The sequence below is a fragment of the Callospermophilus lateralis genome, chromosome 4 (genome assembly GCF_048772815.1).
Source record: "Callospermophilus lateralis isolate mCalLat2 chromosome 4, mCalLat2.hap1, whole genome shotgun sequence".
Lineage (NCBI taxonomy): Eukaryota > Metazoa > Chordata > Mammalia > Rodentia > Sciuridae > Callospermophilus > Callospermophilus lateralis.
This window is the reverse complement of record NC_135308.1, coordinates 138,143,298-138,431,655: the sequence shown is the minus strand read 5'-3', so window position 1 is coordinate 138,431,655 and position 288,358 is coordinate 138,143,298. Positions and strand designations below refer to the sequence as shown.

Here is a 288,358-nt window from a genome sequence, read left to right as displayed (position 1 = left end):
ATATGAACAGACCTTCTCTGCTACAAATTCTGTCATAGGTAGGCCCAAAGCAAGAGGTCCACCCTGTGATGGACTGAAATCTCCAAAACTGAGCCAAAATAAAATTTTTCTCTTATTAAATTGATTTATCTCAAGTATATGTTACAGTAAGGGAAAGCTAACTAACACAGGTCTAAGGACTCTACACATAAATCTCTCAACACAGCTTGAGGCAGGTGTTATATCTTTTTGTTGTTGTTGTTGTTGGTTTCTTTTTTGTTTCTTGGGGGAGTGGGTTGTTTTATTTTGTTTTGTTTTGTTTTTTGGTACAAGAGGTTGAACCTAGAGGCACTTACCCACTGGGTCACATCCCTAGCCCTATTTATTTATTTAGTTTTGAGTCAGGTTCTTGGTAAGTTGTCCAGGCTGGTCCTCCTGCCTCACTCAACCTCCCAAGTAGCTGGGATTACAGGCATGTTTCACAATATCCCACTTTTGTCCAAACTTTATTTTTAAAAACTTAACTGTATAGTTCTTTGCGTATCATGGCCATTTTGTCAATATAGAAAAGCAATTACGAAATTCATTTAGAAAAATAAGAAACCCAGAATATCCAAAGCAATCCTTAGAAAGAAGAGTGAAGCAGAAGGCATCATAATACCAGACCTTAAACTGTACTACAAAGCTATAGTAACAAAAAACAGCATGGTATTGGCACCAAAATAGACACACATATTGGTACCAAAATAGACCAATGGCACAGAATAGAAGACACAGAGAAAAACCCACATAATACAGTTACAAAGGCGCCAAAAACATACACTGAAGAAAAGATAGCCTCTTCAACAAATGGTAATAGAAAAAACTGGAAATCCATATGCAGCAAAATGAAACTAAACTCGTATCTTTCACCAAGCACAAAACTCAACTCAAAGTGGATCAAGGACCTAGGAATTAAACCAGAGACCCTGTGCCTAATAAAGGAAAATGTAGGCCCAAATCTTCATGAAGTCAGATTAGACCCCAACTTCCTTAACAAGACTCCTAAAGCACAAGAATAAAATAAAAAATCAATAAATGGGATGGATTCAAACTAAAAATTTATATCTCAGAAAAAGAAACAAACAATGTGATGGAGAGAGAGCCTACATTTGGAGAGCACATTTTGCCACATGCACGTCACATAGAGTACTAATCTTCAGGATATATAAAGAATTCAAAAAACTTAATACCAAAAAAACAAATAACCCTATCAATAAATGGGCTAAGAAGCTGAACAGAGACTTCTCAGAAAAAGATATACCATTGATCAATAAATATATGAAAAAATATTCAACATCTCTAGTAATTAGAGAAATGCAAATCAAAACTACATCTCACTCCAATCAGGATGGGAATTATCAAGAATACAAACAACAATAAGTATGGGCAAGGATGTGGGGGAAAAGGCACACTCATACATTGCTGGTGGGACTGCAAATTGGTGCAACCACTCTGGAAAGCAGTATGGAGATTCCTAAGAAAACCTGGAATGGAACCACCATTTGACCCAGCTATCACTCCTCAGTCGATATCCAAAGAACTTAAAATCAGCACACTATAGTAAAGCAGCGACATCAATGTTTATAGCAGCTCAATTTAGCTAAACTGTGGAACCAATCTAGATGCCCTTCAGTAGATGAATGGATAAAGAAACTGTGGTATATATACACAATGGACTATTACTCAGCATTAATAGAGAATAAAATTATGGCATTTGCAAGTAAATGGATCAAGTTGGAGAATATCATGCTAAGCAAAGTAAGCCAATCCCAAAAAACCAAAGGCTGAATGTTTTCTCTGATAAGTGGATGCTGATCCATAATGGAGGAGGAACATGGGAAAAATGGAGGAACTTGAAACTTTGATTGGGCAAAGGGGAGGGAGCAGGGAGGGGTATGCAGATAGGAAAGATGGTGGAAGGAGACAGACATCATTACCCTATGTGTATGACTGCACATATGGTGCGACACTACACCATGTACAACCAAAAATCTGAAAAGTTGTGCTGCAATTGTGTACAATGAATCAAAATGCATTCTGCTGTCATATATACCTAATTAGAGTAAATTAAAATGTAAATAAATAAATGAAATGAAATGAAAACTTAATGGTGATAAATCTCTAGAGATTCATCAATTTTCTGGGATTTCTCCATTGACAATGTGACATTTGACTTTCAAGCACCTAACAGGAGTGTTCATAGTTCCCGATTGAGTATGTGAGAAGCTGAAATGCTCATGTGTTCATCTTCATGCTTTCCTGTTTATGGTGTGGGGTCTGCTTCTGTATCAGCAATAAGGGTCTAGGCAGCCACTCTGGCTTCCTCAGCTTGTCTGGAACCCTCTGAGCTCTTCTGAAGGCAGTAGTTGCATTATTTCAGCATCTTCATTGCAAGTTGCAACTCCTGTGTCTAAACCAAGAATATTTTTATGCAAAGCAACAGGCAAGCCCACTTTTTTGTGGGGATGGGGATGCTACCCAGGGCCTGGCACATGCTACACATGCACTCTACAAGTGAGCTACAGCCCAGCTCAAGCCCTCTTTTGTTTGACTTGCTTTAGCAACTGCATCCTATGTTGGGGCGCCTGAATCAAAATATAAGCATCCTTAAGCATGACAAGATAATCCATGATATTGAATCTGAAGGTTAGCCAAAACTATCAGACAAACGTTAAAATCAGGATTATTTACATTCAAACAAATCAGTGACTCTGTATTTTTAACTGCACTGATAGCAATTGCATTATCAGGTCTTTTTTTCAGCATTATCTGCACATTTGATTCTAACAACTAACCTAAGAAGTCAATCAATCATTCTTTATAGATCTTGATTCTTGAAAGGGCAATTAACATCTCTGAGATACTTTTCAAAAATTTGGGACAGTCACTGCTGTGGGTGGGTCTCAATTTACCTCTGTCTTCAATCTTGTAGTGCCTGATTTTCTGCTCTTTAAGCCAAACAATGAATTTCTAAATTCTGTTTCATCTTTGCAGAAATACCTGGCTTCTTGCCTTCATCCCCTGAGTCTCTGCTAGGAGAGGAGAAGCGAGATGGAGCTGGAGATGCAGGCACTCAGCACACTGAGGAAGGTCTGGTGCCCTCTTAACAACTAGACACACAGTCTCTCTGAAAAAAAGCAGCAGAAATTTAATGGTTCATGAAGGAGAGGAGAGTGGCTAACAAATTGCCTAATCTTTAGTGATGAGATTCCTTTGTTGCTGCTCCAAGGGAAAAAGTCAAGTTCCAGGGCACTAAAAACTATTTACAGCCTCTCACCCCCCACTTCACTTGCCTCTGAACTGCATCCAAATTGAATTCAACACATGGTCTTTCTCCTAATGCCATTGTGAGTTAATGGTTCTTTTAATCTACATCTTATCTCTCAGCTGTAGTCTATGGCTGTCCCTAACTCTTAAAGTATCAGATCAACAGATATGAGATCTCAGTAATTCAGAGTTTAAGACTGATAATAAGAAAAAAAATGTTCAATGTCAGATAAATGATAACATCTTGTAGTTCCATTTTAAATTTCAGGATGCAGAAATTTCCTTCCAAGTAAAGGCAAGTAAAAGCAAGAAAAATGCTTTCATTATTATTATTATTTTCTGCAAATCATGTAATAAACCAGACAAATGATACTACAGTCCTCTGTTCATTAATGCAGATCAGAAAAAGCAAGAATACTTCTGTACAGTTGAAAGATAAGATCCTGGAAAAACCTTTTTGAATAAAAAATTGATAATAACATTCTCTCTATAGAGGAGTATATTACTATCAAATTAACACTGGTAAGGGCCATGGTGTGGGTGTTTGGTTTCTCACACTGATAAAGTGAAAAAGTTGAAAAGTCTATCATGGGTAGTACACAAGAGAATTGAGATAAATTTGGAGGACATGGATGCCTTTGAAGACAGCATCTCAAAAGTTCAGACATATGCTTTAAATGGGAAAGAAGAGAGAAGCAGCAGCTGGAAAAATTAGATTATAAAAAGGCTTTAAAATAATTAAAAGGAGGCTGGGATATAGCTCAGTGATAGAGCTCATGTGCAAAGCCCTAGGTTCAACCCCCATCACCAAAAATAAAAGCAATCCAATATGCTAAAGTATGTGAATATTTTTATGTAGACACTAAATATTCAATGCAATACTGACCCACATTCAAAACAAAAACAAAAAAGAAACAGATTTCTGGTTTAAAAAGATCTTTCTGGTTTCCTGTGTATGCTAGAGGAAAAGAGTGAGATTGAATGCCAAAAGAGGTCAGGGGATTTTCTGCAAATAATGTAATAAACCAGACAAATGATGCTACAGATGGCCTGGTACTCTAGTGGCACCACTGGAAATTAAGGGATGGAGATAAACTTGTGAAAAATATGGAAATCAGCGAGGATAGGTCTTGGTAGGAATTATACGTGCTTTTTGAGAGACAGGGAATATCCTAGGAAAGTTTTCCTTCATTTTTAAAACCATCCTCCCTTTTTTAATAAACATAAAAGAAGTTGGGCATGGTGGTACATGCCTGTAATCCTAATGGCCCAGGAGGCTAAGGCAAAAGGATCACAAGTAGAGGCTAGCCTTAGCAATTTAATAAGGCCCTAGCCAACTTAGTGAGATCCTGCCTTAAAATAAAAAATAAAAAGGACTGGGGATGTCGCTCAGTGGTATAGTACCTCTGGGTTCAATCTCTAGTACCAAAAAAAGAAAAGAAAGGAAAAAAAACAACATAAAAAAACTTATACTTTCACCACCCCTGCAACAAAATTCTTGTGTACTTTCCAGTGGAATACACCCCATTCTAGTGTACATTAAAAACCACTTCCCTTCATAATGGGAGAAAAGTAGGCCCAAATCTCCATCACGTCAGATTAAGCCCCAACTTCCTTAAAATAAGATTCCTATCATGCAAAAACTACAATCAACAATCAATAAATAGGATGGATTCAAACTAAAAAGCTTTTCAGCAAAAGAAACAATCAGTGAGGTGGATAGATAGCCTACTAATTGGGAACAAATTCTTACCACATGCACATCAGATAGAGCACTAATCTCTAGAATATATAAAGAACTCAAAAATCTTAACACCAAAAAAAAACAAATAATCCAATCAATAAATGGACAAAGGAACTTAACAGACATTTCTCAGAAGATGATATACAATATACAATTAATCAACAAATATATGAAAAATTGTTCAACATCTCTAGCAATTAGAGAAATGCAAATCAAAACTAATCTAAGATTTCATCTCACTCCAGTCAGAAAGGTAGCTATTAAGAATACAAACAACAATGGTGAGGAAGTGCTGGGAAAAGATACACTCATACATTGCTGGTGGGACTGCAAATTGGTGCAGCCATTATGGCAAGCAGTATGGAGAATCCTTGGAAAACTGGGAATGGAACCACCATTTGACCCAGTTATCCCACTCCTCTGTCAATACCCAAAGGACTTAAAGATAGCATACTACAGGGACACAGCCACATAATGTTTATAGCAGCACAATGCACAATAGCTACTGTGGAACCAACGTAGATGACCTTCAGTAGATGAATGGATAAAGAAACTTCAGTAGATGAATGGTGTATATACACAATGGAATATTATTCAGCATTAGAAGAGACTAAAATCATGGCATTTGCAGTAAATGGATGGAACTGGAAAATACAATGCTAAGTGAAATTAGACAATCCCCCCCAAAAAAATGCCAAATCATTTCTCTGATTTAAGGATGCTGATTCATAATATGCTGCAGGGGACAGGGGGATGGGAGGATTAAATGAACTCTAGGTAGGGGAAAGGGGGAGGGAAGGAAAAGGAGGGAAAATAGGGATAGGAAAGATGCTGGAATGCAATGGTCATCATTATCCTAAGTACATGTATGAAGACACCAAGGATGTGACTCTACTTTGTGTACAACCAGAGATATGAAAATTGTGCTCTATATGTGTAATATGAATTGTAATGCATTCTGTTGTCATATATAACAAATTAAAACTTTAAAAAAATTTTTAAAAATACTTCCATTAGCTTATCCCTTCTAACCTAGAAATATTTTATCAAACTACCAGAATTTGTATAAGAAAATGATATGACTTGTTTTTACAGATAAAACTGCAATTCCATCTAAACTATAAATATTCAACTTACACAGTAACTGAAAAGAACTAATCTTCCCTTCTACCATTAAAAATCATGTGCTTGGATAACTTCCCCAATTTCCCATTTGGGCAGAAAACTCAATTGTAATCTTTAAATAAAATGGTGAATACAAGATGAGTTTTGGAAAATAAATATTGAGTTCAAAGTGAATCAATACTTTTTTCACTAAAGTTTAAACCACTGGAGATCAGTGACCATTTCTTAGCCCTGAATAACCTAAAATAGTGAATGAACCTAAAAGAAAAGAGAAGAAAATGTCCATTAATCTGAACTAAGATTCCCACTGGAAACACAGAAGACAATAAAGGTAGGAGAGATGGAGATCTAAAGTACTTTGGGGTGATAATGGCATAAGTAATAGTAGTTTTTAAGCTTTTGATCTTGATCTATTTTGAAAAACTAACAAATGCTATTGATTTTCACTATTATGCATATGTATAATATGTGTATGCAATTTTCAGAAGGTTCATCAACTCCTGACACCCCACTTGGATTCTTTAAGAATTTGTAAAACCTAGCACAAGAATTTCTGAGAGTTGACATACTCCAGAAAATGGGGGGGGGGGAGGGGGAGTTGAGAGCCTTGAGATCAGCATTTAAGAAGAAAATGGAGATGAACTTCTGAAGAGAGAACACCATACCAGGTATGGCGGTACCCAGAGCTGGATGTGGATATCATTAATGAAGAAAAAAGGTTATTTTAAAGTGGAGGAAACAGGGTCACATAATGCACAAAGACAAAGTGAAATGAGTACAAGACTGCATTTGGATTTGGGCTTCCTGAAGGCTTGCTGTCTACTGTCCAGTTTTTACACTTCTACCTTTTGGAAAGAGAATTCCAATTTTTCTCTAAGAAATGAATCCCCATTTCACGCATGCTCAGCCATAACAAGGTAGGATGGACTGCCACCCCAGTGCCAGAGGACCCAATCTCCCTGCCATGAGCAATGGGTTCACAGATGGACACAGAAACACAAGATGGTCTGGGTGAACCATAGAACTTTTTTGAGGATCCTGGGATACAGATGCCCCAGATGTGAAGAAGGAAGCAAATGGCCTTAGAAAATGATGGCCGTCATCTCAAGACAGAGCCAGAAAGAAACCAGGTCACTGGTGCACCTTGGTGCACCTCTGAACCACAGCTTCCCTAAAGCCAGAGCTCCCTCTGGACATTCAATTTCACAAATCCATTTAAATCAGACCTCCAATTCCACCAACAGAGAGCATCCTAAGCGATAGCACCTCTTAGCAAAAACCAGTAAAGAGATGGCGACAGAAATGAGCGAGCTGTCGGCTAGGAGATGTATTCTTCGATGACCCAAAATATACACTTTATTTCTGCAGCAGATTTATTGTAGTCATTTAAAATACAATATAAGCATCTTTGTTTTGTTTTAAATTCCTTTCCTCATATGGACTTTGGGATATGTTAAAGAACAGCCTATTCTTTCTTGACTCCTTTCCTAGGACATAGGTGTTAGAAAAAGAGTTAAAGTGGTTCTTCATCCTTCTTATTAACGTACCTTGGTTGCTCAGCTCTGAATTTTATCCACCAATTTTTTTTTCCTTTATATAACATTATGCAATGTAGCCTTTTTAACTTTAGATTTCCCTACTCAAAACAAATGAGCAAAAACAACTACAAAACAAAATCTAGACATTCTTCTGGAAGTTTCGTGTCCAAACATCATCGCTCTTCTAGAACAAGGAAACTTCATACTAACATGCCTCTTTATTTCCATTCTCTCCCACTTTCAATTACTCTTGACACAGCAACCAGAGGGACCTTTCTTTAAAATGTAAAGGAGGTTGTATTCAGCATTGCCCAGGAGATGAGGATTTAGCTCTTCTATAGTAAACAGGTTGCCTAAAATGTGTGAAGCCTTGCATTCCACCCAGCACTACAAAAACAAAACAAAACAAAACAAAACAAAACAAAAAAACCATTGTCCAGTTGCTTCCCACTGCACTTAGAATTAAATGTATAATAGGGTTGTTTTGAGAATCAAATTAGATTATATTTTTTAAAAGCTTATAACAAAGCCTGGCACATGTAAGCTCTATATAAGTGTCAGCCTCATTATTACTCAATGTTCTCTCCACCTGAAATACCCTTCTCTCCTTGTCTGCTTGGTGAAGTGACTCTCCTTCAAAACTCAGTTCAAATATCACCTCCCTTTTTTGAAGCAAAGGTAAGGCTTTCTCCTCTGTGCTCCCATAGAATCTCATGCATAACTTTGTCATGAAACTTACTGAATAGAAGCATACTTTTTTATTTACTGGTCAGCATCAATAAATTCTGGAAAACTTTTTGCAACACAATGTCTCATCATGTGACCAATATGTTTCATAAATAAGTGAAATTATATTCACTGCTTTTTGTCCCCAGACTTATTTATCCCAAATATTTGCCAAGTATCTCCTCCCCTTACATTCCACCTTTGTTAACTGTTTTTGTAATGAATTACAAAAACCATTCCCTTTGTTGCAGTTTCCAAAAACTGGCCATATATAAAAGCACTATGTTTAGCTGTCAGTAAGACCATCTGTTCTCTAGAGCCCTTTCTCAACCAAAGAGACCCCTAAAATGATGTGGATCTCTGAGTCATGGCTACTGGAAAACAATTTAACTGAAGGAAAAGTGTTGCTGCCAGGATTTGGGTAATTCACTTATTATCTTTCAACTTGAGTTCTTCACCATGAAACCACTTTCAGAGTTGCTATGCAATTCATATATATGTATGTATTCATATAATAACACTGTTTAAACATCAATGGACCATGTGTTTTCTATCACCCATACTAAACCTTGATTATCTATTGGTGCACTGTCCCATTTGGTAGCCACCCCCCAATGCTATTGAGCACTTGAAATGTGGCTATTCCAAAATAAGACCTGCTATGTGTTACAAAAACTTTGAAGTATAGTGTGCATTTTATATCAAAAATATTTTATTGACAACTTTTTATGTTGAGAATATGTCAAAGTGATATTTTGATATCAAAAATAAAATATATTATTAAAATCAAATTCACCTGCTTATTTTTATTTTTAATGTGGATATTAAAAATGTTAAAATTCATATTTTTTTCACATTTAGTTTCTATTTTAATAATGTGGGAAAAGACTCTTGCCTTTCTATGCATTTAAATACATTACCATGAGCCTTGTTACCAAGAATACCATGCAAAGGGACATTTCAGATGACTTTTCCAACTATTCCACAAAGGAGTTTGAAAGATTTGTGCTATTTCATACTCAAGGGTACAAATGTTGAATTTTCAAAACCTAGTCAAAAATAGAAGAGTTGATATAAGGAAAGTTATCCCCAGCCCACAGGAGTAAGCTGGTTGCCCAAGGCCCTGAGTGAAAGAAAAGAAATTCAACTACCTTGTTGATCTCACTTACTCACCAATCAAGTGTCTTTACTCCCTTTCTTGGTTTCTGGCAATTCCTAGAATGTCTATGTTCTTGAAAGTTTAAAATTTTTTCCAACTCGGAATAGAAAATTACCTTGCATTACTCCAAATATACACAATTAATATCCCAAATGCCAAACTAAGAGCACAAAAGTAAAGTTTCTTTCTTATTTTACCAGAACTTCGTTACAAATCAGCTGATGCAGATGAGTTTTCTCATAGCAGCATTGGAAATTTCTTCAAGAGCTACCTGCCCTTTATACTCTTAATGTTGGTTCTCAGAGCATTAACTAGTTTCTTAACCAAAACTGAAATAGAAATCTAGACCCTTCTCCATTTTCTGTTGGAGACAAAAGTAAAAATAAATTTCTTACAGAAGTAATTGAACAACGATCCAAAAGGGAGAAAACCAGTGACTGCTGTCTGAGCAGTGGAAGGTAGAACATAAGGTCTTGATGAAAGATAGGGCCTCATCAGCTCTCATGGCAATTCCAATTTAGAGGAATTATAATTTTTAATTAAAATGTAAGTTGAGAAGTAAGTCTGCAGAGGAGCTGATGGCTTCTCAGTGACCAAAGAATGCATGCTGTCAATCACCACTGTCATCATACAATATTATTACCTGAGCAGGAGTAGAAGAGGAAAGTCAAATGGTAGGAGCAAGGTACATGCTCTGAGTGTGCTTTTTGTTTGTTTCAGTTTTTATATACACATACTGGTCCATTTCTTTCATTCATTAACTAGACAAATATTTACTAATAGCCACTGTATACCTGAGCAGTGTTCCAAGAACAGGGGATACAGCAATGAGCAAATTTCCCCCTCCCAAGGACTTTCCAATCCAGTAGAAATTCCAGAGAGAGAGCGAGCTAGGGACATGCATGTATGGACTAAATTTTTCTTAATATCACTGTTCCAGTGGCCTGCATATCCCACCTTCTGTAAGCTCCATACTCACAATGGAGCCTTGAGAAATAACATATACACAGAATCCATTTTTAAAAATTCACAAGGGATGGGGGAATGAAGGAGATTCAGTTCTTGAACTCCTCCTCCTAGCTAGCAAAGACTTCAGAATTCCATAAACAACTCCTTTCACTAAAAGCAACCCTCTGTCCTTTCTGGAAAGCTTATAAAAAAAGGTATCCCTGTAACAGGGGAAAGAGCACTCACATTTTTCATCTCCTTCCCACCTCCCCAGTCACTTGAGCAGGCTCCCTAGTGTTTGCCTCTCTGGGAGGACAAGGGCAAGCAGAGGGCTAGAGGAGACAGATTGGCAGTGGTGACTGGGTGGGGAGAGGACATCACTTTTTGTGACACTGGGAAAGTCACTGAAGGTCCTTGGACCTGGTTTTCTCATTTGCAATGTAAAAGTATTAGAGTAGAGATTCTCCGAGACTCTGCTCTATCCTATCAAATCTTTAAATAATTTATATCACACCAGAATAAGCGAATACAGAGAAATTAGAAAGTGGAGTAATAGGCCAGAAGGCATTTGTGGGTCATGTTTAATATTTATTGATACCCACGGAAGATCCATAACAAGAGAGAAAACCAGTGTGCCCTAAAAAAAGGCAACTTGAATAAAGAATAGAGAATTTTTCCTGCTGTGTCTCTTGGCTCTACTTTTGAATAAGGCTCAAACTATTACACTTGGCACTTTCTCCACTGAACTTTTCATATCTATATAGATTAGTCTACAGCTGCAGCCAGCTCTCCTGTTGGAAGTAACTAAATCGCAAAGCTTATTTCCTATCAATATAAAGCTGAATCAGCTATTTTCTAAAAACAGCTTTTTTTGCCCTGAAATCACAGGCCTAAGCTAACATTGCTTTCCTTAAACATGACATGCACACACACTGAGGGACATTTACCCTGGAAATTTTCAGGGCGTGACCCAAAAACTGTATTTAATAAAAATGGCAGGAAAATATCTTCTACATTTTTCCTTTTCCTCCACCCCAAAATTGGAAAATATTCACACAGAGAATCCTTAGAAACCAAAAAAAACAGTTAAAAAAAAAAAAAAAAAGTCTAATTTTTCCAATCCTTCACATTTCTAATAATGGTGGGCCTGGCAGTTTCCACCAATGTTTTCCCAACCCTCCACAGACCACACAACTATTATAAATAGAACTAGGTCTAAATAACTTATGAAAATAGCACTCAGGGCCCCCCGTGGAGGCCATCTGGGAGATGATCTTTTCCTAAGGAGACTGACTTCAGGGAGTCTCAGATTCAGCCATTTTGATCCAAACCCTTTGGAGAGATTGGATGACACTTTTTCTCGTGGGCAGGGGGTAAGGAGGGCATGAGGATTAGAGAATGGAAAAGAAGACCTGCAAGTCCAAGTTCACAGACTAAGTGAAACATAGTCAGGAAGGAGGGCAGTTTTCATGGTTAACTCCCTTTACCAGTGAAATTATGCATCTCAGTGGTCCCTTTTTCCTGAATCCTCAGTAAGTATTTGCCATTACACATGTATTAAAATGCCCTGTATTTACTTAACCATCAGCTCTGTTTATTAGGTGCATTCCCAATGGAATTTATCCAACGTGTGCTTGCTTGCCACCAGTGTGTCATTCTTAGCCTCTAGATGATCAGAGAAGAAACCTAGGAGCCAAAACAGTATGGGGCTACAGATAAGCAGCAGCCTGGGGGAACTGAGGATTAAGTCATGGGAAGTGGTTTAAATGGGACATGCTCTGTTACAGTGAATTTCAGTGGACAAATTCATACAGTCCTTCAGAGCTAAAAGAACATTTGAAACATCTTAACCACTGAATCATACTGACTTAACCGTTATGCTACTTCTCATACTCTGGGAATCCATCATGAACAATTCCATATTAGATAAAGGTAAGTTTTAAAATTCCTCTGAGGATGCTAAGTACTCAAACTTTCCTTAAATAACTGTGTTTAGCATCAATTTTGTAAAATGTTCCTGAAAATCAAATATTTCAAATGACTCTAAAGATAGCATGATGAGGAATGTCTGGATACTTCCAGAAGGTTCTATAACTACACAGTATAGTATGTACACTATAGTATACATACAGAGGCTACATTGCCCTCAAATTAGTGAATGTGAAGTAAAACAGTGTGCTTTTAAATATCTAAAAATTCTAAAACCATAATGAAGTTCAGCAGTGGATAAAGAATCTATGTATGTTCATACATATACACAAATAAATTTTTATCCCTGCTACAGTGAAAGATAATAAAGAGAGTCACAGAGTTCTGCATTAAACTCAAATGCCTGAACACTAACCATTTATAGTCTGGAGCAAACCACGGATCCTTAAGAAAAAGGCACTGCACATAACACTTTTATATTTTAAATTTTTTTAAAGTGGTTTTAAATGCTTTCAATTTTAATTTTTCCAAATTTAAAAATTAAATAGAATTTGTATTAAAAAGTGTTTTACAGTATCATAAATTATATATTAGCAGAATTCAAAACTCTTCCCATTGGGATTATTGAGACTCTGGGACTATGCAAAAAATGTCAAAATAGAAAATTCTGCATAACTTTTTCTCTTAATTTTTACTTTCTCTTGCTTTCATGGCTCTTAATATTCTTCAACCACTTATCTCATCAATGCTCATAAGCTCACTTTTCCAGTCAAGGCTCTGGTCTTGCCTTCTTTATTTTAGTCATATCTTCCTTAACCCAAGTCTCACCACTGTCTTTTTATATAACATGAGAGTGAATCACCTGGTAAACTTATCCATGATATCTATTACCTTTTATCCCAAACTTGCCTAAGGATGAAAATCAGCTCATTGGCTTATTAAAAATCATACATTTGTGGACCTCAGCTCAGACCTCTTGAATCAGAATCTCTAGGAGATGGACATACAACAACCCATGCTTTAATTAACCTGTCCATGTGAACCCTGTTGTTTGGTAGGTTGACACTGCTGGATCAATGGTTCCCAGGCCCAAGTGGTACACCTACCTGGCAACAGTGGGGCTTTCCCTGAACCTTACACCAGAATCTCTAGATAAAGTCTCAGTATCTTTGGGGGTTAAGAGCTTCCTGAGTGACACAAATATACAACCAGAGATGTGAAATGCAGACCCACATTTCTCAATATGTGATACACAAAACTTGGACGTTAGAATAAACTGAAGTGCTCTGCAAAAATGTAGACTCCTAGGCCTCCACCTCATAGCTATTTAATCACAATCTTTGCAGGTAGAACCTGGGCATTTGAGTGTTTGATAGCAAGTTCCCCACATAATTGTTACACAAAGTCTGAAAACTGCTTAGAGCAGAGTGTGCAGGGAAAAAATTTTTTTTCCTCTACTCTCTTACTGACTCCATCTGGGCCTAAAAACTAATCTGACATAGATGGTATTATCATTCCAATGCAAAATGTTCCCCAAAAGCTCTTGTGTTAACACAGGAACATTCAGAGGTGAAATATTGGATTGTGAAAGCGGTAACCTAATCAATCCATCCTGGTTTGAGTGGACAGAATGTGTGGTAATTGCAGGCATGTGCAGCTTAGCTGGAGGAAGTGGGTCACTGTGGGCATGCCCTAGAAGAGTTTCTATTTCCTGAGGCCCCTTCCATCTCTGTCTCTGCTTCCTAGTTGCCATGATCAGAACAGGTTTCCTCCACTGTGCCCTTCCACCATGACCTTTTGCCATGATCATCTGCCTAACCTATGGCCCTCAGCAAATGGACTAGGCCAACCACGGACTGAAACCTCTATAACCATGAGCCCCAAATGAACTTCTTCCCTAAAGTTGTTCTTGTCCAATATTTTAGTCAAAGTAACAAAAAGCTGACTAATAGGGTTGAGGTTGTAGCTCAGTGGTGGAGCACACGCAGGCCTAGCATGTGTGAGGCACAGGTTTGATCCTCAGCACCATGTAAAAATAAATAAAATTAAGGTATTGTGTTCAGCTACAACTAAAAAAAAATTTATTTAAAGTTGACTAATAAAGATGGACTAATGAGAGAAAAGCATGCCGATTTTAACATTTTACATGCACAGCTGGGCCTTCTCAAGAAAAGAAAAACCCCAAAAAGAGACTATGGTAGAAATTTCATATGCTGTTTAGACAATTTGTGAGGAAATGGCAAGTAGAAAGATATAATAACCTTTCCATAGGTGAGGGATATTATATACTATGTTTGTTTGTTCAGATCCATTTCGGTGTCAATTCCCAGGCCCTGGTAATAAAGATATTCTCTCTTGCTGGCACAAGAAGGGCACCTTTCTTATGGAAAATATTATGACCGGTGAATCCTGCTTTTATAAAATTCTTTTACTTCAATGTTTTTCTACATTTTTTATAAAGTCCCTTTATTTTTTTCTCATTGAGTCAACAAATCATAGTTAAAAATACTGAGGGCTGGGGATGTGGCTCAAGCGGTAGCGCGCTCACCTGGCGTGCATGCGACCCCGGTTCGATCCTCAGCACCACATACAAAGATGTTGTGTCCGCTGAGAACTAAAAAATAAATATTAAAAATTTTCTCTCTCTCTCTCTCTCTCTCTCTCTCTCTCTCTCTCTCTCTCCCTCTCTCTCCCTCTCTCTCCCTCTCTCCCTCTCTAAAAAAAAAAAAATACTGAAATTTAGAATTATGAAGCTTTTGCCTAAGATCTCTGATAGGAAGTGGCAGAATGGTCTGGAACTCTCCCTCTTCAGAAGACCCTGTGATTTGATTGCCCCAGAGCTGTGATCCATCCAGGTAGTACAAGAACAATGTAGAAAAACAATGATGAATGCCATCGAATGTCTTTTGTAGTTGTTTGTTATTTTTTTCTTTTGAAACATGTTCTTTAAATGGATTTCTCTACTACTATGAAGAAAAGAGGAGGGAGGAAAATGCTCCAGAACAGGTGTTTGTAATAATGGCAGCCTCCTACTACCAGATGACCCATGTTATCTCCCATCTGTCACAAACCTAATTCACAGAGAATAAGAAATAACACATTTTAGGGGAAAAAAATCCTTATATGCAATATTGTGTTCTGTTGCATTGTTTCGTTGATGCTTTAGGTGTACTTTTAATATTGTCATAATCTAGGACAATTTTAACAGATGCCACATAGAACACAACTGCATATGCAATACTTCCAACTAAATAAGGAAGTCCAGTAAAATTAGCACTTTAATACACTTTATCTCCTGGTCACATCATGACAGCCTTTCAGGCTGAGTATAATAATTAAATTCATTTGAAGTGGTTGGAGAGTAATTCAGATGGCTACTTTCTTTCCTTTTTTTTTTTTTTTTTTTTGGTACTGGGAATTGAACTCAGGGGCACTCAACCACTGAACCACATCCCCAGTCTTATTTTGTATTTTATTTAGAAACAGGGTCGCACTGAGTTGCTAAGTGCCTCACCACTGCTGAGGCTGGCTTTGAATTCACCATCCTCCTGTCTCAGCCTCCGGAGTCCCTGGGATTACAGGAATGCGCCACACATCCAGCCAAATGGCTACTTTGAAAGTAAACAAATTGCAGGTCTAGTTACCAGCTAGCTAATTAAATGACTTTGATCCATTATTACAAAACATATATAATAAATCAAGTATTTTCCAGTTGAAAATATTCCTCATGTAAATTATGTCACAACAAACCAATGAGAATTAAACAGAAGACTCAAAAATCTCTAGAGATAAGTGGATCACCAAAATATAATCCAATTCCACCAGCTTTCTATATCAACCTTTCTCATCTCTATAGAGACACTGTTTTAGCCACCCTTTTCGCTGCTGTGATGATAAGACTCAGCCAGAACAATTGAAGAGGAAGAAAAGTTTATTTGAGGGCTCACAGTTTCAGAGATCTTAGACCATAGAAGGCAGGCTCCATTCCTCGGGACTGAGGTGAGGCTGAACATCATGGTGGGAGAGTGTGGCAGAGGGAAGTAGCTCACATGGTGATCAGTAGCAGAGAGAGAGGGAGTCCCTCTCCAGATACAAAATATATACCCCATAGCCATGCCCCCAATTAACCATCTCCTACAGCTTCACCCCACCTGCCTCCAGTTACCTTGCAATTAATCCCATCAGGGATCAATTTACTGATTAGGTTAAGACTCTAACAACACAATCATTTCTCCTCTGAACCTTCTTGCATTATCTCATACAGGAGCTTTTGGAGGACACCTCATATTCAAACCATAACAGACATGAAGCAATTATTTATTTCACTTAAGATTACTTTAGCAGTCTTCTAAAGGGGAGAATATTTTTCATTTAAAAACCTTGTTTAGCTTTTTTATTATGTCTCTCTTAACATTGTTTCCTGATAAAATATTTTGGGGATGTATCTCAACATTAATGCATTTAAAAGACATTAAGGCTATTTATTGAATCTCTCATTTGGAGGTTTAAATAAATTGGTGTCAAAGAAATACCCTGTGTTATTACATCCTGTTTTCATCAGATAGAATGTTCCAACCATGTTCATGCCAAGGTGTGCTCCTGAAAGTTGCTGGAAACTTTTCGGAAAATTGGATCATATTACAAAGTACTTTAAAAATGTTTGGTATGAAAAGGAGACTGGAGATGGTTCATTTATAAAACAGTGTGTGTACTTTTTGCTGGGAGGTCTATAAGACTGACTCAGAAAGACTGGCAGCAAAGTAGAGATTACCAAGAGTGCTGTCAGCAATAGACGAACCATAGGGTCCTGTGTTAAGTTAGCAGGAAGAGAAAAAAATTGTCAGATGATCAAATCTCATTCACTGTGAACCTCTGAGAACGGAGACACACAGGTAGACAAATTAGGAAAAGAAAGAGTCCTAAATATGATGATAGGTTTAGTCTCCCCTTTATTCATCAAGTACTTATTGAAAACCTACTATGTGTCAAGTAGAAGGCAGACTACCAGCTGTAGAAATACAGTAATGAACAAGAGAAGCACAAGTCTTGCCTCTGTGGACGTCACTGTGTTATTCAGTGTTTCTCAGACGTGGGCAACACAAAGGTCTCTCTTTCATGGGCAAAAAAAACAAGTTCTCTCAAATACCTAGTGTTGAACTAAATTAATTTATTCTAATGTTACATAAAACATATATGCATAAAAATAGATGTGAACACATTATGCCTCCAGTTCTTATGCAGTAATAAAAAACATATCGTAAGTCTAAAATAATGCTGGGCGTAGTGGTGCATGCCTATAATCCCAGTGACAAGAGGTTGAGGTAATAGGATTGCAAGTTTGAGGCCAGCCTGGGCAACTTAGAAAGTCCCTAAGCAATTTAATAAGACCCTGCCTCAAAAGGAAAATAAAAATAAAAAGAACTGGGGATATAACTCAGCATGCTTAGGTTAAATCCCCAGTACCCAAAAAAAAAAAGTTCTAAAATAAGTGCGCGGGTTTTGCTGTCACTGGTATTATCTACCACCATACAAGACCATGCCACTTCTTGTATTGTGTCTTTAAGCAAGTCACTTCACTTCCCCAAACCTATGCGTATTTATTGTGAAAAGGGGATAGTAATGCTTATGCCCCTGGAATACCAGGAAGACTAAATGTCAATTTAGCACAATATCTAACACTGGTAAAAACTTAACTTTGATGCTGAAAATCTTTTTAAAGTCAAAAATAAATAATTTCAACACTAATAAAATTCAATTTAACATCATGAATTGAGCTTAATAAAAGAGACTTTGTTGAAGCCAACAGTGACTGACAACATATTCTAGTTTCACAACACAGTGTGCCCTCCCCTCTGCATACACTCTATAGGAGCAATTATAAATCTGTGTTTGTGCATCACACTATGACACTACTTGATCCTCACTTAGCACAAATGCCTATGCACCTGTTGGGTTTACTTCTGTTCTACTCTCACTAATCCACAAGAATTAAAGGGCCAGGGCTTGAGGCTAATGTAATGAGAATTCTCTAATCATTTCAAAATACAAAACTTAACTGCTGTTGTTGATGATTGATAGGTAACACCACCACCCCCCAACCCCCCCCAAAAAAAAGAGCACTGCTCTAGTGAGAACACATACTGTAAATAACTCCATAGAGGTATGAATGGTGTTCCTCAACAGGACCATGTATGATGCCTTAGCAAAGAAGCACTACTCCCAGCCCTTAGATATAGCTTTATAGAATAGATATAGCTTTAAAGAAGTAATATTTAAACTGAGACTGGAAGGAAAAGTTGGTCATAACCAAGAAAGAAACATAAAGGAAGATGAGGGTAAAAAGAAGATGAGGGCTACATTTTCAATCTGTCAACACTGGGATAACTTTGCACCACTTCAGGTTAGCCACTGACAGGGTACAACTGCTTGTTAAAGAGTTTACATTTGCCCACTGACCTAAAGAATCCTCATCTGTGGAATAAGGGCAATAATACCAACCTCATAGCATTCTTGGCAGCATTTGATGAGTTACAGTATGTTGGTTCTTGGCGTGATGCCAGGTATGAAGTAAATACCTTTATTGAAGTTGCATTAATGTTGGTGATAATTAAGATGATTCTTAGCAGCGTAATTGGAACTATGTATGGCTAAGACTGGTGTTATATTTATGAAGTATAAAAGTAAAGTTTAAAGTGGGTGCACCTAGCACCCGCTTTTCTATCCTCTCCATGAATGAGAAGAAGAAACTTTACTGTATTTTGTCATCAGATACATCCCGTAATACTTTGGTGCAACATTTGAAAAGGAAAAGCAAAATATTTTTGTCCTCTCAGAGGACCAATAACTAAGACTGATACTGTGGCTTGTGTAAGATGATACATTTCTCAGTCTATATAAAACAATTGCCCTCTGTGTCCCCTGTCTGTCTCAAGGAGTTACTAAAGAACTCTGATGTACCACGGACTCTGCCTGCAGATCTGTGCATTTAAGCAGAAGATCAATAGTCCTTCACCCTAAAACAAGTCCCTTCCCTTGAGCATCAGGAGACAGAGTTGTAGTCCACACACTCTGAACTCCTAGTCTAACCTCCTACCCATGAGCATGAAGCCCTCTCTCATTTTGGTTCATAAAGAATGATTCAAGGACACTGTATCAGAGTTATACCCTTCACTCAATAATCTTGGGTCCAGAGTGAGAATAAGAGCTTCACACACATTTCTAATGTCAATAAACAGAAATCTGGTTTTCTTTTTAGTTTCTTAGAGACTGAAGGTTGACAGCCAGCCCAACCATTTAAATTTTGACTCAGAAATTCAAGACTAAAATTAAAATTTAAAAGTCACAGCTAGATGAGATCTTAGATGTAGAAAAACTCCAATAACAACAAAGAATTTGAATGCATACCCTGTAGGCCAGTTGTCTTAGAAGTTTACCCCGGTGGAACATGCTCTATCGGAAGAGGACAAAGTCAATTATTGATAAAATACAAGGCCATTTTATTTTTCCATTTCTTGGTATAAAATGGCCTACTAAAGGTCACTCAGTTGGTTAGTTTCTAAATTAGGTCTGTTTTGCAGGCCTCCTGATTCTTAATCCAGTGATCTGGTACTTATTATGGCTCCCTCCTTTCTCACAGATTGGGCTGCAGATAGCACTTTTTAAATTTCCTGCCATTTTTACCAGTTTGCTCCTTGGACTCTTTCCTAATTCTGCTTCCCAAATCTGATTTCTCTGTCTCTCCGCCGACATCCCTTTGTATCCAGTTCCATTCTTGCTCTCCGTGGCTTCCTCAGGCTTGACACTTCACACCTCCCTTTACCACCTGTCCATTCTTCACCTTATGCTTTTGCACCAGCACCATTGGCACAGTGCCCTGAACCAAAGGCCAGCACCGTGAAGTGAGATCTGGCCTTTTACTCTTGTTTCTGCTTGGGAGAAACAATAACCTCACTAGCTCTCCAGCTAGCGCCTTCTCTTGAAATTTAATAACTGCTTTACCATAAGATAGATGGAGAAGGAGCATCCATAAAATTCAACACTGGCCTGAATGGTTCTGGTTATATTTTTGGCCTGGTACCTAAAGCCTGTATCCCAAGATGAACTCTGCTAATTCCCACCAGGGTGGATGTCATGTCTATTATCTCCTGACCTTGACTCTATCCTGACTCCTGCTACTTCTTTGGCAACTTGTCCTCTCCAGAAGGGACACAGCAGTCAAAGGAGCCCCAAAGCAACTGGCACCTGACCGAAGCTTTTGGCAAATGCATTTTCTACTTTCTGATCAAACTGGTGAGCAAGAGAATCATCTTGGGAGGAAAGTGAGGTGGCATTCACAAATGTGGATGTGAGTAATATGAGCTTGTCAGGCCTTATGCTTCTAAAAAACAGATTTTTGTGACAGAATTAGATAAAGTTTTATTTCAAACTTGCATAACTCAGCATTATGCTATGCAAATCTTCATGCTTTTAATTTCCTGCTAAATTTCATGGTCCAAAAAATCAACAGATGCTGAAGAAAATTATATTTATGTAAAAGAGCTTCTAATTCAATGTGAAAATAATAAAAGAATGAAGGTTTACTTGTACAACTTAAAAAAATCTGTGCAGAATTTTGAAGTCTAAGAGCTGCCCCTAGGGGGTACTAGCATGTTACAGTGACCAGACAACCTTCTACACACACACACACACACACACACACACACAATCACACAGTTCTAAAACCAATCATTGTGTTCACAACATTTGATTTCACTGCTTTTTTAATGATCTAAGTAGGTGTTATACTGCCACAACCCCGACTTTGATTTTTATCCACTCAAAACCATTATATTTAGAGAAAAAAAAATATTTCAAAAATATCTTAACAAATGCTCGCCATTGACCTCAAAGCAAACTTGAAGAGTGTTAATGTTTCTTTGGGTTTTGATGGGTAACAAACCACCCCAAAATTTTGTGGCATAAAACAACCACAATCATTGTTTTGTCACTAATGATACTATGAGTTAACTGGGCTTAACAAGACAGTTCTGCTCCATGTCCTATCTGCTGAGGCTGCACTCCTCCAGAGATGAGACTGGGCTGGGATCCAAGATGGTACTCCTTCATGTAGCTGGAAGCTTAGCTGGGGCTGCCAACTAGAAAGCCAGTGCTCTCCTCCATGTGGCCTCTCACTATCATTTGGTCTTCTCTCAGCATTCCAAGATGTGTCACTAGACAGCATCACTTCTGCCACATTCTATTGCCCAAATATCTCACTTAACCAACTTAGTTTAAGGGAAAGAGAAAAAGACTGCTTCTTCATGATCTTTCTCAACATCTAAAAGGATCATATCTATAGGGAAAAAAACAAGTCAAAGGTGTTATTGTTGGGGCAGTAATTGCACTGCTGTTTATAAAGTACCTTCCCCCAATTGACTCAATCCCAACAGGGACCCAAAAACCTGACTCATTGCTTTTGGATTTCCTTCAACACAGGAACGCGATGAGAATTTCTCAAATTACCCAGGTTTGAATCTGACTTCAAGGGGCACTATCACCCCCTGGGGCTATTTAAAAGATCAGGGGCCATGTAGGCTTGAAAATTCCTGTGGTTTATGACCCTGCATGGGATTTACCTTGAACTCTATAAATATAAAAACAACCCAAATAATTTTCCAATAGATCCTACCAAATTAAAGCATAGTGTGCCATTTAGGTACAGTTGTTAAGAGGGAAAAGAACTCCTTTTTATTCTGTCTACCAAAGAGTTAAATTTAAAGATGACTTCTAAAATCACAATTCATTTGTATTGTATCTCAGCTCTCCTAAAAATAAATAAATAAATAAATATATATAATATATTTATTTATTTATTTAATAAATAATATAAATATATAAATAAATAAATAAATATATATATATATATATATATATATATATAGAGAGAGAGAGAGAGAGAGAGAGAGAGAGAAGGGTGTAAATCACTAGTGGAGTGTTTGACTAGCATTCCTGAGGCCCTGCACTACCAAAAACAAAACAAAAAACAGGATGAGAGAAAATAAGAAGTTGGTCTCATTTTCCAAGAGAGAAGTCAAGCTCTTCTTTTACTAGACTGGTCTTTGTAGAAACTTGCATCATGATTCACCAATGGATTTGGAAGATTGCAGATAGTTTAATGCCATTCCACTCTCGATTACCAGAACACCTAAAACCACGGAGCTTTCTCTTATATACTGTTTAGCTTCTTCTTATTTCTCTTTATCCCAACCTCCTTCACCCCATGAAAATCAGGGGAAAAACTGACTTTTATTGAATCTTTACTACGTATTATCTGCTGTACTAGGATGATTTGAATTTTTTGCTTTTCTTTTTTGTTAAACCAATATTGTTTCATTTACTCATTACCTCACAGGGTTTAGCATACGGGCATTTTTTAAATTCTTATTTGATTTGATAAGTTATGAGGCTATGATCAATCATGGCATTAGTATTGTTTTCCTCTTTGAAAAAAAACTCATGTTTTTGAGGATAGCCTTCCTTGGTTCTCAAGTACAGAAGCTGGGTGTCCTTGCCAAACACAGAAATATATTATTTTTCTGGCTCATATTAACTCAGTATCTTATATTAAATTTGCAAAGCATGGTAATGAAATTCTGAAGAAATGGAAGACGTTTTCATAACTGTACTCTACCCTAGTGAAGATATTTTGTCACTGAATATCCGTACAAAATGCCATTTGACCATGATTTGGAGATGTTGCTTATTGCGAGCATTTTACAAGCTAATTTTGGATGAATTCACTACTTTAGCAAATTTTCAATTCTCAAAAATAGGAATTCCATCCAGAATGGAATGGCAATTTTCCCTCAGGGCATGAATGATCTGTCTCATCTTGTTGAAATAGTTTAATATACTGAATTTAATCAGGGTGGTTTTAATTATCCCTTTTTTTCCTGGCCCCCAGTTCCATTTCTGCCTTCATCCCTAACTTCTAAATTGTCTTTGGCAGAAGACTAATATCTACACATTTCCTTTTTTACAATGATTGTTAATTTATTTTGCCCTTCGTTGCATAAAAGTTGAGAAAGCTCTTCAAATTAGAATGCATCATCACTAGAAATCAAAAGGAATTTTAATGTTCCTGCAACTTATCTAGCCTTTGAAAGATGAGATTGCTGTACAGAAATTTACCAATGAAAAAAGTTAAAATGAGCTGGGCACAGTGACACACACCTGTATACCCAGATACTCAGGAAGCTAAGGCAGGAAGATCAAAAATTCACAGCCTAGGAAACTTAAAAAGAGCTAGTCTCAAAATTAAAGAGAGAAAGAATGAGAGTAAAAGGACTGGGGATATAGCTCAGTGGTAAAATGTCCTTAGATTGAATCCCTAGTATAGAGGAGTAGGAGGAAAAGGAGGAGGATAAGAAGGACTTAAAGTGTTAAGAGAGACTTTATCACCTATTTTATGAAGTCAAGATAGCATGTGAAGAATAGGAAAATAAAGGATGAATCAAATATCAAACTATAAAAAGGCCTGTTAGATGCTACTCCAAAATAAAGACATTTTAATCTAATCCTGTGTTGTATAAAATATCAACATTAGTTGCTTATTTTAAAAAGGTTCTGTTGTCTACTTTTATGTCTAAGAGTGTCTTGCCTCTGAATTAAAATGTGCATTTATAAGTAATATAGATTTTATTTGTTTGGTTTATCATATAGTCTCCTTAGAACATTACCCTGTCTCTGGGGGATTTTAATATATTTCAAATATAAAAACATTTTCTAAACAAAAATGTGGTATCTGTGTGTGTGCCTGTGTATTCTGTAGCAGACTTAAATTGAAGTCCGTTTTCTTTAAGATAGTTAGAATTAACTGAGATAGTTAAAAATAATTAATTTATACTATCTCAGCAAGAGTTATCCAACTACCCACTCTTTCTATCATGTGTCTACGTATGGTACTAAATGCCATACCCTGTAAAAAGTTGAATATATCAAATACCCTATTCAGGATCTCTCATGTCATTCTCTGGCACTGATAAATGTATGGACATCCGACTAATGGTGTTCAACATCAATAAAATTTTTTATTTCCTTTTAAGTGTGATGCGTTTTGAATCCATCTTTGTGAGAATGATAAATTTGCAGTGCTATGTTACAATATGATACTTTGGGTTGGTAAAACAAGATCCCACTTGGTGCCTTCATAATAGATGCTTTCAGTTCTTTACATTAAATCTTGTTTCTAAGAATTCATGTTCATAATGGAAATCTATCATCTAAGAACTATTGGGGGCCTTAGAGATGTCTGCAAAATGACTACAACTTCCTGGTTGGGATCTCCTAAAAACAGGCATTCAGGTGCCACAGGTTGATCCAGTAGGCATTCTGGGATAACTCTAACCATGCCAAAGAAGGCCTACATCCATCCTGAATCTATATTTAGAAACAAAAATGGCCAGAACAGTCCACAACCTATGGATGGGTGGATCTGTAGGTGAGCTATTTAAACAGGTGTCACTTATTTTTCTATCTTGAAAAATGTCAAACATCACTCGTTAGCCACCAAAGGAAAATTACATTAAAGAACTGGTAGAGAGAGAAGCCCCCAAAACAGGTTAGCTCCCCCTTGCTTCTGTGTTTAAATTTCATCAGCTATACAAAGTGTCCAGTTTACATTCCTCATATCACAATGCCTAGTCCTCTTGATAGAAAACTTTTGTAAATTTAAAAGCAGCCCTTGATAAGATTAATGAACTCAAATCTATGAATATGATCCCATTTACATGTTTGTTAGCAGTTTTCCCCACTAGCTATCTCCATAATGCAATCCCACAGATAGATTCTTCTACCTTCTTCCCACTTGCTTTTGCAAATTGATCTTATAATAACAACACTTCGTATAAGAGACTGCTGGGAGAGGATGTGTAGTGTCATGATTGGCTGCCACATTTCATCAAAGCAAAGTTCCGTCCTATGCTAGCAGACAGAGCTGTCCTCTTTCATTGGCAATGTCAACACAGAGATATCCTCAAAGGGTCGAGATGTCTGTGGTGCATGCTCTCAGGGTTAACCTCAGGTTCAGCCAGCTGCCATATTTCAAGGGGTCACCAAAATGAGCTCCCAGCTCTGATTGGCTGTCCACCTGCTCCATAAAAGTCTCTCAGATGAAGATCTGAACAGGCTTTTATAAATAGATCCCCACAGTAACTATAACTGAGAAAATAATTTGAGGTCACCTGGACACCTGTAATGAGTAATGACAACGTAACAGAAGATAATACAGAAAAAGTACTTTTCTAATATTAGAAATTGTAAATAGTGGGAATATTTAAATGGTTTCCATTTTGACAGGTCTCAGATTTGGGTTTTCCCATCCTCCGAAGAAACCAATTTATTGGTTGTTTCTGCACTGAAAGAGTTAATATTTTCCTGAAATCTTATCTATCATCAGTAGGGCTAAGATCAAATATACTCTCATTCCCTCTGTTCAATTGTGTTCAGGATTGCAAAGAGTTTAAGTTCCAGATGAAAGAGAATAGATAAGTATTTTGTGGCATAAAAATAAACTGCCTATTAAGTAGGATCTCTTAAGCAGTATAAAGTTTCTATAAACTGGTATATGTGTTACATGTGGCTCAAAGACCATCCTTCATTTTCCACCAGTCTGGTTTTTAACCTGCTGTTCCAAGGCCATAAACTCTCAGAGGGAAGCTCTCTGTAATTCGATATGGAATTTGATAATTTGGAGGCCCATGGCAGGGAAGATGGAGAGGGAGTTTTGTCAGCTCCACAGCTACTAGAGGGAAACGGAAGCTCATTATCTGAATCTAGAACTAGTTCATTTTACAAAGTTGGAAAATAGCATAAGCTCTGTACACTCCTTCAATTTCATTCTGTGGGTAAAGCATTCTAAACACTTTCCAGAACTGTTTACTAAATGACATTGGATGAGGAGAAGGAAACACTAAATATATCCAGAATGGTTGAGGACAAATTGTCGGAAAATCGGAAGCTGAAAGATTAGCCTAGTTTTTTCATAAGACAATTCTCCAAGCTTTCCCAGGAAATAAAAGGCTTCTAGTGAGGAGAAACAATAGACCTGAACAGCAGGAGTGTTTGGGACGGGAGCCAGGGAGCAAGAGTCACTAACAGAGAGTGGTAATTTGGAATGAATTGCTGTTTTGTGTTGTGAAGCTCCAGGACACAGCTGGTGTACTGGCTAACCTGAGGATTTGTAGTGACTGCATTGAAATGGTAATGAAGTTTTTATTTTATGATTGCAGATGTTTGTGGATTATTGTTATTAAGCTTATTAGTGTAACAGTACAAATATGAGATTTTTATTTACTTGGTCTCTTATTTATGGGAGCTTTGTTAAAGTCTCTTTAACTCAAGTCAAGAAAACAAAAGCCATGTGGAAACCAAACTGTGCTGAACCATCAGGCAATCCTGTGGGGGGTGTGTGTGTGAGTGTGTGTGTGTGTTTGTGTGTGTGTGTGTGTGTGTGTGTGTTTTCTCACAGGAATCTCCTTCGAAGGAAATGAATATGACAGTTCCCATGGTTCCTATGCCTTAGAAAATACTGTCAAGTGATCTGCTCAAAGGTAAAATACTCAATCATGACAGTGTTTAATATCACTGGTTCCAGGGCTGGATTGCCTGATATGTTTAAGTGGGTAAAATTAGACACCTGACCTCCTTCAGTTTCCTCCTCTGAAAAAAGTGGGGTTAAAAAAAAATGCTACCTTTTTCATATAATCACTGCAAGGACTAAATAATCTGAATAACACACTTGGCAATTAATGTCATCTATGACCTAAAAGTGGTTTTTGATGTGGAAGAAAGCTGAAGCATTTTTATTTAAAAGGTTTGAGACAAAGAAATACATCTTTTTTCAAATAATTGATTTTTTAATGTAGATGTGCACAACACCTTTATTTTATTTATTTATATATTTTTATGTGGTGCTGAGTATTGAACCCAGAGCCTCACATGTGTGAGGCAAGTGCTCTACCACTGAGCTATAGCCCCAGCCCCAAAGAAGTTCGTCTTATTCATCTTGCCGAGTGTTCTGTTGGGTCAAATAATTCAAAGGTACACATATGTGTTTCATGTAGATAAGTAGTTTTCAAACAATGAAAGAACTAATATTGTTGTTCTTTCACAGTGAAGCATAGAGTGGTTTCCTTTCAATGATTCAGAAACTGCTGAAAAACTTTAAAATCTCTCAAGATACAGTCATTAATAATGCCAAGTAGTATCATGGAATGGATTGACAGAATTGTTTCAGATTCCAATTATAAAAGTCCCTAATGATTTTGCTTTTACTGTGGTTCTTTCTAGCTGGCCATAAGAACACAGTAAACATGTAGAAAATAAATGAGCATTCTCCAGGGAATTCAATTTCTAGTTTGACAGAATAATTTCCTTAGGTTAGAAAAATCAAAATCCCCCAAAATATTCCATATGTAAAAATAAAGTCATACCATTATGCATTTGAAATGAAAATGATTACTAGTTGACCGATTAAAGTGAAGCATCTTTCATGTTGACGGCTCAGCAGTTCCCACCACTGTGGTGATGGTGATGATTTAGAACCAATTTGAGACACTAATGAAGAATCCTATGACTCACAGTCAAATATATCTGGAGTCTAGCCGTAAATCTACGACCAGTTGAAAACTAATAAAAATTTCAACTAGATATATTTTCTGTAGTTTTCTAATAAAAATCAATTAAAATAGATTCAGAGCCAGAAGTTATGGAGAGCAATAGCCCTAATATTCTTTTTTCTTTTTAAGATTCCATTTTAAATAGAATAGGATATATAAAGTCATATGTTCGTGTCAATGAGCTCATAACCTATTTCATGAATTCAAAGTAGCTCCTAATGACTTTGGATTCAAGAAAAAAACATAATTATAAAGCACTAATTTGGAGTAAGGGTAATGTTAGGGAATGGGTAAGCTAATCAAGTTCCCAAACAGGTTAGTATTTCAAACAAGAGCTTCCATTAGGCAATTTCATGGTATCTTAAACCAGCATATACCAGTACCATAGATTGTCTACAGAAGGCTTTTATATAAAAATAGGGTATTCAGAAATTATACTTTTTATTTTTATTTTAACTTCATTGCTTAAGATTTAAATACCTCTGATTTTTTTTAAAAAAAATGATTCATTTAAGATAAGTTTCATTCTCTACTGTAGTTTTTTCAAAGTGAAATTTATGTGGTAAATATGATATAAGCCCAGAGCTGCCAAGGACCACCACATAGAGAAAGACTGTGAAAATGAAGCTAACCGTTCAGAGGAAAGCTAAGCCAAGAGATGGAGAGAGACAAACACTGGCGACATCATTTCAAGACTCTGGATTCAACCATGCTTGGGCTTCGAGGATCTATATGCCAGTAAGTTCTCTTTATGGCTTATGCCTGTCAGAACTGGTTTTCTGTCGCCTAAATACCAAGAGAGGATCTGGGATGTAGCTCAAGATTAAAACCTGGTGCTTTACATATGGGAAGATCTGGGCTCAATCTCCAGCACTGAAAAAAAAAATCATAATCTTTATTTTTTTGTTTTTGCTTTTTGGTATTGGGGATTGAGCCCAGGGACATTTAACCACTGAGCCACATCCCCATTCCTTTTTTAATTTTGAGACAGGGTCTCACTAAATTGCTGAGGCTGACTTTGAACTTGTGATCCTCCTGCCTCAGCTTCCCAAATTGCTGGAATTACAGGCATGCGCCACCACACCCAGACATTATTAAAGACATAATCTTTAATAGAGAAACTGTAATCAGAAACGTGGAGGGAAATACTGAAATATCTGTCTCTTGCAGATTTACAATAGGCACTATTGTAGGATTCACACACAGAGACAGGGAACCAGGGGATTCAATGGGAAGCAGTTTTCATTTTGTACCAGCAGAAACATAGTAGATTTTTATACAAAAACCGAGCCCTGAACACAGAAAGGTGTCACCTTATATACCTCTTGCAAGCTCTTTGTCTCCCATATAAGGTAATACACATTTCTTTTGGGTATTCTTATGCTACAGAGTTGCAACAAAATTGTGGCAGTGTCACCCCTAACAGAGTTAAGACAGAATCACGACAGATTTACAGCAGAGTTGGCATGCACACGCAATGAACCATGTTGCCTTTTCTTTGTTTTGGGAGAGTCCCTACCACAGCCCTAACTTATTAAATGATAACTAAAACATTTACCTTTACCTTTGTTGACCAGATACTTCCTAAACTTGGTTGATGGTAGAAACTCCTTTCACTTAATATCTATGAACATCCATTTCTCTGAGCACATGTGGGGATAGTATCCTCTTCCAGGGCCTGAAGGGAAAAGATGCCCAAAATGTGTGGGTACTGCTCTGTTTGATTTCAGCAGTACTCCAGGGGAAGGCAGCAATGGAGGGAAGCCATTAAGTGAAGCGATATTAACAGAGTACATGTAAATGCAAAGGAGCTAAAGGACATCCTCCTTTCCATCCCCCTCTTTACTTCCCCATAGTGCTGGGTAGGAACTGTCACGATCTCTACCACCCGCTTTAAATGGCAATGTACTAGGTACTCACTGAAACCTGCTGGTCTTTCTTCATACTGTGGTCAAGTATTTCAGTGGTTTTTCCTGTCTTTATTCCTACCTGAGTCATTTGTGCTACTGTAACAAAATACCTGAAACTGGCTACTTTACCAAGAATACAGATTTATTTCTCACAGTTCTGGAAGGTAGAAAATCCTAGATCAGGGCACTAGCTTATACTCTGATCGAGGAGAGCTACTCTCTGCTTCTAAGTTGACCCTTTAAATGCTTTGTCTTCACACAGCAGAAGGACAAAAGAGCAAAAAGGGCCTATCTAATGTTCTCCATCTCCTCCTAGAAGGCACTAATCTCATTCATGAAGGAGGAGTCCTCATGGCCTAACCACCTCCAGATATCCTTACTTTGCCTCTTAATACTGTTACACTGAGGATTAAGGTACACTATGAATTTTGGAGGAGACACAAACATTCAAACCATAGCAATTCCCCTCTGCAAAATCTCCATCACCTGTAAAATTAAGAGCTTCTTTATGCAAAGTAGCAGGAACTCACCTTTTAGGCCTCTGTCACATTCCAGGCCTGCACAGGCCAGGTGAGGCTGCTGAGATGAGTCTGCCAGGTAAGGGCATGAGATGAGTCTCCCCCAAAGGACTATCTCTTCCACATTCATAAGACAGTCACATATGCTGGTTGGGCTGAGACCCAAGCATTTATCCCAGAAATATGATGTCTGAGAGCCTCCTCTTACCATCATGGCCTTTGGCATCACCCTTTCGTTCAGAAGTTCCCAGTCCATCTTAACATTAAAAATCTAGAATGTTATAAATCATGGATTTCCAGTCCCTATTACAATCTTCCTAATAAGGTCCATCTTAGAACAGAATATGAGCTGGAGGCCCAGGCTAACCTGGGTCTCCAGGTCAATTCTAGGGATTTTTAACGATCAACTTCATTAGAGAACAACTGCTTTGAATGGCTATGCTTCTCACCAGCCCTGAATATCACCTTTCCCCTACTTCACTCCCCTAATTTAGGGAGGAACCAGAAGGAGAGAGCCATTTTCTGAATAACTCATCCATGGCAAGAATTATCTATGTACTTTGCATCTTCATTCATTGTAATTCTTCCATTAACCCCAGGAGAATGAAAAGAAGAGAGGCCTATTTTACAGATGAGAAAACTGAGGCTCATAGGAGTTATGGAATTTTCCTAAGAGATCAATGAGTGAAAGAGCCAGAATTTAAACTGCTATCCATTTGATTTCAAACCCCACTTTTCCCACCACGTCTTACTCCGTAGTTAATTCAGGAATGTCAGGTGATCTCTGACAGAATGAATTAAAGGTTCAGAAAAGACAATTGCTTGAAATACCTGTACTTGGTAAACAATGTATAATAGGCTCCACATAAAGAAAAACAGGAAATAAGGCAGGTTTGCACTCCATTAGAAAAACCCAAGCACCCTTGGGCAGAGCTTTTCAAAACATGATCATACTTACAGGACCATCAGAAAATTTTACAGAATTTTTATTACCCCTGTCCTTTAGGGATAATAATACTGCTATTGTGGCTATTGATACTGTTATTATGGCTGTTTGTAGCCTTCTTTTTACCCCTGAAGCCTCAGTGAACAGTAGGTACTCAATAAATGACTCTGGAATAAACAGATGATATAAAAACAGATGATATAGCACTTAGATTTTTAGAGGAAGAAACCCTAATGATTTATTGTTTATTTGTTTTCGTCCAGAAAATAGGAATAAGAAAACTGATCATCTGTTTTATCTAAACTGGAGATCGTCATAAATTCCCCATTCAATTATTTTATCTTTAGTTAAAAGGTGAATCAGTGTTAAGTATTTTAATCAGCTGTTTGGAAAGTCATCATAAATAAATCTCTCCCTTCCTGAGTGACATAGTTAAGCAAGTCCTTGGCCAACACACTATAATCCTGAAGATTATATTCTTATTCAAGAGCCTCAGGCAGCTCACCCTTGTGTTCAACAAAGGATTCCTTCCTGATTGACTTTGAGAAATAGATTCTTTTTGTGAACATTACAACTGGTTGTCACAGAACCTGTGTTCTGTTTATATTCCTGAAAATTCTCCTTTTATTTCCTTGCATGAGAAAGAAAAGAAACACAGGAGCCAACGTTTGGCAAGATAAGAGCACTTAAGATACATGTGAACAGATCATTACCAAACCACATGTAATAGGAGTATGTGAAACCAAGTCAAAATTAATGTAACAGAACTTCAAACTGGCCAAAAGTTTACTATTTTCTCCCAGAACTTGGGGAATCTGGACTATGTCACTACTAATTAATAGATGTGTTCCTCTGGTAAGAGTCATCTGGAGGATTCCACTAATCCTGCAGTTTGTGGGTTGCAATTACATGTCAGGAAGTGATGAGCCCTTCCCTAGGCTCAATAAATGCTATTTGAAGGATCAGTAAGGACACAAGCCTCTGTCAAAAGCAGCAATGATTAATAGACTATCCCTGCTGGATGCTGACATTTAAAGTTCTTGGTAGATCCTGCCATAGATTCTTATTTTGAAGCAAGGATTCAACATTGTTGACCTATGAATTTTATCTCTTCACATCCAAGAACTTTCTTACCCTCTCTTCCTTTTTTGTTTCTCTGATTTCCCTTCCTCTCTATCCTCTTTCCTCCTCCTTTATCACTCTTCTTTTTTCTTCCTATCTTTCTTTTCTTCCTACAAGAACTTCTAAAGTCTCTACTCAAATTCTAAATATCCAACGATGAACACTATATTATCCCTGAATTTAAAATGCTTACAGAAGAAGAAAGTGGCCCACCTACAAAGGATGGAATTCAGAGTGACTGATTACCAAGAGGGTTCCAGATGGCTACAAAATGTTTCCAGAGTAAAGAAGAAGTCAGCAAGTTTCAATGGTGGCAAAAAGTAAAGAAACTTATTCTGAATGTTAAATTATATATATTCTCCCCCCCCCCAAATGAAGCTGATGAAAACTTAAATAACCAAATTTTAAGGCTTGACTATCTTTACAATGGGAGAAAATCATATTGTAATAATTTATCATATTCCAATGTATTAATTTGAATTTCAGAAATACTCTTGTCCTTATTTGGAATATAGTAAACAATTTTGCTGCTATTTTGAACATGTGACTCTACTTGAATAATATTAGTTTTACTAGAATCTCGTTCTGCAACTTGAAATTCACACTAATTTTTTTTTTTTTTTTGGAAAACTCTATACTTCTTTTATGTCTACAAGATAATTTTCCCCACAGTTAATTCATTCAACAAATATTCATTGAACACCCCCATCTGCCAGGTACTCATCTGCAGTGAAAAAAAAACCAGACACAGGCTCAACTCTTATAAAAACTTGTGTCCTGGTAAACACTCTCAGGCATATTACATGAGCCCTTGGCAAAGTGGAATTTCTTTTAGAAAAATGCACTTTATAACAAACTCGGCTAAAACACAAATATTCCAGTAAATGGGGCATGACCATGTGTGCTACTTTAGAGCCACAATTCTGAAACCACAACACAGGCTTAGAATGAAGTCGAACTCAGTTCAAATTCAGTTTTACTCCTTTTTGGATCCAAGACTCCATCTATAAAATCAGATTAATAACACCAAATTTACAGGCATATTGTGAAAATTACATAGTATTTGTGCCAGGAGGCCCTGGAATGTAGCAAGCCCCCCCCCAAAAAAATGGCAGTTTTTGATACTGCTACTATGGCTGTTTGTAGCTTTATCTTATAAATCAAAAAATTGAATTGGAGTTAAAAAAATTAAAAGCTTGCAAAAATGATGTGTCCTGGTACATTTGTGTATTTCTGATTGACTAAAGGAGATCTGAAATTTTTTATTTAAATATTCTTGTTCATAACTTCTTTCCAAATTATAAAAGCCACCATTTTTGCTTTAAAAACATTTAGTACGCTGGGCACAGTGGTGTATTCCTGTAATCCCAGCAGTTGAGGAGGCTGTGACAGAAGGATCGTGAGTTCAAAGCCAGCCTCAGCAATGATGAGGCACTAAACAATTCAGTGAGACCCTGTCTCTAAATAAAATACAAAAAAAAAATAGGGCTGGGATATGGCTCAGTGGTTGAGAGCCCCTGAATTCAATCTCTGGTACAAAAAAAAAAAAGAAAAAACACTTAATACAATCTTATAATAATGCAGTACTTTTCACACTAACTTCTGGACTCTAAATTGAAGGATACTGGATTAATAAATATTTGGATGGATCAACTTTGTTCTGTGTGTATATTTCTGTGTGTGTAAGTGTGTGAGGGTTTGAGGAAATTCAGTGCCCTCTCACCAAGGTTATTAACATGAATTAACTGATCAGTAAAAAAGATACTGATGTAGTGAGAGGAAGTCAAGTTGAAAGCTAACTGACTCCCTGGGATTCATTCTGACAGTCACGGCTTTAGAACTCAGAGAAAGTGTTCTGGGTAAAATCCCTCACTAGAGTTTTTTTTGTTTTTGTTTTTATTTTTTTTTTTAATCATTATCAACTACAAACTATGGTTCACTGTACTACAGTGGAGATTTCCTGCCATTTCTAAATAATATGTATAATACCTTGCTTCTTTTTCACCACATGTCCAAAAAGGAAGTTTATAAACTATTTTTTCAGTCCTGAGAATGGTAATAGGATCACTTTAAATTAAACTTGTAAAGTATCTGATTTATTTGAAAATAATCATTGAGCATTTAAAATGGAGATTATTTGGCAATCTAGGAAAGATCAATATATGCTAATAGCTTCATTATTGTTAACATTACAGAATCTACTACATATATACCATATATGTATGTGATTACATGCTCCTTTTTTTTTTTTTCCAATACAATATTTGTGTCTAAAACAACAAAAATTGAGGTGGTATTCAAGATGGTGGAATAAAGAAGTCACTTTTCTGGCTACTCTACGGCATGAAAGCAATAAAGCACACAGACTGGTTCACAGCAAGTGAGGTACTGGAAACCTTCAGGGACACTATAAATCCACAGGATACTGCCTCAGATCCATACTGTTAGATGGGTAGACACAGAAACAACATTAAAAAGAAAGGGAACAAATCATCCCAAACAAGCCTAGATACTCCAATAATAGAATTCATCGATTCCACAGTAAAAGAAATGTCAGAGAGGGATTTTAGAATGTACATAGTTAAACTGATTCGCAAAGTAAAGAACAGTATAAGGTATTAATTGAGAGAAAACACAGGAAGTGAAAGATCACTCAATAAAAAGATAGAGATTCTGGAAAAAGAAAAAATTAGAAATCTTCCAAATGAAGGAATCAATAAAAAATTAAATCAATTACATTAAAAAATTTAAATCAATTAAAAATTCAATTAAAAACATTACAAACAGACTAGAACACTTGGAAGACAGTTTCAGGCAATGAAAACAAAATATATCATTCTGAAAACAAAATTGACCATGGAAAAAAGATGTTAAGAGACTGTGAACAGAACTTCCAGGAAATATGGGATAAACTGAAAAGACCAAATTTAAGATTTATCAGGATAGATGAAGCTGCAGAGATACAAACCAAAGGAATGCACAATCTTTTCAATGAAATAATATCAGAAAATTTTCCAAACCTAAATAATGAAATGAAAAATCAAATACAGGATGTTTATAGGACCCCAAATATACAAAATTACAACAGAACCACACCAAGATACATTATTATGAAAATGCATACAGAGTAAGAATAGAATTTTAAAGGCTCCCAGAGAAAACTGGTAACATTTAGAGGACAACCAATACAAATCTCAGCTCATCTCTCAACCCAGACCCTTAAAACTAGGAGGTCTTGAGATAATATATACCAAGCTCTGAAAGAAAATGGATGCCAGCTGAGAATACCTTAGCCAGCAAGATTAAGCTTCAGAATTGATGGTGAAAAGAAATTTGCATTATAAACAAAAATTAAAAGAATTCAGGACTAGAAAATCTGCATTACAAAACATCTCAATAAAATATTTCATGAAAACCAGCAAAGTGAGGAACTACATGAAAAGAACAATGAATCATTTGAGAAACTTATTCAAATTAAAAACCAGAAATTAATTAAAATGACAGGGAATAAAAATCATATCTCAATAATAACATTGAATGTAAATGACCTAAACTCATTAATCAAAAGACATAGACTAGTAGGTTGGATTAAAACACAAGACTCAACAATATGCTGTCTCCAGAGATTCACCAAATGTATAATTCACATGAATTTTGTTAACAATCAAGGATTTCTAGACTCATATCAGATAAAGTATACATCAAGCCAAATTCATTCAGAAGGGACAAAGAAGGACATTTCATACTGCTTAAGGGAATTACACATCAATAAGACATAAATCACTGTAAATATTTATGCCCCAGACAATGGAGAATTTACATACATCAAACAAACCCAAGAAGAAAATAGACCATAATACTGGATGATTTTAACACAAATCTCTCACCACTGGTTAGATCTTCCAAACAAAAAATAAATAAACTAAAATATACTATTAATAATTTTAGATTTAATAGACATATAGAATATTTCATTCATCAGTGACTGAATACACTTTCTCCTCAGAAGCATATGAATCCTTTTCTAAAATACACTATATCTTAGGCCACAAAGCAACTCTTAGCAAACAAAAAAAAATAGTACATTGCACCATATCAGATCATAATGGAATGAAACTAGAAATCAATGATAAAATAAAAAATGAAAACTACTCTAACACCTGGAGACTAAATAATACACTACTGAATGACAAATGGATAGCAAAAGAAATCAGGGATGAAATGAAAACAATACATAGAGGTAAATGAGTATAGTGATATATATCAAATCTCTGGGACACTATGAAGGAAAGTTCATTGCATTGAGCACATTCATTAAAAGAATAGAAAGTAAACAAATAAATAACCTAATATTACATCTCAAAGCCCTAGAAAAAGAAGAAAAAAATCAATACCAAAAGCAATAGGAGGCAGGAAATAATTAAAATCAGAGCTGAAATCAATGAAATTCAAACAATCCAAAAAATCAACAAAACAAAAGGTTGTTCTTTAAAAATAAGAAATAAAATTGATAAACCCTTAACCAATCTAACAAAGAGAAAGAGAGCAAAAACTCAAATTACTAAAATTCACAATGAAAACAGAAATATCACAACAGACACTACTAAAACACAAATGATAATCAGAACCTTCTTTGAAAATTTATGCTGTAATAAAATAGATCATTTTAAAGATATTGACAACTTTCTAGAGACATATGACCTACCCAGATTGAATCAGGAGGACAAGGAAAATTTCAAGCAATGAAATTGAAGACCTGTCAAAAGCCCTCCAAGAAAGAAAAAGACATAACCAGCTGAGTTCTACCAGCCCTTCAAAGAAATAACACCAATCCTCCTCGAATTATTCCATAAAAGAAAGGAACCCTCTAAACTCATTCTAGTATCACCCTGATACCAAAACCAGAAAAACACACCTCAAGGAAAGAAAATATCAGACCAACAAATCCCTGATGAGCATAGATGCAAAAATTATTCATAAAATACTGGCAAATTGTATGCAAAAACATATTAAAAAGATAGTACACCATGATCAAGTGGGGTTCATCCCAGGGATGCAAGGTTGGTTCAACATTTGGAAATCAACAAACATAACTCATCACATCAATAGACTTAAAGACAAGAATCACATGATTATCTCACTAGACGCAGAAAAAGCATTTCACAAAATATAGCATCCATTCTTGTTGAAAACACTAGAAAAACTAGGGACAGTAGAAACATACCTCAACATTGTAAAGGGTATATATGCTAAACCCAAGTCCAACATCATTCTAAATAAAGAAAAATTGGAAGCATTCCCACTAAAAACTGGAACAAGACAGGGATGCCCTCTTTCACTACTTCTATTCAACATAGTCAGAGAAACTCTAGCCAGAGCAATTAGATAGAAGAAAGAAAGAAAGGGTTTCGAATAGAAAAAGAACACAAATATCCCTCCTTGCTAATGGCATGATTCTATTTAAAAGACCCCTCCCCCCCAAAAAAAACCCACCAGAAAACTTCTAGAACTCATAAATGAATTCAGCAAAGTAGCAGGATATAAGATTAAAACCCATAAATCAATTGTGTTCCTATATATCAGTGATGAATTAACTAAAAGAGAAATAAGGAAAACTATCCCATTCACAATAGCCTCAAAGAAAAGAAAATATTCGGGAATCAACCTAAATAAAAGAGGTGAAAGCTATGGAAAGCAGTACAGAGATTCCTAAGAAAACTTGGAATGAAGCCACCATTTGACCCAATAATCCCACTCCTAGATTTATACCCAAAGAACTTAAAATCAGCATACTACAGTGACACAACCACATCAATGTTTGTAGCAGCTCAATTCACAATAACTAAACTATGGAACCAAAGTAGGTACCCTTCAACAGATGAATGGATATAGAAACTGTGATACACACACACACACACACACAAAATGGAAAATTACTCAGCCTTAAAGAATAATGAAATGATGGCATTTGCCAGTAAATGGATGGAACTGGAGAATATTATGCTAAGTGAAATAATTCAATCCCAGAAAACAAAAGACCAAATGTTCTTTCTGATATGTAGATGTTGACTCACAATGGAGGGGTACTATTGGCAGGGGGTTCTGTTAGAGGTTCACCAGATTGGACGTGGGGGAATAAAGGGAAGGAAGGGGAAATGTGAATGAATGAATCAGACATAATTCTATTCATATATGAAAACATGATCAGTGAAACTCCATGACATGTACAACCACAAGAATGGGAAGTTATACTCCATGTGTGTGTGATATGTCAAAATATATACTACTGTCATATAAAACAAAAAAAGAACAATTTTAAAAATAAATTAAAAACCAAAAATTAACTAGTTATTAAATTGATCAAAATAAAATTTCTAAAATGAATCTTAACATTTTCTATGAATAAATATTTACTGATAAATTCTTAAGGTCACATAGAGAGAGCTGAGAATATAGCTCAGTTGGCAGAGTGCTTGCCTCTCATGCACAAGGCCCTGGGTTCAATCCCCAGCACCACAAAAAAAAAAAAAAAAAAAAAAAAAAAAAGTCACATAGGGACCTCTTTCTTTTTTCTATTACATATGATAGATACTCCTGGTCAGAACAACCACATGTCATTGTTTATTCATTTATGAAAGATTTACATTTCATAGATATCCATGAGCCCCTTTATAATTAAATAAATAGCCTTTCAAAAAGATGTATTACTTGTAAATATACAACACAATGGAAAATTTTTTCTTATTTAACCAGGTATTCAGGTATGCTACCACCCTCCCTTCCTTCATTTAAAAAAAGAAAAAAAGAAAAGAAAATGTAAGGGAAAAGAGTCAGAGAAAATACCCAGGGTCAGAGGAAGCTCTAAAGAATATAAAAGCAAAAAAAAAAAAAGAATATAAAAGCAATTCATCTGACATCTGATGGTTGTTTATTTGGCATCTAAACTTTCTTCTATGAATAAGCACTTTATTTGTAAAGCATGTGATTGCCTCCGAGAAGGTTATAGAAATTTGCAGTGCCTTTTTCAAAAAATTATTTTGAAAAATATTTCTGAAAAGAAAGTATAAGTCAGACATCTCTATTTCTAAAGGCTGGGCAAGAGAATAAAAAACATAAAGAGGACAAATCAAGGAACATACTCAGAGTCAGCCCTGGGGTAGAGTGCTTGGTGTGTGTGTGTGTGTGTGTGTGTGTGTGTGTGTCCACTTCTGTCTTTAACTCCAGGTTTTCATACTGCTCTTCTTCTATGCCTCTCCAATTTCTCCTACTATGTGCTTCATCTATCCATCCACGGAAAAGATGGTTCTCCCTTTTCTCTTGGCCTGTACTTCTCAATTGTTGTTTTCTAGTTTATTTTGTACAAGCCCTGCATTCTGCCCCTTGCCCTAAATCTTGGGAGTCTGTTCCACTAGAATAATGGCCAATGGGGTGTAGGGTAAACACATTTGGTCTGATGGTTCAAAATGCCTTGATGTGTGGAGAGAGGAGTGAAGGAGAAAGGTCTGATGAGGAGGAGAGAGAGCTTGTAAATATTTGATAATTTGTAAAATCGTACAAACTCTGATCTAAAATATGTAACTTCCACCAAGGTCAAGGCCAAGATCCTCATGTCCCACACAGCCAACAAGCCCTTACTGAGCACCATGAAAGCTGCAGACACTGGGCTGACCCATACACAGGAAGCAAACTCACGGGAGAACACGTTCCACTCTCTTGAATTTTAAAATGCTGTCTAACAAATGAAATAGGCATGTAAACATGACTAATTATAAAGCAAACCATGTTATAGTAAACTATAAGAAAGTTATGAAAGTATGGAGAATCATGTAATCCTACTTATTCATATATGTAATTTATATCCTCTTTTAAGCTATCTTAAAAATTTAATCTAATGTTTTCTGTATAAAAATCTCAGCATATATAATTTGCTCTGGGTCATTCTTCTACCCTCAATACTTTGAAGGCATTTTGGCCTATTGCCTTACAAACATCCTTGTTTTCCAAGCATGATTTTTTTCTTGTGGTAGACTGGGACTAGAGTGGCATAGGTGCAGCCTGTTCAACAAACATGCTAACAAGTATTTTATCCTGAATAACAGTGGCGATCCCTAGCTCCTTGGATCTGTGGATTGGTTGTTCCCATCTTCAAGTGTTCTTTAAATGAAAGAATATTTTCATTTTTTGGAAAGACTAATGGCAAAGTTGATCATAAATATACTAGCATAAAATGTCAACTCTCTGTAAGTAATAATCTGAAAAGTGGCCGATGAAGAATTCCTGACTGGGTCAGTAATACTTGAATAATCAAAAGTTAGGAGCCCATCTGAAATGCCCACCAGTGTACATGAGACAATTATAACTTCTCCCAATGTTCCTGCCATGATTTCACTCAAATGTGTAGTTGTGTCAAACTGGTTGGCAACATGCCAAAGGCAGAATGCATTTTATATCAATATAACACCAGGAACTGAGACATGGTTTCTTAAGGAGCAGAGAAACCAATATAGTATTGTTCAACTAGTGAGACATGAATTTCAACCAAGGAGGGAGAATTTTATCAACTCTAGCAAATTCCTTTTCCAAAAACGCTAGTCCCGAAGGACAAGTTTTCGAGTCTTTTTTTTTTTTTTTTCTGTGTTTCTAATTCTAAAGTCTCATAATGGATTCAAAATTATTTATAAAAACACTAAAAAATATGAGGAGTATTTTTTGTAGAAAACATTTTGGGGACTGGGGTTGTGATGCAGTGGTAGAGAGCTTGCCTGGCACGTGTGAGGCTCTGGGTTCAATTCTAAGCAACACATAAAAAATAAACAAATAAAGGTATTGTGTACATGTACAACTAAAAATATTTTTTAAAAAAAGTTTTGGAGGTAGTCAATTTGGTATCATAAGATGCAATAAATTCCCATGCCTTTAAGATCTCAAGCACTAAGTAGATTTTCCCCTTATCAATATAGAAATTATTATTCTATAAATCCCTCTTGAGTTCCAATAGTGTTCATCAGGGCAATAGTGAGGAGACATTCCTTTCATTGACATTAAAATCATCCTACAATTGCCATCATATTATAGTATCATGCTATTCCGCCCATGTGTGAGGACCACGTATTTACATGTAGCATATCTTTTCTTGGAGTCGTCAGTCAAAACGAGCTGCAAGAAAAAAAATTTGCAACATAAGTGAAGTAAAACACATAAATATGCACAGTTGTTCAATTTAATATTGTCCTGACATGTGCAGTTATTTTCATACCTTTGAGTATTTCACCCAAAAATACCTTGAACATTTATCAATTCTTGGCTAAAATCCATTTGCTGCATTATAAATGCATCTATGAAGGACATTATATATTTCTTGATCTACTTTTTCTCTCTTTAAATTGGCCTAATGACTAAAATCTCTTATGCCCAATCACTGATTAGATTTTGCTCTCTCAATGGTTTCCACTCTATTCAAGTTAGGGGGGTGGAACCCAGCATGGTATGGCAGGACATCATCAGCCCCACTAACAACATCACCAGCTTCATTTACTTACAGAACTTTATGTGCCTGGCATCATGCTAAGTATTCCAAACACATGATCTCAGTTATTCTTCTCAACAATCCAATGTGAGAAGCACTTTTATTAGTTACATCCATTCTCTGGAAAAGGAAACTGAGGCTGAGAGAAATTCAGTAACTCATTCAAGATGATACGGTAAAAGACAGAGCAAGTTTTAAACACACAAATCTGTCTTGACACCAAAAACCATGCCCTTAGCCCCAATCCCCAAATTGCCCACTTCCAACTTGAAAACAGGTGCCTGGTGATTATAGAACACCCTCCAAAAAACACAGATGTAAACCAAAGGATATTAATGTATTTGGCTAAAATAAACAATGTGATATGTAGACTTCAGTGGAAAGCTATTAATTTTATTCATTTTTTATTCATACCCTATTTTGTCTTGGAGTTCAAATAAATTTAAAATTAAAAATATCTTCATAAAAAAGCAGTTGGTTGTCAAAAACAGAAAATGTTTGAACCAGAGTTATGCCGGCGGCCATGAGCACATGTCTGTCTGCACCTTCTTTCTTCCCAGAGTCTAATGGGAAAGCATGAAGTTGACGTAAACTCCAAGTTTCCTGGGGTTTGGCAGGCTGTCTCTTCCTGAGGGTTGGTATGACCACACAAGCAGTCCACACAGCTGCTCTGGACCAGGCCACTCAGGGTGTGGCCATTTAGATGAGCGTGGGAGGTAGCAGTGAGCTGACCACAGGGCCATGTTCCTGTAATGGCCCTTTCCGAATCCAGTTGGTTAAGGAAGTCTCCATGTTCTTCCCCACCCTTCTTGCACTCCCCCACTTAATGCAGAAAGTTTGGTTGGATGGTGGTAAGCTTCCACTCCAAGCAGAAGAACAAGCTGGGGAGCCAAAATCCCACACCTTTGAGGGTAATGCCAGGTTTCCAAGCAGCCCTGGTGCCTATTTGCAGGAGCACTTGGGTTTACCCAGACCTGTCAGTACACCATGTGAGCGTTCATCCCACTGATGTGACTAAGCCAGGAACTTGCTCTGCTGTGGAGGTGGGCCTGTCCTTTGCGTTCCTCCAAGGATTTCCTGTGAGTTGAAGGATCACGAGGCGCTGCCAGAAGAGCATGTGCAGGTGGCAGGTAAGGTTTCACCTCAGCAGAGAACTAGCACTTTTTTTTTTCCCTTTTTTTTTTTAACGACAAGTCAAAAGCCAGCTATTAACACAGGAGGCTCACGGGGAAAGTCAAAAAAGAAAAGCATATTGGCATTCACATTAGATAGAAAAGGATCCATAGAGCTGTTAGGAAACCCGGAGGGAAACAGAAGCCAAAGAAGTTTTCCTACTTACACACTAATGATGTTTATCCACACAGGAGACTGCTTCTGTGCTAGTACTTTATATACAATTTAGAGGCCATTAAAATTTAATTTAAGATAATTCATTATAAATGTATTTTCTATTGGAAGCTTCAGAACTCAAACATCTCAGTAATCTCTGTTTTTTACTGACACTTGTTTTGCTTCTGCCACCAAGGGAAAAGTGCAGGTAGAGTCGCCCACCAAAAATAATTGACTCCTCCCTCCAACCCTGCTGCTGAATATTCAAGCACACAGGTGTGGGAGGAAGTGAGAGGCAGAAAACTTGACAGCAAAGAAAATCTCTCTGTTTTCCATAAAATTCAGGCACTTTGGCAGTTGGGAGGTGTGTTTTCTAGAGTGTTAGACACACTTCTTCAGTCCTGATTGAGAATGTTGTTATCAGCATCCTGTAATTGCAAAGGCCAAAATTAAATATTAATTTAAACGACATAGGAATGAACAAAGGGTGGGGGAAGCTGTCTAATAGAAACAAACAAACAAAAAGTCTATTTCCAAGGGATTATCTACATCAATTTACATGGATAGTTAACTAGGTCCATATCTGAATATTGCATTTTCAACATGCAGTAATGAAAATCAATAGAAACGTTAGAATCTGGGCCCTAAACTTTTATATGACATTGAGCAAGCTACTTATGCATTCTAAGTCCCAGGACTCAACTGAAAAATCCAGAAAAATCGTATCTAGGTATTACAGCGTAATAAGAAATGAAATCTCTCACCAGTTGGTAAACTTCATGAGAGCGGAGATCTGAGCTTTTTGTGTTTTTCCTGCACCTTCAGTAGCTGGGATTTTTTGGGCATTCAAATATTTGTTGAATGAATGAGGAGTGCTATGACAATAAAAGAGAAGCCATCTGTGAAATGTCTGTCCCATAACTGTATAAAAAATGTTAATGCCCTTGTTAACCCCCACTAGATTCCAACTTCTTTCCCATCATATTAATCCAAATGACTAAGGCTAAACTCAAAGTCATAGAACAGGTTTATGTTCAGATAGTCTTACACATTTGCACTATGAATTATCTTTGAGTACTTCTTTTTAACCTCTTGTCAAGTTCATTAGAAGTACTATTGATCCACCTCCAGAAGATATGTCAAATCCATTCACTTCTAAACGTCACCACTGCCCCTATCTATTCTAAGCCATGATTCCCTAAGTGGCTTCTTGCAATAACCTCCTAACTGCCCTCTCTTATTCCACTGTGCCTTTGTCATACAGGTTCTCCAGTTTCATTTCTACCATTCTCCCTCTTGCCCATGCTCCAACTCCACCGACCTCCTTTTGGTTCCTCACATCAAGCTCTTTTTGGTCTCCAATCTTCATACTTATTATTAGATCTATTAAAGCATACTTTTACCCCAGCCCCGATATGGGTGGTTGCTGCAAATGCACAAATCACTCAAATATACCAGTTCAGAGAGGTTCCCCTGATTACCATACTTTTTCCATACCATGTTTCTTCATATTGATGATCTATTTGCTCATTTACTAATTCTTGGCTATAATCTGTCCCACTACTTACTGGTTATGCACTTGGACAACATACATAACCCCTCTTATCTACGTTATCTTCACCTATAAGATAAAGGTGATAAATATTAGTAATATAACTAGAGTTGTGGTAAATCTAGGGAGTATAATGTGAAAAGAGTTACCTAGAATATATACTTGCTCACTGAGCATTAGCTATGTTTATTATTTTATTGTTATTTTCACCGGCCACAATACAGTTTCTGTAAGGGTGGGATCCACATCTGTTTTTTTTTCATCCCTGTATTGTTATTTCCTGGAGCTGTGCTGACCCTAACTCATAAAGAAATGTTAACTAAATGAGTAAATTCCACCTAAGCAGGGCATTTCCATTGAAGAGCTACTTGTGAATCAATACACAGACATGTTGAAATGTACATAGGTTAGTTTGCTGAAGTACATCATATAAGACAGAAAAGAGGACTTGTTTTGTGACCATGTCTCACCAATCCTCCCACAATTACCCTGGTGAAGCCACAGGAATGACCTTGGAAGCCTCCTAAGAGGTCTCCCTTCTCCTACTTTCATCTCCCTACAGTCTATTCTCTGCAAGAAGTCATGTGATCCTACTAATATATCAGGTTATGCCATATGTGCTTTTAAAACTGTCCAATGTGCATGGGGATGTAACTCAGTAGTAAAGCACTTGCCTAGCCTGCACAAGATCCTGGATTTGATCCCTAAAACTGAAGGGAAAAAAAATCCTACACTGGCTTCTTATCCTACATGGAAGAAATTTCAAATTCTTGGCTGTAGCCTAAGACTTACACATTCTAGCTGCTGCCTCACTCTTCAAACTCATCTTCTCTCACGCTGTTCCCTGGTGCCACCTTCCTGCACAACTGACCACAACTGATCAGGGAAAAAGTAGGTTTAAAAATCATGATAAAATTGAACATAAACTTTTGGGACTAGGGTTATAACTCAGTGGTAGAAGTATCAGAGAGGAAATGGGAGGGATGAAAGACTGACCAAGAGATCCAGTATTTGCAGAGAAGAAATAACCTCTCCCTCCACTGCCAAAATACAAATTTTAACAAATACATAAAGTTACAATTTAAGAAAAGTTTATTGAAATATGGATTTGAATCTCTATATCACAAGGACAAGCTGTGCCTAGAATGGTCAATAACTTATTCTTTTCTTTTCCTCTTATTTATTTAAAGTTGAGTTCTCCTTTTATTGTCAAGTATATACTGTTTACATTATATTTCTTCATCATGAGCTACAATGTGTGATAATCATAATTGTGCATTTAGACTCATTTAGTGATAACTGTGAGTCCTTTTGTTGCAATTTTCTTAGTTATCTCTTGATTGTTTGAAAATTTTCTTCTAGTAGTTTCCTTCTAGTAGTGTCCATGAGGACAATATTCTAAGAATTCACTCATATTTAAAATTATATTAAGATATAGTTATGAAAATACTAAAAGAAAAATCTAAGCCTCACTAAATATCAGAAAAAACTTCACACTGAAAACAATAAGTAAACATACCAAACAGACTATATCATAACTGACTTTTTAAAGGAGTTATAAATCAGAAATATGATATAAATTAATATAATGAAACTAACATCACTTTGATCATTATCAATAAATGTAAATTGCTTTGATTCATCGATATTAAGGAAAATATTTACAGACTGAATCACAAAGTAAAACCCAACTCTATGCCAAATACAAGGAAAATTCAAAGATAAAGTGATTCTAAGGCCTGAAAATGAATGGATGATTATATATATTTGTACATACACACACACACACACACACATAAAATGGAAGTCACAATATTTATATCGGACAATGTGGAATGCATGGAAAAAAGCATTAAATGAAACAAAGAATAGAATTTAATAATGCTAAAGCATATAATTCCCAATGAAGATATAATACTTAATATGGCTAGATAACAAAGAAAATAACGTTAAGATACAGTGAGCAAAAATTACAGGAGACAAAGGAAACTAAAACACACACACACACACACACACACACACACAAATTTTGGAAGACCTCAGTTCACCTCTCAAGTGCATGACTCATTTAAATAGACAAAAGCCAAAGATTTAGAAATATCACAAATTGCATAATTGATATAATATAAATTATTAAAATATTATAAATTCTGCTGCCTGAAAAATAGAGAGTATGTCATTTTTTTCAAAATGATAGGAAACAGAAAACAATAAAATCTAATTACAAAATCATATAAATGACATTCTTTGGTCACACTAACTGCAGAATTAATAACTATATAAATATTCTAAATAATATATTAGCAAACGGAATTCAAAAGCTCATTTTAAAAAAATAAAACAACATTATCAAATGAGGTAATGAGGGTTCAGTTCTAGAAACTCTATTAATGCAGCTCATTGAATTGACAGATCAAAAGCATCTCTCCACAGACACTAAAAATTGGACAAAATTTACCAGCCTTTCTTGACATAACAAACACAAAATACAAAAAAAAAATAATAATATAAAACTAGAACAAGGCATCTTAGCATGATAAAATGTGTCTATTTTAATTCAAAGCCATCATACCATTCTTGGCCTTCCTGGGAACCTCTTCACTGTGCCGCCTAGTACCCAGTAAGACCACCACAATTGACACTGTGTTAGAGTTATTAGTCTAAACAATTACCCAAGAGAAAGAAATTATAAGTATAAAAAATGGAAGAGATGAATTAAAATACCACTAATTGTGGGTGACATAGTAATGGAAGATTGGAAGATTGAAGATATTTTATTAACAGCTACTACAAACAGTAGGATAGCTCAATTAGGTTATCAAGTACAAAATCATCATACAAAAAAACAGTAGTTTACATATACTCAAACACTGGAAGATTTAATGGAAGAAAGATTTCATATATAACAGTAACAAAAATATATTAAGAAAATGTGAGACATATTAAAATAAAACTTTAATGAAAAAATGAAACTTAAAACACCACGGAAGGCAAAAAAAATAGCTTTCTACAAATAAAAGGACCATATTATTGTGAAAATTAATTTGTAAATTTAACAAAATCTCACTGAAAACTCAACAGTTTTAAGCTACGTCACCTGATGCTAAATCTAGTAAAAAGAATAAACATAGAAGTGGGACCAGCACTAAAACACATTAAGGCATTTTTAAAAGCCTAAATAATTTAAAAGCCTAAATAATACTGGTCTATTAGCAAAACAGAATGCCCAGAAGTAAGTACACTCAGATACATACAGAAATTGAATGCATTAAAAGGATACCATCTCAAATCACTGGGAAAAAGAAGTAGTCAATAAATGTTATAGGGATAAGTAAAGTAATATCTTTGCCTTACCTCATATGCCATGATAAATTCCATATGTACCAAAGTTTTTGTTTCAACAACACAATCATTGAATAATCAGAAGAAAACTTGAAAATTTTTTCTTTACAAATTTGGAGTTAATAAGAACTAGCTAACCTTTCATGACTCAAAATCCTCAAGTCAGAAATTATTTCATTGGTACTTTTTGTTACATAAAAATCAATTTTTTATGGAAAGAATCATCATAAACAAACTTTCAAAAAAGACAATTAAGGGAAATATTTACAGCTCTTATCACAAAGACAAATTGACAAAATCATAACCTTTGAAACATAGAAAAAGGAAATAAAATTTGCTATTAAGAAACAACTATATAGTTTACTCATTAAAAAGAGAAACATAAATTAAAACTGCAGATTAAAGACCATTTTCTCTCAGGTGGCAAAAATCCAAAGTTAGCTAACATACTCTATTGATAAGATTCTGGAGGGAAAGGCATTTTCTCTTGCATTCTGATGGGAGTATAAATTAAGAAATGTACTAGTGTCTATGAAAACTAGAAATGTTCACCTTTTAGTCTAGCAAATATTTTCACTATTAGGAAACCATATATCAGGAATATGTGAAATGTTGTATGTATAGGATTATTCACTGTAATGAAAAATTTGGAAATATCCTAATGTCTATCAATATGTAACTAGGTAAATAAATAGTAGTATATCCATATAATGTCATTATAGGTAATTGTTTAAAACTGAATGCAGAGCCTCCCCAAGTACTGAAATCTAGTAGTTTTCAAGATATATTAAATAAAAACAGTGTAACTACATGAAAACAGAGCAGTGTAGAATAGAGTTTTTTAAGAAAAAATTAAAGAGTAAATAATAGATCACTTTTTTATTAAAAAGGAGAAAAATAATATATCCTCACTTGCTTTCGAATATGAAAAAGTATTCTAGAAGAATACTCAGGAATTAATAGCTGTTACCCATCAGGCTGAAGTAGGGATGGAGCAAATGAAAGAAACATGTAAAAATGACACTTCATCATATAATTTCTTATGTTTTTGACCCACAAGCATGCCTTACCTGCAGGGCACAGTGGCTCACGCCTGTAATCCCAGAAGCTTGGGAGGCTAAGGCAGGAGAATCTCAAATTCAAAGCCATCCTCAGTGAAAGTGAGGCTCTGTCTCTAAATAAAATACAAAAATAAGGCTGGGGATGTAGCTTAGTGGTCAAGTGCCCCTGAGTTCAATCTTCGGTACCACAAAAAAAATGCCATACTTATTCAAAATTAAATTTTAAAAATTTAAATAAAAAAAGAACAACTTGGTATGAAGCTAATACTGATTTATTGCTTTTTTCATTTACCATAATTATAGCTATCATTTAAGCAAAATTATCTAGTAAAATTTGAAGGCATTTATTGAGTCTTCAGCTCACTATGCATTATTTCCTTTTATTTGATAAAAATTTAACATTTACATAATCCTCAACATTTCCAGCAGGAAATTGTGTAACAGAGTCAAACAACAAAACCAATGACTTTGAAACTATAAATGGTTTCACTCAAAATACTTCAACAAGAGTATAGTTTCCTGGTCATTTTTTTTTTAATTGGAAGAATTGTTATGATCAAAGTTTTTGTTTTTATTTTTTAGAGCAGTTTGAGATTCACAGTACAATTAGGAAGAAGGTATAGAGATTTCCGTTTATCCCCTGCCCCTACATATGGATAGGCTTCTCTATGATCAACGTCTCCCTACATTTGTTAAAATTGATGAACCTATGTTGATACATCATTATCACCCAAAGTTCATAGTTATATGAGGGTTTCCATTAGGGTTCACTCTTGATATTTTACCTTACATGGGTTTGGACAGATACAGAATGGCATATATCGACCATTATAGTATTATATAGATTATTTTCACTGTCCTAAATATCCTCTGTGCTTTCCCTGTTCATCTCTCTCCCCCTACTATCCCCTGACAACTACTGATCTTCTCACCATCTCTATCATTTTGGCTTTTACAGATTGTGATATACTTGGGATCAGACAGTATTTCAGATTGGCTTCTTTCAGTTAATGACATACGTTTTTTTTCCTCCTTGTCTTTTCTTGGCTTGATATTCTCATATTTTTTTATAGCACTGAATAATATCCCATTTTCTTGATATACCACAGTTTATCAATTCCCCTAGTAGAAAACATTTGGTTACTTCCCAGTTTGAGCAGTTAGGAAAAAAATCTGTTATAAACCTTTGTGTGCAAGTTTTTGTGTGGATATAAATTTTTAACTTCTTTGGAAAAATTCCAAAGAACACAACTGGGTAAATGCCAAGGATCTAGATCACACTTTATGGTACCCTGGCATACATAGGATAGGTTTAATTTTAAAAGACACTGCCACACTGCTTTCCCAAGGGGCGTATCATTTCACATTTACCATTGTACAGTTACCAATGAATAAGATGCTCTCTTGCTCCACTCTCTTGACAGTATTTAGTGTTGCCAAAATTCTGAATTTTGGCCATTCTAGTAGGTATATAGTGACATTTCTTTAGTTTTCACAATCAACATGTTTTTATTAATAAATAAAAGTTCACTTAGTTCACAAATATTGGCCATAAATATCAAGGGCTGTAAAATCCACAGTTGTACAAAGAGTCTAGGGTTTAGATATGCTATCTAATTTTTAATTAATTTCTAAGTCTAGAATATTAAATGTAAGAAATTTCACTTATCGCTCATTTATCCCAAATACTTTCAGAGTATTTGACTGCAATGGGTTAAGAGGTGGTTAGTTACTACCTGTCCCCCTACCTACATGCATAGTTATCTTGATTCCAGATGAACCAGTACCACTACATTCCCCTTCTGTCCTGAATCTGCTGCTCAATGGAGCCATTTCAGCTCCCATGTCATACAGCTCAGTCAAGATCAGAGCCAGCTCTATCCCCTTCTGATAAAAATAAGAAAATAACCCAAAGAAGAAGGCATTCTTACTTTTTTATTATTATATCTCTACATTAGATTCAGAGTCAATATTCAGAGGTATATATATGAATATATATATATATTCATATATATAACTTAGCAAGGTCTTAAGCAACTTAGTGAGACCCTGTCTCAATACTTAAAAAAATTAAAAGGACTGGGGATGTTGCTTACTGGTGAAGCACCCTTGAGTTCAATCCCTAGCACCAAAAAAAGAAAAGAAAGTAGAGTTGTAAAGATTTAACTATAAGAATTCAAGTTTTTATAACAATTGTAATACAAATATTTTGTTTAGCCAAATGATGCTTCTCAGTATTTTGAAAACCACCTGCAAAACTTAGCCCTGGAAATAGTGAACAGAGACTGTTGTCGGTGGCCAAAGTATCACCTTGCAAAGGGCGTAGAAATAACGTACTTCTGATTCAGTTTACATTATATAGTCTGAACTTGAGCAACACCATTGCTGACACAACATATTCATAAGGAGAGGGGACTTTCCTGTTCATTTTTTGAAACTTTGTAACCTTGGTTTCTAGGTCTCCTTGTTTTGGGAAAAAAGAAAAATAATCACTTCCTGATGATTTTTCTACTAAGAAAAAAAAATCTTATTTAAAAAAAAACTATTAGGAAATGAGCATGCTTTACATAAAGATATGCAAGTGATAATTTTTGTTGTTTAATTGCATTTAATATCTTGTCCTGCATTACTGTTTTTATTTTGTAAGTATATACAAGAAAATGAAAAGTAAAACCCTACTGTTTACTGGGTGTTTTTAAGGGTGTTCAGTATAACAAAGGCTGAACAAACCACATAATTGTGACAATTACTATGGCAACTAACAACATTTTCAAATCGAAAGACCCACTCGGGAGGCTGCCCACGCAGCTCTTAGAACTGGCATGTACTTCCGCCTCAATGTACAGCCTGCGTATCTGGAAGGCCAGGCCATCTCGTAATCACAGTAAGCAAAACTACCTACATTAACTCTGCTACTTTATTTTCAGTTGACTCTTTTGTGTGTCAGTCGGCATCTCCTGCCGCACTCCATTCAAAAATGGAGACCAAAGAGTTGCCATGCTGGTCTGCAGAAACTGCATACAGAGCCTGAAGCAAACGTGGTACTAAATTAGCAAAACCGTCCATATGTTTTCTCCTCTGTGCACTCCAAGTCAGGAAAATAAATTCTCCCAAAATAACTCTTCTATCACATAATGTATCTTCTATCTTCTCGTGAATCAGATCATCATTTTAGTCTGTCTGATTTAATTTTCTAAAACCAACTCCCTCATATCCGAGAGAGCCTTTCCTTAAATAAATGCCACACAGGAAAGCTGATAAGTAATAGAATTGTAAATGTTGTAAATGGTTCTGTTTAAATTGGGTTGGAACGTCCTGTTTTGTTTTGAGAGACAGCAGAACTTTAGGAATCTTTCAGATGATTGTCCTGCTCTGATAAGGAAAGATGGGGAGAGTGAAAAGAAAAATCCATAATCTGGCAACATATCCTTCCATGGAAGAGAAAGAAGTCCATTGGACAGAATTCCACTTCGCTCAGCAAATATCACTGTGTCACTTTCTCTTCCTACTTCTGGCTCAGCAGAAACAGGAACTTTTAGGGCAAAAAAGCCAGAGGAAGTGAACTGCATCTTCTTAGCAGGACTGACACACACACACACACCAAAAAAAACAAACTGAAGTTTTCCCTTCAGCAAAAACATCCTAACAATTAACAACCTAACATTCACAGGGTGCTTATGATATAGCAATCATTGCCAAAAATACTTTACAGGGATAGATCCATATTAGTCCTTATTTTCAGTGCTCCACTCTTGTTCCCATTGTACAGATGAGAAAATGAGTGCACAGAAGACTAAGCAATTTATCAGGTGTAGGGAGAGTAGAGCCAATATTTCAATCCAAATAGGTTGTTTTCAGGTTCTAAAACCTGAAAAGATTTTTGAGTCCCCAGAAATGTACAATGCTTTTCCTTGGAGTCTGTTGACTTTCAAAGTCTGGGAAAAAAAAAAAAAAAAAGAAGCAGAACAAAAGCATACTCTACAACGTTGTGTTTGATGGGACCATTTAATAAAATGTCACCAGTGTATGGTTCAGGCTAGGAAGTTAAAAGAACTAAGGCTCCCAACAACCAGCCAATGACAGCTTACATAAATGACCACACCATTGTAAAGTGAGAAAACCTAACATTGGTAAGAAAGAAGTACTTAGTAAATGGAGGCAAAACATAAGAAACTAGATTATTTGTGATTTATGTCTAGGAAACATGGTTTATTTAAACAGCTACCTTAACCAATAATTTCTACTTTTTGCCCACAGAAATCTTTCTGTATTTGTTTTTATATTCCTGCCATAATCAAGTACCACAAACTTAGCAGCATAAAACAAAAATTTAGTATTTCATAGCTCAATAACTTAACAAGCTTTCATTGAGGTGTCTGCAGACACCATTTCTTTCTGGAGATTGCAAAGGAGAATCCATTTCTTGCTCTTTTGAGTTATTTGCACAATTTATCTTTCTAAGGGTAAAACTAAAGTCTCCATTTTCATGCTTCCTGTAAACTGAGACCCAGCACCAAGAGGAAACCCCATTCCTTGACTCTTGGCCCCCTTTCTCCACCTGCAAAGCCAGCGATGGTAGGTTGATTCCTACAGATCTCTCCTTCTTCTTCTATTTCATCTCTCTAACTCAACCAGGAAGGGTCTTTTCCGCTTAAGTATTCATGTGGTTAAATTGGGCCTACCCAGTCAATTCAAAACGATTTTCTGATCTCAAAGTCCACACCTTTAATTATATCTGCAAAGCTCTTTGCCAACTAAGGCAACATTTACAGTCTGACACAATTTCACATATTTACACTTCCAATTCTGGAGATTAAGGTATGCACATCCTTAGGGAACCATTATTCTGATTTCCCACTCATAAGAATCCAATTGCAAGCCAGACTCAGTAGAGCACACCTGTAATCCCTCCTGGTTGAAATTCCGAGGCAGGAGGATTTCGAGTTCAAAACCAGCCTCAGCGGGGCTGGGGATGTGGCTCAAGCAGTAGCGCGCTCGACTGGCATGCCTGTGGCCAGGGTTCAATCCTCAGCACCACATACAAACAAAGATGATGTGTCTGCCAAAAAACCAGCCTCAGCAATTTAACAATGCCCTAAGCAACTCAGTGAGACCCTGTCTCTAAATAATATATAAATATATATATATATATAAAGAAAGGAGGCTAGGGATATGGCTCAGTGGTTAAGCACCCCTTGGTTCGATCCCCATACCAAAAAAAAAAAAAAAAAAAAAAAAACAAACCTTAAAAAAAATAAGAATGCAATTGCAAAGTTTTATTTATTCCATTTTTCCTCTTTAACACTTTTATTGAAGTATAATTAATGTGTTAAAACTGCACATCTTTAAAATGTACAATTTTATGAGTTTCTACAGACACATAGTATGCCCCCATAAATCCATCACTACAATTAAGGTAATAAATATATCTATCATCCATAAAAATTTCTTCATGCCCTTTGATAGTTTACTCCTTCTTCCATCACCCCATCCCCAGAAAAATGTTAATCCATTTTCTGTCAATATAGATGAGTGAACGTTTCCTTTAATTTCATATAAAGGGACGTATAAAGAATGGACTCTCTTTATTTGTTTGGCTTGGTTTCTTTCACTCAGCATAATTATTTTAAGATTTTTTTTTGTATTCTGACATGAATCAATAATGTCCCAACCATTCCACTTTGAGATGCTATGGTTTTATTATTTCCATGTGGAATAGGGTATTTGGAAGAGGGGGGAAAAAAGACCAGACTAAAAATAGCTATAGCTTTTCTAATCCCTAATCCAACCCAAAGTTTTAGAGACAAATATATAAACCCCAGGACTTGAAATCCATGACACTAATATTTTCTATATAATGAATCTTTTCCAAAACCATAAAACTTAAAACCATAGTTGCTCTTCTGTCAATCAATAATTTGTGCTGGGTTTTGCTGGGCAGTTCTTCTGTTAGAATTGGCTAAGCTCCTCAGAGGCTTTGGTCAGTGGGTAGATTGACCAGGGGCTGATTGAATATCTGGTTCAAAGTCTGGTGGTTGGTACTGGTGATCAGTTTTTGTGGCTGCCGGCAGGGTGAGAGGATGACTGGCTGGAAGACTCCTGCCAATTAGTCCAGGTTTGTGTTGAAATCACAGGGTTCCCAAGAAGAACAAAAGTGTGCAAACCCTAATACACAACCACCTTTCAAGATTCTGTTTGTTAATGCCCATAAGTCACGTGAGAAAGTCCAGACTAAAGGGTTAAGAAAAAGACTTTCTGTCTTGATGGGAGTAACTGCAAACAAACATTGCACAGGGGCATGCAGAAGGGTGGGATTTCTAGTAACAATTTCTGCATCCCACATCTATCCCTCCTTCTTCATTACCTTCATTTCCTCACTTCCCATTCATGCCTCAAGGCACATCTCAAATTCAATGTCCTTATCCATCACTCAGAAGAATTTACTCTATTATTTCCTATGTTACCAATGACCTTATTTCTTGCTAAATCCTAGGAAAGTTTTTCACTTTTATTCATCATCTCATTTGGAGTCTTGGCGTCATTTGACATAATCTTCTCGGTTGACTTCAATGACACTACTCTTTTCCTGATTTTTTCTTAGATATTTCTTCACAGTTTCCTTTAGGGAAAAAGTGTGTAGCATTGTGCCTGGCTCAATATACGTACTTAAAATTTTGTTTGTTAAACGGATGGTTGAGTGAATAAATTTTAAAAATAAATAAAATAAGATTGTGTTTCCCTACTCACTGATTAAATGTTGCCGTTTTCCAGGCTTCAGTTTCTACTTATATGTTGATGACTTCTAATTTTATGTCTCCACTCCAAATCTCTTTCCTGTACTTCAGCCATGCCTACGCAACCTCTGACTGTGTTTTCTTCCCAATGACACTTCAGAGTCAACCTGCCAGAATCTGATCTCACTAATCTCACTCCCAGACCTTGTTCCTTTCACATTCTTCCTCTTTCTGCCAGTCACCCAAGCCAAAAAATCCAAGTGTCATCTTGGCTCCACCCCATCGGTCACAATGTCCTGTTGTTTCATCCTTTTCAAATTGGCCCCCTTCCCTCCATCCACACGTCATTTCTATTATTTTTAAGTTCTCATTCATTTTCATCTTAATGCTTATAACTTGGTGTTTGCAAAGGCTTTCTCAAGGCAGGAATAATCTGAGATGCTTGCTAAAACAACGATTATTGATGTGGTGCAAGTCTTCTTGTGTCAGAGGCTACTGGAAGGGGTCTTTCAACAGCACCCCAGATGAGCCTTTTTATCAGGTACTTTGGGAAAACACTGTCCTAATTTGCCTCCCAGCCTTCAGAGTGCTGCCAGATTGACCTGTTTAAAATGCAAAGCTAATCTTATCACTGGCTCTCTTAAAATATTTTCAGGTCCTTCATGGTGTCTAGGATAAGAACCACATTCTTCACCAAAGCCTTCAAATCTCTGCAGACTTGTCTTTCAGTATTTCTCAGCCACAGGACCTATACCTACTCTATTCTTTTCTAAATGTATGCCCTTTCAGGCCACTGCACCAGCTGTTTACCTGTCACCTGTCACTCTTACCCCCCTCCCCTTTATTTACTCACCACACATTGGCATTATACTTATGTGAGACAGGTACAGATCTAACTAGGAAATATTAACATGTTTATTCATCCCTACAACCCTAGGAAGGGTGAGTAGTAGTTACTATTACCATCCCCACTCGTGGAGAAAATCTAGGGACAGAGAGGGTGGGTAATGTGCTCAGGGTCATCCATAGTCACTGGCAAACCCAGGACCTGAGTGAGCCCAGACAAACTGGCTGTAGAATCTGTGCATTTAGCAACCATGTTCTACTGCCTCTCCTGCATTTGGTTAAACCCATTATTTTTCAAAGCTCAGTTCATGAATTAATCCTTCCTGGAAGCCTTCTTAAATTTCCCAGTAGGAGTTAGCATCTGGGTTTATTTTTGTCACAGCACTTTCAGCATTATACAAAGTCCATTTTCTTGTCTCACAAACTAAACTTAAACTGTAAATTCCCTAAAAGGGAGAGACACATTTTTTTTTTCTTTTTGTGGTACTGGGATTAAACCCAGGGGCACTCTATCACTAAGCCACATCTCCAGTCCTTTAATCTTATTTTATTTTATCTTATTTTATTTTATTTTATTTTATTTTATGATAGGGTCTCACTCAATAGACAAGGCCGGCCTCAAATTTGTGATTCTCTTGCCTCAGCATCCCAAATTGCTGGGACTACAATTATGTGCTGCCTCACCCAGCAGGAGACATTTTTTTTTAAATATTCCATACTTAGCACAATGCCCAACGTGAATAAGTAACTAACTACATATTGAGTCAAAAAATTAATAGTAAGTGCATGAGAAAATAAATGCATATGTGAATTTATAAGGAAGCAGCAGGGGCACTAATAATCTGAGCATTCTGCCCCTAAGTGGTCAAATACCTGCGCTGAATTTTATGGGGCTGTTCAGTTTTTGGCGTATGACATGTCCTATCTTGTATCAAAAATAAACTTTGGCATCTTCTTAGAAATTCTGCAAATTTTCATGGGAATTCAAATTAAATGCATGATTGGACATTTATTTGTTTAATCTATTCAGTAGATTCCTTTTATTTGTCTGTGTCAAGCATGAAAGTTAAAACTATTTCTAAGCCTTTCATGTTAGCTCAGCTTTCCCCTTAATTTCTTCACTCCAAAATGTTGAACAAAACAGGTCCCTTTTTGTGGTTGGAAAGTTTGGCTTTACATAGAATCTTTCAACACACAACTGTCAGCACCTGATTATGGGTCATTTTTTAGCCTATGACTTTCACTTCCTTCCTTAAATAGGTCTTTCAGATGAATCATCTTCAGCCGCTCTGTGATTATGCAGGGACCAGATATGCAGTTTATAAATGAACGGGACACCCTGAGGTCCTTCCTACTTTGCATCACTCTGTGCTCTGATTTGGGGGTTTCATTTTTCATTCAATGAAAATTTGAGAAACTACTGTGTGCTGGGGTTTGGTTGAGCTGTCAGTTCATTAGCATTTCCAACAAAAGTAGGGAAAGCTCACATCTACTAGCATTCGGCTTATTAGCATTTCTGGTTTGGAGATGAATTTGGTGGAAAAGAAGGTGGATGAGACTTTTATACATATTTGTTAATTTTTATTCAATACTCCATGTCATCATTAAGCTACATTTATTTCTGTGTATGTAATCATATGTGTAATCATTTATACAGCATAGAATTAGAGCAACTTAGCTAGTCAAAACTTTCTCTCTCAGCTCATAATCCAGAAACACTTGATCAGATTCATTCCTATAATACATGTGTTGATGGTCATAACTATCAACTCAGTGGAGCAATTTGAGAAATATTATGTCTTGGTAAATAATTTCTTTTGTGGTGGTTATTGATTGTGTCACAACATTTATACCAGGTCATGAATATTAATATGAAAAAAAACACTTTTTTCCATATGAGACCGTGAAAACCCAAAGTACCAAAACTTACAATACTTGACAATAATAGAATGGATTAAGGAAAGAGGAAATTTACAATAGGAATTCTTGTCTTTTAATCTTCCATTTGAATGACTTCCTAAATACATATGATCATGACCTGCACTTTTAGAGTTGAAGGTTATTTCCTGAGTGAATCACAGCTACAGTGAAGTGTAAAAAAACAGACATGCAAATATGTATAAGTTTTTGCTTTTGCACACCAAAGAATTACATGGCAAAAAGATTAAAGGAAAAATGTGCAGGACCTCAGATTTTGTAGATTTTTAAAAAAGATTCTTATATCTATAAAAACACAAAAACTACTTATTTAGGAGTCTTTCCAACTTACTAGATGGTTCTAGCTTCATACAGAATCTTCCCCTCCTCTGTCTTCTGAGAAGAAAACAAAACAAAACAAAAAGATGTCAAAAGAAAGAAATGCTTTTAACATTAGGAGTAGAAGAAATCAGTCAGAGAACCCACAGAAAAAACCAGCACTTGCACAAAGGAAGAGGAGAGAAGCTTAACAAAGCATAGCAAGCCAACTATGGTGCAGAGAAGGACAGGTTGGGGAGAGGAAAGGAAGAACAGGCCAAGCTGGGGGCTGAAGAAATGGCTCAGGAAGAGGCGAGGAGTGAGGACAGCTGTGGGGTGTGAAGGCAGCTCATGGGAAAGAGAAAAGGGGAATTTTTGAGAAAATTTTCTGCGAGCTATGAATCCCCTTTGTGATATTTGAGAAATACAAGTAAATTACTTGAGATATTCTAGAATTTCTATTTGCATACAACACTGGCCTGGATCAGAACTACAGGGCTCATTGCTTTTAAACAGTACACGTCATTTTGAAAGGGCAGTGAAATGTTAGGAAAACCACTTTCACCACCATCTAACTGGATTTTTTTTGCCTCTGGGGGACTTGACAGGACTCCTTGATATCCTTAGTGACTCATTCTATACTCAGAGCACGTGGTCCCATCTCCTTTCCCCATTTTCATTTGGTTTATTTGCTTCCTTGTTGTTACACAAATAACTTTCCAGACTAAGATCCTTGACGCTAGGAACTGTGATCTTTTTCATGTTTGTATTCCATGTAATAACCAACAGAACACCAGGGACATAATTAGAGGTATATGGAAAGCATAACCAGGAACTTTGAGTTTGTTGGTGGTGTTTCAATTATAATCATTTTGTTATTTATCTTATCAAAATTCTGTTCCAGCAATACACTTGGAATCTAAGAACTATCATGTATACTTGTCACTGGGTGATTTAAATAGCACAACTTTCCTTGTTGGCCTTACAAAATGTCTTTATTTGAACAATATACATGGAACTCAATGACTATTACTATAATCTTAACACTTCAGAAAATATCACTAACTTAAGAGAGTCCTCTACTAGGAAGTATTGATATCGGTATCATTAATAATACCTTCATCTTCCAACATTCTTACTAAAAATTAACTGAAAAATAGGCCGATTTATTTTTTTAAATTTTATAAAGATGCACATGAGATTATCGCTATAGCTCCCACATTAGTTGTTTTGTTTAGAAATCTTTGTTGTCTCATTAGCACTTATCCATCTACATATAATGCTAACATAATGAAATGCACCAAGCCATCTCTGCATCCAAAGCAGTAGTATTCTGTGAATAATACAAAATCGTGAGATTTGATGGGTAGGTAAGCACACTTGTTGAGAATCTGGATGGAAGCCACTGTGTACTGGTAACAGTAGTGAGTTAATAAGAAATAAAAACATTCATGTACACAAAGCAAGGAACCTACATACAACATAGACAAAATGTCACTGTGATTTGAATTAGTAAATATTCTAAAATGCACAAGCACCCCCAGTTCAATCATGCATTTTCAAACAAATTTTCAGTAGTGTGATTGCTCTCAGAATGTATGCATATTGCCAGATTAATTTGTTTACAACCAATTAAAGTAAAGGGGTAGGTGGGGAAGAAAAAGGAGGTAGTACTTACTGGCTCTGTGCCCTATGGAAAGTCCTATGGCCTCACTGAGCCCTCATTTCTTCATCTCAGAAAAGGGTTTAATGTCTTCTTCTCAGGTGGGTTATAGAGAGAATATGAGCATGCTCACATGAAGTATTCCATAGCCACTCCTTCCCTTTCCACACTGTATTTAAATTTGATGTCTGACTACCAGCTTATGGTGAAGGCTGCCCCTTGCTAGAAGTTCTGTTTCTTGATCACCAAGATTAAAAATAATAATAATAACATTTCTGCTTACCAAATACCAAGCAGCACTATATGCAGTATTATTTATTACAAAAAAACAAAATTGTACACACAAGTAACAAGAAAGTTTTAAATACATTACTGATGAGAGGTGTCCAGATATAAATGCCTAGTATATAAAAGATATAAAAGGCAATGAATGTAAAGAGAAGAAGTTTCTGGAGAAATTATAACTAGAAGTAACTTAAAAATATATCATAAGTGAGGTCTGTTTAAGCAAAAAAATTATAATTTTTATTATGATGTAATATACATTTCTAAAAGAAAAATTGGAAAGCATAGAACCACACAAAGGAAAATATTTAAAACCAGCAATAAACTTATACCAGATATAAATTCATAACATTTGCTGCTTTCCTTCCAATACTTTTCATATGTTTTCTTTTTTCTTTTTATTTTTTCACTACTTGGACTTATACTATCTATATGGCTTTGCATCTTGCTTTTTTTTTTTATTTCATAGTAAGCATTTTCCATGCTATTAGACGGTTTTTGAAATCTTGACTTAATGGCTGTCAGTTATCCATAAGATATGCCCTGAATTTAACCACTTGCCTGGTATTAGTCCTTAAAATCGATCCAAGTTTTTCATTTTAAGCAGAATTTTAGGTAGTGAGTATGATGTATTTTATTTAGAAATAAGATTTTAGCCACCATAACATGAACCTGACCTATTAGACACTGAGGAGAAAGAGATAAAGGAGAACAACTCAGAACAGAAAGCCAACATGGAATTATATTGTCGTTAATATGCTATCACGAAATATATCTATGTAATTGCATTTCTAAGCCAAAAACATCTTAAGGAAGTCAGAGAACATTTATTTAAACCAAGGAATAGATAGGAAGTAAACCGTTAAAAGGATGTGTTCTTTCCAAAGCACGGGTGAACTGAGACCAGAATTGGCTTTTGCTGTCACACTTGATCTCTGGAAAGTATCCTCTGTGATAACAAGATGCCATATTTAGTAAACATCAAATGGCAGAATGACCTCTGGGTAAAAAAAACAGATGAAGAGCCCATCCCATGTGCAGGTTGAGTGCCTGCGAACTCTGGTATTATCCTGAGAGTGAGGAGATAAACGGAGGTGAGGAGGACTGAAGGAAAGATTTCTTCCATTCAGAACCATATAATTCTATCTAATTGAGCTTTTCTTTCTCTCCAGTGTTTCCTTCATCACAAGTTCTGCCCCCAGTGAGCTGACATACACTGCCAGTTCATGCATCTGGCTAAGTTATAAAAGTATAAGGACTCTTAGAAGAATGAATTCAATATACGATGCTCATCTCTCTTATCCCCTTTTGTAGAACACTGGACAGTCCCTGCTGATGTCTCACAGACTCTCTCTTGTTCCACTGAACCTTGACCAACAGTGGATTATGAAATGAAGAAGTATAAACTTGGCAGAAAATGAACTAGAGAAGATGAAACCGAATTATAGGAACACATTGAACAGAAACCCCAAAGCAGAAGTAAACAAAAGCAGATAGAAGGATATGAAGGGGGAAAAAGATCAAAGAGCCAGGTGCAGTCGCACATGCCTGTAATCCCAGAGGCTCAAGAGGCTGAGTCAGGAGGATTGTGAGTTCAAAGCCAGCTTCAGCAACTTAGCAAGACCCTAAGCAACTCAGAAAGACCCTATCTCTAAATAAAATATATAAAAAGGGCTGGGGAGGTATCTCAGTGGTTAAGCACCCCTGAGTTCATCCCTGCTACAAAAAATAAATGAATAAGTCAAAGAAACCACAAATATCAGGACAGGATATGATGCAAGGGCACAAAGGCAAAAAGATGCCAACACCCAGGAAAACCAGGGTTCACTGCAGAATTTCCAAGAAAAAGAGCGTCTTAAAACAGCAGCTAGACCTGCCTCTGATGGAAGACATTGTTTGTGCCTCCTAATAAACCAAGATCCACAGACTGACATCTTGGTTGAAGAACCAAGAAGTTAAGATGATCACATTGGGTTTGATTAACTAGTTACCCCGTCCAACACCCTAAAACACAGGAATTTGTCTGGCCTTCAAATTTGGGTTCTCCTCTCCTAGACACTTGCAGTCTCATAGGTCAGACTCCATTTTGAAGAATAGCCTTGGGTTAAGCTACATATGTTCATAGGATCCTCTGTTTGGGGGTTGAAAGTACTGTCTGAGTATCCACCTCTTCCTATAAGAAGGCTGTGGGAAGAGAATGACACTGAAACAAGATAGATAGACAGACAGACAGACAGATAGATATCTTTGCTGTCTTCCTGGGGTTGGAATCAGCAGGATGAGTTTGAATTGCTCAAGATCCTCCTTCCTATTTCCCTTGAAGTCAAGGAAGGAAAGGAAACAATATAGAGAAGCCAGAGCCCCCAGGGACATCCAAATTCAGAGAGCCCTTATCAAGAAATGCCACCGCCTCCCAAGGGACTGGGCAACACAGAACTCTGCATTATGGCACAGGCCCACAAGAAATGCAGATGCTTTGCCTTGAATTCATCTCTCCATGACCCTTTCCAGGAACCTGGAACCTTCACATTCTTTCTCTGATCTTTTATTCACATCAAAACGCACTGTTGACTCCTTTCTATTCTCTAGGCATAGCTAAAACTTTCCTCCTCATATTGTATCATTTTATTTTTTAAAAAAGTATCCATTTGTACACTCATAGCACATGCTTATATGTGAAAGGGGATTACATACATATACATTTAAAACTCTAAAAGAGAAGTCTCTACATTGTTGCATAATGAGCAATGTTGTTTATATTTATTGAGTCCTTACTAAATTCCAGATATTCTACTAAGAACTTAACAAATATTATATATTTGATTTTTCCTAATATATCCAGCCTATCATTTATTCCTTCCAAGGCAACTTATTCCCATTTTACAGATGAGAAATCTCAGGATCTCATAAATAGTACACGATGGAGTCAGGATTCAAACCTAAAACTTGTAGGACTCTAATATCCATGCCCTGTCCAGGTTCCTATATGGTTTCTTGCACTGGATAATTCTGGCATTGCTCTCTTTGGTAGTCATTTGGCAGGAAGGTAGATGATTGTCAACATCCTACAGTGATGTAGCTGCTGCACAACCTGAGAGTTTAGTCACAGAGTAACTTGGCATCTCTGAAATTGTTGGGTGTTCAACTGGCCAGACTCTAAGTTTTCATACTGGTCTCTTGATGGGAGTGAATAGGAAGAACTGTAAAATCATAACTTTGACCCCCACCCCAGGAGAAAAATGGCATTTTGAATAATCTTCAATATCACTCAAAGCTCTTGTTATAGCAGGTATTATTTCCATATAGTTTCTGTTCCACTTTACTGTCTCTCTTAAGATGGGACTTCTTGCTGCTCATGTACAAAATTTCAGCTAAGCCCTTGGGCTGAACCTTGGGACCCCCTCAAGATCTCCTCATAATCTTTCCTTAAATTTTAATTTACTTAATTTTAATTGATAAATGAAAATTTCATGTTTATGGGTACAATTTTTGAAATGTATATACATTGTGAAGTGATTAAATCAAGCTAATAAACATCTATTACCTCACATTCTAATCCAAATTTTTTTGTTTGTTTGTTTGGTTTTGTGTGTGTGTGTGTGTGTGTGTGTGTGTGTGTGTGTGTTTGTGTGTGTGTGTGTGTGAGAGAGAACATTTAAAATCTAAATGACACAGAGGGCTCTGGGTACCTGTTTCAAACACATCTGAGTATTACAACTCTGGTACCTTTGGCATAGGTTAAGACAGGAAGCCAGAGAACGCTATTTCATTTTAAAGAAGTGACTCTCAACTGGGGACAAATGTCTGGTGACATTTTTAGTTGTCACAACTTGGGGAGCAGGGCTGATGCTGGCATCTAGTGGATACAGTCAGGGGAAACTGGTAAACATCAAGAAATGTACAGCAGAGCCCCCCACAACAGAGAAATAGCCATCCCAAAATGTCAGTATTGCCAAGGTAGAGAAACTGGTTCAGAAAGAATGGAGTTTTCATAAGGTCAAATTACTAGCATTGCTTCATACTTTCAGGTGTTAGTGTATCATCCAATGCACAGGATACAGATTTCATTTTTAAGATTCAGAGTGGTACCATTTGCATATCTTGTCATTTTTAGCTAAATGCATAGTGCTACAACCTGTGCCTTCTCTCCATTCAAAATGTTTGTCTCAACTTTTTTGAATTATATATTTTAAACTTTCTCATGTTTGTATGCAATATTAATTAGTTTTCAAACTGATAAGACATTTGAGTTGGAGAAGAGTTTAGAGATCATCTGGCCTAATCCTTTCATTTTACATGTAGAGAACTGACCCTGAGGGGTCTTTTTAGTAAAAAGATGAGGATTTGGATCCTAAGTCTTCTCATCCATCTTTCCAGTATCGTATAATTCAATCATCACTTATGTGAGGAGGAATACAATTCTTTGGGAGATTATTCCTTTCTATAGATAGATTTTTAGCCTCTTTGGCCCTACTGAATTCTCTATGACTATATTCACCAACCATAAACTAGAAAATATTTGGAACCATAGTATATGATGAAACATTTCTATCCCAACGAGATAAGATCCAACACTAAAATGCCTTTTGGAATTCTGAAACCATCTGGAATTTTTTCTTTTAAGATCACTTAGATAATTCATTTCATAATATTATCAAGATTGCTTCAAACAATTGTGTTTTCAACTTTATCTTTGTCCAGTATTAATTGCTTTTGAGCTGAGAAAGCTTAGTAAAATTTTTTCTAGAATAATCTGACTAAGTAGTTTTGCTGTATGCAATAACTTTGGTTTTTACTTTATTGCCAAAAGAATTACTGGACCAGAGAGCCTAAATAGCCTATTTACAGTTGTGTGGTATATTACTGGTAAAGAAAGAACTAGAGTATTCAGGTTTTTGTTTGGGTTTGGTTTGTTTTTTGGTTTTTGTTTTGTTTTACTTTGAAAAAACTTTTCATTAAATCATGCATTAGATGGGATTCCCAGTTTGTTATTCAGACTTCATTGTGGACATTAGCTTCTGAGCTCTGAGACAAATATGAAAAAAATGAGTAATAACAATTGATTTCACTATTTCTCAATACTTCCTATTGAGCTCAGTTCATTGAAATATTTATGATATAAGAGTTACATATCAATTTGCCTCTTTATTCCCACCACTCAAATTTGAATCGGTGTCATTTTACAAAGAAGGCTCTGTGGAAATGCATGGAGAGATAAGCTTGAATCAAACACTCCAACTCAAGGAAAAATTGAAAATAAGGCCCTGCTCATGAAGGAAAATATCACTAGTTCCCATTTTGATTAAAAATGAGGAAGAGAGACAAGGGAGAACAGCCTAGAACTTTTTGCAATGACTCAGTTGGGATTTATAACAGAAGGAGGAAGTTTTCCAGAAGTTGTGTTTGAAGTATAAAGAAATGTGTTGCTGGCATATGAATACCAGACAGGCTGACAGCACTATTAGAGGTAGAAATGATGTGCAGAATAAATAGCCACTAAATGTAGTGACAACTTTGAGTGACAGATGAAGAATAAAAATGAACAATTTTCCTGATAATATGTCAGGAAACAAATGCCTCTTTCTTTCAGAAGAAAAAGATATATATGGTTGCAAATTCAAGTGGCCTCCCATCTGGTGAACTTCTTACACCCTTGCAGAACTATAATTTTGGCCCAGAATGGAGCAATCCTTTTGTAGAAATTGTTACCTCTTCATTTTATTGAAGGTTTACAACAGTTTATTCAGACTGTTTCTGTCCAATTTTAACAATGTGTTTTATACTAACATTGTCCTGTCTACTGCATAATAAAAAATCCAAGAATAGATTAGGCATTGCTGTTTTCTGTAGGACAAAGGTCATTATAAGTTCAAGATGTACTACCCAGAGCATATTTGCATCAGTTTTTATACCAAAAATGTTTTAGAATTTATCTCCTTAAATAATGATAATACTGCTTCTGTATTAATTTAATTTTGTCAAAAATAAATAGATGATATGAGAAAGATCTTTAAATTATTTAGTACATGTCTGTATCAGATGATCAATAAAAATCTTGCCTTTGCCAACACAATGAACTTGACTGCATATTATTTAATCTTTCCAGTAATTTTTGGGGTGGATCAAAAGCAAAAAGGAAAATGACTGGCCTCTTTCTTGGGCTACTTTTATACAGGTTCTCTAGGCAATGGAAATTCCATGGTGACAGCCCTTCATTATGAAGACCCATGGTTCTGGAGATATATTTTCATGAAGGTCCCTTTATACTTAGCAAAAAAATATATATTAATTTACTAATGGAAATTACTTAATTTCTCTCCCCTGTCTTGAAAATTTTATATCAAATATCAGACCCATCATTTGGTTTTAGCTAAAAATAGTGACTGAATAGCACAAAAACCTATGAGCTTCAATCATAGGCGTAAACATATTATGGACTTAATCAGCCCAGTTCTGAGAATTTCCTAGCAGAGCAGAATATAATTCAGATAAATGAGTCTCAAGGGACCCTTTCTATTTTTCAAAAAATCGATTATAGCCATGTTAACATGTGCTATTGTTTAGGGGATTCTCACTTCTGCCCATAAATTCCAAGAAATAAGTTGAAATTTTGCTTTCACATGCTGTTACATTCCATTATTTCTGCATTGAATTTTCATAATTGTTTCCACTGAGTGAAAAGATCTGAAATTCCACTTTGCCCAAATTTCAGATTTGATCTTTACATAATGTTAAAAAAATTATCTTTGACAAACAATAGTCAAGGTGTATTTTTGTCTTACGTTTAGTGTTCAAATTAGAAGTACACAATTCACAAGACAAAACCTTGGCCAAGAGTTTCCCTCCTGGCCATCAGAACTTCCTCTTGCCTTCTCACCTTCTCATCTCCTCCACTATGGTAATTTCTCTTTAAGTCCATCGTCCCACCTGTTCCTATATGCTGGGCATTTGGAAGTCTGAATTATCTATATGACATGACAGTTCATCATCTGCCTGACCCTCAAGGATCAACTCTTAGCACCTGTACCATGATATCTTTAAAACTAATAATAATCACAGATGTAATTTATTGAGCTATTACCAAGTGCTGAGCACCATGAGAAGTGCTCTATATCCATTATTTCATTTATTTCTCATCACAATCCTGTGAGCTATTGCTATTCCTTGTGACATATGAAGAAACTGAAGTTTAAAAAGATTAAGGGGACATATGATAGGAGTGGCCGTGCTTGGATTCAAACCCAAACCAGCTCATTGTTGTAAGAATTAATCACTCTCCCCATTCCCAAAAGTGGAATCTGAGAAGCACATGGACATTACCTAAGAACTGAGTTGAGGGCCTAATAAACTAGGTTTCACTCAGATTCTCTTTGTACTGACTAATGAAGAGAGAGGCCTTTAGGGAATATGAGCCAGCAAAGAAGACCTCTGTGGGGCTAGGCAGATAGCTCAATGGTAGAGAGTGCTTGGAGCTATCTGCCTAGCCCCACAGAGAAGGTCTTTTATTCAGTTTTGTGTTCACTGCAATATTCAGCACAAAGTCTCAATGAGGAAGGTTCCTTTGAAAATTGTATTTATTGAATTGAACCTCCATAATCATAGAAAGGACCCAGAAAACTCCACTGAGATCTGCCCTGAAGTTCACTCTGGCCTTCTTGCCCATATATAATTAAACTCATTCAAAATAAATTTTATAATTATTCCTTTTTCAATCCTTCCTGATTATAGGTTGCATATTGGGAAAATATTTAATTAAAATACTTAACAAATATTCTGTATGCATAAGAATATTTTATTAGCTTTAGAATAAAAAAAAGTGTTGCAAGAGCATTGTTTTCTATATTCTCTTGAAAACACAAAACTTCAGCTTTATTATTATGGATTAAATTGCCTTTGGAAAAGGGGATAAAGAAAAACAAGACAGCATTTATATTTGCTGTAAGAAAATTCATTTTAAGTTTTAAGAAACTAAATGTGACTTATAAGCAAAATTTTAGAAGACAATGTATTTGTGAACTGATAGGTAGTCCTACCTATAGACACGTAGACTATAAAAATTAGTGCTATAATTTCTGGATATTTAGAACTATAGCACCTTAGAACATTATTTAATCATAACTCATTAATCATTTGACTCTGACCAATTTTGATTATTAAGATATCATCCTGATCCTTCAGTTCATAATCGTGATGATTGGATGTTCACGCTATTGTGTGTGATGTGCCTCCCTCTAAACTTGTTACAACATCGGCACATAACCTGTCTGACATGAAAAAAAAAATTTCATCCTATGAAAACACTAATCACAGTTTAAGCATTCTTAAATAAAAATGTAATTATATTTTGAGTGAAATCTTATGCATATTTTAGATTTTCATGTTGGACAGTAAAAGCTATTAAGACTTTTTTTTATAATTTTAATGTACATAGAGGAATGTTTGTAAAACCTCTACATCCAAAGATAAAATGTACATTAATTCATTAATATTTATTTTGCATTATGTTATGTGTATGTATGAATACATAACAACAAAGCCCACTATTACGTGCAGTGATAATACACCAATAAGAAATGATCTTTAAAATATTTCTTTTGCATGATACAAAATCATTTAGAAACACCTGCTTTCAAATTTTGAACAATATTATCTAGTTTAAGTTTTAATGAATAATTATCATTAGCAATAGTAGTCAATGTTTACGGAATGCTTACATTTTGTGCTAGGCACCATTTTAAAAGCATTACACATTTCACAGACAGAATACTGAAATTCAAGAATGCTAGCAATATGCCCCAAATCAAACAGACAAGAAGTAGAAGAGCTATGATTCAAATTCATGTCAGTCTAACTGAATCCAAGTTTCTTTGCTTCAGAGCACTCTGTGCTACCTCCTAACAGTGAACAAGGGGACCATAATTCCAATTTTCATTACATTTTTCTCTAAATAGAGGTTAATAACACTGGTGCCAAAAAATTATCAATTTCCTAGAACCAACAGACATTCTAAGCCTTACCAGCCTAAGAGTTATATAGTCAATAAGTCTATGTCCATGAACACAACAGTTAACATGACCCAAATATAATTCTGCCTGATTTTACTGCTTTTATATAAATAGAAGAGCGAATTACTTCATTATATAAAGACTGTATCATCATAATTTATCTTTGAACTTCCTGAGAGTCAAGGCAACAAAGTAACTATGATAGGAGGCACAGTTTTTGTATGAAGACCTTGAGAAAACCACTTTTTGATACCAAATTCTAAAATAAGTGAATTATGTGACCAAAAATATTGGATATATGAAGAAACACACTAAAAATTGTATCAAATATCAGTTTTACAGAGAAAAGAGAATTGATATTTTTCTCCTACTTTCTGTGTGCTCTGCCTCTCTAAAAGTCAAAAAGGCAGCATAAAAGTATCATTCAGCAGCAGTCATTTTTGCAGCGGTATCACAGGGAATAGCAACAAATGTTCTATTGAAATTAAATTTTAATTTAGCTAAGAATGTACTATATGAATAAGAAATAGAAATATTAGGTCAACTCAATCAGGATGCAGAATATGTATTCACTTAGATGTTTTACCTGATGCCTGTTGTCCACTTAGTCTCAGTGTTTCTGTGAGTTCCACAATACCACATAAAATTATACAGACTGCATATTCTATCTTCCCTTTGAGTTAAAAGCCTTACTGGCTATTTATACATCCAAACAAAGCATCCTTTTGCTGCCCTGCAATATTTTCTCCTCATATAGCTGACAATCCTATATATATAGATTAATAGCTACTCTGTCTGCATATCCATTGGTCCTCACCAGCTCCTCCCTGGCTGTTAACTCCAGTAACAGGCAGCCATAAAGACAGGCAAAGCCACCTGATTTGACCTATTGTGTTGAAATCCCTCACCCCCCACCCCCACTTTCAGCGGGTCAGAAGAGGACACTGAAGCCATACTAAGAAAGCCACCTCTAAGCATTTGCTTTGTGGATGAGGTCACATTAACAGATAGAATAGAAGCGATATTATGAAGACATGTGGTCCTCGTCCTCATTAAGATAGCATGTAAAACACAGAACTAGATATGGTCCCTAATGAGAAAACTTAATTAGACATTTTAAATTCATAGTTATCATCACACATTCAAAAATAATCAGCAGCAGTCTTAGATACAAAGGCAAGGCAGAACATAGAGAATTACTTACCTAGATCACAAAGGTACTGAGAAGCTTAATGCTTGTAAAGCACCTGGACTGAAGGCACAAAGCATCATCTTCTTATCATGTCACTGTAACAGATGTTCATGTCGTCCCATCTTCCATTAATTAGACTTAGATATTCTATGTGTTTAATGAATCTGAATTTGGGTGATGTGATTATAAGATCCCTCCATGAGCACTCTGTCCACAAATAAAATTATCTTTATCCTATAAGAGAAAATATTTCTGTTTGAAAGAATTTATTTTTGTCATCAATGGGCTATAAACTGTGCGTTAGGCTTGTGATGAGCAAAATGTCTTTGAGTGCCAGTGCCTGTCTCAAACGGTTTAAAAAAAAAAAAAAAAAAAGAATGAAGACTCCATTTGTCCCACGTGATCCTGTCTTATCTGTTATCTAGACTGTATTACTAGTTCAGATCCTTTACCGTTGGGTGAGTTGAGTTTAAAGGTAGATAAAATAAAGGTATAGTTACACTATGTAAACTGATCTGGGAAAAAAAAAAATTAACAGGCCATTTACCTACCATGACATTGTACACTGTAACTTGTGTTCATTTTGGTTAGTTCTAGAAATCATGTAATTCACACTTAGCATGAATGTGTAAATTTTTTAATTGCCCAGGTAATTATATTGGGGTTCATTTGTGAGCAACAAAGAATTGAAAGTTCTTCATGAAGCTTGTTATCTAAGTCTCAGATTTTGAACTAAGTAGTAAGGTAAAGTTTTTACTGCTGTTCTTTGTTTTTATTTTTATTTTGTTAATAAGGAGAATAAATTCAAAACACTTTGTAACTTTGCAACTTTTCTATCACATTCTTCTATTAAAAACTGAAAATTTAAGTTAAAAATGCACTGTTTACAAATTAGTTTCTGTATAAGAATTATATAGTGTTCAAACTTTTAAATTTATACCTAACATTGGTTAAAGTGTTTCTGTTTGAACATTGAGTATTCAGTAGCAATTGTCTTCCACATAGCCATAGCCACTCTGATAAGAGTTTAGTAGATGAATTTATCCCTCCCTTCCAACAAAGCAGGTATTGATACAGCCCCACAAATCTCAATAAAGAACTCATGTAAAACCTTAACTTCTATTCTCAAGTATTCATGAAAAGTGGAAGTCAGACCCTTCAGAAAAGCTGATGCATTATCTGAACTGAAAGTAAAAGACAGAGAAACTCATATAGCTCTCTCTTCAGCCATCAAAAATGAGATAAAAGACTAAAAAGATTGATGTCGTCTATAGCACATTTCATTTTCCTCCAAGTGAAAAACACATGGTAGCTCAAAACGAGAAAAATGTAGCCTACCAGAAAGGGTACATGGAGACATGTTTGGAATGTGTATCCTCATAAATTCAATGAGATTTTTCTAAAGCATTAGGCACAAATCTGGAAAACCCAAGTTAATATAACAATTTAAAAATATAAATTATATGTAACTTGACATTAGGCAAAACAATTTGAGGAAAGATACTTGGACTTTTTAGTACCAGGATGGAATCTTTACCCAAAACTTCTATGATTTCAATTAGCTGTTATTTGTTAATTCTAATTGTTCTATGTGGGACTGGGGAAGGGAGTTGTGGTTATAATATCAAGAAACCAAACTAAGAAATAAAAGATTTTAAATGTGAAGGAGAAAAGGCTCATTTCAACCAGAACACCTGACCTGTGAAACCTGGGGACTGGTGTTCCTTGTTACTGATCTCTCATTGCTTTCAAAGCAAACTGTAATATCTTTCTTATAAAACTTCTTTGTGATTATGGGGTCACCTTTCCCTCTTTCTTCTCAGCCAGCTCAGCTTTCCTATTTACTATAGGTAGGCTCATAACTCATGAAACTCTTCCTCTCTTATAATATTTTTCTTATTTTTATCTTTCTCCCCTACTCAATTTTATTAAAAATCCCTTTACTCACTTCAGTTCCACAGGTGTCAGTCAACTGGTGCCACTGCATTGCTATAGAAGCAAACTTTTAAAATTTACTTGGATTTCAAATCATGGAAATGAGGCTTGTTTCACTTCTGGAAGGATCAATCAGTGCGGCCCTCAGTTGTCATGTTTAAGGAAAAAGCTTTAAAAAGCTGACATAACTTTAAAAAGTTAAAGCTTTGGTCATTTTTAAATGAATAAACTGAGCTTGGACTCACATACCATTTTATGACTTATGAAAACAGACTACTAGGATCTGAAAATTTAAGAAAATAATTTAAAAATGACTATTTTGTATTCATTTCAATTTTCTATAAGAAACCACCATTCGTAACTTACTAGAAGTTCTTTTAATCTCATACAGTTTATTGCATTTGGATAGAAAGCAAAACTATTATTTTGTCAAATTAATTAATATTAGTACCATAGATAAAGAACCGATGGTGAAAAAGGAGATAAACTTCAGTATCTCCTGGTATCCTTCTGTTACATTCACCATCAATTATTTCAGTCTTCATTAATTAGTTATATGAGACACAAACATGTGCTCTTCAAGGAGTTGGCCTCATTATAATTAGATAAGTGTGGCTTCATTGGGACCCACTCAGCATATTGTATAACTCACATACAGGACAGCTTGTAATAACTCCACTCTTCATTATAATTTCACTGCATTATTAAAAAGGAATGTGGCTAATAGGGAATGACAATCAAATAAAGTTATGTTGGTATATAAGACAAATCATTTTTGAAAGAAAAAGAAATAAAAAGAATTCTGAAAGTTCAGAATAAAAGAGCATCAATGTTTTTTTCATTTGATTTAATGGCTTGGTTGTAAATTTAGCTGGACACGAACATAACTTTAAACTTGATGGCAGATGATGTTTATTCAGTTCAGTGGTCACCCAGAGTCCATGTTCTTTTTCTCTCTATACTTTATACTCAGGACTTGAATAAATGAGTATCTCAATTTACCCAAACAGGGTTTGGGTTTTCAAAACACCTTTAGTCTTGCTCCAATTACTATTTAATATTGGAATTATTACACTGTATGTGTTAACTCAGTTAATAGAACAGTCAGCCAATGTTTCTAAATGGTGGAGTGGTATTTAAGGAAATAACACTTTTACATTATTTCTCAAGTTACCCTTTTTGGACCTACATTTTTACCTACAATGTGTATTTATCACCCTGCCACAGTCCAAATCACAATGTTCCAGGCTGCATCAAGAGAACAAACATCTTCCTGCACCAAAGGGAATGAAACCTTACCTAAGAAGCTGGCCTGAAAGTGATATCAGCCTCCCTGACTTAGGATACAGCTCAACTGAATTGTTTTCTCCATGGAGCATGACATACACTGAGGGATAAAATGGATGATTGGTGGCTCAAAAGGAAAGAGATTTCATTTTAAGATTGCTTAACTAAAACCTTCTCACAAATTCTTTTCTGCAAGTCAAAATAACCTTTTATAGTCTCAACAACTATTGAACAGCTGGAAGATTAAGATGTTACATTTTGCTTGAAAGATACATTACAATGGTGTATATTTTTTCCCTTTTTGTCCAGTAAGCCAAAAAATAAAATGACTCATTTTAAATTTGTAACAATTTTAGAATATCTTTCATAGAAAAATTACCACAAGCATTTTCAATCTAAGTATTTTTTTAAGAATTATACTCAAAGAATTGGGTGTGTATGTGTGTGTGTGTGTGTGTTAGATAACTCATGAAAAAAAAAAATCTATGTAGCCATGCTGTAAATACACAGCATCCTGTCCTCCAAGAGAAAATGAGAAAAAGATTCAAGATCTTTAGCAGAATTTACAACTCCCTGAAGGTTCCGGCTTTTGCCTTTGCAATTTCATTTCATGCGTTTCTCCTCCTCACCCCATAGAATCCAGCCACACTGACCTCTCAGCTCTGCAATTTTATCTAACCCTCTTCTAGCCATTCCCTCGTCCTGGAATGCTCATCTTTTCTCTTTGGAATGGTTGGTTACTTCTCATCTCTGGGGACATGGCTTAAATACCAGTACTGCAATCAGACCTCTGCCTGCCATTTATCAAAAGTGAGAATTTTCCTTTTCCATTTCTATTTCAGCACCTTTTGTGTCTTTCTTAATGTATAATTTACAATTTTCTTTTAATTTTCTTGCCTAACCATCCACCAAAGGATTGCATATGTCATGGGGGGCGTAAAAAGCTGTCTTTGTTCATGTCATAAACTTGTCTCTTCTTAAACTCTCAATAAACCATTCAGTCAATGAACTGATGCCCACAAGGAAGTCATAAGGGAAAATTATAGATTTCTTTATGTTGGTATGCCATTTTTTTTCCAACTCAAATGCTAAATTTTAGAAAGTGGCCTCCTTTACCACTTTAAAAACAAGGTCTTCCAAAGCAATTCATTCTATAAAAATCAGTTTGTAAAGTTTCAGGGACTCTTATCAATTCTGAGTCCTTAAACGGGCACATGAAGCTTCTAAAGTTGATCTCTACAAACCTATCCTATGTCCCTCCCTCACCAGCTGCCCTCTTTAAACTCTACCATTGGCAAGTTGTACCAAGCCCTGTCCTAGGACAGAGCAGTCACTCCACAGGAAACAACTGCTGGCAGTTCCCTGCACGTGTTGGCCTGTTTGACTGGTGTCAGAGAAGGCAAAAGAACTTGTCAGAAACCTAATCCATTAGAGTCTCTGTATACATATTAAGGATTCAATTCTTTAAAGCAAGGAGAATCTATGAAGCGCTTTGAACAGGGGAATTACATAGAGAAAGATGCTCAGGAAAAAAAAAAAATGCATCCTTCCTGCATTGGCATAACTTATGTGATCAGTTTGGAGGGTAACTTAACAGCCCACCACACAGGGCGGGGGTGGACTCTGGAAAATATTTCTAGTTGGTAGTTTCTGCTTAAGCTGCATCTTGTACTACTTTCAGTTCTGTCTTTTATGGAGCACATAAGTTTTGAGTAACTTCCAAAGCCACCCAAGTAAAAATAAATCAAGAAGGATTCTGTTTTACACTCCACTTCCCTCCATGTCCTTAGGCAGGAAGAAGCCAGCGTGGGTCTGAATCTTTCCAAGTCATCTGTCTGTGAAGCACCATTGAACTTGCAATGATTTTCATTAGGTATATTTTTCAAAGTAAAATAAACATAGGAACAAACAAACAAAAACTTCACTATTTGTGTACAAGTAATCTTAAATTTTATATTATTTGTTAAAAAATATATACTAACATAAAACTGGATAATGTGTGTGCTGATACTGGTTACATGTTTCAGAATAAGAAATGCAAGGGCAAATTTTATTATGATCATCAATGAACTCCTGATGAATAAAGTTTTCTAAAAGTCTTTTGATAACTTTTTGAAAATAAGTATGCACTAAATTAATCATGAGTCTGTTTATTTCCTCTGTGGAAAGGATTATTACCTAGTGTTTGGGCTGCTTTTTTAATAGCTTAGGTATTAAAACTTCTTTGTGACTGAGTGTCAGCTTGAATCAGTTTTATTCATTTGTCAAAATAATATCAAACTAATTTGACAGCATAAACACAGCATGTGCAAAGAGGAAGGTACATTGTTCTTTAGAGATATCAGGCAGCTATGCAATGACTAGGCATTTTCTGTCTTTTTTTTTTTTTTCTAAATTAAATTTCATGAAATCCAAATTTTAAAAAAATCACTGCTTTCTAAAACTTCCTGAAATCATCTGCAGGTGCTGACATGCTGATAGCCTCTGATCTGAGAAGAACAAAGTTAACATGTCGAAACTGGTTGCGTTTTAGAATATTTTAACATCTGGGCCTCAAGTTAGACGTCATATCAGTAAACCTCAAGTTACTCACACTCAAGTGCTCAGGAGAAGGCTGGGCATGCAAAAGAAGTGGAGGCAATCAGAAGTTTTCAAGAGCAGGCCAGGCACCATCTGGGCTCTGTAGGAGGACTGGTGGGGAAAAAGGAACACGATGGCATATGCTACAAAAGTACAGATTGTAAAGAAAGGGTAGCACCCTTGTTTTGCAGACTAGTTACTACATTTATGTTGAAAAAAAGAGACCTCTGAGGTTTAGGAGAAAGAAAATTCTTTGGTTTCAGGTTAGCTGTGTTGCAATTTTCTGTCATGTTGGGGAAGGGGAGGAATGTACCTCTTATTGCCCTAGAGGTATAAATAGGTTCATGGATATGAATCTTTAACAACTGAAGAAGAATCCGAGAGGAGGAACCACATCTAAAATGTCTCCCGCATTCCACAAAGAAATGCAGTGCTGGGCATGTGAGAGTGGCAGAAGCACTGTATTTGGGGCTCAGAACATCTGGGTTTAATTACCATCTGTGTTTCTGTGAGAAAGTCAACCTCTCGGCCTAATTCCTCAACTGCAAAATAAAAGGTGGGTGGGGGTGGGGGGAGTGGAGTGATTATTCCAATCCAGTTGGCTTTCTTAGGGTTTGTGTCAGAATTAAACAAGTTAATGTATATGACAATGTTATGGAACCTACGAAGGGATCCACAGCTACAAGGTGATGACGTTGCACCCTGGAGTAGAAGGGCAACATATTTGTTGATAAACAGGTTTCTTGATTAGGATTTATTTGTGACTCATCCTTATAAGGATTTCTTCCCATTTGCTTTAGGGTTTCTTAACCTCAGCACTACTCACATTTTTAAACCAGATAATTCCTCAATGAAGGGTGGGGTGGGGAAAGCAGGGGTTGCCTGTGAAAGAGTACAATATTCAGAAATACACACCCCACCACTTCTACCCACTAGATGCCAACAGTGGTCTCTCCATACCAAGAGTTGAAATAGTCAAAGAAATCTCCAGGCTTTGTCCAATTTCCCCTTCAGAAACCAGTGTGTGTGTGTGTGTGTGTGTGTGTGTGTGTGTGTGTGTACCCGCGAGCACATGCATGCAAATTTGTTTTGTACTTTGTAAATCACTGATTTAATTCAGAGACCAAATCTGACTAGTATATTGTGGAAAGGCTGATTGCGTTTTCTTTCCTCTGTCTCTGAATCATACATGATAACCAGGTAGTTATTTGTGATTACACAGAAGGCATGCCTCTAATCTGTTTACATGTTAATACTCACTTAATCCTACAACAAGTAGGTTCAATCAATCCTTACCTTACAAATGAAGAAATAGAGGCTTAAAGGGTTGAAGTGACTTACCCAGGTTCAAAGTCAGAATGAAGCAGAGCTTATATCTGGATCCTGCTCAGTAGCATTCCAGAGCTTCTGCTCTTTCTTAACCTCTCCTGCTGTACTTCCTCAAACGAAGCAAGATGATCAAAACAGCTTCACTCTCTGATGAACCCCGCTCATCCTTCATGCAGGTAAATATGACTTTAGACCTCAGAAGGATAAAGCATATAGCTATCTAAGGTGGTAGCTGCTTAATAAATACTATTACATAAATCGTGGAACTAAACAAGGCATAAAAAAATCAGGCATGTCTGATGAAAAACAGTCGGCAAGTCCTGACATATCCATGCATAATTATCCTTTAACTCCATAGAAACCACTTTTTGTGGAAGAAATTATATTTTCTTTATAAATATTTATGTTTTCTTAATTCAGTGACATGGAAAGAAATGAAGCTGTCCAAAAACAGAAAGTAAAATTAGTAAGAATAGATTGATTAAAGTATACGTTATTTGACATATATAAGTGCCCAAAGCCTTACTATGGGACCAGTAAGGTCAGGGCAAGTGCTGTTATTCATTAAGTATCTGCGTGGGTATGTTTTTCCAAGTATTTAACAAAAGAGCTAATGCCAAATGACTTTGTATCTAGGCTCTAGGCTCTTTCAAAATATCAAGTCTGTTGATATTATTACCAAAACTTAGACAAGGAAAAGTTGAGTAATGTGTGTCAAGTCACAGAGTCAAGAGAGCTCAAAGGAGAACTTTAATTACAGAGTAATGTATAACTGGGATCATTCTACATGTACTGTCAATCATTAATGCCCACTGAAAGAGTAACCTGGCTAGCAAAGGTATTTAGTTTCTTAAGTGATCCATCACTGGTGGATGATTCCTTCCTCAGCTGACCATGAACAAGGTCATAACTGCTAATCAACTACTAGGAAGTCTGATTTCATTTTGCACAGATTTCTTTTCTGCTCCCCTAAACTAACCAGAATTCCTAACATCTACTATTTGATGTATACATGTATTTCATGAAATAATAACCTTGAATTATTAACATGGTGTCTCTTTCTACCAATAAAAAGATCCCACAGTGTTCCATAGGAGTTAGAAGATCTGACACTTCTCTAGTCTGAGGCTCAGTGTGACACACGCACATGGAACATGACTACAACTTTGCTTTCAGTTTCCACGCTCAGTATTATGAGGGTTCAGTTGTATCTTTGAGAGACAATCCTTGGACAAGCACCAGGAACTGAACCCAGAAGGAATTCTATGAGTTATCTTTATTGTGATGCTTTGAGGCATTTCATCTGATTCAGACCAAGCCTTCAATGAGACAGGTATCTGAATTTAAAAAAAAACAAAAAACACTGCATATGTCAGGTTCTTTCTGTTGCAAAGGTTAGAGACCCAGCTCAAATTTGTTTAAGCAAGATTGAGAACTTACTGTCTTCCTGAAATGAAAAACTTCAGGCAAGAACAACCAAATATAATAGAATTCTGGGACCTCCCAAACCATGTGCATGGAACTTTGAAGTTAAAATCTTCTCATTTACTGCATTTCTTAAAAAACACAATATATAAATTTTAAAAATCCACAGTGTACCAGGACAGTTGTTATCTTCATCTTCTAGAAGATAATATATGGCATGTTTTCCACTAGTACATTATACGTCTGATCACTGATGGACCCCAGGTGTTGTAAATTCTAAACACCGTGCTTTTTCCAAGTATAATATATCTTTAAAAAAACAGTGTTAGACAAGCTTCTTATCCTCAAGATACTCAATAGTGGAAAAATAAGAAAGGACGGAAGGCATAAAAGAAACAGCCTTAAAAGCACCATGTTGATGAAGAACTGGTTTGTTTTAGTAGTTGCTATGGTTTGGAAGTGTCCCCTGAAGACCCATGTGTTAAAGGCTTGGTCCCCGGTCTGCAGTACTATAGAATCTAGTTTTAGGTCATTGGGGGCATTCACTTGAATGGGAGGGATATTGAACCCCAGTTCCTTTCTGTCTCTGTCTTTACTTCTCAGCCATCAAGAAATTAACAGGATTCTTCTGCCAGGTGTTCCTGCCATGATACGATTTGCCACCACAGGCCCAAAGCAAGCATGGGCAAAGTGACCATGGGGCAAAACCTTAAAACAAACATTTTCACCTTTTAAGTTGATTTTCTTGGGTATTTTATCACAGCAACAGAAAGCTGATTGTCACAATAGTACCCCCATACATTTTATTTTCATGACAGTAACTCTATAGAACTGTTTCATGATACTTCTATTAAGTATCTTCTATGCAAAGAAAAGTTGATTTTTTTTTTTATCACCCATCACACCGAATGGACCAATGGACCAAGTTCATGTCGATATTGCCAGTATACAACTGTATGGTTGCTATTAGCAGCAGCAGTGACAAGGATTTTGAGATTAACTCCTAGTTGGGCCCTGTGTACAGCTACAGGATCTCAAGGGCAAGCACTTGGTTGAGTTAATCATCATATCCCTGACACGGAGCTTAATTTTGGCTGAATTAATGGAGAACAAGTCTCAATGAGTCATAAATTCTGAAGAACAAGTAAAGGAAAAATGGAACTCTGGAGATTTTATGAAGGGCCATGACTATAGAGATTCTTTTTAAGAGTGTAATGAAAATTATTCATTTCTGAAAACTCCTCTTGGTTTTAAATGAAGATTACTAATTGAGGGAGGACACATATAAGTTACCCTATTGTTGTGCCGATGTCTAAAGTTTCAACAGAATTACAATGCAAAGGTACCACTCCTGACACCCAGGAGACGCACCGCTCCAGATCCCATCTTCCCTCCCATATCAGAAAATTGTTTCATCCAATATCCACTCTTCACCTTCAGGTTTACTCAAAGTAAAATTATAGTCATCACACTTAATGTTAATAAAACAATTCTGTCTCCTCTTTGTGTCCCCCTGAAACTACTCTTCTTTCTTCTTCCCTTCAGAGTCCAAAGTCTACACTCTTTATCTCCAATTCTTCACCCCTCATCTAATTTTCATTACTGTGACTCAGTTTTCACACCCTCTATTCTGTGAAACTTGTTCCTGCCAGTTTCTGATACCATATGCCAACTTAAAATTCCAAAGTATCATTTTTATTCCTTATGTCACTGGATCTCCTGGTGACATTTGACATTACAGCCTACTCCCTCCTTAAAACTCTCTCCTTTCAGGTCTCTGGATTTCCTCCTATTTATTCATTCTCACTCAAGCCATCTCCTTCCATATACTTCTCTCTCCTGAATAATATTATTCCCCGAGAACCCCCTGTCAACAATCTTTGCTATGTACACCCTCTTGTAGGAAATCTCATCTATGCCTAAGCCTTTGATGATTAAGTGTCTCACAGTTGTCTGTCTCTTTTGTTTAACTTTAGACCAATAAATCCAAAATTTAACCCACCACAGGTGTCTGGATTTCAACTATGCCCCCAAACAACTGCATTGTATGAAATCCCAACACTTTCAAATCATTTACTACTACTCCCCAAGAATGTCAGTATTATCTACTCCATCGCCCAAGTTGGAAACCTAAGTCACCCCAGGTGATTCTGCCAAATTCTCTCAATATTTTAGGTGTTTAATGCATTTTTCCAATCTTTCCAATGTTTGCTGTTACTACTAAGATATTTCTCCTGTTATCAAAAAGTTTTTTATCTGGTTGGTATCCCTATGTACAGTCCCACCTACTCACTTGTTATCTTTTCCCCAACACCACTTATAAATTCATCTGCCAAACAGCTGTCAAAGGTCATTCTGAAAAGAAAATTCAGATCATGTCAGTTCTGTGTCTGAAATGCTTTGATGGCTCCCCATTGCCTTCAGGATGAAATTCTAACTCCACAGCATGTTTGTTCCACAAGGCTTCTTTATCTGGATCCAGAGCACTTGTGCCTCATCTCATACACCCTTCAGTTAATCTCTGTGTTTATAACTCTAGTTCAAAATAGGTCTTCAACAAGCATTGAATGAATTGAGAAAAAAATGTCCTTAGGTTTTTTAAAAAAATGTTATATGGTCCCAAATTATGTGTAAGAAAGAATACTTTCTATACATAGCAGTTTTTGTTCTCAAGCTTAACATGTATCATCTAAAACACAGAGTTCTAATTTTTGCTCCTTTTTTAGGAAATGTATACTCTAAGGAGAACATTTAATAAGATATTTAAGAATTTCCCTTCCCCAAAATATATGAGAAATTCCCAAATTTATAAATGGGCTACATTCCAAAAAACTCTTTTATAACTTAGTTCTGTGAAACTTGGAATGCATTTTCTCATAGAAACAATGTTTTATATTTTTTTATTTAATTTAGACTTAAACTATTTTTAAAAATGATTTAAAGCAGTATGTAATAAAATACATATGTCATAAGCTTTTAAATAATGAAAGGAAGGTCTATAACAATATATTTGGCCTATGGAAAGTAATTATATCATAAATCCCATAAACCTACACTAACCTAAAACCAAGAAGAAATTTTAACCCTGAAAATTCTATTAATCAATGTGATTTTATAATAGGGAGAAAATAATGAAAGGTCTTTTTCTTCTTTTTTTGCATTTTTCTTCTTCTTTTTCTTTTTAACCTTTTTAATTTATTTTTTACCTCTCTAAGAGAAAGATATAAAGTAATTCAGGAGATAACATTTTCTTTGTAGTAAACCAGCAGAAAAAAATTATATGGAATATTATAAGGAATATTTATTAACCTAGTAGACATAGTTTAGTTGAAAAAGTAGAAATATCACACAACCCATTCTTAGCTCAAACTTTGATAAAATTGAGAACATATTTGATGATACTCCTTTGAGTGTTTATATACGTAATTGGAGTAATATGTACCTGTGCTCTACCTTGATATGGAATAGACTAATATCAGCCAGCAGTTATCACTTAGAATGTATATGCATGCATTATCTCATTTAATCTTCATGATAACCCTCTGAGAGTAGTATAATAATTAACATTCCCATTTTACAAATGAGAAAACTGAGGTAAACCAGTAAATAACTTCTCAAGTTCTCATCGTTACAGTATTAAAGTTCACTTTATATTTTTTTCTCTCAAATGAATCATCTCATTCAGAGTTTTAACAGAAGTTCAAAAGAAGGAAATTCGACTTTGAGCTCTCTACTGATCATAAAATGAGTTGGCTCACTTCAGCCTTTCTAATGTTAGCCATTCCAATATCTTTCTTGCTTCCTGTGCTTCTGTTTATGCCTCTAACCCACAAAAATTGTTCTCCACATTAGGGTCTTACACTTCATGTTGTCTCTACCTAGGAAACTTTCCCCCAAAATTTTTGTTATGTCTGATGCTTGTACATAATTCAGGTTTCCAGGTCAGAGTCAAATGAGTCGCTTAAAGGCCACCCAATTTAGAGAAGCCTGTTCTGATACTCTAATATATCACTAGATTTCATTCTCAGAATGTTTATTAGAATATCATTTATTCTCTCCTCCCAAGCTCTAGAACTGTACTAATAGAAATATGGTATGAATCAGATATGAAATCCACATATGTAATTTTTAACTTTATGTTAGCATTATGAAGAAATGTAAAAAGAAAGAAATGAAATGAATTTTTAATGATACTTTATATTTAACTCAATATATCATATCTAAAACATCATTTCCATATGAAACCAATAAAAATTTAGTGAGATATTTCATATTGCTTTTTTTATTCTAAGCATTCAAAACCCAATGTGTATTTTCACTGGTAATGCATTACAATTAAAATGGGCCACATTTCAGGTGCTCAATAGCAATATTTCAAATGCTAAATAGTCTCATGTAGCTAGTAACTATCATATTGGACAGTACAACTTAAAATGTAAACTCTTATTCACTGGTGTATCTCCAGAACCTAGATTAGCATAACAATGCTTAGTTCTTTATGTGCTTAATAAGTTCAGGGAAGAAGTTATATGTTTTATGGAATATAATTTTTCTCTATCTTTGGTTGAAAGAAGACCCATATTCTATTGATGCCAGATTTACAGATGTCACAGATGACATTTGTTATATAACTGCAGGTGAATTAGATCAAATTTACTTATCATTTTTGTCCTTTTGGCCAAGTATACAAATAAATAGTGCTAAATCATAGGCCACTTTATCAGAGGTACATCCCTTACTACAGTTCTCCAAAAATTATCCACATTCTGAACTCTGTACCCATAAATTTAATCTTATCTGGCAAAAAAAAAAAAAAGTATTTCACAGATGTGATTATGGATCTTGGAATGAGAGAATTATCCTGGATTATCCACATGGACCTTAAATACAATTACATGTATCCTAATAAGAGAGAGAAGTGAACACATGAAAGGAGAAGGTAATGTCATGATGGCGGCAGAGATTAGAGGGATGCAGACACACATGAAGGAATGTCAGCAATAACCAGGAGCCAGGAAAGAAACAGATCCTTCCCTAGAGCCAATGAAAGGAACGCAACCCAGCTGACACTTCGATTCAGCCCAATGGTCATGACTGGGGATTTACAGCTTCCAAAACCACAAAAGAATAAATGTGTATTGTTTTAAGTCAGCGAGTTTGTGGTAGTATGTTATATCTGTCATGGGAAACTAATACCCTTACTGAGTTATCAAACTATTTCTGTATTAAATATAATTTTATGGTAGCTTGCAAAAATAACCACAATCTCCATTCCTATGTCCCTGTCCCTTTGCAATTCATTAAGGGGTAGAGTTGATTTCACCACCCTGTTACTTTGGCCAATAGAATGCTAAAGAAGCAACATTCTGCCAGCTCCACTCAAGGTCTCAGGAGGCCTTGATACTTTCTTCTCGTGTGGAACTCACCAAGTTCCCATGGGAATAAGCTTGATAACCCAGCTGTCCTGTAAGAATGAGCAATCCAGGTGTCCCAATTCAAATTGCCCCACTTGAAGGAGTCCCAAAAAACTGCCTAGCTGAGCCTAATCCAAACTGCCATCCTGTAGAAGTGTGAGCTCAATAATTTGTTGCTGTTTAAAGATAAATGTTGGGGTAGTATAGTATGCAGCAATGGATAATGAATGCATTCCCATTGATCATGTCCCTTCTACCTGTGTTCAACTCTCTCACACAATATCAAAAAAAAAAGAAGAAGGAGGAGGAGGGGAAGAAGGCGCCGGAGAACTATTTGTAATATCACTTGGGGACAGTGCCAATCATTCCATTTCCGACTGGGACATCTGCAAAACTAAACTTTTCTTGAATAATCAATATTTGGACATAATGAATATCTCAATGACTAAGCACAATTCCTCATCTTGTATCACAGTAGGGATAATACAGGCTAACAAGAATTTGAAGGTAGGTATAGGCAGATAGCTGAATGAGTATTTATTAAATATCGTGTTTTCTGCCAAATATAAATTTGAGTGAGATTAGCTTAAAAAAAGTTGTTGTCTGGAAAAAATGAAGCCATTATAAAATATATCTCTGATTGTAAGAACTGACCTATGGGATAGATTTAGTCTGGATAAGCTGAATCATAAGAAATAACTGTCAAAAAAATCGTGATTCTAATTTTGGTATAGTTGATAAGAAAAATGCACTTTCTGACAATAATTAGCCACCAATTTTACTTAGTCTTTATTCTTAGTCCTGGATAAGAATAAAATTATGCCACCAGAATAGAGAAGGACATCTCCCCATATGCTAAGCCAGAAAAATATGTATTTAGTTTATCAGAGTGATATTTAGGTAGATGATTAAGAGACTCCAGGACATGACCTAAATATCAATGCTTAAAATGGGAATTCAAAGAAGAACTTCAAAAGTTGGCGCTTGGCTGCACAGTGTCTCAATGGCTTGCTAAAATACCTGTGAAGGCAGAGAAAAAGCAAAAATGGATGAGACCAAAAACTATAACTGACAGTCTTTCTACCACCAGAAACAGAGAGAAAATTTTATTTCCTTCCAGAGCTAGGGAGATCAATTGTAAATCATAATCAGCAGTCACTTGAAATACAGAAAATTACCAACATGAAAGAATAGAGGCAGAGCTTTCTTTCATCCCTCACTCTGCTTTATACATATCAAATGTCCAAGATCAGTACCAATCAAAAGACCAGGTAATTAATACCACAAGGACAAAATCAACTTGGAGGCAGAGGGAGTATCTAATACCATTCCCAACCTCATTTTTACTTTCTTTTCTTTGGATAATGAGACTCCCAAAATGTAAGAAGTTTCTGTATGTGGGGTGTGTGTGTGTATGTGTGTGTGTGTGTGTGTGTGTGTGTGTGTAGAGAAGGGATGGTGACAATAGATACATAGCAGTCATGGGGAACCTAGTTTTTCATTTACTCCCCTTGTTCCAAATATCAGACAATGAATATTGTGTATAACACAGAATCCATCTCAATGTAGCAAACCTGCATCAATCAAATAGTCTAGGACTTATGAACATTAATCTCTCCCCCACTATTTATCTACCAAAATCCAATAAACATAAATGTATGAGACATACATAAAAGGCCCCATTCACTGGCAAACATCAATAGAAAGAGTAAACAGAAAAGAAACAAGCAAAGGTAGAGGCTTATTTAACATTCTTTGGCTAGAGAAATTCTTCCTTCCCATGAAAAGAAAAACAATAAGTAAACCTTTAAGTATCTTCAATAGGATAGCAAAAGATAAGAAACCTTAGAAATGGGAGTAGATTTCAAAAGGGGAAACATAATAAAAGAAAAAAACAGAGTTCAAATGAGGTTAGATTTAAACAGCACTTTATCATCATTTAAGACATTAAAATGAAAAAGGTTGAATTAAAATAGAAGGCTGTAACAGAATTTCATCTTTAGTAAAGCTGATTCAAAAAAAGATATCAAAACAGTGACCTAAAGGTAAAAATTTAGAAGCTTTTTCCAAAAATGCAGAGAAAAAAAAAATGTAAAGATGAAAATAAAAATGAAATTATAAAGCTCAGAGAGTAGTGGTTCAATAAATGGATAAATTAGTATTATTGATGAAGCACCCTCAACCATCAGAGCAATTAAAATTGAAAATATAATAAAAGAGAACTTTACTGACTAAAATGAAGAACCAAGTCTTCAGAAATAAATGATATACTTGTTTTATAAAATGATAAAAAAAGGCTAACAACAAGACATTGCAGACAATTTTTATTACAAAAATAAATAAAGCCCTCTAAAATATTTATGGTAGAAAGAAACAGATTTATAACAATAAAGTAAAATCATTCTGGCCCCAGAGTTCTCTGAAATACTAAATATCTTAAGACAACAGTGAGATATTTATAAAGTTCTAAGAGGCAAAGCTTGTAGCAGTCAAGGTCTCATTTACATGTGGAGATAACACAGAAGGAAATCAGGAAATATAGAAACTTCATGGCTTCCTCATTACAAAAGAGGGTGGGAGGGGGGAGATGTAGACTGGTTATAAACAATAAATGCAGTTAAACATGAAATTACTTAAATAACTTATAATTATCATGGCACAAATATGAAAGCAAATATCAAGATCAATTACTAACAGAATGTAGCTATACTAATGTACAGTAACTCACATTCTTAAGATGGATACATTACAAATATATATCCAAAAATATTAAGAGTTTTATTATTTATAAAACCGAAATACTTAAATAAACCTAAATATTCATCAAGGAAGATATGGTTAAATAAATTATAATATATCCATGTATTGGAATACATAAATATTTTAAAAGAAAATATAGATATATCTTACAGAAAAAAAAATATATATATATATAATATTAGATACATATAATTCTATATGTGCATTTCAAAATATATGTGATTATGAGAACACAGAAAAATATCTTAATATATATATATAAGTATTAATAGTATTTTTGAAGAATATAGATGTTCATTATTTTCTTAAGTCATTTTCTACTTTATCAGAATTTTTGTTAATGTGCAAGAAAGCTACATAAACAAAATTCTTGAGAATATCCAGAGAACTCTCAAAGTTTTTTGAATACTGTAACAGCCTTTGGCTTAAGTTTTAAAATCTCCTATTTTAAAAAAATAGAATTAGGTCAGAAAACAACCCAAAACTTTGTAAATACCAACAAAATGAGACTCCACCATATCAAACCTATTTTCCAAGATGCCACAGTCATTTATCAGTGTATTTTATTTAACAAAATAATTTTAAATAATTAAGTATCAAATTAAATACCCTAGAGAGACATGGAAAGAAAAAAAAGAAAATTAATGATAAATTCTAAAAATTGTTTAAATAGTAACAGACTAACTTCTTATAAATAAAATTAAAGGTACATAAATGAAAAATTAGAAATGTAAAGGAGATATAATTGTGGACAAATTTTTTAAATTATGGTATACTATTTATAACTTGGTACTAGTTACTTATAAAATCTTGACAAAGTCCATTGCTTTCTGGAAAAACATAAAGTACATGACCAACCCAATTTAATATATAAACCTCAGCAAGAAGTAAAGTGTTTGAATACCACTGATATTTCCAATGAATTTTGCTTTGGAGTAGAGTTAAGGAAAAAGATGTTCTTATTCTATAAATACACAGTTTCAAAGGATAGAAATTTCTGAACCCACTTTACTTTGCGAAACTAGGATAACTCTTACACCAGGAATATCTGTCTATGAACAATTACTGGGAATCATCAAAACAAATGTGCACCTCCAAAATTCCCTTCTATATAATAATCTGGTCCAGAAAAACCCAAAGTTGATATCTATTAATAGCTACATTATACCCAAGGCCATTCTTGAGATTTATTATGTTTTAAAATAAACAAATAAATAATGAAAGTGTTCTAAAACTGAATTTTGGTGATGGTTTCACAACTGCATAAATTTTCTAAAATTCATTTGAATGCTACACTTATAATAGCTGATCTTTATGGTATGCAAATTATATCTCAAGATATAGTTGGCCTAAAAGAATTAAGCAAACAAAACAAACTGCTTGGTTCTTAAGTAAAAGTTCTTAAATATCTAGATGACTCTGTCTGAGTTTTGCTTAGAGCACTCTCTTGCATAGTATTTTGCCTTCTCAGTGGTCTCTACTAATAGATAATATGAGTGGTTCCAGTAAACCATGAGATAGTGGGATTCCTGGCACTTCTTGGCAGAGGATAGTCTATCCAAAAGTCACGATGAGAAGCCTATTACTTCTTTTTATGGCAAGTTATTCATCAAGAGCCATCCTGCTATCTCAGCTTTCTCAGTCCCAAGATCTTATCATGCCAGTTATGGTTGAAATGATATTCAATAATAATTATGTTAAGGGAAGAAAAATAATTTCAGCTCAGTTTTCTATCTTAAAAATAAATATAATTCAAGAAGGGCTTAACACTAAATTATAATATTGACCGTGTCGTGATATACCAAAGACCTTTAAATTATATGGCTTTCTAATTCTTCTTTTTAGAACTTATCCTAAAGATATTGTCAGACATTTGGCCATAAATTAAGACATATAAATTGTGTTAGTTTTATGTCACTGTGACCAAAATACCCAACAAGGACAATGTGGAGAAGAAAAAGTTTATTTCAAACTCACGGTTCCAGAGGTTCACTACATGGTTGGCCAACTCCATTGTCTGAAACTGAGGCCAGGCAAAACATCATGGCAGAGGTTATTTTGGAGGAAATCTGCTCCACTCATGGCATCTGGGAATCAGAGAAAGATGAGGAGCCAGAGACAAAATATAATTCCCAAAGACATTCCCCCAATAACCTTTCTCCCATCACACCCTAGTAGACTACAGTGACCATCTAGGAATCCATCCAAATTATTAATTTATCAAATGAATTAATTCATTGATTAGGTTACAGATCTCATAATCTAATCATTTCACCTCTGACCATTCCTGCATTGCCACATGAACTTTTGGGGAGATATCTTATATCCAAACCATAACATAAACTATATCAACAATAACAAAAATATCAACAAACTGAAAGGGAATGGTTAAATAAATTATGATATATTTCTACTATTAAATACCCATTAAAATGTTGCCTGAGAAAATTTTTTTTCTTTTTCATTTGCTTTTATAGTGGCCACAGTGGGCCAAGCCCTCACTCCTATATGTCCTTGAAATTATTTCTAACACTGAGCAGAAAGTACAAAGCTTTTCTGTATCCCTCCTGCCCCAACACAAGCATAGCCTTGCCATTATCATCATCCCTCATCAGAGTGGCACATTTGTTACAATTGACAGAAGTCTGAGAATTTTACATGTGATGAAAACTTTCTCACCAAATGGGTTAAAAAAAAAGTATATATGGAGGTTGTTGGTTAACCAATTCATGGTTCTGAGAATTAGTAAAAGAAAATGCATTATCCTGAATTTTCTATACCAGTTGTATTTCTGGGTACCAAATAATAGGTGAATAAAAGTTCTTCCATGGAGAATTCTAGACAACAAATTCAAAAAGAATGATAGAAAGTTACCATTTTGCAAATGCTAAAATAAATAAGTAAATAAACAATTTGTAACCAATGATGAAATTATTTAGGAAACTTTGCAATGGTAAGTCAGGTTGATACTTCAAAAACCAATTGATTAAGCTCCACATTATTAAAGGTAGGACAATGAGACATGTGCTTCACCACAAAAATTTAACAAGAATTACTTGGTACCTCCTATGAAGTACTTCTGCTAAAAAGGAAATAATAATAAGTAAAACTGGACCAGAATAAACTAAGTTTCTGGATCCATCTACCAATTACCAGTAACATGAGAAATAAAGAAATAGGTTAAAAGACATCATGAGAAGGCACTTAGTTAAATTCAAACAGTGAAATTATCTATAAAATAAATGATACGTTTTTAATGTCCATTTCCAAAGAAATGGCATTTAGAAGAAAGAGGAGAAACCCTACCAGACTAACAGAAATCTAAATGACATAACTAAATGCAATATGTGGACATTGGATCCTTATTAATAAACCTTACTACATAAAATGTAATCTTTGAGATAATAAGGAAAATAAATACAAATTGATACTAGATACTAAAGAATTGCTATTTTAATGACAGTGAAATTGATAATAGCATTGTGTAATGTTAAAAACAAAAGAAAAAACTTTCTATGTAGAAGTATTTATGGGTGAAATTATGTGATGTTTGAGATGTTTTAAAATACATTACAAGAAAAGTCGAGGTGGGGATGAATAGATAATGGAGTAAGGACTAAATAAAATGTGTGTGCAAAATGTTAATAATTGTGGAAGGCAGGTATTGCCCACAGAGATTCATTATATTCTATGGTACGGTTTAAATATTAGGTGTCTCCCCAAAGCTCATGTGAGACAAAGCAAGAAAATACATAGGTGAAATGACTGAGTTATGAGAGCCTACATCTAATCAATACATTAACCCTGACAGGGATGAACTGGGAGGTAAATATAGGCAGTAGGGTGTGACGGGAGGAGGTAGGTCAGTGGTGGCATGCCTTTGGGTTTATATTTTGTCCATGTTGAAGGAGAGCCAGCTTTCTCTGCTTTCTGGTTCCAAGTCCTGAGCTGCTTTCCTACTCTACACCTTTATACCATGATGTTCTGCCTTACCTTTGGCCCAGAGCAATGGAGTTGGCCATCTATGAACTGAGTCTTTTGAAACTATAAGCAACAACTAAACTTTCTTCCTCTCAAAGTTTTCTTGGCATGTCTTTTGTTAGCAGCTCTGAAAAAGCTGACTAAAACACTACTATCTACTCTTGCACATTTCTATAATAAAAAGGTTTTTTAACTACACATTTATATGTGAAATGACACTGGGTAAAATAAATCTAAAAATATTAAATGACTAACAATAGATGATCCTTACTGAAAGAATTTTGCTTTTTTGTTTTTGTTCTAACACTTTTCTTCAATTTAACTTCATAAAAATATCATAAGTTACTTCTGTAAGCAAGTCCCGAAAACATAAATGCTGACCTCTTGTTCAGAAATGTCAGTTAAGTCCTCCCACTCACCCCGGCCTTGCATTATCTGGCAATTCACAATATTATATTTTGTGCATATTATATTATGTATATTTTGCTTCTTAGATTCAACCAGCATCCCTGAAAGTAGTGGACCAAAATAAAATCATCTTCTAAATTCAGATATTCCTAGATGAGAATTTAACTAAAATTTTGCTATTTTAGTATAGAAATATTCAGCAATCCCTTTGTGAATTGATAAGTACCTAAAACACAAATATCAGGAGACTAAGAAAACACAAGTTGTCATCCAAAGGCCGTGCATGTGACACATTAAAGAAAGTAGAGGGCAAATAAGCACATTATGAAAAAAGCCAATCTTACTAGTTAACTGAATTAAAATTTAAAATAACAATTATAGGATATTTTAGGAATCGCAAAACACCTCTTAAAGTTATTAAATTTTGTGAAGCATCTGTTTTTACATCTACCGGGGTTATATTATTAAATTCCTGAATTTGTTAGAAAACTCAAAAAAGTTTTTTTAAATATTTATTTTTTAGTTGTACTTGGACCCAATACCTTTATTTATTTATGTTTATGTGGTTCTGAGGATAAAACCCAGGGCTTCACACATGCTAGGCAAGCACTCTACCCCACTGAGCCACAACCCCAGCCCCAAAAAGTCAAAATTTTTAAGCATGAAATAATCAATTATTTACAATCCAGCTTGCCTATAAAAGTTGATATGAAAACCATGATCAAGGAACTTCCGAGTAAACATGACAAAGTGTATGCATGTATCTACCTACCTCTTCTTTCCACTCCCCAACCCCTATAAATAATGAAAACATTAAAAGAACATAAGCATATGAACAGAAAGTTCAAAATGGCAACAGAATTATAAAAGCCAAAAAGCAGAACAAGTGGTTACTGACTTAGCAGACTAGAAATATCTAGCAATACACACTGCAGGACCCCATAAGAACTCAGAATCTGGAGACATCTGTTATCTCTGACACAGGGTGCAAGTGAGGTTGAAGAGAGAACATTTAACATATACTAAGCATAGCTTCTCTCCAATTTCAGACCTCTACAGAACTGCCCTTCCTGACCCCAGGAAAGAACTAGAATGTTCACTCTCTAGAAGTACAGATTAAAAAAATTTTAGTTCAGAAAACCCAAGGCACGTCTCAGGGCTGGAATATTATACCGAGTAGAAGGGATAAAGTGAAAATTCATTAATCAGTGTGAAAACAGAATTCAACACCCAGCTAAATTATCACTCAAAAGAAGTATAGAAGAGATAAACAACTGTACCTCAGAAAACTACTATTGGAAATACTACCAAAATAAGGTGATAAACCATAACATCCAAATACCTGAAATTCAAGAAAAAGGAGATCCCACAGCAGAACCATGGCTGACAGCTGAGCAGTAAGTATAGACTAGACTTTGGGATCCAGAAAGGACATCTCCAAAGAAGAAATAGAAAAAGAAATTTAAAAATCATTTCATATGTTTCAGTATTATGAGGGAGCTTAATACCTCTGGCAGAGAATTAGTGGATAAATTAGCAGACCTACATAGAAAAGTAAGCAAAAGAATATGTAAGGTAATTATTGCCTCAGGGGAAAACTTTTGTATGGGAAAGGAAATATGATCCTTAGGTACTTCGTGGTTCAACAGTTAATAACCTTTACATAGTCATTAGAATGTTGCTGTGGTTTGAATGTGTTGCTCAACAGTGTATGTATTGGAACTCCCATTCCTCTTGCACAGGTGTCCGATGGTAGGGCCTATTAGAAGGTGTTCAAATCATGGGGCAAAGCCTTTGTGAATTGATTAACCTCTTTAAAGCAGCAATGTATTAGCTACAGTGAGAGCAGGTTGCTATGGAGTGCCCCTGGAGCTTTGTCTCTTCTGCAAGCACTCTTGCCCTTCCACTTCCCACCCTGAGATAACACAAAAGGAAAGTTCTCACCAGATGTCATTGTCATGCCCCTGGACTTCCCAGCCCTCAAGACTAATAAGGCAAATAAACATTTTTATTGTTGTTGGGTGGTGTTGTTGTTTTCAAATAACCCAGTCTTGCTATTCTGTTATAGCAACAGAAAATAGACAAAAACAAATGTAAATACAAAAGACCAATAAAAAACTGGTATCTTTGTAAGTTAAGAAAAAAAAAGATGGTGAAAGGAGGGACGGGTGAAGGTGTAAATAAACAACATAGGGATGTTATTTCAAAATAAAAATTAAATATCAGGAAAAGTAGCAAAAGCCTCTATAAGGAGTAGCGATCTGAGGTATAGAAAGGTAGATACAGGTAATTGCTGTGAGTTTTTTGTTTTATGTCTAATACAATTTTTGGTTTTTTAAACCTTCTATATATGTAGCACTGATTTAAAAAATAAGTAATTAAAACTAAATTTTAAAATAACAAAAAACTCAAAAGCAATCTTAGCAGGCCAAAAAAATCTTCGAATTCAATTTATTTTCCTGCCACTTTCTATTTTCCTGCCACTTTCTAAGATAGGATTTTTATAAAATATTTATTTTTTAGCTGTAGTTGGACACAATACCTTTATTTTATTATTTATTTTTATGTGGTGCTGAGGCTCAAACCCAGGGCCTCGCATGTGCTAGGCAAGTGCTCTACCACTAAGCCACACAACCCCAGCACTAAGGTAGGATTTTTAATAAGTGTGAGGTATGTTTCAGGAAATATGCCCATTTGCATTTTAGGAGGATTTAGTTAAAGAGACAAGATCACTTTAGGTTATCTAATCAGGAAAGTAGGTAATACACAGAGGCATTTACAAAACAGTGGATGAGATAGAGGAGCTCACAGAAGTGATTTTCATATAACAATGGACTTGGGTGGGAGCTCCTACTTCTACCACTAATAGAAATTTGGAGAAGAGAGAAAATGTAATTTCTCATCCAGGAGCATACCCCCCTAGCCACAATCCACAACGGGAAAAGGTTCCATGTGCTACTTCTCAACACCTAGAAATTAAGAACTGCTACCCTATCTCGGAAAACCAAGTGCTCCAGGATTAAGTTGGCCCATAGCAACAACAAAAACAGCCACCACCTCACTTATGACTTCAACTCTTGCAAACAGCACCTCAATGAATCCTGACTGTGGTGAACCTCAGAAATATAAACTTCGACTCTCTACCCTCTTTTCTTTAAATAAGACATGACCCAACATGGAGTTGGGTGAGCCAAGGAACAGTATTTTACAAGGAGTATATAATGCTAAAGTTGCTAATTCACTAACAGGCCCCAGATGGTGTTGGCCACCCACTCAGATCTGAACTAGTGCTGGTATAGTTATTAATTCCTTAATGTGGAACCCTAGGAGAGTTCCTAAAACTGATCCTCTGAGAAGAGATAGAATTTGATGAGGAGCCAACAATTAGTAAAAATTAATATTATATATTTTATATGTATATAAAATGTATATTATATATCACACTATAACATCATGACTGTTTTAGAGACTGAAGGACGTGATAATTAGGAAATCATGAACAAAAGAGTATTAGACAATGAATCTGAACCAGAAGTATCCATTGATGAGGCTATGGAAATGTGCCAGAAAGGCAAATAACTGGAAAATTAAGCCCATATAAGATTCAAATAATAGATGCAAGCCAAATCTGAGTAGCTTTATTAAAGAAGTATGCAATGGAATTCTAGAGATCTTCTTGAACTAACTATTCCTTAGCAAACTTGACCCTCTTTCTTAGGCAAAAATGAAAGCTTGGTGTATCATTAAGTGAAGAAAGAGCCCTGTTGATAAGTAATTCAAGAGTTTAAAACCTGGCAGTCAGGGAAACATATGGAGTCACTTTGTTAAAAACTAAAAAAAAAAAAAAAAAAAAAAAAAAAAAAAAAATCAAAGAAACTGCTACCTGTGTCCTAAAGCCCTTAGTACCAATTATCCCAAACTTACACAATTCCTTACCTTACATGATAAAGGTGAAGGATTACTAAAGCTGATATACTAGATACTAGAAAGAGCCTTTGAAAGTTTTACTGTAAAACCTAACTATATAGGCCCCTCCAGAGATTTGTTCAAGACCCCCAGTAGATGCCTAAAACCACCAATAAGATTGAACCAACCATATATACAAGCATTGCAATACTGTGACAATTGATATGATAACTGAAATGGTCACTAAGTGGCTAAAGGGTGAATAGCATATATAGCATAGATAAGCTCGACAAAGGTATGACTCCCCACCTAGAGGAGAGGATGTAGCCGATGGCTTGAGATTTCATCATACTAGGAAGGTAAATTCTTATGATTTGTTTCTTTTCTTTTTTTTTTTTTTTTTAAGAGAGAGTGAGAGAGGGAGAGAGAATTTTTTTTTTAATATTTATTTTTCAGTTTTCGGCGGACACAACATCTTTGTTTGTATGTGGTGTTGAGGATCGAACCCGGGCCGCACGCATGCCAGGCGAGCGCGTTACCACTTGAGCCACATCCCCAGCCCCGATTTGTTTATTTTCAGCCTACGGTTGACCACAGGTAACTAAAACCATGAATGAAAGGACATGACTGTCTAGTGTTTGGTATAGGTTGCCAATTGTCCAAAGAAGTCTATAGATTTACACAGAAAATATACATACACACACATTTTTTAAGGTTAGATTAAAATTCCAATACGATTAGCTAGAGAATTGTAATGCTGTTGGAAATGAAATGCCAGGCACGGATAGTTATTCTCACAATTTCATCAGCAAGAGGCTGAATTGTCCCATAAAGAAGAACAATGTGTTGGTCCCTGGCATGTTTGCCTTCAGATTCATTCCTCACCTTTCCTCTCTTCTGCTATGCTCTGCATGCCGGAGGGGCTGACCCAAAGGTTGTTTTTCCCAGACTTCCATATCAGCTGATATTCTGATAAGTTTAGTCAGTGAGAAGGGCTGAGCAGAGACAGTGAAGGAAGAGAGAAGGCAGGATATTTCTTCCTCTCTGCTTGGGGGCCATCCCTGGCAGCAGCTGCATTTCTTCCCTGGCTCCAGCTACTACTGGAAGAGCACATCTTGGTTCCAGCTTCTTTCAGGTAACCCACGCCCCTAGGCTCTGATAACATCACCTCCTCTCTTGGGGACTGCTGATCTCTTACATTCCCTATATAAGTAATTCCCCTCATTAAACTATTCTTGTTTCCTGGTTGGATCCTGAATGATAATCATTATAGAAATTCTTGTGAGTTGATCTATAATACAGTTCTTCTTGGGACAAGAACGAGTTGATATTTGGTCTGTGATTTCCTTGAGTAAGCAATTTCAGTATTTTCTTTTAATTTAAGTTTATTGACTTTTCCTAGTGAGGTAGAATGTGTAGGTCAAGGAGTTCATTTGAGATGTAAAAGAGAATTTTTTTTATTCAGATAAAAAAAAAAAAAAAAAAAAAAAAAAAACCTCTGTAAGTACTTAAGCAAGAAATAAAAGCCAGTCTTTCTCCTCTGTTGAGGATAATGGTTCTCACCCTGGCTCTCCATTAGAATCATTTAAGGAGTCTTAAAAATTCCCTGCCCAGAAGATTCTGATTTAAATAATAAGCAATAAATTTTTTAAAGCAGTGGACTCCAGACTAGCAGCATCAGTATTGCTTGGAACTAGTTAGAAATGCAAAATTTGAGGTCCTACCCAAGAACTACTGAATTGGAAACTTGAGGTTGGCCTAGAAACATTTTAATGAGTTTTACCAAGAGAACTGATGTACACTAAACTTTAGGAATCACTGTTTTAAAACTACCCAGGTGATTCTAATGTGTAGCCTATTTGCAAAATACTGGTTTAGGAATAGTCTGTCAAATCAAAGCCTTACTTCAACATACATTTATTAAATACATATTGTGTTTTACAAATTACATATTGTACTTTCCTATTTCACAACCAAAATAATTTAAGATCATTATTAGAATTTGAAACTATGCAGAAAGATTATGCATTGAAAGAAAAATTGTAGAAGTCACAAAAATTTAGTCACACGGAAGACAAAAAAGAAAAACAAATTAAGAAAGTCCCACCTAGATGAAAAATAAGTAACTAGATAATAAATTTCCTTCAACAATAAGAGTAAAATTAATTGAAAAAAAACTTGTTCAATCATCTAATATGCATATCTCCAACTTGTCAATTCCAGCTTCTATCACCAAGTTAATGTCACAAAATATTCATTGTTAGAGACAGCCTTCTATATCAATAATGCAAAGTTTGCAACCAGTAACTCATCGAACTTACAGCTGACAAAGAATGTCTGATAATGCAGCAGTTAGGATGGTCTCAGATGAAAATAACAATAATTCCAACTCAATCTATCATAAATGATCAAATACATCTTAGACTCATTTACAGTCCACAAGTAGTGATGACTTTGGGTACAGTGGTCTTGTGTGCCCCAACTCCACTTCTCTGAAATTCTCTTGGATTTACCCTCTTCCATTTACCAACTTTGACTTCAGGATCACCAACTTTAATTTTAACAAAATGGGTGCAGCAGTATCTAGTCTCTACACTACGCACAGAAAGAGAAAATGTCTCTCCAGATAAATTCTGAGGAACCATAAGGACTCTTCATTCCCAGAAGCCCCTAGAAAATAGATTCTCATTTCTCTTTGACCCAGGTTGTTCCTTGGGAGCTAATCCTTGTAGTTAGGAGAATGATATACAGACCATCAAGGCCCACCCCTGCAGCTAGAAGTACTCTTTTCCTGAGACAAAAGGAAACCTGGAGTAGTGTTGCTGTGGGAATGTATATGAAACCTAAGAAGCCAAACGTTTTCTATGGCAGAAAGAGGGAACATACTAAAATATAAGTAAAATAATTGTGTAGACTTTTTTTAAATCAGAAATATTGAAAAGCAAACAAGAGCTTATCACAGCAATCAATGGTGATCAGATAGATATCTCATAACTCAGTCATTCATTTGGTTTATTACCCAAATTAATACTACTGGTTAAATGGTTTACTTATCCTTAAATTTTAAATAATTTTTATTTCTAGTCATAAGTTGTATAAGGTGATACCTATAATAGACAAATAATTGGAAATAGAAAGAACAGACATATTAAAATGTGTTATTCATGTTCATCTAGCACTTCTGATGATAGCATCATAATTTCCTTATGGTAAAGTACCTGTACCTCCTCCCTAGTTGTATAATTTTAGTGAGACTATTAACTGGGGTGCTCATTTCTCCCATAGCTAAGCAGTGAACACATGACCAGGAATAGACCAATCAAATTCCCTTTCCTGGGACTTTGCATCTTACTTAAGTGACTAAGAGTGAGAAACAATGACAGCAGCTGATTATCTCTGCAATGACACTTTGATAGGACCATTAATTATTCCTATCATATTCTGCTTTCAAGGTCCTAAAATCTCCCAGGTTCTTATTCTTATTAAGTCCTTACATTTATTTGCTATTGCGAATCACACCGTAGTCTCCTTGTCAATTCACTTTTTGCTCCAGTTTTTAAGAATAATTTTCAAATGTTTATAACATATAATCTTTATAAGAAATATAAAAAAATGTTAATTCTAGAAATTTTCTTCAAGATGATCAACACTAAATTAATAAATTGCATGCATCTGATCAAATATTTTAGCTGTCTCATCAATGTACCTCTAGTGCTTTAAAAACCATTGTTAAAAAGAAAAATATAATAATATTTTATCCAATTTGACTTAGACTGTGTTAGGAATAAAGACTTTCCAAACCCTCAATATGTTATTTGCAGATAAGTGCTTGGAAATAGCAGCTTAAAACCTTCTCTTTTACCCTATCATTTAGAAACAAAAGAAAAAAACTACAAAAATAAGCTAGCTATTTTTTCAAATCAAAATGTAACAATTCTAAGTTTAGGAACAAAAGCAGTTTTTCTGTCAAGTTTCAATGTCTAATTGGTGGTTAAATTTTAGCATATGGGTTTTTTTTTTAATATTTATGCTTTAGTCGTAGTTGGACACAATACCTTTATTTTTTATTTATTTATTTTTATGTGGTGCTGAAGATCAAACCCAGGGCCTTACACATGCTAGGCAAGTGTTCTATCACTGAGCCACAACCCTGCCCCATAGTATGTGTTTTAATATCTATTTAGTTCCCAATTAATTATGAGGTAATATTATTTTAATTGATCCTTCAGCAATTCATGCTTTTTCTCATATCTTAAAATTCAGAAAATTTAAACATTTTCTAAATATATATATATTTATATATTTAAATACATAGATTTAAATATATAAATATATATACCAAATAAAAATATTTGGTATATTTAAATATATAGTAGATGGTGCATATAAAAACAGTATCAAGACAAGGAATAGAAATTTATACAGTAATTTTTAGAGACACTGATGCTAAAATTTTGCTTGTCTTTAAAATCACTTTATCATATATCACATCAATATTTTTAATTTCTAGGGAACTTTGCTAGATTATATATGATAGATTATATATTTCACTGAAAAGTATTCGAGTCAAAGAGAAAAAACAAGCTGGGAAACATTGATCTACTTCCCCTGCAAGACAGGTACCATAGGGGTCACCCAGATAACCCTCCAAGGTGAAATACAAGGAGAAAGCTTGGACTGTCAGTCAGCATCCATCAGACATTCTAATTTCCTGGCACCACAAATGCAATTCAGTCTATACAATGTCAGTTGAAATGTCAATCCCAAAACATACATTTCTATATAACTACATACCTTATGGCTTATTGTTGCTCCAGGTGACTGCTACATTGGGACCCACATATTTTTAGGCAGCACAGTCACCTGGGAACAACAGATTGATTTTATACACTCTTAAGTTTTAATGATGATTGTTAAGTTAAGGGTATATAAGTCTGAGGTTGAGTATTAGTTACTCAACCACCTCCTCTTTTCTACTAGGAATCTGCAATCACACCAGGACCACAAGCTAAGAATGGCCACATACTGACTTCATTGTGTTCCTGTGGTTGTTTCTGTTGCCCCAGCTAGTCACTTTTGAACATTTCCGCTATCTCCTGCTGTCTCTAGTGAAACTGGTATGTAAACTTCTAGTAACTCAAGATTCCATGACATCAAAAGTCTTCAAGCAACAAGCAAGAGTTCAAAGTCCTTAGCCAAGATTGCTCTCTTTGTGAAATGGACTGCCCTGGTAATGAAGAAAGGGACAGAATTAGGATAGAAACGTTATAATATTAGAACTTAAAAATTCTTGGTAAAGATTTTATGGTAGTTGAACTAGGACTTCATTTGAGCTCCATGACATGATGAATGTCATGTGGTTGACAAAATCTCATTCTGGGCATAGTTTCCATAAGTGACCCAAGAATCCTAAGATCTGTAGTTACAAAAATTATATAAACAAATAAGCAAATAAATGAGGAAAGAGTTTTGATCATCATAGTATTGCAATGTTCTCCACTCAATTGACTGGAATTCCTGATATTTACTATTCCTGAAACTGTGAAACAAAGACACATATTTTTTGGATACTAGGCAATAGGGGCTAGAATCCAAGTGTGTTTCCTCAGCCCATGTCCTGCTATGAAATTTGAGATTAAAGTCTAATGTTTATCTCTACCTCCTCCCACTCTGATGGGACTTTAAATTCCAGAGCACCACAGTAGTTTTTACTACTCAGCGGCTCAATCATTGTGTTTACAGTAGACACTCTGTGAGAAACTGCCAACATTCCCCTTTGGTGAATTAGAATTGTTTTACCTGACAGTTAAGCCTTCAGACAAAAAATAAATAAAAATAAAAAAAATCTACCTACCTGATAATATCTCTGAATTGTGGTATTAAAACCATTGCCTCAACATATAGAGTTTCTGCTGGAAATGCCAGTCATACATCTTTTGCTATAGTAGGAGCATAAGTTCAAAATACTATGAAAAACTGCCTTAGAATGATGCTTAATCTAAGTTAGTGTCTAACTTTACTGTATAATAAACATATAATATGTAAAATAAGATTTTTCTTGCTAAACGATCACTGTGTTTCTTTTTTTTTCTCAAGAACCCCGAAGAGCCAGGTGCAATGGTGCATGCCTATAATCCCAGCAGCTCAGGAGGCTGAGGCAGGAGGATTGTGAGTTCAAAGCCAGCCTCACCAAATTTGATAGGCCCTAAGCAACTCAGTGAGACCCTGTCTCTGTAAGTAAAATACAAAGAAGGGCTGAGGATGTGGCTCAGTGGTTAAGTGTCCTTGACTTCAATCCCCTGTCCCCCCGACCAAAAAAAAAAAAAAGAACCCTGAAGAGAGACAACCATTAAAAAGAAATGAGGTTGGGTGCCAGTCACCATAATATTGCCATTTTTAAGGTATTTATTCTTTAGTATTTCTGTCTTGGTGACTTGGGCATAAAAGTGTATGAATTGAACCCACCTTAACCAAGTGAATATTATAACTCTAAAACTCAAGCTTTCTGATTTTTGAAATTAGGATTTTTGTCAAAGGAAGCAATAGGACAAAGTTAAGACCATTGATAAATACCATGGAATATCTGGTAGGCTGAGCAGAACATAGGTAATACAAATACTATACTAGATGCAAAACCACATAAATAGTTTAGAAAGGGGAAGATTCCAGAGAACAAAAACTCACCAAAATATAGGAAAATGGAGTTAAACCATGCAGACTTGTGAAATTACAAATAAATATTTGACTAGTCTCTTAATTTCAGACCTTTATTTTTCCTGTTTTCATCTTCTTTCCTTCCTTTCTTCTTTCCTTCTTTCTTTTATAAATAGGATTAGGTAATACTTTAACTTTCATCATTCAAGATCTATTCATGTTTCCTTTCCTTGACCTTGTGGGTACTAAATGCATTTTCTTTATGATTACTAAAAAGAATTTTTTAAAATAAATGCCAAACATAGATCATGGGGTATATATGTATTTACTCAGTTTTTCAGGGAGTTCAAAGTAAATCAGTTGTATCATTCATCTAAAAGCAATTAAAATAACAGTCCATTTAAAAATCCAAATAAAGTTACTTTAAAACTATAATAAACCTTTACAACAATAGAGAATGTATTTTTTATCCAAACTCTTCAAGATAAGTAATTCATAAACTTATGATATTATATACCCTTTAACTAACAACTTACCAAATGAAACTATTTACCCTAGTCAGTTTAGATTTACAAAGAGAAAATAATATGTACCTTGGATGCAAATGCTACTGCATTGTTCTAGATACCTATGTTTGCATCCACTTAGCTGATAGGCTGGCTGGCTGATTCAAGGTCTATCTCTCTCAGACAGCCAGGGTTGCACAGTGGAAAGGGCACTGGAGTAGGAGCCAGAAGATCAGATAACAACTCTGCAGTATCCCTGGGAAAATCTCTCAGCCTTTATAACTCTCAGTTTTCTTTTTTCATCTGTAAAATAGAATAAAAATATCTTCTGGTGTGCACTGTTGGATTATTAGGAGACTCAGAATAGACAATACATGTAAAATCATTTTGTAAATGCAAAACATTAGTAGTATAATTTTACTTAAATAGTAATTGATAGTCTCTTGCTTTAAAACCACATTTTCAGAAAGTAAGCCAATTAGTTATGGCAGTTCACACATACCCCAAAGCTAAATTTGACATAAAAACATCAAGTTCAAAGGCCCAAACCATGTGCCCTGTCCTTAGGCCTTAAAATTATTCAATGTTTTCTATAGCTGAGGTTAGTCAGTTGGTGCCTCAGGATGGTATCAGCAGCATGCTAATGATATTCAGCTTTAGCCCTGGACCAGTTTTCCTCTGACCTCAATACTGCAGTGTTTCAATTGTCACATGTTAAAAGGCTGGTAGGCTGATTGATAAGAAAAATGAAGCAGGCTACAAACACCTGGGGCTCAGCTACTTTAGTCAGGTTAAGTCACTAGTATGAGTTGGGAGAGATTTTTTGGCCACAGTTCTTGCTATTTATTTAAATTGACTTCAAGTAAGCTATAAACCTACATTAGGGACAACCAAACTAGGGAAATAATGTAGTCTCTTAATTTGATCATCAAAAGAGTCCACGATGTAACTAGTCTGTGAATGAGTGTGAATGAGTGTTTGTCACATAGGCATTTAATCTAAACAGAAATCATTTTGCATATTTCCCACCTTTGGTGCATAAAGGGATGCAGCTCTACTACAGCATGATTCACAAACAGAAAGAAACCTTGCCGACAGGAACCTGCTTGGGAATTCATCATAAAACAATCTCGTTGTCAGAAGTTAAAACTTCAACTCTCAATTTTCAGGTCTCAAAGCAGCAAGACCAGTTTCTACAAATGACCTGATACTTTTTCCTGCCCCTGCCACCTCACAGCCACATTATATCTAGAAGCTAAGATATGGGCACAGAACTTTAGGTGTTTCCATTAACAGGTTGGTTTGCATTGCTAGATAAAGATGTCTGGGGGAGCCCAAATCTCATTTACCATAAAACTTCTTTGTATTTTTCCACTTATCTTCCATATTGTATAACACAACAAAGTTAAATAGCATAAATTTCCAGGTCAAGAGATAGCAATAAACAGACCAAGGTGATAAGATATCAACAGTGAAGAAGCAGAAATTTTAATAAAACTCATAGAGAAGGAGTAGAAAATCCTAGAATTTAATACTTTTGATCTCTTTCAGGCTCCCAATATTTGTACATTATAATATAGCAAACTTCGGTCTAGTGAAGCTACAAACTTATGCAAGCACTCTCCTAATTGATAGAAAATTCAGAGTTGAAACAATCACTTTTAGTGTTCCTCCAAGTACTAGTATTCTATGCTTTTACTTCAAATAGCAAAGGGGTGCAAACAGCTCTTAAAGATTTAACTGGGATGAAATTAGTATATCTCTTACCATGTACCTGATAATACTAAAACCTAATTGTATATTTTATTTTGGGTTCAAAATGATTTCTCTTAGTCTTATTTATTCTTTGGTAATTACACAACTAGCAAAGAAGAAGCAAATATTTTAAGTGGATTGAACCTTGAAATATTCCAAGTGAGATCCGAGATGTTGACTGTCTTCTAACTAATGGATGCATTTAACATCTTTAACTAAATAGTTTTGATGTTCCTTCCAACTCACAGCAGGGGGAAAGGCCATCAGTGACAATTCTGTTCTAGTACATAGTGTTACTAGTTGGCCTCAATCCTGACCTAGAAGGAACATCTTCAAAGCTGAAAATTAATTTAGAGTCTATTCCAGGTCAGCCTTTGGCATATTTGCTGAGAAGACCTATTAATGCCAACCTCAACAGAAATAAACACATGCCCATTAGGAACTGGACCAAGAAACAAATAATAGCAAAACCTGTGAAATCATGAACCTACCAACTCAAAATTGAGTACAAATAGCAATTCTAGAACATCAAAGCAAGAAATATCTCACCAAAAATGTATAGTTCAAACATTACCAACAGAGTTAATATAATGTTATAACTTATTACAGTACTAGAAAATTCCAAATGTAAGGATTTCATAATGCAAAATGAATCAAAAAATGCTCTGAAGAGTAACATGTTAAAATTTAGAACATTGCACCATGAATTATCCTTTGTACCTGGCACAATTTAAGATACAAGAATACATTGCTGAGTTATGTGAAAATTTTATTATCCTAAAAACAGTAATTTGGAAATATTATGTGACTAGTTATCCACTTGCTCAATTTTTAAATATTGCTTTCAAAATATCTACATAGATGGAGGGAGTTACTGAGTTATGAAGATACAGGCTATTCTTGACAGTAAATTCTAGCAGAATGAAATTCATTTGTACTTATTTTTTCAACATTAAAAACAATGGCAAATTTACATTAGGAAACTATATTAGACAATCATATTAAAAATGATGTCCTTGGGCTGAGGCTGGGGCTCAGTGGTAGAGGGCTCACCTAGCATTCATGAGGCACTGGGTTTGATCCTCAGCACCACATAAAAATAAAATAAAGATATTGTACCCACCTATATCTAAAAAATAAATTTTTTAAAAAATGATGTCCGTGGTGGTTTATGTGTGAATATTTTATATATGTTTTTGTATCCATACTAGTACAACATTAGGAGACTTTTTGAGCTTTGTCTTAACATTATAAGGATCAGGTTCAAAGTAAGTCTGTCTCATGTAGTCACAGATAGAGAGATTTGTGTATTCTTTGGGGCAAGTGTGCCTTCTGCTACAAGACATGCTGATACTTTAACAGCAAACGTAAGCAATGAGAGGGATGAGGCCAGGACTGGGCAGGAACAAAACTGGGAGAAACTGATCCAGCTATAGGACTGGTGCCCAAGGAGGTAGTCTACAATCTAATGCCCAGTCCAAAAGATCACAGTGATCCTCAAGCTTTTACACAACACTTGTCAGTATCTGAGATCCACTGAGTCTTGCAAAATGAGGTTCAGGCACTAGATGGTCCAATAAAATAGAAGAAACCATCCATAGGATCTGAATCAATCAGGGTCACAGAAGAAATCATCTATCACATTCAGGTTAGGATAATTCAAGATTTGATGAAAGGATACAGTATTTCTAAAGGTTTAGGATTAGACTACAAAGGAGAATACAATATCCCACTACCCAGGGAGGCTGTTATCATCCCCATGAATCTAAGGGAAAACCAGAATAAATCCTGTAGATTCACTTGCTTTTGGTTATTTACTTTTATCACCAATTTTAGAGGTTTGATAGCTAAGCAACAGACTCCCATTAGCTTTGCTATAGATAAAACTTCTGACATAGAGTCAAAATGGCAATGGTTGCCTAAATTGTTTTTCAGGAACTTGGAGGCAGCTCAAACCAACTGAAACTACCAGGCCCTCACTTCAGCCCATGCAAGTGTCTGATGGGTGACATATTGATATTAGAGGACCAAATTTCCTTTCTCAGAGCACACCAAGGTCAGCATTTTCTGGATGTGCATCCTATGAAGAGCCATGGAAGACCACTAACTACTTCTGTTTTCCTTAGTTTCAGTCACTTTTTTCTATGTCTCAGACCACTCTGCTTCTTAATCCTATAACTACCCCTGAACACTATCCTCAGGAAGGTGGATTTGAGACTTGCTCTCCCATCTCCACACATGGCCACCTCATGAATAAATTCTTTTTCTTTTGCAAAACTCATTCCTTCAATGATCAGCATACACTGAACAATGGGAAAAAGAGTCTGGCTCAATAATTCCTAGGCCAGAAAGGACAAGGAGTAGAAATAATTCCTGGAATCTGGAAGCAAAGGATCACCTGAAGGAGAGCACTGACCTTTGGTGGAAGGAGATGGGCAGCTCAAAGTAACTCTAACAACAAGTGACTACTGGTAAAAAGATCCCTGTCTCACTCAGTCATTCCTTCGAATCTCCTGCTAGGGTTCCCAAGTGGCCAAATTCAGCTGGCAGGCAAAAGCAAAGACTGATGAGTCCCCATAGGTCAGTAGACAGGAGATGGAGAGAAACAAAGTGGAAAGGAGTGGTCTTGAGGGGCAAAGAGAAGAAAGATGGTACACCAAAAAGAGAATGCTCCCCTAAACACGATTCTAGAAAATAAGTGGTAAACTGTAGCTAAGGATCCAGCATTCTGGTGAAAGGGATGACCAAGTCAAGCATGGTATTAGAGACTTTGTCAGGAAAAAAAAAATATTAGGACATAGGAGGACTCCACCCTCATTAGAAATCAGAATCTTAAGCAGAAAATCAAGATAGAAGTCTACTGGCACACGTTATGCTAGGGATATAGGAGTAAGGGAAAGGCCCCAGGCATGCTGGAGGACTGGCTGCAGAGCAGAACATTTCATCCCAGATCCAATTCCCTGATGCCTTTGGCATAGAGTATTCTCTCTGCCTAGGTCAGGACTGACATGAGAGCTAGTCAGGATTGAGATCATATTGAAGACCAGCAAGCAGTATTTACAACTGAGAAAACAGGAAAGAAAGCAGCTAACAATGCAATGGAAACTGTATTGTAAGGACCTGGGTGGGAAATGAATGACATATTCAAGTTGGGAAATGTGAGGCACGTTTACAAATGCACCAGTGGAGGGAATGTAAGGAGACTGCCCAGAATATGGGCTTTTCCCTAGGCTTGAAACAAGAAGGGGAAGAGAAGTTCTAAAACACAGACCTTCAGTTTGAGAGATGGACTGCCTGAACTTCCCTTTAGGAACAGAACATGTCATAGGGGGAGGAGCCCATAGGGAGGAAACTAAGGGAATATATCCCTGGACCTCACCCTCTATTCTTTTCAGATCTCCAGAAGTTGTCCCCACTGATTAACCCAACAAGAAACCATAATACCAGATAGATATGATCTATACAAGGTTAACCTAGTGGCTCCAAAGCAAAATGGAAAAGGTTGGGAAGGGGTTGTGGTGAGACTAATGGTAGATAACCAACAGAAAGGCCATTATCCTACCAATAAAAAATGATGAGCATTTTCCCATGTGATACTTACTAATTAGAAAGGGGTAAATAACAATTTAATAGCACAGAAACTAGCACACACGACCTTGACTAAATGATCAAAATTGACATCCACAGAGATGAGGGAAACAGATGCACAGGCCTCACTACATGAAGCCCTCAAAAGAACCCAACATCACATCCTCTCTGTTCCTACCAAACATACAGGAATCTGAACCCAATCAAGAAGAATCCTCAAACAAACCCAAACTGAGGAACGCTCTACAAAATAATTTGCCTGTTCACTTCAAAAATGTCAATGTCATAAAAAACAAAGACAGGTGAAAGAAGACTAAATAGACATGACAACTAAATGTGAAACATGATAATGGAATTTCCTCTGCTTCAATGTTATTACAGGACAAAATGGTGACATCTGAATAAGGTCTTCAAGTTAGATTATATTATGTTAATATTCATCTCATAATGATTTGGATTATTGTGCTACAGTTATAACATATAAAAACCATGTTTTAAAAAAATATGCAATGACATATTTAGGAGCAAATGGAAATCATGAGAGCTCTCAAATACCACAGGAAAAAAAAAACATAGAAAGAAAAGGGAAAAACAAATATCATCCCATGTTAACATTTGGGGAATTTGGGTGAAAGACATATAGGAGCTATTTTACTGTTTTTGGAAATATCCTTTAATCCTGAAATTATATCAAAATAAAAGTAAGAATTAAAATGAAGCAAGTTTAAACTGAGGCAATAGCAGTAGGAATAAAGATAAATGGATATGTATACAAAATATGGAAGAGGTAAAATGGGTAAGATGAAGTGATAAATCACTACCATGACCCTTAAGGCATCTGCCTTGGGCCACCACCCACTGCAATGTCATCATGTTGGCCACACTTAGCATAAATTGTTAAGTTGCCTAAATAATATTTTAAACATACCCTAAAGAATCCAAATACCTATGACTTTTTCTCTGATTTATTTATTATATCTTTATTGCCTTGCCTTTGGAGTGGCACAGACAATTAAATATTAGTGGATCCAAAACAGTATGCTAAATTTCTACCTCATCATTGGTAATGAAAATGTCATTCTTTCCCCCAGGAAAAGTCAGCAATTGTGGATTCATCCAGCATAGGAAGAAAGGAGGCCCTAGTAAATCAGCCCGTCTTCTTGAGTCTTCCCTGAGGTGTGGATAGTCAAAGCAGCATAAGGATATTTAGAATACAAAAGTCACTCATACCTTGAGAGGCAATTATCCAGAACTGACAAGTGTAGTGGGAACAGTCCAAATTCTTTTACTCTTGTGTAAAAAACACTTTTCTTCCAGCATGAAGTTGAAAAATAAAGGCATATGTCTCATAGGCTTCTATCAATCACTAATAATTCTTGATAAAAAGAAATCAACAGTTTTCCTGAACTTCCCATGTGCCTTATTCCAGGCATGGAGCCGGGCAGCTTAACACATGGTCTATTCCATTATCACATACCCAACACTAATCATCAGCATCAGCCTTATGATCAGTATCAGGAAATAATTATTTAAGGGCTCTGAGATTGCATTTCTGCCATATTTCTTACAAAACCATAAGGTTTTGTGGAATTGTGTATGAATGTGGATTTAAATGCTTAATGAATATGAGTGATAGCATATCTGTTCTCATCTCTCACGGCTCTACTAAGAGTTTGGTTATAACTAGAACACTTAAATATTGGTGAATCCTATTGAATATCTAGTTATTACTGCCTTAGGAACTTAGTTCCTGAACTGAAAAGGAAAAGATATTGAGTTGCAATAGGTAACGAGTTACTAATTGATGTCTTTGGGAGGTTCTAATAAGACATCTTCACCCATACATGCTATAGTGTTATCATTTCAAATCTCTCCCTTTGATATAACCATGTTTACCAAGTTCTTCATTAAAATTCAAACATCCTGAAGTATGTCAACAATGCAGAAGAACAAATCAGCTCATCAGATGTTGTGAAGAGTAAGGATAATATGAGAGTATTTTTAGTTACTAGAAATGGAATATTTTGAAATGCAGGAAAGGACAGAGAATAGGTAAGTACAAATTCCTAGAAAAAAAGAAAATCTGCCTACTTCACAGCTTTGTCTAAGGCCAGCTCCAGAAATAAGGTCATGAGAGTAAGGGTGTGCTTTTTTAAAATTTTGTCCAGTCAAGAAATTTTCTTCTAAGTCCCAAATCTATATCCCCAAACACAGGAAAATACATTGTATTAGACATATTTCTGTTGCTGTGGCAGAATATCTGAGATAAATTAACTTAAAGGATGAAAGGTTTATTTAGACTTGTGGTTTCAGAGGTTTTAGTATGTGGCCCTGTTGCTTTTGGACCTGTCATGAGGCAGAACGTCTACAGAAGCATGTGGCAGAGGAAACCTGTCCACCTCAAGAAAATCTGGAAGGAGAGAGAGAGAGAGAGAGAAAGAGAAGAAAAGGCCAACTGTCCCAATATTACCTTCAAAGAGCCACCCACAATCACCTAACTTCCCCCAAGTAGGCCCCATCTCTTAAAGGTTCTACTACCTCCCAATAGCACCATAGGCTTGCCGCAGTCTGGCTGGGCACAAAATAATCGAACCACCACACAGCCTTGTAGATTCAAACAGCAACTCTTTATTCCCGAACTCTCACCGACACTCTACCCACACTTCCCGTGAACACCCTGCCTCTACCCGGCTCCGCGCACGAACCAATTCTCTCAGAACCCCAGCTAGAATTCCACGGGAACTCCAAAGGAGTGGGCGCCTGAGGCAGCAGGATACGCCCTAATCCCAGCAGGATCCGCCCTAATCCTGGAGCCACCCTAATCCCTGAGCAGGGTCACCTTTCAACCCAAAATGCCATGCGTCATTCCTACTTGGCTATGGCTCTCAGCATAGACTGGTGACCAAGCCTTAAGCATAGGGGATATATAAAATATCTGATTATTTATGGGATATTGAATATCTGAACCATAATACACATTGTATCAAAAAGTTGAAGAACAAGGGTGCAAAGACTCAAAATAGCTGGAAATTTCAGAGCACCCATCCCGCTGACATCATCCTTTAAACGTGGAAAATCAAATCAAAATCATCAAATAGCATATTTGTGTACCTGCTTTACATTCTCTATTTGCTCACCTTCCTATCACCTGCCATGTCCAGCCTTCTCCCTTCTGAAAATAATTCTGACCACATGAAAGAACATTGCTAAAGTCTACAGCTGTATGGAACAGTATTTTCAAGCACGAGTCCGAACCTCTACGTTTTGTTTCCAAAGAATATTTTCGTCCATGGAGATACGTTTGGGATTTCAGAACTCAACACATTGTACCTTAAGCCTCATTTTCAAACTGAGCATGCTTCTTTAATGTATTTTATTGCACAAAATGTACACAGAGCACACAGTTCAAGGGAGTCCACATCTGATCACAGCTCAGAGTTTTGCAGGAGGGATCTGCAAACCAAAATCAAAAGGTAAACTGCTGAGTGGCACACACCTGTATTCCCAACAGCTCAGGAGGCTGAGACAGGAGGATCATGAGTTCAAAGCCAGGCTCAGCAATTCAGCAAGGCCCTAAGCAACTCAACAAGACCCTGTGTCAAATAAAAATACAAAAAAGGGCTGAGTATGTAGCTCAGTGTTTAAGCCACTGGGTTCAATCCCTGGTACCAAAAAAAAAAAAAAAAAGAAAGAAAGAAAGAAAGAAAGTGAACTGCATAATTTCATGAGCACCGAACACCACTTGGATAAGAGTTTACATTTAATTCAAACACTTCAAGTGCTACACCTCTTTCTTTGATAACTTCTATTTTAATTTTCTTCTGAGGTGATCAAAAATGAGCAAACAAATTTATAATAACTATAATAAACCCAGTACTTTGTTACTGCACATATATTTCTAAACTTTCCTACCCTGACGGGTTTTCCTAAACACAGATTAAACTCTTGGAAATATAAATATAATAAAATCTAATAGGATCAAATTTTATGACAGTCTCCACATACATAAAATAGTATAATAACGTTCTGTATCTCATCTCATGAAGATGAAATTACCTAGCACATGTTTAAATATCCTGCACATAGGCGATGCTCAGTAAAGAGCAGCTATTATTTTCCAAGAATTGCATTCTAAAAGTTGTCAATTCAAAAGCAGAATGGAGCCTGATGATGCTGAGAACATCAAGGATAACAATTAGCCTGTGATTGGCATTTTACAATTTACAGTGTGTTTTTATACAACCTCATGTAATATACAGAATATACTATTATATTCAGTGTCTGTTGCTGCCATAACAAATTACTACAAATATAAGAGATCAAACAACAAAATTTATTATCTTACAATTCTGTAGGTCAGAAGTCCAAAAAGGGTCTTGCTAGGCTGAAATTAAGGTATCACTGGGGCTATGAAACTTGCAGACCTTAGGGTAGAGCATCCCCTTGTTTACTGAGGATTGGCAGAGCATCATTCCATGCACCTGTAGGAGTAAAGCCCTTGCTTCCTTACTGGCTGTCAACTGAGTCATTCCAGCGTCAATCCTTGACTCATGGCTGAGTTCCTCTCATGCTTCTCATCTCTACTACTTCGTCCGTCACAGCATCTTTCTGACATCAGCCAGGATAAACTCCTCGTTTTTAAGGGTTCATGCAATTAGAACGGTCCCATTGACTCATCTAGGATAATCTCTCCATCTCAACTTGCAAATCTTTAATTAGGTCTGAAAGTTTCTTTCACCATGTAATATAACACATCCACAGGTTCCAGAGACTAAGACATGAGCATCTTGTAGGTGTTAGGGGCATTACTTTGTCTACCACAGTTACCATTTTACTGATGGGAAGAATGAAGATCAAAAAGGATAAGAGACTTGTAAAGAATGTATAGTAAATGCAAAAAATAAACTCAAATGTCAAAACTCTTTTACTCCAAACCCAAGTCCAATGAGCTATCTTTTCCCTAAAAGATAAACCAGCATTTACTCTCTTGCATCTTTCCCCCTCTTTCTCACCTGCAAATTGTGAGGCTCAGGCTGTGCTCCAAAAACAACATGTTCCGGAAACAGAAGGGAGCTCCTCTGATTAGAAGCAAAAGGTGCTTATTAAAGAAATATGCACAATTAGTTCAAGTTAATCATGTGCAAGGATCATAGAGAATGCTAAAGCCTAGCCACAGTATGAATGGTTTTATCCCAAACAATCCCAAGTCTTGGTCCATTTTGTGTTTCTATAACAGAATGACACAGACTGGGTAATTTATAAAGAAAAGAAATATATTTCTTAAAGTTTTTCTGAATGCTGCAAAGTCCAACATCAAGGTGCCAACATCTGGCAAAGGCCATCTTGCCTCATCTTCTCATGATATAAGGTGAAAAGGTAATGAGGAAGAAAGAGCCAGAGAGCAAGAGGGGACCAACCTTTGATTTTATAACAATCTATTCTCATGATGACTAACCCACTCCCATAAATACAACATTAATCAATTCATGAGGGCAAATCCCTCACAATCTAATCACCTCTTTTTTGGGCCCTGCCTCCCAGCATGTTGCATTGAGGGTTGTATTTCGAACACATGAATTCTGGGGGAAATATTCAGATCATAGCAGTGCACTTGAAATTGGTTACACACATTTATGAATTGCAAAAAAAAATAATAATAAAATTCATTTTTAAAAAGTCAAGTCATGGCATTTTGTGTAGACGCAGAACAAAATAGCAACATTAAAATTTTTGAAAGGGAAATGAAAATTAAGGAAAATAGTCTGACAAAAGTACCCAGTCCAGATTATAAGTGGGAAAAAAAAATAAGGGCAAATAAACAACTCCATGTTTTCTAGTCATCTAAGTCTGTAATGATGAGAGAAGTGCAATCTAACTGTTGGTTGGCTCTGTCAGACAAATGCTGATTTAAATTCTGGCTCCATCACTTATCAGCTGTTTGCTTTGGGCAAATTACTTGAATTTTTTTAACCTTCAATTTTCTCACTTGTAAAATGAGGATGAGAACATTACCCACCACATGGAATCAAGAGAATTAAATGAGATGATGTATAAGAAGCACACAGCATCTGGCACATGGATAACACTCAACTTTTAACTGTCATAATTATCATGATTAATAAGAATTATAACAATGGAAATGAAAAAAGAAAGAACAAAGGTAATTTTGAAGAAAAAAAATGATTAGTATGTTGTAAATGACTCCAGACTTTAAATGATCTCTGAAGCTGAATTGTTTATGAAGTCGATGAAGCCTAAAATTGGGCTTGATCTAAAACTTTTTTTCCAAGTGTGAATCACCCAAAGTTAACAGAGGGCAAGATTTAGTCAGCAGTATGTTCTGAAGACTTCAACTTTAATATCTATGTTCAATAAAACTTTCTGCACCAAAGGAAATGTTCCCTATCTGAACTGTCCAATATGGTAGACATTATGTACATGTGACTACCAAGCCTATGAAGTATGACTAGTACAACTAAGAAACTGATTTTTTAAATTATATTTAAGTGATTGTAATTTATTTTATCTTGTTAATTTAGTTAATTTAAACTTAATTGTGATAAGGTTTAAATGGCCACATATAAATAATAGATATACCTTAAGCAGCACAGCAGCTGTTATATCCAAGACAGTCAATATTCAAGGCATAGGAAGTCCTGAAATCCAGATGCACCAGGTGTTGGCAGAGATGGTGAACACAGAGAATTTGTTCACAAGAATGTTCCTTAAGTAGGAGTAGATTAAAAGTTGAAGTCAGGATTGTCAGAGAGCTAGAAAGTCCAACTCCTCATTTAACACTGAAAGCTACCTACACAGCATGCTCAGGATGTCTTAGAGTTTACACAAATTTGAAGGGTGAATAAAGAAGTTAGGAGTAAGACATTGGTAGAACACACTGAGGACGATATCATCTTCCGATCAGTGAATAAGTTTGGGTGCATCTGTTCTTCTCAGTCTCTGCAAGTGAAGCTTAAGATATAGCAAAAAGGAAGTAGTTTGATCTCACTTCTTCTTTTAGCTTAATCTATTCTATTATTTCACTTCCAATTTTAGCCCTTTAACTAACTGCATCCCTCCCCATCTTCTTTCACAGTGCCGACAGCAGAACAAGAAACATGGGTACTCCGGAAACTAGTTTCTCTTTTATATTCTGGCCTGTGGCTATATTCTCTTATTTCTCATCAGATTTTTAAAACCTCCCTAAACTTCATCATTTTGAATACTCATCATTCCCCAAGAACTCATATGTTTTAATATGTTGTTTGTTGTTACAGGAAAGGCTCTATATCTAGTTTTTTCTGCCTATGTATAGTTAAAACGTAAGTGTTAAATAACCTCTCAGGTTTCTTTTTTTACATAAAATAATTGGTGTACAGTTATTTATAAGTAAACTAAAGTGTATATATATGTTTTTCTAAATTAATGATTTTATGTTACTAAATAATAATTTGATGCTTTGTGGCATGCAAAAAAAAAAAAAAACCCTGAAACCAAAAGATAATTAGTCTATCAGAAAATAAAATAAACATATAATTTTGGAAAAAATTGTAATTTTAGAAAAAAGTCTCAAAGTATTTCTCCCAGTTACTTTTTTTTTACACACAAGGAAAGTAAACCATAGAAAAATAAAGTTGCCTACTTGGGGTTATACAAGAAGTCAGTGGCATTTTTCATCCAATGCCATAGCTACTGTACCACATTTCTTTCTTTCTCAAATGAATCATAGATCTCTAAGCAATTAATTCAGCAATGCCTCCCATATCAGGAAGCTGCTCCACATACACAGAAACCAGACCAATATTGCAGGGTAGGTGGCATCCAAATATCTCTTTGCTGAGACCCTGCTCTCAGAGTCCAGATGGAGAAGGGTCTTGAGAGGAGTTCCAACTCTCACTATAAAAGTAACTAATAGCATTTGTCATTAATTCACCTACCATATTCACTATTGCCAAAATAAGCACAGAGAACATCTGATTTATCTGTGTAGATTATATCCTATAAAGTCTTTGAATGAGGTTGACTGCACTTATGATCAATTCACATATTAAGTATTCTGTAACCTCAGACAGGTGCAATATGAAAACAGGATCTGAAGTCAGGGGTGGCATTTTTTGTCTAGAACTAAAAGAAATCAAAATGGTAATAATGGTACTTTTGCTAATCTATTAGTAACTATGGTTACACTGTTAAGAAATTGAATAATTCAGTCTATGCATACAGACCATATGATATATACATATTTGGCATATAAATATTTATGTAGCTTGAGGTGCTAGAATTAAGTATAAGACTGAAGGTCAATTGATTGGGTTCTGTCTTAAGTTGGTTTCCCTAGGAAAGATACGCTGAAATAAAAATTTGCATCCAGGTAAAGTTCCAGGGATAGGGCATATCTCCCCTCCCCCATCCATCTATCTATCCATCTATTTATCTATCTATCTATCTATTTTTGTTCAATGTGCTATTTACCTACTGGGCATTTATTATTATTATTATTATTATTATTATTATTATTAGTTCTAATTAGTTATACATGGGCATTTCTTGATGATGGTTAAATTTAGGAACAATACATATGAGTGAACCAGGGAAGCAGAATTAGTGCAAAAGGGAAGGAGAATTTCTATGAAGTTATAACAAGACTTCAGCAGATCCCATGGGGAGGGAGCTCAGGAGCTGAACTGGCCCTTCAGAGTTGGGCACAATTGAGGAAAGGGGGCTGGACCTTTTTACCCTCTTATGAACCAGCCATAGGCTGTGGGCTACACCAAGGAAAGAGGTCTAAATAAATGTGGCAGATCTGTCTGGTCAAAGGAAATGACATACAGGAACTCTAGCAGCCAATACTCCTAAAAGCTGAGAGAATGTGCATTTTACTTTTGAGGGAGATATCAGTTCTGCAGTTCAGATCTACTTGATTGTAATAATGAACTTACCCTGTCAGAGAATAACTCATCCAGGTTCTGGTTGGTTACTTCCTGGGAAAACATACGAGAAAGTGAAGTCTGAAGACCTTCTTCTGCCCTGTAGCAAGAGTTAAGGTCATAAGTTGTATTCATCATCACCCCCTTCTACCCATTTTGGATTTCCATCATTAACAGCAAGTACTTCTGTTGGTCTAGATGACTTACCTGTTGAGGTGATTCTAGTCTCTGAGAAATCTAAGTCCCTGAAATAAAGTTCTCAGGCATTTTGCATGTATCAATTTGCCAATGGGTGTGAGCAATATTCCCTAATGTGTAAAGTTCTATTTCTCAAACCCAAAAAGGGTTTACCAAGCAGTGTGTTCTTCCTGGTGGTGGGCATTAAATATGCAATCATTTCTCTTTCACTTTGAAGCAGATATTCCTCTTGCCTCCAAGATTACTGGACTCCCCAAAATTTCACTGATAACAGAAGCCTTCTAAATCTTCATGGGATCTTCAAAAACAGTGCTAAGAACTTCCTCTATATCTGCTCTTCCCAATATGGTGACTGTTTTAATCCGTTATTTCACTGCTGTGACTAAAGGACCCAACCAACACAATTGTAAAGGAAAAAGGTTTATTTAGGGGCTCGTAGTTTCAGAGTTCTCAATCTATAGACAGTTGGTTCATTCCTCAGGGCTCCAGGTAAGAAAAAACAACAGGGTGAAAGAGTAGGGTAGCTCATATGGTGATCAGAAGCAGAGAGAGAGACTCCACTCTCCAGATACAAAATATACCCCATAGCCATGTCACCAATAAACACTTCCCCCAGCCACACCCCACCTGCCTCCAGTTACCATTCGGTTAATCCCATCAGGGATTAATTCACTGATTAGGGTAAGGCTATGACCCAACTATTTCTCCTCCAGACCTTCTTTCATTGTCTTACATATGACCTTTGGGGGACACCACATCTAGAATATAACAGTTACTATTCTTGCAACTCTTACACAACTGAAATGTGACTATCGTGACCAAGTAACTGAACTATGCATTTTATTTATTTTAATTAATTTAAACTGTTATATTTCATTAGAGTCTACCATATTGGACAGCATAGCTCCAAAGTTTTTCTATCTCATAAAGATTTCTAGTGTACTTAACACTTTTTTGCTCATCAGTCTGATTAATATGATATCACCCATATATTGGACTTCTGTGATATTCAGCAGAGTGTCCAGACAATCAACGTAGCACTTGTCCAAACTCTAAAGGTATCCTGATCGCCTCCCCAAGCAATGAAAAACAGTTTTTGATCCTCCTCTTTGATTACAATGAAAGAGGGTGGAAAATACATCCACCAAAGCAATGGTCGCACATCATGTATCTGAGGTCATGTCAATGTGCTCTAGCAAAGATATCAATACAGCAGCTACAATTGAGACCACCCCTTGATTGAGTCTGTTAGGTTGTCAAATTGTATGTATATGTGAGTGTTTGTGTGTGTGTGTGTGTGTGTGTGTGTGGTGTTTTGTTTTGCTTTTAGGAATCAGACTGAAAAATTAGAGGAAATACAATAGGGACCACCATTCCTTATTTTTTAGATCCCGGGGAATGATGTTAATTTCCATCATTGCCCCCAGGATGTAGTATTGTTTGTGATTTACTATTTTATCTAGACATTTCACAGTCTTCCACTTGGCCTTCCACTCTGCAATCTGTCTTACTCTATAAGTCAAGAAACGATGTGGCATTTGACAACTACTAAGTATGTCCATTCTAATTATATGTTCAGAGACAGGTAGATGACCCACTAGTGTGTCTAGACTCAGGAAGCTCACTGAGGGCCAGTTCCTTACTTTTTTTCCTGACTCCTTTTATAGAGGGAACCACAATACACGTTATTCATCTGAATGTCACCTAAGATCCTGTGTTCAACAGTGTTTGAAATGTTGGAATGTTTCCCTTTCCCAAGTGTATGGATACCCAAGAAAATAAAAATAGGTCTGTCTGGGGAAGAACTACATATACTTACCATGCTGTTTCAGATTTCTTCCTCATGGTAACACAGATGATCCTTGAGTTAACAGGTTCAGGTTCTGGCTGAGATCTGGAAACAAGACATAAGTTTCTGCCAGGTGGCTTCCCTGAGCCTCTTTGTCATCTGTCTTTGGACTCATGGTAGGAGTAGACTTTGAGGTAGAAGAATATCTTATCAGGAAAAAGCCTAGGCATCATCTTCAAGCAATTAAAGGGATAGTCTATCTAGCCTTTAATAAGGAGGCCCAGAGGATCCAGGGTAACTAGAGTCTTAAGGAATGTCAATCAGACGTCTACGTAAAGTCCTAGGTTTTTTTTCTCCTTCCCAGCCAGGGACCTGACCTTGGCAGAGCAGACTGGCTAGATCTAAGAAGTCAAATTTTTCTGAGATCTCAATAGTCTTAAAATTAGACCCTTAATTTGATCCTTAGCAATTTCTCTTCTCTGGCCATGAGAAATGAGATTCTCCTTAGATACTGCCAAAGAGACACTCTAATTTCCACAGTTGACTTTGAGTTGGTAATTTAACAATCTTCAGACTGTCTTTGTCTTTCTCTGGTGCACTGATAATACTCAATCAGAACCATCTGATTTCTTGACCTTATGATGATTACTATTTCCAAACCCTCCATTCATAACCTTTCAACAGTCCCCTTTCCTAGTTACCAACAGTAAACATTCAGAGGGTCTCTGGCTTATGATGGCCAACTTAAGATCCTCCTACTTTACACTGATGAGAAAGTGACAAACATTCAGTAGAAACTGTAATTGTATTTCGAATTTTCATCTTTTCCCAAGTTAGCCATGTGCGGTATAATACTCTCCTGTGATATGGTCAGTGACAGTAAGCCACAGTTCCAGATGGCCTTATGAACTTGAGATGGTAGCAATCGACACTCTATAGTGTACTGTGTTGCTAAGCTCTGATATTCAGTAGCTTAGTTAAATTAGCAATGATATTGTCTATTTATAATGGGTTTATAAATAGGTGACCCCTCTCTTAAGTCAAAGAATATTTGTATCAATGATTGGACCAAAAAAGTATTGCTAAAGATGTTCAGTACTCTAATCACTGCTGGTAATGAGGTCCTCATTATTGAATGGCCCATCTCCAAAATTCCATTTTAGGATCTTCTTCCTCAGACTACTGCTGGCATTTACAATCTTAGGTCTAGGTCCCTAGAAAACAGACTCAGATGTAGATTGCCTGCAGAAAGTTTTGGGGGGAAGTATTCACACTTGTGAAGCAGTATAGAAACCAGAGCTGGACAGATGAAGAAATTGAACTGTGACCAATTGAAACAGAGGCTTCTGCTGACCCCTGAGGAAACTCCAGAGCTGTCACGGCCCTCCAGAATTGGCTAGACTCTGTTTATGAAACAGAGGCAAAGAGGCTGGTGCTTTGCATTTCCCCCAGTCCTAACAGCAATCTGTCATTGAACACAGGCTGTCCCTTGGGAGGAGGTACCAACTCATGCAAGGCCACTCCCTTTGGCTGAGGACAATTCCCCCAGAGAATGAGGATGATTCTTGGAAAGGAAACTGGCTATTTGTCTCAAAAACCAACACTCCAGCTGTCGACAGATGGAATGAGTGTCTCAGACATAAAAGTTGGCAGCGGGGTGCGGAGAAGGCCACTGAAGCCTCTCTCCCTGGTTTACCATCTACTCAGCCTTACTAAGCTCTCGTTTTCCTACCTGGATACAAGGACAGTGTAAAGAGCAGAATTCTTACTGACACACTTTTTATTTTAAGAGTTATTCTAATTTCCTTAAATTTCTAATGGACAGTACTTGAAATGATATTTTCAAGGTAGGACAAAAGGGAAGAGATTCACATGGTAATTTTTTTTCTGATTTCCATAAAAACAGATGATTCTACCAATGGGCTGTTTCTTTTTCACCTCAAAGTCGGTATTTACTTTTCATAAACAGAGAATTTCTATTTTTTTTAATCCCGCTACATCTTTATAAAATTATCTCAGTTTGACTATACCACTTGCTTTGTCACTGAACCGTGGAATTCATTGGTTTATTTGGTGATGAAGAGACATCCATTCAGTTTTAAACACACACAATGACCATCTGTCACTGATTAATCTAGGAAAAAATTCAGAATACAATCTTATCAATGTCACTATGATTAGGTAGGTGTGCTTTTAAACCAACTCCCAACAGGATAAATGTTTGGACCCCATTCTTAACTGTTTCTAAGGCACTCTTGAAAAAGTGATCAGCAGTTCTTACAGTTAGGAAGTTTTTTCTGATATCTAACCTAAATCTCTCCTACTGCAATTTCAAACCACTTCCTTTTCCACACTTAATGAATTAGGAAAAGAGCTGACAATCACTGTCACTTACCTCATAATTTTTCTTTATGTTTAACTTTATTAGAATTTATTTATACCTAGTCATTCTTTCTCATATGACAATTTATTTCACTAAGCTATTGCTTGCTTTTTAACTCTTGAGTAATATTATTTAGGTCCTATTCATGTATTCTCTAGTTTCTCTATATATCTCAGAAACTATGGCGACCAAATTTAATGAGTCTTTAAAACACCATGAATGATGAAGACATTGTTATTTGGGAGTTTTGTCATTGTTACAACCTAACATGGGTTAGCTTTCAAACTGCATTAAACTATCCCTGCATTAAAAATGTATATCAGATTGTTTGACCTCAAGGAAGAAGCAGTTTTCCCACAAGACTTATTTATAAGGTAGGATCATATCTTCCCTTATGTTGGGAAGCCAGTGTAAACTATTAATGACACATATCAGGTACAAAATGTTCTTAATGCTAACTCTTTCCAAATAATCTTTAAAATAATGAGACTCCACAAGATTTCCCCTGGTAGAGACAAAACAGACCTCAAGTTCTATATTCTGAGGAACACACGGAATAAATATTTTTAAAATTATGATTCACTTTTTACCTGATATTTCAATTATAAAACAATTTAAAACATTTGCAGTGGCTTCTATAGTCTACATGTAAATTTTATATTTACTTAGAAAGTATATGAGAAAATGAAATAAAAAAGAAAGTATATCATATATGCTTCTGTTTAAGGACATAACCTCCTTGTATATATCCTTATTTACTAATTTTACCATCTTCTAAAATCTGGCTACCAACAAATGGCTATGAATAAGAGGGTCTTGGGCACACTGTACTTGATGTGTCCCTGGCTTATAAATGGTGACTGTCAGCTCTGCCTCTTAGATTCACATTGCTCTTAACTTCCTCCCAGTTCTGGCTGATGACATTGTGCTGACCGACCTGACGCTGTGGTCGCTGGTGTTCCTGTGTGGTGCCATACACAGGCTGAGAAGGGCAGCCATGTGGCTATACAAAATCCCATTGCACAAAGACATCTTCCACATTTCCACCTAGTCATATATCCAAGCTTGCAAAGAATATTTCAAACTTTGGTGTAAGATAAGCTTTATATCATTAGTTTATGTTACAAAAAAGTGTCCCTATTTTCCATCTTGAAAGCTAATTTCAGAAAAAAAAATGAAACATCTTGTCCAACTCACACAATAAGAAAGGGGTGGAGAAAAGATTTGAGCAGGTATTTATTACACCATGAATGGTCATTTCCCATTATGCACTATGTATCCCCCACTACCATGTTTAGGGTGGATAGTTTAGTGGTCCAGAGTAGGAATTCTGGAATTGAACCATCTTAAAATCTTCACTTTGCCACTGTGTTAGTCTATGATCTGCTTAGTATCTTTGTGCTTCAGTTCCATGACCTGTAAGATGTATATAATATTAGTATATAAATTACAGAGTCAATGTAATGATTAAATGTGTTAATTTATCTAAAGTGCTTAGAATAAAACCTGTGATGTAGTAAATGACATTAAAATAGATATTATCATTATTTTATTCTTATCCTGCAATCAAAGAACCCTGCTGAGAAGCAAATGATATAAAGAAAGAAAGAAAAACAGTTATACACTAATTCAATGGCCCATTTGGGAGTCTACAAATTGGCAACTTGTCACCTTGTAGACCACCCTAGGGAAATGAGGAAAGTGAGCCAGTCAGTTTAATTGTTGGATAAAGAAGATAGAGAGGTGCTACGGAGGCGACACACATGGGCTAGCAAGGAACATCTGAAGCCTGGGAAGAGTCAGAATCAATAAGAAGAAAGCCTCACAACTTCTGCTTTAAATGTTTGCTGAAAATCAACCCTGACTTTCAGTTGATACTGTGGTGCTATTGGCATCAAATGGCACCATTTCGTCCACCCTATTCAAGATGTAACCACTATCTTTATGTTGAACCACAACACTCCCGGAATGTTCCTTCAAGAAAGAAAGAAGAAAAGTGGGGGAGGGGAGAGAAAGAAAGATCAGCTCTGATTAATTGATTAATTCAGGCATATTAATAGAATTTGGAACATCTTTGTTCATTTTTATTTAACATTAAATATGACAAATGGGGAAATCATTTAAAAAAAAAAACAGTTGGAATTACATAGGGAGTTCTCTTAAATCCAGTCCTTAAATTTTCAATATTTCCTATTTGGGATCAAAATCTAGTACCTAATAAAATCCACAGTATGTTTGATAGCATACCAAATATGCCCTGTTCTTTTTAATTTGAATTTCAACTTCTTTAGTTAACATTCTAATTTTTTGTCACTTAAGGCCTCAAAAGATGGTATTCTGCCCAAGGAGGAGAATTTATAATAGCTTTCAACTATGTATTGTGCCTGGTCCCAAGACCTTAAAATGCTCTAATCATCTTGTCGCCCTTCTAAAATTAAAGCCTCAGTGGCATGATCAAAGACGGAGATTTCATTGAGCACTTCACCTAGGATTTAATCTGATTCCCTGTAGATGCTAGTTAGGAACATATATTAAGTATATTATTCTGCAGCAATTCATTATAAAAAGAACTCTCAAGCAAAGGAAAGAGGAGAGGGTCAGGAAAGTCATTGAATTATCAGAGCGGAGACAAATCTATTTAGACCTTCACTCTGGCCCTTGTGGCACAGGTAGTCAGAGGAATGCAGATTTCCAACTACCAGTTCAAATAAGCAGCTACTTAATTACAGCAATAGGAACCTGAACTTTTACTTCTAACACAAAACCAATGGAATTATGCCACATGCTTATGAGTGCTCCAGTGAATTGTTAATAATAACTAATAACTCCTTTGCAACCCTAGAATAAATTAACCTCCCATACTAAGAGTGAGTGCTATAATTACATGTATCTTTGTTAGTGTCTCCAAGATAACAACTAATATTAGTTTAATTCAACTATATGCATTTACAGCATTTGTAGTAAGTCCTCCTTGATTACCATTGTATTAGTACTCTGGCAGATATAGAAAATTGAAAACTAACATATTTTAAGTGCATATATGTTGTCACCATTTACAAAGCATTTTACAATGGCAAGACTTTATTTGTCATAAATGACAATCCTGTATGACAGTTTGAACAGGGAAAGTACTATTGTCCTCATCTTAGAGACTAAGAATAAAAAAAATGAAAAAAAATTAAAAATTAAGTAGTTTGCCCAGGTTCATACATAGTAAGTCACAGAGCTGAGACCCAGTTGACATATTTTTTTGTTCTTAATTAGCCTATATATTCACGGTTTTCATAGAGATTCACAGAAGTATTATCTTAAAACCTCTTGAAATAAGGCAGACAATAGATAAAATGTAGTTGCCCAAATGAAGAGAAAAGACAGCATGCTCATCAAGTTAGAAAGCAAGAAGGCTCCTTTGTGGTCTTTCTTGGTGGGAAAGGAAAACCTTCCCAGAAGAATTGGAACTTAAACTGGACTTTCACGTGTTTCTAAAATGTGTAAAGACAAAAAAAAAAAAAATCCTGGGACCCACAGGTAGCTAGAATAGACAAAATAGTAGAAGGAGTTACCTAGATAAAATAGTAGGTGCCTGCCTGTCTAGAGTGCAGATGTGCCGCAGGGGCAGGAGTCTCTCACGTGGGAGAGTAGCAGGTGACAGCAGGTAATGCAGAAGAGATAGAATGATAGGGAGCTGCATGCCAGGCAAGCAATCCGGCCTAGATTTAGCAAGCATTCAGAAACCACACAGAATTGGAGTAAAGGCAAAGATTATCCATCTGCATGGAGATGAACTAGAAGGGGAAAGGCCATCAAAATAAGGCAGTCATGGTGTAGCACTAAGACATTAAAAAAGAAATCAGAGTATTTTATACACAGTGACAAATATGTGCTAAATGTGAAAGACAAAGGTGATACAAGGATTCAAGTTTTTGTATGATGAGGGTGCTATTGACTAACCAGGAAAGCTAGGTTGTGGGACTGTACATGAGAGAGTATTTGGGAATAGAGGTGAGATTAATGCTTTTTGTAAAATGGTTTCCTTTTACTGAAAGCAGACCATGTCCTCATTCAAAGTAGTTTCTTTAAATTGAAGACAATTTTTTAAAAATTAAAATTTCAGCTTAAATTTTTTATAAAAAAAAATCCTACTTCCTACTACATCTTTAAGATACAACCCTCAGGCATATTTTTGAGAACTGGAAAATTTGCAAATGGCAGTGCCTTGGAGGCTACAGAACAAGACCAGGGATCTAGTTGCCTTTTGCAGAATTTTATTTCTCAGGATCTTTACAAAGAAAGAAGGAAGGAAACTGATAGGTATCAGGATTGGTATGGCTCAGGCATTATGTATGGGGACCTTCGCACTTTTTTATCCCACAATTCTGGGGAGTCTTTATGATAATTGACATCAATAGAGAGTTTGTTTGCTTATTTTGTGGTACTGGGAATTGAATCCCATGGTACTCTACTACTGAGCTACAACCTTTTTATTTTTTAATTTTAACACAGGTTCTCACCATGGTGCCCAGGCTGATCTCAAACTTGCAGATCCTCCTGCCTCATCCTCCCAAGTAGCTGGAATTACAGGTGTGCGCCACTACGTCAAGCTTAATAAAGGATTTTCGTGTTGTGGAAATGGAGCCTCAAGGAATGTGGCAAAAATCACACAGGTGGATGGTAGAGTGGAATTCTAACCTGAGTCTGCTGTAAATTAAGTGTTCTGCAAAATAACATATTTTCTCTCCAAATTTTTATATGTATAGTTTCTCATATAATCACCTGGAGTTTTATCAACTTTCCTGGTATCTTTTCTTTGTTGACATAATAGGAATCATATTTTTGATACATAAAGTTATTTCTTTTCATTTTCAATTTAAACAAAAAGGAAAAAAACCTGCTATAAAGTGTCCTTATAAGAGATAAAAGGAGAAAAGGGAATGAGATGGGAAGAAACAACACTATCTTTAAAGAGTAAATGGATGCACAGAAAGTAGGAATTGTTCTAAGGTAAAATAGTAAAGCATATAAGCCTGGATAAATAAATGCTAAAAGGATATAAAGACAAGACAAGACGTACTCAGAGTGGTGTAAGATGTTTTTAATCTCTTGTGTATTAACAGAATCTGAAAATGGTCTCATATTCTGTTACAACATTAGGAGTACTTCCCGAGGTCTACAAAAGAGAAAAGACTGAAAGGGGTAATAAGGTGTTTTAAATATAAAAATTTAACACTGTATTTTTCATATTGTTTAGGAATTGTGTATTTTCTTTTTCTCTTAATTTTGTATTTTCTTTTTCTCCTAAAGCCTTCTTAAAAAGGCTTTCCAATTGCTGTGTTTCGCCTCTCTTCTTTAAGAAACACATTGTTCTTCTTTGCCTCAGTACAGGAACATCATTTCTCATGGCTTAGTCATGAAGTTCAAGAACTGAAACTCAGGGAATTGTCCGTAGAAATAAATGTTTAACCTGTACAGCACTATGGAAAACAAAATGTTTGTCTCCAATGGGTGAATCATAACATAATAGAGACCTTCCTACCAAAGAGCTTGACAATTTTATAATGTGAAAATTTCAAATAATTTAATAAAGCACTAAAAATTTCAGTCATGGTTGAAATGGGGAGAATAAATAGTTTACAATAACGTCCTCCAGGGGAATGTCACTCTTTCAGGGGTCCTCATCCCTGGTGGTGCATCAGAATCACTTGGAAAACTTTATAAAACTAGGAGATGAGCCTGGCGCAGTGGCACATGCCTGTAATCCCAGCAGCTTGGGAGGCTGAGGCAGGAGAATTGAGAGTTCAAAGCCAGCCTCTGGAAAAGTGAGGCACTAAGCAAGTCAATGAGACTCTGTCTCTAAATAAAATACAAAATAGGGCTGGGGATGTGGCTCAGTGGTCTAGTGCCTCTGCGTTCAATTCCTTGTAACCAAGAAACAAAAAATAAAAACAAACAAACAAAAGGGGGAAAAAAAAAAAAAAAAAACAAGGTGTTGGATGACAAAATGTCTGAAGAGCAACCTGGGCTTCTTTGTCTGAAGAAAAGCTCCACAAATGCTTCTAAGGCACAAGTGAGGCTGAGAATTCTAACCTGAGCAATATCTAAACAGTTTTTGGTGAGCGTTCTCTGAGAGGAATTAGTTAGGATATGGCCAAACAAATCAAAAAAATAAAATAAAAAGAAGAAGTGCTCCCCAACAAGGAGAACTGGGCTACTAAGAAGAGCTACCCCAGTTTCCATTGCTCCACAGAACAGCTGTGGCTCTAAAATCTGTGCACCTCCAGGCTATCTCCCAGCAGCTGCGATAAATTCCAAGCATATTTCCAATGCAAACTGACCCGACCTTTGAATCTAAATCTCTCCAACTCCCTCCTAACGTTTAACTGTAAATGTTCACTTTGGTTCAACTTTCCATTTGCCTTGTATTAATCAGCTGGTGTGGTTTAAACATTTATAGATAGAGAAGCTCAGATATGATTCAAGTTTTATTGTAATCAAATGTTCACTGAGTTGCTCGTACTACTAAGTATCTGACTACCATAGACATGTGAGAATGGTTCTTATGGTTAATGAATCTTGCCTTCTATATTTTTATAAAATGATAATAGGACTTATTTGATAATATTTATTAGGGACCCTACTATGGCTGCACACTGTGGTATGTACACATAATTTGTTCATATCTTTGTCCTCCTCCTTCCCATTTGATGAAGCTCTGATTAAAGTCAACTCTCTACCATCAGCTGAACATGACCGAAGGTTGGAGTCTGAAAACTCCAAAACGTGTTGACTAATTCTACTTCACTTTTCTGACCACCTATCTCAGGAGAAATCATGACTTTCTCATGGCCTTTACTATTGCTGTTCCTTTTATGGAGGAAGCTTTCCCTCAGCTATTCATGGAGCTTTTATTCAAGTACTGGCTTACATATCAACCTTCTTAAAGAGGCTTTTCAAGATCCCTCCAACACAGACTCAGGAAAAGCCTGTGTCTGTCCTTTTACTCTGTCTTTCCTTTACCTTTGTCACCTCCACTAAAGTTCTCTGAGTACAACTGTTTGTCATGTTTGCTACTCTAAGTCCACATCTGCTACATAATGAGGGAGATGATTAATCTTATGTGTCAACTTGACTGAGTCATGAAGTTCCGTGATATTTGGTTAAACATTATTCTGAGTGTGTGTGTAAGGGTCTTTCTGGATGAGATTAACAGTTAAATCAGTAAACTGAGAGAAGCTGATTGCCCCGCCCAGTGTGGGTGGGATCATCCAATCTATTGGAGTCTTACAACAAAAATGCAGAGTGAAGAATTCAGTCCCTATGACTGACTCTCTTCAAGCTGGGACATCATATTCTCTTGCCTTTAGACTTAGGCACAGAATAAAATTTACATTATTGGCTCTTATGGGTCTCAGCTTGCTCACTACACATCTTGGGGCTTCTCAGCCTCCATTACGGCATGATTAGTTTTTTATTATAAAAAAATTAGATAGGCCAGGCATGGTAGTGCACACCCATAATCCCAGCAGCTCTGGAGCCTGAGGCAGGAGGATGGTTAAATTCAAAGCCAGCTTCAGCAAGTTAGGGAGGCCCTAAGCAACTTAGCAAGACTCTGTCTCAAAATAAAAATAAAAAGGGTTGGGGATATGGCTTAGTGGTTAAGTGTCCCAGGGTTCAATCCCCAGTATCAAAAAACAAAAACAAAAAAACTGCTTTCAGTTAGCAAGGTGAGCAAACATCTTTGCTGTCCTACCTCAGAGATATATCAACTCTCCAGCATTATGTCATAATTTAGTTTAAAGGGATTTTGATTGTCATTTTCTTCTACAAACTATCACATTGGCTGATTACATTGATAACATTATGCTAATTGGATTTAGGGAACAACAAGTCACAACCATTCTAGATATATTAGTAAGATATTTGTATATCAGAGAATGGGAAATAAATTTAGGAATTTAGGGGACTTCTACTTCAGTGAAATTTGTGAAGGTACAGTAATGTAAAGCAGGTCAAGATACCCTTCTAAGATAAAAGATAAGTTTTTGCATTTGGCCCCACATATAACCAAGAGAGAAGCGTAACACCTTGTGAACCTATTTGGATTTTGGAGGCAACACATTTCTCCTTTGGGTGTGTTTTCCAATGCATTCACCAAGTGACTCAAGCTTCTAAAAGCTGATAATTTTGACTGAGGTACAGAGAAAGGGAAGGCTTTGCTATAGATCCAGGTTGCAGTGCAGGCTGCTCTGCCACTTGGGCCATATAACCCAGCAGATCTAACAATGCTAGTATCAGTGACAGACAGATATGTGGTTGGAAACCTTTGACAGGCCTCTAGAGGGGAATTGCAGTGCAAGCTCTTAGAATTTTGGAGCCAATCCCTTTCATTTTGTTCAGATAATGACTTTTTCTTTTGAAAAATAGCTCTTGGTCTGCTACTGGGCTTTAGAGAGACTGAACTCTTAACCATGGGTCACCAAGTTAGCAGGTGATCTGAGCTTCCCATCATAAACTGGGTGTTAATCTAATGACCAAGCCATAAAGTTGGCATGTGCAGCAGCACTACATCACCAAATGGAAGTGGCACCTACGTGATAGAGCCTGAACAGGCACTAAGGGCACAAGCAAATGACAGGAAGGAGTGACTCAGATGCCCTTGGTTCCCATTCCTGCTATCCTTCTTTCTCCCACTCTCACATATGGCCTCATCAGGAATTCCCTATAATCAATTGACAGGAAGACTCTATTTACAGATGGTTCTGCACCATTCTGAAGCAGCTGGATTGACAGAATGCTTATAGCCTTCGGAAGCCGCAGTCACTATGTCAGTTGGTGGCAGTACCTCGCAAGGCTTGGGCAACGTTCTCCAGAAAGCTGTATACACTCATGCTCTGAATCAGCATCTGCCATATGATGCTAGTAGTTCCACAGTCAGGATTCATGGATCTAGTATCAAGGGGTGAAAATGAGGATGGCACCACTCTCTTTTATCCCTAGTGGCCTACTAGCAAAACTTGCTTCCTGTTGCCACAATCTTATACCCTGCTGGCCTAGAGGTCTTAGCTCTAAAAGGAGAAATGCTTCCAATATGAGACACACCAAAGATTCCATTGAATTGGAAGTTAAAGCTACCACCTGGCCACTTAAAAAAAATTAATTTGAATTATTAGTTATACAATACAGTTAAATACACTTTGATACATTATATATAATGGAGTATAATTTCTCATTCTTCTGGTTGTACATGAGGTAGAATCACACCAGTCATATAGTTATATATGTACATAGGGTAATAGTGTCTGATTCATTCTACTATCCTTTCAACCTCCATACCTCTTCCCTTCCCTTCACTCCCCTCTACCTAATATAATGTAACTCTATTCTTCTCTAGCCCCCTGCCCCATGTGAATTAGCTTCCGCATATCAGAGAAAACATCTGGACTTTAGTGTTTTGAGACTGATTTATTTCACCTAGCATGATATTCTCCACCTCCATCCATTTGCCAGTAAATGCCATAATTTCATTCTTCTTTAAGACTGAATAATATTCCAGTATGTGTGTGTGTGTGTATGTATATGTGTGTGTATATGTGTGTGTGTGTGTATCACATTTTCTTTATCTATTCATCTGTTGAAGGACACCTAGGTTGGTTCCATAGTTTAGCTATTGTGAATTGAGCTACTATAAACATTATATGGCTACATCACTATACTATGCTGAGCATTAATCTCCAGAATATATATAAAAAAAAGAACTGAAAAAACTTAACATCAAAAAAAAAAAAACCTAATCAATAAATGGGCTAAAGAACTGAACAGACACTTCACAGAAGAAGAAATATAATCAGTCAACAAATATATGAAAAAATGTTCAACATCTTTAGCAGTTAGAGGAATGCAAATCAAAAATACTCTAAGTTTTCATCTCACCCCAGTCAGAATGGCAATTATCAAGAATACAAACAACAATAAATGTTGGCAAGGACGTGGGGAAAAGGGTACATTCGTATGTTGCTGGTATGGAAATTCCTCAGAAAACTTGGAATGGAACCGTCATTTGACCCAATTATCCCTCTTCTGAGTTTATGGTCACTTTTTGATCTCCCCATTCATCTGAATCAATAGGCAAAGAAAGAAGTTCCTCTGCTAGCTGGAGTGATTGGTACTGACTGCCAAGGGGAAATCAGGCTGCTACTCCACAATGAAGATAAGGAAGAGTATATTGGGAAATCAGAAGCGCCTTTAGGCATCTCTTGTATTGGCATGCTCCGTGATTAAGGCCAATGGAAAAGTACAAACCATTCCGGGCAGGCCCTCTTAATGGCCCAGACCTTTAAAGAATGAAGGTTTATGTCACTCTACCAGATAAAGAACCACAGTCACATGAGGTCATTTGAAGGTAAAGGAAATACAGAATGAGCAGTAGAGTTAGACAATTATAAATATCAGCTACAACAAAAGGACCACAGTTGTCATGAATTATTTCCTCCTTGTTATGACTGTTTCCTGTGTGTGTATGTGTGTGTGTGTATGTGTGTGTAATATATATATGATTATGTTTTACTCAAAAGACTAAGACATTTGGTCTTGGTAGACTTAATTTAAAAAGCAAAATCACAACATTTTCTTCCAATAGCTACCTAGATTAGAGGTTGACAAATCTTTTCTGTAAAAATTCAGATAATAATCATAAATGTATATCATATATGTTGTATACACACACACACACACACACACACACACACACATATATATATATATAACATAAAATATATACTTTCTGTGTAGCTAAAATTTGTCAGGGGGACTAATATATGAAGATAAAGAAATTGTAATAATAAGAATTAAATGCATATACTGAAATACTTCAAATGAACCATCTCCTTCAATCCTCTTAACCTTATATAATGGGTACTTTTACTATCTTGACTTTATAGATAGATTAGATAAGTTTGTAAAAATCATATTACTATGGGTTTTTTAATAGATTCATTCTCCAAATAAAAATAGCTTTCCTTATTATTTCTGCTCTTTCAGATCAACCCACTAATCAATTAAGTCACAAGAATATACTGGACTTGCTAGTAAGGGCTTCCTCTAAGGAAATTAAGCCACTGATGAGCACAAACATCTTCCAGGCTTTGAGAAATATTCAGACAAAAACACAGGGTGCTTTTGGATAATCCCTACATTTTCCAAATCTGTAAGTACTTACTCACAACAGGAAAAAGAAATTAGAAGAGCTAAAAAGCTACTAATTACATAAAGTATAAATAAGGAAAAGTGAGTTCAATAAAGCATTTTAAGCCATGCAACCCTTTTATTAGTAATGTGGGAATTGTGTTTTACTCTAAAGACTAAGACATCTGTCCTTGGTAGACTTAATTTAAAAAGCAAAAACACAAGTTTTTTCTTCCCACAGCTATCTAGATCAGAGGTTGACAAATCTTTTCTGTAAAAAGTTCAGGTAACAAGTATTTTAGGCTTTATAGGTCATCTCCATTGCAGTTGCTCCGTTCTGCTGGTGTAGCATGAAAACACTCACAGCCAATAAGTAAATGACAAATGTGGCTGTGTCCCCCCAAAAAATCTGTATCCAAAACCAGGTGATGGGCTGAATTTGATTGAGAGTTGAAGTTTGCTGAACCCTAACCTAGTCTTAGATACCATATTCTCAGATTAGAAAATAAAAACAGAGAATGACAGTTTTTACTCAGTCTCATGCAATTTACTTATGGGTGAAGTCTAATCTGGGGAATACTAGCACTTGTTGTAAATAGTAAATTGAGAAAGAGTAAGAGGTAGCTGTATCAACTGAAGCCTATCATAAATAGGTACAAAAGAAGCCATGTCATTCAACAGAGAGGTTACCATTTTAAGACAGGAACCCAGCATTTTGTGCAACACCATCTTTTGTCAGCAGACTCTTAAACATTACTGGTTTCCTCACGGAAATTGCATTTTGCTAAAGAAATCAACCCACTGGAGCCAGGCTTAGTGGCACACATCTGTAATTCCAGCTACTCAGGAGGGTGAGGCAGAAAGATCAACTCAGCAAGACCCTAAGCAACTTAGTGAGAACCTGTTTCAAAATTAAAAATAAAAAGAACTGATATGTGGCTCTGTGGTTAAGTACCTCTGGGTTCAAGTTCAAAATCCAGTACCAAGAAAGAAGGAAGGAAGGAAGGAAGGATAGAAGGAAGGAAGGGAGGGAGGGAGGGAGGAAGGGAGGGAGGGAGGGAGAGAATTTACCTACTGTGAAACAAAGCAGATTTGTTACTATCCCCACCATTATGGTAACTTGTACACTGGAACAAGCATGTTCATTGGATAATAAGATCTGAAATTACTTTTTATGCTATTCTTCATCTTTTACCCAATTCCTAAATCAAATTAACCCATTCAACAACAACAAAAATTCTTCACCACCAAATGTTCAAATTTCCTGATGGAAGTTGAGTTTCAAATTCTAATAAATTTCACTGAGGAATGTACAGTGAAAATCTATGAGGTCAAGACAATATCCAGTACCAATATGTGAGAATCAACTTCTACCATCTCCGTGGTTCCCCTGATACTACATAATCCATTCATCAGCCACCTCTAAATGGTTCATTTTTTAGTTTTCATGAACTGGATGGTTTAAACATCAGAAATGTATTGTCACCATTCTGGAGACTAGATGTTTGAGATAAAGGTGTCAGCAAGTATCCTGAGGAATGTATAGAAGAATCTGTTCTGGGCCTCTCTCCTAGTCTCTAGCAATTTGCTGACAATCTCCATCATTCCTTGGCTTGTAGAGGCATCATCCTATTTCTGCCTTCATGGTCACATGATGTTCTCCTTGTGTACCTGTTTCTGGGTTCAAATTTCCCCTTTTTTAAAGAGCAGTTTTAGTGGATTAAGGCCCAATCTAATGAACACATCGTGAGGTGATAATATGCAATGACCCTATTTCCAGGTGAAGTTACATGCACAGACACTCGGGGTTAGGACTTTGCCATCATATGAGGGAGAGAGGTGGGATATAATTGAACCTATGGCTGCTCTAAGGTCTTTGAATCTTGCCCAGTAAGAGTGTTTATGGGAATTTTTAGAAATACAACTGAAAGAGTCCAAATAACTAAAATAGTTACATATAAATCTCAAGAGCTATTGACAAACATGTTTTCTGCTACACAGAAATGTCAGCAGCAAGAGAGAAAACTATCATGAATAAAGAGAAAAACAATAACAACAACAACAAAAGAAACCCAATGGAACTGTGATGGCATTTGAGTCAAGATATTTCTATGAAACAGACTCAAATGCCCTTGTCCTTTCCAAAAATTTCTTCCATTTCATAAGCCTCATAACTTTCAAACAAGTGTTTTAACATTTAACATTTTTATAATAAATTTCCAAGTATCTATTCTCCATTGTATTCACCTAAGAGACTTCATAACAACACTGGAGTACAAGGAATGTTTCAGAATGCTAAAAATTATTGCAGAACTATATCCCACAAAATATAGGATTATAAGACACCCAAAATGTTACTTAATAAATTGATGTTCTAGTGAACAAAATACAAAGTCATCAAAAGACATTAAGAGTGTTAAGAATATCAATAAGGACTTCGATGATTAGATAAAGACCATTGTAAGTATAATGACACAAACTCTATTGACCTTAAGGAGTTAGTTCATATCTTTTCCTTAACTGTCCTCTGCTGAATGTGCCTTCTCATCCCAATTGTTTGCTACATTTTTGCTTAATATATTTGGTAAATATTTATTGTCTGGACATACCAGAAGAACTTGTAGGGCAGGAATTCTAGGGGATTGTTTATTTCTGAGGTGAGATGCCTACAGGGAAAGAATGCATCCAAGGGCTGAGAAAATCAAAGACCAATCAGATAATAGTAGTCACTAACAATTTTTCTCAAGTTCATCCCCACAGAATCCTGAATACTGTGAAAGGTAAAAATTAAAGAGAAGAGACAAGTTTATCCCCCCAGTCTCCTTGGGTCATTGCAGTGCTGATCAACCTCATTAACACACTGTAGGTAGCTCTGCAAGAACAGAAGGATGCAGCCATAGCCATTCACATTTAACAATGAGTGACCAAAGATGCTTCTGTTAACACCGGTGACTTTATGAATAGAGGGACATGATCGACATTTTGAGTGATATCATTGTAATGAGCTCAAGAGAAAGAAAATAGTACCTCACATGAAAATCTAGACAAATAGAAACAGTTCATAATCACAGTTCATAGACCACCTCCTGAGGATGTTCAGAATTATTAAAGAGGAATATATCAGGACTGTACTCTCTACAAAGGAGAAAGAAGAACAAACAGACTATTTCCGTGTGTAACTATTTTTATAACCTTATTTTTACCCCTGGGTTGATTTAGCCCCAGAAACAAGGGTTGATGAAAATTCTTAATATTTTTAAAGAATTAGTGAAATAAATGCTTTATATATTTTCAACTATTCTGTAACATTTGTGCTATTAGCATTTTGTTACACTTTTAAAAATATTTGTTTTTTAGTTATTGGTGGACATAATGTCTTTATTTCATTTTTATGTGGTGCTGAGGCTGGAACCCAGTGCCTCCTATATGCTAGGTGAGCATTCTGCCACTGAGCCAAAAACCCAGCACCTTATTACACATTTTGATTATACAATTTATTTTAAATTTATAATAATGTGTTGCTTGTTTTGCCATCCAATAAATTGTCATGCACCTAAAACTCATTTTATGCCCCTTAAAAATGCATTTATAGGCTGGGAATATAGCTCAGTAGAGCACTTGCCTAGCATGTGTGAGGCCCTGGATTCTACTTTCAGCACCACATATGAATAAATAAAATAAAGGTCCATCAATAACTTTTAAAACAATTTTAAAGAATGCATTTATAGGGCTGAAGATGTAGCTCAGTGATAGAATGCTTTCTAGCATGCATGGGGCCCTGGGTTTAATTCTTAAGTCTCTCTCACACACACAAACACACAAATATATTTATAATGGTAAACGACATTTTTTTAAATTTAAAGCAGGTATATTTCCACAAAATTTTCTAATATTTAATTTGAAAACAAGATCTTGCTAACATTATACTGGAATTTTATTGTAATAAAGATTGAAAGATCCTTCAAAAGTTTTCTGGTTTAAGCCTTACCCTCTAATATAGAATCACTGTATTTTAATTTGTTAAGTAAATTCTTCAGAACTTAAATGCCATTTAATTGTTGTCATTGTTGTTTCAAGTGCATGTCTTGTGTTATTTGGCTTATTCAATGAAAAGGATAATTTCTAGGAGCATATAAGTTTAGGAAACTCTTGGTTAATATTAGATGGACTTCAAATTTTATTTTCTTTGGACAAACTATTCTTCTGAAATATCATGTATTCTGTAAAATTTGCCCAAATTTCTAGCTTCAAGAGTGTTATGTAGGGATTAAATTAACATTTAGAAAGAAATGGCATGCTTGGAAAAACAAGATGGCAGCTGCAGGGTCAAGAAAATCCCTGGGAAAAGCTCAAGCCTCCTTCAGCTCTTCCCTTCCTAACCTCTGAAAGATGCTGACAAGCTGTTTCATGCACTGCCAGTACAGGAGACCTTCTCCTATCCTTAAACATGAACTTCATCCCTAACTTTGGTTCTGAGAATTATATTCATCAACAAAATTATATCTTTCAACTTAAAACTATGCTGTGCACTACAGTATAGCTATTACTACTTTGAGTTATAAATTATTCATGAAAGAATTGCTTTCTTGCTAGGTGCGGTGGCACATGCCTGTAATCCAAGTGGATCAAGAGTCGGAGGCATGAATATAGATGGTGAGTTCAAAGCCAGCCTCAGCAAAAGTGAGGCTCCAGGAGACCCTGTCTTTAAATAAAATACAAAATAGGGCTGGGGATGTGGCTCAGAGGTCCAGTGCTCCTAAGTTTAATCACCAGTACCCAAAAGAAGAAGAAGAAGAAAAAAAAAGAATTTGTGAAATTTTTAAGAAATAAATAACTAAATTATGTTGAGGCCAAAAATAAAGTTTAATCTTAATTTAAATGACAAAGTGGATCATGACAATAATCTTTGAATAGCCAAAGGACTGTTTGTGGAACAAGTGAGAAAATTAGAAAAAAAATCTGATTGTCTTTGTACCACAGGAACATGATATTTGGAGAGTTAAGTATACTTTTTCTCAAATGTTCTTTCACACATTTCCATACCTCATACATGTGACTTTTGTACATAACAACACTTATCAGTTGATTATCAACAACTGCTTATGTGAAACCACAGTGCAAAAATGTGGTTAGAAACAGTCAAGGAAAAAAAAAAAAAAAAACTTCCTATTTTTCAGCTTCATAAAAAGAGAAAGGGTGTGGTTAACAGAATAATATACTTTAAAAGAGCCAAAGTTCTGCTCAGACAACTGTGTCTGTCAATGGTTGTTTTGGAATTCATTATACTATATTTTGAAATGAGTATTTTCTAAAATCAGTTATCTTATTATATAAAGAGTTGAATCTAGGATGTCACACATAAGAATTAAAAATTGCCTCCAACCTTCTGAAGCTTTCATCCTACCTAGAAGAGCAAATGAAGATAGATTACTTAGATGGAAAAAGTAAAGGCTGGTCAAGTGGAAGAGGTAAATTGAAAAACAGAAAGATTTAGAGAGAAATTTTAAGCAGGTATTTTAAAAGAAAAAAAAAGGCTAAAGGAGAAAAGAAGAAGAGAACATTAAATAAGAGAGGAGAAAAAGAAGGTAAAGAGGACAGAAAATAATAGTAAAAAGTCTAAAACTAGGTGTACATTAAACAAATGCTGCTTGAATTCCTTTTTCTTCTAAATTAAAAAAAAAAATTGAAATAAAAGTTTGCTGAGTTATAGAAAACACAAACTGTGGCCACCCCAAAATTACAGAATTGAAACTTTACTGTCACTAAAGTAGCACCTTTGCTTTACAATTATATGCCCTGCCTAGCATTTCTGAAACACAGTAATCACCTGATCTGTTACCTCATCTACTATCTGATTCCATGGCTCACTTCCTGCTCCTACCACCACTGCAGGGTTGGTGCTCACAGAGGAGTCTACTAGACAGAAGGTCTCAGAATACTGGAAGTACAGCTTTAGGAGCACAAGATTCCTGGTCTAGAGGGATCACGCAAATTCTGGAACCACCAGTGTAGTAACTAATTCAGGCAGGAGTCATCCCTAGATGCTCAAACCTTGGTCTCAAAGCCTTTATTCCATAGGCAACTTTTTGATTAAAAGGGGAAAAGATTATCATTACAGTGAAGGAATCTGGAAGTCACCATATTAACGAGTGACCAAACTTAGTCTCACCAACAGTAGAGCAACCTCACATTCACCTCTGTACTACTGCTGCCAAAAATACTTTAACCTAAATCTAATTGTGTGGAAACAATCAAGCAAATATAGAATTTGGGACATTTTTTATGACAAGTTACCTGGAGTTTTCAAAAGAAAAGATAATAGCACCAAAAAAGAAAAAAAGAAAGAAAGAAAGAAAAACAGTTCGATTAAAAGAGATAAAAGATGCCATACTCAAATGCTATGCATGATCTTAGATCGGTTCCTACAAAGAAAAAAAAATACAGCTATAAAAGACCTTTGGAGTCAACTATAGAAATTTAAATATAGATGATATGTTAGATGATGTTATTGAATTGTTATTATTAGTTTCTTGGGTCTGAAAATACTTTTTATGTAGGAGAATGTCCTTATTCTTAAGAGACTGAGATTACATACAAGGATGCCTGCAACTTGCTTTCAAATAGGTCACCCAAAAAAAAGTGTCTGTGTGAGTGTGTGTGTGTGTGTGTGTGTGTGTGTGTGTAGACATAACTCAAATATGGTAATAATAACAATTGGTAAACAACATAAAAGGTATACAAGTTTCCATTAAAAAGTTATCATAAAGTTTTAAAATGTTCCAGATAAAAAGTGGCAAAGGGATATTGAGAAATTTTGGGCCTTGAAGTCAGAGAACCTGGTGTTTTGTCTTGGGCAAGCCATTCCCAGCCTCTGAGCATGAAAAGGAAAACCTCACTGATCCACCCCATAGGACTACTGTGAGGATGAATAATGAATGCTAAGAGGTTTTTGTAAACTACAAAACATTCTAGGTTTCTCAACTACAGTCTAAGGAAAGAAGACAGTTTCATGAATTTGGATAGGAAACTTATTATCTTCCAACTGAAATTTAATATTTGCTTCAATTGTACAGGTTGGCAGGAGTTAATATGTCACGTATCTAGTATATAATAAAGCTCAATAGATGTTAGCTTTGTTATGATAACGGTTAAAGTTCTAAAGTTGCACAATGACTGTCATGAAAAGCATGAGTCAGGGACAGGGCTGTTACAATCCTGCATCCTCTTTTTTCTTCCACATCTCAAAAGACACGCCTACTCTGAGCCAATACTATGCAAAAGATATTCTATCACTGACTCATGCTTTCCATGGCCCTCGCTTGTGCAACTTAAAAACAACTTGTCATAATAGAACTAACACAGTGTGTTCCCAACGGAACTCATGATCATCCCCAAAAATCTGTTCCCTTAAAGCCTCTCCCACGATGATACTCCTGCAGTCCAGTGGCTCCAGTCAAAAACTTCAGTGTCATCCTTGACTCCTCTTTTCTGTACCCTGCCTCTAAATTCTGTTGGCTCTCCCTTTAAAATATATTTAAAAATCCAATTTTTTCCACTGCCTCCAATACTACTTCTGTAATCTAAGACACCACCATCTCTTACCCAAAGATGAAACATCAGGCTCCTCATGGTTCTCCCCGATTCTTCTCTTGCTATATTTTAAAACAAGTTTCAATATATGGTCTTGTACTTATATCTCTACAGTGGTTCCCATTTCTCTCAGTGTAAAATTCAAAGCCCTTCAAATGATCTCAAGAACACAGATGACCTGAACCTCCTTTTCCCCTCTGTGACCTAACTTCTCTCTCTATCCCCAAAATCTGTGTCGGCCATGCCCACTTCCTTGTGGCCCCTAAAGTATGGAACTCCTGCTCTCACCTCAAGAGAGTACTAGGTGTTCCCACAGCTTTATAACACTTTCCTCCCAGATATTTATGTGACTAATCCCATCATCTCCATGTCTCTGGCAATACTATTTAAAATAGCAACCCATCTCAGGATTCCTAATCCCACTTCTGCTTTTTTCCTCCCTTTCAGCATTTAACACTTTCAAACATTGTTATTTATCTCCTATGGCAGAGTATGACACCAAAGAGGCGTTTCTTTCACTGGTTTACTCATATCTTAAAATTATTTATTCATTCACTTATTTTTGTTATTGTTTTTGTTTTGTTTCAATTTTTATGTTGTGAAATATACACAACATAAAATATAATATTCTAACCATTTTAAGTACATCATTCAGTGGTAGTGAGAAAACTCATGCTGTGCAATCATTACCACAGTCCATTTCCAGAACTCTTACAAAACTGAAGCTCTAGTCATTGAATAGTACCTTCCCATTCCCATTTACTCATATTTTGCAACCACCTAGAGCAGTAACTGCCATGTAGGTACTTAAAAGTCTTGTTGACTAAATGAAAATATATCTCATATAAAATATCGAATATCATCTCTAGGGAAAAGACCATCGAATTTATAACTCAAACACATAGAGTCTACTTCAGATTCCTCCAAGTTTATCTAAGTTATGCCTTTTCCCTGGAATTTGAAGCATCTGTACTATTTGAAGCATATCATTTGCACCTTCATATTCCCTGGTGTACTAGCATATTGTCTTAGACATAGCACATGTTTACTGAAAGTGCAATAAGTAAATAAATGACTGAGTACTATGAGTACTGAGCCTCTCCCACCTCCAAACCCAATGCCATACATTTACCCACCTTCCCCATGGACCCAGTCTGCCATGTGCTAAGGCTAAGATGTTCCTAATAGAAAGAGAATAGGAAGTCAGAAAATGCAAAGAACTATTTTTCCAATATCATAAAAATCAAGATTTAACAAATATATTAATTGCTTAACTTTACATGTATTGAGGTCCACTGGATAAGAAAAGTCAGAAAGCAAGGAAGAATTTGTGTGTTTGTGGTACTGGGTACCAAACCCGGGGCCTTATACATGCTACCACTCTCAGCCTAATAAGAAATCTGGGATAAATCAATAGGTTCTAGGAGTTCAAACTGCTTAAGAACCTATTTGTGTTCTTGAGAGAAATGAAAAGCCTAGGAAACCACAGTTGACACACTCCACCCGAAAAGAAAATGATATGCCATCCTCCCTACAACAGGAGAAGGTCAAGGTGTCTAAAATCCATCCTGTGATCCTATTATTAGTAGTGAGAAAGAAAACTTTTTAGGAAGACAAATGATTGTGTCACTCAAAGTTACTTGCCTCCAGTCCCTAGGAAATGCTCCAGATTCTTTGGCAAAAGTGTCTGTAAACTAAGAGGCAGGCTAATGTGGAGATCCTGAAACAGAGCTGTGAGCAGAGGTAAAGAGGAAACCCCTCACCCCTCTGTGAAAGCAGAAAGGGCAGCAGCTGCAAAAAGAGCCAAATGACAGAGACAGAGCAGTAGAGAGTGACAGCTGCCTCAAGAGCAAATCTTAACAGTCACTGTAGGAGGGGGATGCCACGGGATATGGGAGGGCTCAGAGGCCCATGGCTTTAGTAGGCAGATTTTTAAATTAATCCCTGGAAGCACTTTTGTTTTTTTTTAAATCTCCCTCCCCTTGTCCTACAGGGTTATCATTCCAAGGAAAGTGATGCACAATTAGATCAACTAAGTTGCATGGTCTCTTCTTTGAACTGAAGTTTCAGCCACAAAATGGGTCACAGAAGGTCTGTATGTCCTTACAGAATTCTATTTTTCAGAATTTCACACTGGTTGAATTTTTCATCAAACTGTGGGTTAAACCTCTCCATATAAACTTAGATCTGAAAAGTTGAAACTAACTTCTAATGGCTGTTGAACAAAGTGAGACAGTTTCCTTCACATCCCAGACCCTATTCCTCACCCAGTGCCTCTATTTTTAAACACTTTTGTTGTGACACAGAGATGAAAAGCTGTAGCTTTGTGGAGAGTAAAGGAGAAGGAGATTGTGTGATGATGAGGGGCAGGAGGGTACCTCTCTACTCTCATAGGCTCCTTCAACTGGCCACAGCCCAGACTCACAAACAGCACACAAAGTTATGGAACTTGAACTTGATAGCATTCCGAAAATTCATACAGCATCCCTTTCTCTCTTCTGCTTCAAACTTTCTGGAAGATTGGTATATCTTCTTCACTAGCACTTGGCAGCATATCTTCTAATTGCTTACAAATGCTTCTATAGGATACTTCCCCCCCCCCCCCCCAGTTTTGAGGAAAGCAGCTCAGATCTCAGAGGAAACACTAGCTGGGTCCATTGTGCCCTGCCAGGAAAGGAAATCAGACATAAGACAAATGTAAAGTAGGCAGGCATCTTTATTACGTGTTACAGGATTAAAAAAAAAAAAAAGCAATTGAAATTTAGTTTTATTCAATAACTGAATCACAGATTACAATTCCTCCAGAGTCTTGGAATCTGAAAAAATCTTTGTAAATTCCTAAAGGTTGAAAGGGAAGTTAAGAGAGAAGAGGTCAGAGATGAAAGATGTTATCAAGGACTGGGTGGAATGGCAACAGAAATAAGAGGAAAATGTAGCAAACTGGGAATGTAAAAGAGTTTTCAAAAAGTGCATCTGTTGACCACTTGTTGGAATTTGCTTTCACTTTCCATATATGTGATCTTATAAATGATGGTGGGGGTCTCACTATCTTTTGCCATCCTCAGAAGCCTTTCTTGCTCTTTTTGTTTAAAGAATTCTGCTTTTGTGGCAAGCACTGAAGAATTGAATGATAGTCTAAGACACAGGATGGAAAACTTTTTCTGTCCAGAGCCAGGTAGTAAATGTGTTAGGCTTTGCAGGGCATATGGTTTCTGTCACAACTAATCAACTTTGTTGCTGTAGCACAAATACAGCCATGGATGATATAAACATAAATGGGCATGGCCATGTTCCAATAAAACTTTATTTACAAAAGCAGGCCCCAGGCTGGGTCTTTTTCACAGACCACAGTCTGTCAACTCCTGGTCTAAGGCAGTCATAGAAACATAGAAACTCCATTCCCTTTTGCTAGTGATTGATCTAAGCAGAGGTAAGTGACCTAGTTCTGCCCAGTAAGAAGTAGGGGAAGTCTGTTAGAGGTTTCTGATAAAGATTTTCTTTTATGATAAAAGAAAAAGAATATAAGAAGGTCTTTTGATCCCCTCCCTCTTTTCTGCTTTGGACACTTGTGTAAGGACCCAATGCTTGAAGCCATGGTAGCTATCTTGTCCTTGTGAGATTTTTAAGTTGGAAAACAAAAGCCAACAACATGAGAGAGGTGGGATGGCAAAATTTAAAAAGCCAGGGTCTTCACTGAGTCACTGTTCTGCCACCTACCACCAGATCTCTCATTGAGGAAACAATAAATATTTTGATGACAGTCATTGTGCTCTGGTTTCCGATTATTTGCATCTGGAAGCATTTCTAATTGAACATCCACAGAAGCCCAAAATGTGAGTGAAGTAATTTTAACATTACTGTCAAAGTCTTCTGGAAAGTCTGGTTTATTTTCTGCTATAAGATGAGAACATTAGCTCCTATAAAAGAAAAATTTCTCTTTCTCTCTCTCTTTCTTTCTTTCTTTCTTTCTTTCTTTCTTTCTTTCTTTCTTTTTCTTTCTTTCTTTCTTAGTATAGGATTTCTGAAGTAAAACTATAGAAGTAATTCAGATTGCAACAATGCTTCCTATTGCTACCATGGAGGACATGGAGGAGTCACCACGCTTATAAAAGAGATCATTTTTAGTATATGAGATCACCTTAGGTATATATGTTTCGATCACAGACAGTGTTGATGGTCCAGATCAGAGTTGACAAACTTATAGACTACTTTTATTTATAAATAAAAGTCTACTAGAACACAGCCAGACCCATTTATTTCTATATAGGAGTTTTCCCTTATCTAGAGTTTTACTTTTCACAGATTTAGTTAACCACACTTAATTATGGTCTGAAAATATTACATGGAAAATTCCAGAGATAATCCATAAATTTTTTAAATTGTCTGCCATGCTGAGTAGCATGAAGAAATCGTGTACTGATCCATCCTACCCAGGACATAAATCATCCCTTTGTGCGGTATAAGCTACCTGCCTGTTAGTCACTTAGTAGCAGCCTCTGTTATCAGAACAGCCATGGTATTGCAGTATTTGTATTCAAGTATTCCTTACCTCATTTTTAGATGTTGTTGTTAATCTGCAACTATGCCAAATTTATAAATTAAACTTTATTATTGGTATGTTTATCTAGGAAAAATAGTCATAAGGTTCGGTGCTCTTCTTGGTTTCAGGCATCCCCTAGGGGGGGTCTTAGAACATAATCTCAGATAAGAGGGAACTACTGTATTTTCTGTGACTGTTTAGACCTACACAGGCAAAGTTGAAAAGTTGCAACAAAGAACACATGGCCTGCAAAACCTAAATTAGTTACTATCTGATCTTTTACAGAAAAAGTTTGGTGATCCCTAGTTTTAACCAGTTACCATCACCCCCTACTCTACCCCCCAGATATAGAAATGATTTGATTAATCCCTTCATGTTACAGATAAAGAAATTAAAACCCTGAAATTTAAAGTGACTTGCTCAAGGTCATATAAATAATAATGTAGAATCAAGATTCATGACATATCTATCATAAAGAATAATCATTAGATATCATAAGTCAAATATCCTTGATTAAAGTCAGTACTGTTTGTTAAAAAATATTTTAATTCTCAGGCTTTTGAAATATTCTATAGCTTACATTTCTCAACAAGGATTTATTCTGCACTGATATGATCAGTAATCTGCACATAACATTTTAGTTTAATAATCAACTGTTTTATTTTTTTTGAAAGAGAATAAAATAACTTCTACTATATGGTCTGATATTCTATATCAGCTGATATTCTATTTTTTCTTTTTTTCTTTTTCCTATGTGCATTCCTTTCTTCAATAAAATAGCCCCAGGATAAATAAACCTAATTTTATTCAACTTGTGTCTAACATAGACTCAGGATCCTAGAAGTAATGGGAGAAAATGATTTCTAAGTGTCTCCAAATTCATGTATTTGAGTTCAAGTACTTTAATCAGAAGAGAATAACTAAAACCCTCAATAAGAGCCTACTTACTATTATTTTAGACAGAATTATTTGGTTACTAGTCCAACAGAAGAAGAAACACAGGAAATTAGAAAGGAAGGAAGGAAAGGCTATAGAAAAGCACACAGATAAAAGGAAAAACATGAGTCAGTGGATATAGGATAGCAAATGGGTAGAAACCTGGAGCTAAGATGTAACTGTGTGGCTAACAGCTTTTAGATCTTGAGCAAATCAGGAAATTTCTTTGGCATGACAATCGCAAAACAAATCAGGTACATTTGATCAATATTTACTACATTGTGTTCTAATAGAAATGGTGGTTTATGAAATGATTAACAGAGTTGTTCACAAACAAAATTTCATAGTTCATGAAATTCAAAAATACTATATAACTTTGTGTAATATACCCCCAAATTCATAATGTACATTATTATAAGAAAAGTTCAAAGAACTCCTCAAGTTTAATGATGTTTTAAGAAAATGTGTTTTCCAATGTTATTAAATAAGTAGGCCCACAGTTTTATATTTTTAGAAACCACTATTAGCTTAAGGAAAAAATTAGTTTCATAAAATAAAATTTGAAACCCACTAACTTAGAAGATTCCTAAGGTCCTCTTGTGTTTTTAAGACAATAAACATTTTTAAAATATATTTGTTGAGCACTTACTATGTATGAACCATTGTTCTAGACACTGTACACAAAGAAACTAACAAAATAGAGAGGTGACTGTCCTCGTGGACATAACATTCAGGATCAGGAAGACATTCCACAATGTAAAAGTTCAAAGAGTGCTAAGAACTGTAAACACACGAGGAGCATAATATGAAGATAGAATTTGAAAAGTGTATAGGAGTTCTCTATCAGAATGCCCAGAGAAGGGCCCTTTGGGGAGGAACCATCTTAACTGAGATGCAATTGAATTGAGTATGTCACGAGAGTGTCTGAGGAAGAGCTTTACAAGGAGAGGATATTATAAGTGCTATTGCATTAAATGACAGCAAGGGAAAATGGTAGGAGATAAGATCAAGTTGATAGGAGAGAATCAGCAAATTTGGACTGTTCTGATTAAGGTAGCATTCCACTTGGATGGAGAGTTTGGAGTCAAGGACTGTGACAAAACATGATTTTCATTAGAAAACATCATCCTAAACCTTCAGTTCTGACTATGATAGAAACAATGGATATCACCCTTAAATTTCAACCGTAAGCAACTGTAAAACTGGATAAAATATATGAAGCAAAGATTTTCAGAGGTGATCCTGGAATTTAGGAAATCACAAAGGGATTTATAGACTCCATTCACTCTACCTCTCTGCCTGCGGACACTTTCTCCACTAGGTAAAAGTAGAGTCCAACCACTGAGCAACAGACTTTTGCTAGGTGTATGTATTTCATCAAACTTTTAAGGAGGAAATAGCACTGATGTTACAGAAACTCAGAAATAAAGGAGAAAAGAACACTTCCCATCCCATTTTATGAAGTCAGAATAACCCTGATATCAATCTGAAAAAAGTTGTACAAGAAAATAAAAGTACAGGAAATATCCTTTATGAATGAAAATTTTAAAATTATATATTTTTTAAAATGGGACTGTGAATATAAATCGGGGGTTGAGTGATTCCCTAGCATGCCTGAGGACCTGAATTTAATCTAGGGAAAAAAAATCTACAAAAATTTAACAAACCAAATCTAGCAATAGGTAACTATATACAAATTAAGCAATATGTGCTATCATCAAAGTTATTGATAAAAAGCTGAAGGTCTCCCCCAGGATTGGGAATAAGGCAAGAACAATCATTCTTGCAACTTCTATTCAGCAAATATGGAAGATGTTTCCAAGTCTGATTAGTGAAGAAGAAAATAATAATAAAAGCATATATTTTGGAAAAAAAGAAGTGAAATTGCTTTTATTTGCAACAACATGATTGTGCCTATAAATAATTTTAAGGAATCTGTAAAAATAACAAAACAAAACTACTAACTGTATAAAATTGATTAAACAAAATTACACATGTCAATATTCAAAAAATTGCAATTCTGTACTAGCAACAAATATTGGAATTTAAATATATCATTTACAATAGTAACAAAAACATGTAAAATAGATAAATTTAATGACAAATGTCCAAAATCTCCACACAGACAACTGAAAAACATTGTTGAGAGAAACATAAAAATGCCTCAATAAGCAGAGAAACAAGCTATGTTCACAAACTGGAAAACGTGCTACTATTAAGATGGTTATTTCCCCAATAGATCTATACACTCAGTGTAATCAGAATCAAAATTCCAGGAAATATTTCTATTGACAAGCTAATTTAAAAATGTATATGAAAATGCAAAAAACTAGAATAGCTAAATCTTTAAAAATAAGAACAAAATTGGAGGAACTATATTAGCTGATTTCAAGAAGTTATAGCAGAGTATTAATATAGGGACAGATAAGTAGATCAATTAAAGAGAATAGAGTCAAAAAGCCACTTTCATATAGTCAATTAATTTTTTACCAAGGAATCAAAAACAACTCAGTGATAACAAAAGTCTTTTCAGCAAATTGTTCTTGAACAACTGGATATCTCTATGAAGATAAAAAGAACCTATATCACATTGTATGGAAAAATTAATTAAAGGTTGATCACAACCCTACATATAAACTAGTGTTGTATAGTTTCTAGAAGAAAACATAGCAGAATGTCTTTGTGACAGAGGGTGAGGCAGAGAATTTTTAGCAGAACACAAAAAATGTAACCATAAAATGAATATTTGGTAAATGGAACTTGAACGACATTATAAACTTGTGTTTGTCCAAGGACATTCACTAAAAATGAGCAAGATGGAGACTTTCAGGAAAGAAATATTTGCAAAACATATATAAAAAAGTACTTGTATTTTAAATACGCAAGTATTTAACAAACCAAATCTAGCAATAGGTAACTATATACAACTACAACTCAATAATAAAAAAAATAAGCAACTCCTACTTTTCTAAAGTGAACAAAAGATTTGAACATAGACTTCAGGAAAGGCAAATATGAATGGCTAATAAGTATATAAAAAAGTGTTCAGTGTCATTAATCAGGAAATTAACCAAAATTAGATTGCACTACATATCTGTTAGAAAGGATAGTTTGCTTCTCTCTAAGTAATAATTCATTTTATGAACATATTACAATTTTTCTCATCCATTTTTTTAAAAAGAATGCCTATCTCTAGTTTTTAGTTTTTATAAAGCTGCTATGAGTATTTTATAAGTGTTTTTGTGGGCATATAATTTCATTGCTTTTGAGTTAATATATAGGAGTAGAATGTTAACTCAATGGATAGGTATGTATTTATAGGAAACTTATCAGATCACTTTCTAAAGTAGTTGTACCATTTTATTCTTTCATCAATGACATATAGGAGCATAAACCACTTCAAATTTTTCTCAATATTTTATATTGTCAGTCATTTATTTTAATAGTAACCATTTTAATTAATATATAGAAAAATCTAATTAATTTCCTGATTAATGATGGTGGATACTTTTTTCATGTACTTATTGGCACTTCATATTTTCCCTTAATGATGTCTCTATACAAAACTTTATCCAACTTAGAAAATGGACAAAAATATCATAAGGGATAAATACAGTCATTTCATAATGATAAATGATATCAATTCATCAAGAAGATATAACTAATCCAAAACCTTTGATTTCCCAATAGCAGAGGCTTGAAATGCATTTAACAAAGAAAATTGATAGATCTGTAAAATCACAATTACAGTGGAAGATTTCAACATTTTAGTCATTAGTAAAATAAATGAATAAAATCAGTGTGGATAAAGAAGACTTGAACAATCCTACCAACCAACTTGACCTAAGTGACATTTACAGAACACTTCACTCAACAAAGATAATTTTAAAACATTATTTTTAAAAGAATAAATAAATGCATAGAAGAGAGTGCTAAGAACAGGCACAACAGTTCCACACAATCCACCCTGAGGACAGCCCTAGAAACAATTTTATCAGTTAATAATTCATCAGGCTGTAAGGAGCAGATTGTGGGAATGATAGTTTAAATAAATAGGGTGTCATTTTTCTTATGTAGCAGCAATGAATCAATGTTTTCAAAGAAAACAATTTCTGTAATTCTCTTGGCTTTTTTACCATGAATATTGAGCTATTATAATGATTTTTAAATTGTTTTTTTTTAATTACTGCATTAGATATAGCTATCATGTCCACAGTTCAATAAAGAAAGAAGCTACAGTTTCAGTCTCTTACTAGGAGTTTAAAAAAGAAAAACTGTCCCCCAAAAACCCCAGCAGAATTTTGCTTAGATCTTATTGGCCAGAATTGAGTCATGTGGCAGTCCTCACCTCTTTTAAGAGAAGTAGGAAAGGGAAAAAAGAAAAGCAAAATTGCTTTGAATAGTTCAGATCACTGCTTTTTGGTAGATATTTTATGCAAGCTGCATATGTGATTTTCAAGTAGGCATTTAAAAAAAAGAAACAAGTGAATTAACTATATTAGTATATTCTAACCCAATATATCCAAAATATTTCAATGTGCAATCAATATAAAGTTATTAAAAAGGTATTTTACTTTTGTGTACTCAATTTTTGAAATATAGAATATGTTTTATATTTACAGCATATCAATTAGGACTAATTTTATTTCACATGCTCAGTAGCCACATGTGACTAGTGAATACCATATTGGATATAACTACTTGAGAGCATTCACAATCTATTGCTTGAGACAAAGCACATTGCCAAAAAAAATAAGATTTTAAGAAGGGAGAGGGGAGATATGCAGTGGATATGAATACAGGCAAAGAAAATAGCAGTCACATTGATGCCAATTACTAAAATTATTATCCATTAGCTTGACTGGTCAAATAAACATGAAATTAAGTGGTTTTTGTTTAAGTATTTAGGGAAGTCCACAAACTATTTTTAAAAGTTTGTTGTGCAATTTAAGCAGGGTTTTATATTCTTCAGAAAACTCAGCACTACAGATAGACTCATGTTTCCAGACTTATTCACTCAATAAATGTTTACTGAAGGCTTTATGCTAGACAGCTTTCCATCACACTGGCAAAATACTTAAGATAACCAACTTACAAGGAGGAAAGATTTATTTTGACTCACAGCAACAGTGGTTTCAGTCTACAGTTAGCTGAATCCATTGCTTTTCTGTGGCAAGGCAGAACATCATAGCAGGGAGCATGTGGTGGAGCAAAGCTGCTTACCTCAAGGTGATCAGGATGCAGAGAGGAAAGGTGGGGGGTCCCAACATCCCTTCAAGGGTATGCCCCGCAGTGACCTCACTTCCTTCCACCAAGCCCAATCTCTTAAGTGTTCCACTACCTCCCAACAGTGCCATTAGTTAGGACCAAATCTGTACCATATGTACCTTTGGAAGACACTTAAAATCCAAACCACCAGAACAGTATTTTTTTTTCAGTCCTTCACTGGCTTCAATCTATATTATTACTTCTAGATCTTTGCAAGTTTTTTTTTTCCACTGAAAGGAATATGTTCCCCCCAAGTCCCATTTTCTCATTCCTAAACTCGTATGATCTAACTCACCTCTCAAAACTCAGAGAGAATGTTATAGCCTCAGGAAAACCTTTTACTAACTCCATATAATTATATTACATACTTCCATGGCCTGCTGTCACCCACCTATCATTATGCTCATTGCACTTTACTGTAATTATTTCTTTTATTATCCATCTCCCTCACTATATTGTATGCTCCACAAGGTCTGAGATCTTGTCTGTTTTGTGTTGTGGGATGAAGCAGACTACCTGCCCCATGTTTAATATATACTTGTTGAATGAATGAATGAATGAATGAATGAAATGTCATGTGAAAAAAAAGTTAGACAAACCTCTTATATAAATATATAATATAACAATGTGGCTAAGGCTCCAGAAACATGAATAAAATGCCCTGGAATACAGAAGGGATAAATGTGTTGACCTGGAATCAAGGTGGTTAAAAGCAACCCAGGCAGAAGGGACAATGGTCTGGCAAAGACATACAATCCTGGATCTAGACAATTAGAGTAGGGGAGTGTGACTGGAAATTCAAGATATATTTCAAAATCAAAATCAACAAGATTTGATAAGATATTGGTGGGAAGTGTGGAAGAAGCAGAAGGTGTCCAAAACGACTTCCACATTTTCACCTTAGACGACTAGACTGGTGGTAAAATTAGCTAAGCTGAGAACAAATAAGATTTCAGGTTTTGTGGAAACTTTGGGGCATAAACATTAAAAAATTAATCAGAAATTTGAAATGGAAAACACATGTGAATATTGAACGGAGTATAGAAGATAATTGAAAACATGGGTACAAATGAGTTCAAGCTCACCTGAATGTACATCTACAAAACAAGGCATGATTATAAAGTCATGCAACTGTTACTTCAAAAACACATAGAATTATTTAAACGTCTGAGTGAATGATGCTTCTTCCAGATGAGTCACTTCAGGAGGCCCTGCACTATGCTGACGATGCTGCTATTACTGCTAAAAATAATTTTAACACTCCTTTTGGGTTCATCCTTTAAACAGAACAAAATCTTCTTTGAAATATCTTCAATAGTGGCAAATCTTCATTGTTTCAGTATGAATTTGGGGAAACAGAAAATTCAGGGGTAAAACTGTTAGGGAAGGAAAATTAATTATATAGATCATTTTGGTTCAGACAAGAGAAGCAGCAAGTAGCAAGAAAGATTTTCCTATATGCCCAATAAATTGAATCTTAAAGCAGTATCAATTCAACAAATATTTACATGGTGTCTATGGGCCTGGTCTATGCTCTTGAGTGCACATGGCAGAAGGGAAATTCTTGATATGTTTTAAGCTATAGCAGTAAATATTCTTTTTCCCAAGTTGACCCTTTTTAAAAGACCTACTGCTTAAAGAAGTATTAGATCTCTCTGGTTTCCTCATAGTTGCGCTAAATATGGTGTCTCAACAGTTAGTTCTAGGTGCATATCTCTTCAACAACATATTCATATGATGCTGTTATTATCTTCATGTTTTCCTTGCAGACCATTACCATGATCTCAGTCAGCACTTAGTACAGTGCCTGGAAGACAGTAGTGGTTAATAGAGGTTTGTTTGATGAATAGGTAAATGGATTATGAGGAATGACTAGGTAAATACATGATTTTAATATTTTCTTCAGATTTCTGCTCAAATGAACTATCCTCAGAAAAGTCTTTCCTAATCAGTCTATCTAAATATCCCACATACCTACTCCTGTCAAATTTTTATCTCTTTATATTGATTTTTTCTCCATAATATTTATGAATATTTGAAATCAATGTATGTGTTTATTTCTGTTCTCTCTCAATAGAAAATAAATATGATGGTTGATTTTATGTGTCTACTTGATGGAGCTAAAGAGATGACCACATTGCTGGTGAAATGTTATTTCTATGTGTGTCCATGAGGGTGTTCTGAAAGAGATTAGCATTTGAATTGGTGAACTGAGTAAATCAGTTAGCTTTCCCCAATGTGAGTGGGCATCATACAATCTCTTAGATGTCAGACCTGTACAAAAAAATCAGGGGAAGGGTAAATTTGCTTTCTCTGCTTGAGCTGGGACATCCATTTTCTCCTGTCCTCAAACAGTAGAACTTCTGGTTCTGGACTTTCAGACTTGGACTGGAACTTGTACCATCAGCCACCTATCTCATCCCTCAGTTCTGAGGCCCTCAGCCTCAGACAGAATTTTATGACAAGCTTTCTTGGTTTTGCAGCTTGCAGATAACAAATTACAGGACTCTTCAACCTCTCTATTTGCATGAGCCAATTCCTATAATAAATATCTTGATACATTTATATGTACTTATTTTATTGCTTCTGATTCTCTGGAGAATCCAAACTGATACAATAATCTTCATGACAGCAGTGACCTTGCTTAGATTGTTTACAGATGTATCTGCCAGTACCTAGAACAGTTGCTGGCATAGTAGTTTCTTAAATAAATGCATATTTCAGTAGTCCATTGCTGTGTAATAAATTACCCCAAAACTTAATGACTTAAAACACCAACCATGTTATCATGTCTCCCAGTTTAGTGGGTCAGCAGTTAGGGCAGGGTTCAGCTGGAAGATTCTTCTGCCAAATGAGGACCTTCAGTGCTGTCTAGCTGATAGAGTGGTTTATCTGAAGTGCTTAAGACAGCTGTACTTAAATTTCTGACACTGTGGCAAGGATGACTGGAAGAATGGACTTAGCTAGGTCTGATGACCAGAATGCCTACACATGGCCTCTCAAAAATGGAGGTCTCAATGCAGTCAGATTTATTACACTGGTTCTGGACTTTCAGACTTGGACTGGAACTTGGTTAAGAGCTCCCAGAGTGAGCATTCAAAGATGCAAGATTTCCTATGATTTATCCTCTAAACTCTAACACTGACATATTCTACTCATCAAGGAAATAACTGAGTCCAGTCTATTTTCAAGGGAAGGAGAATGCTCTCAAAGGGAGAATTAGCAAATAAATTTATGGGCATTTTAAAATATTCTCTATGCATGGAAGGAAAAAAACTGAATATGTAGAATTGGGCAGGAATCTAAAACAGAACACTGATTGCCAAATGATCCAGTTATTATAAGTAGCCATGAAGGAAAGAATTTATAATCTGTCCACCTACTCTCTGCCCACAAAAAGACCAACTTTTATAGAGATCAAACTCTGGTAAATGTCAAGAACACATATTTTATATGTGTTCTCACAAATCAGACTATTGAGTGGATACTATTATAATCACATTCATTTTACTAATTATGAAACTGAGAAAAGAGATATAAAGTATGCTCACAAATACACAGTTAGGGAGTGATAGGACCAAGCTCCAAACCCAGGAATTTCAACCCCAAGCCCACATTCATATCTGCCAAACCAGAGGACTCTCTAAGTATTATGATATATTTCAAGACTGATTTTTCTCCCTAAGAATGAGCAAAAGAGATCTATTTTGAGGATGTAAAAAGGGCATGAATTTTGGAATCAACCCTGTGTCATAACCCTGGTTCTTCCTCGTCACTCAATTGTGGATAGGTAATCTAACCTGAATATATAAGGTTATCTGTAAATGTATCTAGTTTGTAAGATACAGTGGAGATAATCTGAAGTGCCAAGAATAGAGCCATCACTTCAAAAGACTTAAAAAGTGTTCTTTCCTTTCTTAGATATGTAACTTAATGCCCTACTTACAGGAAGAATCAATCCCATCGTGTGTCACAATTTTTCAGAGGAATTTCTCATGACATAATTAAATATTTATACTGAGAGAAAAAAAAAGTGCTCCAGAAATTTAGATTTATCTATCTCCTTAGCTAGTTCAGTTTCTGCCCTACCTAGTGTGAACAATAGAATCAATTCTTTAAACAAAAGCAAAGTTACAACAGACAAATTAATAGTAGGGAGCTGTCAACAAAATGTATCATTAGTAATAGAAATAGCTTTATAAAATTCTTACTTTTTACTTAAAATCAAAATTAGAATGACACATAAAATAATATTTATCCAAAAGAAAATGCTTCAGTATTTAGTTCCACGTTCAAGTAAGTATCATAGGGGGAGAAATGGTAACATTAGGATATTAGCATTCTAACTCTCACAGTATTACCAACGTCATTAACATGAAAATTTTATTATTGATAGTGTATAGTCATGGTTTTATAAAAAAATGATTTCTTTTTCTACTGCTAAAAGAATGATACTTAGCCACTAATAATCATCATGTAAACAATTTATACTGCTATTTGAAATCTTAAATTAGCTTACTGCCTACCAAATAATAAGGAACATCAATTGCATTTACCATTGTTAAATTCTCTTCTTTCTGAATAAGGAGGAGAAGAAATAAACTTGAGAGCAGTCACTCTAAGAATACAAAACTAAAGTGCACCATTAAACAAGGAAAGAAGTGGCACAGCTTGTAGTGACCTAAGGAAAACGCCTAAAGCTCTTAGAAGAAAAGAAAAAAAATAAGGAAAAGTAGCTGGAGGTCCAGTGCAGAATAGTTCAAAATAAAAGCTTAGAAATATATACAACAAACATGAAAGACGGAAACATTCTTGAGCTCTAATAGTGCTGTATTTACAAGTACCACATTAAAAGATCAGAATAGTTTCCTAGAATACTTTTATAATGGCTTAAGTTACTAAATTAGTTTTGAATCTTAGAGTGGAAGGACTTTTCTAACGCAACTGCATATGAGAATCACAGAAGTTAAGGGAGAAATGGATGGGCAAAGAAAGTCCAGTGATTCCAATCTTCTTAAAAATTATGTAGCTGTATTTTTTACAAACAAAAACAGAAGAAAAATGTGGATCTTGAAGGGACAGATTTCAGAGATCTTAAAGAGAAGCATGGAGGATGGAGACTCCTGGACTTGAGACTGCTTGGATTTTGAGAAAGCAGCTTCCAAGGGAGGGACTATGCTGTTGACGCAGAGCAAAAGAAGAGGTGACTGCGATTATTAAACAAAGCCTTTCATAGCCAGTGACTTAAAAGAAGTCACAAATCTCTGTTAATTTATGTAACAAATGCATTTCTAAAAGCCTCCAGTGAATTAGCCAGTGGAGACCAATTAAAGGGATAATAGTTTACCCTTTGCTCAATAAGTTACTATCAGCAAGTTTGGCAGACAAACAAGGAAACAAAAAACAAAAGCAAATGGACTTTTGTCCATGGAGGATATTAAAACTATGCCTCTTTACAGTCATGGAAAATTTTACACTTTATTACACTTAAGATTGTTGTAATTAGCACACACTGAAAGAGATACAGTGGAAAAGTGGCATGGGGAAAGTCTAAAAGTCACATGTCTTTCAATGCCCTGAGTAGTCATCCTGGCATTATGTGAACAGGTCAATTGCTACACATTTTTTTTTTAATAAGGACCAAAGAGAGATTGAAATGCTTGCCCACTGGACAATAATTGAAATGGCAATTCAGGTGTAATCTTATACTGAATCATTTTGGAAGGGAAGTGTTAAACATATCAATGTAGACAGCTATTTGTATGTTCTATGATTTGAGACCCACCCAAAGGAATGTCTTCCACTGAGTAAAGTGCCTAAAACTCATACCATCACCTATGCTTTATGTTTACAGCATGTGAAGGAAGGCACTAGGTCTGCTGAGAAATGAAGCCACAGTAGAGCATCAGGAAGAAGGAGCCTGGTCAGCAAGAGGGTATGTGGAATTGAAAAGACCACAGAAAGGGCAGCACAAACAAATGGAAAGGGTCCCAAAATAACTCTTCCTAATATTGCCCAAGAACTGAGTCCATGGGGAATAAGAGTTTGATGTTTTCTATCCTTTTATCTTACTGAATTGGTCTTTTTTGGCCTCAATTATTTTTGCTTCTTACTGATTTGTGTTTTGTTTACATATTATGAAGGATTTGTTTCTTTTTGGAAAGTGTTTTTGCCACTTGTCTTCTTTCCAGATCCATTCCTTTCCAATCACCATTAACAGCAATTGATTATGTCAATTTTTAGCTTTAGATGGACTACACGCCTTACAGAGAAATTTATATCAAATCTAAAATATAATTTTACCCAAATCTTTAGTTTGGTTGAAAGAGAATGATTATAGAAATCATATTCATGTACTATATAAAATGTTGTATATGTGTTATATATTGGGCAAAAATTCAACCTACAGGAAAGGAGATTTTCTATCCTTTTATCCTTATATCAACAATTTTGGCCTCAATTGTTTTGTTGCATGAATACACACACACACACACACACACACACACACACACACACACACACACATATATATATATATATATATATATATTATTTATATAACATTCAAATATGTTATCTCTGTCTCATTATCTCTGTTTCTATCTCAAAATTATACTTGATTTGTGTAGATGATTACTCATGTCTAGATGAGTCAACTAATATCAGAATCCTATATAGTTCAATTCTTTAATATTCCCCCTCATCTCCATTTCTACCATCAATTCCCTTACAGCAAGACCATAGGGATGGAGTTACACAAGTCCTTGGAGAAAATATCATGATGCCACAGGACCCAGATTCTGAATATGAAGCTCCAGAATTTGTTTTCCCAGTTCGATTTTGGCCTTGCCTTGGACTCATCCCTTCTGTGCCATTATATATTGAATATATATAACTTGCTTATGATCTTTACTCTCACAGCTAAGAGTTTGCTTTGAGCCTCAGATGAGATTTTGGAGTTGAACTTTATGACAATTATGTTAAGACTATGGGAACTCTTGAAAATAGACTAAATACTAAATTATTTTGTATTGTGAGATAGACATGGGTTTGGGGGGCCAGGGGTTGAATGTTATGGTTTAGATATGAGACATCCCCCAAAAGCTCAGGTGACACAATGCAAGAATTTTCAGAGGTAGAATGATTAGATTATGAGAGATATAACACAATCAGTGGATTAATCCACTGATGTAAATTAATTAAGTGGTAAGGATATAGGCAGGCAGGGTGCAGCTGGAGGAACAGGTAACTGAGGATATGTCTTTGGGGTTTATATTTTGTCCCCAGTGAGAGATTTTTCTCTGTTTCCTGGCTGTCATGTCCTGAGCTGCTCTTCTCTTCCACACTTTTCTGCCTTGATGTTCTGCCTCACCTTGGGCACACAGTTATGGAGTCAGCCAAACATGGACTGAACTTTTGAAACTATAAGCTAAAATAAATTTTTGTCCTCCATGTTGTCCTTGTCTGAACTTTGGACACAGCAGTGTAAAGACAACTAAAAGACCTGGTTTATATTCTCATCACTGCTACTTGCCCTACTGAAACAGCCCAGCCTTCTTGGAGAGTTGTCCTTACCCGCTACCACAATTAATTCATAATCCTCTCTAAACAAATCTGATCCTGTCACCTCTGTGATGGCTTCGCATTGACTTCAAGATAAATTTTAGGCTCCTTGCCATCATATACAAGACACTGATCCCAGTCAGTCTCTTTAACTTTATTCCCTTTTGGTGACATTCTATGCTCTAAAATTATTAATAAATCTGTAATTTGTAAAGAGCTAATACTTCCCCTTGCCCCCCTTCCTTTTAATACATGTTGTTCCTTCTTCATGAAAAGCCCTCCCCTCTTTACCTTTTATGGCCAAGTTGATTTTTCAAAATTCAGCTTGGGCATCATCTTGTCTATGAAGTTCCCATACAACACACGATTACTTGGCACGAATTACACTGAATTAGAATTGCTTTCTTTCTTTCTTTTTTCTTTTTATTTTTCCTACTAGGCTATGAGCCTTGTATCTCTTATACCTACCATCTTATTTTGGTGCCTGAATGTAGCTAGGTTCTCAGTGTTGGGCAAATATGATTGCTTCTATTAAGCAAAAGTTACCTATACATAGGTTTATGATCTTTTCCAGGTTATAACCCTAATATCTGAAGAGAGATAGTATGTCTAAATTTATTTTATCATGCAAAACATTTCTACTAATTCAATATCCTGATCATCTTTGCCTTGGTGACCCCAAACTCCTTCTAATCTCATCCTACTTTCTGACCGCCCTCCACTTCCAAAAATTCTTACTATTTAAATTGTATTCAATGCATTTCCTAAAAGTAACACTAGACTTCTTCTGAATAATTCATTTCCTCTATCATTTTTTATTCAAAATTTATCCCCATCCAAGAAAAAGATGCTATTACCTTGTTTGATCAAGCCATCTAATCTTTGCTTCAGGGATTCCTTCCAAGCTATACCCTGAATGTGACAAGGCAATCACCAATAAACCAGGGGTAGCAATGCTTGTGATCCCAGGGAAAGGGCTTATTGTGGCATCTTATTAAGGGAGTACCTAGCTTGGATGAGCTACAGAGGATAATTTTAAATTTCTATGTCTTGATTCAAAGTGTAAAGCTTGCTGGAAAAATCTACCAAGATAGTTAACTGTCTTTGTTTTCATGCAATTAGCTTTAGAAGATTGATCTTTGAGAAGGTCATTCCTTCCTAGTCAGAATTGTTTAAGGTGTTCAGAGGATCTAGATAGGAGATCCACCCTTTGACTAAGTATGGTGTTCTTATATTGGAGAAGGACTTGAACATCCATCTAGAAACCAATCTGATAGGATTCATGTGGGATGATCAGAGCAGATATGTGTATCTACTCAAAAATTTAAAAAGTCAACTGAGTTAACCTCATTAAAAGACTAACACCGGTTCAAAAGTAGGCACAGTATCATTATATTTCCTACAGTTATATGTAGATTTAATTTTTCATAATTAAATATGAAAACTAAAAATAAGTTTTAAAAGACATGTTGGAAGTTTCCCTTATATTACTCCAAAGCTTTAATTTCTTTTGTATCTATTAAGCTTATAAATAGGAGCACATTAAAGGTGAGGTTTATTTGTTTGTCTAAATGAAGTGTCTGTCTGAGTTCCTATTGGTTTTTCAGAATGATATTTGCCTGTTACTTTATAAGTATGAAAAATATTAAACTATTCAAAACTGCCATCTCATTTCATTAGCACACTGAAAGGAAGATTAGCTCAGTGCTGCTCTCCTCATTTTAGAAATGGGAACAGGATTGTGAAGAATTCGTTAAATAATTACAGCCATCAGCATTTACCAATAAAGTAAGATTTCTTATTGTTCATGTTTCTAAGTATAAATTTTGAAACTTATTTATTAAGTTTAATTAGGAGGAAAAGTATACTTCACAGTAACTTAAAACATTCTTGCATTACACATTCCAATTATCACTGATTCATTTCTAATTAAATAAAGAATAGCTATATATTTCTGATATATATAGATAGATGGGGGGGAGAGAGAGAGAGAGAGAGAGAGAGAGAGACTCCAGCATATCTGTGATCATCAATGTGGCTTTTAAAATTTTAGAAATAGCCGTATAGAGAAAAAATTTACTTTTGAAAGTGCTCTCAAGTTATCATAAGTACTATTTTTAGATCATAGTCTCTGAGGGCAATAGCTTTATTATTTGCTTAGAAATTCATTGCTTCGTTTTTGCATCTATTTGAAGGATCTCATAGGCTCCATCTATAACAAGAAGCTTACACAGTATGTTAATTTTTTGAATGCTGCTTTTAAAAAAAAAAGCTGTCTTCTTCTGATAAACCCTAGACTTTAATAACATGTCCTCTGAATTAATTCTCTAAATGCAGTACTGAAGTTCAGCACAGCGATCTTGGCTGTTTAATTAGCTCACAGCTGCCTTGCTGGGATAACATTTCTTGTTGAGAAGGTAGGTTCGTACTCATTATTTGAGTTCTGGATCAGAGTTCAGTGGTCATCTGAAACTTTCATAAAAGAAGGGTTTATCTTTGTTTCCAGGGAAAGCTGTGTGTTGCTCTTCTTAATAATTGTTCAGAAACATTTGCTAATATTTTTGCCATGTCTGTATATCCACTATGTTGATCTCAACTAAATCATAGCAATCTTCTAGATATAAAAGGATCCTGTATAATTTTAAAAAAAGAGTTATTAGTTTAACTAATATTAGTTTAACTAATATGATCTTTGAGAAGGTCATTCCTTCCTAGTCAGAATTGTTTAAGGTGTTCAGAGGATCTAGATCTAAATTTCAACTTACTATTTAAAAATTCTTTAAACTTTTAGAAACTTCTTTTTAATGATATGGGTTATAAAATTTAAAAATTGCTTTTGAATCTGTATAAACTGTTAGTACATTTTCTAGTATCTAGTAATACTAGATCTACTATCTAGTAAATCATATTACCTTTCTATATACTAGAGAATATGAAGACTTAATTCAAAATGTGGCAGATTATGTGCTAAACGATTAATTAAAACATCTAGTCATTGAATATCTACTAAAAAAAACGACTTTATCTAATGGCAGCCTCAAAAGAACCTTAGAAGGTTATTTCCATTTTAGACAGAGGGAAACTAAAGAATTAGAGCATATTAGCAATTTGACCAAGATCATACATCTGATAAATTTTTGAACTGGAGTTCAAATACAGGCCTAACATCTAAGCTCAGGCTCTTTCTAAATGCCATATTACCTCTTCTTCAAAGCCAAGTTTAAGATTCATCTTTCCCATAGCAATTTTGTGTGTGTGGTGCTGGGGATTGAACCCAGGGCCTTGTGCATGCAAGGCAAGCACTCTACCAACTAGGCTATATCCCCAGCCCTCCTATAGCAATGTTTTCAGTTAATTTTAATGCCCTCAGCATGAATTTATCCAATAAATATCATGCTGTTACATATTTATATATTTCCTTGGAATTTTTTTTCTTGTTGCTCAGACTTGTCAGTACTACTAGATATGTACATTCCCTAAGTCCAGACACTATGTCCTCAGCAAAACTACAACACACAAATTACAACTTCTTACCCTTCATGTGATTATAGATTTTTGCACTATACATATATTTCATATATATAGAACAAATTAAAGTTAGAAAAAATACATATATATATATATATATATATATATATATATATACACAGATAATTATTCATACTTAGTATAAAAATCTAATTATAAATATTCAATGTGGAAGATATTAGGAAAAGAATTAAAAAGAGTGTGTGTGTGTGTGTGTGTGCACATTTATATCATGTGCCTGGTTTTACCATTTAAATTCTTGCAGATAGAAAAAGGAGTTAAATGGAAAATTAATCTTAATTATTTTTCTATTTATAATAGCAATGGATAAGGTTCTTAAAACCTGGAGAAAGATGTCAAAATCACAGAAGTAGAAAGAATATGAGGTTATTAAGTGAACAACACTTAATTTTTAAAGACATGAAGAGGAATTATAAAGGATAGTGAGAATGGATATCATAGTAAGAAAGGAATGGTAAAATATATGCAAAACAGAATTATAATGGTAACAGAAAAAAACATTAAAAAAAGAAAAAACACCTTTAGTTAGACTAGGACTATCTTAAAAAAACATTTATACAAATACAGTAGGTCATGTATGTATAAACTTGTATCAACAGAATAATGGTAGCCCAAAGAGAATTTTACATAACTAAGTCAAAGTGATCAAATCTTCTTTCTTTTCAACAGGTTATATATGTAGAAATGTTTCTGTAGTCTCATAAACAAGAGAAAAACAATTTTGTTTGGTAAACTTTGTGGAGTTGATGGTGGAGTAACTTGATGGTGGAGTAATTTCATAGCTTACATTAAAGCAAGGCATTTGAGAAAAATAATTTTTAAAAACTAGTAAAAAAAATAAGAAGATGAAACAGATCATGGACAAACATGCTTAATCCTTGGTGCTAGGATTATGATTTCTGATAACAAGGCATTTTTAAAAGGGGCCAGCATTTGGAAATGGGAAGAGTCTTGACAAGGAAAGGGATTAAGCCATTGGGACATGTTTTCAGAAACAGTCATAATTAAAGTTCAAGATGAGCCAGTGAGGTCAGAAACTGAGCAACAAACAAGCAGAAGTAAATATAAATAGATGTGAGAAGTAAGTCTAATCATTGGGTCAGAAACTGGGTAGGCAAGAAGATTACAACATCATGGTTACTGGAGTTCAGGGCAAACAGTGAGAAACTGGAGGATTCAGATTCCAAAATAGAAAAATAAGACACATAGAACTTGGCAGATGGTCTGGAACCAGAAAACTTAACAATAGTCAGGTGGCAGAGTAGGTAGGACAACTTGATTCTGTGTCAAGCTGTCCACAGAAGTTTCTCCATCAATACCATAAAGAAATTCTCGTCAAGAATTCAGCATTTCTGGGTCTTGAAAGTAGAAATAGGAAGACACATCGGACCAAATACAGTTTATTCCCAGTTTTAAAAAATTATTAGTGCATTTTAGCTAAGCATACAATGGGCTTCATTTTGACATAATCATATATGCATGAAATATAATTTGTTCCATTTCAGTCCCCGGTACTTCCTCATTACCTCACCTTCTCCCTACCCCTATTCTCCTTCCTCCTCCTTCTAATTTACTGGTCTTCCTTCTATTTTTTTTAAGCTGGTGCTTTATAGATATACATAAAGATGGAATTCACAGTGGTATATTCATATATGTACATAGTATAATTTGGTCAATTTCATTCCATAGTTCCTTCCTATTCCTGTTGCTACTCCTTCCTCCTCAATCTCCTTCTTCTACTCCATTGATCTCCTTTGTATTTTCATGGGGCCTCACTCTCCTCTCACTCCTACTTATTTTGCTCTAGCTTCTGCATATGGGGAAAAAGCATTCAAGCCTTGACTTTCTGAATCTGGCTTATTTCACTTAGCATAATGTTCTCCATTTCCATCCATTTACCAGCTATTCTATAATTTCATTCTTTATGGCTATATAAAACTCTATTGTGTATATATGCTACATGTTATCATTCATCCATTGACATCACCTGGACTGGTTCCATAACTTGTCTATTGTGAATTGTGCTGCTACAAATATGAATGTGCCTCTATCACTGTAGTATTCTGATTTTATTTCTTTTGGCTAAATAGCAAGAAATGGAATAGCTGGGTCTTATGTTGGTTCCATTCCTAGTGTTTTGAGGAATCTCCATCGTTAACAGGTTTTCATCGTCATAACGTTCAGTAGTTTTATCTACAACATTTCAAAGTCAGTGCTCTCTTCCTGACTCCGCCATTAGTTAACTCCTTACTTGTCATCTCAACCTTCTTCCTAGAAAACTACTTAAGATATTTTTCACATAACTATGATTTGTGACTGCATGATCTTTTCCCAATACATTCAAGGAAATTTCTGAAAACATTTGCCTACTTCTTAGGTTATGGTCTTTTAGCTCAACTGAATGAAAAATTTTTCTTGAACAACTTATTTCAACTGGTGACCCATCACCCAATGAATCCCCCACACCTGTTCCTTAACAATATGTGAAGCAGATTCCTTAACTTTCTGGGATCTTACAACTCTGTAAATTTAAGACCACATCTGTTAAAACCTTGACTCTCCACCTGAACCAAAGATGTTCTTTCTCCAGTCACTGTGTATTGAGGGGAAGAGGGTACTTAATATTTGCACTTTCACTTGACTCACCTTTTCCTTCTCAAAGCTGTAGCTCTTCCAGTATTGAGCACAGGAAGTATGAAGGAGGAGAAAAAGGCAAAGCCTCTTTTCTTGACTAGACTACATTTGTAATTCCCTTCTGGCTGTCAATGCCTTTGGTGTGACAGGCATCCAAACTTGGAGAGTTAGGGGTGTGTATGGGAGTTCTTAGACAGCTCAGCAAAGCCTTCTACTGTTGTTTCCTATTATGATAGGCTTCCTACCAACCTGTTGCTCCTCTAACTTAACTCCCTCCTCTGGAATTATGCCTTGTTATCTCCTGATAGGTGTTCCACCTGGCTGGTAACTACCTTTCAAGTCTTCCCAAAGGGAAACCTAGACACCTATGCTGAGCCTGTTATGGACACACAGATAACTCTTCTGTCAGTCCTGCACACACCCTGCCATCCCTTCACTTCTCTTTACTCAAAAATTTTAAGTTAAAAGCAGGCACTGATAACACATCTGCTGCCTATGCAGACATTCAACCAATATGTTGTTCAGAAAACCCAGCATTTAAGAGTATGAATAACTTTCTGAACCTGTTCCCTTGGTTTGTAAGAAATAATATTTTTTTTTCTAAAAATGATTACTATCCATTCTTATATGACATTTTAGCTAAATATGGAATTCTAGCAGAAACTATTTTCCCCAAGAACTTTGAAGAAGATACTCCTCTATTTCATCTCTGTTCCTGCTGTATGAAGTTACTTATCATGCTAATTGCTTGTTTCTGTTTTATGCTCTCTGGTGGCTGGGAAGACTCCTTTGTCTTTGGTGTCATGCAGTTTCTCAGTGAAGTATCTAAGGTGAATTTCTGTTATGTCTTTTGTCCTTGGTACCTCTTCCTCAAAGTCCAGGGCAAAAGATAAGCCTCTGATGCCTTTTTGATACTTAGTGAGCTAGATAAAATGTTAGGAATTCGTACCAGCATACCGTGTGCTAAAATGAAGAAATCTAGTTTCAGATGGTGTCGTAGTACATGCAGATTGCTAACAAAAAAAAAAAAAAAAAAAAAAAAAACTTTGACTTGGTAGATTATAAACATTTCTGGAAACTAAGAAGTTTGTTTCTTAGTTCTGGAAGCTGGCAAGTCTAAGATCAAGGTAAAGGAATTTGGGGTGTTTATTGAGACCCTGTTTCCTAGCTCACAAATGGTACCTTCAAACAGTGTCCTGAGTTGGTGTAGAAGGTAGAAGAATTCCTTTGGGCCCATTTCAGAAGAGTGCTAATCTCATTCATGAAAGCTCTGCACAGCTTTACTGACCTAAATGACCACTCATATTCTAAAAGTTTTCACCTCCTAATACTGTCACCTTGCATGTTAGTCTTTCAACATATAAATTTGGTGGGACATAATATCAGACTACCTCATAAGGGTTCAAGTTTAGCTCCCTGTTTTGCTCAGATTCTGCTATATCTTCTATCTTTAGAACTCCATGCTTACACATTTCTGACTTATTTCCAGGTTCAATTTCCAGGTTCAATAATCTCCTCTGTCAATATCTATTTACTATGCTTGCTGTTCTACCTTTCAGTTCTTTTTTCCTAGCACTACAGATCTCTTCTATTTGTACTCAGTTGCATATTAACATTGTTTCCTGCATTTCCCCTAGCATGTATACACACCACACACAGACATTTGAGAAGCAGAGTTATATAATTCAGGAAACCTAATCCAGTAGATCTGAAGGACACTGATATGTGAATTTAAAAAAAAAATCATCAAATGAATCTGTTATGAACTGATTTGTATTCCCTCAAAATTAATATATTGAAACCCTGACCCATGATGTGAGGAGAAAGGGCCATTAAAGAGGTAATTAAAGTTAAATGAGGTCATAAGGTTGGGTACCTAATCCATGGAACCAGTGTCCTTATAACAAGAGGAAGGGAGAATCTTCCAAGAACACACATCAATGAAAGGCCATGTGAGGACACAGTAAGAAAGTGGTCATCAGGGAGTTCTCTCCAGAAACCAACCCTGCCTTCACCAGGAGTTTGGACTTCCAACCTCCAGAACTATGAGAAAATAAATATCTATTGCTGTAGCCACCCAGTCTGTGGTATTTTGTTATTGCAGTCAGAACAGACAAATACAGTCTGATTATCAGGACCATGTCCATGCTAAGAAACTCTGCACCAGATTGTCTTGAACTCTTAGCAGATATAACCATAACAGGAAACCCCAACTTTGAACCATGAGAGAATGTCATGCCAACTTGTGGTGCTAAATTTATCTTGGATAGCATTTTTTTTATCCTTTGCTCATCCTTTAGTTTCTTCAATCAGCCCATTCCAATCCTTAGCCATCCTCAACTCTGGCTAATGACTGAAAGTGCCTAAAAAAAAAGGAATATTAAGATGGACATTTGCATGCCTAAGTCAACCTCCCTCTAAACTTCAATTTTTGCTCTTCCTTCAGTTTTTTTCCCCTTCCTTTCCTCAGAAAAAGAGATACTCTTTTTTCTTGTTCAGTAAATCCCCTCTATTTGTTCTAGATTCTACCTTCCTCTTACCTCTCCTTCCATTTTCCAGCATTTTTCAGCATTCCTTTCTTGACCCCTTTCCACTGTCATCAAAAATACATGTGTCAACAAAATGGCTTTCAGTGACTTGTTTTTGATGACTGGTGAATTGGCTTCTTTCCATCATTTCTAACTGGAAGAAGAAAATATTGACCCTAAAAGAAGTTCCCTGAGGTCACTGGAATAAAAGAATAAGGCTGTGGATATAAATTTAGAATTCATCATCAGAGAAGTGATAGTTCATTTATTTTTTTTCATTCATTTGAGTCAAATTTTTATTTTAAGCACCTATTATGTGTCAAATTCTGTAAGGACAAGCATGGGAGCTCTATAAAAGGTTCTTTGTATAAATGAATGGATGAACTATCACCTTGATGCTAATGCCTTCTAAATAGCATCTTATTTTCCTGCCTTCACAACCTCAGAGGATATTTGTCAGGATCAACAAATGCATAATGAATAAGTGAATAAGAAACATTATTCTTGTCCTCAAGGGCTGAAGTCATAAAAATGGGTCAACTTTATAGAAGTCAGGACAGCGAAATGTTCAAGTATAAAACTTACTATGGAAGATAGCCAGGGGATGAAAATAAGAGCTAGTAAAGAACACATTGAAGAATGTTATGACAGAGGGGGGAGACAGAGTGGTGCATCAGAATCACTTCAAGGACTGACCAAAACTCAAGACTCAATAAGAAGCTCTGGTACTGTGGCCCAGGAATCTACAGTGCTAAGCTCTCAAAAGTGATTCTTCTGTATGGCCTCAAATGAGAAGTTTGCTTTTAGTCAGCTTTTTGTTGCTGTGACCCAAAGACCCAACAAGAAAATCTTAGAGGAGGAAAAGTTTCCTTTGGCTCATGGTTTCAGAGGTTTAGTCCATGGTCGGCCAATTCCATAGCTCTGGGCCAGAAGTTAGATAGAACATCATGGCAGAGGGTATGGTAAAATAAAGTAGCTCAGGACAAGGCAACCAGGAAAGAGGGAGGGAGAGAGGGAGGGAGAGAGAGAGGGAGGGAGGGAGGGAGGAAGGGAGCCAGTGAGTGCCCACTCATGGGCCCCCTGCATGAGTACATCTCTACTCACCCTGACAAAATATAAACCCCATAGTCATGCACCCAGTGACCTACTTCCTCTAGCCACATCCTACCTGCCTACATTTACCAACCAACTCAGTTAATCCATATCAGTTAATAAATCCACTATTATTATTAGGTTATAGCACTCATAATCTAGTCATAATACCTCCGAATATTTTTGCCTTGTCTCACATATGAACTTTTGTGAGACACCACATGTCTAAACCATAACAGTTTCAAAGAAAAAGTGGGCAAAATGAACAATAATATAAAAATTTAAGCATTAAAATATGACAAATCCAGGATTTGTCATCGATATGAAGAAAAAAAAACTTGATTTTTTTTTTTTTATTGGTAACATATTCCAGAGATAGTGGAGTAGAAAGCTGTTAAGCCTGGATCGTTGATGGCTGTGTTTAGCCGCTGAATCAACCATACAATCTCTCAGTCTGAACTTCTGATAAGATATTATTTAACTGCCATTACTCTAGTTTTTGTTTACTTTTGGACAAATGCATGTCTGATTCAATAAATTTAAGATTTTATTTTCTTGAGGAGGCTTAGACTATCTCAAATTACATGAGGATCAATGATTAAATGATGTATGCTTTAAAAGGATCACAAACAGTGTATGTCTCACAGAAAACAAACAATTCTGTTGTAAGACAATAACCTATTTAACCAAACAATTAAAAATGTCTATTCTCTTTTTTTTGCAGCATATTAACTTAGTAATAAAGAGTAAAGAATGAATGCCTCTGAATAACAATGACATCATTTATTCAGCTTTTACTTTACATCAAATATCGTGTTAAGAACTTTAAGCATCTATCCCAAACCTTATAACAACCCTGATATATCAAAATTCATCGTTAATTCAAAAATTAATGATTTCCACCTATGGAGGTGAGAGATATCAAAGGTAAGTATATGCTTCTTGGATAATGACAGAATAAGAAAATAAGAAAATAAAAGCAGCAAACTCAGATAACTTTCCTGGCATTTCTATTGCGCACCTCCCTTTGCAACCTAGATTCTATATATTCTTTGTGGTACAAGTCAGATTCAAATTTTCCTTAAACAATCTACTTCAACAACATTTAAGTGTGAACTGTCTCTTTTTTGACCTCCTAGAATTTAGATTTAGAACCATTCAATATGACCTAGACTATACAACATTTGGGGTAGAACAAAAGGCCTTATATCTGATAGGGTTGAAGATATTTAGGTGCTAAATAATTCTGGGCAAATGATGACATCTAACCATTTCACATTTTTCATGTATAAAAATTTTCCATTATATGACTTGAAAATTCTTATTTTAGGCTTACTTGTAATTATGCTCCATTTAATTCAGCAATGTAATTAATTTGTTTCTAATAGATAACGATTCTCTGTGGTTTTCAGCTAAGTAATGTTTCTCTTGACATCTCTCTCTCCAGTGATCCAGGTTAATGGAAATTTGAGAATACATAAAACTATTTTTATGAAGCTTTTAATATCCCTCCCTTTTCCCTCCCTATACCTATCAGTTCTCTTTAGTGCTCTGCAATGATTAGGACTGACATATTCATATATGCATAATGTGTATTTGGGGAAAGGATGTGGTATTAAAAATATTCAGCTGTTGGTATGTCTTTATTTTTGTATTGTTGTTAGATGGCATGTGATAGAATTCTTGAGAGAATAAAGATTCTAATGCTTTCCTTTATGCTTAATTACCCTGATAATTTTAGAAAACTGTGTGAGTTATACATCTTGAATTGATTGATTTACCAGCAAAGATATAATTTAGATTTATTCTATTGAAAGGAACATACTTTTAAAAACTGACAAATATATTATTTTGAACATGAATCCTTTCCTCAGTGGTAACATTCCAAATAGTAACCTTGTCATAGGGTTTATGTATCTTCACAAATTTTGTGTTAAAACTAAAAATCACAGTAGAAGAACTTTGTAAGATTAAGTATTTCAACAGTAAAGTATATTACATTTTCCCTTATTTTGCACTGATAAATCTCTAGGTAAGTTAAATACAAGGGATAAATTAGTTCTAAGATCAGGAAGATATGGTTATGTGATACACAATGGCTTCATTGATTGCAGGTAGTTCTTTTTTTTTTTTTAAGAAACACTAATTAAGCAATCCAATATTTTCTTGATTTTTACATTGAGAAATATGCCATTACAGAGGTTTCAATACTAAGCTTATGGGAGAAAAATTAAATATCTTAGTGTAATGTGCAGTTATTTCTATATTGTTTTCAGTTCTTATGTTCTATTTGAAGAATAAAAATCTAAACACCAACAAATACAGTATAATTGTCTTGATTATGAGAGTAAAAGTTTATCATGTTTCTTTGAAATGCATACAAATATGTTCTAGAATATGTGTGTGTATATATATATACACACACACACACACAAACATACACAATTATTTTATGGGTATATTCATATGCCCGTATGTATTTTTGAATATATATTTTCAAACACATAGTCTTTTATGGGTGTATCTGTATACCCATAAATAAAACTTCATTGAAATTACATTGTGTAATGAAGATGCTCAGTAATTTCTGAAACACAACACTTTTAGAGCACACATTTTATAATTAGAACTGTCACAAATCCACAGTGAACAGATATTAATCTATTATTCATTTGCTAGTGTACTATAGTAATGATTCATATATTACTTTAATGTCAAATTCTTGATTAAAGTAGAATGTATAATTCAATTTTCTATTGTAACTTCCTTAGAGGAAAACTTGGAAAAAAGCCAAGGATTCTTGAATATGTCTGAGCCATTTGGAAGATATTTCAGGGAGAGAGAATACTGGAAATTACCTAAGTGAAATTTAGTTAATTTGTTCTTCTATTAAGCAGATTTGAAATAGTATCCGGAAGGGCTATTTATTGTAAAGTACTCACCAATTCTGTAACAGTGATTAAAGAAAAGAAAAAATGCTTTCATTCTGCCCAGTGCTAATTTTGTATGTTAAGGGCACAGCTCTTAGAGGGTTGGTAACATTTAATCTAGTGAGATATGTGAAATTTAAAAAAAAAATTTTCAACAGGATCAACTGGGAATTTTTTTAGCTTTTGAACTTCTTTTAAGTGGTTTGGTTTTAATCCTTTAAAAATATTTTTAATAAATGCTATCAGAGAGTGAACATACATATAATGGAGTACTTCTTGTTGCCGGAATGCTTTAGAGAACACTACACAAATAATCTTCCACTATGAAGTTGGGAGAGGAGCAGACTGCAGAACTTTTTGTTCTGGTTAAGTGATACTGAAAATAACACTGACAAGGTCTCTGAGCAAGTGGGGATTTTTAGTTCAAACAGAGGCGATTAGATAAAGATGGAGCACGGTATCCTAGGCAAGATACAAATCTTTAAAGATGCGTGTATAGGAAGGAAAACCCGTTTGATTTTTAAAGCAGATATCAAGATGGGTGCTTTTCTTTTTTAACTTGCAAAAATCTCTTGAAAAGTCGGAGCAAAACTGTTACTTTCTCGCATATAAATACTGCACGATACCCAGTATTTTCTTCATTCAGCCTCCCACCCCAGGAATGACGGGTAGAGGGTTAAGATGCTACAAGTGAATTAAACGAACCATCAGCTTGGTAGAAAGCATAAGTTAAAAAAAAAAAAAAAAAAAAGCAAACCCAAAACAAAAACACGAGGATTTAAGCACAGATCTTTCGAGGCCTGCGTGCATCGACCAAACGCCTGAGTAAACCCTTGGGCGCTGCAGGGTGGATCCCCGGTATCTGTGGACCCGGAAAGCAGGAACAGATAGGGTGCCTCGCGCCCTTAGGGGGAGTGGGCTCTCTTCTCAAGGAGCGAGCCAACGGGGAAGCACTTGATCGTCCGGCGCGTGCGTCACGGCCCGGGACAGGCAACAAGTCCAATGTACAGTGGGCGCAGAGACGCGACGAGGAGCCGCTGCCTGGGGTTCGACTCAACCTGTCCTCTCCAGGAGCGCTCGCCCGCTCCCGACCGCTGGCCCAGGTTCCGGGCCCTAGAGGGGCGCAGGCCCGGGGGTGCTTGGGCTGGGCCCCAGGTGAAGGACGTCCGCACTGCTCCTGCGGCAGTCGTCGCTCTCTTGTCTCCACAAGTCGCGGGAGCAGCCCGGCCCCGCGCCGAAGCTGTAGCTGTGACTGACGGAGTCACTGCCCCGCGCTCCCGAGCCGCCCCCTCCTCCCCCGCCACCCCCTCCCTCTTCGCACCGACACGTCATGGAAATACGGACGTCAGAACCTTCCAGCCAATCGCAGGCACCGACAGGAGGGAAGGGGCGAGCTGGAGGGGCGGGGGCAGCAAGGAGCCGAAGCGCTCGGGGAAGGAAGAGCGGGAGGGGCGCGCGGAGGCGCGAGTCTCCGGGCTCCTCACTCTGGCCACCCTTTCCCCACCGCGCGGCAAGTTCTAAACACCGGGCGCGCGCTCGCCTGCCGGGGACGCGCTCGCCGGGTCCTCCCCTTAAACGCCCTCTCGTTGCCGCTTGGCTCCCAGTCCCAGTCCGAGCGGCGCTTCCTCCGCGCGCGCGCGCGCGCGCCCGCCCGCCCTCAGGTTCCCCGCGGGCCGCGTCACGTGATCGCGCCCAGCCAAGGCGGCAGCGGCGCGAGCTTCGGCAGCGGTGGCAGTGGCAGTGGGAGCAGCTGCGCCGCCAGCGTGGAGCGGGAGGCGTGTGGGTGTGGAGAGAAGGGAGCGCCAGACCGGAACGGGTGAGCGTCCTCCTCCCTCTGCCTACTCCCGGCAATCTTGCGGGCCACCCGATGCAAGCGGCCCCTGCCCGGAGCTGCGCACAGCCTCCTCGTGCTTGGCCATCCTCTCTCTGGTGCCCGCGGGCCCCGCCCCGAACGGGCTGGGCTGCGGTGCTCACTGAGGGGGCTGCACCCCGCCCGCCGCTGCCGTTGCGGACGGCAGCGTGAGGCCGGCAAAGCAGCCCGTGCCGAGCGCGGCGCGCCCAGTGTGCGGCTCTGCGGAGCTGAGGAGGCGGGTCCTGCGGGGACGCGGGCGGCCACTCGGCGGCTGCCGGGCTCTGGGCGGGGGCCGGTCGGGCGCCGCCTCCTCCTCCTTCACCGCCGCCGCCGCCTCCTCGCAGTGCAGCGTGAGTAGGGAGCCCCGGCTGGTGGACGCCGAGCCTTTCAGCTCCACGGCCGCCTCATCCGAGAGGTGCAGCTGCACCTCCGCGTGGCGCCCTAAGTCCTACGAGCCGTCTGCGGACGCGCGGAGGACCGAGCCCCTGTTCTCTGCGCTTCCCGCTGCCCCTCGCTACCCCCCCTCGACCCTTCTGCAGCCTCCCTTTCCTTTCCCCCTCGGAAAATGGTTCCCGCTGCCGCGCGAGGTGAGTGGCGGCCGCCGCCCGCCCGCGGTGGGGGTGGTCACCTGCGGGGGAGGCCGGGCGGAATCGGGAGGTGGTGGCTTCGCGGCTGGGGTCCTGACAGCTGGCTGCCGGGTAGACTGCGGGGCGTTCGAGAGAAGTTGGCGGGGGCAGGCGGGGGGCCTCACAGGTTGTCTCCTGCTGGGGAATCTTAAAGGTGAGCGTGTTCTCGCCGCGCGCCTCAGCGCTTGGTCCAGCGTGAAGTCGCCGCCCCGGACCCGAGGGACGGTGCTCAGTGTGCCTCCTTGTCTACGCCCGCGGCTCTTTGACTTCACCGAACCGCCTTGGCCGCGCCACAGCCCATCCCAACACGGGTCGCCCCCGCCCCGGCGCGTGGTGACCTTGAGGGCAGCGGTGCCGGGCGCTCCCTATCCCTGCGCCCGGGGAGGGTCACCCCTTTAATCCCCTGCTTCAGCCCCCCAGACGCACTGCGGACGGGGAGCCGAGGGGCCCTCAACGGCCTCCGGCGGGGCTGGTTGATGGATGCATGTCAGACAGGACAGTGACTCCCGAGGAGTTGGAGGGCCGCCTCGCCTTTCTTCTCGTGTCTTTCGTCTGGCCCCCGAGGATATTCACGGTTGCTTCCTATTCGTGTTTGTGGACTTAGTTTAAAAGAAAAAAAAAAAATCTTCTCCTCCCCTCTTTGGAAAGGATCAGTAAGGAAGAGGACGACATTTCAGTTGCGGGGGTGGTGGTGGGGTGTGCTCCCTTTATTCCATCCTGCAGGAGAATCACATAGCTAAGCTAGTTAGCGACCCCTGGGTCTGCGCCTCCGTCACTGGCCAGTCGGTCTCTGTGCGCATTTCATTCACCAGTTTTCTGCGGGACTCGCAGCGTTGGGAGTGCACTCATCCAGTGCGTGTAGCATTGCTTGGCGCCCTGGCGAAGAGGGCAGGTCTTGGTCACAGCTGAGGGAGTCTGCAAAAACCTAGAGGGCTGGACCCTCCTCGGTACGCTGATTTTTGCCTATCCCCTAGGTTAGAGCGCTGCAGACAGCCACCTTTGGCTGCTTATGCACGCTACTTTTCTGGATGTAGTAATAATCTAATGGTTTCTGTTGGTGTTGATTGCTGTTCTGATAAATTAGTTACATGAATTTCTTCATACGTGTCTAGTTTTGTGCATATGTCTTGGGCTGTCTGCCTTTCAACATGGAAGCCTTTGTTGTGCTTAACCTCCCCCACCTGAGGACAGTCTTACTTTAAAATAAGGCTCTTGTTCAGCGTGGGTGTATTTTATAATAAGAAGTACTTGTAAGGGCCTGGTTTGTATGAAGCTCTCTTCGGGCATCCCTTTGGATGGTGGCCCACGTGAGTGAATGGAGGGCCTTCCCCTTCCCTGCCACTTGCCTTCCCAGGGGAGACTCCCTGTCCTTGTGTGTGGCCAGAGGCGGATTGGGGGGAATTAAGAGGGATTGGAGGAGAATCTGCTTTTTGTACTTGTGTTCCCCTTTCCCTATCTCCCCCCTTTCTGGTGAGTTCAAATTTGAAGTAAATAGAGACATTTTTTCTTATCGGGAATCTTTGAAGGCTAATAAGAAATGGGCTTTTTAAAGCCATGATTTCAGGGGGACGTTTTAGTTTCTACCTTGCTTTGGTAAGTCAGTTAAATTGCTGTAATTAAGGGTGGATCTCTGTCCTGATTTTGGCTTGGGTGTAACTGCAAAGATCTTTGAAAAGTAACTGTTATTTCCTACCATATAGTCTGCAAAAGTGAGTCACATTCGGGTGAGTTGAGGACAGAGCGCCACCTTTAATTTTAAATTTCTTGATTTACTTTTATTCAAATGGTAAAAATTCGGAGTACGCCTTCTTGATTTTTATCATAGTTGTCATCTCTGACATCTCCATTTAAACATTATAAGGGGAAATTGTTTTCTGTAATTTCTTAAGTCTTTTGGAAGGAATTTCTTCAATTGTATAGAAATTAAAATTTTTTAATTGAAGCTTGTGATCTAATATAGCATTCTAAGATGAGGTGACAAACTGATTTTGATTTATGATTATGATAAAGTAATAGTCGTATTGGTAGTCTGGATCTGCTTAAGAATTAGAAGAAAAGTAATAGATGCATGTAAATAGATGTTTAAAGGTAGCTATACCACTACCAGCATTATAGTGGTTTTACAATATTTTGAGCTGCTGAATATTAACAGTTTCTAAAACAAACATGCAAAATCAGTGAAATTATTAACCTTGCTTGCATAAGGTGTAGTAATTTTTTGTTATCTTCCATCTACTTGCCTTTTATGGGTTTACTCAGTTTTATAATTACTTGTTTTAAAGTAATACAAATGAGCACTTCTAGGAGGAGTACTTAATATTCAGTTTAATAAAGACCATGTTGGAAAAAGTGGTTTCTATATATGGCTTCTCTCAAGTTCAGAGCATATAAAAATAAATGGAATTTTTCATGTTTAGAAAACAGATGCTGTAGTGACAGCTGAATTGTTGTGATTTCCCTGCCTACTTGCTCCTTCCCTTTCTTACTCCTTCCCAGCTCAAAAATGTACAGGTACACTATCGCTTTAGGCACAACATACTTTTCAATTATTGTACTACAGCTGTAACATGAGGGAAAAAAAGGTTTAGCTCTCAAATAATGAATGAATTGACATGTGTATAATATCTAATATAATCTTAATTACAAACCACAAGACATTATTACCATTCTGTCTTCCTTCAAATTTTAATTCAACACTTGTGATTTCTTCATAGACTACTGTAAAGCATCAGCTGTTGATTGTAGGTAGATCTTTATTAAACAAAAACTAAGCCAAAAGTCTGTTTGAGATGAAAGATGGTTTATGCTCTTAGTATTACATGGTCTCTTTCAAGTGGAGGATTATGGCCCCAGGTAAAAGGACATTATTAAAGCTCTTGGGTTAATGCAGAGAAATTATACATTGTTACATATACTTTATAGAACCCTTTATTTGGGGGGATTAAGTTTACTAATTTCCTTTGACAAACGTGTTAACTTCATTTTGGATCAAACTGTTATGTTAAAATGAGTTTTAAAAGGAATGGCCACCCAAAACTTTCGCGATATTGAACAACAACAAAAAGAGCATTTGCTGTTTTTTGGTTTTATTTTGTATGTGTATACACAGTTAAAACTTATATTTTCACTTTTGAGTTTTGAAATTTTGTAATTAATGAAAAAAGCAATAAAAGGAATAAAGATTGACAAACTTAAGATTTAAATTTTGCTATTAGGTAAAAATGTTTATTGGATTCATTGAGAAAAAAATATTTTCTAGTAGGTGTCTATAGAAAGGAACTAGTAGCTTATTGGAGAATTTTTTTATAGAGTCTGAGATATCATTACAAGAAAAATTATATACAATAGTTTATAGGAATAATTCCAAAGAGAATTTTTTTAGCTTTTAGAAAGCTAACACACAGTTATTAACAATTTTTATTATAGAAATGTCAAATGTGAGAAAGTAGACTGGCAAACTAACCATTTTTGACACCCTCATGGCTTGTCTAATTCCACTTGTATCTTCATATAAGAAATGGATTTGTTATAAATGGGCATATAGGATAGAAAATGGACTTGAATTTTAATGTTTTATTATTTACCATTTACAGAATATAATGAATAGTGTTCAATATTTAATTGAATGTGAAAGATTCAATTTTATGTTCTGTATTGTTTAATTTTTTTGCTGATAGTCTGTTTTAAATCAGTTGCCTACAGATAGCATTTCTCAAATTTTGCGTCTGAATACTTTATGGTAATGATTTATGGAGTGCTTTATAGTTTTTGAGAATGTATTTGCATACTATCTCATTTGATTCTCACAATAAATAATCCTGTGAGATAAGTAAGATAGATAGTTGTACACCCCCACCCCAGTTAAAAGGATTTATGCAGGCCCTTAAGATCATTTACCTAGCAGCTAGATTAGCAAGAAATGAACTCTAGGTGGCTTCTAGTTTTACTCATTACTCTTCCCACTATACATGTTTATATAAGTTTATGAAAGTTATGTAACTTTATGAAAAATCAGTTTCTGATTATAATAAACTCAATAGTGGAATACAAATAGATTGAGTTTATTTTTATAATCTAATCATCACTTATATTTGGCGTGATACAAACATTTCATACCCTGATTTACTAATAGCTGAGTAAATTAATTTGAACATATTTGAAATACTGTATTTTTAATTTTTTTAAATTAAGAATTTCATTTTCAAACACCTGTTGGTCTTTGAAATAAGTAGTAGAGATGTCTTAAATCTTAAGTTAAAAATAAAATGTTCTATACTTTATAGAATTTGTTCTTTTAATTTCGACTGTAATTTTGTATGCACTTGTTTTTCTGCCACGTTTATTACCTAAATCTTTTTGAAATATTAATCTGTTATGTAATGAAATTTAAAAGTTTTAAAAGATTCCCAAAGAGATTTTAGTTCCTGTAATTCAAAACTTTTGTTATAAATGTGACAGGGAAGGTAATGGTTCTTTAGCCTTAGTGTGGACAGGAAAACATTGTCCCTGCAATTCTGATTCAGCAGGTCTGGGGAGGGGCCCAGAAGTCTGCATTTTGAGAAATACACTGAATTTATAAGTAAGTTAGAATTATATAGTGGAGATGCCATTATTAAATCAGAAGGACATTATGGGTTTATTTTAGCATAATTAGAGCTTCCAAGCAGTTGTGCCTCTTTTAGCAAAGTTTGATTTATTTATTTGAATGATTTTTGTGACAATCATAAAAGTGATAAATTGAAAATATTTCTGTTATCTGTGTGTGCAGTCTTTCAGAAGATCTGTGTAGTTATTTATTAAGCACTGTAAGCTTTTATAGAGGTTTTTTTTTCATGTCTTAATATTTACTGTCTCCAAAAGACCAATGCACAGTGTATCATCACAAAACTATATTTAGGCTTTAGTCTAGTTTTATTTATTTATTTTTTTGTTAGAGGGAAAGTCCTTCAAACCAAATGGACATAAGTCAGTGGATAGATAGTCATCCTTTTTTAATATCAGTGAAAAAGCAGTTACTCCTTCAAAAACAACAGGTTGATGCTGAATGAACTTTCAAGAGCATTAATGATAATAGACTAATTGATAGTTTACTATTCTGTGTATCAAAACAAAATTTAGTGCTGTTTCACTTAAAAATCCTAATAGTTTTTGTAGTTCATTAATCTCTTGTAAGGTTTATTTGGTCTTTGTAGTTCATTTGATACTAATACTGTGTCTCACTTATAGATTAACTGACATTAGTAATAATCCTATATAAGACCATTTTTAAGATGCAGTTGTTTTTACTTCATATATTACAATATAGTAAATAGCCTATACCTGTATTTAAAATATATTTTAAAATTAATTTCAAAAGTAGGTCCATCTCAAGAAACTGAACCTGTTTTTTGTCTATCTGAAAAATTTAAGCTTGATGGCTACACCTTACAGATTGTTAGGAATTATGGGTTATAATTTACTAATGATGTGGAAATATAAATAAAGGTTTTCCGGAGACATTATGGGGAAACTCCCCCCCCCCCCCCCCCCCCCCCCCCCCCCCCCCGCTTTTTAATGGTGCTTGGGGTTGAACCCAGGGCCTTGTGCATTGAGGCCATCATTCTACCAACTGAGCAATATCCCCTGTGCCCCTATATTCTCTTATAGCAATTTTCTTTAAATTTTTCCTAGGACAGTGTCAACTCTGCTACATAACATGTGGTGTTTTTAGTTACCTGTTTGGTAAGAGTTTATGTGGTATTTATAGGTACAGTAAATTTCAGTAACATGGGTTCTTAAAATCTGGGATACCTGCTTTTTAAATTACTGTCACCTGGGCCTTTAGAGAAAGAATATAGTTTTTGAATGGACCAATGCTTGCTTACACTATGAAATATGAGATTACACTGTCTAACTGTGAACTGGTAAGACTACTGTACAAATTCAATAAATTCAAGAGTAAAGTTTGTGTTTGTTTTTTTCTGAAAAGTAGATTTTAAAAAGGGTTTGATTGCTTAACCTTAAAGATGACTTTTTAAATAATTTTATTATTAGCAATATGATCTATTCATTTTATTAATCTAGGGAGTTCTCTCCCAGGAGGATTTTAAAAAAAAATCTTGTTCTTTCAAGAATTCTCAGATCTGTTACACTAATTTACCTTTCATATTTGTGCCAGAATTTTTTTTGTTATTTTTAAAATAGCCTACCTGCTGTCATTTCTTTACTAAAACTTCTAGTGGTTCTTCATTTTCCTTTTTTCAAAACAATTTGACTCAGAAGACCTTGTATAAAGGAGCATAGTATTTTCTAAAGAATCTTTAAAACACTATTTGTAAGAAATATTAATAGGGATTTTGTAGGGTAAAAAGTAGCAAAAAATTAAAGTCTAGGATTTGCTGATTTATGCAGTTTTCCCATTTGGGATTTCTCCAATGCTTTCATATGCTAATATGGACTGAATCTGGCCAAATGTTCAGTGTTTTCTCCCATTTCACAGACTACCTTTTAATGGAACATCTCACCTGTCAATTTGAATATACTGCCTAACCAGGATCACTACTTTGCACACCTCCAGGGGGAGCTATTCACATAGAATACAAGATCAGGTGTGTGTTTTGGAGAGAGAGCTGTGTTGCATACTGCATTGCAGGTGGCTACCCACTTGTTTGCTCTGGCAGTTTTCTTTTCCCGTTAGCTGTGACTTCATATTTTTTTTTTTCCTCTCACCTCAGTCTTCTGGTCTGACCATCCTTTAAAACTTAGAATTAGTCCACCTTTTTCAGTTATCTCTCATTAACTTTATTGAGATTTCTCGTATTTAGGCTGTATGCTTCCTGCATATTATTTCTCAGTTTTATTTATAGATGGTGTAGTTAAGATAAAACATAGGTTCTTGAGGATGTATAGGTAGAATTTTATCCAACATACCTTCAGTTAGTATTTCTGCATGCTGATTGAGAAATTGGTCACTTTTTTTAACTTTATTGTATTTATTTATTTACTTATTTTTATGCGGTGCTGAGGCCCGAACCCAGCACCTTGCACGTGCTAGGTGAGCACTCTACCGCCGAGCCACAACCCCAGCCCCAATGGACATTACTTTTGTTAAGGAAAAGCACAGAAGGTTGAGGTAATTTCTCTGGGAGATTTTCTAAATCCTTTTCAACTTCCAACATTTTTTAACAGTGCTAATATGGGTTAATAAGACAGTCTTATTTCTGTAGGGTAGCTGCATTTCATAGAAGGTTACTATGACAGTATTTAGCTCTGTATAGGAAATATTTTACCATTTCTGAATTTCAGTGTGGTAATTAATTAGAGCACATTAGAATTTATTCTGATTGTAGTAAGTCAGTTGTAATAGCAGTTAAGATTTATATTTTAAAATGACTAATTTTGCTTTTTTTTCTTTTGACTTATGCCATCTTTTTTGTTCATCAGGATTGATGTTATTGAGAGGTGCTTTTTGATTCTGTAATCCATTAGTACATTGTATGATGTAAAATGCCATAATTTGAAGCATATATTATGGTTTAAAATTTAAAATATGACATTTTTGTTGTTGCTGTTTGTTAAGAGTATTGTTGGAGCTGTTTTAAAATGTTTCTTATAGGTACTTTATTTTTCTAAGAGGGTTCTCCTCTGTGAACTGAGAGTCAACTGTTAGCACATAACCTGATACAAAATCACTGGAGGCATCAGAAAGAAGGATAAGTGTGTGATCTGCTAAAACTTGAAGTCTGGTAATATGGATATTCTTCCACCTTTCTTTCATGGTTTAAAAAATAAAGCCTGTACTTTATCACTTATACTGAGTGCTTATGTAATAAGCAGAGTAGTAATTTTACATCAGTTAATTTATATAAATTTAGTATATACATCATCACATTAAAAATGCTTGAAAAAAAATGAAAATGACTCTAAAGAAATTTTCTATTTTTCCAGTGATTAGCACAGATGAAACTGTACAGGCACATTGTTATTGAGTGTTCTTCCAATCCATTTAGATTTTGTAGAGTTAAGTGTTGATAAGGTATTATAGAAGACATTTTAAGACTTGATCCTGCTTTAACTTTGCAGTGACAGTCATAATAAAATTGTTGGTCAGAGAGAAGCACAGAATTGGTTTTGTTAATGAAAAAAAGAAAAAGAAGTCTGAAGGCAACAATCAACAGAACCAACAGAAGTAAAATGGATTAGAGCAATAGGTCTTGATCTTTTACTGTAATACGGACATATACTTAATTCATGCTCCTTGCTGATACCTAAAATCATGTGAGATTTTCTGTTCCTTTTTGTAATTCTTTATTTGTACTCAATCGACAAAATGATGCTATAACTACTATTTTTGTTTGTTCTTTTAAAAAGTGATTCTTGAACTTTAGGTACTTTACTTTGGAAACTAATACCATCATGGAAAACTGCTGAGTGAAAGGGCCCCAGTGCAGATAGAGAACTGAAAACAGGAAAGGTCAGTCAGTGGAATGGGAAAGAAATGATGGCAAAGTTGAGGAAAAGGAGCTCCTCTGGCATAAAACTCAGTGTTGGGTATCAGAAAAATAAAGGTGAATCAGCCTCTATGCATACACAGTGGTTTGAGGTGAAAAAAATATTTGCCTTTCAGATTAAACCCACTGTTTTTATATATGTAGAATACTGGAATGTGTTGGATTTTTCTTTCACCCTTGGTTCTCTTGCTGAAGTCTTCCATAAACTAGGAATGCCTGCCTTCCTTAAGCTTGTGTACCTTTATGATATTCCTATTATGTGATTGGATCTAAAGCTTTTGCTTTTGTTTTTTTCCTCTGTGGTATCTTATGGTCTCTTCAGATATAAGTTTTGTCTTTGCCACTGAAAATCCTAGTGGCCTTGAGTAAATAAATCACTTTGATTTCTTACCTCCTGAAAAAGTAGAGTTGTTTTTTTCTTTTTTAATTAATTTTCTTTAAGTTTGGCTTTCAAAAATCTTTTTAGATTCACAGCATATTCCCACCTCCATTTGTCAACCATTTAGTTTTAAATTATTAGCTTTGTCTTTTAATTTTTTCTTTTAACCACCTTATCTCCATTTGAGTTTCCATCTGTAATATGCTGTTTCATTCATGAAGATAAATATATCTATTCAATAAATATATTTATTGAAAAGCCAAATTATCTCAAACTTTTCAGTTGAATAAGTAGTATATAACTGGCAATTTAAATTGGTTTTCTGCCAAACTTACTAAAATGAGAGTAAGGGAATCCTTCAAAAATTATAAATCCATAAGGAAGAAGAGAAACGTACTCCAGAATTTTGAGAGAAGCTGGTTTAGTAGACTCAAAAGCTGAATTTTAAGCCAGTAATGAAAAAGTCTAGTAGCTGTTCAAGTTTACAGAATTCCCAGAAGACTCAGAGTTGGGAAAAATGAGGTGCTTCATGAAGAGGTGACAGTGGAGCTACATCTAGAGAAATGACTGAAAATTGAATAATCTGTTACCCAGATCCCTTTCCCCTCTGTGTAGACCCATGTCCCCTCTGCTCCCATCTTTGCAGAAGGCTGGAGGAGGAAGAACACTATTTAAAACCAAGGTACCACACTGAAGGCTTGAATGAGAGTTTACAAATCTCCAGGCTTCTCACCTCACTCAGTTGTTAGAATGCTGGACAGAATAGAATTCTCTTTCAGAATATTTTCCAGCTCAAGGGAAAAGACAAAAATTCTGACATGTGTTTGTCTCCAAAGAAAGTATCCTAATCAGTTTACCCTATGGTGAAAGCCATAGTTAGAAAGACACACATTTAGGTCCAGAACTTCCATTTAGCTTATTTGTGTCCTGTTCTTTTCTCTTATATTAAAAAAAAAATAAAAGTTAAAGCTTCATTAAGGTATAACTAATATATAATAAATGTCCATGTATTTAAATTAAACAGCTTGAGATTTGATGTATGTTTATTCCAGTGAACTCACCATCACAGTCCATTAAGTTTTCTCTTAAAAATTTCTTTGTGTCTCTTTATCTTCTCCTCAAAGTTTCCTGTTTCCTCCTCCACTCCTCAAGTAACCATTATTCTTCTGTCCATAATAGATTAATTTGAATTTTCTTGAATTTTTTTTTTTAATATTTGGAATCACAATATGTGCTCTTTTGTAGTCTGGCTTTTACTTGGCCTAATTACTTTGAGATTCATCCATATTGCTTCTATTAGTAGTTCATTCCTTCTTACTGCTGATAAGGATATTGTGGTATAGATATATCACAATTTGTTAATCTATTTACCTGTTGATGGACGTTTTGGTTCTAGTGTAGTCTTTCCTTATTGAATTATAATTTCTTTATATATTCTAGATAAAAGAACATTGGGAGGTATTTGTATTTGTTCCAGTGGAAGAAGGAAAAAATAGTAGTGAAAGATGTATATGAGTCCTCAAACTGGAAAGTCAAGCAGGAGCACTGCTAGGATTATTTGTAGAGATGGAGTTAGGTACTTCGTTAACTTTACATTGCTGTAATAGAATACCTGAAGACAATCAACTTTGAGGAAAGCTTTAATTTGGTTCAGTTTCAACGGTTTCTGTCCGTGTTTTGTTGGGCCTGTTGCTTTGGGTCTGTGGAGAGGCAGAACGTCTTGATGGAAATGTGGTTCACTTCATAACAGCTGAGAAGCAAAAAGAAAGGAGAAGGATCCAGGGTCCTAATGTACCCTGCAAGGGTATACCCCTAATGACCTAACTTCCTCCTCCAAGGCTCCACTTCCTAAAGGTGTAGTAGCACTTTTAGGTAGCTCTACCTCCCAGTAGCACCACAGACTGGATGGAAACTAAGCCTTTAGCACATGTCTCTTGGGGGAGCATTTAAGATCCAGAACATAACAGGTGCTAAAATGAAAAGTAAAGGACTTGAAAGTACTGTTTCTGGTTGGCTGTGAGTGGAAAATGAGTTAGTGATGTTAAGAGGACTGCCAGCATTCAAACTAACAACAAAAAAGCTTTGTAGATCCTTTTCTCTAAACAAATTTGTGGGTATATATGTAAAACGAAAAAACAACAGTAGCAATGAAAAACATGAAACTAAAACTGAACATGTGTATGGAATAAGTTGAAATGTGTGATAACCTAAATGTCACCTGTTATATGTTTCTGCATTCTTGTGCAGCTTTGATGTACAATTCTAATATTTTGTGTAAAATAATTAAAACGAAAGCATAATTAAATGATATGGACTTCACTGAACTTTTTTTAGCAGAGACTCTACAGACAACTTAAGGTCTTTCTTTCTTTGATTTCTCCTTTAAGTCCTTCCCTACTTTGCAAGTTCAAATTCCTTTATTATGAATTTGGTTGTCATTTTGATTTCTTAAATATGTTTTAAAGCTGGTCTATTTTTCTATTAGATGCCATGAAAAATAGGCCCACTCTAGTTACTTTGACTAGATAAAAGGAACTTGAAATTACTGAATAATGAACCTATGTAGCTGCTTTCTATTTGCTAGGTATTTTTCTAAGTAATTTACAAATATTAACCCATTTAAATGAGTTCTGTGGGCGAGATTCTCTACAGAAAAAGATGAAAAGGTTTATAAATGGTTTTAAAAGGCTATTCTAAAATATATTGACTTTTTACCAACTCAAAGTGTAGCAACACTGATTGTATACTGTTTGAAAAATACAAAACAATATAAAAGTGAAATGATTCTCTCAATCATACGTTCAAGAAATAGCTAGGCTTAACATTTTAATTAAATGTTAAATTTTTAAAAAATGTGTTCTATAAAAAAAATTATACATATTGACATTCTTAAGATCATATGGGTATAATTGTGTGCCTTAGGAAAACTTTGTATCATTTTTTTCAGACATTTAAATTTTTTAATTAACATTATCTTAATGAGCATATTCTATCTCATGGTCATTCTGTTTCTGTTGTATGTTTTGATTTTAATTTTTCTGTTACTCCTCCAGTACGCATCTTTATTGTTTAATATATTTTCTTTGTAATTACTGGATTTAAAGGATTTGGGTGATATGACCTTTTGATTAGAATTTTCCTTCAGCCTCCCTCTGGCCAAGTTTTTGATCTTTGTCTTTTCTTGCTGTGTATATATAACAGTGTTTCCTATCCACCCTTGAGTCTGTGTTCTACTTTCTTAAATTCTCATTGCACTTTTAAAAATTGTTGTTTGCGTTTTTGACACTTCCATGAGATGTTCAACTTGAGAGCAGGGACTGTTAAGCTTTCTATCGCTCATCCTTGGCACAGTGCCCTATTTATACCTGTGATATTCTTAATGACTCTTGAATTAACATCTCGTGCCTTCAGCTTGATCCATTGACACCGGACTCCAGTAAAATGCTTCTTTTGTCTCTTCTTAGAAAATGTAATATGCTTGGGATGAGAATTTTTCTGCAGGTACTGTTTCTTTTAACTTTGAGTTAAATGATGTGTCAGCTGAATGGTGCAACTGAAAATGAGAAATATTTTGTTATAACTATGATATGTAAATTTCTTTACTGAAACAAAGAATTTCATCACCCCTGTTTGTAAAGGGAAGGAACATACTAATAAATAGAGAAGAATGCTTAGAGGAAGCTAAGTTACTGTTAGTTCAAAATGCCAATGAATTATTAAGCAATTTTTGTAAAATGCTTTCTAACAGGATAATGTACTTGTCTTCTTCTTGTTGTTGTTCTCCCCCCCCCCCCAAAAAAAAGAGAACTCTACAGAATGTTAACATCTAAACTTTTAAGTGCAATTCTACATTAGGGTTAATCCAAAAAAATCATGGGGGAAAAATTAAGTTTTATTAATTCATAAGACTTGAGGGAAGTTTCAAGGTGTCCTGGTAGGATCTTCCTATGACATTATATCTGATTTTTGTCAGCTTTCAGATTTTGAGTGAAAAATTGAAGATTTCAAATCAATACGTTCTTTTAAAAGATACTCACGTGATCTTTTTGCTAGACAGAAATGACTGCAGCCTGCTGAGATGAGATACTGCTATTCAGAGCCTTAAGTCAGCTTCACTTGGTGTGTCCAATGTTTCCTCTCAGTTTCCTTTTTATATGAGGTGATTCATCAGGTGCTGTGTGCTTCCAGGAACCAGTGTAAGTGTGTATACATGTGCCCTTCCTGGTCCTTGATCCCTGCCTATAATGAAAGGGAGATGTATTGTTTCCAGCTGTTTTTACACAAATTAAGAGGTATTCTGGAATCTGCTACCATTATTTTTTATGGTAATCTTTGTCTTGTCTGTATTACATGTAAAGTTTTTTGCAAATGGCACTGAATTTTGCTTATATTTCTGCACATAGTCTGGATGCCCAGTTAGGCAGTTAGTTCTGGGTGTGTGAGTCTTGGGCTCTATGATGATTTTTGTCCTAAAAGGAGGGAAGACTCCTCCTTTGAGAAGATTCTTTGCCATTTTCCTCCAATACATTCTATATTAGGTAGCCTCATAAAACATGCCCAGGAAGTCAAATAAAGAAATTTTGAGTGATTGGGGGTGGGTGGATATAGAAAGATTACAGTTTAACACAGAATTGTGATTGTACACAAGTTTGGAATCATCATTGAAGGTCATAGAGGTTATAGTGGCCTTAGTACTTTAAAGTAAGATGACAGCTGCAGAAGAATTGGATGTGATGGGGGAGAGAAAAGAACAGATTATTTAGTTGATTGGAATGTTTTTACATTTAATTGGTAGATAGAAGTTTATATATACATATTTGAAATTAAGACAGGTTTTTCTTCTCTCCTTAAGTGATTTTTCTTAGTTACTTAGAAAAGTTACAGGTGTAAAGGATGAAATGTACCAAATTAACCATACCATGACATTCTCCTCATTGAGGTCAGTGAAAACCAGTCGTCTGTTTTGAGGGATGCACTTCGTGGAGTAATTGACATTCAGAATGAGAAGAAAGGAAAGAAGCAAAAATAGAAGAAGAGTGGGAAGAGGTGACCACGGATAATTTCTCCACTAGCCTGAGGCTGTTATTTATCCAGTTTCCTGAACCGTGTAAAACAAGTAGAGAACCAGGAAATTGGCAGAAAAGCATTCTAAGAAGCCAGAAGTCCCTTTATCAAAACTCTTAATGTCTGATTCCACTTTAGATGTTATGTTGTATATTTACTCATAGTTCAGATACATTTCTTTTAACATTTTGATAGCTGGTTTCCTAATACTTTGCAAATGAGAGAGCAAATTTGAGAAACCTCTGGTTATTTAGGCAAGCAGAAGTACCACAAGAAAGATTTGAAAATTGATATCTTGGTGGTATAAAAGATTTTTTAAATAAAAATAAAAATTTATAAAATTTAATAGTCAAGGACAATTTGTCTGGAAAAAAAAAAGGCTCTTTCTGCCCTTCATATTTTGGAATGCTAGTCATCTTTTATAACTCACCATGAAACTTCTTCATGAAGCCCTCCTGACCTCTCCAGAAAATTAGAAGCTTCTCACTTAGTACCTATTGAATCAGTGTGTGTCCAGTTATATTCAGCCTCTAGTACTGTCCTTTTCCTGTTGTCACAAGGATTGCCTCCTCATGCCAGGAGTTCTTGATGTCTTACAGACATGTGCAGCCTGTTAATTGCCCTGTGCCTCTTGCATGTCATACTCCTGCTGTCTAAATTCTTCTTATTACAAAACTCTGTTCATCATTCAAAACCTATTTTAAAGGTCATTTCTTCGATAAGCTGTTACCCCTTGCTTCCTTAGGCAGTGTCCTTTTGATCTCTGTATTGCCATTGCTTTTGTTTTAAATCAGTATTTCCTTGATTCTGAAACATCAGATGGAAGATGAATGGTTTGTTTAATAATAGTTGTGTGTGTGGTGAGATTTAAATATGCTTGCAGAAATTTGTTTAGTAATGGACACAAGCATATTCTACTCTTTTTTTCTTTTTTTCCAGAGGTTTTCTGGAGTCAACTTTATTTTGTTTTTTTAACCAATAAATAAAAACATATAAGTTGTATATATCAACAGGGTACCATCTGCTTTCTTCAATTAAAAATATCTATCTAAGTCTTTCTGATTTTAAGTAAACTAAATCATTTTAACCATGGATTAAGAATAACATCATGGTAGTATGCTTTTTATAAACTGTTTTGTGATTTTACCCACCTTAATACTTTTACAGTGGACCCATAACTCTGAAATTTAAGAAAGTATCTAGATTTTGTTTGAATTCCCTCTTGGCTAATCTCAGTTCCTTGTTTTTTTTTTTTTTTTTTTAATTGTGGATTTTAAAATTTTTTATTTTTGTCTCGGGTGTAATAGTGACCAAGAATGCTAATGCATAAAAAGGAAATGCTGTCTTTCCTTAGTGTGAAAAATCTGTCATTTTTCTTAGAGTTGGCAGATTCTGCTCCCTTTAATTGCCTTGTCTGACTTAAGACATTCAATCTATATGTTAACTAGCTTTTGGTTTCTCTATTTTCCTTAATTGTAGACATCTAAAAGAAAGATTTTAAATAAAAATTTAGGGATTCAAATTCCTATGGACTCAACGTAGAAATAGGGGTGGAATTTCCTATTTTAGGGGCCAAGAATGTTAGGAAGTGGAAAGATTTTTTTGAGCCACGGAAATACAATATTTCTAAAATACCATTTATTATATTAAATTTATCCATCTGCAAGTCTGTCCCCTGAGATGGACTGAGTTCTTCAAAGTCTGGTTGGTGTTTGTTGTATACCCGGGACCTAGAAGAATTCTTCATGTATTATAGGTCTTAAACTCTGTGATATTAATTATGTTTGATTTTTAAAAATTGTCCAAGGTAATTTTGTGATATGTTGGCATGGATTTTTATGTAAAATATCTAAGATAAAGCTTCTGCCTTGATAAGGATATTTCCAAATATCTGTAATCCAATACTGCTGAACAAATAAGCGCTTTTGACATGAAGAAGAGTTTGAGTATTATACTAATAATAGCGACAGACTTCAGACCTTTGCTTTAGTTTAAGAAAATGGATTTGGCTTACCGGCTTTAGTATTTCAGGTCATGAGGATAAAGAGTGTGATTTTCTTTTACGGTTAAAAGACTGTCAGAAGCATGTTACATGTAACAGTTGGTGTCATTTAATCTGTGCAGCAGCCTTCCCGATAATGTGATGCTTCCTTGCTCTGTAGACAGAAAAATAAGTCACTTTTCTTCTCCAAGTGCCCAGTGGCAGAAAAGCCTTTAGGTCAGTTCTCTAGTCCACTGCTTTTCTTTAGCAGAAATTTAAAGTAATGTTAAGAACTAGATTTTTCCCCCTTTTTCTTTTCTTGGGATTCAATTTTTTCTTGGATGATTCTTGCAGTGTTTGCCTTCACCAAATAAGTATCAATGAAAAATGCTAGGGATTTAATTTATTCTTAATGATTCTAAATATTGACTGTATAAGGAGAGATTTAAGTCTAGTTCTTCTTTGGTTGTAGGAAGATTGTGTCACGCATTTAAAGTGAAATACAAGCAATGGATGCTTGATGTTATCCTGATCTCTCTCTTTTTTTTAGAGAGAGAGAGAGAATTTTAATATTTATTTTTAGTTTTCGGTGGACACAACATCTTTGTTTGTATGTGGTGCTGAGGATCGAACCCGGGCCGCACGCATGCCAGGCAAGCGCGCTACCCCTTGAGCCACATCCCCAGCCCTGTTATCCTGATCTTAGAGGGAGAACTTACACTATCAGAGATATTAGCAGAAAACGGTAATTGTTGATTAAATGTGGTATTTTTACAATACTGGAGGGAAAAGTGAAGGTCTCAAGTAGAAAAACATAACACTCGAGATCCTAGAAAGCATGCAGTGTCAAAACTAATAAATAGTAAATTTAAATGGCAAAACACATGTTTATTAGTTTAAAAACAAGTAGGTTTCTATTGAATTCATCTCATGAGAATTAATAACTCATTTAGTTTTAAAATGTTAACATTCTGGGGCTTGGATTGTGGCTCAGTAGTAGAGTGCTCACCCAGCTCGTGTGAGGTGATGGGTTTAATCCACAGCACTACATAAAAATAAGTAAATCAAATAAAGAGGGCTGGGGATGTGGCTCAAGCAGTAGCGTGCTCGCCTGGCATGCCTGCCGCCCGGGTTCGATCCTCAGCACCACATACAAACAAAGATGTTGTGCCCGCCGAAAACTAAAAAATCAATATTAAAAAAAAATTATCTGGGCTGGGGATGTGGCTCAAGCGGTAGCGCGCTTGCCTGGCATGCGTGCGGCCTGGGTTGGATCCTCAGCACCACATACAAACAAAGATGTTGTGTCTGCCGAAAACTAAAAAATAAATGTCAAAATTCTCTCTCTCTCTCTCTCTCTCTCTCTCTCTCTTTCTCTCTCTTAAAAAAATTATCTCTCTCTCTCTCTCTCTGTCTCTCTCTCACTCTCTCTTAAAAAAATAAATAAAGATATGTGTTCAACTACAGCTAAAAAAATTTTTGTTTAAATGTTAACACTCTGAGTTTTAAAAAATGTTGCCTTTCAGTTACTCTGGAAATTTCTGTGGTACTGTGCATGTGTGTGCACACGCATTTTTCAGTGAACATTTCTATAACATACAGCATGTGAGCCATCCACATTATTAATGAGACTTATTTACAAAATTACTCTTGGTGATACATCTTCAAAAAGATGAAGACTTGCTATCATTGAAGGTATTTTCTTTAAAAAGTACCCCTGGTTTTCAGGAAAATTTCAAAATAAGAGTAAAGATGTTTTAAGTCATGGCAGCCTTCTTAGGATGATTTAAGGTAATTAATTTTTGGTAGGAAAATAAACATTTATTCGGCTGTATGTATTTTGATGTATACTTAGAATATCAGTGATTACTTTGTGTTACGTAGTAATAAACACCATCAAGAAGAGAATAGATCAGATGCCTTGTAAATTCTTAGTAAAAAGAATCCAAGCATCCAGAAAGCTCATCACAGGGGTTTTCACACATTTTATGCTTGAACTAGAGAAGAGTAAAGTAAGTTCATATGAATTCAAAAAGTGAAGCTGGGCACAGTGGCGCATACCTGTAATCCCAGTGGCTCAGGAGGCTCAGGCAGGAGGATGGCAAGTTCAAAGCCAGCCTTAGCAACTTAGTGAGGCCCTAAGCAACTCAGTGAGACCCTGTCTCTAAATGAAATACAAAAAAGGGCTCAGGATGTGGCTCAGTGAATGTGTGCTCCTGGGTTCAATCCCTAGTACCAAAAAAATAAAAAAATAAAAAAGAGTGAATTCCAGGTTTGTCATATATGATCCATATGAATTTAGTACAGACCCTCATAACTTCTATATTTAGTGTTTTACAGTGACATTTAATATTTAGAAAATTTTTGCTAAACTTCTGTGTTCATAACACTTGTGTGTACTGTATTTGGAAAGGGATGAAGGTGAAGATACAAAAGGAAAAAAAATTGTCTCCCAAACTGGTTTACAACGTTAGGTGAAATAAAACTAAAAGTAGTGCTATAACAAAGAAGATGTAAGGATTATGAAATGATACTGCATGTGGACTGAACGTGTGTAAATCACTTAGTACTGCAAATTGGGAATTTGATATTTTTAGTTTTCCTCTTAGAGGTATAATGTTTATTAGTCTGGGCTGGGAAGACAGGCCAGATGGAAAAGGCTTCCAATATTTTATGTGTGTGGTAAGTTGGGAGACCAGAGCAAGCTGAAGCCTAGCTACTGGGAAATCAGTTTCCTTCTGAATCAAACAAAGATTAAGTTATCGTTAGTATTCAATCTACTTTTAAAACTAGTAATTTATAATGATGGGAAATCACAATCAGGTTGCCAATGAATAAATTTCTTTTAGTATAAGTGTCCCAAATATTACATGGGATATACATGGAACTCAAATTATTTTTTGATTATCTGAAATCTTAAATTTAACTAGGTATCCTGTATTTTTTTACTTAATAGCCCTTTTAGTGCTGGACAAGATGGGCAGTGACAGGGCAATGAAGCTTTTGTCTGTATTGAAAAACAGCAAACCTGAAATGTAGACCAAGTTTTTTAAAAGTTACCAGTGTTGAAAACAAAAATTTGAAGAACATGTATTCATTGCCAATCAGAATGGACATGAGGTTTTTAGAGTCAGGATGGCAACAACTGAAATCAATACAATGAACAATCTGAATCATTAAAATAAACGTGATAATGAATCTAAATTGTCACTCTGATTGAGGTTTCTTTATGTGTATTTTCTGGTAGAGGAATCTAAGCAAAAAATACAAATTCTCTAAGCCCATGCAATAAGAACACTAATGATTTTGTACTTGGCCTGTGAGATGTAATGAGTTTACAACATTTTGAGGTAGACAAAGAATTTTAGAACTAGAAAAGATCTTAGAGAACTTGGTGCAATCATTTGTTTTATAGATGAGAAAACTAAGACCTAGGTACACTGTAACTTATCCTTGGTTCACTGCTGTTCTGTATGCAACTCTTCTGTGTTTGGACATTTATAAAGGTAGTTCCCAGCATTTTGAAGTCATAATTAATGCTCTAATAAATACCTTTCTATTTATGTATTTTTGTATTTCTAAGGTATATCTTCACAGCAAATTCTTGGAATTGGAATTTCTGGGGTGCAGGGTAAATTAACATATTGGTTTTCTTTTAACTATTGTCAAGTTCCATTCCAGAGTAATATGCCATCTTTCGGTTTTCTATTGCTGCATAACAAAATACCCCAAACTTAATTGTGTAAAACAGTTGTTTTAGATTCTAGATTCTTGTTCTAGATTCTTGGTCAGAAATGTGGATAAGAGATAGGTCCATGGTGTCTAGAGTTTTTCTTGAGAAGTCTCAAACGATTAGGGGAGACTAGAATTGTATGTCAACTTCTTTACTCACATCTGGTACCCAGGCTGGGATGACTGACACTGGGCTCAGACTATCAACCAGAACATGTACATGCGAACTCTCCGTGTAACCTGGACTTCACAGATTTGCTACTTTTCTGAGAGGACTTATGAGGAGAGTGAACGCTCCAGACAGAAGCTGGAGTACCTTTTATAATCTAGCTTCATGTCCCATAATGTTCCTTCTATGGAACTCTATCAAGTGAAGCAGTCACAAGTCTGCCCAAATTAAAGGGTAGGGGTATAGACTACATCTCTCCTTGTGAATATGTCAGAAAATTTGTAAGCAAATTTTAAAACTGTTGTATGATATGTTGCTGGTGAATTGACTTTCTTCAAAGCCTTGAAAAACAGTACATATTTTAGCTTTGGGATTTTTATTAATATAATTGATAACAAATATTTCAGCATAGTTTTAATTTGCATTTCTCTTAAGAGTGAAATTGGACATCTTTCCCTACTGTTTTTACATTTTGATGAGTTTTTGTGACTTTTAATCCATCTTCTTTATTTAGGATATTTAATCTTTTTTACCTCAAAATATTTTTAATGTGTTAGGGAAATTTTCCATGTTCCTGTGATACTAGTAATACTTTCACTAAATTTGTTACCTATTTCTTGACATTGCTTATGTTGTGTTACAAAGAATGAATAGATCAGATTTTATATTTATCTAAATGATTGTTCAGTAGTTGCACAGTCTGTAGAAAAGTTCATTTTAATATTATTTTAGTTGTAGATGGATACAATATCTTTATTTTTATTTATTTATTTTTATATGGTGCTTAGAATTGAACCCAGGGTCTCACGCGTGGGAGACATGCGCTTTACCACTGAGCTTCAACCCCAGCCCTGGACTTCATGTTTTGATCCAATAGTTTTTTTCATGTGTCGCTACCACACTATTTTATTCCTAGGGGCTTTACAGTATATTTTAGTGTCTGGTAGAGCTAAATTTCCCATCATAATTCTTTCTTTGCTGTGGTTTTCTAGTATTGTGTTTCTTTTTCTGTACATACTTCAGCATCAGCTTGCCTAGTTGTCAAAAAAGCTTGTTTTTAGTAGGCTTGCATTAAATTGGCAGATTGACTTAGAAAAAACTGACATATTGATGTTGAGAAGTTCTAATTATTAACAAAGAATATATCTATTTGTTCAAGTTCTTATTGTCTTGCAGGAGTGTATTTATAGTTTTCTTTATATAGATTTTTAACTTTGCTTGTAAAGTTTATTCCTAGATGGTTTTAATTTTATTTATGTAGTTGCCATTGGTAATGGAGTTTTCCATGTCTTCTAACTGGTTATCATGCATTTAAAGACTCTAGAATTATGCATGTCAATCATAATCCTCATACCTTGCTCAATTGTTTTATTCTCTCAGTTCTGGAGCTTGGGATTTTCCAGGTACATTTTCGTGTGATTTATAGAGATTGTTTTATTTTTCTTTCCCAAATCTTATGCTCTGAAATTGATTTACTGATAATCTTCTGAAGGATGTAAATAGTAGTAGAGCTGGTGGATATCCATTGATTGTTGTTGACCTTTTATTGAATTCCTGTTTCTCAATTAAGATACTGACTTTATATTGAGGTTTATATAATTTATAATATAAGCATCCATTCATGGTTATTTACTTGTAGATTTTCTAATATTGGACAATTCTTATATTCCTGATATAAATTCTGCTCTGTATGTTTTTTTCATTAAAGTGGTGTGTTAGAGTCTGTGAACAAGTCTGGATGGCGCCTGGCAAAATGCCAGAGGGAGTGGTTTGTGAAGTAACGCCAGCGAGCTATTAAGTGTGGAGATTCCTTATTGGTTGACTGCTGTATCTAGTTTATGTTAATTAAGATAAGTTGTGTGGAATGTATAAATACCTCTGTTGTCCTACAATAAACGGCTCCCACTCCTGCTGTATCAATCTACACAAGTTCTTCGTCACTCCCGGTTATTTTGCTGCAGCCGGACTGCAGCAGTGGTGTTAAGAGTCTGTTTATAGAAATCCTAACTAAAGTATTAGCATCAATTCTTGTGATACTGATCTATGATTTTCTTTTATTCTACATTTATTAGGTTTAAATATTAGTGTTATATTTATTTCATAAGAAATATGAAGCTTTCATTTTCTATTTTCTGAAACAATTTATGTGGTATTAAGATTTTGATTTCCAGAAATTTAGTAGAATTCCTCCATAATGTTTTGTTTCTTCTCTTGGCTATAGCAGTTTTAGCAAGCTGTGTTTTCTCAGTTTTATTACTTATTTTCATAAAGGTCTTCAATCTCTTATTTTCTGGAATTTCCTCTGTATAATAGTAAATGGTTATTTCCTCTTGTGTCATTGCATTCAATATATTTGTGCATTTTTCTAATTTATCGTTAGTCCTTTTGATACAGCTTCCTCAGTCACATCTTGGTTGTATAAAGTTCACTATTTTGTAAATTCCTCAAGAAGGGCACATATATGCAGTATTTCTGAGCTCTTGTACTTTCAAAGCTGTTTTTCTAAGTCTGGGGTTGTGGCTCAGTGGTAGAGTGCTTGCCTAGCACATGTGAGACACTGGGTTTGATCCTTAGTGCCACGTACAGATAAATAAACAAATAAATAAATTTTAAAAGTAAAGTTAGAAAACCAAAGCAAAACAAATAAGCAGATTTTCTTTCTGTTGACTTAATACTTGAGAGAGAGCTTGGCTCACACATTCTGAAGGTTTTTATTTATTTATTTATTTATTTTGCAAATGCTGCTGTTCTGTACTGTTGCTTTTCTTTTTTGCATTTAAAATTTAGTTTTCTTACTTTTTAAAGCAGTTTTAATTAACCCCCCCCCCCCCAGGATTTTTTCTTTCTGTATAAACTAGTAGTTTAACTAGTATATGTCCTTTTCAGAAGATTGTTCTAGGTCAAATTTCCCAGGTATGCAGTGGACCTTTTTGATAAGCTAGTTTAGATCTTCTCTTATTTCTTGAAGGATTTCTTGAATTGCAGTTTAAAATATTAGTTCTGTTCCATTGCTTTCTTTTCTTAAAGGGCTCTAGTTATACAATGTTAGATCACATGCATGTCCTCTATTTCAGGCACTTCCTTGTGCCCTTTTTACTCCTTTATCTCATTTTCCTTCATTTCTTCAGTGTTTCTCATTAGATTTCATTCAAATTTCTTCTCCCTGGGGCATTTTGTAATTTGCTTTTAACTTTTGAAGTAGTTTTGTCATCCAGTTCCTTCCCTGAAATTGGTTACCTCTCATTGCATTTATCCCTGGGTTTTGTTTTTGAGGTTGGGGTTCTAGGTGATTTTTGTTTTTAATGTTTTCCAAAACTTGCTTGTGGGCATTTTATTCATTTTGTAGTATTGCTTTATAGTTTTCTTCTGCTTTCTAGTATGAAATGTGTATGTGGTTTTTTTTGGGGGGGTGGGGGGGTTGTTGTTGTTTTGTGGTGTGGATGAATGTTCAGTTCAAATGTGATTTTCTGTTTTCTTCCTCCAGTACTCTTCTTATGGAGTAGGTTGGATTTTCTTTTTCCCTCCCTATCTCTAGGCAGTTTGTAGATTAGGATACTAGTTCCAGAATGCTCTGTCAGAATAGTGATTTGGCATTTGTTTTAATGGATAATAGTGGTAGTGAAGAGAAGTAGGCAGGAATTTTTCTTTTTCTCTGATTTCTCCAGCTTCTTTTTTCCTCCCTGTTCTTTTCCTTCATTGCCCTATTTCTAAGGGGCACCTCTCTCTTTGGCTTATCAGCTTTCCCTCTAGAAGAATGCTAGTTCCATTGCTATTCCCTTGCAGTCTCCTGTGTAGCTTGATCTTGTGAACCACCAATCCAGTGTTAGTTCAGCATTTTGACACAGTGTTGGGTTTTCTCTTCTGTGAGTGATTTTGTCTGCTTCATCTGTGTCCTTTGATCTCTTCTCCTTTTTGGTGTGTTAAGCCTGTGCTCTGCACCCACAGACTTGTAGGGGCAGTGGGAGCTCTGTTGGATTTTGAGTCTATTACTCTATTTACAGGTAATCTGAAGTTTGTGGTGTTCTGTCTACCTATTGGAGGTCATGTGTTGCTATATTTGTACTTGTGCTTTTATGCTTTTTTGGGAGAGAGACTGGGACTCAGGCTGCTACCATTATACTCCTGACTCAGAAATTCCAGAGGAACTTTTTAGAATTAAGATTCTTATATCCTAGTCTGGAATACTGATTCTCTTGGTATGGAGTGACACCTAGGATTCTTATGTTTTATTTAAAGGTCTTTGAGTGACTTGTATACACAGCGGATTTTGGGAACTGCTTGCTCTACACTGGGGGTAAGCAGACTCTTTTTATAAAGTGCTATATATTAAATATTTAAGGTGTGGGGGACAGGTACAGTCTTGTCACAGGTTCTTATTTTCTATTTTTCTCCTTTAAAAATTCAAAGTAAAAAATAAAACAAAAAATATTTCCCAATGCAAAAATAGATTGTGGGTGATTTTGGCTAACCTGCCTTAGACCACCTTCAAACATGTTTTGTTTTTGTTTATATTGAAACTTTTTGTAATATTACCGTTTTTCTGAGAACCTGAAATAAGGAATGTTTTTAATATTTTAAGCAGCTTTAAACCTACTTTGGGATGTACAAGGCAAAAAGCATAAAAGTAACAAGATGAAATTTGGCAAATCTGAATGTGGGTATGTTACTTGTTAGTTGCTGTAACAACCAAAGAACCTTATATGATTCCTGTAAAATACCTAATTTTACAAGCACTGAACTTCAGTGGGTGCCCAGCTTAATGACCACCTCAGTCCTTGGCATCTGTATGCACTTGAGTGAGAAGTCATTGGAGAATAAGTTGCAAATATCCTTCCAGGGTTATCTGTTTACATTTTAAGAATTTATACCAAAATGATATTGGCTTTGCATAGCTGAAGTTGAGCTTTTCTGGCAGTATATGGTTTCTCTTACTTCTTAAGGCAATTCTTGACTTGTGAGAGCAAGACAGACGCAAAATAGCCTCCTGTTTCCCATGGCTAAAGGATATGTTTTTAGTCTTAAAGCTGAATCAGATTGTCTGAATGTATTGGAGAAGGTGCATGGGATCTTGCTATGTAGATAACCATTAATTCCACTTGTGTTTTTCCCTCAACTGCAGTAGTAAACAGGAGGCTTTACACACATAAGACTTAAGGAGGAAGAGATTATTTTGGAAATGTACATAACATGAATAATATTATAAAGATGAGAGCAAATAAAGCTTAGCTAACAGGCTCATTAGTCATTGAATGTCCTTCACTGACAGGTTCTTTGTCCACCCACTAGAAGAAAACATGAAGTGGAGGTCAAATGGCTACTTTTAAAATATGATTTAATCCCTTTGTGTTCTATAAGTGGATTGATTTCCACCATAGAAATACTAAGGCTTAAAGTATGGGTTTAAAAAAAAATAATAAGGCACTATTAGTCACCTTTATTTTTGGTCACCACTCATCCTGTTTTTCATTTTCACTGATGTAGTCAGTGTTTTAAAAGTCTTTTGCAGTCTTAATTTGTATGGGGAATGGAAGGGCAGAGTCAGATTAGTAATTTGGTCTGATGTAGTATCCTTGAACCCTCCTCTATAGACATGTTAGGACCTCATTTCCTTTCCAAACAAGAAAATAGACAAAAGTATTTGCAGCTTCTCTTAATTTTCTTCCTCCTTCCCCCACCATGATCCACATTTTTTTCCTATAGAAGCCAGAGTAATTATAACACACAAATGAAAACTTTTATCATGTTGTAATGAAAATGATATTCAAATTCCTTTCTGTGGATTACAAGCCCCTCAATATCTGGTCTTTTCTAACTCACCCAACTCATTGCCTGCTGTTCTTTGCCTTGTACACTAGTGATGTTGGCCTTTCTATCCCTTTTGGGCATTTCCTACGTCCTACCATGGGATCTTCCTGTCTCTTCCAGGGAGGCCCTTCTCCTATGTTTTCTTGAGCCTGCTTCCTTGATATAGTTTAAGAGACTTTAGTACTTCTTTTCATTCTCACTTAGAACCCCTTGCACAGTACCCTTCTTTTAAGTGTTTACATTCTTACAAAATAGGTGGACCAGACAGATAAATTAGTAGAAGTCAAGGTTTATTAGAATAGGGACATGACCACGTTCACCACTGAGTTCTGTGTCCCTAACATTGCCTAGCACATAGTAGACACTTACTCTGAGTAATGAAGTTTTTGCAAATCTATATGATTTTTAAAATTTTAATTATAATCTTTCAATATTGATAAAATATAAATAGTGGTGTATTTTTTCTACTGCCATGCCACTTCTCATAGTTGAAGTTAAAGGCTAGTTTGGCTGAGCTTGGAATGTACCTGGTGACACCTTTGACTTGCTTTGACCATCCCTAATCCATAGGTTGGGGGAATGAAGTTTTTTAAGGAAAAAGATTTCGCAATTAAGGGTAAGCAGGTAATAGTGTAACTATGTCTGGGAAAGTTCTGTAATCGGCTACCTTTAAAAAGCAATCTCAATGTTCAGTTATGTGAGTTAAAGAATTGCATAGAATTGTACTTCTGTTTAAGTGCCAGGAAAACAGAAGATGTTTTTTGGTTTTGAAAAGGAGAATGGTTTTCATGTTTTCCCATTTGAGCACGTGAATTTTGAGTTCTGTAGATGTGACTTCCCCTAAGTTGGCCTTAAACATCAACCTACACAGAAAAGGAGATCTTTTTTGTACTTGCAAGTCTTTTACCCACCTCCCTCAAAGCTGGCCAGGTTTTTTCAGTATCAAAGACCTCTTCGAGTAAATAATACTTTTCCTTAGTTTCTTCAAAAGACTTGGAGTCACACTGCTGCCTTCCCTACTTAATGTAGTATCCCACAGGTAGGCTTAGGTTTGCGTTTGTAGTTGAGCTAAAAAGTGTTTTGAAGATTTTTCTATTCCGTACTTACATATGTCCTGCTCTTTTTAAATGTTTAAAAGCAGTAGTTAATATTTTCAGCATTTCACCTTGGTCTTTTTTCTGTCCCATTCTTTGAACATGTCATGTGCCATTAGACATATAATATCTCCCTTGGTTTTGGTATTTGAAATTTGTCTTTTATATTTACATTTTAAGTTTCTGATTAAAAACAAAGAAAAGGCTGAATATGCAATTTAGTTAATATTCTGCTATTGGTAACCTTCTGATAGCCCCACCTGGTTTTCTTACAGAAGAAGTAAACATTAGTTTGAGGTTTGGTACCTGGAGAAAACAGGTGAAAAAAGAATTGGAGAAACAAGTTCATGCGTTTTCAGGGAAGTAAGTAGTATTACCAGTATTCCAGGTGCAGTTTTCCTCTGAAGATAGCATAGGAGGATGCAGAGAGCACACATTTGTTCTATTTCTTCTGTGGCATTTTCATTCTCAGAATGAGTGGAACATAAGTTTCATTGTAAGCTTGGTGTTGTCTTCTTCCATTTAAAGTGTAGTGAGTCAGATATTGCCATTAGTGAGTTAAGAGGAGAATATTTGAAGGACAAATTAATCTCAGTTGGAGATTATTTCTTAAAATGTTCATTAATGGGCTAGAAAGATTTGGGGGAAGGTATAATCACTGCCTCCCACTTCCCAGCACACAATTGAAATTAAACCCCTGTGGATAAATCACTTAAAACAGCTGGGCTCTACATAGGAGTACCTCAAAAGCTGGGCCCTAGATCCATGTAAAATACGAGGTGTTTAATATCCTACAGGGTCTGTATGCAGTATCATTTGGCATTGATAAAGGAAGCTTCTATCAGCTGATCTTCATATTCTCTCCTGTCACTACTGGATATGTCAAGTAGTTGTTGATCCTTATAATTGTGAAATACTTTTCAGAGTGGTACTGTGGTTTTTTTTATTGATTGATTAATTGATTGATTTTTGGTTATTGTTTTTGTTTTAGTGAGGGAGTGACTCTTACAGAAATTACAGAAATTTATTCTAAGGAGAGAATGTGATTTGCCACTAATAAAAGACTTACTTTTCTTTTGTGTTTTGTAACAATATCATTTTTTAAAAATCTGTGTGAGTTTGGGAATTAGGAGTTATGATTGTTTTAGAAATGGAAATTTAAAGGATAATTAAATTAATTAAATAAAAATTATCTTGTAAGAATATAAGAGCCAGAAAGTTTCATTTTATGAATATGTATGTAGCAAGAGCTATAAACTGAATGAGCTATATATCTGTTTGCGATTTTTATACTCTTAGTTCCAATAAAGGTCTTCAGCTGGGGAAGACTGTATTCCCCCAACTTTTTATGTCACCCTTTCCTGTTAATACAAATAGTATCTACATAAACATCAATAATAGAAACTCTTCTCATTTAAAAATCGTAAATATTTTTTTCAGGAAAGAACATCATAATTTTTAAATGAGTATTCCAAGTCAGATGCTGCCAAAATATAGCAAAATTTATCACTAGTAACTCTAACAGTTGTCAGTTGTATAACTCTTGTTTGTATTTTCTTTTGTAATGCCTGATATAATTCTGCACATCCAGGGTGAATTCAGGAAACATGTATTGTTGAGCATAAATTGAACACCCTTGGTTTTAACCCTTTAATCTGTACTTCCTAGAAACTTAGGAATTCCTACCATGAGAGATTGGGAGGTTCTCCATCTCTGTACTTCTTTCCCCAATTTCCATCCCACTCTCACCTACCCCCAGCTTGGATTTTTGTGTTATACAATTCTACATAACTAACTCCTTCCCAATAAGGAAATCTTTGGTGATATTAATTTCTAATGTGTAAACAAAAATTCTTCTGGACTAAATAGGTTGAGTATTCTTTAAGTAACATTATTTTCCAAGATCCTTTTATCATTTGATTTTGAAATAATGACACTTAAATTCTGGCTTGTCAGAGCTTTAAGGTATTAAAAATGGCATTTTCCCCCCGGAAGTTAACAACATACCTATCACTGTATTGGTGGCTCCAGTAACTTGGAAAGGATTCTTTTCTTACCTGTTTTGACATAGTAGTAACTATATTTGAAACATGAAACATCTTGATAGTTTTGATCTTGAATTGTGGTGGCCACTTTTCCAGAATGAGGTAAAAGCACTTCATTTGCTTCACTTATAAGCTATACATTGGAGAGGGTGCAAATTTAAAATGCGTATTTTTTCCCCTTAACACTGTAGTAAAACAGTATGTTCTATTCATTTAGCAAACGTTTGGCTGCCTACCTTGTGCCAGACCACATAGTCTAGGGGTGAAAGATGGCCTTCTTAGACTCATTACTAATAACAACAATAACACAAATATTCTCAAACTTTGGAATAATTATTTTTTTTTAATGAGTAGCTAGTATTGCTGCCTTCAGAATATATAAGCGGTCATCCTTCAGAATAGATGAATTGACCTCACTTGAATATTTTGACTTTGAAAGAGATAAATTGACATTTATATGATTTGCTGCATTTACGTATATATGTATATGTGTGTATATATATACACACATATATATATCTTACTCATGAAAAGGATGAGCATAAGCTTATTAGCAGAACAAATTTAAGTGTCCTAGTCCATTTTAATAAAGAATTCTTGATTTGTAAATTGGACAGAACCTTTTTTCTTTTCTATCCTCATATTCCCATAATGTTATATAATAGTTTTTACATAATGAGTTTATTAAATATTGATGATAATGATAATCCCCCAAACATAGGATGTTTTAGGATTAAAATTCCCAAGAATTTTATTGATAGCCTTCTAATGAATGACACTCCTCACCCAGTGTCATTTTAAAAAATGGTATTGTTACAAAACACAACTTGTATGTGCTTTTCAGATTTGAGCTTATTATGGTATGTTACCATTTTACGTGCTCAAGTATTCTGCTCAAGTAAATGGATTTTCTGTCATGGTTAGTGTTTCCTGTAATGAAGGACAATATTTCACATATACTTAGTGAGGCAGTCAGGGCAGAGTGATAAGGAACATCTCAGCTCTACCCCTAAACAGTAGTGTGACCTTGAGCAAAGGTCTTAATGTGTCTTATTTCAGTTTCTTCTACCATGAAATGGAAAGTAGTACCTGTTAATTATCTGAAATGCTTGGGGCTAAGTAGTGTTTCAGATTTGGGAGTGTTTTGATTTTTGGAATATTTGTGTAGACTTTACCTGTTGAGCATTCCTAATCTGAAATCCTAAATGCTCCAGATCCAACATGGCACTCAAAAAGCTACAGATTTCAGAGCATTTCAGATTTTTGGATCAGGGATGTTCAACCTGCAGTACCAACCTTAAAGGGCCATAGTAAACTACAATACTATGTGAGTATTAACTATTAATTATCATTACCATCATCATAATCATTCATTTTATGTAAAACTGACAGTATATTGCTGTCTCTGTATTAAACATTCAAAATTGAGTGGTTTTTCTATTATATTTGGTAACAAGCCAAAGAGGTGCTACTCTGAGGTCTGTTTGCTGTCATAGGCACAGTTTCAAGGAATTTGCTACTAATACTTCATTGCTGCCAAAGGTTACCCATCCCTGTCTTCCTCCAAATTCCTTGCATTTTCTTGTTAATTTCAAAAGTCTTTAATCAGATAATATTTTGAACCCTGCATTATTAGCTACATGCTCACATTTTCCCTGTTTTACAGAACTGTAAGTAACCAAGATTAAAAAGAAGCAACTAGTGTTACCATTTACCACAGTTCCATTTAAATATTATTTCATAGATGTAGATAACTTTTTCTATACGTCTTTTCCAAAAAAAAATAAAAATTCCTTAGTCTCTTTTGTGTCCCCTACACCTAGAACTCATATGCCTCAAATGAGGAATTAACATTTAATACCTGTTCTTTTCATGCTAATGGAAGTAATGGATTAAAAAGATTCTACATGAATGACAGGCTTCATCCCTTCAGAAATTTCTAGGCTACTTGAAGTATGCAATATACAGTTATAGAGTTGGAAAAAATCAACTTTAAATGCTTGAATAAATGAGAAATCAGCTATAAGTTATTTCCTATCCTGTACCTCTTGATTTTATTTTAGAGGGGGAAAAATACCTTCCAAATACCACTGTCATTTCTCATGTCATATTTGTCTACATTTCCAGTTTATATATTTCCAGACATAGCTAATTATATAATATGTTGCCCTAACCAAGAAGGTGGAAGTCTTCTTGATTTGGAACTTTGAATTAAAATTCGGCCCAATAAAGAACAATTTCCAGTTAACTGTCTAGGAGAAATGTTGAGGGCATATGAATCAGTAAGACAGATGACCCACATTTATTCTCAGGCATTGATAGCAATATATCTACTATTTATTTTATAGACCGTATCAGTAACTCTTACATATGACAATAGCTAAAATTCAGTAGTTTAAAAGGGAACAGATGGGATGAACATGATAAAATTGAGAGAAGAAAAAGCAACTTAGCTACTGATTAGATATTAAGGCTAGTGCAAGAAATCTGAGGTGCTTTTACATGTAAGTGGTGGGTACTTTGAAATAGGAAAGATTAGAGCAACATAAAAAAAAAAATTCTGTGAAACAGTGGCCCCAAGGGATATTAATAGTGCTTAATGGAAGAAAGAATAGTTTAAAATAAGTTCAGGAAATGCTACATGTACTATTTCCTTCTTATGTGTGCACAAATTTGCAAGGCTAAGAAAATTTTCTGGCAGAAGAAACCTGTTTAACAGTGCTGGACAGGAAAAAACCTTTTCATAGCATAACTATTAATGCAATATGAATTAGTCTTCCATAGGACCCCAGTGTGACAAACTCTAGACTAGAGGAATTGAGGATTAATAATAGGAATAGAGTTTTGGGCTTTGAATTTGAGGTTAAGACAAAAAAAATTACTTTCAAGGATTTGGAGATTTTAGAGATGAGAAAGAAATGAGGCTTGAAAGTACAGTTGTGTAGTCAACTAGTGGAAGCAAGAGGCAGAACTTGTAAGAGAAATCCGAATATGCAGTTGTAATGTTGAACCAATTATTGAATTGCGTGTACTAGACTCTGAGCCACAATGTCATGAATGAAGGGTACAGGTAGAATATAAATACAAATCTAGAGTCCTAGGGGTGCTGATGAGATTTTTTTAAAAAGTAGAGAAACACTGCTGGAGTAGGTTTGGAAGTAGTGATTGGGTGGGGGAGAGACAAAGTGAAGAAGAAAACCAGCTGGAGACACAGAAAGAATGTTCAAGTAGATATAAAACTAGAAATTGCATGTGAAAAGTAAGATAGGAGTGTTTCATGAGATAGGTATCTACCGGTATCAGATAAGAAAGGAATGTAAGCTCATTGGACCCAACTGTTTGTCTTGGAATTAAGGATCAATACAGCAGAGTCAGAATTTTGTCCATTCGCTGTTGCTGTTTTTAAAGATTTCAAAAAGGAAGTGATTTGCTAATGATGATGTCAAAGTGTTTGGGGAGAAAGGGACTGGTTGTCCCTGAAGGAATTTCATGGGACAGGGATTATATTCCTTAGTAGATTCATTGTGGCAAAAAGTAAGATATGGAGACTGAAACCTGACCATGGACTGAGATCTCTGAAACTGTGAGCCAAAATAAACTTCACCTCCTCAAAAGTTGTTCTTTCAGATATTTTGGTCTCAGCAGTGGAAAACTGACTAATACAGTGAGATTGATGTAAACATCAGAATGTCAGTTTATTAATTTATAGATTAAAGAAGTTTTTAGGGAAGACTCTAAAGTCTCGATTAGCACATTATCTTCCCTATTGATTTGCTACTTGGGCCACACATTATAATGAGAAGGTTGCTTAGTAAGCAGAGACCGCTAGTGGTGTGTTTAGAATGTATAATGGAGTCAGGTTTTTCTTAATCTCTCTCAGAGACCAGGTCCCTCATCTGGCCATTGTGGATAATACCACTAGGACCTTGTTTGTAGGGTGTTGGAAGGATTAGATAACATGATCCCTGTAGTGTATATAGTATATTCCTTAGCATATTTATTACCCACAGAGGTGTTCCCCTCTTAGGTCTGATAACTGCCATTAGTGTTTTAATTCTTCACAGTTCAACCTAACATTGAACTTATAACACTCTTCTAAGCACTAACCTGATTTTCTTTTCTTATTCAGATGATCATCCTTTGCTTGTATTTTCAGTGTTGATCAGCCCATTTCTGACTGTTGAATCCTCCCCCAGCCCCCATTGAGTTAAACTTAGTTATTCAGTCTTCCTAATGGTAGCTCTTGAGTCATGGGCTTCATTGTTCTTAGGATACTTGTTTTGAATGTTCAGCTCAGTTCTTTATAGTAAGTTGATCCATATAAAGTTGCCATTATTCTACTGATTTCATCTACAAAAATGGCAGTATCGATTGGCTTAGTTTAATACAGTGATTTTACATTTTATCCCTCCTAGATGATCCCAACATTTCCTTTTAACAGAGACTAAGTCAGTTGATTAGGTGTAAAATGTCTTGGTAAGAATATTGTGGGGACTGTTGTACTGGCATTGTCAGAATTCTTCCATTGCACTAGAATTTCAATGAAATGCTGATAGGCTCAAGCCAATTTTTTAAAAAAGCTTGCACAAATAACATCTAGAGCATTTAGGAAATTAATCTGAATTTGTTCTTTATTTTTTAAATGCATTTATCATTTTTTGGTATTTAGAAAATAATCTGTAGATGGTTGTTGACAGCTCATTGTTTTCTGGTTCTTATCCTTTCATAGTATGTGAATTCTACATGATTGTAATCACTGGATAGATACATTTCTGTTTTCCCTTTGAATATTGTGCCATAGAGTTTTCCAGGTTGGTATTTAGTTTTCCTAATTATTATTCTTAAGTCTCAAAGACTCTTAAACATATAATCATCCAAACATCTAATTTTAATTGTGGGAAGAAAACCTTTTAATCTCTCTGGGGTGTTGCTCTACTATTCTTTTAAAAGTAGACCAATCTAATTTGGAGATCAATTGTTATAAAATTCTAGATGTGTGATACAGCCCTCTTGGCAGTTTAATTCTTAAATGCCCTTCTGAAGTCATTATATATAGAGACATCACATTGAAATGCTGAATTAAATATTTTTCAAATATATATGATGTGCCTTCTATTTTATCAGGTTAATTTAAGCACCATATAATATACCAAATGTGTCAGTTTATTGGAAACTTACAATATGTGATTGCTAATTACAACTGTTAAAATAGTTCTAGTTAATTGAGTCTTTCTTATTAAGCTCAGGTGTTGCCTCAAAGACATTAAGATGAGTCTAAGATATTTCAAGTGTTAATTTCTTTAATCCTATATAAATTATGAGTAGATGGTTTTATCTCTTTTACAAATGAGGAAGCTGAAACGTTGTGTAAATTGCCCAAATTCACTTAGCTAGTATAGAAAGTGTTGGAGTTCCAAGAAGCTATGGATGTAGTATCCTGGTTATAATTCAGGGGTGGAGCAGGTATCCTCTGAAAGAGTCTTTGCTTCTCTGGGATTGCCAGTCTCTCTTGTTAGCCTCTGAGATGAGCCTTACTTACTGAAGGACTATCATTTGTCTTTAATGGTCTCCGCACGTTTTCCAGTTCAGTTTAGTTCCCCAGTGTTGAGAGTTTCTAAGTACTGTTACCACAGTTGTCACTAGTAGACCAAGAGATGAGCTTGACTATCTGCACTCAGACTTTACAGTTCAATAAGGAAGAAAGTTGTGTACACAAGAAATTGCTGTGTGTACTGATTTTCGTATAGAGGCTCCATACTACCCATGTGGAGAAATAGATTAATTCCATTTCTCCTTGTAAAGGGGACATTTTATTTGTTCCTTGAAGGAGAAGTTAATAGAAAGGAAAAGGAAAAGGGAATAGGCCAGCTTTCATAGGGGAAATTCCACTAGTATGATAGTATGAAACTGTTAGTTGAAACTTATCCCCCCAAAAAAAGGAGATGGGGAGTCTGGGGCTTCTCAGAGTTGCACTGGATCAAGTGGATGAGAGGAAGGGTCTTATTTGATATGTGACACCTGTGCTGAGTCCCTCAGTATCTATACTTCTTCTGTTGAACTATTTTATATGTGATCTGTTGAAGACCTCTGAAGGAGGGAATGCTCACAGACTAGGTACTTCCCAGTTTCTATCATCATTCTGAAAATAATCCTCATTATTTTTCTAGTTCATTGCTTATTGCAATTGTTAAGAATTATGATCATTTCAAAAAATGATGCAAAGCTCAGTTTAGTCTTATAAACCGATTTCAATTGTTTTTATTAAAAAGTTAAAAGTTACCAGAAAGAATTAGGCATTTAGGAGCTTTTGAAAATTTCATTTTTCTTCCTCTCATTTCTATATTAATCAAAGGTTTTAGTCATTTTTTTATGTGTGTGCTGTTACTTTAATCTTCTGTTAGGAGAGCTTGAGGGCTTCAAAATAACAGTAATTTTTGCAATTTAAACTTTATTCTTACCCATATATAGTCTAATAATCAGTTAAGCAGTCTGTTAACCTCTTTAGGGGCTATAAAAGGAACTCAAATTGTGGCTACTGCCCTGCACTCAGAAAGCTTAGGTTGTATTTTAAGAGATGATTAACTTTGAAGAAGCCCTTCAGAGATAAGTGTGTGTATCAGGCTCCCCCTGCATTGTTCTCCTGGGATTGGCCATATCAAACCATGAGCCCTTCCCACCCCTGCATCATAGTTGAAGCTACATACAGTTTTACACTTTGTCTTTTGCATGTTCACCGTTCCTGTTGTGATTTTCTCCACAATGCTTTTTCTCTCATTTAGACTGTAAAGTCTTTGAAGAGAGAGCCTTGGACTTAATCACATGTCTTTGTGAATGGTAGAAACTTTGGAGAAGGAAAAACAGATTTAGGAGAGAGCGAGCGAAAAGTTAAATGTTGGTGATGGCATTTGAAGTAGTGCAGATTTTTCCAGTGGAGATGTCCACTGACAGTTGTAACGCGGTTTGGAGTTGTATCAAGGTGGTAGATGTAAGTCATGATGTGATGTGAGTTGCCAAGAAAATATTATAGGGAAGAGAGACCTGTAAATAGATCCCTGAGTGATACCCTCATTTAGGATGTGGTAAAGATTTTAAAAGTCACCAAATATGGGCAGAGGAGGAGGATTGGTGAGTGAAAACTAAGTAAGAAATGCAGGGGATAGAAGGGGAGACTACCAACACCACAGAAGTATGGAGGATGAGACTTGGTCTTCTGTGGAGTTGAATGCCTCTGAATATTGGCTAGGCTAAGTGAGGGAGCCAAGAGAAAGAGGATTCAGGTGGTGGTGGCTTATATTGACAATTAAGGAAATAAGATTTTGGAGCAGACATGAGTACTAGGTTGAGACAAAAGCTTGGGTAATTTAAGACAGACTTGGAATTGAAAGAGGAACATTCTGGGAAATTAAGAGATGTGTCAGTAGATCATATATGACTGAGAAAAATGTTTATAATGAAACTAAGAACTCGGTTTTTTAAAATTTTACCAGCATTACTCAGCCAGATGGTTTGTCTACTCAAGGGTAGCTAATTAACCAGATGGATGTAGTAGGAGGATAAAGAACAAGTCAGACATAAAGACCATTGGGAAGTTAGCTCTTAAGGGAGGCAAGTATTGATTAGAAGGGACCTTGCATGCCTTTGAGGCCGAAGGTCAGAATGTGTTCATAGAACTCAGTATAAGTTAAGGGAGGTAAGTTATAATAGAGAGGAAGTCTTGAAAATAGAACAGTTTCAGGTGATGATGACTTTAATATGTGGCTCTGACTTGAACAGCAGTTATGAAGTATACATCAAAGTCTTAAGATGAAGGTTATGAATATATGAAACCAGAATTCAAAAGTTCATCAACATGATGTGATAGAGTGGGTTACAGTTCAACACATATCTAATGTCCATATTCTTTATACTTTATTGAACTCACCATAAATCAAATTTGTGCTTGACATCTTTTTAAAATACAGCTTACCTTATTTTTCATCCAGATTACTTGAATGTATCACAAAAATGAGAATTAATTTACTGAGCTAATCTTTCATAACTACAGCTGGAAATTGCAAAAAAAATCAGTTATCAAATAACATAGATAAAATGGAGATAAAAAAATGGGAAATCATTTTATGCTTAGTTCTGTAATCAGTTGTTATAATACTAGAATAAATTTTTGCAATCTAGAGTTTTTAATTAATAAAACAGAAAGCTCTTGTTAACTTACAGATAAGATTTATGCCTCCCTCAACATTGCCAACTTTATTTTTGTGAGATTGTTCAGTGACATAATGAGCATCCTGTTTCCTTAAGTATTTAAGTGTAGGTTCTTGTGAATTGACAGGATAGAAACTCTTAAGAACTGAGTAGGCCGACCAAGCAGCTGGTGTGACATTCAAGTGTTCATGTTGCCTTCTAGCTCCTGAACAGAAGGAAAAAAAAAAAAAATCACTGTTTTAATTTAGAAATCTCTTCTTTGACTATAGCTGAAAATTTCAACCTCAGTGAAACTAGAAAATGATAGAACATTTGGTTCTCATATTTAACTGGAGCTATAGTATGTTCTTATATTTGGTAAATTGCACAGGGTTATATAAAATTAACTTTCCTTATTTTTGTGCTTTTCAAAAGCTTACTTTTAACTATGAAGCTTACTGTAAGAATGAAAGGTTTCTAAAATACTTAAGTAAAACAATAGAATAGGAGAAAAAAATGCAGTTTTATTTTGGGGGTAGGAAAGTAGGAGGAGGCAGGTATCTAAATTATATAGTTCTCTTTTAAATTTGTTATAATTAATACTTTCAGGTGTTTAAGTTAATTTAATGTGTGTCCTAAATGTATCAATGTGAGTTTTCACCTTTTTACTTTGAATGAAGGAAATTATTTATAGTATTTGTGGAATTATAAGGTTTCAGTAGAAAAAGGTCAATATACTTGGTATTAAAAACCAAAGCAGTTAAAAGAACCAGCTTACAGAATATTTTTAGAAAATGGTCTGTTTTCAATTATCCATGCAAATTAAGAAAAGCATAATAAAAGAACCATGAGTAATTTGTTTGTATTTTCATCAGGAAATTTTAGATCAGGCATGACAGTTCAACAATTTGTTCCTTAGTCAAAGTCCAGGGCACCTACGATAGTGATTCTCCAGACCAGTAGCATCAGCATCCCTATCATCTGAAAAGTTGTTAGAAATGTAAAGTCTCACACTGTGCCCAGATCAACAGAAGAGATTTCTGAGATGTAGCCCAGCAGTCTGTGTTTTAAGGAGCCCTTCAGATGATGTTGTTGCACACTAAAGTTTGAAAACCACTAATCTGTAGTTATGTAGAATTAACTTTTAAATTTATCTTGGTTTGGGTAAATTAAGAAGGATTATGGTTTTTTGACTCGAAGTAAGTACAACATTGCAAAATTGGACCAGTATCCTAAGGAGATACAAGAAGCATTATAAGATGGTACCAACTAACCTGTCCATAAGGCAAACATGTCTAAAGTTAGCTTCACGATATCTGTGTTTGGGATCATTCATATTAAAAATTTATCATGTATTCTGCCTAATTAGTATTTTGTTGGCATAAACAAATAATCTGTGCTGGAAATGACAGTTATCAAAAGCCCCAGGGAGGATGAATCACCAATTTATAAAACCTGTTCTTCTTCGGTATGGCATATTCCTTTATAGACTAAAGGTTATGGGAATGGGAGCTGCATTTGGGCTTGGAATAAGGCGACTGAGTCATTTTTTTCACACTTTCACTGAGCCAGACTGCTATAGTGTGGTTCCATCATCTTAATTGAATTGTGAAATTCTGAAATATGAGAAAAACAAACAAAAAAACCATAAATAAGCCTTGTAAATGCACATGCAAATAATTTGTTATTATCTGTAAACCAGTCTCATTTTCTCTGACTAAAACCAGATGAAAACAATTATGATAAAGATTACTCTGCCACCCAGCCCCTCCCCACTGAGTCCCTTGACAGTTCTTCCAGAAGTGGAACAACAATAGAAAGTGAGAACAAGCAGCCAGAGATGGCAATGTGGTGAGAACAAGAGTGGAGCCATGGAGGACCATTCTCACAGGGGAACATTGCAAGAGTGGGGGAGTAATCAGGAGTAGCAGACGTTGCCAGTGGGCCAGATAAGGACTAAATGGCATTAGTTAAATTTAAGAACAACAGTGGTCCTTGGTTACCTAGGAATGGTTGCAGTAAATAGCCAAGGAGAAGCTCAGTTGAAATGGGTTGACCTCTAAGTAGCAGATGAAGAAACAAAATTTCAGAGAAGACGATAGCTAGGTGTGAGGTTGAGGGTTTTCTTACCAAATGCCTTTATGGGTAAGATTTTTGTTTCTTTGTCATTTATTGATTTGGCATATTTTTATTTTGCATGGGTAATCCTAACAAATTACTTCCCAAATAAACATGTCATTTCTTCCAGGCTTTATGAAATATTGAAATTCAGTATTATTTTGCATACCCTTGTGGATCTAGAATGACTCTGGTTAAAAACCATGGCTATGCAAGAGTGTATAATTCATTTGAAAATCTGAAATAGCTTTTAACTTCTGTTGTCTAAAAGGATTTAGAGGAAGGTTAAGTTGATCTTGTATACCAGGGTAATTTGAAAACTCTTTAAAAGCTGATGTTCTCTGAACTCATCTAACACAGTTAGCATATTACTTTAAGCATGTTATAAGGTTGTGTTTTGCTCTGCTATTTGAATTGTCATTGCTTCTGTTGCAAAGCCTCTTTTTAAAATTGATTATAGCTTAAGATTCAAATGAGCATTTTTGTTCAGTAAATACTGAGCCTCTACTGTGTACCAGACAGTGCTGGGGGTTAAAAATGAATGGCACAAATCCCTACCTTGTGTTCAGAGTTCTTTGGGAAGACAGAAAGGGAGGTAAACAAATCCTTGCAGCTATGTGATAAAAACTGTAACAGAAGAGCAAATTAATGCCTCCCCTATTTCCTACTCTGAGAGATTTGTTAAAGTCGTCATATCAAATTTGTAACTGACAGGAGCTATAACTTGCCCTTTAAAGTAGTGTATTTAGTCTGTGCCTTTTGAAGAATCTACTAGATGATCAGTAAATTACTAGGGGAGTGGAACTAATTGTAGTCAACACAGACACAGGATGGTATTTATGAAACGTTTGAGATTAACAAACCAGGCATTGTAATCAATGCTTATTGTCTGCTGTAACACATCTGTGAAGTTGAAATTCTGTTTAGTAAACTTATTCGTTTATGTGTATATTATTCATTGTTCATCTGACGTGAGTTACTTTAACAAAGCTATATAGCATTTATATGCCCCCCCCTTGGTTTCTTCTAAGTGTTTTAATGAAATAATCTGAATATACCAAAACTTCATACAATAAACTCCCCACCATTTATGATCTTCAAGTGTCTACTCTTTGATATGTATAGTATCTATCATTTTACACTTTCCACTATTGCACTCTAATAGTTCACAGTAACTTACCATTTCTTACTAAGAATTATTTTAATTGTTGGAAGACTTCAAGTTTTCAGTGTGTGAATCAGGTCAAAGTTTATTTTTTTGCCCCTGCTAAAAATGACTCTGTAAGATGACTGAAAGATCATAGCTCTTCTTGCTAAAATAGGAGATTGCTCAGGCATGGTTTTGCCTTGAAGTAGTTTTTCAGTCTAATAGGCATTAAATTTAGGTTCAGTTATGTAGCAGTTGTATTATCTGTGCTAGTTGGCTTTTTGTTGCTCTGACAAATACCTGAGGAAAACAATTTAGAGGAGGAAAGATTTATTTTGGCTTATAGTCAAACGGCTTCCACAGCGTTCTGGCTATATTGCTCTGGAACTGAAGTGAGGCAAAACATGGTGGAAGGGCATGGTAGAGGAAAACTCTTAGCTCGTGGCACCAGAGAAGGAGAGAGAGGAAGGGTCAGGGTTAGGGATAGGAAATACCTTTCCAGAACATTCCCCAGTGATTTACTCCCTCCAAGTAGGACACATTTCCCACAGCCTCCAGCACCTCCCAGTAGTACATTCAGTGATCAGTGAATTAATCAATCTACTGGTGGCGTCAGAACCCTCATGATCCAATCACTTCCCCAAATTCCCATTTCTGAACATTGCTACTACATTGGGGACCAGGTTTTTTGGGGACACTGTATCCAAACCATAACATTATTCATTTAAATAAGTGGTAAGTTTGGGGTTGTTTACCTGACTTGTCAGCACTACTGGTATCTAGGAGGGTTGGATGGAGCAGGGCTGGATGAAGTACTTTATGAAGTAGTTCTCACTTAATCAAATGCCAATGGCAGCCACATGAAGAACAGCTATAAAGGTTAGTTATCCTTCTTCCTATAACTGCCTGGCTAGTTGCAGAGGAAGTGAAATTTATTTTATGTTAAAGGAACATACACACACACGTTCACACACAAGAAAATCTAGGTCTTTCAAGTGTTCTTTAAAAAATTATTTTTAGTTCTTTGTCAGTTTTTTGGTGCATTTAATTATTAGGATGTCAGTGCCCATTTTGAAGTACAATACATTTCCCTGATAATAGGAGCCTCCATAAGACCTGCACAGGGTTATGAATTATCTCATAATTTAACCATTGTTGGTCATTTACTCTTGTTTTTAATGATTCTGTGAGTGTTTAATACTTGTTTTCTTTTATTGTAATCATCTTTGTCCTTTTTAGAAATAGATGATTATAAGTGTTTGTTTTCAGTGACTATAAAATGAGCAATTGGACTTGATCTCCATTATCTCTTTTAGTTGTTAAATACTAGGATTCTTTTCTTTTTATTACTTAGAACAATGAAGGCTTTTAAAATTTTATTTATACTTTGTATTTATTTTGATTTTAATTGAGTAACTTTTATAAAATTCAGTACTTTGCATAATCACTCCAAAAACTTTGTGATTACTCTGATTATGTTGCTACTTTAATATAAGCATGATGCTGCTAATTAATACCAATAGAATACATATTTAGCTTGGAGTGAATTGAACCTTGGTCTTTGCATACAGGCTGTTGCACCTCTTGTGTATCATATTTATACAGTTATATTTTTTTTCATTAAATATAGGAGCCATACTTTTGTTCCAATTACATTTAGCCTCACTTCCATCTGTCTATCTTATCCTGTCATCTAACATATTTGCTGATTTATCCAGCTTTGAGTCATTTATAGATTGGATAAATACAATTTCTATGTCTCCAAATCACTAATAAATGTTTAGAATCAATCAGGAATTGAGTGCTAAACAATGCATTTAAAAACAAAAACATTTCCTTCCAGGTTTTTCCTTTTGTTACTAATGTTTTTAGTTGTGTTAGCATATATTTTCTCGCTTTCCTGCCAGAATCTTGTTTATTATTTCATATTTCACCCAGCTCCATATTTTACCCCATAATTAATTAATTACCCTATACTTCTTTTAGTTTTTGTGTTTTTTTTTTTTTTGTTTTGTTTTTTGTTTTTGGTTATCATGTTGAGTCTAGATAACATTCATGCAACTTTTCCAAGATAAGTCAAGTGGTTTTGTGAAAGAAGAAATTGAAATTGTATTATTAACACAGCTCTTATGAGTGCCACTCATTACTAGGCTCTCACAATCATCCTTTTATCTTCTTTTAAGACCCTGCCCATTCTTAAGAAAGCTTTTGTATCAATAGGGATTTACCTTATTCCCTGTCTTAAGATCATAGCCATTTTTGCCCAACTCCGGTTTTCAACTTCCTCTTTTCTTTGCATATGTTCTCAAAAACTGACAACTAATTTGATCAGTGATGTTATTTATCCTGGGATATATTTTGTAGACTAAGAGTACATAGAGTAGTTGTGTGCTTTCTTTAAATTCCCCCTCTTCTGTGCTTCCACTTAATGTGTTTTCCCCCACTTAAGATTTTCAAATGGAAGACTTAAAGAAAATTAAATAACAAAGACAATTAAAATAGATACTCTACTTATTATTTTATCTCATTCCAAATAGTGGAATTGCTCTTGCTTGTCATTTTGTAGCAAACAAGTAAAAAGCACAACTTTTTTCTTGTCCTCCACATGTTTGTCAGTGGGACATATGAATGAAATAGTAGTTTAAGAAGCAAATGGTAGAAGAGAGATGTGATAGACAATGAAGAAACTGATACAACCTGATATATAATTTGTTGGTAATTGGTAATTCAAATAGTATACTTTTTGAAAAGTGGCTTATTCTCAAATTGGTTGCTTTTCCCTGGACATCCTTTTCTTACACTGGGAAAATTGAACATGATTGGTAATCATGTGCTTATCAAAGCTGTGGGTTGTAGAGTGTTGGAAAACTAAATCTTTAGGATAGGACCAATCTTAGTCATTGAATGACCCAGAGACTCAAATGATACCACAAGCACATGCCTCCCTCGTTTGGTGTGTGTGTGTGTGTGTGTGTGTGTGTGTGTGTGTGTGTGTGTGTGTCCGTTCATCCATCCATCCCTTTCCTACATGCTTTGTTCTCTACTGGATCCATTTCCAGAGACTTTCCCCTGTGGAACAAAATGGCTACAATTATACCTCATGTTTTTCTCAGATTTACCTTCAGTAAGAAGAAATGTGTTTCTGCTGTGAAGTCACAGCGAAAGAAAGTCGAGCTGCTACTCATTGACCCTTTTAGGGTCACATTCAAATTCCTGAACCAGTGAAATATGGCTGGGGGCAATATGGATTCCCACTCAGATTTACTGACCATTGGGCAAGGGCAGATCTCTAAATACGAAGTAAGGCTGTTACTGAAAAATGGGGAAAAGGATGTTGAAGTGGCAAATATTCATAACCATACCCCTTTAGTACCAGTTTGATTAAGTAGGTACATTTGGGATTATTTGACTGTTTTTTTTTTACCTATAGAAACTTCCATTATGACACTTCCATTATAAGTGTGAAGACTTAATGTGGAGGCATTATTCATAGGAGGAACATGGCTATTTTGTTAAAAATATAGTTTCAACTCCTACTTCTATTATATATTCTTCTTGTTGAGGACTGTAAGGATATCCAAGAATTTTCTTCTCCTATTTGAATTATATCAGAAGAAAAATGATTGGTACATAGGAATAGGAAAAAAAATTAATTTTATTGCTGAGCAAAGGTGAAATGGAGGACTTGTTTTTTGTGTAACAACTGTGAGGTTCTAATATTGAAACAGACATAACTAGATATTTATTTCCTCCCACTCCAGGCACTTTGAACAATAGTAGTAGTTTTAACATGAGGATCTTCCCCTTTAATATTAGAATGCATCGTTGAGTCCTGCAGGTATATGGCCCCAAAAGAAAGCAGAGAGGTGAAAAGCTACTGCATAACATTTGGTTTTCTGGGAAAATCTTCTGTCAGGCAGGACATTTCACCTCAGGAGTAACTGGTGGGGTAGCAGGCCAGGAGTTATTGAGAAATTTTTTTTAATGAAAACCAGAAGACAGATGGACATCCTTCCCTTCAACACAAGACTTAAGAATCTTATTTCATCTGTTATTTCATCTGTTACTCAAATAAAAATCTATTTGGGGGTTGGTATTATGTTCAGGCCAATAAATTTTGGGTATGGAGACTTAAGGATGTCTATCAAATAACCACCCTCTCTAGTTTTTGAAATTAGGTTATTATAATAATTGATGTGTGTGTAGGAGGGAACACTTTTTGCCTCGGAGATGAGTAAAACTGGTAATAATTGGGCGAGAATAAGGGTTTGTGAAGTAGGAGGAAGCACACAAAAAAGAAAATGTCTTAAGAGAATCCATTACTATCACATTCTTGCAAATTTAACCCAAGGCATCCAAACTTTCCTCAACCAGTCATCTTCAGGTCATTGGTGTGAACCCAAGTTTTTATTAATTCTTCAATCCAATAGTTCTCACAGTGTACTCCGGAGATGGATAGCATTAACATTGCCTGGAAACTTGATTGAAATGCAAATTATGGAGCTCCTTCTTAATCCTACTGAATTTAAAACTCTGGAGGTGGGGCCCAGCAATTTGTGTTTTAACCCGTCTTCCAGGTGACTTTGGTACATGCTGAAGTATGTGGACCACATATCATGATTTTAAAGCATCCTCATAATAGTTGAATACCTAAAGATTAATTTCATTTGGAAGTATGTTTTTGAGTTCCTTATTATCATCTTATTAAATATTTTGGGAAGGAACAGGTGGATTGCTTGGAGATGTAGAAAATTTGAATCAGTAAACCATATCTTGGCCTTAAATGCCAAACACCCAGGAGTGATTGAACTGCATTTTCCTCTTGTAGGTTCAGATAGTATCACGGAACCTATTTAAAAAGCTAAATGTAGTAGCAAAATGCACAAGGGATTTGATGTAGGAGACTTCAGAATAAGAACGAACCTGGGGAGAAGTGGTTATAATTTGTATAGAGGGACTTGAAGATCAGGAAGACAAAGGACTGTATAGAAGAAGTATTTTCAAAGGTAGAATTAACCAAACTTAGTAACTGAACCTGGAGAGGATGGAATCAAGTATAAGATTTCAAGCCTAGGTGATTAGGGTGATGGTGATTGTGGAAAGAAGTTTATTAGGAAATATAATGAATCCAATCTTTGACTTGTTCACTTTGAGGTGATTGTTTAAAGGATATATATGGAAAAAGAAGAATCTTTAGATAGGTCTTTAAGTAAGTTAGAATCTAAGAGGAGATAGAATTATGGTGAAGAAATTGAAGCACTGCATTCTTTTGTTTCTCAGACTTTCATTTTCTACCATGGTCTGGCACAGTTCTGGGTTCTGAGAATATAGTGACGAACAAACCCTACCCTCAGCTAATATTGTAGGTGGAGGTAGAAGCAAATGAACAGGATTATTTCAGATAAAACAGAAAAGACTAAAGAGTAGAGAATTCTTTAACTAGGAAGTCATAAGAAGACTTGAACTCGTATGGTGGTACATGACTATAATCCCAGCAGCTCAGAAGGCTGAGGCAGGAGGATCGTGGGTTCAAACCTAGCCTCATCAATTTTGTAAGACTGTAAGCAACCTAGTGAGACCTTTCTTTAAAAAAAAAATAAATAAAAGAGAGAGAGAGAGAGAGAGAGACCTGAGGTGGTGACCTGTGCCATTAAATCATGTGGAAGATAGTTTTATTTTGGAAAGTCAGAAGATGGTAGAGTGGCAGAGTAGCCAAGGAGAACTGCAAAACTGTATTAAAGGGTTCATTGTTGTTGTTGTTTTTTTTTTTTTTTTTTTGACCTTTCAGAGGCTGTTCCATGTGAAAGATTTAGAGAGATGGCTCCATGTATGAAAAGGAAAGTAGAATTAAAAATAGTTGGCACTCAAATATTTCAGCCATTTGTTGTGCAGAAAACTCAATTTCATAGGGCCTTAACCCTTCTTAGGAGAGTACAGAGTAGTAACACCTCCCAGGTTTAAATTGTGATGATCAAATGAGAGAATTAATCTTATTTTGTCAACCATAGTGTTTGGAACTAAGTATTTCAGCAATAGCTGTTATTAACAGTAACACTGAAAAAGGAAATTTGGTTATGGGAAAAGCAGTTTAATTTAATGATGAGATCGGATGTCTTTTGATATATGATTTTATTTAGAAGTCATATTTGGATCTTTTATCATGCATGAAAATTTTAAAGGTATGAAACCACAGTTCACAAATATTTTATAAGCAAACAATGTACCATGATTAGCTACCTGATGGCATTTAGAAAGTGTGCTTATGTGCATTACACTGTAGGATGGATCTTACTAAATTTTACATATTTTATTGCAGATGTGTACATCTCATGATTGATGTGAAGAAATGAGTCATGGACCAAAGGTCAAGATACTTCTCTGGGAAATGTTGCTGCTGATGCTGCTTTACAAAGTCACACAATGAAGTGTTTGGTTTAAGAAAGATTTTCATATTTGAAAGATTTTCATCTTGGAAATATATCAAGTGAAAATTAGATTTTTTTGGGAAACATTTTCCTCCTAATAAATTATACTTGTAATGGGCGACATGGCAAACAACTCAGTTGCATATAGTGGTGTGAAAAACTCTTTGAAAGAAGTTAATCATGATGGAGACTTTGGAATTACGCTCGCAGAGCTGCGGGCTCTCATGGAGCTCAGGTCCACAGATGCATTACGAAAAATACAGGAAAGTTATGGAGATGTCTATGGAATTTGCGCCAAGTTGAAAACATCTCCTAATGAAGGTGAGTTTTATTTTGTTTTTAGTCCTTTGTGCAGAGAGTGCTATATATTTGACTCATAAAAACATGTTTATATTGGTTTATATTTTCTTGGCTATTATGTGACCATGCCATAATTGTAGTGATGTTAAAAATAGGTTGGTTAGTTACCTGATTGGTACAGTTAAAGTTAAATTTAGACCAAGAAAGAATGTTATAGAATAATTACACATTTCAGATTAGTGGGATAAAATAGTTTGTCCCGCTGTATGTATTATTGCTGCCTGTTTACAATAACAAGATTGTCTTTCCATTCGAGCTGTAGAGGATGGAAGCAAGCTTGGTAGCCCCCAGGGGATTCAGTGGAAATAAACCCTGCTCACTATTCTTCATTTTGCCAGGTGGTTTAAAATAGTTGTCTTTGCCAGTAGCTGACCAAGTCCTTTTCAACTTACAGGGCATAATCTAGACTTTAATTATTAGTTCAGGAGGTCCTAAAGCAAAGCTTGTAGTTTAGATGGCATATAGTTTTTCACTTAGCAGACATTTCTTTGATTAAAAATAGTTTTCAAACTTTGGACTGAATTGAATTTTCCCTCATTCAAAGAAGCTTTTGGTTTCATAATTCTTGATTTGTCGGAAGTTTCCTTTTGAAATCAAGAAGGGAAAATTTATTGTAACTTCATTGCATTATGGTCTTTGAAATGATTTGAAAAGATGATTTTTGATAACATTGATCATGTTGAACATAAAATTTACGTTAGGAAATTTCAAGAAGACATTTAAACATTGCGAAGGTGAGAGTAGAGGGAACATATGAGGATGAATGTTTGGTAATTATAATTTATTTTAGTAAAGATGGGGAATTATTACTGTAATATATTAAGTTAGTATATTTTCCAAAGTCACTTCTAGAGAAATATGCAAAAGTGCTTTTCTTAACATATTTTCTGAAACATGCCACATTGCTGCTCATGATAATATTTAACATAATAACAAAAAGTAATTTTCCAATATTAGAATTTTAAATCACACCAAATATTTTTGAACGTTCATGTAATTTTCTACTGTATCAATAAATAGTTCCTTTGATTTCTCTGAAGTAGTATAACTTAGAAAAACTCAGTGTCAGTATTCACTCATATCCTAAAAAGCCTTCTTCAGATACTTGGTGTATCCTCTTTTTCTATAAGACCTGTTAAATTTAAGCTAAACCTAAATTGATGAATGCTTCATGATCACCAGATTAACAGGTGATGTTAATATTAAAGAGTCCTCAGTATGACAACAGTTTGTTCATAAAAGCCTCGTTGAGCTCCAGTTTTCAGTTCTATACTTAACTGTCTTCCCCTCTCTGCTCTTAATCAAATTTCTTGTTTTCTAATACTGAATACCTTCCTTTATGCCCTCTCATTTTTATAAACGTGATTTCATCTTGGTTTGCAGTACAGTTTCTTCTGTGCTCTTATTTTGGGTAGAATTCCTTACACTGATTATGGTTTAACTAGTGAAGTTAATTGAAACTTTGTTTCTAGTATAGTGGTTTATATTTTAGGAAGCAGTGATTACATACCATTTTGACAACATGGTAGAAGCAATGGATAAGCTCTAGAACTTTTGACATTAAGAATTTTTTGTGAATTGTTGGTAGTCTGCATTAAACAAAATATGCATTATTTTTTCCTCTTCTTTGTTTAGAAATCTTTTGCTCTTGTACTTCCTGGTATTATGAATTTAATATTTGCTAAAATTTGTACAGCCTATTGTTTGTAATATTTATATATAAACGCTTAATCATTTTGCAGTGTTCTTTTAAAGACTGTAAAGCAAAACATAAGCATCAGATTAGTATTTGCAGTTACTGAAAGTATAAATAAAAATGGCAACAGCTTTTATAGGTATATTATTTCCAAAGGAATTTTCATGATTTTAGTCTAGTAGGAATATGTCACTCAGAAGGCTATTGAATATTTTGTCACCGAAACATGATCAGAAATGAGCACCTACCAGAAGTTTGTCTGCACATTTGATCTAGACAGCAAGCATTCTTTTGTTAGAATAATCTGTTTATACTCTAGGAAATATGGATTTTGATTAGTAAGGCTGAAGTCATTTGCCTGTGCCTTTAGTTCTTTCATTTATTAATTCATTCATTGGCCCTTTCATCAGACCTAGGATGTTGATTAATCATCATATATTTTATATACCCTCTTTAAAAAAGTAAAAGTATTGGCTGTTACTGTGAGACAATTATACTTATATAATTAAATCACATTCCAATTTCAGATATTTTAATAAAATGTAAGAATATGTAACTCTTAGAATTGCCAAAATGTGGGTTGAGAGTATAGCTCAGAGGTACAGTACTTGCCTAGCATGTGTCATGCCCTAAGTTTAATCCCTAGTACCACCCCCCATCAAAAAAAAATTGCTGAAATATAGTATTATCAGGTACCTGCTAAGTGTGTAAAGCCTGGAGGAACAACCCAGGAGATTTCTTAAGAACAATAACAACTATAATTATGGATAGCACTTATGATAGGTAGTACTTTTTGTATCAGGTTGCTTATTAACATTTACAAGTATTAATTCGTTTTATCCGTCTAATACCTTTACCCTATTTTCAAACTAAAGAGCACAAAAAAGGTTAAATACCTTACAAGTCTCACTCTGGTTATAGTCATATTTTTTAATACAATGGCCATGCTTTTAACCACTGTATTTGGTTATAAAAGTTTAGCTCACATAGCTTGTGAACAAATTTAGATACTATAAAAGAGGCACATGTGTTCTCATCTAATAAGTTTTTATGGAAAAAACGAAATTTTTTGGAATTACATGGTTAAAAAAAAATGGATTATGGTTCTGTGTGTTAGTCAGCTTTCTATTCCCTGTGACAAAATACTGAAATAATCAACTTTAAAAGGAGGGAAGGTTTATTTTGACAATTTTGGAAGCTTTGGTCTATGGTTGGTTGGCCTATTGCTTCCAGCCTATGGTGAGACTACATCTTTGGCAGGAATACAGGGCAAAGGAAACTGTCTCCTGGTGGATGGAAAGCAGAGAGAGAAAAAGAGAGAGGAGAAGCCAGAGTCCCATTATTCTTTTCAAGGGCATGCACTTTAGGACCTAACTTCCTTCCACAAGGTCCCACAGCCTAAAGATTCCACCATTCTTAAATAGAGCCACAAGATGGGAGCACACCTTCAACACATGGGTCTTTGGAGACAGTCAAGATCCAAACAACAGCATTCTCTGTGGCAATCTAGTCTAAAAGCATGCCCCCACCTTATCAGTCAATTACATATTTGTGCTTCCTTTTTGTCACACCATTACTTGTTCTCTAAAAGAGTAGTTCTTGAACTTGTTCTAAGAAGACTGCATGGGTACTGACCAAAAGGAATTATTTTGAACCAGATGTGAGTTTACATTTAAAACTTCTTAGCAGTTCTGATAACCATCATTAAAGGAACTGGAACTGTAAAATTAGCTGGAATTGAGATTTGTAACTTTGTATTTTTAGCTCTTTCTTTTTGAGCGAGCATCTGTTTCATAGTCTTTAGAATCTAAGAATGTACTTTTATATCAAAATAACCTGCTTGGAACATCCTAACTGCATAAAGTTACCTTAACAATTTTTGGTTTTGTATCTTGGTTATTTTGCTACAATTGACTTTTTTATTCATATTGTAAATCATACTTCTTGATTCTTTTTTATAAAAGCTTTTGGTATCTTTTTTATTTTAATATGTTCCTATGTTGTCTATGTTATATTTTTTATTGAATAGTAGGTAGTCTTTCTCTGGTAATAGAATTTCAGGAATGCAGGCCTCTATACCTAGTACCTTATTTTTCAGTAGTATTACGTTGAGCAAAACATAAAAATAAATACATAAAAATTAAAGGTGGTACCAGTTGGTATTCTGTAAGAGGCATGGCTTTATGGACTTATAAAGGGCAAGAAGTTAAGTGAGATCTTAAGATTTTTGGTGGTTGCTACAATTAGGTAGAAGAGGAAAAAAGCAAAGCAAATAAGAAAGGAGACAGATAAACTAAAGAGGTGTGGTAGGAAGCAAAGTGAGGTCAACAACATTTTTCCCTGATTGCCCAAAGTTTCCGTGATGTTTCAGATGATAGTTTATATTTGCACTTGCCAAAATAAAGCTGTTTTAATGGTGTCCTTTGACCATGTCTTCATGGTATAATAGAATAAAACTAACAAACATGGAAGTATATTTTAGCTCTTTAAGGAAATCAGCCCTTTACCTATGGTAAATCATTATTAGCTTATAAGCTACTATAAGAATTCTCTTATGCCCCCCATGTATATGCTTGGTTAGCACAGGCATTGAGCAAGTATTTTCATGGCCATGTGTGTGTCAGCCATCTATGTTTTTATATTTGTATAGAGTCATCCTTGAAATTTTTATATTGATGATCATGCATGACCTTGTCCTAGAAATTTAGTGCTACTATATAATGGATAATCATATGTTTATTGTAATACTTGCTCAGGTCGCCTCTAGTTTTCATTGCTTATGAATGTTATGAAGATATTTTGTAAGCCTGCTTCTAACTCTATAGCATATAAATTGCTTTTAAAAGTCATAGTTGAAAATATTGAAGTAGCACGGCCTTTTCTATGTTGTTATTGTTGTTTAAGCTTATTTTTACTTTTCAGGTCACAGTAGACATACTTCCTATTAAAAAATTCTTTTGTCTTCCCAGTGTCATACATTCAGTTTTCTTTCTTCCTGTCTGGCCAATCTCATCTAGCCAGTTTTTTACTTTGCTTTACTTTAAACATTGATTATCCTAAGGTTTCCATCTGTCTGTATATCCTCCTCTTCATCTGTGCCTCTTGTGGTGATGACATCCATGCCTGTCACTACACAAGCCATCTGGGTGCTGGTGATTCCCACTTGAGCAGCTCATCCAGGATCGCCCTCAAGCTTTGGTCCTGAAAATCTGATTCCTAACTGCTAGCTTTCTCTTAACCCAAGGTGTCTACTTGTGCATGTCCATGCTACTCCATTTGAGGTCACCATTCTCTCTTGTGTTAATTGAGGTAACATCATGATTGGTGCTTCTTCCCATCTTCTTTTACACTATCACTTTCCTGCTTAAAGACAGCAGTAGTTTTGCTTTTCCTTCTGATTGAAGTTTAGACTTAGTTAGGCTTACAAATCTTGGGATCTAATCCCTAGTTACTTTTCTAATCTCATCTCCTTTTCCCAACTCTGCACCTCAGTGTTTAGGACATAGCAAAATTTTCAGTTATCTTAAATACTATTATGTCATGTGTGCATTTGCTTCTGGACTGTTGATTTCTCTACCTAAAATACTTTACCTCCACCTAAAACACTACTGTCTATGAAGAATAAAATACTTTATTCTTTAATAAAAATATAGTCCTTAATGTGACTATTTCTTAAGAATTCTTAAGAGCTTAAGTTTGATATCTTGGCATTCTGTAATCTACCCCAGCCCCATAAATTTGTATCCCAGCCCTCTGTATGTATGCCTTCTATATATTCACCATTCCCACCATAATACTTAATACATGGGGTTGTGTTTAACTGGGTGCTTATCAGTCTTCCCTACCAAACTCTAAGTTCCTGGAGGGGGAAGTACCAGGGAAGGCATCCTTCAGTCTCACTTCTCTTTGGATGCTTAGTGCCTTTCACAGTTCCAAGCACATAGTAGGCTGTTGGAATTGGATGTGTAAATTTGACTTTAGAGAAGGGATCACCTTCTCTTTTGACATTGAAAATGTACATAAACACACATTTTCACGTCCTTTCTTGGTCTGTGTGTTTTGATCTGGCCCTCACAGAAGTCCAGTTGGCTACTATCTCCACCCAAGATCACATACATACATACATACCTGTACACACATACATATACACATAAGGCACAACTTCAAGTACAGAATTTGATAGAACTGTAGTTTGTGCTGTATGTTAGCCATGGTTTTTATTTAAACCCATCTTGACAACATTCCAGTAAATTGCCCTATTTCCGTTTCCTAAATTAGTCTAAGCAATTAAAAAAGCCACATTTACTTGTAAAACATCATGGTTTTGATATAATTTGCATTTTATTCCATAAAAATGTCATTTTCTGTTCAACTATAAAGAAAGTACTGTTGAGCCACTGTGTACTCATAAAATGAATGTAAGCTATTTTTCTCTACAGTAGACCTAAAAAAGCATGTAATTCTGATGCTGCTTTTGATGAGTTGTGGTTATATATTCTCTTTGTAAAGTTAACTGGACCATTAGGAGATCAATCCCATGCATGACCTTGGCCTCATTGCCACTCCACTGAAGGCAACTGAGCCCCTAGAAAAAGGCAGAAGATATTTCATTATTTTTACTCATCAATTACTCTTAAATATTAGACTGTATTTGCTTTTGTGCTGCTGTGAATGCTTTGCTTTGGAGTCTTCCCATGATTGACTCCTCAATATTTACACTCAAGTGAAATGCTAGCTCCTCAGAAAGGCTAGTGTAGTCCACTAAGAGAAGTCTAGTGGCCCTTTTGTTGTCTCCATTTTACCTGTTTGCATCTCTAATTATTTTAATTGTATATCTTTTTTTTTCTCCTTTCCATGTAATATGTATTTACTGAATGTGGAATTTGTCTTGTTCACACTGTTTCCTCAGTAATAGAACAGTCTCTAAAAGTAGTAAATTTTCAGTAAATATCTGTTGGGTGGCAGACTATTGTTATAAAATTCTTAACTTTATTATTTAGATTAGTAAACTTATTATTAGAAATTAATTTCCCTCAAAATAGAGTTGACATCCATTCCATGCAATAAATTTGTAACATGTCTTCCTCCTTAATAACAGTTTACCCTCTAATTTATGACATATCTTTGGTACTTCAAAACAGTTGCAAGTTACACCAACAAGTATAACAAATATTAATACTCTCCTCACCACCAAGGGGGTCAAGTGGCTTAAACAAGATTTCCATAAATAAACTGTCCTTGGGTCTTCTAAACCAGATAGTTTTATTGGTGTAGAGTCCAACGTATGTGCTGCTGTTATTTTAGAAGATTCACAATAATTCTTAAAACAAGCTGCTTGGGCTGGGGATATAGCTCAGTTGGTAGAGTGCTTGCCTCACATTCACAAAGGCCCTGGGTTCAATCCCCAGCACCAAAAAAAACTAAAACAAGTTGCTTTTTTTTTTTTTTTTAAACATCCCCAAGTCCCAAAAGCTATCTTTAGCTCTATAACTATTCTTTTCAACATTAACCTAAAATCTTAGCTTCTGTTATAAACAGTAAAAGTTAAGATTTGACTATTTTTTTTGTTATATTGGTGATATTTAAAATAACATTATATATTCGGTTAATGGTAAAGTCTATTATAGTGTGAGTTAAAGTAATATGATTAATACCTTCAAACACATTTCTTGGGGGTAGGGGAGTGGAGACCAATCCAGGGAGGGTTAAGCAGCCCTTTTTGTTTCATTTTCTTAGGGCACTAAAACATGAGACAAGGCAAAGCTACCCATTATTCCCACTATGTGATACTATCCTTATTACTGTAGTTCTTCACTGCCTTTACTTTCATTGACTCCATCTCTGTTCTTCTGTGGAAGGTTTTGGTTAATGATTTCTGTCATCAGAAATGTAAAATGCTTTTCAAACTGCTCGGTATAGACCACATTGCAGTTGCCAGTGAGAACATTCTCTGGAATCTTTTTTGGTACCTTCAAGAAAGTAAATGATTACATTTACTTTCCTAAAGTACACATTACAAAGTAAGCAATTTGGAAAGTGAAAATTGTTGAATCCATGTGTCATTTATTCCAACAGTCTCTTCAACCTGCCTGCCTCAGCATTGAGATTAGTAGTTAAAAGAGTTAAAAACAACAAGAGTCTTTCAGTAATCTACTGTTCTCCTGTCTTCCTTCTTTGATGTTTTTCCTGGAATAGACTCTTACAAAAAAACAAGTTGAAGTTAGGACTAATATGGTAAATTAAAAGTAGTGTTATTCTTGTATCTCTGACCCTTTCCTTGACATTCTTAAATAGCCTAAGGGAAAATTTGATTGGTCACTGCTGTCTGTGTTGTTATGCTCCAGAACAAGTATGTGTGTGTATTTTGCATTAGATAATTTGATATATTGGGGTTTGGCAGGATCAACAGGGTTAAATTAGAGGGGTGTGCTTGATGGGATGAAGGAAAGACAAAAGTGTTGTCCAGTCAGCTCTCAGTCTCCTCCATTGCTAATTCTGCATTCCAAGAAATAAAAATCATGTCCCACCGTGTGCCTTTTCTCTTAGAGTGACAATAGATACAGTCAGTCAATAGCACTACCTGTTTCTTAAAAGAAAGGTCATTCTAAGTTTTCCAGTATTGTGACTTGGAAATTGTTTATCAGTCAGTATGACAGACATTTTAGTAGAAAAGCTTTTAGAGGTTGTGATAAGTTAACTTTCCATCAGTTGTCAGTGAGGAGGGAATACTACAGACTCCTCACTGATTAGGTATCCAAGGTTCAATAACTAAATCAAATTTGCAGATATCTTTCTGCATGTAAACTTCCCTCATTTCCAGAGAGAAAGCATCTTAAGTAAATGTCAGGGAAAAGTTTAGCCCAACATAAAAACCATCAAACTATAATCAGTTCTGGTCTGTATCAGTCTATAAGATGGCTTAAGATAGTATAATAAAAAGTAAACAATTTGGAAAATGAAAATTGTTGAATCCACTCGTTGTCGTCCTAAAATGTTTCTTTAAAGCAGTACACATGTTTTTCAGTAATTTAAGTTTTGTATACTTTGGTCTAAAGCACAATAAATATTTTTATAGCATCTTATGAATTATAATTTAAACTGTAATGAATTAATGTTTAGAATAAAATAGGTATTTTCACATGTAAGTAATAAAAGTGTTCATTGAAATTTGTTTCCTTTTATTAGGCTTAAGTGGAAACCCTGCAGATTTAGAAAGAAGAGAAGCAGTGTTTGGAAAGAACTTTATACCTCCTAAAAAGCCAAAAACCTTTCTTCAATTAGTATGGGAAGCATTACAAGATGTCACTTTAATTATATTAGAAATCGCAGCCATAGTATCTTTGGGCCTTTCTTTTTATCAACCTCCAGAAGGAGATAATGCACGTAAGTAAATGTGGGTAGGGGATATGTGTGATTCCAGTTTACTTCCATTCATTTACTTAATATATAACCGTAGCCAGCCAACATTTATTAACTGTGTTATGTGCTAAGCCCTGTTCTGAATACTTTAAAAGTGGGTTATATTATTTCAGATAATTTTCACAATAACCCCAAGAGTTAGCGTCACCTGCATTTTACAGCAAGGCACAGAGGTTATTACATGTGAACATTTCACATGTATGACATTGTACTATCAGGGTTTTTAAGATTTTTAGGATATTATTCTATTATGAAATAATTCCAGATTTTTATTTTTGAATATTTTGAAACTATTGTTATGAAAGCAAAATTCTATTCCCAAATCCATTACTTTTCAAGTTCTTAAAAATATTTTGTTATATCCGTGTTAACGTATGTTGTTACATACATACCTTGTTTGCCATTATATAAATGTTTATTTTACAGATTGAACTTTCCTTATCTGAAATGCTTGGATCTGGAAATTTTGAATTTCAGACTTTTTTGGATTTTAGACTATTCATTGATACACATTAGATACCTTGGGTAAGGGACTCAGGACTAAACAAATTTATTTGCATTTCATATGTACCTTTTATTCATAGCCCAATAGTGATTTTATATAATATTTTAATAATTTTCTGCATGAAACAAAGTTTCTTGATGAACAGTTTCCCACCTGTGGCACCATGTAATTGCTTAAAAGGTTTCAGATTTTAGATTTTGGAATTACCAGTGTTAGAATTATGAAATGTATCCTGACCAATGGAGGAAATACACTGAAGAATGGGTGGATCTGCTTTAACTTGTCATTACAAATTATTTTGTTTGCTCCTGTCTTTTTATACCTTTCATTTATCTTTTAAATTTCTTCTTTATATATCACAAGATGGATTTCACCAAATATTTTTGTTTGGGGAGTTTCATTCTTAGTACTTTCAAGCTATGGAGAGTTTAATAAATATTTGGTAATTCTAAAAGTTGGCTTATGTAATCACGTGTCATTCCTTTGAAGGTGTGCCTAGTGCTGATGCAAAAATTTATTTTTCTAAAAAAAAAAAAAATCATCCAAGCACATAATAAGCCCTTAACAAAGGTCATCCATCAGTATTAGTTACGACTGGAGTGCAGGAGCTAGCTAAAATGTTGCTCAGACTCAAGCAAGGAAGATCTAATCTTCATGTTATCCAGGAAGAAACTGAGGCTCAAAAATCTTAACTAGAATATATATAATCCATTCTTTTTTTGCTACCTTGATTCCTACCTGTCTTAAATCATCAATAAATGCTTATAAGTTTAAATTCATGAAAGGGAAATAAATGTGAATTGTGCCTGATTGTTAAAACCCTGGAATGCTTAGCCACTGAGCCACATTCCCAGCTCTTTTTTAGTTTATATATATATATTTTATTTTTGAGACAGGGTCTCATTAAGTTGCTTAGGGCCTCACTAAATTGCTTAGGCTGACTTTGAACCTAGAATCTTCCTACATCTGCCTCCTAGGCCACCGGGATTACAGGCATGTGCCACTGTACCTGGCTAAAACATATTTTTTTCTTTTTGGAGAAAGTTGGTTACATAATAAGCTTGTCTATCAGAGATCCATGTAAAGCAGCACTGTTGACATTTTGTGCCAGAAAATTTTTTGTTGCCATGTTCATTGTACCACCTTCTAGTTGAGGAAACAAAAAATGTGTCCACATTTTATTAGGTGTTCTATAGAGGGCAAAATTGCCTCTGGTTGAAAACCACTGATGTAGATGAGATTTAGGCAATGCTCTCTTGTCATTATTGAGCCAAATTATTTTTCTAACTTCATTTATTCTTATTAAATAAAGTTTACATATTTTGCTGTTAAAAAAGTTAGGAGAAGAGATGGTTCAAATGAAGTAATATTCATGGAAAAAATCCCACTTTCCAGAGATTTATGATATACTATTTTTTAAAAATATTTCCTTCCAGATTTTAAAAGATGGGTTTTATGTCTGTGTGTGCTCATATATGTGACTATGCATGCATAGATAGATGTGGGAGATGTATAGATGTCTGTTGATCTGAAAAGTGAAGTCATACCAGGTTTAGCAATGTAGAGTTGAATTTTTCAGTTTTCCATGTACCAACTGTCACTGTAGAATATTAGCAATTTGTATTTTAGAGCTGAGTGAGTTGGCAAATTTTCAAGAATATCTTTACTTTCAAATTTTGTTCAAAAGACTAAAAGAAAACTATAGAAAATGATTTTCAGTGGAGTGGAATTCATTACACAACAAGGTCTAGGGCAAATCTTTCTGGAATTCAAACTACTTCATTTATAGGATGTACTTGATGGGTCCTTCCCATATCTGTTACCAATGCTGGTATCAGAATCCATCTTGGAAGATAATCTAGAATTGTCAGTGTCATAAAGCCATTTCAAAGCTCAGAATACACTGGAAGTTTTTACTAAAACATAAAGATATTTTTGCTGCATTCCATGTTGAAAAGTTAGTGTTTGCATTTTATTTTTTTAATATTTGTAAGAACACTGCATATATCTGCTTTTCCAATTATGTTTTAACACTAAGCAGCAATAACTTGCTTAAAGAAAGGGCATATTTGTAAATCCCCAGTCATAGAACTCTAAATTATCAAAATTTCTTGCTAATGGTTGGCATGAAAATGTGCCCACACCATGTACAAACCTGTGATTGCTTATGTTTGCATACCAGGGCACGTTTGGACTCATGGTATTGAGGACTATAAAGAGCTTTTTATTATGTGATTTATTAATAGGTATATAGTGCTAAATAGAGAAATCTTAAAATGCTAATGTGTTCTCACAGGGTGGGGGCTTGGTAGCCATATAAGGTGATAGACATGTTAATTCACTCATTATGGTAATCACTTCAAAATGTAGATATGTATCAAAAGTGACATTGTGTACCTTAAAATATATGAATTTTTGTCACTCATACCTCAGTAAAGCTGAAAAAAAAATTATCAGTGCATTTTAAAATAAGCCTATTATAGTTAGTATAGATGAGTAGCATTTTGATAGAAACTAACTATCCTCGTCACCTCCCTAAGTAATGAAATTTTTAAGGAAATAGTGAGAAAGGTGGTGGTGTTTTCCACTTCTGTGTCTGTATTTAATGTCTGGCTTAATTGAGAGCTGGGTTCTTCTATCTCCTTCTGAATTTAATGTGTCACATTATCTCATATAATGTTATCTTTGGAAAATTCTATTACACGTCAGTGAAAGATAAGGCAAATAATGTTTTAGTGTTACAAAGAGTGAAGATGAAAATTAGGTTGTGCATATCAATATATACACAGGGAAACACTTTGGTAAAATAGAGTTTTGTTATTGTATTTGTACTTTAACTGAAAACATTAAAATACTTTTTTATGTGGCTGTAAACTAGTACTTTTGTAACTTTGAACATGGTGTTATTTTCTTTTTTTCTACAGCTTCTCTAAAAATTTGTAATAGTCAGCAACAGGAAAAGGATTCAATTTCTAGAAATATTTTGCTACTATTTCACTATCATTATGATCTTATCTGTATAATATAGAGGAGTGCCATATATGAAATGAAGTGTGTCATTAATTTGTTTCAAATTCTTTTTTGAACTATTCATTCATTTAGTGATAAATATGCATGTGAGTTTTAAAACTGAAAATTATGTAATTGTCATATATTTTCTTCTTCTTAGCCTCTGTTACATTGATCTTTAAAACTTTTTTGGTTAATTACTCTTATTAGTAAAAAGTTTGAGCACATGCCTCTATATTACTTATAAGTTTATGTACAACTATCTTTGTAATGTATTTTAAGCATATTCAAAAGTAGAAAATGAATAAAAAGGTTTAATTTTTTTAATAGCTGTAAAAAATTGTTAAGCCTAATTTGATCTAAGTTTGATTTACTTCTTAACTTGCTTTTATCTTTCATAGCTTAAAAGAAACATATATTTATTTACCCAATTTGAAAAGTGTACTCACTTACTTAATCATGATGCTCATTCTCAGTTCATCTATCAATTACATGAAATTTTTTGTTGAAGCATGACAGATTCCATCTTCTGATGTCAGTTGGTTCTTGCACATTATTATAAAATATTGTTTTTTGTGTTTTTAATAAACTATATAAAACCCACTTATTGCTTCACTTGGATAATATTTTAGCTGTGTTTTCAGGTTGATGAAAGTATTCAGTGTGGCATTTCCATGTTCATCTGTTCTCAAATCCAGACTTGCTCTAATTCAGATTGTTACTGTTAATCTCCTATCCTTTTGGTATGGAAAGGATGAAGAAGAGTTGTCCTTAAGCTTCCTATGTTTAAAAGAAATGTAAACAATAATTCTTTTAATTTGTTATTGTATACAGTGACATATGATTCTTCCTTAAGCTTGAAAATAATTAAAACATAAGTTACAGTATTTGAGTTGACCATCCAGCTCTGTAGAAAAGTTGCTTTATACCATTAATGACTGAATCCTACTGATAGTTCTCAGGATACTTTTTGTGGATATTCATCTCTCTCTTCCATTTCATCTCCTGTTGATCTTATAATTATGTTGCCTTCTTCTTAAAACTGTCCCACTTGCGTCTCCCAAGATTAATCTTCAGTTAGTATCCTCGCACCCAGGATCTCTTCTTCAGTCTGCACACAGTTCTAGAACATGCTCATTCATTGCTAGTGTCACTTATTTACTTATTCTTCTGTATCATTTTTCCTCTGCTTTGTTTGTCCAACCAGTGACTTTCAGCATTTCAGTTCAGTGGAAAATAACATTTACATAGCAACCCAGAAGAATATATCCCGTCAGGTGATATATATAAACAGCCAGAGTAAAGCTTCAAGAAATAATACTTAAAACTCTTCCTACATCATCCTTATTTTTTTCTGTTTCATTTTTCAAAGTATTGCTTGTGGGCCACTGAATTGATTTTAAACTCACAAGTACATTATAGCAGAAAGCCCAAAAACTATCATTCCATTTTTCTTCACTGTTTTGACCCCCACGGTTTTGGGGTTTTATAGGTTTCCATCCCCATTCTTTTCTGAACTCTTTTTCTGACATACAGCAATTGTACTGACTTCAGTCTGTCATTGAAATCCTCTTCCCTTGAGTCTATGTGGCTGGTTCCCTGTTAACATTTGACTCCTATCCCAAATGTCACAGACACCTCACAGGGGCTTCCTTAGTTCATACAGCCTCTATTAACCCTCCTCATTTCATAGCACATCAGCATGTTTTATTTTCTTTGTGGCACTACAGATCTCTGAAGTTAATTGTTCGTTTCTTCATTATTTGAATTTGTTATATACCATCTCTACCTACTGGTCTGCATGTGAAATCCATGAGCTCATATGTTTTATTTACTTCTCTATCTCGATCTTCTAAGATAATGTCTGGCACCTAGTAGGTTCTTGTACAGTTGAATAAGAAGTAGCACTTTGCACTTTTTTTTTTTTAACAAATTGAAGGTTTGCGGCAACCCTATGTCCACCAAGTTACTTGGGTATTGGCATGTACTCACTAATGTCTCTGTTCACATTCTTCTGGGTCCCATTTGGTAATTCTCACAGTATTTTAAACTTTTTCATCATCTTATATCTATTGTGGTGATATGTTATCAGCGATCTTTGATATTACTATTGTGCTTGTTTGGGGGTACAACAAACCACAGCCATGTAGGACAAGTGAACTTAGCTGAAAAATGTTGGGTTCTGATTACACCAGTGGACCATGCCCCCATTTTTCTTTCCTTCAGGCCTTCTTATTCTCTGAGGCAATAATACTGAAATAAAACCAACTAATTCTTCTACAATGTCATATAAATATCAGGTGAAAGAGTAGCATGTCTCCAATTTCCAGTCAAAATCTAGAATTGACTAAGCTTACTGAGGAAGGCATTTGAAAACAAAGATAGACTGAAAACTAGTTCTTTTTTGCCAAACAGCCAAGTTGTAAATGCAAAGGAAAAGCTCTCAGGACAACTTAAAAGTGCTACTTCAGTGAACATACATTGATAAGAAAGTGAAATAGTCCATTGCTAATAGGGAGAAAATATATAAGTGGTCTAGATAGACGATCACAACATTTCTGTAAGCCAACGTCTAATCTAGAGTAGGGTGCTAATTGATTTCAATTCCATGAAGGCTTAAAGAAGTAAGGAAACTGCAGAAGATAAATTTGAAGACAGCAGCAGTGGGTTCGTGAGGTTTAAGTAAAGAACTCTTTTGGGGGAACATGTAAGTGCAAGGTGAAGCAGTAATTGCTGATATAAGCTGCAACAATTTGTCTAGAAGATGTAGCTATAATGATTGATGAAGGTGGTTACACTAGACTACAGATTTTCAGTGTATGTGAAACAGCCTTATCTTAGAAAAAGATGCCATCTAGGACTTCCATAACTAGATAAAAGTCAATACCTGGCTACAAAGTACAGGCTCACTTTCTGTTATTGACTGATGCAGCTTGTGACTTGAAGTTGAAGCTAATGCTTATTTGCCCATTTCAAAAATCCTTAAGAATTATACTAAATCTTTGCCTAAATGGCAGAACATCTGTTTATAAAATGATTCTTGAATATCTGAGACCACAGTGGAGACTCACTGCTGGGGGGTGGGGCGGGGATTCTTCAAAATATCATTACTAACTAACCATAATCTGGGCACCTAAGAGCTCTGATCAAGATGTACAACAAAATTAATGTTGTTTTAACATCTGCTAACATAACAGATGTAATTGTTGATTATTCTACAACCCATGATCAATGATTAATTTTTACCTTCGAATCTTATTTACAAAATACATTTAGTAAGGCTATCGCCACCGTAGATAATGATCCCTTTGGAACTGGATCAAGTAAATAGGTGACTTATTTCCTGAAGATTTTCAATTTATGTAGAGACCATTGAAGACTTTGATGATTCATTGGAAGAACTCAAAATATCAGAATTAATATAGGTTGGAAGTGGATTCTATCATGAATGTTGTTGAGGGGATCACAGCTTCAGTGGAGAAAATAACTGCAGATGTGGTGGAAACTGAAGGAGACCTAGCATTTGATATGGGCCCTGAAAATGTGACTGGATTGTTGCACTTTTGTGACAAAACTTGAATGGACCAGGAGTTTCTTGTAGATGAGCAAAGAAAGTGATTTCTTGAGATGGAATATACTTCTGATGAAGATGCTCTAAACACTGTTGAAATGATAAGGGATTTAGGATATTATGTAGACTTAATTGATAAAGCAGGAGTAGGATTTGAAAGGATTGACTCCAATTTTGAAAGATCTGTAGGCAAGATACACTTTAACATCATCAAGTGCTGAAGAGAAGTCTTTCATGAATTGATGTGGCAAATCTCATCATTGCCTTATTTTTAAGAAAGCTCAACTACTGCTTCATCCTTCATCAACCACCCCCTGATCATTCAGTAACCATAAACATCAAGGCAAGACCCTCTACCAACTCAACGTTATGACTTGCTGAGGGCTCAGATGATTGTTACCATTTTTTGACAGTATTTTTAATTAAGTATTCTTTTTTTAGACACTACTGTTGCATACTTAATAGTCTTCAGTTCAGTATAGACATATATGCACTGGGAAACCAAAAAAAATTGTGTGACTCACATTTTTGCAATGTTCATTTTATTGCAGTGGTCTAGAATTGAAACTGACACCTGTGATTTGATCTTCAGCGTGTTTTCTTCTAGTACCCTGGACCATCTCCCTATCCTACTGTTGAAAATCTCAGAGACAGGGAACTTGAATTTGACACAGTAAACATTCTTGAATTTGTAGATACTTGGAGTTCACAGGGTGTCTAAAACTATAAGTAGAATTGATGAAATAAAAAATTAATACATGAAAACATTGTTTAGACATATATATAATCATCTATTCAAAATCTTTTTTTTTTTTTTTTTTTTGATAAGCATTTTCTTTCTTCCCATTAGTTTGTGGAGAAGTTTCTGTTGGGGAGGAAGAAGGTGAAGGTGAAACTGGTTGGATTGAAGGAGCTGCAATCCTCTTGTCAGTGGTGTGTGTGGTATTAGTTACAGCTTTCAATGACTGGAGTAAGGAGAAACAGTTCAGAGGTTTGCAGAGTCGAATTGAACAAGAACAGAAGTTCACCGTCATCAGGGGTGGGCAGGTCATTCAAATACCTGTGGCTGACATTACTGTTGGAGATATTGCTCAAGTGAAATATGGTAAGTATGAAGGAGTAACACATATGACTCTAAATGTAAAATTTATTATAATCTTGTTTCTAGTTCAACATGTCACTACTTTTTGTTTTAGGCGATCTTCTTCCAGCTGATGGCATACTTATTCAAGGCAATGATCTTAAAATTGATGAAAGCTCCTTGACTGGTGAATCTGATCATGTTAAGAAGTCTTTAGATAAGGATCCCTTACTTCTATCAGGTATGAAATTTTTTAATAAATTTTGATCTTTTCTCTCCCCCACAGTTATGTTCCATTGTTAGCAGTTTCTTTCACTGAAGAGTCCATGATGTGAAGAGGAATCAGTATTTTATACTAGCTTACCCTTAAAATTCTTAGACTTTTTTTTTTTTTTTTTTTTTTTTTGGGTAAAATGACAGAGACATTACAGGTCTGTATCCAGAGCTATATTTTACAAATGAGGTATCTGAGTCCATAAACAAGAGATTTGAAAGCTAGTTAATGTTAATATCTAATGATAAAACTAAAATATAATGATATTTATTGAATTGGTTTTGTTCTGTTATCACCTTTATTCTTAAGGCTTGTTGAAGTATAAAATTAAAGAAGGTTTAAAGCAAATTAATGAAAACTCTGTGATGGTGTACTAAGAACAGGTGTTTTGTTTACCTAATCTAACTCATTCCTTTAACTGGTGAAGAATGAGTCTGAAATGTAAACCATTTATCCAAGATTTGTATGACTAGCTAACAGTAAATACAGGAGTAGCATTCATATATTCCAGTCAGGAATTTGTACGTTTAAGACTTGGAGAAAAGAAGGATTTGTTTAGGTAAGGGTACCATTTGAGAGGGAGAGGTGGAGGCCGTAGCCTAAGTGTGATAACTTGAACTGAAGTTAGTTGGAAATGAAATGGCAAGGATGATGCAAAAAAAAAAAAAAATCACAAGCTGGGGCTGGGGGTGTGGCTCAAGCAGTGGCACGCTCACCTGGCATGCGTGAAGCCCGGGTTTGATCCTCAGCACCACATACAAACAAGGATGTTGTGTCTGCCGAAAACTAAATAAATATTAAAAAATTTTCTCTCTCTCTCTCTCTCTCTAAAAAAAAAAAAAAAACACAAGCTGCCTTCTGACATGCAGAATGAGAAGCTGAAGTATCAGAAATGGATGCTAATTTGTTAAGTTGGATTGCTAAGATACTTATTCTTAATTGTCCAGTATTCTCTAAAGAATTTAAGAAACTGTCACAAATATATTTATTAGAGTTTGGGAGAAGCCAATTGTTGCCTGTTTGTCTTCTACTGTACTATCAAATGTTAGTGGAATGCTAACATTTTATGTATTGTCAGAAGATTTCTGCTGATTTAACTATCTAATAACTTGGGAACTGTAAATTTTAATCCTTTTCTGTGAGTTTTATATTTTAATTAGTTGAACATGATTTTACTAAAACTGAAGTCAAACCTATGATATCTGCAAGGGTAAGTTAAGTTAGAAACAAAACTTCAGAGCAGAACCTAAGTTTACTGCCTTTTTAATATTTGTGAATGTGTGATGAAAAATACTTATTATAAGGTGCTGGGCTGTAGCTCAGTGGCAGAGTGCTTGCCTAGCATGTGTGAGGCACTGGGTTCGATCCTTAGCACCACATAAAAATAAACAAATAAAATAAAGGCATGCTGTCCATCTACAACTACAAAAAAAAATTTTAAACACTTATAAAAATAATTATGGTAATTACATGTATATATGCTGAAGAACCTTACTATAAAAAATCAGAGTAATTGCAGAAATATACACCATTTACAAAAAAAAAAAAAAAACCTGAGACCTATATATCTTTAGCATTCTATGCCAATTAGGGTACTCATCCTGTTTGATTTTTTTATTTGTAGTGGTATACTTGTAATTCATACCAAATAGAAAAATTTTGATATGTAATATATTTAATACATATTCATTTTACTGACTCTTTGCATACTTCTGAAAAACTATAGTTAATATTAATCATATAAAATCTATAACCTTGCCAAAGGGAAAGGAAGGTGTCTAATCATACCTTACCACCACAGGCTGACTGGGCCATGTTATTTGGCAAACTGAGATAGTCTCCTGTTGCCTTGTGCTATATATATTTCATGGACTTTTATGTACATCTTGCTTATTTACATAGTGCTTAGCTGTTCAGGTTGATTTCCTTTAACTGAACTTTGGTCCTTTTCTATTTTAACAAGAGATGACTGGTGAGCTTAATGTAGACTCAGGTTCCTAACACAAGTATATCAGAAAAACTATAAATTTTCCATGTTTAAGAAAAGACTGAAATAACTTTGTAGAGTCCTTTATCACAGTATGGGTGGGAAAGTTTTTCTGCATTTATTTCCCTATTCTAAAAATGTACTAAAAAACATGACATGCATTTATTTTTAAATTTACTCTCATGATGCCATCTCTCATTGCTGTTCTTGGCTTCTTAAATTTAGATTTTTTAAAAGCAGTATTTAGTCAGTGGTGGGATATGACCTGAACAAAAATTGTTTACTTTGTCTGAGCACATTAACTGCCAACATCTAATCAGACTGTAAGGAGGAACAGAGCATAAAAACTGAAATCTTCAAAGCCAGAATTTTTAAAAGAAACCAATTGTCCTTTATACATGACATTATTATCTTGAATTTCATTTCTTGTTCTTTTGCATTTTCACTGGCAAAGTAAAATATAGATTTTTAGTAGATTTTTGAAAGCAAGAAAACTTTAGTTTTTATATTTTCAACATTCATATTAGACAAGCTAAATATACATCTTTATGTGCTAGGAATTAAATACATACACTTTATGAGTAAATACCCTGTGAACACTGGTTTGGTATATAAGATGATGTAGATGCTGCAGACCCTGCCCTCCAGAAGGATTTGAACTGATAAAATGCAAATAAGCAATAAGTGTAAATAAGATTTATTGAATGTAAACAGAGAGAGAAAGTGAATTTTTGAAGCCTGTTTAAAATTGGTAAAAAGATTAAAATAGTCAGGCATGTGGTATATACCTATAATCCCAGTGACTTCATGATTCTGAGTCAGGAAGATCACAAATTCAAGGCCAACCTCAACAACTTAAAAGAGACTCTGTCTGAAAATCAAATTAAAAGGACTGGGGGTGTGGATCAGTGGCAGAGGGCCTCTGGGTTCAATCCCTAGTACAGATCAAAAAAAAAAAAAAAGGATTAGAATAGTAAAATGGGAAGTCTTTTAATGAGTAAGGAATGACGCAGAAATAGGCATGTACAAGTTGGAAAACTATAAATAATGCATCATTGTTATAAAAGGAAGAAAACCTTTGTCCTTTGACAGAGCTGGATTGGATCTTTGCCTTACCACCTGATAATTATATAACCATGGGCAAGTTTCTAGAAAATAAGAATAATAATGCTTTTCTGACTATAAGAGTGGTGGGAGGGGCATAATCTGAATTCAGTTTTCCTATCTCTGCTCCCTTGCTTTCTGTAATGGAATTTTATGTTAGAATGGTGGGTGAGAAAGTTTGAAGGTTGGATATTCTCAAATTATTGAACTTAATTGAGTAAGAAATGTAGTGTCATAAAGTTTTGAGGCATGAGCATATGATGAAATCAGATTGTAAGAATATAAAAACACATTTCAGGATGAGCTGGAAAGTCAGAGAGATTAGCTAGGGGGCTATTTTTGCAATCTAGGCAGTCTGAACTGAGCCTCTAGGGGTAGATAAAGATTATAGGGTTGGGTGTGAGAAATTCGACATTCATTGCAGTGGAATTCTTTTTGGAAATAAGCACATTTCTTTATAAACAATGTATTTCTCAAAGTATTCCTCACACTTTATGTTGTTATTAATAATAATAAGCATTCATTGAACCCTTGACATATATAGGCTTGCTTGAGAAATATAGATCTTATTATATGTCTGTGAAGTGTTAAGTATTTTTATTTGTATTTTATGGATGAGGAATTGAGATATTATAATTTGCCTGTATCACGTGTTGATAGAGTGAGCTTTAAAATCAAATGATTCTTTAGGTTAAAATCTTATGCACAAGAATTTAGATTTATTTAATGTCTTAATCGGTTTGTTTTATTAATATTGATATTAAGGATATTAAGGATAAGTATTACTAAAGCTTCAATTTGATGGTAGGAGAGAAATGTATTATAAGTTTTACAAAGTTTTTTGTTGTTATAGGTACTCATGTGATGGAAGGCTCTGGAAGAATGGTAGTTACTGCTGTAGGTGTCAATTCTCAAACTGGAATTATCTTTACCTTACTTGGAGCTGGAGGTGAAGAGGAAGAGAAGAAAGATGAGAAGAAAAAGGAAAAGAAAAGTAAGAATAGCAATTTGTTCTTAAATTACTATTTAGAAATACAACAGCAGGATCATAAGAACTTCTATAGAAATAGACTTCTTTCGTGAGATTCTGATATGGAAAATTCTACAGAAATTTAATTACCTAATATTATACTTCCAAGTACTAGTATTAAAGGAGAGAATTTTTCTTTTAAACTTAATAGTCCATTCAGAGACCTTTCATGGCTAAAGATAAAACTCAAAGGAAAAAATAATCCATCCAAATATTAAACATTGCCTGCTAGGCAGGCAGTCTTCTACTGAGCTATGCCTCCAGCTCCTTGCAGCAGTGTTGAATATCTGGGTGGATTTTTTTTTTTTTTCCTTTGAGAGGTTTATCTTTAGCCATGAAATCCTTATTTCAAACAAAAATGTATTTGGAAAGTTTTGCAAGTGAGGGAGGCAAGCCTCTAGATTTCTCTTACTCTGTTCCTCAAGCCCTCAGTGAACCTCCATATGTTTCTGAAGACTGAGTGTAGTATAGTTTGAAAATCAGTGGTGATGGTGATTAAGTGCTTTGCATGCTCCCTCTCTTAGATGCTCACAGCCATGTGAGGTAAAGACGGTTGTTATTTTTACTAATGAGACTTATAGAGATTGTGTAAACTTGTTCCAGGTCAGAGCATGAATAAGAGACAGATCCAGCTTTCTCCATTCTGCTCCATATTAATATACAAGAGTTAAAAGTCACTGGATCCTATTTAAAAAAAAAAAAATGTTTACATCATTACTTTATTCTTATTGATTCCACAGTATCTTTTCTAATGAGTACCCTTTTTTCCCTAAGATTCCTAGGAATTACTGTCTGCCTCTTTGGTTTTTTCTTTCCCCCTTCATAAAACAGGACATTTTTCCTTCTGTGGACTTATAACTCCTCTCCCATTCTCTTGACTACTTTGACGACTAACTCAAAAACAGTCCAGTGTGAACTGTCTCAGTTTCCTCAGCAGCCAGGATGTGGCTGGCTGGTCTCTCCAGACTTAAACTCATTGAAAGTAGCTAGGTATCCTCTTACTATCTCTTCATCTGTCCTGAGCTTCTGTTCCTTCCTGACCATATTTGTTCCATGTTTTCCAGTTTGAAGATAGTTCTGTTTGATAGAGAACGTGAAAGAAAATAGGTTGAATGCTTCTACCTTATCATTTTAAGATATTGCCTGCTTCAAACAAAAAACTCATCCCCTTCATGATTACTTTTACTTCAGATAGCTCATTTTTCTGTGTTTTCTAAATCCAAGGTAGTTTGGGGAATCACCTTCACTGTAAGTCTGACTTATTCTGTACATTCATATTCTGGTTTTGCTATATTTCCTCTCCTGTCTTGTATCCATGCCTTTTTTGTTTTCATTCCTACCAAAGCTCTCCTATGTGCCTGTTGTCTTTTTATAACATTCCTCCCTCCCTCTTAATTCCAGCCCTTTTCTGCTTTCTTAATGTTATTCCTGTATTTAGTTTGAAAATCTCTTGTACCATATTTGGGTTTATTATAGCTGATAAAAGACTGAAGCCTTATGAAAAAAATCAAACAATTATAGATGCCCTAAATTATTTTGGACTATTCCCCTATGGTAAAACCTAGGGAGTGATTTATACAGCAGGTCATTGTAAACTAAATGTTTTCTAATCTGTGACACACACACATACCCCATTGTGTAACAGTTCTGTTATAGAAATGTGAACTACCTTTGCATAATTTAGCAGGGCTGTATTCATTTCTTTTGGAAAGCTTTAATTCCCATTTTGTTCCTACAGATAAGAAACAAGATGGAGCTATTGAGAATCGCAACAAAGGTAAATTCAAGAAGATAAAAGTACAGTCGGCTTGTTTTCATTATATCCAGAAATAGCTCTACTGTGTACTATATCCATCCAAAATTAGGATACATGTGGCAGGGAACATCAACAATGTTTATAACTTGGATTAACCTCTCTTCCTGCTAGTGCCTTAGTCATGTTGTCTCTATGATGCTAAGAAGATTTTAATTATGATTTGTGGTAGTAAGCTCATGTAGGTAACTTTCTACATAAGCATTTCAAATATTTTAACATACCTGAAATCTTGTTTCTTTTATAGCTGGTGGCATATGTGCATAAGAAACAATGTATAATGTGAATATTAATATATGCTTATTTCTCCATATGTGTGGTCATAATGTTCTGTTAATCTGAGAAGCATTTATAGACTTTGGATGTTATACAAAAACATTAATACAGGAAAACAAATTATTTAGTATTCCTTTAGTTCTTAGCCTAAGGACCCTGTGATCATTTTCATCCCCATCACATAGTGTGACATTCTCAAATCTGATATAGTTTCATACCCTAATGTCACTGTTCTTTGTATGTGAGCACATAAACACAGACATAGCTGAATGTTTTTACCTCTTCTGTTTTCTAAGAATCTGATTTTTTAAATAAATTGCTTCAAAATATTAATAGTAATAGGTGCCTTTAAGATGTAGTGAAATTATGTTGCTTGCAAATGTAGCTAAAGCCCAGGATGGTGCAGCCATGGAAATGCAGCCTTTAAAGAGTGAAGAAGGTGGAGATGGTGATGAAAAAGACAAAAAGAAAGCAAATTTGCCAAAAAAGGAAAAATCTGTTTTACAAGGGAAACTTACAAAACTGGCTGTCCAGATTGGGAAAGCAGGTAAGATGTATAGAAGAAAATGGTTTTGTTTTAAAATGCGCTTTTCTGCTCAGAAAGTATCGGTTGATGCAGATAAGGCTGAAAATTGTTGCTTTGTGAGTGTAAGGGAAATTAAAAATAGTTTTTTATTTTTAGCCACAATGTACCAGGCCCTTTGAGTTACTATAGATACTCAGAATAGCATTGCAGCTTAGGCTGTTATCCTTGTTTTACATAAAGGGAATCGTCCTTCATCATTTAGCTTGTAAGTGATCAGGTTAGAATCTGTGTCTAAATTTGCCCAGTTTATAAGCCATACACTCATCTCTAAATTTCTCCAAATTTTGAGGGGTAGTGTGGTAGTAGAGAGAGAGCTTTCTATGAAGTTGTTCAACAGATTATCTAACTATAAAAAGAAATTTTATCACACACTTTGTTCATACTTTTATGGGCTACCTATGAAAAATTTGTGTTTCTTTAAACATTATAATTTAGCCAAGCCCAATAGAATTTTTGTAGTGAGGCAGAAGATAACTGACTTTCTTCACTAGAAAAACATCATTAATAGAACCCCTCTTTAAGAAAAAAAGCAGAGCTTTTAAAAGATAGAGCATGCCCCAGCATTATCACCTTTTTAAAGAATACTATATGGACAAATCCTCATACTCATTATTAAAATCACTTAAATTGCATCACTCTATTGCTTCCAGGAGAATGTTGGGTAAAGTTTTTTCTTCTTTTTTTTTTTTTTTAATTTATTTTTTAGGTGTAGATGGACACAACACAATGCCTTTATTTTATTTTTTTTATGTGGTGCTGAGGATCCAACCCGGATCCCACCCGTGCTAGGCGAGCACTCTACTGCTGAGCCACAATCCCAGCCCAAGTTTTTTCTTCTATCCTCAATAAGCTTATTATCTAGTAAAAAATACTTGTTTTTATAATATGTAGCTAAATCATAATACTGACTCCTTTAGTGTTTTTCCAAGTCAGTGAAGCATCAAGAATAACCAAAAATAAATTGAGAAATAATAATTCAGATTGTGTGTGTGTATATATATACACATTTACATACATGTTTGTTTCAACAATAGTGTTGTATGTTTACTTCCAAGTTTCCCAGTTGATCAGATTCTTACTGGCTTCTGTTTCAGTGTTAGACAAATTGCCTCTTGAATTTGTAAAGCTCCAGCTTATGCTAAGCATCTAGTATTTTCTTGTCATTAACTATTATTTTGTCTCAGCCTTAGTAGAAGGCAAAGGATACAGTTAAGTCTAAGGATTGTAAATACATTTTTCCCAGTCCTCCTAGAGTCAGGGCTATACCTGGAAGCAGAAATTAAATCTGACAATGTTAAGTGATGAGTTAGGTGCAAAAAGGAGGTAACAGTTTTTCAGAAATGAAAATAAATAATATTGAGTCAGTTATTTCTTTACAGTAGCTAATATATAACTGGCAGTGGTAGTGTCTGGAATATTTAAATAATTGCATATTTCTCTTTTTTTTTTTTTTTTTTTTTTGTATCCTGAAAGGTTTGTTGATGTCTGCCATCACAGTTATCATTCTAGTATTATATTTTGTAATTGATACCTTCTGGGTTCAGAAGAGACCTTGGCTTGCTGAATGCACACCGATTTACATACAATATTTTGTGAAGTTCTTCATTATTGGGGTTACGGTTTTAGTGGTTGCAGTGCCAGAAGGTCTTCCACTTGCAGTCACTATCTCACTGGCTTATTCAGTCAAGGTTAGTACAAAATAGTTAGTTGATGTATTATGTTTAAAACTTCAGCTGGTTTGGAAAATGCACATCCAGTTTCTCTTTTCTGGTTCTGAAAATGGAGGATCTCTGTAAGTGTACATTGTTTTCTTTAGAAATGCAGTCACTGATTGTACCTGCCCTTAGCTGAATATCTCTTTTCATAGAGACCTTACACATGTGGAGGGCATCCTTGATACAATATTAAGCACAACTCTGCTAGGCCAAGTTCTAACCTAAATTTCATTATGTTATAATTATGGTCATGTCACATCACCTCCTCTTTCCTACCTGTAAAATTAAGGTAAGGATGTTTGTTGTTCTCCTGTGGCACAAAAGCAAAGAAGGTTCAGTAAGGTTCAACTTTTTGAGGCCTTCTTTCTTCCACTCATCCATTCCCATAATTGCCCCACAATCTGGTCTTCATATTTGTAGGCAGATTGATGTTTCCCAAAAATAATTCAGATTTTATCATTTCCTTATGTAAAACCATAGGACTCTTTACTGTGGTCAATATGGCCCTTGCTGACTTAGTGCTCATATGTTCAGCTCTCCCTCTGGCCCAGCCTTTCTGCTGGCTTTCAAACATTTCAACTGTGATCTGATTTTACAGGTTTAAAAAAAAAAAAAAGAAAAAAGAATGCTGCTCTCATAGATTTTGAAATATTAATTAGCAGTTCCCCTTAAATAACATTGCTAACAGTGAGAAATATAAAGTAATTAGTCATAGTTTCTGCTCTAGCACTCTTGTCTTCAACTATTCCAAAGGGTTTTACAGTAGATAGGCCTGACAAGATAAGAATGTTTTTTGCTTAATTTTTTTTGAGTTTATTTTCAAAGTGATGCTAAAATACAACATAATCATTTATTTGTCCTTTTAAAAATATTTTTAAATAATTAGAAATAATTGAAGTAAATACAAGTTTTAGGCACATTGATTACTCATTGTCAATACTATAATTAGTTCATTTTGAGTAGTCATTAATGACATTAATTTTTCAATTGATGAGAAAGATATAAACAGATTGATTTGTATTCGTTGAATAGAAAGTGAATGAGAGCATTTTTAAGTGATGTTTTTAAGCCTTTGTTAAGTGTTTAGCCCTGATGTTACCAATTACTATTCTTTTTACTACATTATAATCTTCATGGATCTTCTTTTAGTGTTTTGCAAAATTAAACACTTTAATCTTTAAATGTGCAGTTCTCAAGTAATTGGGAAGAACACATTTCTCTTCCCCATATTTCTTCACCGAACTGATTTTCTGTAGCATTTTGCATGTTGATAGTCAACAAGGGAGGAAAAACAACTTTGTAAAAGAACTCTGTTTAGTTTTTAACCCATTCTACATGTGTTGAAAGCTAATCATAAAGTATATTTAAATGCCCTTTGAAGTAGTCATGAAAACTTTTGGCTTCTTGGTTTCTGTTCTAGTTGTAAATGAGAGAAGGTGACGAGACACATTTTGATCCTTAGTATAAAAATATCAAGTCTTTCAGCATATGGAATAGATAAAAACGATCCAATTGTGGTTTTGATATATTAACTTAGTCTATCAAGTTGGAGAAAAAAAGAAAGAGAAGCAACTTCATACTCACAAGCTCTTTGTTTATCTTAATGAATCAACTTTTTTCTTGGTGATTGATTGATACCACAGTCTTTTATTTTAAACTTAATAAGAAGACTTCATCCATATTATCTTAGAGTACTCTGAAAACCGCTGTACCTGTACATATTGTCATTGCTTTTATAATGTGAAGACATTTTCCTGAGCTTGTTGGAGGTGGTATAGTCACTATGAGTTGCATATAGGTATGGGTATCCATATTCATTTGTTAGATTATATTATGCACAGAAAAGTGAAACCATGAGAATCTAGTAATTTATTTGAATAGGTCAAATGTACTAATATTCTTCCAGTATTAAATTGGTACTCTTTACAATGTGTTTATGTAAGGCAGAGAGTTTTAATGCTGATTTTGTCATTTTACTATAATGATATGATAGGTTTTATATGTAGTTTAACTCTTGTTTTTGTTTTGTTTTTTTTTTATCACTGTAGAAAATGATGAAAGATAATAACTTAGTAAGGCATTTGGATGCGTGTGAAACCATGGGAAATGCTACAGCCATTTGTTCAGATAAAACAGGAACATTGACAATGAACAGAATGACAGTTGTTCAAGCTTATATAAATGAAAAACATTATAAAAAGGTTCCTGAACCAGAAGCTATTCCACCAAATATTTTGTCCTATCTTGTAACAGGAATTTCAGTCAATTGTGCTTATACATCAAAAATATTGGTAAGGTTTCCTTAATAATTAATATATATATGTGAACATTAATTCTTAAATCTGTAATGATTAGACTGCATGTAATCTTTCAGATCTATAATTTGAACTGCATAGTGTTAGGTTTTTAAAAGACATCCATATAATAATATATGTTTCTTTTGATATAGTTTGTATTATAAGTAAGGTTTGTTAATCAACATACACATTCTATTTACTTATGTGTTTTTTCTTTTTCTTTCATTCTTTCTTTTTTTTTCTTGGTACCAGGAAGTATTTAGAAATCTCAAGTCTTAGAATCAGAACAGCAGAACACGTTCTTAATTTTAAATTCTTATTAAGCTCATTTGGGGAAAGACCAGATTGTAGAAAGTCAGCTGTCAGTTTTCAGAGATAATTTTGAAGACAAATTTCAATTGAAAATGACATGTTTTTTATAAATGCCTGCAATATGCCCTGTTTCTCAGTAGTCCCTATCTTTAAAGTTGTCTGTAGACTTACAGCCAATAAAATTATAGGCTTGTGCCACCTTGGAATAAAATATTTTCAACTTTGCAGATTCCAAACATTTATTACAGAAAGCATAAAGTTTATTTTCAACTTTATATATACTAATGATTTGTGTATATAAACCGTAAACAAAATAGTATTGCAAATGGTTTACATTGTGAAAAGTGACTTGAATTGGATGAGTGAACTGGAAAGTTATGGGATCTTGGTTCTGAATCCCTTTTTGTCTTTTACTAGCTGAAAGTCTGAGCTTTTGCTTTAATTTTATTAAAAAAAGATAATCACATCTGCCTTTAATATTGTCGTGGTGATTATATAAGGAAATATTTGTGAGGGTATTATGGGGGAAAAAAGAAACTTCTTAATGCACTTAAGGCAATAGTACCTTATTTTAAGATGTAAAAATCGGTAATGTAGATTTTACTTTGAATTATTAAGTAAAAGTCAATTAAAACAGGAAGAGAAAAAGGAGTTATAATTAATTCCCATTGTGCATCAAGAAACAACTATAAACTTTACATATTTATTTTGTTTAATTCTTGGGTCATGAGTGCTCCTGTTTTACAGATGCTGAAGCCAAGGGCCAGAAATCGCGTAACTTGCCAGAAGTTTACATAACTAGTGCCTAGCAATTGGAACTCATGTCATTCTGTCTTACTTCAAGCTCCTTTCTACCTTGCCATTCTGTGTTGTTTTAAATATTGATATTAACAGACATTTTCGATATAATTTTGCTTTAGAATGTCACATTCTATTTTACACTATAAATTTAAGTTTTCATAGGGAAATACAATGACACTAGCTTCTAATCCTTTTTATCTTAAAGCCACCAGAGAAAGAGGGTGGATTACCTCGTCATGTTGGTAATAAAACTGAATGTGCCTTGTTGGGACTTCTCTTGGATTTAAAACGGGATTATCAGGATGTTAGAAATGAAATTCCAGAAGAAGCACTGTACAAAGTCTATACCTTCAATTCTGTCAGGAAGTCCATGAGTACTGTCCTGAAAAATTCAGATGGAAGTTTTCGAATATTCAGCAAGGGTGCATCTGAGATAATTCTGAAAAAGTAAGTAAAATGCTTAGATGAATAAGCTTGTGCCTATCCTTGCTTTATAGAAAACCTTCTCTGTTGTTTTTCTTATGGTTTTCTTTTTGTGTGTATCAGGCACTTGATGGAATCTTAGAGCCCTTTAGCGTACTTTATGTTATCCAGATACTTACACCATGGTGTTCTGCCATTTTCACACTCTATAGTTTCTCTTATTTCTTACTATTTTGCTGTAGGGAAATTAAGCCTATTGTGTTCAGTCTGGTAAATTTAATGAAGGAAACTTTAATGTTTGGTCTTAGGTATGTTGATTCTATTGTTTTATAAGATCATGAAAATTTCCCTTTTATATCACAGTGACCTTTATCTTTTACTGTTGCAATGTCATATTTAAGTATCTCATTCATTTTGTGTAGTAATCTTGTTTCTTACTGTTCTTTTACAGACCAGAAGCTTTCATTTTGACATTTCATATTTTCTTATAATTTCCCTAATGTTTATCTATTACTACAGGTGTTGAAATTAATTTTGGCTTCTTATATTCCAATAGAGACTATTTAAAAAAAAATTTTTTTTTGAAAATTGTAATTCATTTGAAATCACAGCATTTAAAATATTGCTACTTCTAATTTGCTTGTATGTGGATTATAATCTACTGTTATCTTAGTAAACACTTGGCAGATTGTAGTCTAAAGGATCTGAAAAAAGTATATAAATAAATAACTGAAAGAACGGTATATGATAAATGAATGAAAATTTCAGGATGGAGAGATGTGGCATTTAAGATAGGTTTTGGTGTGAAGTAACAACATCTAGGTAAAGGAAGCCACAGCAGAGGAAAGACAATGAGAGTATGCCAGTGATATTAAGGGAATACCTAGCTGTGTAGCTCAGCAGAAGAGTGGGATGATCTTTTGGCACACTGACCACACGAAGCTTTGTTCCCTCCATGGTATGCTTAGTTATTCGATTTCAGTGTGAAGGGTTAGAAATCTTATTCCTAGCTTGCTTAGTAGTAGATAAATGGTAAAGGAGAGATTTTTAAATCAGAACTAACCAGATTTTGATCCTTCCTTTACAACTAAATTAGCTTTGGAATCTAGGTCAGATTTTCCTCTTACCTTCCACTTTCCTACTTTGGAAAAAGGGATGATGACCACCAACTCTGTGACAGTAAAGTAAAATAATACAAATAAAATGTCTGTTGGGGAGCATAATGTATAGTGAGTGTACACTATAAAAGTTCCCATAGCAATGTCTACATTTTGTTAGAGACTTATATGTTAGGCTGAGCAGTTAAAACTTAATTAGGCGAGATAATGCAACTGAAGTTTTTTCTCATTAAATAGTAGAATCATCAAACCTGTGATTGAAAATAATTCTTCCATCAAAGGATAAGGTGGGCTGGGGGGAAAGAATGGACTGGAGACAGATACCAGTGAAGGGCTATTGGTATTGTAATAACAGTAGCTAGAAGAGGCAAAAGAGCATAGTAGCAAGTGGAATAGAAAGGATCAGACATTCAGACTATTCAGAAGAAAGATATATAGGACTTAGAAGCTGATATTACCTAGAGGATGAGGAAGTAAGTGAAATTTAGACTTATCTCAGAGTAGTTTGGGTAATGTTGATCCTATTACATGGGCAGTGAGGTGGTGACTTCCAGCCCTCCATGCATTAAGCTTAAAGTATTGACATAACATCTGGGTGTGAAAGAAAGTTTCAGAAAATATGGATTTGGGAAGCACCTGCATAGAAGCAGGATGAAGTGGCATCACTAAGGGAGACAGGTATAAAGAGGTGTTCTGATCTTACTACCCAATTTAAAAAAAAAAAAAAAAAGATTGTACTTAGTTTCACTGAAAATGAAACTATTTTGGCATTCTCATTCATATATATTCTCTCTCTCTCTCTCTCTCTCTCTCTCTCTCTCTCTCTCTCTCTCTCTCTCTCTACTCTCTTTCTATTCCCCTCCCCGCTTCTCAGTGGAATGCTTATTTGCTTATTTTAACAGTAGGACTTTGTTTTCTTTTATGGTTAAAACAATATAGATGAAGAAACAGCCTCTCAGGTAAGGGGTTGAATGAACTTGGCCTTTTACCTTATTGGTATTGTAATAACAGTAGCTAGAAAAAATTATTTTATTTTTGTGTTAAATAAAAGTAATGTCTAATTTTGTACCAAAATGGCCAAGTGTATAGTTTATTCTATTTTGCAAGTCAGAATTTGTGAAAACTTAACAGAATAGTTTCTAAAAGAGCTTTAAAGAATGTAGTAACTGATAAAGTAGAGAACCATGCAGGTTTAGAACTGTTTTAAAAAGGGAAAAGTAAATATGACTTGAGTCTATAAAATGCAACATTTGTAATTCCCTAAATTCCAGATATCAGATCCCATGATTTCTTGCCCTTCCAGTTCACTTAAATGGCATTAACCATTATTTTTGTTAATTATTGATGTTTGGATTCAACATTTCCTTTTAGGTGTTTCAAAATCTTGAGTGCTAATGGTGAGGCAAAAGTATTCAGACCAAGGGATCGTGATGATATTGTAAAAACTGTGATTGAACCGATGGCATCAGAAGGCTTGAGAACCATATGTCTTGCATTCAGAGATTTTCCAGCAGGAGAACCAGAACCAGAGTGGGATAATGAAAATGATATTGTCACCGGCCTTACATGCATTGCTGTTGTGGGCATTGAAGATCCTGTGAGACCTGAGGTGGTGAAACATTCTGTGCTCTGCATGTGCAGAATCTTTTTAACTATAAAGACTCAAGGCACTAAGTGTAACCAGTTTTCTAGTAAAATTTGGTATTTATGATTTTATTTTTTCTATGTGAACCCAAGATGAGTGAAATAATGGTGCTTATGATGATATGATATCCTTTTTATGGTGTATAATTAGACAGCTTCTTTCTGGGATCCTGTGTATTTATAGCACCATAACCTAGCGCAGTGTTTTGAACTGAGTAGGTTTTTCAATTGGCACTTGTCTTAAATTAATGATTGATGCCCTTAAGTGATTTGTTCTCACAATCTCTGGACCATCATTGTCCAGTAGAATTTTCTATGATGATAGAAATATTTTATCTGTATGTTGTTCAATGTAGTAGCTACTGGCTACCTGTGATGATTGAGTTCTTGAAGTATGGCCAGCACAACTGAAAAACTGAATTTTTTATTGTAATTTAAACATCTGGGTAGTGGCTTCTGTATTAGATGGCATGCATCTCTAGATGTTGCTTTTTTCGCTTAGGTCACTTAAAAGTTTATAGAACATAAACTAGGTTTATAAACCTAGGCATTAGCAACATTGGAAGTTTAGAAATGTGATCCCTAGCCTCAAAGAAGTCACTGTCATGAGTGAGAGTGGACAAACATGTTCTGACTGAGGCTGTTTGTACATGGCTGGGTACATACAGAGCCTGTTGTATGAGCAGAGAATGAGACCTCTCAACCTAGTCTATTGAGGTCTCCCTGTGTGCCTAGTACTATGGCAAGTGTTTTACATGTATTATTTCATTTAGTGTTCACCTCTATGTGGTGTATTATTACTCTCATTGACAGATAAAACAGTTGGGATTTATAGAGCTCTAAATCATTGACATAGTATTTTCAAATCCCAACTTTGTCTAAAATATGTGCTTAAAAGAACAGTAAACTCTGTTACCCACTGGAGGGGTTAGGTAAGACTTCCTAGAGGTTGATTACCTGATTTGAGTCTTAAAGGATCAGGAGACATTAGCTAAACCAAGAGAGAGCAGTAAGTACATTCAGATAAATAAGCAACACAAGTAAAAGCACTAGTGCAAAAACTGCTTTTGTTCAGTAACTGCCAACTAATTGATTCAAATCTTAATGTATAGTGGCAGGCACTGTTTTAGGAACTGTAAGTACTTCAGTGAACAAAGTAGTCATGAAATATATATTCTGGAGAAAGAAGACAACCAAATAGGTAGAATGATTATATATGGACTGTATGCCAAGGGAGAGATTTAGGATTTAAAAAAAAAAAAAAAAAAAGACAAAACTGAGAAATACCACTAAATACCTGCTTTTGTAGGCCTTACATTCTGGGTGGCATGTGGTGGGGAGGGCTGAGGGTAAGGGTGGAAATATGATGTAAAATAAGATGATCACAAGTGTATTAAGGGCTATAAAGGATGCACACTGGGTGATGAAATAAGGTAACTGAGAGAGACTGCATTGAGAATTTGAGTTGAGATCTGATGGCTCACAATTAGCCAAGCAAATAAATAACTACAAGAGGAACATTCCAGACAAGCAGCAGAAAATGCAGGGACCTGAAGGTGAGAAAAAGTATTGAGGGATTTTTAAAAAATAGAAAGGAGTGTGGCTGGCAGAGTAAAAAATGGGGAGATGAGATATCTTCAGCATTACTAGGATGTAAGTTCTGCGAATTTCATTCTAAAATTCAAGTTCAAGTTGGGAAGTAACATGACATAAATTGTTAAAATACAGTATAAGAAAGAGATTATTGCACCTCTTTGGATTGTATTGTTGAATACTGTATAAGAAAGAGATTAAAGAGAAGTAGAAGCAGAGGAAAGCCATTAAGATTATTGCAGTGATCCCAGACAGCAAATGTTCATGACTTAGACTGCAGTTGTGACAGAAAAGATGATAATAGAGGGATGATTTCAAAGTAAATGGAAGTGGTCCAGTAGGAATGAATATACTGCATTTGTGTATGATGTTTTCAATATCATTGAAGTATATGAAATATCCAAATGTGTGTCAGGCAGGCATTTGAATGTCGGAGTCACAAAGAGGTCTAGGGTGGAATAATTATTTATAAGCTAAAAGGAATCTCCTGGGGAAAATGTGTAGCAGAAGAGAGGCCTTAATGCCAAGGTATCAACACAACTAGAAGTCTTGATAGGGAAGAGGAGATAGGCTCTCTCTTGCAGTATTTGGTGGGTGGTAGAGGGTGTTACCAGTGTTATAAGAGAATCAGAAGACACAGCCTTTTGAGAGATCAAGATAAATTCAGCTTTAGGTTTTAGAGTTTCATTCAGCTGTATACTGTTTGGCAACTTTTGATCTCAGGAAAAACATATATAGCTTTATACATTGGCTTGTATTTAAATCTTAACCATATATAACCATATATATATATATTAAATCAGGACGTCTATAACTTTGGGAAAGCCTGTTATGCTCTTAGCATTTGGATTGATGGAAAATTTATTTATTTACTAACTTATTTATTTATTTATTTATTTAAAGTTGTAGTTGGGCACGATAACTTTATTTTATTTATTTTTATGTGGTGCTGAGGATCGAACCCAGGGCCTCACACTTGCTAGGCGAGCACTCGCTGAGCCACAACCCCAGCCCTATTGTTTTATTTTTTTAACATGTAAGAAACACTTTTTTTTTTTCTTTCAGTATCACAAAATAAGATGAGTACTTTTATATTAAAATATGACTAATGAAATGGCTTTATTTGAGTGGTTATTCTAGGCTATGCAGTTTTGGTGTAGAGGATCTTTAATTAGGTATCTAGAACAAATCCAGTGTTCTTGCATCTGCATAGGTACTTGAATAAGATACTTAGCCTTCCTTCAGTTCCTTATCTGTAAAAGTGGAGGTAGTGTCTGAATTTTTAAATTGGAAGTATTTGGTGATTAGTAGTCAGTAAATACTAGTTTGCTTTTATTTCTTTAAACAGCTTTATTGAGATAAAATTCATGTATTATACACTTTACTCATTTAAATTGTATGTCCTAATGGTTCTTAGTATGCTCAGAGTTCTGCAGCCATCACTACAATCAGTTGTAGACATTTTCATTATCCAAAAATTACATTCCCTAATTGTCAGTAGCCATTCCCCATTTCTCCCCAACCTCAGGGAAACACTTTTGCATTTTCTGGCTATGTAATTACCAATCTGGATACTTTAAACATGTTCATCTTATCTCACTATAATTATATTTTTAACCAAGATCTCCCTTTTGCCTCTCTGCCATAACTTCCCTAGCCCCTGGCAACCACTATTGTACTCTCTACCCTTCTTAAATACTATTTGCCACAAAGCATTAACCCAAGACTAGTGTGTCCCTCTTAATCATTGTTCCCTAGATACTTCCTAATCCGTGACTACTTAGATATGCAAATTTAAGATACATCTTACCTCCAATGAGATGTCAGGAGATCTTTTATATGCATTTATACAGCTAATGTGTTTTTTGGTTTGTTTTTTACAGTACTGGGGATTGAACTTGGAGGTGCTCTTCTATTGAACCATAGTCCCAGTCCTTATAGTTTTTATTTTGAGACAGGGTCTTGCTAAGTTGCCCACAAACTGTTTCCTTAGCCTCTCACATAGCTAGGATTAAAGGTTGCACCATTGCATCTGGCTTGGTAACCTAATGTTTTTTAAATCAAATACTGATTTTAAAAGAATTTGAGCAGCCTCTTTCCTTTAATTCATTACTCCATCACTAGGACCTAGCACAGTGCCTGGCATACAATAAATATTAGTTTGTATGAATATATGTGATTTCCCTTCAGTGATTTGAATGATTGAGAATTGAGACAGGGTGGAAGGAATTGGGGGGGGGGGCGGAGAGGTACCGGAGATTGAGTTCAGAAACTCTTGACCATTGAGTCACATCCCCAGCCCTATTTTTGTATTTTATTTAGAGACAGGGTGTCACTGAGTTGCATAGCGCCTCGCCATTGCTGAAGCTGGCTTTGAGCTCGTGATCCTAATATGTCAGCCTGAGGAACTGCTGGGATTATAATCTTTAAGCTTATACATATTTAAGTTGCTAGTAATTAAATTGCATATGTTTTTTAAGACATTGTTCCTGTGGAACCTTGTCTAGAATTGTGCCCCCTTACCTTCCACCCCCACCTTGAAGAATGCCCCAGTGATGACTGTTTCTCCAATAATATGTAATTTAGTAGCTGCATGAATACTAAGCTTTGGTTATATGCCAGACACTTCTTTGTTAAATAAATGAACTAAATTGTGATGCAAAGATGTGGTAAGGGTCCTCCTTCAAGAAGCTCATTGACTTGCAGAGGACTCGACAAATGAGTATCTATAATATGATGCAATGACTTATAACAAGTCTGTAATACGAAGACACACTTTTGTCTAGGTATGTAGACCAAGGAAGCTCCCAGAGAAGTTACATTTAAACTGGATTTAGAATAGAAATCACAAATAGGGAGTCTGCAGACCTAATTTAGTATTCTGTCAAGTTATCTTTGGATATCTGTATGTGTATAAAAATCATTAAGTATTGAGAGATTATATACAAAATTAGAATGTGTCTCCTTTCTCTTGAAATCTTAAGTTCTGTTAATGTTGAGCTCTCATTTCACCATGATAAAAATAGACTAGAATTGAGTAGCTCTTTCATTAACATTTTTCTTGGGTTTGTCATTTTCAACATGTTTTCCTTGTTGATGTTACCAGCATGGCCCTGTAGCCATTTGAATTTTTGCAATCTCAAGCCCTGGTAGGATCAGTATGGATTTTCCAGTTAGAGCCAGAAAGGATGTGGTTTTTGTTTGTTTGTTTGTTTTTAGTTTGTTGGATTTTGGGGGTTTTTTTGTTTGTTTTCTGTACCAGGGATTCAAGGCACTTAACCACTGAGCGACATCCTCAGCCCTTTTTATTTTGATACCAGTCTCACTGAGTTGCTTAGGGCCTCGCTGAGTTGCTTAGGGCCTCGCTAAATTCTGAAGCTGGCCTTGATCCTCCTGCCTCAGGTGGGATTACAGATGTGTTCCACCATGCCCAGCCAGAAAGGATTTTCTAGGCAAAAGGAATGATGTTGCACAGGCACAGAAATAATTATATAAACTGTTCATTTAACAACTTGTGTATAATGGAGAAAATTTTAGATGGATCTAGAAAAATATTCTGAGGCTCAACTGTGATACTCAGTTGTACTAAAAATTTTGTGATATATGTGTAACAGCTGAGGAATCATGTATTTTTAAGGAAGCATATTGGTGTGTTAAAAAAAGAATAAAGTATATATAGAACAGCATAAAGGCAGTGATACCAATTTAAAAGCCATTGCAGTAACTCAGGCAGTAAGCACTGGGAACATGATACAAGGGAGGTTTGGGGAAGAATCCATAGGAGTTATATTGATCCTTAAGGGATGCATGGAAGAAGGAAAATGGAAGAGGAGGTACAGATGACTTAGGCTTCTATAGGTAAGTTTAGAAAAGATGGTGTCTTTTTACACACTCAAATTCTGATACCCACTTTTCAGGTGGCACTGTGATTCCCTCTCATAGTGAGATGACGGAAGGATGTAGATTTGAAATTTTTTAGCACACAAATTATATGGGAGTAGGTGACATACTTCCTTAACAAATATGAATTGTGTGAATTGGGAAGGGAAAAACAAGACACTGTAAAGAACACCAACTCAGGTGTGATGTGGGCAGTGAAACCAGAAAGGTAGAAAGCCAACCAGAAAGGAATAGCTTTTTGGTTGTCAGGGGGAAAAGGTGCTTTTAAAAGCTTTTGGTAGATAAGTAGTGCAAACAAATTAGGAATGATGGCAATTGAAAATGAAGCTCGAACTAAGATTGCAGTTGTAGAATAGGAAAGAAGAGATTATTGGGAATAATTTAAGAAATACTGAATATCTCGAGGTGAAATTAAAATTGTCATTAGTTGTGGATTGTACACTACCTACTATATATTTGTTTAGTGTTCCCCCCACTTTGGAAATACTAATTTTCTATTGTAATGTGATTTTTTTTCCTATATAAACTAGGTACCAGATGCAATTAAAAAATGTCAGAGGGCTGGAATTACTGTACGGATGGTCACTGGTGATAATATTAATACTGCTCGGGCTATTGCTACCAAATGTGGTATTTTAAATCCTGGGGAAGATTTCCTATGCCTGGAAGGTAAAGATTTTAACCGAAGAATACGAAATGAAAAGGGAGAGGTAAGGATTTTTTTTTTTTAAGTTTTTTGGTTGATTAACTTGTGTATTAAGAATTTCATTCAATAAATACATACTGACTATGAAGTATATATTAGGCACTGTACATGAATAAATGCTGTCATCTTAAGAAGCAAAAACTAGCATTCTAGATGAAAGGGGTGATAAAGAAATTGGTCCTAGAGGGAATGAGCATATGTTGCTATTATGCTTTATCAAAGTAGTTGCTTTGAGTCAAGACCAGTTTCTGAAGTACAGTGTATGCAAGGGAGTAAAGGGAGATGTGTTTGGAAAGGCTGATGTGGACATATTTTAGGGGACTCCAAACTCAGAACTTTTCACATTAAGGAAGTTCCAGTTTTATAGACAGTGGGCAAAATTTAAAAATTTTGATCTTATAATGTATATAGTAAGAATTCTCAAACTTGAGCTTGTATCGATTGAAGTCACTACCAAGTATTTGATGAGATAAATCTGGGCCATGCCCAAGAATTTGCATTTCTAAGAAGTTCCCAGGAGTTTCTGATGCAATTGCTCTGTACTTTTGAGAACGCTGATGAATAATGGTAGATAGGTAATTTAGAATTATGGAACTAGGTTTGGACACATTTTAACTTTGATAAAATTTTATAGATTGAGCAAGAGCGAATAGACAAGATTTGGCCAAAGCTTCGAGTACTTGCAAGATCATCTCCTACTGACAAACATACTCTTGTTAAAGGTAAGTAGATTTTACAATTATTTCACAATTTCTTAATACAGAAATATGTTTTGCTTCCAAAAATAGTAATAGATAGGGAATATTAGATTGAGTCTCATATTTTCCAATAAAATTTAAATACATTTTCTTTTGATATCTTATGTGAATTGTGTTTATCTTCTGGTTAAAACAGGATATTGCTCCTAATGTAACCTTAGTTTCTTGAGTTGATCCTTGTTCAACATCCAAGCAGTTTCCATTTCTGTGTTTGTTTAATTATGTATTTTTAACCTTGAGACTATAAAACTGACCAGTGAGGATATTCTGCCAAATCACCTTATTAATTAAAGAAAATGTTTTTACAGCACAAATATTTACTTTTATTTAAGGTATAATTGACAGCACTGTCTCAGAACAACGCCAAGTTGTAGCTGTAACTGGTGATGGTACAAATGATGGCCCAGCATTAAAGAAAGCAGATGTTGGATTTGCAATGGTAGGAATTAACTTATTCAAATATTCATTTGCTAGCTGTGTTGTTTGCTTGTTTGTTGACTGTATTACTATTGATTCTAAATGCTGTCCCTCAAGATTAGTTTGAGGGATAATCGATAAACCTAAATTGATTTGTAAGTCTAATTAGTTTATACACTAGCTTTATTTGATGCCATGAAATCTGGTTAGATGATGATTTCTTTGGACAACTGAAATAATGTCATAAATTTACCTTTTACTCTGTAAGTTGTCATCTCTCATATCATCTGAACCTTATATAGCAACCTTCTCAATCAGAACACAAGCTTAAAACAGATGTACATTTACATTAAAAATATACTTGAGGGTCTTTTAAAGAATAATAGAATGTTGTCTTTTTTACATATACATAAAATCTTTTTTGATTAAAAAAATTCTTGTTTCCCCCCATATTCTCAATTTAAGTATTTCCTCTTTAGTTTTGGAAAATACTGATTGGTAATCACAATTCTCAAATCCAAAACTATAAAAAAAACTGAATTTTTTTGCCCTAATTGCCCTAATTTTTCACATTTCATTTAAAAATTTTGTGTTTGACTTATAAAATCTATTCTGAATTGATGTAGGGCTATTATTTGTCCCATTAGCGTGAATATATATAGCCATTGTAGAAATTTTAATGTGTTAATGTTGCTTAACTCTTTGGGAAATTTTGTGATATGAGATATGTGTCTTATTATCTAGCATATGGGACACTTTGAATTCTGAAACAAAATCTGGCCCTAAAGTTTTTGATGAGAGAATGTTTGTGTGCACCAGTATGTTTGCATGATTTGTCCCTCTGATATTTTTTTTTTGCTAAAATAGAGATTTAGAAGGAGACTTAACCACCCTGGCAGCCTTTCAACAGGTGTGAGAGAGATGGTAAAAGGAAACTATATTGGTAAATTTTCTTCAACCAAAAAAGATTGCATCCAGAGATCCTTAATCTGCCATGTCCCAAATTCATAGGCAGCTGCTTTGGAATGATCTTTTGAAGACTTGTGAAGAGTCACTGAAGAAGAAATAATTAGGTGCTCTGCCTTGTACTCCAGGCAAACACGATCACTAACTACAGCAGTTGGGCATTGAGCCATTGAGTAGTAGTATTATGCTGCTTTTATCTGACAGTGACCAGAAAACTACATTATGTAGGATGCATTTTAACGAAAAAAGAAAGAAAAAAGCTTTCTTTCCAAAACTTGAGTATGTGACAGATAGCCTGGGCTTTAATAAATGTGGATAAATACAGTAATGCAAACAAAAGTATAGCATAATGACTGGTCTGTTTGTGTTTTTAAGCTCTGAAGGTTTTAGATTCAAATTTACCACTTTTTTTAATGATAATTCATCAAAAGTCTAAATTTATCTCCAAAATAAAGAGGAAAGAGTAAGTGCTTAGCAGCTCAGACTTGAAACCACTCTTTCCTACTTAGAGACATCCCTATTTTACCTCTTGACATGTTTAATCTGGCATTGCAGAGGGAATGGCAAATTGCCTGTCACATGGATTTGGGAAAGGCCTCTGAGGATCAAACTGCCTTTTTAAAATTTTACTAACGCTAATACAGAAAAGTGCCTAAATCATAAGAATACAACTGAACACAAGTGAACATACCTGTTCTATATAGGCAAGAAATAGAATGGTACCTATATCCCAGACACTCCAGTCAACTCTATCTCTCTGCAAAGATAACCAGTGTCCTTAAGATCATTATTTTTGCCTGTTTTTGAATGTTGTACAGAATGATCGGAGTTCATCATCTTTTATTTAGCACTATGTCTCTAGAATTTATCTACGTATTTAGCTATAGTTCATTTTTATTAATATGCAGTATATTAACATATCCCTTTCTGCTGTTGACAACATTGTTACTATTAGAAGTTGAGTGCTTCTTCAGTAGACATTTAAAGAGATTCTCTGTTTTCATCCCTGCCTTTACCCCTACAAGTGCAACCTGGTACTTCCTGAGCCTGATAGAAAGATTTCATACTATCAGAAACAGACTGCTTTTCTGCTGTCCCTACCATTGGCTTCAGATTCAGCTTTCTTGAGTCTGCTGAGTTATTTACCATTTGTTTATCCATTTTCAGTCTGTAAGGTGTTTTTTTTAATATTTTATTAGTTGCTGATGAACCTTTATTTTCTTTATTTATATTTGGTGCTGAGAATCAAACCCAGTGCCTCACACATGCTAGACAGGCACTGTACCACTGAGCCACAACTCCAGCCCTCCAGTCTGTAAGAGTTTTTTTGGCAAAATCTTGTATCCCTCTAATTTTGTCTTCATTGGTTATTATTATTTTTTTAATATACTTTTTCATTCAATCTTTGGAAGGAACTTCGGTACTGCCTTTGTTCATTCTTCTGTTTTTAACCTTACTTTGAATTTTATTTTCCATACTTCCCTCTTTGTTTGATTTCTGCTAAGCCAGACATCTATAATACCTTCTTCTAGCCTGACTCTTAAGTCACTGTTAAGTATAATGGCAAATTTTTATTTATTTTATACTACTCATTTGAGTATATAAGAATTATATTCTAAATAATTAGTCTAATTAACAGATTTTTTTTTCTTAAACAGGGTATTGCTGGAACTGACGTAGCTAAAGAAGCATCTGATATTATTCTCACAGATGACAACTTTACAAGCATTGTTAAGGCAGTTATGTGGGGACGAAATGTCTATGACAGCATCTCAAAATTCCTTCAGTTCCAACTTACTGTTAATGTAGTAGCAGTCATTGTTGCTTTCACGGGAGCTTGTATTACTCAAGTAGGTGATGATTTATTTATTAAAACTTGCTTATTTTAAAGCAAAAGACTTTTTTAAAGTACTTAAGTATTTAAATAAGCTGAAACTTAATATTTAGGTTAATTATCATAAAAATGTAATCCTGTTCTGTTCCTTAAGTTTTTAAATCCTAAAGGCTTCCTGAGAATTTCTGAGTCCCTAAACAGTTGTGAATGTCTATTAGGAAACATATCTTTTCTAGGATTCACCGCTTAAGGCTGTGCAGATGCTCTGGGTAAACCTCATAATGGATACACTTGCTTCCTTGGCTCTGGCAACGGAACCACCCACTGAATCCCTCTTGCTTCGGAAACCTTATGGTAGAAATAAGCCTCTCATCTCACGCACAATGATGAAGAATATTTTGGGTCATGCATTCTATCAACTTGTAGTAGTTTTTACACTCTTATTTGCTGGTAAGGATTCAGTGTCTTAATTAAGCTTCAGTTAATTTTTTCGAATCCATGTTAATAACATTCAACATGTTTTAGTGTTAAAAAATTTTTTTAAGTCTGATTTCTATTCTTGACTCCCTATTTATCTTTAATTTCTCATCAGGGAGTGCTTGGTAAATTTTGGGAGGTAGTGTGATGCGGGGTAGGGAGGGACAAAGAATCTTCATCATTATTATCCTGGCTTTGCCACTTATGTGTCTGAACTTAGCATGTCAACATAGTTTTGGGGCTTCAGTGTCCTCATCTATAAAACAGAATAGTTGTCATTCCAGGTCAAATAAAGAGTCTGGCTAGTTTTATTATTGCATAATTCCTTGACATGTTATGATTTTGTATGGTAATTACAAAAAAATTTTTCATTTTTTCAGGAGAAAAGTTTTTTGATATTGATAGTGGAAGAAATGCTCCTTTGCATGCTCCACCTTCGGAACATTATACTATTGTTTTTAATACCTTTGTGCTGATGCAACTTTTCAATGAAATAAATGCCCGGAAAATTCATGGTGAAAGAAATGTGTTTGAAGGAATCTTTAATAATGCCATCTTCTGCACAATTGTTTTAGGCACTTTTGTGGTACAGGTGGGTAATTAGAAAAGATGGTTTCAAAACTGATTATTACATGGGAGATAGTCAGCAAACGGGTACCTTGTTGTAGAACATAATTTCAGATGTGTGTGTGGGTCTTCTATATATTGCCTTGATGATGCCTGTAGTTTTCGTGTTTATCTAAGATGTACAATAAAATGTGGAAACTTGGTCCCTTGTTCTTAGAAGTCAGAGTCACAACTGACTAGATAAATAATTTTATTTTTTCCAACTTTCAAATGAAAAAGACCCCAGCATCTTAATATCCTCCTTTTTACATCCCTTATTATATTAAAAAAAATTTAAAAATTAAGAACACTGTATAAAAGTAAATGTTGGTATTTTCACATTATTGTCTTAGTTTACAAAAGAACATTATTTTAGTTTTATCTCTGAAAATCTAGACTTTACTGTCAAAATCTTTATAATCTTATTGAGTGGACTACTAACAAAACTTTGGGACACTATCTGTGTAGTGTTCAAATAATCTCGACTTTAAAATGTGGTGGAATTAACAGAATGGAATTTTACTATTTTCAAGAAATTTTCAATGTTAACTACTGTTATCTACTGAAATTATTCTTTTTAATTTCAATATTTGACATCTGCTTAATTGCCAAGGAAAAGCTTGTCAGAGTCACAGAAGAGCGAATTGTTACTTGATCTTTAATATTCCCGTATACATTACTTTAGGACATTTAAAATAAGGAGAGAAGAATTATGAATTTTATTTATGTGTATTTACGGACTTTACTTTGAAAGGAGAGTAGATGTCTAAGGGTATACCACTTTGGCTGGCCCATGTTTCATACAACTTTACAAGTTGCTTTTCTTCTCTACAGTCCATTTATATTTATCCTAACATCTAAATGTTAGTTAACCAGAAATGAAACAGCTCTGTAGAAGGAAAAATGGGGTTGCATATTTTGTCAGCTTTTCTGTAGTTCTTTTTCACAAAAATATTTACCATCTTTTGTAAAAGGCATAAATTATTCAAAGAAGTGGATTAAAATACAAGGAAATGTTGTTACTTGTTGTTATATTAGAAACATTATAAAGTTATACTTCTTAACCATGAAAATTTTTAATTTTTAGAAGTGTAATTTAAGCGTGAAAAATGCATGCATTTGAAATTTGGGCAGAGGTTTTTATTTCAGTTGTTTTATTTACAGATGTGACTAATATAATAATGGTTTTTCACCTTGTGTTTTAGAGGATATAAAGTTGTTTGTTGTTTTTTTTTTTAAGAATGTGGATTTTAAAATTTAAAAGATTTAAATAAACTTAACTCTTGATTATTCCTTCAGATAATAATTGTGCAGTTTGGTGGAAAACCTTTCAGTTGTTCAGAACTTTCAGTAGAACAGTGGCTATGGTCAATATTCCTAGGAATGGGGACATTACTCTGGGGCCAGGTAAAAATTTCATTTTTCGTTAAAACTGAATTTTTTTTTTAAATTTTTACTGTATATTTTCTTTAATCAGTTTTGCTAATTGATTCTAAATAGTGACCATTTGGGTCAAAAAAAAGGAATTCTGGGGAGAAAAAAAGAAAAGGAATTTAGGGGTTTTTTGTTTTGTTTTGTTTTACATAGTATTTGTTCCAGTACAAATGTTTATTATGCCTATTGTTTATTATGTTTATTTTTAGCTTCTTTAGAACAAGTTTTTCAGTAGTTATTAAAGAGAATGTATTTATAACTGGTTAGGATGCTTATATCTGTATCTTTTACTCTATCACCTATTTTTACATTTTCAGGTTAAAATTTTTACACAAATGTGAAAGTAAAATATACTTACTTCATTATTTTTGCTGTGTAATTTATTCTAGGATGTGACATTGGAAAACTTGGGGTTTAATTTAGAGAACATTTCCATAAAAATTATGGTATCTGGACAGCAAGGCTACAAAATGTCATTTTAGAGTATTTGAATTGAATAACCTTAATAGTATATTTATAAAATACTAATTCCTGAAAAATAAGATAAACCTCATCTTTATTATTTTCAACTTCCTTGCAAATGCATGTCATTATTTTTAAAGATGAGTAGTAATACTCTGTAATTGTCCACTGTAACCCATTATAATTAGTATAAAACTAGCTGATAGAGAGTCTATACTATCATTTTCATAAATTCAGGTTAGCAAATTATGATATATAACTTATATAAAGCTCATTTTTTTGTCATTATGTAAGTCAAACCAAACTTTCAGGTTTTCCTTAAACTTTGCTCAGTCTTGTGTCTTTTATCTAATCTTGCTCTTGTGTTTTAGATTTTGAGTTTTTTTATACATTTTGAAGACCTCATTATTAGAGATCTTCTTTTAAATGGGATCCCTGCTTGTTCCACATTTCTTTCTTGATTTACCATTCTAATTATTTCATAGTGTTCTCTGCTAGGCAGAATAAAACCCCACAACTTCCAAAGTTCTGGCCAAATTCAGGAAGTGGAAATGCAATACAGTATATATACCCAGCAGGATTAAAATGATCTTGTCTGTTGATTTTAAGTGCGTGATGGTAGAAAGAACACTGGTTTTGGTGGCCAGGAGACCTGGAGTCTTAGCACTCCATGAACAAGTTACTTCAAGTATCTTTGAGCCTGTTTCACCTCAGTAAAATGAGTTGGTTCTGTATGACTCAATGCTTATTTCTCTCTGATAAACTTTCACTAGGAATGGTTCTTTACACTTACAAGCTAATACATACTTGGTGTTTTTATATCCTCTATGTTTTCTTAGGCATCTGTTTCTATTTGGTGTCATTATAGTGTTAACTTCATTATCAGTGTTAATTTATTTTAAATAGTTGCATTTTGCATAAAAATAAATACACGTATTAAAACTGTTTTTAGTATAACTGATGACATTCTAATTTCTAATATGTTTTTCTCATGAATTTTTATAGCACTCATGAAACATAAAAGCTTGTTTTACATCCAGTAAGACCACCTGCAGTTTCCTTTTATTTGGAGTGAATATAGTTAATAGGAATTTAAGTAAACATATGTATATTAGAGCATGGTTATATAATATACTGTTGTAAATATTCAAGTCAATGTATAAAAAAATGTAATCAGGTGAATTCCTATTCAGGAAAACTTTTGTGCTTCAAACTTAAATCTTTTGTGTAACTAAAAGAAGACTATTCTTTGTTCTGGGAGAGAAAGTTTGATCAACAGGATCTCATTGCTTCCTTGGTAAAGATAGGTGGATACTCTTGCAATTTTTATAACCTTTTGTATAAAGTTACTCATTTTAACTGTACTCAATATGATATATTTCTAAGTTCTTTCCCCTGTGTTGTAGCTTATTTCAACAATTCCAACTAGTCGTTTAAAATTCCTAAAAGAAGCTGGTCATGGAACACAAAAGGAAGAAATACCTGAGGAGGAATTAGCAGAGGATGTTGAAGAGATTGATCACGCTGAAAGGGAGTTGCGGCGTGGCCAGATCTTGTGGTTTAGAGGTCTGAACAGAATCCAAACACAGGTATGGGCCTGGTAGAGAGGTAGGAGAGATGATGGGAGAAGGGCTTTCTGACCTGGGGAGGAGGTTCACGTGTGCTCCTAAACTTTCTTTCTAGCCTTCCCAACCAACAAAATTTATTCTTTTGAAAAAATACTACTGGTGGCTGGAATGAATGAAACTTTTAACTGATTATGAAAGAATGTGTCTTATATGCCCCTAAGCTCCTTTTTTCCTAGCTTTTTTATTTTTACCACCCCCTTCATCTCAAAATGCTATTCTTGCCTATTTGCTCTGTAAAAAGTGCCTTTTTCTTTACTTTTTTATATGTTGATAGATGGAATGGTCCTTTCTCTTGTTCTCTCTCTCTCTTGCTGAGCAAGCTGTCACAATCTCTGATTCCTTGCAGATGGATGTAGTGAATGCTTTCCAGAGTGGAAGTTCCATTCAGGGGGCTCTAAGGCGGCAACCCTCCATCGCCAGCCAGCATCATGATGTAACAAATATTTCTACCCCTACACATGTAGTGTTTTCCTCTTCTACTGCTTCTACTACTGTGGGGTGTGAGTGTGTGTTCCTAAGTGCATGAAATTAACATTTCCTACTTCACACACCTAACGTTTCTCATTTTCTCCTTAATGTTTAAATTCATTGTTCAGGCTTTTCATAAAGCTTTCTTTTCGTAAAGTGGATTGAGACCTCAAAGTGTTGTCGTTGTTGTTGTTTTATTTCTTAGAGGGCTGGATAACAGGTGGAATAATTGCAACCAAAGATTAGCTATGAATTCTGTGAGCTTGTCTCTATGCTAACTCTTACAGTTAATATGGGGAATAAAATTATAGCTTAGAATTTGTGAAACTACTATAAATTTTTGAGTATATGCCTTTAAACATGTTCATATGCATGGTTCCCAGAAGCATGTTATTTGAAACTGAGCTAACAGAACCAGGAAATTGCATTTGTAAAAATAAAATATGAATTTAGTATTTCAGCTTTATCTTGTCCAGTTTGGAAAGTAAATTAGTAGCCTTAGAAAAGTTCTATATAAAAAAGTATATATAGTCAATTGTTTGTCTTCTTAATTTGAACTTTGTCTATCTTACTTTGTGTTGTTTAAGAGAGAGTACTTATATAAACTTTTATGGTATTTATGGTTAGTTTGGGGTTTTTTCCCATTTGCATAATCAATTTAGTTTGACATCAAAAGTAAGAAATTTCTATTGTTTTCTAAGTAGGAAAAATATATTGATTGATTATTGAACCAATATTTCAATAATATAACAATATATTCATGTTATAATGTCGCTAATTGAATAACATATTTTCTATTAGGTTGTTAGTAAATGGCAAACTCCCTTTTAACCTTATATGACCCTATTGTAAATTGGGGTCTTCTGATTTCACAGTTGTTTTCAGTATATTGGAGGCAATAAAAATATATACCAAATTCCATTCCTACAATTGCCAGAATTCAATCTAACCCTATCTTTTTTCGTTTGATCTCCAGCCAGAGAAGAACTAGAGGAGTCTTGGGTAAGCTGGACATAGAGTGAATCTAGGGAGAAAGCAGCACAGACTGTTTACCTATTGCCTCTTAGCTTAAGTAATTTTTATTTGATATTTTTAACAATGTTGTAGAACAGGTAGAACCAGAACTGTCCCCATTTTACAGGAGTGAACACTAACTTAGAGATTAAATGACTTGCTTATAACTAATAAACATGGTATAAAACAAAAAGCAGGCAAGTTCCCTAAAAACAAACTGACCTTGTAACATTAGGATGTAACATTTACATGGACAGATAGGAGTCTTCCTTTTAAAAATTACCTACCTGAATGAAATGGCAAATGTAAATTGCCTGGCATTACACTTGTACATTGTCATTCAGATGTAGAATTCATACTGTCTTTGGCTTCTCATCATGCAGCCCTAGATGGTAAATGCCTCACAAACCTCTGTGGAAGACCTACCATATGTCAGGGCTATTTTAAAACTTCCAGAATGTGCAGTCTAGTGAGAGAACAAGCAAAAGTTGGAAGTTCCTACATGGCAATGACCTACAGAATATTATAGCAGGATCCTTAATCTACCCCGGGAAATCAGAAAGAATTACCTGAAGGAAATGACTCCCAAGTTGCTCCTTGGTAAATTTTGCTAACTGAGAAGAGCAGGCCTCTGTGGCAATAGTTTAGTAATTAAAAAAATGATAAACTACAGAAAATTGATGAAGCTGAAGTCGAATATGAACATCTGTTTGTGTATCACAAGAAGCAAACTAAGGCTGTACTGAAAGACCTCCTTTCCCCAAAATCTTAAGTTTGAAAAATTTTAAAGTTGAAAGATTAATACATGAATACATCTCACCTGAATTTACCACATCATAATATGACATTTACCTTGTCTGTATATTAATAAGCTCTTTAGACCACTTGAAAATGGCATATTTGACATTTCATCCCTAAATACTTTAGCATATACCTCTTAAGAAGTCTTACAAACAATAATACTATATTATATTCAGGAAATTTAACACTGATTCCTATTAACAAATATATAGTCTATATTTAGATTTTTTCAGTTTCTGCCAAAGTGTCCTTTATAGCTGTTTTGATGTATGATCCAAGAAAGGATCATCAACAACAATTTGTTATTACTCTTTAGTCTCTAGCCTGGATCTATTCCCTGCCTTTGTTTTTCATAATATGGTCCTTTTTGAAGAATCAAGGCCATTCATAAAGTGTCCTACATTCCAGATTTATGTGATTTATTTCCTACTGATTAGCTGCATGTTAAATTTTTTGACAAGTTTATCTCATGGATGTTGGGTATTCATTTTTATTTCAGCAATATTTTGCTGAATTATTTTTAATTTATTTTCTAGTTTGGAAGGGTTCACATGATCGTAGGTATACTGTAGTGGCTATAGTTCTCAGTCTGATTGTGTTCCAGGCTTTATGTTAAATATCAGATCAGTTACAAACTCTGTTTTAAGACACACATGCACACAACTGCCCCAGGCTGTTTTCTGATGCACAGCTGTATTTGAAACATCTGAGTTATTGGACCCGTCTGGTGTTATATTTTAGGGAAGTAGAAATACACTTCAGAAAGTGGCAAAAGGAGGCTTGTGGCTGTTACTTCACAAGTTTTGAGATGTTTACTTCTTTATTCTATACCCTGTGTTCTCAGGACATGAGGAAGTACTCCGTGACTAGATCATATCCTGCCCAATAAGTATCATTATACACTATTGCAGTAATTATATTACTGTTCTTTTAAATTTCTTTGAAGCTTTGCCTGAGAAGCACTTTGGTGGTATAGGATACCAGCCAATATATAAAATTAATAAAGAGTATTAGTATGTTTAATGAAAGGTTTCATTTTCACTGTGCTTTTGACCTAATATTGAATAATCTTAGAAATATCTACAAACGTCAAATTTTTTTTTACTCTTATTTGTAGCCCTTTCTTTGCTAAATAGAAGAAATGGTAATCCATTTTAGCTTTGTCAAATATTAGACTTAAAACATCTTTACAGAGATCATCTTTTCTTCCCCCTCATTTATTAGCAAGATCTTTATAAGATCTCTAAAGAAAAAATTATGTAATTTTTCTTTATTTGTAAATTATAACATTCTAATATCCCTTTTACCATTACTGAATCCTTCTTGCTAAATCTATAACTTATCTTCCTGGAAGGGAGAAATTGAGGAGAAAAAAAAAATTGTACTTCTAAGCAAAGGGTGAGCCAACTATACCCTGAGGGTTAAATTTGTCCTGTCTCCTGTTTTTTTGTTTTTTGTTTTTTTTTTTGGAGGGGGGGATAGATAGATAGATATATATATAGATATATATATATATATATATATATATATATATATAGATAGATAGATAGATAGATAGATATTTTTTTTTTTTTAACATAGCCATGCCCTTTCCTTTAAAAGTATACCTTATGGCAGTTTTGCACTGTAAGAGCAAAATTGAGTAATTAACAACAGAGACTTTGTAGCTTAAAAAAAAGATTCCACCCCTGTTCTGATAATTAAAACATCAGTTAGTAGAGATGAGTCTTCCTTTGAGAAAATTCAACATGTAAATTATTCAACTCTGAAAAACAGCCTAAAATTTTCTTTTTTATTGCCCCTCCCCCCCCAAAAAAAAACCCCTTATTTTATAATTGCAGTTTTTAAGTTAGTGCATATAGTAAAAATAATGATGAATACAGATTTCAGAAGTGACCATGCTGTTATAAAAAATAAGACATATTGGTTTATAATGAAATAGTTCTGTATTTTAGAGCTGTCTCCTTATATGCCATGTTTTGGGCAACAGTATTATTAACCTTATCTGCTATCAAAAGTTAGGAGGAGGGGCTGGGGTTGTGGCTCAATATTAGAGCACTTGCCTTGTACATGCGAGGTACTTAGCACCACATAAAAAGAAATAAATAAAGGTATTATGTCCATCTGCAACTAAAAATACTTAAAAAAAAAGAGGAGGATATTTAGGAAAATGGTTTTTTAGAGTACCTGGTTTTGATTTGTTAATTAAATTTTGATTTGTTAAATGTTTATCTTGAAAATTGATTTTAATTTCTTAAAGTGAAATTATGTAATGATTATGATAATCACCTTAGTTTTTTTTTTTTTTTAATCATGTACTTCATGCGGTATTTTCTTCAGTTTTTTTTTTCCTATTAAAATTTTTCTGGACATAGGTGTTATTGAAATTTTTAATTTTGATAATCTTAGGGGGTATAATTATGTTGTGCATAGTAGGTCTCAATAGATACCAAATGGGAAATGAATTAAAAGACAGTAAATAGCAAAGAATTAGATGTCAAGAATGGGAAATTAACAGTTATGTCTTGGGTTTCCACTTAAACTGGATTCTTTGTGGTATTAAGAAGATAATAAAGTTCAGAGCAATTGTAAGTTTAGCTCAGTATGTTAGTGTGCTATCTATAACAAAATACCTGAGATAATTTATCAAAAGAAAAGGTTTATTTTGTTCCATAGCTTTTGAGATATGATCAAGTGGCCATGTTGCTTTGGAGTGTAGCAAGGCAGCATATCATGGCAAGAAGGAAATGGTGGTTCAAAACTGCTTATGGATCATGAGCCAAAGAGCAAGAAAGAAAGGGCCAGAATTCCATCATCCCCTGAGGGCACACCCCCAGTGACTTAAGGACCTTCTACAGGGCCCCACCCTTCAAAGGTTCCAACACCGCCCCATGGCACCATCATAGGGACCAAACCTTTAATACATGAGTCTTTGGGGACATTTAAGATCTGAACCAGAGTGCTCAGGTTAAGCCTTAGATCAGGGGTGTTTTATTCAAATATTTTATAATCTAGATTTTGTTGTATGTATTTCCTGTGAGACTGTCCTTCGAGATTTGTTTTTTGGTTTGGGTTTTTTTTTTTTTTTTTTTGGAACACTGGTGAGCTGTTCTTCTACTGGTTACTAACCACAGTTCTGTGGCTTACGTAAAGGAGAAGAAAGAAGGAAGCATTAACTTTAATCTTATGAATTTTTTTTTTTTTTCCTAGTGAGTTAGTGATAAAGTGAATGTCTTCTGTTTTGTCTTTTATTGACTTCCAAGGATTCTGGAATTGTGAGTTCAGAAGCCTAGGTTCTAAGAATCTCTGGCACTAAGAGTGACTTGACTTGACAAGTTGCTCAGTTTTATTATATTTATAAAGTGGTTAGAATAAAATATCTCTAATATCCTTTCAGTAATTTCTTTCTGAGTAAGAAAAATTTACCAAGTTTGGGTAAAAAGGACTTCGCTGATTTCATCTGCTACAGATATGTGTGTGATTGTGTGTGTATATACATCTGCTATCCTCACCCGCAGGCTATACTCTGCCCCTCTTAGAGCTTTGGGAACTCACAGACATCAGTCTTACTCCCATACCTTTTTTATGAGCTCTATTTTCCAAATTAAATATATTCAAAAAATCAATCTATTTCCGCTTTGACCCTTCACTGTTTGCTTTTATACCTATTTTGATTTAAAAGTAAACAAAAAAATTCACAGAAAACTTTGACACCATTAACAGCAGTACCAGCAACCTAGTCCAAATTGCAAAGATATCCTAGTCCCCTTGAACAGTTCTAGCCACCCATCAAATTTACTGGCTGTTCCTCCAGTTTCTATTCTCTTTTGTGCCTGCTGGCTTTGACACCAACCGATTTTTCTTCTGAAGCTGTCTCTTTGCTTTTTAAACTTTATGGTTTAGTACTAGAACAGTCAGGATATTTGTTGAATGTTTTCATGTATTAAAATGTAAATTGCAAGAGTGCACAATTAACATTAAATAAATGGTTATGACAGTATATTTAGCAAGCATTGTCTTATTCCTTATGTTAAGCATTTCATTTTAGTAAAAAGGAAAGGGAACAGAGCAATAAATTGACAATGTATTTGTTATTATTAGTCTGTCAAATTAAGGAACTAATGTATAAATATGAATGGACTAGAATTATAATATGTAATAAAATAACAAGATAATATATACTAAATACTTGCTGCTTCATGTGTAAATCAGCAGCATCAGCATCACCCGGAAGGTTGTCAGAAATGCAGGATCTCAAGCCCCTGCTGTATCCAAATCTGCATTTTAACAAGATCCCCAGCTAGCTCATATGCACATTAAAGTTTGAGAAGCACTAGGTTGTACTTATATGCTAACACTCTTCTAAGTCTATAGTATACTAACTTAATCTCCTGTAACAACCCCATAAGGTATGGGTACCATTGTTATTTCCCATTTTATAGTGGAGAAAACCCATTTGATTAGTGTTCCTCAACTAGTAACTGGCAGAGCTGTAACCTGTTTAGCAAGAAAAATAGATTTGAGGAGAGATAAGTAATAATTGGAAATGGACACATGGCCCTAAACTAGACATATTTTAATATATATTCAGATGTCCATTTGAAGAACTTTATTGATTTATTCATTATCATTGTCTTATGATTTTGGTGACCATATCTTATGGCACCATAAGTGATAGTTACCTCCTTTAGCATTATTAATAGATGATGTCTTCATTATTAAATGCTTCATTAGAATTGAAACCAAAACAATGTATTTAAATTGATGTATAGTAGATTTTATCTTTTTTCCCTAAATATGCATGACACTGGGTTAATGAGACCTGATGTCCATATTGGAGTAATATTTTTTAGTTTAATTGACCATTAGCCTCTTTCCCTTTATATAACAGACTTCTAATCTAAACAGAAAGACAACTGTTTGACTTTGTTTTAGAGTAAAATTCTAGAAAACTTTGAAACTTTATGTATTCTCTTTGGCATATTTTTCACAGACTTCCATTGGATTTTTAAATTTTCATTTTGAAAATCTATTCCTTCTAGAGATTATAATGATTAAGTTGTATCTATGATAGAGAAAACCCCTTAACACTTTGTAAAAAAAATGGCATATACTCAAATATTTATAGCTGTTTAATGGCATTTTGTAGATATTTACTTGGGTTTTGTCTGTATTTTTATTTTGTGATTCAGGGAGTGGCGGGTAGATGTGAGTTCATGTGGCATTCAGCTTCTATTTGCTTGGCTTTTCATAGTCGGTGACACCCTGATTCCTAGCATGACAAATAGTAACCCTTTGTGCTTGACTTTAACTTATTTGAATTGTTTTCAAATATACATTATTTTTAGTTTTTAAAAAGTCGGCTAAGCTTGTGTATGGTTAAGTTTTGTTTTGTTTGTTTTTGTTTGTTTTCTTAGGGAAAAAATCCTATAAAATGGCTATTAAATTTTTAGCCAGTGACAATGAGATTTTCTTAGTATTACTTTGAATCTATACTTCTTAAATTCGTAGAGTATGTGGTTTTGTTGTTCTGTAGTGTCCTACTAAAATATTCATTTTTTTTACAGTGTATTGCAAGTTCCACTGCATTACATGCAAATATGATTCACTCATACCTAGCTGTTTGTGGATTCAAACTCATAAATGAACCAATTTAAGTTAAGTTGATTATATACTGACATTTTTCTGTGTTTTCTGATATTTACAGATTCGAGTGGTGAATGCATTTCGTAGTTCTTTATATGAAGGGTTAGAAAAACCAGAATCAAGAAGTTCGATTCACAACTTTATGACACATCCTGAGTTTAGGATAGAAGATTCAGAGCCTCATATACCCCTTATTGATGACACTGATGCTGAAGATGATGCTCCTACAAAACGTAACTCCAGCCCTCCACCCTCTCCCAACAAAAATAACAATGCTGTTGACAGCGGAATTCACCTTACAATAGAAATGAACAAGTCTGCTACCTCTTCATCCCCAGGAAGCCCACTACATAGTTTGGAAACATCACTCTGATTGTAAGCTGAATGTTAACACACTAGCTGCATTGTAAAGAAACAAATTGAAACTGGGTCTTTTCACATATTGTGACGGACAAGATAGTATTCTTGTCTTTGGACTTCAACAGAAGACACACTTGTACGAATGTAGATTTATTTTTTTAAAAAAAAAAAAAAAGCAAAGCTTTCTGCCAGACTGAGGGTGCTTTTTGGGGGGTGGGAGTAATGAACTGACAGATAAACAGTAACTCAGTATAAGTGACCCGTGGATCATCAGTAGTACCCAAGAATGGTCCTGAACAGTGTATTAGCAGAACTTTAGTTTATCTTAGTCCTTGATGGGAGAGAGGGAGGAGTAAAGCTGGGCCAGACGAAGAGCCCTGGATCATTGAATTGATACTTTAATTTCTGCTGTTGGCTGTTAATAATTTGGATTATTTATGTTTATAAATGATACAGATCTGTTTACAAGGTTTGTAGATACTTTTTTTGTTCCTGTTCATAGATGGGAAGCTTCATTATAACTGATGCAGAGAAAAATTAGTCCTTCAAATACTGCTGTATTTTCAGGAAAAAAAAGGGGGGGGGTGTTTCTATTGAAACTGTACTAAATTTTTGCCTACAATTTACCTTGTTAAATATTGTAGATAAATTGCTAATACTAATAGCCAAATAGATAACACTAATGCTTTGTTTAAAAAAAAACCAAAACAAAAAAAACAAAACAAAGAAACAAAAAAAAAACATGAGCAGTGGTGTTCTAATGAAGTTATGGCATCTGTCCTAATTAGTTTCTTAAATACATTTACTACTTAATGGTTTTGAAACAACTGTTTAATTTTTAAAATTTTTGAAAACTTGCTAATAACCTTTTGTTCAGAATTTAGTAGATTGTTTAATGCAGGACATCAACTACACAATGAAAGAGTGCTTGAAATGCTTTTGTTATTTCAGGCAAATCAGATTAAATCAAACTATCAAACTACAAGAGAACCTTAGTCCTTTTTGTTTTTGTCTAAATATGTTAGTTCAGTGATGTCTTGGTGAACTGTGAGTGAACTGTATTGATTTTTCTAATAAATTCTTAGAGACCTTCATACAGCATGAGGGCTGTTGGCATTTTGAAAAAGGTTAATAAGTAGAAGCATACATGTTTTTCTTTTGTTTTTGAAACTTGTTTGTAAGCATAAATAAATATGCCCTTTTATTAAATAAATACACAACAATGTTTTTGACATTTCAGCTTCCTTCCTCAGTTCTGCATATATGTCTATCCTGTTAAGCCACAATTGGAATAAATTTGAAGATGGTGGCAATCTAATAGAATCAGATTAAGTGAATGATCACAATCTTGCCATTTAACATATTTTTCATAGAACTTAGTTGGTCTAAAATAGTCTCATAGTTTAAAAAAAATTAATGACTACCATTGTCTTTGATACAATTATTTTAATTCTTAAGTGGCCAAATAACAAATGGTAAAATGAGATTATTATAATTAACCATATGCAGGAATGCCCATCTCTAAGCCAATTGGATTCCTTAGCTATTTTCTTCCTGTCTGCCTTCTTCCCTTGTTTGCCTCTTGTCTTTACCCTGTATAAACTGGCATCGTGTTAGGGCCTAGCTTTCACCAGATACACAATCCTCAGGCTGTTGTGAAGTTTACGAGGACTACTCCATCTGAGAGTGCTGACCCTGCAAAGAAATTTAGTTGATGGTGCTTGATATTTTTGGTGGGTGGGGGAAATCCTTTTCTCTCCATCAGTTTTTTGCAGTAATCCTCTGCAAGTCTTAGAAACACATTGGCTCTGTCAGCATTTGTCATTGTACATTTATTCATCAGGTATTTATAGTGATTCATACTGTAAAAAGGGGAGGCATGATATGCTGGGAAGCATATTTAGACTAGGAGTCAAGACCCGGTTTCTAGTCTTGGTTTTGCCATTAATGTGCTGCATGATCTTGGGAAAATCATTTACCCTACATGAGGGTGGTAGATTAGACTCTACCTTGAAGAACCCTTTCAACTCTAAACATTGACCCTATCAACTGGAAAAGCCTACGTACAAGGCATAGGGAATAGAGAAAAGGGAAATGTTTTCAGTTTTCTTTTTTATTTTGGTTATGCTTAAATATGAATGTAATTACCAAAAGATTTAGAAGTGCATGTGCTTTGGAGGATTTGTATTGAGCTTTTACAGTATTCATTTTTCAACTAAAGGCAATGGCTTTTTACACCAACTCTAATCCATAAATGGGTCTTAAGACATCCATGAAGTAGTAGCAAGACATGCTTAATGTGTGTTTCTCTCTTTTGAGACACTGTAATTTCTACCAGAAATTTCCAGAGCATTATGTAAGTAGAAAAAAAAAATGCAAGCAAGCTGTTAAAGATCTTGGATCCCATTATATAGTATGTATAGCTGAAATCAGCATCTGTAATTCAATCACTTTTTCTCTTTTATCCTCTAACCAAAAAATTGTTTAATTTTGCATCCCAAATGTTTTTAATCTTTGTATATTTTTTAAAAATCCTTTTCTCCTCATCATTGCCTTTTTTGTGGTTGTAAATAGACTTACTTGCACTTTGAAGATGAGTTACTCCTTGTCATCTTACAAATATGTGATATGGTAATTTTCATAACAGATGTCAGTTTTGAACCAAGAAATGGTGATTTGTTTATAAGAAAAAAAACTGGCTTCATTTCTGTGAAATTGCTCTTTGAAAATTTCTTTTTACACGTGTAAGCCAACTGAGATACCGTGATGGTGTTGATTTCTTTCAATGATGCTTACCATCTATTTTAGCCACTGAGCCTTTTATTATTTGTCTATTTGTAAAGTTTATTTGTCTTAACTCATTTAATAAATATACTGTTTATCTGTTTCTGAATGGGGACTGAACTCTTTGAATATTGAAATTTACTTAAATATCTTATTTTGGAATTACTTTTTTCTACTTGAGATTTTTAAAATCTGATTGATGAAAATTCTATAATGTACTTGAAATGTTATGGTTGTGTTACAGTGAATCAGTGTTCTAATATCAGTATGCATGGTCTTGCCTCTAAAATGAAAGTGGGTACATTTTCCCCACTCTTCCTACCCACAGCTTTAATCCTTCTAGTATAATAACTTACTTTTGCAGTCCATGAGAATGTAATGCTTTCGTTGTAGAACAGATTAGTTTTTCACGTTAACTATTAAGAATTTATTTTTCATCAGATAATACAAACTTGTCAATACAATTATCTGAACTCTGTGGTGAAAAAATAATAAAATTGCCCTTAGTTGGTTTTTATAATAAATTATTACCATAAATTCACATTTTTGTTGAAATATTGAGTAAATTTTTAAAGGATTATAAATACCATATTTTTGATAGTATAAATTATTAGTACATTATTGAATATATTTAAATATCATTTATGACATGAAAGATATTTTCATTTTGTCAAATTGGGTTTTATATATGTATTATGTATTAGAATTGAATTTTGAATTACATTCTCTGTAAAACTAATTGAATAAGAAAGGGGAGTTTCTCTAAACTTTTGCTTGTTGACATTTTTCCTTCCCCATCCTTTAGAGAGCGCGTGTCTTTTTGTAGCTATCTTTTTCTGTAACATATGCCACTCTAAGACTCTCATACCCAAACCCCATATTAACCTTTATCTTTTAAGATTATTCTTAAATACTTGAAGACAAAACACACTTATTAGCATAAGTATACTAACTTACTAAAAATAATCTCTGAAAAATGACCTTTTAGAATAAGTGTTTTTATATCATAAATTTTCATATGCTAAGGGAAGTCAATGATGGTTAGTATGTTACTGCACTTAGTATTCTATGTTTTTGTCATAAGAAATATTACTTTAGACATTTTCCCTATTAAAAACCACTTCAACATATAGATGAATATTCTAAATGTATGCATCTTTAATCTGTGTTCTCTGAATTTTAAGGTACTATTATTGAACAATTTAATTGTAATGGCTCCAAAATAGGAACCTAAAATATAAACATATAAAAATATAGATATGTAGATATTTATACAGTATCAGTCTCTGATATAATTTATTTAATTAGCACTATCCTATTTAAACTAGTTCCCAAGTAATTAACATGCACATTTAAGTTTGGGTTCAATGCAGAACAAAGGTTCTCTTGATTTAAATCAGTGTTTTTTGAGAACCACAGTTTTTTTCCAAATCACCTTTCAGATCATTAACTTTTAATAGCGAATGGTTATTAAAAGGGTTATTGTCATAGCATAAACTGGTATTTTAGGAGTACTTGCTATAGCTAAGCACTTTCTATGCATTATGTAAATCATAGCCCTGTGAACTGCTGTTATTTCCTATGGGGAAACAGACTAGAGTTCTGTTCAGTTGCTTGCTCTGGGTCCCACGGTAAGGTAGTAGAGCTGGGATTCTCTCTTGGTGTAGACCCTTTTGTGGGCCTCAGCAATGGGTCTTTGCCATAGTACTAGCATCTTGTTAACATGAATCAGGGCCCAGGGCCCTTATAGCTTGTGTTCCCTTTTTTTTTCCCTGATAGAAAATGCTTTAGACATGATCTTAAAGAGTCTTTATACCCTTCCTAGGGGAAAAACTCAAAACACTGAGGCAAAGAATCGCCTATTAAAATGTATATAATCAATCCAAACTTTCCTCTCAGACTTCTTGCTGAGAAGTCAAAGATTAACTCAATAGGATGTTCTATTATAATAACACACTTAATTAGAGAATTTTGTGACTTGGTACTTTAAAGATGGGTATGTTTAAGTTTCATGTGTAGCAATAATTTAATGACCTATTCAATAAGGTGTTTGACAAGAATATTCTTAGTTCACTTTTTTTTTAAACGAAGAAAGACTTTTGTCCTTTAGTAGTTTCCTTGATGAAAATTTTTAATGCTTTAATATTTAAAATCCAAGGGAGTGTCTTTATTGCATATTTGATTTTTAAATGGGCCATTTTTAAAATAAAATTGGAGCCATTTTTTTCAATACCATATTAATGTCATTTTAGAGCAATGTGGTTTATGGTTTGTGAATAGTCCCCCTTAGTCTATAAAAATGAGATGCTTGTTGGTTGGCTTTTATGACCTAATTAAGATAGCTTAATGAAGATAAAGAGTTTCGAAACTTTTCCTGTTAGACTGTTTTTTAAATTGTTAAGTATCAGGAATGGGGATGTGGCTCAAGCGGTAGCGTGCTTTCCTGGCATGCATGCGGCCCGGGTTCGATCCTCAGCACCACATACAAACAAAGATGTTGTGTCCGCCGAAAACTAAAAAATAAATATTAAAAAATTAAAAAAATAAAATAAAATAAATAAATTGTTAAGTACCTGGTCATAGGTATGTCTTAACAGATAGCCTGGGGATGGAGTCAAAAATGAGAACAAGAACTCAGGGAAACCTATGGTATTTGAAGTTTAAATTGAGATCCTTTTAATTTATCTAGTGTTCTAAAATTTTAATCTTAAGCCTGCTCCCCAAGAAGGGAAAATCAATAGTCTATCTAAAAGCTTTGATCACTGTGGGGGTGGGGGTGGGGGTGGGGGGTTCTGGGGATTGAATCCAGGCCTTATGCATGTGAGGCAGGCACTCTGCCAACTGAGCTATATCCCCAGCCCCTTGATCACTCATTTTCTGCTGCAGATTTGGGGTGGGTGCTAGGTCTCAACCTTAGTGTGGTAGGATAGAGGGTGAATCATAACAATAAAGCCACACCAAGTCTCTGGAGCCTAGGATCCTTTCAGTATCTTATAGATAACACTACCCTGATGTTCCCCACTTTCACAGCTTCCAGAATTACCTGCTACTGCTGACACTTCTCTGTCCACATATTCTGCTCTCCATTCATTCATTCAACACACACTTGGTATTTGTCATGAGGAATTCATACTGTTTTGGAAGACTCAAACAGTGTCCCTCTTCTCAAAAGAGCTGATATCCTGTTGGGTGGGAAAGACAGATCTAAATCAGGTTGTAGGGATTGATGCCATGTGACAGTGGTTGAGGAAGCCCTCACAGATAAGGTATAAATCACTGTTGAGCTATATGGAAGAGCCTCCCGTCAGAGATTCCATTAGATAGCACCTGGCAAGTTTGAGGAAATTAAAGGAGTTACGGCCAGTGTAGCCGGAGTGGAGTGAACCAGCAGGAGAGTGGGAGATGAATTTAGACAGGTATGGGAAGACTTCTCCTGACCTCATAAGCCTCAGCAAGAACTTCCACAGGATGTGATGGAGGATTTTAAGGAGGAGCAACATGGCCTGGTTTTAAAAGGATCATCAGCTTCTCTGTGACCAGGGATAGATTGACAGCTAGAAAACCAGTTAGGAAGAGATTGCCTTTTTCAAACTGGTTCCAGTCCAGCTTAACCTTTTCTACTTCTTTATAGTCTCTTGTGTAGAATCTTGTGGACCCTTATTTCCTTTTGCTATGTTAACTTTATTCTTGTCATGCTTATCTAATTTACACCAAGTCTGGCATCAATTTTAGTCATCTCACATATTTTCCTCATTTTTGCCCTTAGTCCATGTGCAAGTTTCCACATGGATCACAGCAACCTTCACTTTTACTGTTAATTCAACAACATGGTTACAAACAGAAGGTAGCCATTTCTCCTCTCTTCATTCTCCAAGGCTGTGGTCAGTGTCTTCTCCAAACTACCCTTCATCTGCTTTGTAAAAACTCATTAAACCTGCTGATCTTGTTCTTTTGCTAGACATGATGGCCAGTTTCTTGATTCCCCAGTCTTTTTTAGCTTACTAACCTCTATCTGCTCTGGTCCTGCCTAAGGCACTTGAGTTGGTTTCTTCATCCTGCCCTGTCATTGGCCTCCATGGCTTTGCCTCCTACTCTACTCTGGTGCCCAAACCTGAACCACTTTAAGCATTAGACTATGCTCACCATCTTGCCAGTAATAAAGATTCACTTACTTCCTGGCTTTTCTCAATGCTTTGAGCAAACTTTGTTTTTATTCTTTCAGAGCCTTTTCTCATTACAGTTATGCAAATCTTTATATCTACTTCTGAGCCAAGACTCGGTGCCTGGTTTGTCAGACTCAGATGTACCTTTTCCATTCTGTTGACAAAACCTATGGTGTTCTTGTTGTGCAAACCTACGATTTCTTCACTTAAGTTAGCAAACTTCTGCTTTCCCTTGTTTTCTTACTGGGTTTTAGTACTTAAGAGCAGAATTTTGCACCTATCCATATTAAACAATTATTTTAGTCAATGCATATCACTTTGACTCCAGAATTTTGTCATTTAGTTTATTCTCACACAAGACAGTAAGGAGCTTTCCCTTCATTTTCCTAGAACAACTGCTTTCATAGTAAAACTGAAAGACAAGAATAAGATAGGTAAACAACCATTTGTCTTGCTTTTCTCAAAACCATTACCAGGCTGATATTTCATGCAGTCATTCAGTCATTCAATCAATTAAGGATCATCTAATTAAATGATCCATCATCCTACATATAAATAGAATCCAAAAGTCATCAACTCCAAAACTGGATGATGTCTTATGGAGACGCTGTCAGCTACATTTCCCGTATGGCTAAAAATATTTCTTCCTTGGTTTCAAGTATTCTTTTTTGTCACTGTCTTATTTTCAGTGACAACTTATTTCCAAGTTCTTTACCTCAGGCTTACACATTTGGTTTTTTAACTGTGCTCTCCATATCCTACCTTCTCTCTCCCCTGTCACCAATCTATTCAACACTCAAAATCTTCCTAAATCACCACTTTCCCCACATCACTCTTTCCTCCTCAAAGCCAGGTAAATAAATAACCCCCAAAAAGTTTTGAATAGTACTCCTCATATAGCTGTCACCTGCCCCTTTTTCTGCTGCTGTGAGCACACTGTGTATTCCTTTATTCCCTCCCCTTTAAGTTCCCCTGAGTTCTGCTTGTTCCTATCTCTGTTCCTGAATACAACAGACCTGTAAGAGACATGGTCAAGACTGCATTTTTTCAGAAAATCGCCCTTCTGGGAGAGGGTGCCAAGACTCGGTGGCTCTCAAATGTTTAGGGACAGGCAATAAAGGCAGTAGTATATGGGAAGAGCATTTGCCTAGCAATCAGCAGACCGGGTTCTGGTTCCTGCTCTGTCTTGTGCTACCTTTAGTACCTGAGTCTTCAGTTTCCTCAACAGAAATATGAATATTAGGATTCCTGCCCTACCATAGATGTTGAGATGAACTTGGAAACACGGAAGCATTTTAACAATTAAAAGGATAATGCAAAATGGTACTGTTAACTCGGCAACTAAAATAGTTGTGCGAAGAGCTATCCCTGCCTCTCCTAATATATTTAATTTAAATTTAAAATTTTGAGTTGAAGAGATCTTGTAAATCCCAACCAAGCATTATATAAACCAGCCAGGAGAGTCATTTCATTAGAAATAATGTTCATTTCCTTTCCATTTTTTCCTGTGTTTAGTCGATTAACAGAAACATCATTTTCCCTTTAAAAAGCAGCTGCTTGCTTACTGGTTGCACATCTGGGTGGTGGAGATCAAGTGAGTGTGTTAGTGACTGAGTCTCGTAGTTTTTACCATTTATCACTTAGTTGAACACCCCTAGTGCTCTGATGGTGTGGGACTGTTGTCCAGGTTTAATAGCTGCTGTTGATCCTTGTCATATCTGTATCCCCATAATAAACCATGAAAAAAATCAGTGTTTCCCAAACTTTTCTGTATACTGAAGTCACTTAAGAGCTTTAGAATATCCTGGTGCCTGACTTTTGCCCCCAAGCATTGTGGTCCATGGTGTGGCCTGAGCATTGGCATGTTTTTAGAATTTTCAGATCATTCTAATCTGCAGCCCAAGTTTGGGAACTACAGTGGGAAACTTTTGAGAACCACAACGCTGAAATGCAAGAACTTAATGAAGAACATAAAAGGTAATTTGTAAGTTTTCCCTTCGGGATTGATGTTTAGCAACAGAAATGGTTTACTTGCTCTAAATTTCTTTTTAAAAATCTTTTACACACTAAAATTCAGTGTCAAGAATTGAATGCACTGTTAAACTTAGTTTTTTTAAAAATTACTGCAATTAAAAATTAACTTGAAATAATGTATTTTGTGGAAATATGCCCACCTCATCTCATATTTTAAAATAAACTTATGACCATTTAAAAAATAAGATACTTGGTTATGTGAAAGCAAAACAAAAGGATCTCAAATACCAGATTATGAAACATTATTTGCTTTTAAAATTCTAGTCTACACTTAAGATGTAGTTTCAAAATCAAGCAATATGCCTTTTTAGAAGAACTTGGTAGAAATATCATGGTGAATATGAAGCATATTAAAATATTGATATTTAAATATTGATATATATACAATAGAATATACTTCCTATTTTTACATTAAAAATTACAAATGTTTTTTTTTTCTGGTTTTGAGGACAGTTTTTAAGTCCAGTTAAAAATGTTCACTGCACCCATCCATTTAATTAACCCCTAACAGATAATACAACATCCAGAACTGGAGGTTGTTCCTGCCTTCATTGTTTCCAGCAATAGCTGCAGTGTTCACACTGACATTTGTTGATCCCTGTTCTAGGTCACTTCCTTTCTTATTTTACCACAGTTATTACAAGATATCCCTCTTTTATAATTGGATTTGATTCCAGGATAGTTCAATAGCTGAACTTAGGACCATTTCGCTACATAAACCATAAAGCCTCTTCAGTTTGGTCAGTTACTCTAAAACCAGAATCCCATCAAATTAATTCATCATGGAATTCTTCAAATATACTACAGCAGCTCTGCATGACCCCCAGTCCCAAGCTCCATCTTCATCTTCCCACCTTCAGTGTCTCTAGCTCTATCACTGTAGAGAGCCCACATGTCCCAGTTTACCAAACATGGTTTTGGCACAGAAGTCTGCCATCCCATTATGATTAAGAACAACCCCTTTCACACTCAGAAGTATTTTTGTTTGATCAAAATTGCATGCTTTCAAGTTGTATTATCATCTTGGTCCCTTTCCACCAATGTGTTTGTATCCCTCTGCAGCTATTTAGAAATTGTGTAGTATGGAATTCTTTACTATGTAAAACATTAAAGCAAACATGAAAGTGAATCATTAAGAATTAAGACACGGAGCCATTTTCTGTCATCTGTATTGGTGACAAAGGGGCTCATAAGTTTATCCTGTTAATAGGAATAGCTTGTTGCTGGAGATGTGCACAGTGGTAGAGCACTTGCCTTGCATGTGTAAAACCCTGGGCTTAAGCCCCAGCAAATTAAAAAAAAAAAAATTATATATTAGTAGCTCTTAACAGATTGTGAATCTCAATGAAGCCTCCTACGGTGTCTGGTGAAGATGATTGCTACAATCTCTGCTGAGGCTCTAAGTTTAACTGTTGAGGAGGCCTACCTTCCTTCAAAAGCTAAGAGACCAAGAGTGTAACTGGAAACTTGGCTATTGATGCAGAGCTGATTGCTTAAACATCTTTAAAATGTATAGAGCTAAGCCAAATGCCTTCTTAAAGTTCAGAGAAACCTGTGGGATTTTTTTCTTTATTTACTTAATGAATTTTGCCACCCAGAGATACATTGTACATCTGACTTCCCTTTGAGGATAGCATCTCAAAAAGTGACATAGAGGCCATCAATTAATGATTTAAATGAATGAGTGAAATTGGTCTTTTTAAAATTTTTTTTAGATGTTGATGGACCTTTATTGTATTCATTTATTTATAAAGGGTGGTGAGACTCAAACCTGGTACCTTACACATGCTAGGCAAGTGCTCGATCACTGAGCCACAACCCCAGCCCTGAAATTGCTTTTTTTTATAAATGCCTCCCTACAAGATTTTAAAGAGTGGCATACGTTTTTAATAATAGAGGTTTAATAAGCATTTTATAGCATTTTCATGATGAAATAATATGCAATCATGAAAAATGCAAAGAAATTTTAATCATACATTTTTATAGTCCGATGTTTTTTCATGGAAATATTTCCATGTTAAGATCCTAGACTTGATTCTGGAGAAAAAAAATAGTTCCATGGGTTGGGACATTATTTGGCCTCAGCTTTACTTCATCTTCCATCTGTAAAATGAAGATATCAGCATATTGACTACTTCTCCAAATTATCATGATGATCAAATGAGGTGAA

At 35.3% G+C, this 288,358-nt stretch overlaps 1 protein-coding gene, 1 non-coding gene and 1 pseudogene across 6 annotated transcripts; 2 read left to right on the top strand and 1 right to left on the bottom strand.

Annotated features, from left to right (window-relative positions):
- Positions 1 to 2,345: 2,345 nt before the first annotated feature.
- On the bottom strand, positions 2,346 to 56,501 carry LOC143398543 (RNA transcription, translation and transport factor protein-like; annotated as a pseudogene).
- A 12,850-nt stretch (positions 56,502 to 69,351) lies between these two features.
- Positions 69,352 to 69,452, top strand: LOC143398751 (small nucleolar RNA U13). The gene has a single exon (XR_013091344.1). It is a non-coding gene; the product is annotated as a small nucleolar RNA U13 (small nucleolar RNA).
- A 104,010-nt stretch (positions 69,453 to 173,462) lies between these two features.
- Atp2b1 (ATPase plasma membrane Ca2+ transporting 1) lies at positions 173,463 to 280,100 on the top strand. Of its 5 annotated transcripts, none has more exons than XM_076854931.1 (22): positions 173,463 to 173,825; positions 221,008 to 221,437; positions 230,358 to 230,555; positions 238,527 to 238,781; positions 238,873 to 238,998; positions 242,976 to 243,116; positions 244,891 to 244,929; positions 245,627 to 245,788; positions 247,301 to 247,515; positions 249,591 to 249,833; positions 251,158 to 251,399; positions 253,865 to 254,102; positions 260,161 to 260,340; positions 260,971 to 261,058; positions 261,427 to 261,533; positions 264,136 to 264,327; positions 264,548 to 264,761; positions 265,169 to 265,380; positions 266,694 to 266,801; positions 268,697 to 268,879; positions 269,265 to 269,418; positions 276,909 to 277,026. In XM_076854931.1, the coding sequence occupies exons 2-22, from the start codon at positions 221,230 to 221,232 to the stop codon at positions 276,932 to 276,934; spliced, it is 3,531 nt and encodes a 1,176-aa protein (XP_076711046.1). In that variant the 5' UTR covers positions 173,463 to 173,825; positions 221,008 to 221,229; the 3' UTR covers positions 276,935 to 277,026. The 5 variants fall into 5 exon arrangements, with proteins under 5 accessions (XP_076711046.1, XP_076711043.1, XP_076711045.1 ...); XM_076854928.1 differs by having other exon boundaries at positions 173,464 to 173,825; positions 269,265 to 269,351; positions 276,909 to 280,100; XM_076854929.1 differs by lacking the exon at positions 173,463 to 173,825 and adding an exon at positions 174,231 to 174,448 and having other exon boundaries at positions 269,265 to 269,351; positions 276,909 to 280,100.
- Positions 280,101 to 288,358: the final 8,258 nt, after the last annotated feature.

Excerpts from the sequence above, each read along its gene's own strand:
- Atp2b1 (XM_076854928.1), top strand. The coding sequence starts at position 221,230 with ATGGGCGACATGGCAAACAACTCAGTTGCATATAGTGGTGTGAAAAAC. Across the intron at positions 264,762-265,168 it reads TTTTACACTCTTATTTGCTG|GAGAAAAGTTTTTTGATATT; the intron begins GTAAGGATTCAG and ends TCATTTTTTCAG. Across the intron at positions 269,352-276,908 it reads TCGCCAGCCAGCATCATGAT|ATTCGAGTGGTGAATGCATT; the intron begins GTAACAAATATT and ends TGATATTTACAG.